The following is a 288,358-nucleotide window of genomic DNA, read 5'->3' as shown; positions in this document are numbered from 1 at the left end:
CAGTGGTATCTATACTATAATCAGTGGTACCACTACTATAATCAGTGGTACCTCTACTATCATCAGTGGTACCTCTACTATCATCAGTGGTACCTTTACTATCATCAGTGGTAGGTACCTCCACTATCATCAGTGGTACCTCTACTATCATCAGTGGTAGGTACCTCTACTATCATCAGTGGTAGGTATCTCTACTATCATCAGTGGTACCTCTACTATCATCAGTGGTAGGTACCTCTACTATCATCAGTGGTATCTCTACTATCATCAGTGGTAGGTTCCGCTACTATCATCAGTGGTAGGTACTTCTACTATCATCAGTTGTAGGTCCCTCTACGATCATCAGTGGTAGGTACCTCTACTATAATCAGTGGTACCTCTACTATCATCAGTGGTACCTCTACTATCATCAGTGGTAGGTATCTCTACTGTCATCAGTGATACCTCTACTATCATCAGTGGTACCTTTACTATCATCAGTGGTTGGTACCTCCACTATCATCAGTGGTACCTCTACTATCATCAGTGGTAGGTACCTCTACTATCATCAGTGGTAGGTATCTCTACTATCATCAGTGGTACCTCTACTATCATCAGTGGTAGGTACCTCTACTATCATCAGTGGTATCTCTACTATCATCAGTGGTAGGTACCTCTACTATCATCAGTGGTAGGTACCTCTACTATCATCAGTGGTAGGTCCCTCTACTATCATCAGTGGTAGGTACCTCTACTATAATCAGTGGTACCTCTACTATCACCAGTGGTACCTCTACTATCACCAGTTGTAGGTACCTCTACTATCATCAGTGGTATCTCTACTATCATCAGTGGTAGGTAACTCAACTATCATCAGTGGTAGGTACCTCTACTATCATCAGTGATACCTCTACTATCATCAGTGGTATCTCTACTATCATCAGTGGTACCTCTACTATCATCAGTGGTACCACTACTATCATCAGTGGTACCTCTAATATCATCAGTGGTACCTCTACTTTCATCAGTGGTAGGTACCTCTACTATCATCAGTGGTACCTCTACTATCATCAGTGGTAGGTATCTCTACTATCATCAGTGGTATCTCTACTATCATCAGTGGTAGGTACCTCTACTATCATCAGTGGTAGGTACCTCTACTATCATCAGTGGTAGGGACCTCTACTATCATCAGTGGTATCTCTACTATCATCAGTGGTACCTCTACTATCATCAGTGGTACCTCTACTATCATCAGTGGTATCTATACTATAATCAGTGGTACCTCTACTATAATCAGTGGTACCTCTACTATCATCAGTGGTATCAGTGGTACCTCTACTATCATCAGTGGTAGGTATCTCTACTATCATCAGTGGTACGTATCTCTACTATCACCAGTGGTACCTCTACTATCATCAGTGGTAGGTACCTCTACTATCATCAGTGGTACCTCTACTATCATCAGTGGTAGATACCTCTACTATCATCAGTGGTAGGTACCTCTACTATCATCAGTGGTATCCCTCTACTATCATCAGTGGTAGGTACCTCTTCTATCATCAGTGGTATCCTCTACTATCATCAGTGGTAGGTATCTCTACTATCATCAGTGGTAGGGACCTCTACTATCATCAGTGGTACCTCTACTATCATCAGTGGTAGGTGACCTCTACTATCATCAGTGGTACCTCTACTATCATCAGTGGTAGGGACCTCTACTATCATCAGTGGTATCTCTACTATCATCAGTGGTACCTCTACTATCATCAGTGGTACCTCTACTATCATCAGTGGTATCTCTACTATCATCAGTGGTACCTCTACTATCATCAGTGGTACCTCTACTATCATCAGTGGTATCCTCTACTATCATCAGTGGTATCTCTACTATCATCAGTGGTATACCTCTACTATCACCAGTGGTACCTCTACTATCATCAGTGGTAGGTACCTCTACTATCATCAGTGGTAACCTCTACTATCATCAGTGGTAGGTACCTCTACTATCATCAGTGGTAGGTACCTCCACTATCACCAGTGGTTCCTCTACTATCATCAGTGGTAGGTACCTCTACTATCATCAGTGGTAGGTATCTCTACTATCATCAGTGGTAGGTACCTCTACTATCATCAGTGGTATCTCTACTATCATCAGTGGTAGCCTCTACTATCATCAGTGGTACCTCTACTATCATCAGTGGTATCTCTACTATCATCAGTGGTACCTCTACTATCATCAGTGGTACCTCTACTATCATCAGTGGTACCTCTACTATCATCAGTGGTAGGTACCTCTACTATCATCAGTGGTACCTCTACTATCATCAGTGGTACTCTACTATCATCAGTGGTACCTCTACTATCATCAGTGGTAGGTACCTCTACTATCATCAGTGGTACTCTACTATCATCAGTGGTATACCTCTACTATCATCAGTGGTAGGTACCTCTACTATCATCAGTGGTACCTCTACTATCATCAGTGGTAGGTACCTCTACTATCATCAGTGGTATCTCTACTATCATCAGTGGTAGGTACCTCTACTATCATCAGTGGTAGGTACCTCTACTATCATCAGTGGTAGGTACCTCTACTATCATCAGTGGTACCTCTACTATCATCAGTGGTATCTCTACTATCATCAGTGGTACCTCTACTATCATCAGTGGTAGTACCTCAACTATCATCAGTGGTACCTCTACTATCATCAGTGGTACCTCTACTATCATCAGTGGTACCTCTACTATCATCAGTGGTACCTCTACTATCATCAGTGGTATCTCTACTATCATCAGTGGTTCCTCTACTATCATCAGTGGTACCTCTACTATCATCAGTGGTAGGTACCTCTACTATCATCAGTGGTATCTCTACTATCATCAGTGGTACCTCTACTATCATCAGTGGTAGGTACCTCTACTATCATCAGTGGTATCTCTACTATCATCAGTGGTACCTCTACTATCATCAGTGGTAGGTACCTCTACTATCATCAGTGGTACCTCTACTATCATCAGTGGTACCTCTACTATCATCAGTGGTACCTCTACTATCATCAGTGGTACCTCTACTATCATCAGTGGTACCTCTACTATCATCAGTGGTAGGCCTCTACTATCATCAGTGGTACCTCTACTATCACCAGTGTGGTACCTCTACTATCATCAGTGGTACCTCTACTTTCATCAGTGGTAGGTACCTCTACTATCATCAGTGGTACCTCTACTATCATCAGTGGTAGGTACCTCTACTATCATCAGTGGTATCTCTACTATCATCAGTGGTAGGTCCTCTACTATCATCAGTGGTAGGTACCTCTACTATCATCAGTGGTACCTCTACTATCATCAGTGGTACCTCTACTATCATCAGTGGTACCTCTACTATCATCAGTGGTACCTCTACTATCATCAGTGGTACCTCTACTATCATCAGTGGTGGACCTCTACTATCATCAGTGGTACCTCTACTATCATCAGTGGTAGTCCTCTACTATCATCAGTGGTAGGTATCTCTACTATCATCAGTGGTACCTCTACTATCATCAGTGGTAGGTACCTCTACTATCATCAGTGGTATCTCTACTATCATCAGTGGTAGGTACCTCTACTATCATCAGTGGTAGGTACCTCTACTATCATCAGTGGTAGGTCCCTCTACTATCATCAGTGGTAGGTACCTCTACTATAATCAGTGGTACCTCTACTATCATCAGTGGTACCTCGACTATCATCAGTGGTAGGTCCCTCTACTATCATCAGTGGTAGGTACCTCTACTATCATCAGTGGTAGCCTCTACTATCATCAGTGGTATCTCTACTATCATCAGTGGTAGGTACCTCTACTATCATCAGTGGTAGGTACCTCTACTATAATCAGTGGTACCTCTACTATCACCAGTGGTACCTCTACTATCATCAGTGGTACCTCTACTATCATCAGTGGTAGGTACCTCTACTATCATCAGTGGTATCTCTACTATCACCAGTTGTAGGTACCTCTACTATCATCAGTGCTATCTCTACTTTCATCAGTGGTAGGTAACTCTACTATCATCAGTGGTAGGTACCTCTACTATCATCAGTGGTACCTCTACTATCATCAGTGGTATCTCTACTATCATCAGTGGTGCCTCTACTATCATCAGTGGTACCTCTACTATCATCAGTGGTACTTCTCTACTATCATCAGTGGTACCTCTACTATCATCAGTGGTAGGTACCTCTACTATCATCAGTGGTATCTCTACTATCATCAGTTGTAGGTACCTCTACTATCATCAGTGGTAGGTACCTCTACTATCATCAGTGGTAGGTACCTCTACTATCATCAGTGGTAGGTACCTCTACTATCATCAGTGGTAGGTCCTCTACTATCATCAGTGGTACCTCTACTATCATCAGTGGTAGGTACCTCTACTATCATCAGTGGTACCTCTACTATCACCAGTGAGGTACCTCTACTATCATCAGTGGTACCTCTACTATCATCAGTGGTAGGTACCTCTACTATCATCAGTGGTACCTCTACTATCATCAGTGGTAGGTACCTCTACTATCATCAGTGGTACCTCTACTATCATCAGTGGTAGGTACCTCTACTATCATCAGTGGTAGGTACCTCTACTATCATCAGTGGTACCTCTACTATCATCAGTGGTATCTCTACTATCATCAGTGGTAGGTACCTCTACTATCATCAGTGGTATACCTCTACTATCATCAGTGGTATGTCCCTCTACTATCATCAGTGGTATCCTCTACTATCATCAGTGGTAGGTACCTCTACTATCATCAGTGGTATCTCTACTATCATCAGTGGTAGGTATCTCTACTATCATCAGTGGTACCTCTACTATCATCAGTGGTAGGTACCTCTACTATCATCAGTGGTATACTCTACTATCATCAGTGGTATACCTCTACTATCATCAGTGGTAGTACCTCTACTATCATCAGTGGTACCTCTACTATCATCAGTGGTAGGTACCTCTACTATCATCAGTGGTATCTCTACTATCATCAGTGGTAGATCCTCTACTATCATCAGTGGTAGGTACCTCTACTATCATCAGTGGTAGGTCCTCTACTATCATCAGTGGTAGGTATCTCTACTATCATCAGTGGTATCCTCTACTATCATCAGTGGTAGGTACCTCTACTATCATCAGTGGTAGGTACCTCTACTATCATCAGTGGTACCTCTACTATCATCAGTGGTATACCTCTACTATCATCAGTGGTACTCTCTACTATCATCAGTGGTAGGTACCTCTACTATCATCAGTGGTATCTCTACTATCATCAGTGGTAGGTACCTCTACTATCATCAGTGGTACCTCTACTATCATCAGTGGTAGTCTCTACTATCATCAGTGGTAACCTCTACTATCATCAGTGGTACCTCTACTATCATCAGTGGTAGGTACCTCTACTATCATCAGTGGTAGGTTCTCTACTATCATCAGTGGTAGGTACCTCTACTATCATCAGTGGTAGGTACCTCTACTATCATCAGTGGTAGTACCTCTACTATCATCAGTGGTACCTCTACTATCATCAGTGGTACCTCTACTATCATCAGTGGTACCTCTACTATCATCAGTGGTATCTCTACTATCATCAGTGGTAACCTCTACTATCATCAGTGGTACCTCTACTATCATCAGTGGTAGGTACCTCTACTATCATCAGTGGTAGGTCCCTCTACTATCATCAGTGGTACCTCTACTATCATCAGTGGTATTCTCTACTATCATCAGTGGTACCTCTACTATCATCAGTGGTACCACAACTATCATCAGTGGTACCTCTAATATCATCAGTGGTACCTCTACGTTCATCAGTGGTAGGTACCTCTACTATCATCAGTGGTATCTCTACTATCATCAGTGGAAGGTATCTCTTCTATCATCAGTGGTACCTCTACTATCATCAGTGGTACGTATCTCTACTATCATCAGTGGTATCTCTACTATCATCAGTGGTTCCTCTACTATCATCAGTGGTAGGTACCTCTACTATCATCAGTGGTAGGTACCTCTACTATCATCAGTGTTATGGACCTCTACTATCATCAGTGGTATCTCTACTATCATCAGTGGTAGGTAACTCAACTATCATCAGTGGTAGGTACCTCTACTATCATCAGTGGTACCTCTACTATCATCAGTGGTATCTCTACTATCATCAGTGGTACCTCTACTATCATCAGTGGTACCACAACTATCATCAGTGGTACCTCTAATATCATCAGTGGTACCTCTACGTTCATCAGTGGTAGGTACCTCTACTATCATCAGTGGTATCTCTACTATCATCAGTGGTAGGTATCTCTTCTATCATCAGTGGTACCTCTACTATCATCAGTGGTAGGTATCTCTACTATCATCAGTGGTATCTCCACTATCATCAGTGGTACCTCTACTATCATCAGTGGTACCTCTGCTATTATCAGTGGTATCTATACTATAATCAGTGGTACCACTACTATAATCAGTGGTACCTCTACTATCATCAGTGGTACCTCTACTATCATCAGTGGTACCTTTACTATCATCAGTGGTAGGTACCTCCACTATCATCAGTGGTACCTCTACTATCATCAGTGGTAGGTACCTCTACTATCATCAGTGGTAGGTATCTCTACTATCATCAGTGGTACCTCTACTATCATCAGTGGTAGGTACCTCTACTATCATCAGTGGTATCTCTACTATCATCAGTGGTAGGTTCCGCTACTATCATCAGTGGTAGGTACTTCTACTATCATCAGTTGTAGGTCCCTCTACGATCATCAGTGGTAGGTACCTCTACTATAATCAGTGGTACCTCTACTATCATCAGTGGTACCTCTACTATCATCAGTGGTAGGTATCTCTACTGTCATCAGTGATACCTCTACTATCATCAGTGGTACCTTTACTATCATCAGTGGTTGGTACCTCCACTATCATCAGTGGTACCTCTACTATCATCAGTGGTAGGTACCTCTACTATCATCAGTGGTATCTCTACTATCATCAGTGGTAGGTACCTCTACTATCATCAGTGGTAGGTACCTCGACTATCATCAGTGGTAGGTCCCTCTACTATCATCAGTGGTAGGTACCTCTACTATAATCAGTAGTACCTCTACTATCATCAGTGGTATCTCTACTATCATCAGTGGTAGGTACCTCTACTATCATCAGTGGTAGGTACCTCTACTATAATCAGTGGTACCTCTACTATCACCAGTGGTACCTCTACTATCATCAGTGGTACCTCTACTATCATCAGAGGTAGGTACCTCTACTATCATCAGTGGTATCTCTACTATCACCAGTTGTAGGTACCTCTACTATCATCAGTGGTATCTCTACTTTCATCAGTGGTAGGTAACTCTACTATCATCAGTGGTAGGTACCTCTACAATCATCAGTGGTACCTCTACTATCATCAGTGGTATCTCTACTATAATCAGTGGTACCTCTACTATAATCAGTGGTACCTCTACTATCATCAGTGGTACCTCTACTATCATCAGTGGTAGGTATCTCTACTATCATCAGTGGTACCTCTACTATCATCAGTGGTAGGTACCTCTACTATCATCAGTGGTATCTCTACTATCATCAGTGGTAGGTACCGCTACTATCATCAGTGGTAGGTACCTCTACTATCATCAGTGGTAGGTCCCTCTACGATCATCAGTGGTAGGTACCTCTACTATCATCAGTGGTAGGTACCTCTACTATCATCAGTGGTATCTCTACTATCATCAGTGGTAGGTACCTCTACTATCATCAGTGGTAGGTACCTCTACTATAATCAGTGGTACCTCTACTATCATCAGTGGTACCTCTACTATCATCAGTGGTAGGTATCTCTACTGTCATCAGTGATACCTCTACTATCATCAGTGGTACCTTTACTATCATCAGTGGTAGGTACCTCCACTATCATCAGTGGTACCTCTACTATCATCAGTGGTAGGTACCTCTACTATCATCAGTGGTAGGTATCTCTACTATCATCAGTGGTACCTCTACTATCATCAGTGGTAGGTACCTCTACTATCATCAGTGGTATCTCTACTATCATCAGTGGTAGGTACCTCTACTATCATCAGTGGTAGGTACCTCGACTATCATCAGTGGTATGTCCCTCTACTATCATCAGTGGTAGGTACCTCTACTATCATCAGTGGTAGGTACCTCTACTATCATCAGTGGTACCTCTACTATCACCAGTGGTACCTCTACTATCATCAGTGGTACCTCTACTATCATCAGAGGTAGGTACCTCTACTATCATCAGTGGTATCTCTACTATCACCAGTTGTAGGTACCTCTACTATCATCAGTGGTATCTCTACTTTCATCAGTGGTAGGTAACTCTACTATCATCAGTGGTAGGTACCTCTACTATTATCAGTGGTACCTCTACTATCATCAGTGGTATCTCTACTATCATCAGTGGTACCTCTACTATCATCAGTGGTACCTCTCCTATCATCAGTGGTACCTCAACTATCATCAGTGGTACCTCTACGTTCATCAGTGGTAGGTACCTTTACTATCATCAGTGGTATCTCTACTATCATCAGTGGTAGGTATCTCTTCTATCATCAGTGGTACCTCTACTATCATCAGTGGTAGGTATCTCTACTATCATCAGTGGTATCTCTACTATCATCAGTGGTTCCTCTACTATCATCAGTGGTAGGTACCTCTACTATCATCAGTGGTAGGTACCTCTACTATCATCAGTGGTAGGGACATCTACTATCATCAGTGGTATCTCTACTATCATCAGTGGTACCTCTACTATCATCAGTGGTACCTCTACTATCATCAGTGGTATATCTACTATAATCAGTGGTACCTCTACTATAATCAGTGGTACCTCTACTATCATCAGTGGTACCTCTACTATCATCAGTGGTAGGTACCTCTCCTATCATCAGTGGTATCTCTACTATCATCAGTGGTAGGTATCTCTACTATCATCAGTGGTACCTCTACTATCATCAGTGGTAGGTACCTCTGCTATCATCAGTGGTAGGTATCTCTACTATCATCAGTGGTAGGTACCTCTACTATCATCAGTGGTAGGTACCTCTACTATCATCAGTTGTATCTCTACTATCATCAGTGGTAGGTATCGGTACTATCATCAGTTGTATCTCTACTATCATCAGTGGTTGGTCCCTCTACTATCATCAGTGGTAGGTACATCTACTATCATCAGTGGTAGGTATCTCTACTATCATCAGTGGTAGGTACCTCTACCATCATCAGTGGTACCTCTACTATCATCAGTGGTACCTCTACTATCATCAGTGGTAGGTCCCTCTACTATCATCAGTGGTAAGTACCTCTACTATCATCAGTGGTACCTCTACTATCATCAGTGGTAGGTATCTCTACTATCATCAGTGGTAGATACCTCTACTATCATCAGTGGTAGGTAACCTCTACTATCATCAGTGGTAGGTACCTCTACTATCATCAGTTATAGGTACCTCTACTATAATCAGTGGTACCTCTACTATTGTCAGTGGTATCTTTACTATCATCAGTGGTACCTCTACTATCATCAGTGGTACCTCTACTATCATCAGTGGTACCTTTTCGTTCGGTCAGTGGTAGGTACCTCTACTATCATCAGTGGTATCTCTACTATCATCAGTGGTACCTCTACTATCATCAGTGGTAGGTACCTCTACTATCATCAGTGGTATCTCTACTATCACCAGTTGTAGGTATCTCTACTATCATCAGTGGTAGGTACCTCTACTATCATCAGTGGTAGGTATCTCTACTATCATCAGTGGTAGGTACCTCTACTATCATCAGTGGTAGGTACCTCTACTATCATCAGTGGTAAGTACCTCTACTATCATCAGTGGTACCTCTACTATCACCAGTGGTACCTCTACTATCATCAGTGGTACCTCTACTATCATCAGTGGTAGGTACCTCTACTATCATCAGTGGTATCTCTACTATCACCAGTTGTAGGTACCTCTACTATCATCAGTGGTATCTCTACTTTCATCAGTGGTAGGTAACTCTACTATCATCAGTGGTAGGTACCTCTACTATCATCAGTGGTACCTCTACTATCATCAGTGGTATCTCTACTATCATCAGTGGTACCTCTACTATCATCAGTGGTACCTCTCCTATCATCAGTGGTACCTCTACTATCATCAGTGGTACCTCTACGTTCATCAGTGGTAGGTACCTCTACTATCATCAGTGGTATCTCTACTATCATCAGTGGTAGGTATCTCTTCTATCATCAGTGGTACCTCTACTATCATCAGTGGTAGGTATCTCTACTATCATCAGTGGTATCTCTACTATCATCAGTGGTATCTCTACTATCATCAGTGGTACCTCTACTATCATCAGTGGTACCTCTCCTATCATCAGTGGTACCTCTACTATCATCAGTGGTACCTCTACTATCATCAGTGGTAGGTATCTCTACTATCATCAGTGGTATCTCTACTATCATCAGTGGTTCCTCTACTATCATCAGTGGTAGGTACCTCTACTATCATCAGTGGTAGGTACCTCTACTATCATCAGTGGTAGGGACCTCTACTATCATCAGTGGTATCTCTACTATCATCAGTGGTACCTCTACTCTCATCAGTGGTAGGTACCTCTACTATCATCAGTGGTACCTCTACTATCATCAGTGGTAGGTACTTCTACTATCATCAGTTATAGGTACCTCTACTATAATCAGTGGTACCTCTACTATTGTCAGTGGTATCTTTACTATCATCAGTGGTACCTCTACTATCATCAGTGGTACCTCTACTATCATCAGTGGTACCTTTTCGTTCGTCAGTGGTATGTACCTCTACTATCATCAGTGGTATCTCCACTATCATCAGTGGTAACTCTACTATCATCAGTGGTAGGTACCTCTACTATCATCAGTGGTATCTCTACTATCACCAGTTGTAGGTATCTCTACTATCATCAGTGGTAGGTACCTCTACTATCATCAGTGGTAGGTACCTCTACTATCATCAGTGGTAGGTATCTCTACTATCATCAGTGGTAGGTACCTCTACTATCATCAGTGGTACCTCTACTATCACCAGTGGTACCTCTACTATCATCAGTGGTACCTCTACTATCATCAGTGGTAGGTACCTCTACTATCATCAGTGGTATCTCTACTATCACCAGTTGTAGGTACCTCTTCTATCATCAGTGGTATCTCTACTTTCATCAGTGGTAGGTACCTCTACTATCATCAGTGGTATCTCTACTATCACCAGTTGTAGGTACCTCTACTATCATCAGTGGTATCTCTACTTTCATCAGTGGTAGGTAACTCTACTATCATCAGTGGTAGGTACCTCTACTATCATCAGTGGTACCTCTACTATCATCAGTGGTATCTCTACTATCATCAGTGGTACCTCTACTATCATCAGTGGTACCTCTCCTATCATCAGTGGTACCTCTGCTATCATCAGTGGTACCTCTACGTTCATCAGTGGTAGGTACCTCTACTATCATCAGTGGTATCTCTACTATCATCAGTGGTAGGTATCTCTTCTATCATCAGTGGTACCTCTACTATCATCAGTGGTAGGTATCTCTACTATCATCAGTGGTATCTCTACTATCATCAGTGGTTCCTCTACTATCATCAGTGGTAGGTACCTCTACTATCATCAGTGGTACATTTTCGTTCGTCAGTGGTAGGTACCACTACTATCATCAGTGGTATCTCTAGTATCATCAGTGGTACCTCTACTATCATCAGTGGTAGGTACCTCCACTATCATCAGTGGTATCTCTACTATCACCAGTTGTAGGTATCTCTACTATCATCAGTGGTAGGTACCTCTACTATCATCAGTGGTAGGTATCGCTACTATCATCAGTGGTAGGTACCTCTACTATCATCAGTGGTAGGTACCTCTACTATCATCAGTGGTATGTACCTCTACTATCATCAGTGGTACCTCTACTATCACCAGTGGTACCTCTACTATCATCAGTGGTACCTATACTATCATCAGTGGTAGGTACCTCTACTATCATCAGTGGTATCTCTACTATCACCAGTTGTAGGTACCTCTACTATCATCAGTGGTATCTCTACTTTCATCAGTGTTAGGTAACTCTACTATCATCATTGGTAGGTACCTCTACTATCATCAGTGGTACCTCTACTATCATCAGTGGTATCTCTACTATCATCAGTGGTGCCTCTACTATCATCAGTGGTACCTCTCCTATCATCAGTGGTACCTCTACTATCATCAGTGGTACCTCTACGTTCATCAGTGATAGGTACCTCTACTATCATCAGTGGTATCTCTACTATCACCAGTTGTAGGTATCTCTACTATCATCAGTGGTAGGTAACTCTACTATCATCAGTGGTAGGTACCTCTACTATCATCAGTGGTACCTCTACTATCATCAGTGGTATCTCTACTATCATCAGTGGTACCTCTACTATCATCAGTGGTACCTCTCCTATCATCAGTGGTACCTCTACTATCATCAGTGGTACCTCTACTATCATCAGTGGTAGGTATCTCTACTATCATCAGTGGTATCTCTACTATCATCAGTGGTTCCTCTACTATCATCAGTGGTAGGTACCTCTACTATCATCAGTGGTAGGTACCTCTACTATCATCAGTGGTAGGGACCTCTACTATCATCAGTGGTATCTCTACTATCATCAGTGGTACCTCTACTATCATCAGTGGTACCTCTACTATCATCAGTGGTATCTCTACTATAATCAGTGGTACCTCTACTATAATCAGTGGTACCTCTACTATCATCAGTGGTACCTCTACTATCATCAGTGGTAGGTACCTCTACTATCATCAGTGGTATCTCTATTATCATCGGTGGTAGGTATCTCTACTATCATCAGTGGTACCTCTACTATCATCAGTGGTAGGTACCTCTGCTATCATCAGTGGTAGGTATCTCTACTATCATCAGTGGTAGGTACCTCTACTATCATGAGTGGTAGGTACCTCTACTATCATCAGTTGTATCTCTACTATCATCAGTGGTAGGTATCGCTACTATCATCAGTTGTATCTCTACTATCATCAGTGGTTGGTCCCTCTACTATCATCAGTGGTAGGTACATCTACTATCATCAGTGGTAGGTATCTCTACTATCATCAGTGGTAGGTACCTCTACTATCATCAGTGGTACCTCTACTATCATCAGTGGTACCTCTACTATCATCAGTGGTAGGTCCCTCTACTATCATCAGTGGTAAGTACCTCTACTATCATCAGTGGTACCTCTACTATCATCAGTGGTAGGTATCTCTACTATCATCAGTGGTAGATACCTCTACTATCATCAGTGGTAGGTACCTCTACTATCATCAGTGGTATCTCTACTATCATCAGTGGTAGGTATCTCTTCTATCATCAGTGGTACCTCTACTATCATCAGTGGTAGGTATCTCTACTATCATCAGTGGTAGGGACATCTACTATCATCAGTGGTATCTCTACTATCATCAGTGGTACCTCTACTATCATCAGTGGTACCTCTACTATCATCAGTGGTATCTCTACTATAATCAGTGGTACCTCTACTATAATCAGTGGTACCTCTACTATCATCAGTGGTACCTCTACTATCATCAGTGGTAGGTATCTCTACTGTCATCAGTGGTAACCTCTACTGTCACCAGTGGTACCTGTACTATCATCAGTGGTAGGTACCTCCACTATCATCAGTGGTACCTCTACTATCATCAGTGGTAGGTACCTCTACTATCATCAGTGGTAGGTATCTCTACTATCACCAGTGGTACCTCTACTATCATCAGTGGTATGTACCTCTTCTATCATCAGTGGTATCTCTACTATCATCAGTGGTAGGTACCTCTACTATCATCAGTGGTAGGTACCTCTACTATCATCAGTGGTATCTCTATTATCATCGGTGGTAGGTATCTCTACTATCATCAGTGGTACCTCTACTATCATCAGTGGTAGGTACCTCTGCTATCATCAGTGGTAGGTATCTATACTATCATCAGTGGTAGGTACCTCTACTATCATGAGTGGTAGGTACCTCTACTATCATCAGTTGTATCTCTACTATCATCAGTGGTAGGTATCGCTACTATCATCAGTTGTATCTCTACTATCATCAGTGGTTGGTCCCTCTACTATCATCAGTGGTAGGTACATCTACTATCATCAGTGGTAGGTATCTCTACTATCATCAGTGGTAGGTACCTCTACTATCATCAGTGGTACCTCTACTATCATCAGTGGTACCTCTACTATCATCAGTGGTAGGTCCCTCTACTATCATCAGTGGTAAGTACCTCTACTATCATCAGTGGTACCTCTACTATCATCAGTGGTAGGTATCTCTACTATCATCAGTGGTAGATACCTCTACTATCATCAGTGGTAGGTACCTCTACTATCATCAGTGGTATCTCTACTATCATCAGTGGTAGGTATCTCTTCTATCATCAGTGGTACCTCTACTATCATCAGTGGTAGGTATCTCTACTATCATCAGTGGTAGGTACCTCCACTATCATCAGTGGTTCCTCTACTATCATCAGTGGTAGGTACCTCTACTATCATCAGTGATAGGTATCTCTACTATCATCAGTGGTAGGGACATCTACTATCATCAGTGGTATCTCTACTATCATCAGTGGTACCTCTACTATCATCAGTGGTACCTCTACTATCATCAGTGGTATCTCTACTATAATCAGTGGTACCTCTACTATAATCAGTGGTACCTCTACTATCATCAGTGGTACCTCTACTATCATCAGTGGTAGGTATCTCTACTGTCATCAGTGGTAACCTCTACTATCACCAGTGGTACCTTTACTATCATCAGTGGTAGGTACCTCCACTATCATCAGTGGTACCTCTACTATCATCAGTGGTAGGTACCTCTACTATCATCAGTGGTAGGTATCTCTACTATCACCAGTGGTACCTCTACTATCATCAGTGGTATGTACCTCTTCTATCATCAGTGGTATCTCTACTATCATCAGTGGTAGGTACCTCTACTATCATCAGTGGTAGGTACCTCTACTATCATCAGTGGTAGGTCCCTCTACTATCATCAGTGGTAGGTACCTCTACTATAATCAGTGGTACCTCTACTATCACCAGTGGTACCTCTACTATCACCAGTTGTAGGTACCTCTACTATCATCAGTGGTATCTCTACTATCATCAGTGGTAGGTAACTCAACTATCATCAGTGGTAGGTACCTCTACTATCATCAGTGGTACCTCTACTATCATCAGTGGTATCTCTACTATCATCAGTGGTACCTCTACTATCATCAGTGGTACCACTACTATCATCAGTGGTACCTCTAATATCATCAGTGGTACCTCTACGTTCATCAGTGGTAGGTACCTCTACTATCATCAGTGGTATCTCTGCTATCATCAGTGGTAGGTATCTCTTCTATCATCAGTGGTACCTCTACTATCATCAGTGGTAGGTATCTCTACTATCATCAGTGGTATCTCTACTATCATCAGCGGTTCCTCTACTATCATCAGTGGTAGGTACCTCTACTATCATCAGTGGTAGGTACCTCTACTATCATCAGTGGTAGTGACCTCTACTATCATCAGTGGTATCTCTACTATCATCAGTGGTACCTCTACTATCATCAGTGGTACCTCTACTATCATCAGTGGTATCTATACTATAATCAGTGGTACCTCTACTATAATCAGTGGTACCTCTACTATCATCAGTGGTACCTCTACTATCATCAGTGGTAGGTATCTCTACTATCATCAGTGGTACCTCTACTATCATCAGTGGTACCTTTACTATCATCAGTGGTAGGTACCTCCACTATCATCAGTGGTACCTCTACTATCATCAGTGGTACCTCTACTATCATCAGTGGTAGGTACCTCTACTATCATCAGTGGTAGGTATCTCTACTATCACCAGTGGTACCTCTACTATCATCAGTGGTATGTACCTCTTCTATCATCAGTGGTATCTCTACTATCATCAGTGGTAGGTACCTCTACTATCATCAGTGGTAGGTACCTCTACTATCATCAGTGGTAGGTCCCTCTACTATCATCAGTGGTAGGTACCTCTACTATAATCAGTGGTACCTCTACTATCACCAGTGGTACCTCTACTATCACCAGTTGTAGGTACCTCTACTATCATCAGTGGTATCTCTACTATCATCAGTGGTAGGTAACTCAACTATCATCAGTGGTAGGTACCTCTACTATCATCAGTGGTACCTCTACTATCATCAGTGGTATCTCTACTATCATCAGTGGTACCTCTACTATCATCAGTGGTACCACTACTATCATCAGTGGTACCTCTAATATCATCAGTGGTACCTCTACGTTCATCAGTGGTAGGTACCTCTACTATCATCAGTGGTATCTCTGCTATCATCAGTGGTAGGTATCTCTTCTATCATCAGTGGTACCTCTACTATCATCAGTGGTAGGTATCTCTACTATCATCAGTGGTATCTCTACTATCATCAGCGGTTCCTCTACTATCATCAGTGGTAGGTACCTCTACTATCATCAGTGGTAGGTACCTCTACTATCATCAGTGGTAGTGACCTCTACTATCATCAGTGGTATCTCTACTATCATCAGTGGTACCTCTACTATCATCAGTGGTACCTCTACTATCATCAGTGGTATCTATACTATAATCAGTGGTACCTCTACTATAATCAGTGGTACCTCTACTATCATCAGTGGTACCTCTACTATCATCAGTGGTAGGTATCTCTACTATCATCAGTGGTACCTCTACTATCATCAGTGGTACCTTTACTATCATCAGTGGTAGGTACCTCCACTATCATCAGTGGTACCTCTACTATCATCAGTGGTAGATAACTCTACTATCATCAGTGGTAGGTACCTCTACTATCATCAGTGGTAGGTATCTCTACTATCACCAGTGGTACCTCTACTATCATCAGTGGTATGTACCTCTTCTATCATCAGTGGTATCTCTACTATCATCAGTGTTAGGTACCTCTACTATCATCAGTGGTAGGTACCTCTACTATCATCAGTGGTAGGTCCCTCTACTATCATCAGTGGTAGGTACCTCTACTATAATCAGTGGTACCTCTACTATCACCAGTGGTACCTCTACTATCACCAGTTGTAGGTACCTCTACTATCATCAGTGGTATCTCTACTATCATCAGTGGTAGGTAACTCAACTATCATCAGTGGTAGGTACCTCTACTATCATCAGTGGTACCTCTACTATTATCAGTGGTATCTCTATTATCATCAGTGGTACCTCTACTATCATCAGTGGTACCACTACTATCATCAGTGGTACCTCTAATATCATCAGTGGTACCTCTACGTTCATCAGTGGTAGGTACCTCTACTATCATCAGTGGTATCTCTGCTATCATCAGTGGTAGGTATCTCTTCTATCATCAGTGGTACCTCTACTATCATCAGTGGTAGGTATCTCTACTATCATCAGTGGTATCTCTACTATCATCAGCGGTTCCTCTACTATCATCAGTGGTAGGTACCTCTACTATCATCAGTGGTAGTGACCTCTACTATCATCAGTGGTATCTCTACTATCATCAGTGGTACCTCTACTATCATCAGTGGTACCTCTACTATCATCAGTGGTATCTATACTATAATCAGTGGTACCTCTACTATAATCAGTGGTACCTCTACTATCATCAGTGGTACCTCTACTATCATCAGTGGTAGGTATCTCTACTATCATCAGTGGTACCTCTACTATCATCAGTGGTACCTTTACTATCATCAGTGGTAGGTACCTCCACTATCATCAGTGGTACCTCTACTATCATCAGTGGTAGATAACTCTACTATCATCAGTGGTAGGTACCTCTACTATCATCAGTGGTATCTCTACTATCATCAGTGGTAGGTATCTCTTCTATCATCAGTGGTACCTCTACTATCATCAGTGGTAGGTATCTCTACTATCATCAGTGGTAGGTACCTCCACTATCATCAGTGGTTCCTCTACTATCATCAGTGGTAGGTACCTCTACTATCATCAGTGGTAGGTATCTCTACTATCATCAGTGGTAGGGACCTCTACTATCATCAGTGGTATCTCTACTATCATCAGTGGTACCTCTACTATCATCAGTGGTACCTCTACTATCATCAGTGGTATCTCTACTATAATCAGTGGTACCTCTACTATAATCAGTGGTACCTCTACTATCATCAGTGGTACCTCTACTATCATCAGTGGTAGGTATCTCTACTGTCATCAGTGGTAACCTCTACTATCACCAGTGGTACCTTTACTATCATCAGTGGTAGGTACCTCCACTATCATCAGTGGTACCTCTACTATCATCAGTGGTAGGTACCTCTACTATCATCAGTGGTAGGTATCTCTACTATCACCAGTGGTACCTCTACTATCATCAGTGGTATGTACCTCTTCTATCATCAGTGGTATCTCTACTATCATCAGTGGTAGGTACCTCTACTATCATCAGTGGTAGGTACCTCTACTATCATCAGTGGTAGGTCCCTCTACTATCATCAGTGGTAGGTACCTCTACTATAATCAGTGGTACCTCTACTATCACCAGTGGTACCTCTACTATCACCAGTTGTAGGTACCTCTACTATCATCAGTGCTATCTCTACTATCATCAGTGGTAGGTAACTCAACTATCATCAGTGGTAGGTACCTCTACTATCATCAGTGGTACCTCTACTATCATCAGTGGTATCTCTACTATCATCAGTGGTACCTCTACTATCATCAGTGGTACCACTACTATCATCAGTGGTACCTCTAATATCATCAGTGGTACCTCTACGTTCATCAGTGGTAGGTACCTCTACTATCATCAGCGGTTCCTCTACTATCATCAGTGGTAGGTACCTCTACTATCATCAGTGGTAGTGACCTCTACTATCATCAGTGGTATCTCTACTATCATCAGTGGTACCTCTACTATCATCAGTGGTACCTCTACTATCATCAGTGGTATCTATACTATAATCAGTGGTACCTCTACTATAATCAGTGGTACCTCTACTATCATCAGTGGTACCTCTACTATCATCAGTGGTAGGTATCTCTACTATCATCAGTGGTACCTCTACTATCATCAGTGGTACCTTTACTATCATCAGTGGTAGGTACCTCCACTATCATCAGTGGTACCTCTACTATCATCAGTGGTAGATAACTCTACTATCATCAGTGGTAGGTACCTCTACTATCATCAGTGGTATCTCTACTATCATCAGTGGTAGGTATCTCTTCTATCATCAGTGGTACCTCTACTATCATCAGTGGTAGGTATCTCTACTATCATCAGTGGTAGGTACCTCCACTATCATCAGTGGTTCCTCTACTATCATCAGTGGTAGGTACCTCTACTATCATCAGTGGTAGGTATCTCTACTATCATCAGTGGTAGGGACCTCTACTATCATCAGTGGTATCTCTACTATCATCAGTGGTACCTCTACTATCATCAGTGGTACCTCTACTATCATCAGTGGTATCTCTACTATAATCAGTGGTACCTCTACTATAATCAGTGGTACCTCTACTATCATCAGTGGTACCTCTACTATCATCAGTGGTAGGTATCTCTACTGTCATCAGTGGTAACCTCTACTATCACCAGTGGTACCTTTACTATCATCAGTGGTAGGTACCTCCACTATCATCAGTGGTACCTCTACTATCATCAGTGGTAGGTACCTCTACTATCATCAGTGGTAGGTATCTCTACTATCACCAGTGGTACCTCTACTATCATCAGTGGTATGTACCTCTTCTATCATCAGTGGTATCTCTACTATCATCAGTGGTAGGTACCTCTACTATCATCAGTGGTAGGTACCTCTACTATCATCAGTGGTAGGTCCCTCTACTATCATCAGTGGTAGGTACCTCTACTATAATCAGTGGTACCTCTACTATCACCAGTGGTACCTCTACTATCACCAGTTTTAGGTACCTCTACTATCATCAGTGCTATCTCTACTATCATCAGTGGTAGGTAACTCAACTATCATCAGTGGTAGGTACCTCTAGTATCATCAGTGGTACCTCTACTATCATCAGTGGTATCTCTACTATCATCAGTGGTACCTCTACTATCATCAGTGGTACCACTACTATCATCAGTGGTACCTCTAATATCATCAGTGGTACCTCTACGTTCATCAGTGGTAGGTACCTCTACTATCATCAGCGGTTCCTCTACTATCATCAGTGGTAGGTACCTCTACTATCATCAGTGGTAGTGACCTCTACTATCATCAGTGGTATCTCTACTATCATCAGTGGTACCTCTACTATCATCAGTGGTACCTCTACTATCATCAGTGGTATCTATACTATAATCAGTGGTACCTCTACTATAATCAGTGGTACCTCTACTATCATCAGTGGTACCTCTACTATCATCAGTGGTAGGTATCTCTACTATCATCAGTGGTACCTCTACTATCATCAGTGGTACCTTTACTATCATCAGTGGTAGGTACCTCCACTATCATCAGTGGTACCTCTACTATCATCAGTGGTAGATAACTCTACTATCATCAGTGGTAGGTACCTCTACTATCATCAGTGGTATCTCTACTATCATCAGTGGTAGGTATCTCTTCTATCATCAGTGGTACCTCTACTATCATCAGTGGTAGGTATCTCTACTATCATCAGTGGTAGGTACCTCCACTATCATCAGTGGTTCCTCTACTATCATCAGTGGTAGGTACCTCTACTATCATCAGTGGTAGGTATCTCTACTATCATCAGTGGTAGGGACCTCTACTATCATCAGTGGTATCTCTACTATCATCAGTGGTACCTCTACTATCATCAGTGGTACCTCTACTATCATCAGTGGTATCTCTACTATAATCAGTGGTACCTCTACTATAATCAGTGGTACCTCTACTATCCTCAGTGGTACCTCTACTATCATCAGTGGTAGGTATCTCTACTGTCATCAGTGGTAACCTCTACTATCACCAGTGGTACCTTTACTATCATCAGTGGTAGGTACCTCCACTATCATCAGTGGTACCTCTACTATCATCAGTGGTAGGTACCTCTACTATCATCAGTGGTAGGTATCTCTACTATCACCAGTGGTACCTCTACTATCATCAGTGGTATGTACCTCTTCTATCATCAGTGGTATCTCTACTATCATCAGTGGTAGGTACCTCTACTATCATCAGTGGTAGGTACCTCTACTATCATCAGTGGTAGGTCCCTCTACTATCATCAGTGGTAGGTACCTCTACTATAATCAGTGGTACCTCTACTATCACCAGTGGTACCTCTACTATCACCAGTTGTAGGTACCTCTACTATCATCAGTGCTATCTCTACTATCATCAGTGGTAGGTAACTCAACTATCATCAGTGGTAGGTACCTCTACTATCATCAGTGGTACCTCTACTATCATCAGTGGTATCTCTACTATCATCAGTGGTACCTCTACTATCATCAGTGGTACCACTACTATCATCAGTGGTACCTCTAATATCATCAGTGGTACCTCTACGTTCATCAGTGGTAGGTACCTCTACTATCATCAGTGGTATCTCTACTATCATCAGTGGTAGGTATCTCTTCTATCATCAGTGGTACCTCTACTATCATCAGTGGTAGGTATCTCTACTATCATCAGTGGTATCTCTACTATCATCAGTGGTTCCTCTACTATCATCAGTGGTAGGTACCTCTACTATCATCAGTGGTAGGTACCTCTACTATCATCAGTGGTAGGGACCTCTACTATCATCAGTGGTATCTCTACTATCATCAGTGTTACCTCTACTATCATCAGTGGTACCTCTACTATCATCAGTGGTATCTATACTATAATCAGTGGTACCTCTACTATCATCAGTGGTACCTCTACTATCATCAGTGGTAGGTATCTCTACTATCATCAGTGGTACCTCTACTATCATCAGTGGTACCTTTACTATCATCAGTGGTAGGTACCTCCACTATCATCAGTGGTACCTCTACTATCATCAGTGGTAGGTACCTCTACTATCATCAGTGGTAGGTATCTCTACTATCATCAGTGGTACCTCTACTATCATCAGTGGTAGGTACCTCTACTATCATCAGTGGTATCTCTACTATCATCAGTGGTAGGTTCCGCTACTATCATCAGTGGTAGGTACCTCTACTATCATCAGTGGTAGGTCCCTCTACGATCATCAGTGGTAGGTACCTCTACTATCATCAGTGGTACCTCTACTATCATCAGTGGTAGGTACCTCTACTATCATCAGTGGTAGGTATCTCTACTATCATCAGTGGTACCTCTACTATCATCAGTGGTAGGTACCTCTTCTATCATCAGTGGTATCTCTACTATCATCAGTGGTAGGTACCTCTACTATCATCAGTGGTAGGTACCTCGACTATCATCAGTGGTACCTCTACTATCATCAGTGGTAGGTACCTCTACTATCATCAGTGGTAGGTATCTCTACTATCATCAGTGGTACCTCTACTATCATCAGTGGTAGGTACCTCTACTATCATCAGTGGTAGGGACCTCTACTATCATCAGTGGTATCTCTACTATCATCAGTGGTACCTCTACTATCATCAGTGGTACCTCTACTATCATCAGTGGTATCTATACTATAATCAGTGGTACCTCTACTATAATCAGTGGTACCTCTACTATCATCAGTGGTACCTCTACTATCATCAGTGGTAGGTATCTCTACTATCATCAGTGGTACCTCTACTATCATCAGTGGTACCTTTACTATCATCAGTGGTAGGTACCTCCACTATCATCAGTGGTACCTCTACTATCATCAGTGGTAGGTACCTCTACTATCATCAGTGGTAGGTATCTCTACTATCATCAGTGGTACCTCTACTATCATCAGTGGTAGGTACCTCTACTATCATCAGTGGTATCTCTACTATCATCAGTGGTAGGTTCCGCTACTATCATCAGTGGTAGGTACCTCTACTATCATCAGTGGTAGGTCCCTCTACGATCATCAGTGGTAGGTACCTCTACTATCATCAGTGGTAGGTACCTCTACTATAATCAGTGGTACCTCTACTATCATCAGTGGTACCTCTACTATCATCAGTGGTAGGTATCTCTACTGTCATCAGTGATACCTCTACTATCATCAGTGGTACCTTTACTATCATCAGTGGTAGGTACCTCCACTATCATCAGTGGTACCTCTACTATCATCAGTGGTAGGTACCTCTACTATCATCAGTGGTAGGTATCTCTACTATCATCAGTGGTACCTCTACTATCATCAGTGGTAGGTACCTCTACTATCATCAGTGGTATCTCTACTATCATCAGTGGTAGGTACCTCTACTATCATCAGTGGTAGGTACCTCGACTATCATCAGTGGTAGGTCCCTCTACTATCATCAGTGGTAGGTACCTCTACTATAATCAGTAGTACCTCTACTATCATCAGTGGTATCTCTACTATCATCAGTGGTAGGTACCTCTACTATCATCAGTGGTAGGTACCTCTACTATAATCAGTGGTACCTCTACTATCACCAGTGGTACCTCTACTATCATCAGTGGTACCTCTACTATCATCAGAGGTAGGTACCTCTACTATCATCAGTGGTATCTCTACTATCACCAGTTGTAGGTACCTCTACTATCATCAGTGGTACCTCTACTATCATCAGTGGTACCTCTACTATCATCAGTGGTATCTCTACTATAATCAGTGGTACCTCTACTATAATCAGTGGTACCTCTACTATCATCAGTGGTACCTCTACTATCATCAGTGGTAGGTACCTCTACTATCATCAGTGGTATCTCTATTATCATCGGTGGTAGGTATCTCTACTATCATCAGTGGTACCTCTACTATCATCAGTGGTAGGTACCTCTGCTATCATCAGTGGTAGGTATCTCTACTATCATCAGTGGTAGGTACCTCTACTATCATGAGTGGTAGGTACCTCTACTATCATCAGTTGTATCTCTACTATCATCAGTGGTAGGTATCGCTACTATCATCAGTTGTATCTCTACTATCATCAGTGGTTGGTCCCTCTACTATCATCAGTGGTAGGTACATCTACTATCATCAGTGGTAGGTATCTCTACTATCATCAGTGGTAGGTACCTCTACTATCATCAGTGGTACCTCTACTATCATCAGTGGTACCTCTACTATCATCAGTGGTAGGTCCCTCTACTATCATCAGTGGTAAGTACCTCTACTATCATCAGTGGTACCTCTACTATCATCAGTGGTAGGTATCTCTACTATCATCAGTGGTAGATACCTCTACTATCATCAGTGGTAGGTACCTCTACTATCATCAGTGGTATCTCTACTATCATCAGTGGTAGGTATCTCTTCTATCATCAGTGGTACCTCTACTATCATCAGTGGTAGGTATCTCTACTATCATCAGTGGTAGGTACCTCCACTATCATCAGTGGTTCCTCTACTATCATCAGTGGTAGGTACCTCTACTATCATCAGTGGTAGGTATCTCTACTATCATCAGTGGTAGGGACATCTACTATCATCAGTGGTATCTCTACTATCATCAGTGGTACCTCTACTATCATCAGTGGTACCTCTACTATCATCAGTGGTATCTCTACTATAATCAGTGGTACCTCTACTATAATCAGTGGTACCTCTACTATCATCAGTGGTACCTCTACTATCATCAGTGGTAGGTATCTCTACTGTCATCAGTGGTAACCTCTACTATCACCAGTGGTACCTTTACTATCATCAGTGGTAGGTACCTCCACTATCATCAGTGGTACCTCTACTATCATCAGTGGTAGGTACCTCTACTATCATCAGTGGTAGGTATCTCTACTATCACCAGTGGTACCTCTACTATCATCAGTGGTATGTACCTCTTCTATCATCAGTGGTATCTCTACTATCATCAGTGGTAGGTACCTCTACTATCATCAGTGGTAGGTACCTCTACTATCATCAGTGGTAGGTATCTCTACTATCACCAGTGGTACCTCTACTATCATCAGTGGTATGTACCTCTTCTATCATCAGTGGTATCTCTACTATCATCAGTGGTAGGTACCTCTACTATCATCAGTGGTAGGTACCTCTACTCTCATCAGTGGTAGGTCCCTCTACTATCATCAGTGGTAGGTACCTCTACTATAATCAGTGGTACCTCTACTATCACCAGTGGTACCTCTACTATCACCAGTTGTAGGTACCTCTACTATCATCAGTGGTATCTCTACTATCATCAGTGGTAGGTACCTCTACTATCATCAGTGGTAGGTATCTCTACTATCATCAGTGGTACCTCTACTATCATCAGTGGTAGGTACCTCTACTATCATCAGTGGTATCTCTACTATCATCAGTGGTAGGTTCCGCTACTATCATCAGTGGTAGGTACCTCTACTATCATCAGTGGTAGGTCCCTCTACGATCATCAGTGGTAGGTACCTCTACTATCATCAGTGGTAGGTACCTCTACTATAATCAGTGGTACAACTACTATCATCAGTGGTACCTCTACTATCATCAGTGGTAGGTATCTCTACTGTCATCAGTGATACCTCTACTATCATCAGTGGTACCTTTACTATCATCAGTGGTAGGTACCTCCACTATCATCAGTGGTACCTCTACTATCATCAGTGGTAGGTACCTCTACTATCATCAGTGGTAGGTATCTCTACTATCATCAGTGGTACCTCTACTATCATCAGTGGTAGGTACCTCTACTATCATCAGTGGTATCTCTACTATCATCAGTGGTAGGTACCTCTACTATCATCAGTGGTAGGTACCTCGACTATCATCAGTGGTAGGTCCCTCTACTATCATCAGTGGTAGGTACCTCTACTATAATCAGTAGTACCTCTACTATCATCAGTGGTATCTCTACTATCATCAGTGGTAGGTACCTCTACTATCATCAGTGGTAGGTACCTCTACTATAATCAGTGGTACCTCTACTATCACCAGTGGTACCTCTACTATCATCAGTGGTACCTCTACTATCATCAGAGGTAGGTACCTCTACTATCATCAGTGGTATCTCTACTATCACCAGTTGTAGGTACCTCTACTATCATCAGTGGTATCTCTACTATCATCAGTGGTACCTCTACTATCATCAGTGGTACCTCTACTATCATCAGTGGTATCTCTACTATAATCAGTGGTACCTCTACTATAATCAGTGGTACCTCTACTATCACCAGTGGTACCTCTACTATCATCAGTGGTATGTACCTCTTCTATCATCAGTGGTATCTCTACTATCATCAGTGGTAGGTACCTCTACTATCATCAGTGGTAGGTACCTCTACTATCATCAGTGGTAGGTCCCTCTACTATCATCAGTGGTAGGTACCTCTACTATAATCAGTGGTACCTCTACTATCACCAGTGGTACCTCTACTATCACCAGTTGTAGGTACCTCTACTATCATCAGTGGTATCTCTACTATCATCAGTGGTAGGTACCTCTACTATCATCAGTGGTAGGTATCTCTACTATCATCAGTGGTACCTCTACTATCATCAGTGGTAGGTACCTCTACTATCATCAGTGGTATCTCTACTATCATCAGTGGTAGGTTCCGCTACTATCATCAGTGGTAGGTACCTCTACTATCATCAGTGGTAGGTCCCTCTACGATCATCAGTGGTAGGTACCTCTACTATCATCAGTGGTAGGTACCTCTACTATAATCAGTGGTACCTCTACTATCATCAGTGGTACCTCTACTATCATCAGTGGTAGGTATCTCTACTGTCATCAGTGATACCTCTACTATCATCAGTGGTACCTTTACTATCATCAGTGGTAGGTACCTCCACTATCATCAGTGGTACCTCTACTATCATCAGTGGTAGGTACCTCTACTATCATCAGTGGTAGGTATCTCTACTATCATCAGTGGTACCTCTACTATCATCAGTGGTAGGTACCTCTACTATCATCAGTGGTATCTCTACTATCATCAGTGGTAGGTACCTCTACTATCATCAGTGGTAGGTACCTCGACTATCATCAGTGGTAGGTCCCTCTACTATCATCAGTGGTAGGTACCTCTACTATAATCAGTAGTACCTCTACTATCATCAGTGGTATCTCTACTATCATCAGTGGTAGGTACCTCTACTATCATCAGTGGTAGGTACCTCTACTATAATCAGTGGTACCTCTACTATCACCAGTGGTACCTCTACTATCATCAGTGGTACCTCTACTATCATCAGAGGTAGGTACCTCTACTATCATCAGTGGTATCTCTACTATCACCAGTTGTAGGTACCTCTACTATCATCAGTGGTATCTCTACTATCATCAGTGGTACCTCTACTATCATCAGTGGTACCTCTACTATCATCAGTGGTATCTCTACTATAATCAGTGGTACCTCTACTATAATCAGTGGTACCTCTACTATCATCAGTGGTACCTCTACTATCATCAGTGGTAGGTACCTCTACTATCATCAGTGGTATCTCTATTATCATCGGTGGTAGGTATCTCTACTATCATCAGTGGTACCTCTACTATCATCAGTGGTAGGTACCTCTGCTATCATCAGTGGTAGGTATCTCTACTATCATCAGTGGTAGGTACCTCTACTATCATGAGTGGTAGGTACCTCTACTATCATCAGTTGTATCTCTACTATCATCAGTGGTAGGTATCGCTACTATCATCAGTTGTATCTCTACTATCATCAGTGGTTGGTCCCTCTACTATCATCAGTGGTAGGTACATCTACTATCATCAGTGGTAGGTATCTCTACTATCATCAGTGGTAGGTACCTCTACTATCATCAGTGGTACCTCTACTATCATCAGTGGTACCTCTACTATCATCAGTGGTAGGTCCCTCTACTATCATCAGTGGTAAGTACCTCTACTATCATCAGTGGTACCTCTACTATCATCAGTGGTAGGTATCTCTACTATCATCAGTGGTAGATACCTCTACTATCATCAGTGGTAGGTACCTCTACTATCATCAGTGGTATCTCTACTATCATCAGTGGTAGGTATCTCTTCTATCATCAGTGGTACCTCTACTATCATCAGTGGTAGGTATCTCTACTATCATCAGTGGTAGGTACCTCCACTATCATCAGTGGTTCCTCTACTATCATCAGTGGTAGGTACCTCTACTATCATCAGTGGTAGGTATCTCTACTATCATCAGTGGTAGGGACATCTACTATCATCAGTGGTATCTCTACTATCATCAGTGGTACCTCTACTATCATCAGTGGTACCTCTACTATCATCAGTGGTATCTCTACTATAATCAGTGGTACCTCTACTATAATCAGTGGTACCTCTACTATCATCAGTGGTACCTCTACTATCATCAGTGGTAGGTATCTCTACTGTCATCAGTGGTAACCTCTACTATCACCAGTGGTACCTTTACTATCATCAGTGGTAGGTACCTCCACTATCATCAGTGGTACCTCTACTATCATCAGTGGTAGGTACCTCTACTATCATCAGTGGTAGGTATCTCTACTATCACCAGTGGTACCTCTACTATCATCAGTGGTATGTACCTCTTCTATCATCAGTGGTATCTCTACTATCATCAGTGGTAGGTACCTCTACTATCATCAGTGGTAGGTACCTCTACTATCATCAGTGGTAGGTCCCTCTACTATCATCAGTGGTAGGTACCTCTACTATAATCAGTGGTACCTCTACTATCACCAGTGGTACCTCTACTATCACCAGTTGTAGGTACCTCTACTATCATCAGTGGTATCTCTACTATCATCAGTGGTAGGTAACTCAACTATCATCAGTGGTAGGTACCTCTACTATCATCAGTGGTACCTCTACTATCATCAGTGGTATCTCTACTATCATCAGTGGTACCTCTACTATCATCAGTGGTACCACTACTATCATCAGTGGTACCTCTAATATCATCAGTGGTACCTCTACGTTCATCAGTGGTAGGTACCTCTACTATCATCAGTGGTATCTCTGCTATCATCAGTGGTAGGTATCTCTTCTATCATCAGTGGTACCTCTACTATCATCAGTGGTAGGTATCTCTACTATCATCAGTGGTATCTCTACTATCATCAGCGGTTCCTCTACTATCATCAGTGGTAGGTACCTCTACTATCATCAGTGGTAGGTACCTCTACTATCATCAGTGGTAGTGACCTCTACTATCATCAGTGGTATCTCTACTATCATCAGTGGTACCTCTACTATCATCAGTGGTACCTCTACTATCATCAGTGGTATCTATACTATAATCAGTGGTACCTCTACTATAATCAGTGGTACCTCTACTATCATCAGTGGTACCTCTACTATCAACAGTGGTAGGTATCTCTACTATCATCAGTGGTACCTCTACTATCATCAGTGGTACCTTTACTATCATCAGTGGTAGGTACCTCCACTATCATCAGTGGTACCTCTACTATCATCAGTGGTAGATACCTCTACTATCATCAGTGGTAGGTACCTCTACTATCATCAGTGGTATCTCTACTATCATCAGTGGTAGGTATCTCTTCTATCATCAGTGGTACCTCTACTATCATCAGTGGTAGGTATCTCTACTATCATCAGTGGTAGGTACCTCCACTATCATCAGTGGTTCCTCTACTATCATCAGTGGTAGGTACCTCTACTATCATCAGTGGTAGGTATCTCTACTATCATCAGTGGTAGGGACCTCTACTATCATCAGTGGTATCTCTACTATCATCAGTGGTACCTCTACTATCATCAGTGGTACCTCTACTATCATCAGTGGTATCTCTACTATAATCAGTGGTACCTCTACTATAATCAGTGGTACCTCTACTATCATCAGTGGTACCTCTACTATCATCAGTGGTAGGTATCTCTACTGTCATCAGTGGTAACCTCTACTATCACCAGTGGTACCTTTACTATCATCAGTGGTAGGTACCTCCACTATCATCAGTGGTACCTCTACTATCATCAGTGGTAGGTACCTCTACTATCATCAGTGGTAGGTATCTCTACTATCACCAGTGGTACCTCTACTATCATCAGTGGTATGTACCTCTTCTATCATCAGTGGTATCTCTACTATCATCAGTGGTAGGTACCTCTACTATCATCAGTGGTAGGTACCTCTACTATCATCAGTGGTAGGTCCCTCTACTATCATCAGTGGTAGGTACCTCTACTATAATCAGTGGTACCTCTACTATCACCAGTGGTACCTCTACTATCACCAGTTGTAGGTACCTCTACTATCATCAGTGCTATCTCTACTATCATCAGTGGTAGGTAACTCAACTATCATCAGTGGTAGGTACCTCTACTATCATCAGTGGTACCTCTACTATCATCAGTGGTATCTCTACTATCATCAGCGGTACCTCTACTATCATCAGTGGTACCACTACTATCATCAGTGGTACCTCTAATATCATCAGTGGTACCTCTACGTTCATCAGTGGTAGGTACCTCTACTATCATCAGTGGTATCTCTACTATCATCAGTGGTAGGTATCTCTTCTATCATCAGTGGTACCTCTACTATCATCAGTGGTAGGTATCTCTACTATCATCAGTGGTATCTCTACTATCATCAGTGGTTCCTCTACTATCATCAGTGGTAGGTACCTCTACTATCATCAGTGGTAGGTACCTCTACTATCATCAGTGGTAGGGACCTCTACTATCATCAGTGGTATCTCTACTATCATCAGTGTTACCTCTACTATCATCAGTGGTACCTCTACTATCATCAGTGGTATCTATACTATAATCAGTGGTACCTCTACTATAATCAGTGGTACCTCTACTATCATCAGTGGTACCTCTACTATCATCAGTGGTAGGTATCTCTACTATCATCAGTGGTACCTCTACTATCATCAGTGGTACCTTTACTATCATCAGTGGTAGGTACCTCCACTATCATCAGTGGTACCTCTACTATCATCAGTGGTAGGTACCTCTACTATCATCAGTGGTAGGTATCTCTACTATCATCAGTGGTACCTCTACTATCATCAGTGGTAGGTACCTCTACTATCATCAGTGGTATCTCTACTATCATCAGTGGTAGGTTCCGCTACTATCATCAGTGGTAGGTACCTCTACTATCATCAGTGGTAGGTCCCTCTACGATCATCAGTGGTAGGTACCTCTACTATCATCAGTGGTAGGTACCTCTACTATAATCAGTGGTACCTCTACTATCATCAGTGGTACCTCTACTATCATCAGTGGTAGGTATCTCTACTGTCATCAGTGATACCTCTACTATCATCAGTGGTACCTTTACTATCATCAGTGGTAGGTACCTCCACTATCATCAGTGGTACCTCTACTATCATCAGTGGTAGGTACCTCTACTATCATCAGTGGTAGGTATCTCTACTATCATCAGTGGTACCTCTACTATCATCAGTGGTAGGTACCTCTTCTATCATCAGTGGTATCTCTACTATCATCAGTGGTAGGTACCTCTACTATCATCAGTGGTAGGTACCTCGACTATCATCAGTGGTACCTCTACTATCATCAGTGGTAGGTACCTCTACTATCATCAGTGGTAGGTATTTCTACTATCATCAGTGGTACCTCTACTATCATCAGTGGTAGGTACCTCTACTATCATCAGTGGTAGGGACCTCTACTATCATCAGTGGTATCTCTACTATCATCAGTGGTACCTCTACTATCATCAGTGGTACCTCTACTATCATCAGTGGTATCTATACTATACTCAGTGGTACCTCTACTATAATCAGTGGTACCTCTACTATCATCAGTGGTACCTTTACTATCATCAGTGGTAGGTACCTCCACTATCATCAGTGGTACCTCTACTATCATCAGTGGTAGGTACCTCTACTATCATCAGTGGTAGGTATCTCTACTATCATCAGTGGTACCTCTACTATCATCAGTGGTAGGTACCTCTACTATCATCAGTGGTATCTCTACTATCATCAGTGGTAGGTTCCGCTACTATCATCAGTGGTAGGTACCTCTACTATCATCAGTGGTAGGTCCCTCTACGATCATCAGTGGTAGGTACCTCTACTATCATCAGTGGTAGGTACCTCTACTATAATCAGTGGTACCTCTACTATCATCAGTGGTACCTCTACTATCATCAGTGGTAGGTATCTCTACTGTCATCAGTGATACCTCTACTATCATCAGTGGTACCTTTACTATCATCAGTGGTAGGTACCTCCACTATCATCAGTGGTACCTCTACTATCATCAGTGGTAGGTACCTCTACTATCATCAGTGGTAGGTATCTCTACTATCATCAGTGGTACCTCTACTATCATCAGTGGTAGGTACCTCTTCTATCATCAGTGGTATCTCTACTATCATCAGTGGTAGGTACCTCTACTATCATCAGTGGTAGGTACCTCGACTATCATCAGTGGTACCTCTACTATCATCAGTGGTAGGTACCTCTACTATCATCAGTGGTAGGTATTTCTACTATCATCAGTGGTACCTCTACTATCATCAGTGGTAGGTACCTCTACTATCATCAGTGGTAGGGACCTCTACTATCATCAGTGGTATCTCTACTATCATCAGTGGTACCTCTACTATCATCAGTGGTACCTCTACTATCATCAGTGGTATCTATACTATAATCAGTGGTACCTCTACTATAATCAGTGGTACCTCTACTATCATCAGTGGTACCTCTACTATCATCAGTGGTAGGTATCTCTACTATCATCAGTGGTACCTCTACTATCATCAGTGGTACCTTTACTATCATCAGTGGTAGGTACCTCCACTATCATCAGTGGTACCTCTACTATCATCAGTGGTAGGTACCTCTACTATCATCAGTGGTAGGTATCTCTACTATCATCAGTGGTACCTCTACTATCATCAGTGGTAGGTACCTCTACTATCATCAGTGGTATCTCTACTATCATCAGTGGTAGGTTCCGCTACTATCATCAGTGGTAGGTACCTCTACTATCATCAGTGGTAGGTCCCTCTACGATCATCAGTGGTAGGTACCTCTACTATCATCAGTGGTAGGTACCTCTACTATAATCAGTGGTACCTCTACTATCATCAGTGGTACCTCTACTATCATCAGTGGTAGGTATCTCTACTGTCATCAGTGATACCTCTACTATCATCAGTGGTACCTTTACTATCATCAGTGGTAGGTACCTCCACTATCATCAGTGGTACCTCTACTATCATCAGTGGTAGGTACCTCTACTATCATCAGTGGTAGGTATCTCTACTATCATCAGTGGTACCTCTACTATCATCAGTGGTAGGTACCTCTACTATCATCAGTGGTATCTCTACTATCATCAGTGGTAGGTACCTCTACTATCATCAGTGGTATCTCTACTATCATCAGTGGTAGGTATCTCTTCTATCATCAGTGGTACCTCTACTATCATCAGTGGTAGGTATCTCTACTATCATCAGTGGTATCTCTACTATCATCAGTGGTTCCTCTACTATCATCAGTGGTAGGTACCTCTACTATCATCAGTGGTAGGTACCTCTACTATCATCAGTGGTAGGGACCTCTACTATCATCAGTGGTATCTCTACTATCATCAGTGTTACCTCTACTATCATCAGTGGTACCTCTACTATCATCAGTGGTATCTATACTATAATCAGTGGTACCTCTACTATAATCAGTGGTACCTCTACTATCATCAGTGGTACCTCTACTATCATCAGTGGTAGGTATCTCTACTATCATCAGTGGTACCTCTACTATCATCAGTGGTACCTTTACTATCATCAGTGGTAGGTACCTCCACTATCATCAGTGGTACCTCTACTATCATCAGTGGTAGGTACCTCTACTATCATCAGTGGTAGGTATCTCTACTATCATCAGTGGTACCTCTACTATCATCAGTGGTAGGTACCTCTACTATCATCAGTGGTATCTCTACTATCATCAGTGGTAGGTTCCGCTACTATCATCAGTGGTAGGTACCTCTACTATCATCAGTGGTAGGTCCCTCTACGATCATCAGTGGTAGGTACCTCTACTATCATCAGTGGTAGGTACCTCTACTATAATCAGTGGTACCTCTACTATCATCAGTGGTACCTCTACTATCATCAGTGGTAGGTATCTCTACTGTCATCAGTGATACCTCTACTATCATCAGTGGTACCTTTACTATCATCAGTGGTAGGTACCTCCACTATCATCAGTGGTACCTCTACTATCATCAGTGGTAGGTACCTCTACTATCATCAGTGGTAGGTATCTCTACTATCATCAGTGGTACCTCTACTATCATCAGTGGTAGGTACCTCTTCTATCATCAGTGGTATCTCTACTATCATCAGTGGTAGGTACCTCTACTATCATCAGTGGTAGGTACCTCGACTATCATCAGTGGTACCTCTACTATCATCAGTGGTAGGTACCTCTACTATCATCAGTGGTAGGTATTTCTACTATCATCAGTGGTACCTCTACTATCATCAGTGGTAGGTACCTCTACTATCATCAGTGGTAGGGACCTCTACTATCATCAGTGGTATCTCTACTATCATCAGTGGTACCTCTACTATCATCAGTGGTACCTCTACTATCATCAGTGGTATCTATACTATACTCAGTGGTACCTCTACTATAATCAGTGGTACCTCTACTATCATCAGTGGTACCTCTACTATCATCAGTGGTAGGTATCTCTACTATCATCAGTGGTACCTCTACTATCATCAGTGGTACCTTTACTATCATCAGTGGTAGGTACCTCCACTATCATCAGTGGTACCTCTACTATCATCAGTGGTAGGTACCTCTACTATCATCAGTGGTAGGTATCTCTACTATCATCAGTGGTACCTCTACTATCATCAGTGGTAGGTACCTCTACTATCATCAGTGGTATCTCTACTATCATCAGTGGTAGGTTCCGCTACTATCATCAGTGGTAGGTACCTCTACTATCATCAGTGGTAGGTCCCTCTACGATCATCAGTGGTAGGTACCTCTACTATCATCAGTGGTAGGTACCTCTACTATAATCAGTGGTACCTCTACTATCATCAGTGGTACCTCTACTATCATCAGTGGTAGGTATCTCTACTGTCATCAGTGATACCTCTACTATCATCAGTGGTACCTTTACTATCATCAGTGGTAGGTACCTCCACTATCATCAGTGGTACCTCTACTATCATCAGTGGTAGGTACCTCTACTATCATCAGTGGTAGGTATCTCTACTATCATCAGTGGTACCTCTACTATCATCAGTGGTAGGTACCTCTTCTATCATCAGTGGTATCTCTACTATCATCAGTGGTAGGTACCTCTACTATCATCAGTGGTAGGTACCTCGACTATCATCAGTGGTACCTCTACTATCATCAGTGGTAGGTACCTCTACTATCATCAGTGGTAGGTATTTCTACTATCATCAGTGGTACCTCTACTATCATCAGTGGTAGGTACCTCTACTATCATCAGTGGTAGGGACCTCTACTATCATCAGTGGTATCTCTACTATCATCAGTGGTACCTCTACTATCATCAGTGGTACCTCTACTATCATCAGTGGTATCTATACTATAATCAGTGGTACCTCTACTATAATCAGTGGTACCTCTACTATCATCAGTGGTACCTCTACTATCATCAGTGGTAGGTATCTCTACTATCATCAGTGGTACCTCTACTATCATCAGTGGTACCTTTACTATCATCAGTGGTAGGTACCTCCACTATCATCAGTGGTACCTCTACTATCATCAGTGGTAGGTACCTCTACTATCATCAGTGGTAGGTATCTCTACTATCATCAGTGGTACCTCTACTATCATCAGTGGTAGGTACCTCTACTATCATCAGTGGTATCTCTACTATCATCAGTGGTAGGTTCCGCTACTATCATCAGTGGTAGGTACCTCTACTATCATCAGTGGTAGGTCCCTCTACGATCATCAGTGGTAGGTACCTCTACTATCATCAGTGGTAGGTACCTCTACTATAATCAGTGGTACCTCTACTATCATCAGTGGTACCTCTACTATCATCAGTGGTAGGTATCTCTACTGTCATCAGTGATACCTCTACTATCATCAGTGGTACCTTTACTATCATCAGTGGTAGGTACCTCCACTATCATCAGTGGTACCTCTACTATCATCAGTGGTAGGTACCTCTACTATCATCAGTGGTAGGTATCTCTACTATCATCAGTGGTACCTCTACTATCATCAGTGGTAGGTACCTCTACTATCATCAGTGGTATCTCTACTATCATCAGTGGTAGGTACCTCTACTATCATCAGTGGTAGGTACCTCGACTATCATCAGTGGTAGGTCCCTCTACTATCATCAGTGGTAGGTACCTCTACTATAATCAGTAGTACCTCTACTATCATCAGTGGTATCTCTACTATCATCAGTGGTAGGTACCTCTACTATCATCAGTGGTAGGTACCTCTACTATAATCAGTGGTACCTCTACTATCACCAGTGGTACCTCTACTATCATCAGTGGTACCTCTACTATCATCAGAGGTAGGTACCTCTACTATCATCAGTGGTATCTCTACTATCACCAGTTGTAGGTACCTCTACTATCATCAGTGGTATCTCTACTTTCATCAGTGGTAGGTAACTCTACTATCATCAGTGGTATGTACCTCTACTATCATCAGTGGTACCTCTACTATCATCAGTGGTATCTCTACTATAATCAGTGGTACCTCTACTATAATCAGTGGTACCTCTACTATCATCAGTGGTACCTCTACTATCATCAGTGGTAGGTATCTCTACTATCATCAGTGGTACCTCTACTATCATCAGTGGTACCTTTACTATCATCAGTGGTAGGTACCTCCACTATCATCAGTGGTACCTCTACTATCATCAGTGGTAGGTACCTCTACTATCATCAGTGGTAGGTATCTCTACTATCATCAGTGGTACCTCTACTATCATCAGTGGTAGGTACCTCTACTATCATCAGTGGTATCTCTACTATCATCAGTGGTAGGTACCGCTACTATCATCAGTGGTAGGTACCTCTACTATCATCAGTGGTAGGTCCCTCTACGATCATCAGTGGTAGGTACCTCTACTATCATCAGTGGTAGGTACCTCTACTATCATCAGTGGTATCTCTACTATCATCAGTGGTAGGTACCTCTACTATCATCAGTGGTAGGTACCTCTACTATAATCAGTGGTACCTCTACTATCATCAGTGGTACCTCTACTATCATCAGTGGTAGGTATCTCTACTGTCATCAGTGATACCTCTACTATCATCAGTGGTACCTTTACTATCATCAGTGGTAGGTACCTCCACTATCATCAGTCGTACCTCTACTATCATCAGTGGTAGGTACCTCTACTATCATCAGTGGTAGGTATCTCTACTATCATCAGTGGTACCTCTACTATCATCAGTGGTAGGTACCTCTACTATCATCAGTGGTATCTCTACTATCATCAGTGGTAGGTACCTCTACTATCATCAGTGGTAGGTACCTCGACTATCATCAGTGGTATGTCCCTCTACTATCATCAGTGGTAGGTACCTCTACTATCATCAGTGGTAGGTACCTCTACTATCATCAGTGGTACCTCTACTATCACCAGTGGTACCTCTACTATCATCAGTGGTACCTCTACTATCATCAGAGGTAGGTACCTCTACTATCATCAGTGGTATCTCTACTATCACCAGTTGTAGGTACCTCTACTATCATCAGTGGTATCTCTACTTTCATCAGTGGTAGGTAACTCTACTATCATCAGTGGTAGGTACCTCTACTATTATCAGTGGTACCTCTACTATCATCAGTGGTATCTCTACTATCATCAGTGGTACCTCTACTATCATCAGTGGTACCTCTCCTATCATCAGTGGTACCTCAACTATCATCAGTGGTACCTCTACGTTCATCAGTGGTAGGTACCTTTACTATCATCAGTGGTATCTCTACTATCATCAGTGGTAGGTATCTCTTCTATCATCAGTGGTACCTCTACTATCATCAGTGGTAGGTATCTCTACTATCATCAGTGGTATCTCTACTATCATCAGTGGTTCCTCTACTATCATCAGTGGTAGGTACCTCTACTATCATCAGTGGTAGGTACCTCTACTATCATCAGTGGTAGGGACATCTACTATCATCAGTGGTATCTCTACTATCATCAGTGGTACCTCTACTATCATCAGTGGTACCTCTACTATCATCAGTGGTATCTCTACTATAATCAGTGGTACCTCTACTATAATCAGTGGTACCTCTACTATCATCAGTGGTACCTCTACTATCATCAGTGGTAGGTACCTCTCCTATCATCAGTGGTATCTCTACTATCATCAGTGGTAGGTATCTCTACTATCATCAGTGGTACCTCTACTATCATCAGTGGTAGGTACCTCTGCTATCATCAGTGGTAGGTATCTCTACTATCATCAGTGGTAGGTACCTCTACTATCATCAGTGGTAGGTACCTCTACTATCATCAGTTGTATCTCTACTATCATCAGTGGTAGGTATCGGTACTATCATCAGTGGTTGGTACCTCTACTATCATCAGTGGTAGGTATCTCTACTATCATCAGTGGTACCTCTACTATCATCAGTGGTAGGTATCTCTACTATAATCAGTGGTACCTCTACTATAATCAGTGGTACCTCTACTATCATCAGTGGTACCTCTACTATCATCAGTGGTAGGTACCTCTCCTATCATCAGTGGTATCTCTAATATCATCAGTGGTAGGTATCTCTACTATCATCAGTGGTACCTCTACTATCATCAGTGGTAGGTACCTCTGCTATCATCAGTGGTAGGTATCTCTACTATCATCAGTGGTAGGTACCTCTACTATCATCAGTGGTAGGTACCTCTACTATCATCAGTTGTATCTCTACTATCATCAGTGGTAGGTATCGGTACTATCATCAGTTGTATCTCTACTATCATCAGTGGTTGGTACCTCTACTATCATCAGTGGTAGGTATCTCTACTATCATCAGTGGTACCTCTACTATCATCAGTGGTAGGTATCTCTACTATCATCAATGGTAGGTACCTCTACTATCATCAGTGGTAGGTACCTCTACTATCATCAGTTGTATCTCTACTATCATCAGTGGTAGGTATCGGTACTATCATCAGTTGTATCTCTACTATCATCAGTGGTTGGTACCTCTACTATCATCAGTGGTAGGTATCTCTACTATCATCAGTGGTAGATACCTCTACTATCATCAGTGGTAGGTAACCTCTACTATCATCAGTGGTAGGTACCTCTACTATCATCAGTTATAGGTACCTCTACTATAATCAGTGGTAGGTATCTCTACTATCATCAGTGGTACCTCTACTATCATCAGTGGTAGGTATCTCTACTATCATCAATGGTAGGTACCTCTACTATCATCAGTGGTAGGTACCTCTACTATCATCAGTTGTATCTCTACTATCATCAGTGGTAGGTATCGGTACTATCATCAGTTGTATCTCTACTATCATCAGTGGTTGGTACCTCTACTATCATCAGTGGTAGGTATCTCTACTATCATCAGTGGTAGATACCTCTACTATCATCAGTGGTAGGTAACCTCTACTATCATCAGTGGTAGGTACCTCTACTATCATCAGTTATAGGTACCTCTACTATAATCAGTGGTACCTCTACTATTGTCAGTGGTATCTTTACTATCATCAGTGGTACCTCTACTATCATCAGTGGTACCTCTACTATCATCAGTGGTACCTTTTCGTTCGTCAGTGGTAGGTACCTCTACTATCATCAGTGGTATCTCTACTATCATCAGTGGTACCTCTACTATCATCAGTGGTAGGTACCTCTACTATCATCAGTGGTATCTCTACTATCACCAGTTGTAGGTATCTCTACTATCATCAGTGGTAGGTACCTCTACTATCATCAGTGGTAGGTATCTCTACTATCATCAGTGGTAGGTACCTCTACTATCATCAGTGGTAGGTACCTCTACTATCATCAGTGGTAAGTACCTCTACTATCATCAGTGGTACCTCTACTATCACCAGTGGTACCTCTACTATCATCAGTGGTACCTCTACTATCATCAGTGGTAGGTACCTCTACTATCATCAGTGGTATCTCTACTATCACCAGTTGTAGGTACCTCTACTATCATCAGTGGTATCTCTACTTTCATCAGTGGTAGGTAACTCTACTATCATCAGTGGTAGGTACCTCTACTATCATCAGTGGTACCTCTACTATCATCAGTGGTATCTCTACTATCATCAGTGGTACCTCTACTATCATCAGTGGTACCTCTCCTATCATCAGTGGTACCTCTACTATCATCAGTGGTACCTCTACGTTCATCAGTGGTAGGTACCTCTACCATCATCAGTGGTATCTCTACTATCATCAGTGGTAGGTATCTCTTCTATCATCAGTGGTACCTCTACTATCATCAGTGGTAGGTATCTCTACTATCATCAGTGGTATCTCTACTATCATCAGTGGTTCCTCTACTATCATCAGTGGTAGGTACCTCTACTATCATCAGTGGTACCTTTTCGTTCGTCAGTGGTAGGTACCTCTACTATCATCAGTGGTATCTCTACTATCATCAGTGGTACCTCTACTATCATCAGTGGTACCTCTACTATCATCAGTGGTATCTCTACTTTCATCAGTGGTAGGTAACTCTACTATCATCAGTGGTAGGTACCTCTACTATCATCAGTGGTACCTCTACTATCATCAGTGGTATCTCTACTATCATCAGTGGTACCTCTACTATCATCAGTGGTAGGTACCTCTACTATCATCAGTGGTATCTCTACTATCACCAGTTGTAGGTATCTCTACTATCATCAGTGGTAGGTACCTCTACTATCATCAGTGGTAGGTATCTCTACTATCATCAGTGGTAGGTACCTCTACTATCATCAGTGGTAGGTACCTCTACTATCATCAGTGGTAAGTACCTCTACTATCATCAGTGGTACCTCTACTATCACCAGTGGTACCTCTACTATCATCAGTGGTACCTCTACTATCATCAGTGGTAGGTACCTCTACTATCATCAGTGGTATCTCTACTATCACCAGTTGTAGGTACCTCTACTATCATCAGTGGTATCTCTACTTTCATCAGTGGTAGGTAACTCTACTATCATCAGTGGTAGGTACCTCTACTATCATCAGTGGTACCTCTACTATCATCAGTGGTATCTCTACTATCATCAGTGGTACCTCTACTATCATCAGTGGTACCTCTCCTATCATCAGTGGTACCTCTACTATCATCAGTGGTACCTCTACGTTCATCAGTGGTAGGTACCTCTACCATCATCAGTGGTATCTCTACTATCATCAGTGGTAGGTATCTCTTCTATCATCAGTGGTACCTCTACTATCATCAGTGGTAGGTATCTCTACTATCATCAGTGGTATCTCTACTATCATCAGTGGTTCCTCTACTATCATCAGTGGTAGGTACCTCTACTATCATCAGTGGTACCTTTTCGTTCGTCAGTGGTAGGTACCTCTACTATCATCAGTGGTATCTCTACTATCATCAGTGGTACCTCTACTATCATCAGTGGTACCTCTACTATCATCAGTGGTATCTCTACTTTCATCAGTGGTAGGTAACTCTACTATCATCAGTGGTAGGTACCTCTACTATCATCAGTGGTACCTCTACTATCATCAATGGTATCTCTACTATCATCAGTGGTGCCTCTACTATCATCAGTGGTACCTCTCCTATCATCAGTGGTACCTCTACTATCATCAGTGGTACCTCTACGTTCATCAGTGGTAGGTACCTCTACTATCATCAGTGGTATCTCTACTATCACCAGTTGTAGGTATCTCTACTATCATCAGTGGTAGGTAACTCTACTATCATCAGTGGTAGGTACCTCTACTATCATCAGTGGTACCTCTACTATCATCAGTGGTATCTCTACTATCATCAGTGGTACCTCTACTATCATCAGTGGTACCTCTCCTATCATCAGTGGTACCTCTACTATCATCAGTGGTACCTCTACTATCATCAGTGGTAGGTATCTCTACTATCATCAGTGGCATCTCTACTATCATCAGTGGTTCCTCTACTATCATCAGTGGTAGGTACCTCTACTATCATCAGTGGTAGGGACCTCTACTATCATCAGTGGTATCTCTACTATCATCAGTGGTACCTCTACTATCATCAGTGGTACCTCTACTATCATCAGTGGTATCTCTACTATAATCAGTGGTACCTCTACTATAATCAGTGGTACCTCTACTATCATCAGTGGTACCTCTACTATCATCAGTGATAGGTACCTCTACTTTCATCAGTGGTATCTCTATTATCATCAGTGGTAGGTATCTCTACTATCATCAGTGGTACCTCTACTATCATCAGTGGTAGGTACCTCTGCTATCATCAGTGGTAGGTATCTCTACTATCATCAGTGGTAGGTACCTCTACTATCATCAGTGGTAGGTACCTCTACTATCATCAGTTGTATCTCTACTATCATCAGTGGTAGGTATCGCTACTATCATCAGTTGTATCTCTACTATCATCAGTGGTTGGTCCCTCTACTATCATCAGTGGTAGGTACATCTACTATCATCAGTGGTAGGTATCTCTACTATCATCAGTGGTAGGTACCTCTACTATCATCAGTGGTACCTCTACTATCATCAGTGGTACCTCTACTATCATCAGTGGTAGGTCCCTCTACTATCATCAGTGGTAAGTACCTCTACTATCATCAGTGGTACCTCTACTATCATCAGTGGTAGGTATCTCTACTATCATCAGTGGTAGATACCTCTACTATCATCAGTGGTAGGTAACCTCTACTATCATCAGTGGTAGGTACCTCTACTATCATCAGTGGTAGGTACCTCTACTATAATCAGTGGTACCTCTACTATTGTCAGTGGTATCTTTACTATCATCAGTGGTACCTCTACTATCATCAGTGGTATCTCTACTATCATCAGTGGTACCTCTACTATCATCAGTGGTAGGTCCCTCTACTATCATCAGGGATAGGTACCTTTACTATCATCAGTGGTAGGTATCTCTACTATCATCAGTGGTACCTCTACTATCATCAGTGGTACCTCTACGTTCATCAGTGGTAGGTACCTCTACTATCATCAGTGGTGTCTCTACTATCATCAGTGGTAGGTATCTCTACTATCATCAGTGGTAGGTACCTCTACTATCATCAGTGGTAGGTACCTCTACTATCATCAGTGGTAGGTATCTCTACTATCATCAGTGGTAGGTATCTCTACTATCATCAGTGGTAGGTATCTCTACTATCATCAGTGGTAGGTACCTCTACTATCATCAGTGGTATCTCTACTATCGTCAGTGGTAGGTATCTCTACTATCATCAGTGGTATCTCTACTATCATCAGTGGTAGGTCCCTCTACTATCATCAGGGATAGGTACCTTTACTATCATCAGTGGTAGGTATCTCTACTCTCATCAGTGGTAGGTCCCTCTACTATCATCAGTGGTAGGTACCTCTACTATCATCAGTGGTACCTTTTCGTTCGTCAGTGGTAGGTACCTCTACTATCATCAGTGGTATCTCTACTATCATCAGTGGTACCTCTACTATCATCAGTGGTACCTCTACTATCATCAGTGGTATCTCTACTTTCATCAGTGGTAGGTAACTCTACTATCATCAGTGGTAGGTACCTCTACTATCATCAGTGGTACCTCTACTATCATCAGTGGTATCTCTACTATCATCAGTGGTGCCTCTACTATCATCAGTGGTACCTCTCCTATCATCAGTGGTACCTCTACTATCATCAGTGGTACCTCTACGTTCATCAGTGGTAGGTACCTCTACTATCATCAGTGGTATCTCTACTATCACCAGTTGTAGGTATCTCTACTATCATCAGTGGTAGGTAACTCTACTATCATCAGTGGTAGGTACCTCTACTATCATCAGTGGTACCTCTACTATCATCAGTGGTATCTCTACTATCATCAGTGGTACCTCTACTATCATCAGTGGTACCTCTCCTATCATCAGTGGTACCTCTACTATCATCAGTGGTACCTCTACTATCATCAGTGGTAGGTATCTCTACTATCATCAGTGGTATCTCTACTATCATCAGTGGTTCCTCTACTATCATCAGTGGTAGGTACCTCTACTATCATCAGTGGTAGGGACCTCTACTATCATCAGTGGTATCTCTACTATCATCAGTGGTACCTCTACTATCATCAGTGGTACCTCTACTATCATCAGTGGTATCTCTACTATAATCAGTGGTACCTCTACTATAATCAGTGGTACCTCTACTATCATCAGTGGTACCTCTACTATCATCAGTGGTAGGTACCTCTACTATCATCAGTGGTATCTCTATTATCATCAGTGGTAGGTATCTCTACTATCATCAGTGGTACCTCTACTATCATCAGTGGTAGGTACCTCTGCTATCATCAGTGGTAGGTATCTCTACTATCATCAGTGGTAGGTACCTCTACTATCATCAGTGGTAGGTACCTCTACTATCATCAGTTGTATCTCTACTATCATCAGTGGTAGGTATTGCTACTATCATCAGTTGTATCTCTACTATCATCAGTGGTTGGTCCCTCTACTATCATCAGTGGTAGGTACATCTACTATCATCAGTGGTAGGTATCTCTACTATCATCAGTGGTAGGTACCTCTACTATCATCAGTGGTACCTCTACTATCATCAGTGGTACCTCTACTATCATCAGTGGTAGGTCCCTCTACTATCATCAGTGGTAAGTACCTCTACTATCATCAGTGGTACCTCTACTATCATCAGTGGTAGGTATCTCTACTATCATCAGTGGTAGATACCTCTACTATCATCAGTGGTAGGTAACCTCTACTATCATCAGTGGTAGGTACCTCTACTATCATCAGTGGTAGGTACCTCTACTATAATCAGTGGTACCTCTACTATTGTCAGTGGTATCTTTACTATCATCAGTGGTACCTCTACTATCATCAGTGGTATCTCTACTATCATCAGTGGTACCTCTACTATCATCAGTGGTAGGTCCCTCTACTATCATCAGGGATAGGTACCTTTACTATCATCAGTGGTAGGTATCTCTACTATCATCAGTGGTACCTCTACTATCATCAGTGGTACCTCTACGTTCATCAGTGGTAGGTACCTCTACTATCATCAGTGGTGTCTCTACTATCATCAGTGGTAGGTATCTCTACTATCATCAGTGGTAGGTACCTCTACTATCATCAGTGGTAGGTACCTCTACTATCATCAGTGGTAGGTATCTCTACTATCATCAGTGGTAGGTATCTCTACTATCATCAGTGGTAGGTATCTCTACTATCATCAGTGGTAGGTACCTCTACTATCATCAGTGGTATCTCTACTATCGTCAGTGGTAGGTATCTCTACTATCATCAGTGGTATCTCTACTATCATCAGTGGTAGGTCCCTCTACTATCATCAGGGATAGGTACCTTTACTATCATCAGTGGTAGGTATCTCTACTCTCATCAGTGGTAGGTACCTCTACTATCATCAGTGGTACCTCTACTATCATCAGTGGTAGGTACCTCTACTATCATCAGTGGTAGGTCCCTCTACTATCATCAGTGGTAGGTACCTCTACTATCATCAGTGGTAGGTATCTCTACTATCATCAGTGGTAGGTACCTCTACTATCATCAGTGGTACCTCTACTATCATCAGTGGTACCTCTACTATCATCACTGGTACCGCTACTATCATCAGTGGTAGGTATCAGGGTGTAGAAGGTGAGCTGCTGCCTGCATAGGGAGTTTAGTATCAGCAACAATGTGAAAGCAGTGGACCTTTTCTGTTGACTAGAGAGACGTTACCACAAGTCTTATCACAGACCGTTTTATTAAAGTCAAGCACAAGAACACACTTGGTTCTGCAGCTCAAAAGGGGCCTGGTCTAAAGTAGTGCACTATATAGGGAATAGGGTGCCATTGGGCTCTGGTTAAAAGTAGTCTACTATATAGGGAATAGGGTGCCATTTGGGCTCTGGTTAAAAGTAGTGCAACTATATAGGGAATAGGGTGCCATTTTGGGACATCAACGTAGAGACAATCAGAAGGCTGTACAGTGTTGCTGCGGCAACAGCTCACCTCTAAACTGACTGCAATCTCACTAAACTCTCTCATGGCAACTTTCAAGTCTGGTTTACAGCGCAAATATACAACTTTCAAGTCTGGTTTTCAGCGAAATATACAAATAGTTTAAAGAATGAGAGAAAGTAACTCACTTATTCAAACGTGTACACATATGTACAGCTCTCATCAGAGGGGGGAAACACATTTTTATATATGCTGTATATAATTATACATATTAGGGTTGTCAAAGGTAACATGTTTATAACGTGTTAATGCGTGACATTTATTATCAGCTTACATTTTTTGGGGGTAACACCATTAATCAATTTCTTTACGGCAAGGAACCTTTTTAAGCACACGTTTCCTCAAGGAACCTTTTTAAGCACACGTTTCCGCTAGGAACCTTTTTAAGCACACGTTTCCTCAAGGAACCTTTTTAAGCACACGTTTCCTGCAAGGAACCTTTTTAAGCACACGTTTCCGCTAGGAACCTTTTTAAGCACACGTTTCCTCAAGGAACCTTTTTAAGCACATGTTTCCTGGAAGGAACCTTTTTAAGCACACGTTTCCGCTAGGAACCTTTTTAAAGCACACGTTTCCTGCAAGATACCTTTTTAAGCACACGTTTCCTGCAAGGAACCTTTTTAAAGCACACGTTTCCGCTAGGAACCTTTTTAAGCACACGTTTCCTGCAAGGAACCTTTTTAAGCACACGTTTCCTGCAAGGAACCTTTTTAAGCACACGTTTCCGCAAGGAACCTTTTTAAGCACACGTTTCCTGCAAGGAACCTTTTCAAGCACACTTTTCCTGCAAGGAACCTTTTAAAGCACACGTTTCCGCAAGGACCCTTTTAAAGGCAGAACACAACACAGCTACAGTCAATGTTTGTGCCTTTACATTGAACTCCTTTATGTCGCTGAAGACCATGTGTCTCTAGCACAAATCATGTCAAAGTTATGGCCAATATTACCGGAGCTATGTTCTTTCTTCCTGCCGTGGATTTGTGCGCCAGTCGCGGGGCCGCTTTCAACTACTCACGAACAATCAATTTTTGGGGGGGGTTGATAACAAACAACATTGTTTAGCTAGCTAGTCATGTTACCTAGCCTGATATAACTGACCACTGACTAGGCTATGCACAAATTTGGATGGCACAGGAAGAACTTGAAAAAGAATGAGCTTCTCAAAGACAAGCTTGTAACGTCTGCTTCCCAACTCAAACTCTCAAAACACGTAGATCCCCTGAACGCAGTTCACTCTCCAGATCCCCATCACCTGTATTCTGATCACCTGTTCACACACCTGTATGTCATTATCACACACTATTTAGTTCAGTTCTTTGCACACCGTCACTGTGAGGTATTGTTTGTTTTGTGACACACTTCTATTCGGAGCTCTGTGTTTCCCGTGATGTAATCATCCTAACGACGCCTTTTTGCCTTTTCCCTGCCTGTCCTTTAGCCTATCGGATTTCCTGTTATCAACCTATTGGCTGATCTCCCGGACTACGTTACTAACCTTTTCCCTGCCTGTACTGTTACCTTTTTGGACCCCCTGTGTATGACCTTCTGCCTGCCCCTGGACCCAGCTACCTGCCTCCTCCTGTGTATGACCTTCTGCCTGCCCCTGGACCCAGCTTCCTGCCCCTGGACCCAGCTACCTGTCCCTGGACCCAGCTACCTGCCCCTGGACCCAGCTACCTGCCACTGGACCCAGCTACCTGCCCCTGAACCCAGCTTCCTGTCCCTGGACCCAGCTACCTGTCCCTGGACTCTGCTACCTGCCCCTGGACCCAGCTACCTGCCCCTGGACCCAGCTTCCTGTCCCTGGACCCAGCTTCCTGCCCCTGGACCCAGCTACCTGCCTCCTCCTGTGTCTGACCTTCTGCCTGCCCCTGGACCCAGCTTCCTGCCCCTGGACCCAGCTACCTGTCCCTGGACCCTGCTACCTGCCCCTGGACCCAGCTACCTGCCCCTGGACCCAGCTTCCTGTCCATGGACCCAGCTTCCTGCCCCTGGACCCAGCTACCTGCCTCCTCCTGTGGTCCTTTACCTATAAACACCTGCTGCACCCTTCTCTTGAAACCAGCTCTCTGTCTCCCATCTTGTTCATTACAATGCTTCAATGTTAGGCTGCTTAAGGAAGAGTGGGGTGAGGATATGTGAGAGCGGGAGTTTGTTTTGCATGTCCCGGTGGGTGGAGATTTCACTGAACCCTTAACCCTTAGCCAACAATTTCCGCAGCCCTGCTGAAATAGAATTAACATAATAAAAAAATCCCTGGCAAAATCTGTCTGTAACGCTAGAGATATCTGTTTTTTCCCCCACATTTTGTTACGTTACAGCCTTATTCTAAAATTGATCAAATTGTTTTTTTCCCCCCTCATCAATCTACACGCAATAACCCATAATGACATCACAATACCCCACAATGACGTCACAATACCCCCGTAATGATGTCACAATACCCCGTAATGACGTCACAATACCCCCATAATGATGTCACAATACACCGTAATGACATCACAATACCCCGTAATGACGAAGCAATCCGATCAAGTTATAGAAACATCTGAAGGATGATCAATGGAAACAGGAAGCATCTGAGCTCAATTTCTAGTCTCATAGCAAAGGTTCTGAATACGTATGTAAATAAGGTATTTCTGAGGGTTTTTTTGTAAATAAATTTGCTAATATAAAAAAAAATATGTTTTCGCTTTGTCATTACGGGAAAAATAATTGAATCCATTTTAGAATAAGGCTCTAGCCTAACAAAATGTGGAAAAGGGTCTGAATATTTTCCCAATGCACTGTATATATGGAGATAGTTTCTTTCCTAAAATAATAAATAATAAATATTAATTTTTTCCTGATTTCTTATATCTCTCAGATATAGGACAGACACTTCATTACAAAACTTCCTTTACATTTTTTTGGGTGGGTCTATCTGTTATCCATGTAGTAAATCTGTTATTCAATGCGTTTCTACTGGCTAATATCAATAATGCCATATTCAATGTTTCATCAAATAATGTTTTTTTATTATTATAACTTCTTATACCTTCTAGGGTCTTAAAAAGCTAAATCAACTAGCTAAATGGTCCTTGGTATGACCATCTTAAAAACAACTCCATAATATGTCAGCTTAGAAAAACCTTTCTTTGGGGCCAAATTTGAGTATATAAAAAAAAAAAGCAAATCAATTTATAACATTTTTGACATGCGTTTTTCTGGATTTTTTGTTGTTGTTATTCTGTCTCTCACTGTTCAAATAAACCTACCATTAAAATTATAGACTGATCATTTCTTTGTCAGTGGGCAAACGTACAAAATCAGCAGGGGATCAAATACTTTTTTCCTCTCACTGTGGGGTCCCTTGTGGCTCAGTTGGTAGAGCATGGTGTTTGCAACGCCACGGTTGTGGGTTCAGTTCCCATGGGGGACCAGTACAGGGGAAAAAAACAAAAAATAAATGAATTGAAATGTATTCATTCACTACTGTTAGTCGCTCTGGATAAGAGCGTCTGGTAAATGACTAAAATGTAAAAATGTATTAACTATTGCTATTAACTCGATTCATTATTTAAATCGTTTGACGACATCTCTAATATACATAGTTCCTTCAGAAAGTGTTCACACCCCTCGACATATTCACATTTTTATTATGTTACAACCTGGAATTTTCAAAAATTGATTAAATAAATACAATTTTAAAATAATCTCACCCATCTACACACAATAACCCATAATGACGAAAGTGAAAACATTACACGGGTGATAGTCTCCTGGCCGTAAAGGTTAACGAGGTATTAAAACACCTGAAATGACACAGGCCATACAGCCATACAGGAAGAGTCTGATATACAATACCAGTCCGATAGTTATTTCCCTGGTGGTTATAATGGGACTTGGTGTAACAGTTAGCCTGGTGTGACTGCCAGCCGGACAGACTGCTAGCCGGACGGACGGACTGCTAGCCGGACGGACGGACTGCTAGACGGACGGACGGACTGCTAGCCGGACGGACAGACGGACAGACGGACACAGACAGACGGACAGACGGACACAGACAGACAGAAGACAGACAGACAGACAGACAGACAGACAGACAGACAGACAGACAGACAGACAGACAGACAGACAGACAGACAGACAGACAGACAGACAGACAGACAGACAGACAGACAGACGGGGTTGGAGGTGAGAGAGTTCTCTAACGGAACATCATTATTAAGTCTGTAATAGTACTCATTAAAGTGGAACCGACCAAGTGTTTTAACTACTTTGCAGATATGAAATAAATAGACAATCACAATATCAGTAAAAAATTTCAAAATAACAAAAAAAAATCCCAGTTTATGCTATAAAAACCAACTTTATAACATTCCATGACGTAGAGTAAGGCATTGTTGGCAGAATAGGTGAATGCAGTTCAAATGCATGATTAATAGATTTCACCAATACATTTCTTGGTCGTCCCAAAAAACATATTGCTATCAGGTTGTATATCAACAGCTGGCCTGCTACATTGTTTGCTGCCTTCCCATTCGGGATGCATTGTTTCCGTTTCAATGAAACAAAAAACATACTTATTGTAATGACCCGGCTGGGTCATAAAGGGAAAAGAGACGGACTCTAGGTGTGCAGGTCAGAACACAGGTTTATTCCTAAACTGGGCTATTGTTCAGGCCACAGCCCACGCCGCTAAATGCCGAACGTACACAATTATACCATGTCGAGTTAAGGGTCACTCCCATAGGAACAGATCAAGGCCCCGAACAGAAAAGAAAGAAGATGAGACAGTAATCCCTATTTATGCATTTCCAAATCCCGCGGGATTACCCATCATACCCCCCCAACCTTTCCCTCTGTCCTGACATATTTAACCCCTGCTAGTAGCCATGAGAACCATAACACACCCACAAACACAGAACACAATACCGGGTCGTTACATTATGTTATAAAGGCTGGGAATGTCAATACAATCAAACTAGCAAAGGGCAACGATCACAAGTCAGTGTTAACGTGGCTAATAGGCTAACGTATCTATTTATGTAGAAAGCTAAAAACACAGAGGCTAACGTTAGCTGGCTAGCTGTTAGGAGGATGTCATGTCATTGGAGGAGAGGGTGAGTGACTGACTGTTTCCCCCTCGTATTGTTTTTCAATGGCTACACACAGCTAGAGAATGCAGGTGTCATTTCGTTAGCGAGCAAGAAATGTGAATCGCTTCGCTAGCTAGCTATGTTGAAGTTGAACGACTGCTTATCGAGTTAGCATATCTCTTGCGTTTCGCAAATTTACTCTTGGCTATCTACTCTGATTTCAGAGCACTCTCGTTTGAGTGTGCCAGAGCGCAAAATAACTGATGAATTTACAAAAAACAAATTTACGAACACGCAAAACCCACTGAATATGACCGGGGTCGGTAAACGTCGGCAAAAAAAGTCATAATTAGTCAAGGACGTTCTAGATAACATGTAAACAGCGTAACCAGCGTTGCTAGGGAGCGTAAAATGGTCACAGTGAGGTGTTCTCTCATTCGTTCTCCAGAAATAGATAGCTAGCAAGCTAGCCAACTTTTGCCAGTTAGCTTGGGTGCTTGGTTGGGACAAGCATGCATTGGCAGGCAAGCTGCAGAAGGCTAGCATTAGTTGTTCATCTGGCTAGCATTAGTTATTGATCTGGCTAGCATTAGTTGTTGATCTGGCTAGCATTAGTTGTTGATCTGGCTAGCATTAGTTGTTGATCTGGCTAGCATTAGCTGTTGATCTGGCTAGCATTAGTTGTTGATCTGGCTAGCATTAGTTGTTGATCTGGCTAGCATTAGTTGTCGATCTGGCTAGCATTAGTTGTTGATCTGGCTAGGATTAGTTATTGATCTGGCTAGCATTAGTTGTTCATCTGGCTAGCATTAGCTGTTGATCTGGCTAGCATTAGCTGTTGATCTGGCTAGCATTAGCTGTTGATCTGGCTAGCATTAGCTGTTGATCTGGCTAGCATTAGTTGTTGATCTGGCTAGCATTAGCTGTTGATTTGGCTAGCATTAGCTGTTGATCTGGCTAGCATTAGTTGTTCATCTGGCTAGCATTAGTTGTTGATCTGGCTAGCATTAGTTGTTGATCTGGCTAGCATTAGTTGTCGATCTGGCTAGCATTAGTTGTTGATCTGGCTAGGATTAGTTATTGATCTGGCTAGCATTAGTTGTTGATCTGGCTAGGATTAGTTATTGATCTGGCTAGCATTAGTTGTTCATCTGGCTAGCATTAGCTGTTGATCTGGCTAGCATTAGCTGTTGATCTGGCTAGCATTAGTTGTTGATCTGGCTAGCATTAGCTGTTGATTTGGCTAGCATTAGCTGTTGATCTGGCTAGCATTAGTTGTTCATCTGGCTAGCATTAGTTGTTCATCTGGCTAGCATTAGTTGTTGATCTGGCTAGCATTAGTTGTTGATCTGGCTAGCATTAGCTGTTGATCTGGCTAGCATTAGCTCATGGTTGTTGATGTGTATAACTGAGGAAGAGAGAGAGACCTACCTTTTCATGGTTGTTGATGTGTATAACTGAGGGAGAGAGAGTCTACCTTTTCATGGTTGTTGATGTGTATAACTGAGGGAGAGAGAGTCTACCTTTTCATGGTTGTTGATGTGTATAACTGAGGGAGAGAGAGAGACCTACCTTTTCATGGTTGTTGATGTGTATAACTGAGGGAGAGAGAGTCCACCTTTTCATGGTTGTTGATGTGTATAACTGAGGGAGAGAGAGAGTCTACCTTTTCATGGTTGTTGATGTGTATAACTGAGGGAGAGAGCCTACCTTTTCATGGTTGTTGATGTGTATAACTGAGGAAGAGAGAGAGACCTACCTTTTCATGGTTGTTGATGTGTATAACTGAGGGAGAGAGAGTCTACCTTTTCATGGTTGTTGATGTGTATAACTGAGGTAGAGAGAGAGACCTACCTTTTCATGGTTGTTGACGTGTATAACTGAGGGAGAGAGAGAGTCTACCTTTTCATGGTTGTTGATGTGTATAACTGAGGGAGAGAGCCTACCTTTTCATGGTTGTTGATGTGGATAACAGAGAGAGAGAGAGCCTACCTTTTCATGGTTGTTGATGTGTATAACTGAGGGAGAGAGAGAGAGCCTACCTTTTCATGGTTATTGATGTGTATAACTGAGGGAGAGAGACCTACCCTTTCATGGTTGTTGATGTGTATAACTGAATGAGAGAGAGAGCCTACCTTTTCATGGTTGTTTGATCAATAGGACTGGCAAGTTCCCAAATGTAAGAGGACTCTCCCGTGGTATTTACATATTTGCAGAAATCCATTCGGGTGTGTATTTTGTGGCTTTTGCCGAATGCATTCTAATGTCTCGCTGTTGCAAATACCTGTAAACACACAGTCCAGTTCAAAGTGAATGATGGCAGGCCCGTGTGGCAAATGGCTTTGTTTGCATATAGGTCCTACCATACCTCTGATTGGCTAAGGCCCACCAGTCTGCGTAGACAGATGTTTTTATTAGGTTTTATGTACTGCAGTGACTGTTAATTGTCCAAACGCACAGCCGCTTTCCCACTCTATATTACTACAGAATTTTCACAAAATGCCTTCCTATATACGCAATTCCCTAAACATTCTACGAATTTATGAAAACGTGAAAATGACCATACCTAAGCGCTCGCTTGTCAGAAAATGTGAAGAAAAAAAACCAAACACATGGCATATTCTTCCTGGGGGTGAATATGAACAGATTTTAATAAGATTTAATGTTGCTAAAATGCTGTCAGTTACCCTATTAACAACATGACCTTTAATAAACACCAGGGGACTTCCTGCTGTCTGTCTCTCCATCATTACCAACTGCATCATTACCAACTGTAACAACATGACCTTTAATAAACACCACGGGACTTCCTGCTGTCTGTCTCTCCATCATTACCAACTGTTGTCCTGGGCTGTGTCCCAAATGGCCCCTGTATTGTCTCGGTAGTGCCCTCATTTTGCCCAGAGCCATATGGGGTAAGTCTTAGACCAGAGATTGTGAGGCTCCGGTCAGAAGTATCGCGCTGTAAAGGGAATTAGAGTGCCATTTCAGACGCATCCCAGAAGCCTTTCAGTAACAACAGATAGGAAAGATATGAGTGATTTCTGTACCATCCCTGAGCTGTCTCCACAGCACAGCAAAGCCTACCCCATAGAGCTCTGTTCCCTAACCATGCCCTATAGCCTACCCCATAGGGCTCTGTTCCCTAACCATGCCCTATAGCCTACCCCATATAGCTCTGTTCCCTAACCATGTCCTATAGCCTACCCCATAGGGCTCTGTTCCCTAACCATGCCCTATAGCCTACCCCATAGGGCTCTGTTCCCTAACCATGCCCTATAGCCTACCCCATAGGACTCTGTTCCCTAACCATGCCCTATAGCCTACCCCATAGAGCTCTGTTCCCTAACCATGCCCTATAGCCTACCCCATAGGGCTCTGTTCCCTAACCATGCCCTATAGCCTACCCCATAGGGCTCTGTTCCCTAACCATGCCCTATAGCCTACCCCATAGGGCTCTGTTCCCTAACCATGCCCTATAGCCTACCCCATAGAGCTCTGTTCCCTAACCATGCCCTATAGCCTACCCCATAGGGGTCTGTTCCCTAACAATGCCCTATAGCCTACCCCATAGGGCTCTGTTCCCTAACCATGCCCTATAATTATCCTGTTGGGGCTAGGGGGCAGTATTTTCACGGCTGGATAAAAAAACGTACCCGATTTAATCTGGTTACTAATCCTACCCAGTAACTAGAATATGCATATACTTATTATATATGGATAGAAAACACCCTAAAGTTTCTAAAACTGTTTGAATGGTGTCTGTGAGTATAACAGAACTCATTTGGCAGGCAAAACCCTGAGACATTTTCTGACAGGAAGTGGATACCTGATGTGTTGAATTACCTTTAAGCCTATGCCATTGAAACACACAGGGGTTGATTAATGTTTTGGCACTTCCTATTGCTTCCACTAGATGTCACCAGCCTTTACAAAGTGTTTTGAGTCTTTTACTGTGAGATCTGACCGAACAAGAGCCTTGGAACGGTGATGGCCGATTAGACTCTGGCGCGCGAGTTCATGTTGGGTACCCTCGTTCCAATACGTTATAAAAGAGAATGCATTCGTCCACCTTGAATATTATTCATGTTCTGGTTAAAAAAGGCACTAATGATTTATGCTATACAACGTTTGACATGTTTGAACGAACGTAAATATATTTTCTCCCCTCGTTCATGAGAAGTCCGGCTGGCTTAGATCATGTGCTAACAACACGGAGCTTTTTGGACATAAATGATGAGCTTTTTTGAACAAAACTACATTCGTTATGGACCTGGGATTCCTGGAAGTGACATCTGATGAAGAGAATCAAAGGTAATGGATTATTTACATAGTATTTTCGATTTTAGATCTCTCCAACATGGCCGTTTGTCTGTATAGCAAAGCGTATTTTTCTGGGCGCAGTGCTCAGATTATTGCAAAGTGTGATTTCCCAGTAAGATTATTTTTAAATCTGGCAAGTTGATTGCGTTCAAGAGATGTAAATCTATAATTCTTTAAATGACAATATAATATTTTACCAATGTTTTCTAATTTTAATTATTTAATTTGTGGTGCTGACTTGACTGCCGGTTATTGGAGGGAAACGATTTCCTGAACATCAACGCCATAGTAAACCGCTGTTTTTGGATATAAATATGAACTTGATAGAACTAAAAATGCATGTATTGTCTAACATAATGTCCTAGGAGTGTCATCTGATGGAGATTGTTAAAGGTTAGTGCATCATTTTAGCTGGTTTTATGGTTTTGGTGACGCCTGTCTTTGAATTCACAAAACATTACACACAGCTATTGTCAATGTACTCTCCTAACATAATCTAACTTTATGCTTTCGCCGTAAAACCTTTTTTAAATCGGACAACGTGGTTAGATTAAGGAGATGTTTATCTTTCAAAGGGTGTAAGATAGTTGTATGTTTGAAAAATGTGAATTTTGACATTTATTTGGTTTCAAATTTGCCGCTCTTGAAATGCACCTGCTGTTGATAGGGTGCACCACGGGTGGCACGCTAGCGTCCCACATAGCCCCAAGAAGCCTATAACCTACCCCATAGGGCTCTGTTCCCTAATCATGCCCTATAGCCTACCCCATAGAGCTCCGTTCCCTAACCATGCCCTATAGCCTACCCCATAGGGCTCTGTTCCCTAACCATGCTCTATAGCCTACCCCATAGGGCTCTGTTCCATAACCATGCCCTATAGCCTACCCCATAGGGCTCTGTTCCCTAACCATGCCCTATAGCCTACCCCATAGGGCTCTGGCCAAAAGTAGTGCACTATATAAGGAATAGGTTGCCATTTGTGACTCAGCCACTGTGACTGAGTAGACACCCCTTTCCACTGCCTGTGATCTAACCATCGTCTAGGGAGGGTACCAAGATAGGCCACTGCCTGTGGTCCAACCATCGTCTAGGGAGGGTACCAAGATAGACCACTGCCTGTGATCTAACCATCGTCTAGGGAGGGTACCAAGATAGACCACTGCCTGTGATCTAACCATCGTCTAGGGAGGGTACCAAGATAGGCCACTGCCTGGATCTAACCATCGTCTAGGGAGGGTACCAAGATAGGCCACTGCCTGTGATCTAACCATCGTCTAGGGAGGGTACCAAGATAGGCCACTGCCTGTGATCTAACCATCGTCTAGGGAGGGTACCAAGATAGGCTACTGCTTAAACATCTATGATAACAGTCAGATATCACATTCACAATAACACTCCACTTCACAACTTCCTCAAAACATTCTCTTCCTGTGTTACATCCTCTTCCTCTTCCTGTGTTACATCCTCTTCCTGTGTTAATCCTCTTCCTCTTCCTGTGTTACATCCTCTTCCTCTTCCTGTGTTACATCCTCTTCCTCTTCCTGTGTTACATCCTCTTCCTGTGTTACATCCTCTTCCTCTTCCTGTGTTACATCTTCTTCGTTACTTCAAGTGATCCAGCTGTGTGATTGAGTCAGAGTGATTGAGTCAGTGTGATTGAGTCAGTGTGATTGAGTCAGTGTGCTTGAGTCAGTGTGATTGAGTCAGTGTGATTGAGTCAGAGTGATTGAGTCAGAGTGATTGAGTCAGAGTGATTGAGTCAGTGTGATTGAGTCAGTGTGATTGAGTCAGTGTGAGTGAGTCAGAGTCAGTAGACAGGCTGATGTACTGCCCTCAGCTGTAGATCTCTGGTAAGGCAGAGATGGAGGGACGAACAGATGGAGAGAGGACTGAAATCATTATGCTGCTCTGAGATCATCCACTGTCCCATTATTCAGTTATTCTCCAGCTCTCTGTGTTTCAGCCAGAGAGACAGAGTCTACAGCTATGTCAGACTACAGTCCAATAACTGGACAGGACCACTAGTACAGAGTCTACAGCCACCTGCAGTACTGTCTGTCTGTGTCTGTGTCTGTGTCTGTGTCTGTGTCTGTGTCTGTGTCTGTGCCCTGCCCGTCCGCCTGCCTGCCTGTCTCTCTGCCTGCCTGCCTGCCTGCCTGCCTGCCTGCCTGCCTGTCTGTCACCACACGGTGAAGGCAGGTCTTTCATACTAGCAGATCAGTAGAGTCTCATCTCCATCCTCCTCCTCTTCCTCCTCCTCCTCCTCCTCACTACTGCTGGTGTTCAGTCCACTAGGCACCCCTATACCCCTCTTCCTCCTCCTCCTCTTCCTCTCCTGGGTTGGCACTTCCAGGGCATGAAACCTCTGACTGTCGTCTGAAGACCCCGAGGGGGGTGACGTCTGAGGGGAAGTCAGGGGGTGGTGGCAGGGCGGCTGGGAGTCTGGAGGGGGAAGGACAGGGGGGGTAACGGGGGAGGTGAGCCCCATGGGGGAGTAGCGTCGTAGGGCCACCCCTCTCAGGTTGTCAGCCAGTCCCAGGACCAGCTTCCTGGAGGCCCGGCGGGTGTAATGACCTGTGCTGCCCTCTGGGGGGCACTGCCGGCTCAGTATGCTGGGGGCAGACGTTAATGAGTCACTCTGCTGCCCAGGGGTGGAGAGCTCACTGAGGGGCAACCTAACCCTGCTACCCTGGCTCTCCGGGGAACACGGAGACCCCTCGGATGGTTCACTGTCAGAGGGGGAGAATGGGGAGCAGGGAGACTCCAAGGAAGGGTGGGACTGTGGCAGGGCCTGGTTGTGGGCGTGCAGGGCGAGGCCTACTGCTGCCGTAGAGCAGCAGGAGGGGGTCCTTGCTGGTCTCATGCCCGCCACGCCACCTCCATCCCCAACCCTGGCTCCAGGTCCCTCTGAGGTGTGGTAGGAGTGCAGGCCCAGAGCCACCTGAGACCCGGGGGGTGTGAGGAGGGGGATCTGGCCGCGGAGACGGGTCCCTCGGTGGAACAGACGGTTCCAGAGGCGCCCCAGGCGGCGGTGTGACGTGGCCCGGCGGGAGGAGTGTCTTCTGATCTGCCTACGCATCGCTGTACGGATGTTCTGGAGCATGGAGGCCTGTATGAGGGAGGGAGGGAGGGAGATGGAGGGAGGGAGAGCGAGGTAAGGCGGGAGGGAGAGGAGGTAGGGAGGGAGGGAGAGAGGGAGAGATGGAGGGAGAAGAGGTAAGGAGGAGGGAGGGAGAGAGGGAGAGATGGAGGGAGAAGAGGTAAGGAGGAGGGAGGGAGGGAGGGAGGGAGGGAGGGAGGGAGGGAGGGAGGGAGGGAGGGAGGGAGGGAGGGAGGGAGGGAGGGAGGGAGGGAGGGAGGGAGATGGAGATGGAGATGAAGAGGTGAAGGGAGGGAGAGTAGAGAGGGAGAGGAGGTAAGGAGGGAGGGAGAGGAGGTAGGGAGGGAGGGAGAGAGATGGAGGGAGATGGAGAGGTGAAGGGAGGGAGAGGAGATAGGGAGAGAGAGAGGGAGGGAGGGAAAAAAGGGAGAACTCAGTCAGCAAGACCATCAAAGCTGTCAATCATTTGTTAACCCGTTGTCACGGCAACACTCAGATCTCTCCCGTCCGAATTAGATCCTAGAGAAGAGAGTAGATACAGTATTAGATATTCACACCATCAGAACACAGGCAGACAGTCAGAACCCAGCTGCTACGAGAGCGACGGTCTGTGGTGTAAACTTTACAACAGGGACATCCATCCAGGTCTCTGCTACAGTCTGCGGTGTAAACTTTACAACAGGGACATCCACCCAGGTCTCTGCTACAGTCTGTGGTGTAAACTTTACAACAGAGACATCCACCCAGGTCTCTGCTACAGTCTGTGGTGTAAACTTTACAACAGGGACATCCACCCAGGTCTCTGTTACAGTCTGCGGTGTAAACTTTACAACAGGGACATCCACCCAGGTCTCTGCCATGTCTCTAATAGAGGTGCTGGCTTGCCTCGTCTCCCTGTCCCCTCCTGTGTCATTCTGCTACGCAGGCCAACCCCGTACAGCGCGGAATATCAAGTAGTCGTGCATGGTGCTTCAGAACAGAGTGAGCATGGCAGGTGGTGCTTCAGAACAGAGTTAGTTTGGCGGGTGGTGCTTCAGAACAGAGTTAGATTGGCGGGTGGTGCTTCAGAACAGAGTTAGTTTGGCGGGTGGTGCTTCAGAACAGAGTTAGTTTGGCAGGTGGTGCTTCAGAACAGAGTTAGTTTGGCAGGTGGTGCTTCAGAACAGAGTTAGCACGGCAGGTGGTGCTTCAGAACAGAGTTAGCATAGCGGGTGGTGCTTCAGAACAGAGTTAGTTTGGTGGGTGGTGCTTCAGAACAGAGTGAGCATGGCAGGTGGTGCTTCAGAACAGAGTTAGTTTGGCAGGTGATGCTTCAGAACAGCGTTAGCACGGCGGGTGGTACTTCAGAACAGAGTTAGTTTGGCGGGTGGTGCTTCAGAACAGAGTTAGTTTGGTGGGTGGTGCTTCAGAACAGAGTTAGCACGGCGGGTGGTGCTTCAGAACAGAGTTAGTTTGGCGGGTGGTGGTGCAGAACAGAGTTAGTTTGGTGGGTGGTGCTTCAGAACAGAGTTAGCACGGCAGGTGGTGCTTCAGAACAGAGTTAGTTTGGCGGGTGGTGCTTCAGAACAGAGTTAGTTTGGTGGGTGGTGCTTCAGAACAGAGTTAGTTTGGCGGGTGGTGCTTCAGAACAGAGTTAGTTTGGTGAGTGGTGCTTCAGAACAGAGTTAGCACGGCAGGTGGTGCTTCAGAACAGAGTTAGCATAGCGGGTGGTGCTTCAGAACAGAGTTAGTTTGGTGGGTGGTGCTTCAGAACAGAGTGAGCATGGCAGGTGGTGCTTCAGAACAGAGTTAGTTTGGCGGGTGGTGCTTCAGAACAGCGTTAGCACGGCGGGTGGTACTTCAGAACAGAGTTAGTTTGGCGGGTCGTGCTTCAGAACAGAGTTAGTTTGGTGGGTGGTGCTTCAGAACAGAGTTAGCACGGCGGGTGGTACTTCAGAACAGAGTTAGTTTGGCGGGTGGTGCTTCAGAACAGAGTTAGTTTGGTGGGTGGTGCTTCAGAACAGAGTTAGCACGGCGGGTGGTGCTTCAGAACAGAGTTAGTTTGGCGGGTGGTGGTGCAGAACAGAGTTAGTTTGGTGGGTGGTGCTTCAGAACAGAGTTAGCACGGCAGGTGGTGCTTCAGAACAGAGTTAGTTTGGCGGGTGGTGCTTCAGAACAGAGTTAGCACGGCAGGTGGTGCTTCAGAACAGAGTTAGCATAGCGGGTGGTGCTTCAGAACAGAGTTAGTTTGGTGGGTGGTGCTTCAGAACAGAGTGAGCATGGCAGGTGGTGCTTCAGAACAGAGTTAGTTTGGCAGGTGATGCTTCAGAACAGCGTTAGCACGGCGGGTGGTACTTCAGAACAGAGTTAGTTTGGCGGGTGGTGCTTCAGAACAGAGTTAGTTTGGTGGGTGGTGCTTCAGAACAGAGTTAGCACGGCGGGTGGTGCTTCAGAACAGAGTTAGTTTGGCGGGTGGTGGTGCAGAACAGAGTTAGTTTGGTGGGTGGTGCTTCAGAACAGAGTGAGCATGGCAGGTGGTGCTTCAGAACAGAGTTAGTTTGGCAGGTGATGCTTCAGAACAGCGTTAGCACGGCGGGTGGTACTTCAGAACAGAGTTAGTTTGGCGGGTGGTGCTTCAGAACAGAGTTAGTTTGGTGGGTGGTGCTTCAGAACAGAGTTAGCACGGCGGGTGGTGCTTCAGAACAGAGTTAGTTTGGCGGGTGGTGGTGCAGAACAGAGTTAGTTTGGTGGGTGGTGCTTCAGAACAGAGTTAGCACGGCAGGTGGTGCTTCAGAACAGAGTTAGTTTGGCGGGTGGTGCTTCAGAACAGAGTTAGTTTGGCGGGTGGTGCTTCAGAACAGAGTTAGTTTGGTGGGTGGTGCTTCAGAACAGAGTTAGTTTGGCGGGTGGTGCTTCAGAACAGAGTTAGTTTGGTGAGTGGTGCTTCAGAACAGAGTTAGCACGGCAGGTGGTGCTTCAGAACAGAGTTAGCATAGCGGGTGGTGCTTCAGAACAGAGTTAGTTTGGTGGGTGGTGCTTCAGAACAGAGTGAGCATGGCAGGTGGTGCTTCAGAACAGAGTTAGTTTGGCGGGTGGTGCTTCAGAACAGCGTTAGCACGGCGGGTGGTACTTCAGAACAGAGTTAGTTTGGCAGGTGGTGCTTCAGAACAGAGTTAGTTTGGTGGGTGGTGCTTCAGAACAGAGTTAGCACGGCGGGTGGTACTTCAGAACAGAGTTAGTTTGGCGGGTGGTGCTTCAGAACAGAGTTAGTTTGGTGGGTGGTGGTGCAGAACAGAGTTAGTTTGGTGGGTGGTGCTTCAGAACAGAGTTAGTTTGGTGGGTGGTGCTTCAGAACAGAGTTAGCACAGCAGGTGGTGCTTCAGAACAGAGTTAGCATAGCGGGTGGTGCTTCAGAACAGAGTTAGTTTGGTGGGTGGTGCTTCAGAACAGAGTTAGTTTGGCGGGTGGTGCTTCAGAACAGAGTTAGTTTGGCGGGTGGTGCTTCAGAACAGAGTTAGCACGGCGGGTGGTGCTTCAGAACAGAGTTAGCACGGCGGGTGGTGCTTCAGAACAGAGTTAGCACGGCGGGTGGTGCTTCGGAACAGAGTTAGTTTGGTGGGTGGTGCTTCAGAACAGAGTTAGTTTGGTGGGTGGTGCTTCACAACAGAGTTAGCACGGCGGGTGGTGCTTCAGAACAGAGTTAGTTTGGCGGGTGGTGCTTCAGAACAGAGTTAGTTTGGCGGGTGGTGCTTCAGAACAGAGTTAGCACGGCAGGTGGTGCTTCAGAACAGAGTTAGCACGGCAGGTGGTACTTCAGAAAAGAGTTAGTTTGGTGGGTGGTGCTTCAGAATAGAGTTAGTTTGGCGGGTGGTGCTTCAGAACAGAGTTAGTTTGGTGGGTGGTGCTTCAGTTGTGTTGTGGTCTTACGCTGGCTTCGCTACTTCTCAAGGACGAACATGCAATGCCGGTGTGTGTGTGTGTGTGTGTGTGTGTGTGTGTGTGTGTGTGTGTGTGTGTGTGTGTGTGTGTGTGTGTCTGTGTGTGTGTGTGTACTGCGTGTTTGAGGAGGCCTAAGGGGAGAGAGCTGCAATCCTCCACTCAGCCTAATGAGAGCCCAGCGTGCAGCAGAAATGAGGCCCAAATGGCATCCTATTCCCTATATAGTGCACTACTTTAGACCAGAGGCCTATGGCACCCTATTCCCTATATAGTGCACTACTTTAGACCAGAGCCCTATGGCACCCTATTCCCTTTATAGTGCACTACTTTAGACCAGAGCCCCATGGCACCCTATTCCCTATATAGTGCAGTACTTTAGAACCGAGCCCTATGGCATCCTATTCCCTATATAGTGCACTACTTTAGACCAGAGCCCTATGGCACCCAATATAGTGCACTACTTTAGAAAAAAAGTTTCCAATTTGTAAGTCGCTCTGGATAAGAGCGTCTGCTAAATGACGTAAATGTAAATGGTTCTTCGGCTGTCCCCATAGGAGAACCCTTTTTGGTCACAGGTAGAACCCTTTTTAGGCTTGGGCGGTATCCAGATATTCACATCGTCATACCGTCTTTCTCTCATCCCGGGATTTACGGTATTACTGGAATAGCACACAAGAGGGCGCTAAAAATGCAAGGAAAGCCCATTGGGCCTCTATTACCAGAATGCTAACAAAATTAGCACAAACCAATAGTGAAATCATATAGACGCTGTTAGCTAAATGCTAAGACGCGAAAATGAACAAACTAATCGCAAAGACAGGCAAATCCAGCTCATAAAGTTAAACAAATAAATACAAATAAATGCAAGAATCAAACTATATGACTCTGACAGATACATACAAATAAATTCAAGAACCAAACTATATGACTCCGACAGATACATACAAATAAATACAAGAATCAAACAATACGACTCTGACAGATACATACAAATAAATACAAGAATCAAACTATATGACTCTGACAGATACATACAAATACATCTATGAACACAAGTTTGCGATAAACCAAAAAAAACGTAATGGAAACGTATTCCAGTGGGTGTACCAAGCAAGAAGGCAGTAACTGCCGTCTAGGGTCAAAGGTCATGTCAGAGGACAGGGTGAATATGAATTTAAAAAATAAATAATAACCTCATAGTAAAAACAACAGACTCTAATTGATTTGGCTGGACAGTCACTTTTTCTCAGTTTCACTCTTATAACCAGTTAGTCTTTTTGCTTGGCAGGGCAGCAGCTGTCAGCTAACAGCGTTGTGATGGAACTAACAGGATCAATAAGGATTCAGTAACCAGACTAAAAACCCACCAATATCAGCAGCTATTAGCTAACAGGATCAATAAGGATTCAGTAACCAGACTAAAACCCACCAATATCAGCAGCTATTAGCTAACAGGATCAATAAGGGTTCAGTAACCAGACTAAAACCCACCAATATCAGCAGCTATTAGCTAACAAGGTCAATAAGGATTCAGTAACCAGACTAAAACCCACCAATATCAGCAGCTGTTAGCTAACAGGATCAATAAGGATTCAGTAACCAGACTAAAACCCACCAATATCAGCAGCTATTAGCTAACAGGATCAATAAGGATTCAGTAACCAGACTAAAACCCACCAATATCAGCAGCTGTTAGCTAACAGGATCAATAAGGATTCAGTAACCAGACTAAAACCCACCAATATCAGCAGCTATTAGCTAACAGGATCAATAAGAGGTTCAGTAACCAGACTAAAACCCACCAATATCAGCAGCTGTTAGCTAACAGGGTCAATAAGGATACAGTAATCAGACTAAAACCCACAAATATCAGCAGCTATTAGCTAACAGCTATTAGCTAGCAGCTATTAGCTAACAGGATCAATAAGAGGTTCAGTAACCAGACTAAAACCCACCAATATCAGCAGCTGTTAGCTAACAGGATCAATAAGAATAATAATGTCAGAGACTCTGTTGTAATCAGAATAATACTTCACTGCTTTCATGACAAATGGACATTCAATCATCTCTCTACGGTTACAAACTGTAACAATGATTGTTATCTGAGTGTTGTGTTGTGTCCTGACCTTCCTGTGGGGGACAGATACTTTTAGACGGGTAATAACGTATCTTAATGTGGAGGACTGTAGCAGTAAAACCAGAAGTTACCTGAGTGGGGTTGTACACAGGGAAGTCCTCCACCGGAGGGATGAGGCCCTGGGCGATCAGCTGACCATAGGAGGGAGGAGCCTCTCTCTGAACAAACTCCGCCTCCAGATGGGTCATCTGAGTCTCAAATGCTCTGAGAGAGAGAGAGAGAGAGAGAGAGCGAGAGAGAGAGCGAGAGAGAGAGCGAGAGAGAGCGAGAGCGAGAGAGAGAGACGAGTGGTATTCTATCATAGCATCTTCCACATCCTTCACTAAAAGGGGATGACAGTCAATCAATAGCAAAGATGGTGGATAAATGAAGATGTCCCACTCAGGCTGTTTTTTAAAAAATGAATAAAAAAACATCTGTTTCCGGTCTGCTTAAGGGGGTGGCTGTCCCATAGACACCAATGTATTAGCAGCTGGGGTCTGGGCTGTTTAGTTCACTGACTGTATATGAACCAGAATAATATAACGAGTGGGATTTCTCACTTCCTCTTCACCCTCTCTGTCAACAGATTAGTAATAAACACCATAAGCCTTTTGACCTCTTGACTTTTATACGGATGTATCCCAAATAACACCCTATTCCCTAAATAGTGACTATGGGCCCTGGTCAAATGTAGTGCACTATATAGTGAACCCGGGAAAACACAGTTACAGGAAATCATTACAGAACCATAAAACATTCTCTCTCTCTCCCTCCCCCTCCTTCACTCTCTCTCTCTCTCTCTCTCTCTCTCTCTCTCTCTCTCTCTCTCTCTCTCTCTCTCTCTCTCTCTCTCTCTCTCTCTCTCTCTCTCCCTCTCGATTCAATTTAAGGGTTTTATTGACATGGGAAACACATGTTAACATTGCCAAAGCAAGTGAAGTAGATAATAAATAAAAGTGAAATAAACAATAAAAATTAACAGTTTTTTTTTTATGTAAAAAAAATGAAAAATCAACAGTAAATATTACACTCACAAAAGTTCCAAAAGAATAAAGGTATTTCAAATGTCATATTATGTCTATATACAGTGTTGTAACGATGTGCAAATAGTTAAAGTACAAAAGGGAAAATAAATAAGCATAAATATGGGTTGTATTTACAATGGTGTTTGTTCTTCACTGGTTGACCGTTTCTTGTTCAGTTCTCCCTCCCTCCCTCCCTCCCTCCCTCCCTCCCTCCCTCCTCCCTCCCTCCCTCCCTCCACAATGGTGTTTGTTCTTCACTGGTTGACCTTTTCTTGTGGCAACAGGTCACACATCTTGCTGCTGTGATGTCACACTGTGGTATTTCACCCAGTAGACATGGAAGTTTATCAGAATCGGATGTTTTCAAATTCTTTGTGGATCTGTGTAATCTGAGGGAAATATGTGTCTCTAATATGGTCATACATTTGGCAGGAGGTTAGGAAGTGCAGCTCAGTCTCTCTCTCTTTCTCCCTCTGTCTGTCCCTCTGTCTGTCCCTCTGTCCCTCTGTCCCTCTGTCCGTCTGTCCGTCTGTCCGTCCGTCTGTCTGTCTGTCTGTCTGTCTGTCTGTCTGTCTGTCTGTCTGTCTGTCTGTCTGTCTGTCTGTCTGTCTGTCTGTCTGTCTGTCTGTCTGTCTGTCTGTCTGTCTGTCTGTCTGTCTGTCTGTCTGTCTGTCTGTCTGTCTGTCTGTGTCTTTTCTTTCTTTCTTTCTTTCTTTCTCTCTCCTCCCTCCCTCAGTCCCCCTCTCTCTCTCTCCTATCTTTAAATGGTAAATACTGCAAGTGGGTATGACGTAGTTGTATAGTGTGGAAAGCTCTCTTTAACTGAAGGTTAATTGCTGTTGAAGTGTGATGAAGCCAAGGCTATTAACAGCTATATATAGCAAACACCTTATGTCACTCATCTTAGTTGGTTACTGTGGACCCAAGGCTACTTCTCTCTCTTTATGTCTCTCTCTCTCCTCCCTCTCTGTTTCTCTCTCTCCTCCCTCTCTGTTTCTCTCTCCAATCTCTCTTCAGCTCTCTCTCTCTCCTCCCTCTCTCTCCGTCTCTCTCTCTGTCTCTCTCTCTGTCTCTCTCTCTCTCTCCTCCCTCTCTGTCTCTCTCTCTGTCTCTGTCTCTCTCGCTCTGTCTCTCTCGCTCTCTGTCTCTCTCGCTCTGTCTCTCTCGCTCTCTGTCTCTCTCGCTCTCTGTCTCTCTCGCTCTCTGTCTCTCTCGCTCTCTGTCTCTCTCTCTGTGTCTCTCTCTGTGTCTGTCTCTGTGTCTGTCTCTGTGTCTCCCTCCCTCTCTCTCTGTCTCTCTATCTCTCTCCTCCCTCTCTCTCTGTCTCCCTCTCTGTCTCCCTCTCTGTCTCCCTCTCTGTCTCCCTCTCTGTCTCCCTCTCTGTCTCCCTCTCTGTCTCTCTCTCTGTCTCTCTCTCTGTCTCTCTCTCTGTCTCTCTCTCTCTGTCTCTCTGTCTCTCTCTCTTTCTCTCTCTCCTCTCTCTGTCTAGTTTTCTCATGATTTGGTTGGGTCTAATTGTATTGCTGTCCTGGGGCTCTGTGGGGTCTGTTTGTGTTTGTGAACTGAGCCCCAGGACCAGCTTGCTTAGGGGACTCTTCTCCAGGTTCATCTCTCTGTAGGTGATGGCTTTGTTATGGAAGGTTTGGGAATCACTTCCTTTTAGGTGGTTGTAGAATTTAACAGCTCTTTTCTGGATTTTGGTAATTACCGGGTATCGGCCTAATTCTGCTCTGCATGCATTATTTGGTGTTTTACGTTGTACACAGAGGATATTTTTGCAGAATTCTGCTTGCAGAGTCTCAATTTGGTGTTTGTCCCATATTGTAAATTCTTGGTTGGTGAGCGGACCCCAGACCACACATCCATAAAGGGCAATGGGTTCATTAATTAACCCTCTCTACCATCCCACCTGACCAACATCCAGTGAAGGTGCAGGGCGCCAAATTCAAACTACAGAATTATAAATATTTAACATTCTTGAAAATACACATGCAATATGTCAAAATATAGCTCAACTTCTTGTTAATCCAGCCAAGGTGTCAGATTTCAAAAAGGCTTTACGGCGAAAGCATACCATGCGATTATCTGAGGACAGCACCCCATCAAACAAACACATGACAATCATATTTCAACCCGCCAGGCGCGACACAAAACTCAGAAATAACGATATAATTCATGCCTTACCTTTGAAGATCTTCTTCTGTTGGCACTCCAAAATGTCCCATAAACATCACAAATGGTCCTTTTGTTCGATAATGTCATTTTTTTATATCCATAAAAACTCAGTTTAGCTGGTGCGCATCAGTCAATAATCCACTCAGTTTCCCTCCGTCAAAATACATACAAAATGAATCCCAAACGTTACTAATAAACTTTTCCAAACAAGTCAAACAACGTTTATAACCAAACCTTAGGTACCCTAATACGCAAATAAATGATAAAATTTAAGACGGAGAATCATTATTGTCTTTACCGGAGATAAACAACAAAGAACGCGTTTTCCTCCACGCGCTTAGAATTACTAAAGCCAAAATGGGAGCCACCTAGAAAAACTACAATTTCCGGGCCATTTTTCTAAAAACCAGCCTGAAACTCTTTCTAAAGACTGTTGACATCTAGTGGAAGCCCTAGGAACTGCAATTTGGGAGGACTTGGGCTTATAATTAAAGTTCAAGCCATTGAAAACAGTGGTAAGCTGACATTTTTTGAGGGGGGGGGTGGTTTGTCCTCGGGGTTTCGCCTGCCAAATCAGTTCTGTTATACTCACAGACATTATTTGAACAGTTTTAGAAACTTTAGAGTGTTTTCTATCCAAATCTACCAATTATATGCATATATGCATGCTTCTGGGCCTGAGTAACAGGCAGTTTACTTTGGGCACGCTTTTCATCCGGAGGTGAAAATACTGCCCCCTATCCCAAAGAAAATAACTGATTCAAGTGTTTTTAGCCAGATCCTAATTGGTATGTCGAATTTGATGTTCCTTTTGATGGTGTAGAAGGAAGGCCCTTCTTGCCTTGTCTCTCAGATCGTTCACAGCTTTGTGGAAGTTACCTGTGGCGCTGATGTTTAGGCCGAGGTATGTATAGTTGTTGTGTGCTCTAGGGCAACGGTGTCTAGATGGAATTTGTATTTGTGCTCCTCGCAATCTCTCTCTCTCTCTCTCTCTGTATCTCTCTCTCTCTCTCTCTCTGTATCTCTCTCTCTCTCTCTCTCTCTCTGTATCTCTCTCTCGCTCTCTCTCTCTCTGTATCTCTGTATCTCTCTCTCTCTCTCTCTCTGTATCTCTGTATCTCTCTCTTTCTCTCTCTCTCTCTGTATCTCTCTCTCTCTCTCTCTCTCTCTCTGTATCGCTCTCTCTCTCTCTCTGTATCTCTCTCTCTCTCTGCATCTCTGTATCTCTCTCTCTCTGTATCTCTGTGTATTCTCTCTCTCTCTCTCTCTCTCTCTCTCTCTCTCTCTCTCTCTCTCATCAGTAAATCAGATCAATATAGTGAGTCATGACAGGTCAGACTGTGCAGAGCCAGGCAGATACAAACAACCACAGCAGCAAGTAACTCCTACTTCTAATTATACACCACTTCTATTCATCTCTCTCTCTCTGTCTCTGTCTCTGTCTCTGTCTCTCTCTCCCTCTGTCCTCTCTCTCTCTCTCTGTCCTCTCTCTCTCTGTCCTCTCTCTCTCTGTTCTCTCTCTCTCTGTACTCTGTCTCTCTGTCGTCTCTCTCTCTGTCCTCTCTCTCTCTGTTCTCTCTCTCTGTCCTCTCTCTCTCTGTACTCTGTCTCTCTGTCCTCTCTCTCTCTGTCCTCTCTCTCTCTCTGTCTCTCTCTCTGTACTCTGTCTCTCTGTCCTCTCCCTCTCTCTCTATCTATCTCTCCTTCTCTCTGTCTCTGTCTCTGTCTCTGTCTCTGTCTCTTTCTTTCTTTCTTTCTTTCTTTCTTTCTTTCTTTCTTTCTTTCTTTCTTTCTTTCTTTCTTTCTTTCTTTCTTTCTTTCTCTCTCTTTCTTTCTTTCTTTCTTTCTTTCTTTCTTTCTTTCTTTCTTTCTTTCTTTCTTTCTTTCTTTCTTTCTTTCTTTCTTTCTTTCTTTCTCTCTTTCTTTCTCTCTCTCTCTTTCTTTCTTTCTTTCTTTCTTTCTTTCTTTCTTTCTTTCTTTCTTTCTTTCTCTTTCTCTCTCTCTCTCTTTCTTTCTTTCTTTCTTTCTTTCTTTCTTTCTTTCTTTCTTGCAAGACCAGGCCAAGCCTGATCAGTTTACACAAACAGAGCTGAGTTGAAGGGACTTACATGGTGTCTGGATTAGCAGGGCGCCAGCAGAAAAGCTTAGCGCTAACTGAGCCGCCATGCTAACAGCCCACCCGCGGGAAATGGACCATGCTACCAGCCCACCCGCGGGAAATGGGAGCTGAGCGTAGCGGCGTGGCGCTCGTTCTTCATAACAGGGGTCAGATTAAAGCTGTTTGTCTCTCACTCTCTCTCTCTCTCTCTGTTCTCTCTCTCTCTCTCTCTCACTTAGTGGTATGAATAATGAGTGGCTGGGAACCGGGCGGAGGAGGGAGGGAGGGACAGACGGAGAAAAATGAAATCATCCTACCTGTACTCTCTTGTCCGGAGGGAGTAGAGTTTAAAGGCACAGCCCAGAGCGATGACAAGGAGGAGGCCACAGACCAGAGAGCCAAACAGGGCAGCAGTGATCACCTAGAAACAATACAGGCATTCCTGTCCTATCATAAAATATATTATAACATCTGTACACTATACTACATTACACACTACTACTAGTAATACAACACATTATAACATACTACTACTAGTAATACAACATACTACTACCAGTAATACAACACATTATAAACATACTACTACTAGTAATGCAATACATTATAAACATACTACTACTAGTAATACAACATACTCCTACTAGTAATACAACACATTATATAACATACTACTACTAGTAATACAACACATTATAAACATACTACTACTAGTAATACAACATACTACTACTAGTTATACAACACAATATATAACATACTACTACTAGTAATACAACACGTTATATACATACTACTACTAGTAATACAACACATACTACTAGTAATACAACCCACTACTACTAGTAATACAACACATTATATAACACACTACTATTAGTAATACAACACATTATAAACACACTACTACTAGTAATACAACACATTATAAACATACTACTACTAGTAATACAACACACTACTACTAGTAATACAACATACTACTACTAGTAATACAATACATTATAACATACTACTACTAGAAATATAACACACTACTACTAGTAATACAAAACATTATATAACATACTACTACTAGTAATACAATACATTATAAACATACTACTACTAGTAATACAACATACTACTACTAGTAATACAACACATTATATAACATACTACTACTAGTAATACAACACATTATATAACATACTACTACTAGTAATACAACACATTATATACATACTACTACTAGTAATACAACACATTATATAACATACTACTACTAGTAATACAACACATTATATAACATACTACTACTAGTAATACAACACATTATATACATACTACTACTAGTAATACAACACATTATATAACATACTACTACTAGAAATACAACACATTATATAACATAATACTACTAGTAATACAACATACTACTACTAGTAATAAAACACATTATATTACATACTAAGACTAGTAATACAATACATTATAAACATACTACTACTAGAAATACAACACATTATATAACATACTACTACTAGTAATACAACACATTATATAACATACTACTAGTTGAAATACAACACATTATAAACATACTACTACTAGTAATACAACATACTACTACTAGTAATACAATACATTATAACATACTACTACTAGAAATATAACACACTACTACTAGTAATACAACACATTATAAACACACTACTACTAGTAATACAACACATTATAAACATACTACTACTAGTAATACAACACACTACTACTAGTAATACAACATACTACTACGAGTAATACAATACATTATAACATACTACTACTAGAAATATAACACACTACTACTAGTAATACAAAACATTATATAACATACTACTACTAGTATTACAATACATTATAAACATACTACTACTAGTAATACAACATACTACTACTAGTAATACAACATACTACTACTAGTAATACAACACATTATATAACATACTACTACTAGTAATACAACACATTATATACATACTACTAATAGTAAAACAACACATTATATAACTACTACTACTAAAAATACAACACATTATATAACATACTACTACTAGTAATACAACACATTATATAACATACTACTACTAGTAATACAATACATTATAAACATACTACTACTAGTAATACAACACATTATATAACATACTACTACTAGTAATACAACACATTATATACATACTACTACTAGTAATACAACACATTATATGACATACTACGACTAGTAATACAATACATTATAAACACACTACTACTAGAAATACAACACATTATATAACATACTATTACTAGTAATACAACACATTATATAACATACTACTACTTGAAATACAACACATTATAAACATACTACTACTAGTAATACAACATACTACTACTAGTAATACAATACATTATAACATACTACTACTAGAAATATAACACACTACTACTAGTAATACAACACATTGTAAACACATTACTACTTGAAATACAACACATTATAAACATACTACTACTAGTAATACAATATACTACTACTAGTAATACAATACATTATAACATACTACTACTAGAAATATAACACACTACTACTAGTAATACAACACATTGTAAACACACTACTACTTTTAAAACAACACATTATAAACATACTACTACTAGTAATACAACACACTACTACTAGTAATACAACATACTACTACTAGTAATACAACACATTATATAACATACCACTGCTAGTAATACAACACATTATATACATACTACTACTAGTAATACAACACATTATATAACATACTACTACTAGAAATACAACATACTACTACTAGTAATACAACAGATTATATGACATACTAAGACTAGTAATACAATACATTATAAACATACTACTACTAGTAATACAACACACAACTACTAGTAATACAAAATACTACTACTATTAATACAATAAATTATAACATATTACTACTAGAAATATAACACACTACTACTAGCAATACAATACATGATATAACATACTACTACTAGTAATACAATACATTATAAACATACTACTACTAGTAATACAACATACTACTACTAGTACTACAACACATTATATAACATACTACTACTAGTAATACAACACATTATATACATACTACTACTAGTAATACAACACATTATAAACACACTACTACTAGTAACACAACACAATACTACTAGTAATAAAACACATTATTTAACATATTACTACTAGTAATACAACACACTACTACTTGTAATACAACACATTATATAACATACTACTACTAGTAATACAATACATTATAAACATACTACTATTAGTAATACAACATACGACTACTAGTAATACAACACATTATATAACATACTACAACTAGTAATACAACACATTATATATATACTACTACTAGTAATACAACAAATTATAAACACACTACTACTAGTAATACAACACACACTACTACTAGTAATACAACACAGTATATAACATACTACTACTAGTAATACAACACACTACTACTAGTAATACAACACATCTACTACTAGTAATACAACACATTACTACTAGTAATACAACACATTATATAACACACTACTACTAGTAATACAACACAATATAAACACACTACTACTAGTAATACAACACATTATATAACATACTACTACTAGTAACACAACACACTACTACTAGTAATACAACCCACTACTACTAGTAATACAACACATTACTACTAGTAATACAACACATTATATAACATACTACTACTAGTAATACAACATACTACTACCAGTAATACAACACATTATAAACATACTACTACTAGTAATGCAATACATTATAAACATACTACTACTAGTAATACAATACATTATAAACATACTACTACTAGTAATACAACACATTATATAACATACTACTACTAGTAATACAACACATTATATACATACTACTACTAGTAATACAACACATTATATGACATACTACGACTAGTAATACAATACATTATAAACACACTACTACTAGAAATACAACACATTATATAACATACTATTACTAGTAATACAACACATTATATAACATACTACTACTTGAAATACAACACATTATAAACATACTACTACTAGTAATACAACATACTACTACTAGTAATACAATACATTATAACATACTACTACTAGAAATATAACACACTACTACTAGTAATACAACACATTGTAAACACATTACTACTTGAAATACAACACATTATAAACATACTACTACTAGTAATACAATATACTACTACTAGTAATACAATACATTATAACATACTACTACTAGAAATATAACACACTACTACTAGTAATACAACACATTGTAAACACACTACTACTTTTAAAACAACACATTATAAACATACTACTACTAGTAATACAACACACTACTACTAGTAATACAACATACTACTACTAGTAATACAACACATTATATAACATACCACTGCTAGTAATACAACACATTATATACATACTACTACTAGTAATACAACACATTATATAACATACTACTACTAGAAATACAACACATTATATAACATACTACTACTAGTAATTCAACATACTACTACTAGTAATACAACAGATTATATGACATACTAAGACTAGTAATACAATACATTATAAACATACTACTACTAGTAATACAACACACAACTACTAGTAATACAAAATACTACTACTATTAATACAATAAATTATAACATATTACTACTAGAAATATAACACACTACTACTAGCAATACAATACATGATATAACATACTACTACTAGTAATACAATACATTATAAACATACTACTACTAGTAATACAACATACTACTACTAGTACTACAACACATTATATAACATACTACTACTAGTAATACAACACATTATATACATACTACTACTAGTAATACAACACATTATAAACACACTACTACTAGTAACACAACACAATACTACTAGTAATAAAACACATTATTTAACATATTACTACTAGTAATACAACACACTACTACTTGTAATACAACACATTATATAACATACTACTACTAGTAATACAATACATTATAAACATACTACTATTAGTAATACAACATACGACTACTAGTAATACAACACATTATATAACATACTACAACTAGTAATACAACACATTATATATATACTACTACTAGTAATACAACAAATTATAAACACACTACTACTAGTAATACAACACACTACTACTAGTAATACAACACAGTATATAACATATTACTACTAGTAATACAACACACTACTACTAGTAATACAACACATTATATAACATACTACTACTAGTAATACAACACATTATATAACATACTACTACTAGTAATACAACACACTACTACTAGTAATACAACACATTATATAACATACTACTACTAGTAATACAACACATTATATAACATACTACTACTAGTAACACAACACACTACTACTAGTAATACAACCCACTACTACTAGTAATACAACACATTACTACTAGTAATACAACACATTATATAACACACTACTACTAGTAATACAACACAATATAAACACACTACTACTAGTAATACAACACATTATATAACATACTACTACTAGTAACACAACACACTACTACTAGTAATACAACCCACTACTACTAGTAATACAACACATTACTACTAGTCATACAACACATTATATAACATACTACTACTAGTAATACAACATACTACTACCAGTAATACAACACATTATAAACATACTACTACTAGTAATGCAATACATTATAAACATACTACTACTAGTAATACAACAGACTCCTACTAGTAATACAACACATTATATGACATACTACTACTAGTAATACAACACATTATAAACATACTACTACTAGTAATACAACATACAACTACTAGTTATACAACACAATATATAACATACTACTACTAGTAATACAACACGTTATATACATACTACTACTAGTAATACAACACATACTACTAGTAATACAACCCACTACTACTAGTAATACAACACATTATATAACACACTACTATTAGTAATACAACACATTATAAACACACTACTACTAGTAATACAACACATTATAAACATACTACTACTAGTAATACAACACACTACTACTAGTAATACAACATACTACTACTAGTAATACAATACATTATAACATACTACTACTAGAAATATAACACACTACTACTAGTAATACAAAACATTATATAACATACTACTACTAGTAATACAATACATTATAAACATACTACTACTAGTAATACAACATACTACTACTAGTAATACAACACATTATATAACATACTACTACTAGTAATACAACACATTATATAACATACTACTACTAGTAATACAACACATTATATACATACTACTACTAGTAATACAACACATTATATAACATACTACTACTAGAAATACAACACATTATATAACATAATACTACTAGTAATACAACATACTACTACTAGTAATAAAACACATTATATTACATACTAAGACTAGTAATACAATACATTATAAACATACTTCTACTAGAAATACAACACATTATATAACATACTACTACTAGTAATACAACACATTATATAACATACTACTAGTTGAAATACAACACATTATAAACATACTACTACTAGTAATACAACATACTACTACTAGTAATACAATACATTATAACATACTACTACTAGAAATATAACACACTACTACTAGTAATACAACACATTATAAACACACTACTACTAGTAATACAACACATTATAAACATACTACTACTAGTAATACAACACACTACTACTAGTAATGCAACATACTACTACTAGTAATACAATACATTATAACATACTACTACTAGAAATATAACACACTACTACTAGTATTACAATACATTATAAACATACTACTACTAGTAATACAACATACTACTACTAGTAATACAACATACTACTACTAGTAATACAACACATTATATAACATACTACTACTAGTAATACAACACATTATATACATACTACTAATAGTAAAACAACACATTATATAACATACTACTACTAGAAATACAACACATTATATAACATACTACTACTAGTAATACAACACATTATATAACATACTACTACTAGTAATACAATACATTATAAACATACTACTACTATTAATACAACACATTATATAACATACTACTACTAGTAATACAACACATTATATACATACTACTACTAGTAATATAACACATTATATGACATACTACGACTAGTAATACAATACATTATAAACACACTACTACTAGAAATACAACACATTATATAACATACTATTACTAGTAATACAACACATTATATAACATACTACTACTTGAAATACAACACATTATAAACATACTACTACTAGTAATACAACATACTACTACTAGTAATACAATACATTATAACATACTACTACTAGAAATATAACACACTACTACTAGTAATACAACACATTGTAAACACATTACTACTTGAAATACAACACATTATAAACATACTACTACTAGTAATACAATATACTACTACTAGTAATACAATACATTATAACATACTACTACTAGAAATATAACACACTACTACTAGTAATACAACACATTGTAAACACACTACTACTTTTAAAACAACACATTATAAACATACTACTACTAGTAATACAACACACTACTACTAGTAATACAACATACTACTACTAGTAATACAACACATTATATAACATACTACTGCTAGTAATACAACACATTATATACATACTACTACTAGTAATACAACACATTATATAACATACTACTACTAGAAATACAACACATTATATAACATACTACTACTAGTAATACAACATACTACTACTAGTAATACAACACATTATATGACATACTAAGACTAGTAATACAATACATTATAAACATACTACTACTAGTAATACAACACACAACTACTAGTAATACAAAATACTACTACTATTAATACAATAAATTATAACATATTACTACTAGAAATATAACACACTACTACTAGCAATACAATACATGATATAACATACTACAACTAGTAATACAATACATTATAAACATACTACTACTAGTAATACAACATACTACTACTAGTAATACAACACATTATATAACATACTACTACTAGTAATACAACACATTATATACATACTACTACTAGTAATACAACACATTATAAACACACTACTACTAGTAACACAACACAATACTACTAGTAATAAAACACATTATTTAACATATTACTACTAGTAATACAACACACTACTACTTGTAATACAACACATTATATAACATACTACTACTAGTAATACAATACATTATAAACATACTACTATTAGTAATACAACATACGACTACTAGTAATACAACACATTATATAACATACTACAACTAGTAATACAACACATTATATATATACTACTACTAGTAATACAACACATTATAAACACACTACTACTAGTAATACAACGCACTACTACTAGTAATACAACACAGTATATAACATATTACTACTAGTAATACAACACACTACTACTAGTAATACAACACATTATATAACATACTACTACTAGTAATACAACACATTATATAACATACTACTACTAGTAATACAACACACTACTACTAGTAATACAACACATTATATAACATACTACTACTAGTAATACAACACATTATATAACATACTACTACTAGTAACACAACACACTACTACTAGTAATACAACCCACTACTACTAGTAATACAACACATTACTACTAGTAATACAACACATTATATAACACACTACTACTAGTAATACAACACATTATAAACATACTACTACTAGTAATGCAATACATTATAAACATACTACTACTAGTAATACAACATACTCCTACTAGTAATACAACACATTATATAACATACTACTACTAGTAATACAACACATTATAAACATACTACTACTAGTAATACAACATACTACTACTAGTTATACAACACAATATATAACATACTACTACTAGGAATACAACACGTTATATACATACTACTACTAGTAATACAACACATACTACTAGTAATACAACCCACTACTACTAGTAATACAACACATTATATAACACACTACTATTAGTAATACAACACATTATAAACACACTACTACTAGTAATACAACACATTATAAACATACTACTACTAATAATACAACACACTACTACTAGTAATACAACATACTACTACTAGTAATACAATACATTATAACATACTACTACTAGAAATATAACACACTACTACTAGTAATACAAAACATTATATAACATACTACTACTAGTAATACAATACATTATAAACATACTACTACTAGTAATACAACATACTACTACTAGTAATACAACACATTATATAACATACTACTACTAGTAATACAACACATTATATAACATACTACTACTAGTAATACAACACATTATATACATACTACTACTAGTAATACAACACATTATATAACATACTACTACTAGAAATACAACACATTATATAACATAATACTACTAGTAATACAACATACTACTACTAGTAATAAAACACATTATATTACATACTAAGACTAGTAATACAATACATTATAAACATACTTCTACTAGAAATACAACACATTATATAACATACTACTACTAGTAATACAACACATTATATAACATACTACTAGTTGAAATACAACACATTATAAACATACTACTACTAGTAATACAACATACTACTACTAGTAATACAATACATTATAACATACTACTACTAGAAATATAACACACTACTACTAGTAATACAACACATTATAAACACACTACTACTAGTAATACAACACATTATAAACATACTACTACTAGTAATACAACATACTACTACTAGTAATACAACATACTACTACTAGTAATACAACACATTATATAACATACTACTACTAGTAATACAAAACATTATATACATACTACTAATAGTAAAACAACACATTATATAACATACTACTACTAGAAATACAACACATTATATAACATACTACTACTAGTAATACAACACATTATATAACATACTACTACTAGTAATACAATACATTATAAACATACTACTACTAGTAATACAACACATTATATAACATACTACTACTAGTAATACAACACATTATATACATACTACTACTAGTAATACAACACATTATATGACATACTACGACTAGTAATACAATACATTATAAACACACTACTACTAGAAATACAACACATTATATAACATACTATTACTAGTAATACAACACATTATATAACATACTACTACTTGAAATACAACACATTATAAACATACTACTACTAGTAATACAACATACTACTACTAGTAATACAATACATTATAACATACTACTACTAGAAATATAACACACTACTACTAGTAATACAACACATTGTAAACACATTACTACTTGAAATACAACACATTATAAACATACTACTACTAGTAATACAATATACTACTACTAGTAATACAATACATTATAACATACTACTACTAGAAATATAACACACTACTACTAGTAATACAACACATTGTAAACACACTACTACTTTTAAAACAACACATTATAAACATACTACTACTAGTAATACAACACACTACTACTAGTAATACAACATACTACTACTAGTAATACAACACATTATATAACATACTACTGCTAGTAATACAACACATTATATACATACTACTACTAGTAATACAACACATTATATAACATACTACTACTAGAAATACAACACATTATATAACATACTACTACTAGTAATACAACATACTACTACTAGTAATACAACACATTATATGACATACTAAGACTAGTAATACAATACATTATAAACATACTACTACTAGTAATACAACACACAACTACTAGTAATACAAAATACTACTACTATTAATACAATAAATTATAACATATTACTACTAGAAATATAACACACTACTACTAGCAATACAATACATGATATAACATACTACTACTAGTAATACAATACATTATAAACATACTACTACTAGTAATACAACATACTACTACTAGTAATACAACACATTATATAACATACTACTACTAGTAATACAACACATTATATAACATACTACTACTAGTATTACAATACATTATAAACATACTACTACTAGTAATACAACATACTACTACTAGTAATACAACATACTACTACTAGTAATACAACACATTATATAACATACTACTACTAGTAATACAAAACATTATATACATACTACTAATAGTAAAACAACACATTATATAACATACTACTACTAGAAATACAACACATTATATAACATACTACTACTAGTAATACAACACATTATATAACATACTACTACTAGTAATACAATACATTATAAACATACTACTACTAGTAATACAACACATTATATAACATACTACTACTAGTAATACAACACATTATATACATACTACTACTAGTAATACAACACATTATATGACATACTACGTACTAGTAATACAATACATTATAAACACACTACTACTAGAAATACAACACATTATATAACATACTATTACTAGTAATACAACACATTATATAACATACTACTACTTGAAATACAACACATTATAAACATACTACTACTAGTAATACAACATACTACTACTAGTAATACAATACATTATAACATACTACTACTAGAAATATAACACACTACTACTAGTAATACAACACATTGTAAACACATTACTACTTGAAATACAACACATTATAAACATACTACTACTAGTAATACAATATACTACTACTAGTAATACAATACATTATAACATACTACTACTAGAAATATAACACACTACTACTAGTAATACAACACATTGTAAACACACTACTACTTTTAAAACAACACATTATAAACATACTACTACTAGTAATACAACACACTACTACTAGTAATACAACATACTACTACTAGTAATACAACACATTATATAACATACTACTGCTAGTAATACAACACATTATATACATACTACTACTAGTAATACAACACATTATATAACATACTACTACTAGAAATACAACACATTATATAACATACTACTACTAGTAATACAACATACTACTACTAGTAATACAACACATTATATGACATACTAAGACTAGTAATACAATACATTATAAACATACTACTACTAGTAATACAATAAATTATAACATATTACTACTAGAAATATAACACACTACTACTAGCAATACAATACATGATATAACATACTACTACTAGTAATACAATACATTATAAACATACTACTACTAGTAATACAACATACTACTACTAGTAATACAACACATTATATAACATACTACTACTAGTAATACAACACATTATATACAAACTACTACTAGTAATACAACACATTATAAACACACTACTACTAGTAACACAACACACTACTACTAGTAATAAAACACATTATATAACATATTACTACTAGTAATCCAACACACTACTACTTGTAATACAACACATTATATAACATACTACTACTAGTAATACAATACATTATAAACATACTACTATTAGTAATACAACATACGACTACTAGTAATACAACACATTATATAACATACTACTACTAGTAATACAACACATTATATATATACTACTACTAGTAATACAACACATTATAAACACACTACTACTAGTAATACAACACACTACTACTAGTAATACAACACAGTATATAACATATTACTACTAGTAATACAACACACTACTACTAGTAATACAACACATTATATAACATACTACTACTAGTAATACAACACATTATATAATATACTACTACTAGTAATACAACACACTACTACTAGTAATACAACACATTATATAACATACTACTACTAGTAATACAACACATTATATAACATACTACTACTAGTAACACAACACACTACTACTACTAATACAACCCACTACTACTAGTAATACAACACATTACTACTAGTAATACAACACATTATATAACACACTACTACTAGTAATACAACACAATATAAACACACTACTACTAGTAATACAACACATTATATAACATACTACTACTTGAAATACAATTAAACACATACTACTACTAGTAATACAACACAGTACTACTAGTAATACAACATACTACTACTAGTAATACAACACATTATATAACATACTACTACTAGTAATACAATACATTATAACATACTACTACTAGAAATATAACACACTACTACTAGTAATACAACACATTATATAACATGCTACTACTAGTAATACAGTACATTATATAACATAGTACTACTAGTAATACAACACATTATAAACACACTACTACTAGTAATACAACACTTTATAAACATACTACTACTAGTAATACGACACACAACTACTAGTAATACAAAATACTACTACTAGTAATACAATACATTATAAAATACTACTACTAGAAATATAACACACTACTACTAGCAATACAATACATTATATAACATACTACTACTAGTAATACAATACATTATAAACATACTACTACTAGTAATACAACATACTACTACTAGTAATACAACACATTATATAACATACTACTACTAGTAATACAACACATTATATACATACTACTACTAGTAATACAACACATTATATAACATACTACTACTAGAAATACAACACATTATATAACATACTACTACTAGTAATACAACACATTATATAACATACTACTACTAGTAATACAATGCATTATAAACATACTACTACTAGTAATACAACATACTACTACTAGTAATACAACACATTATATAACATACTACTTCTAGTAATACAACACATTATTTAACATACTACTACTAGTAATACAACACATTATTTAACATACTACTACTAGTAATACAACACATTATATACATACTACTACTAGTAATACAACACACTAATACTAGTAATACAACACATTATATAACACACTACTACTAGTAATACAACACATTATAAACATAATACTACTAGTAATACAACATACTACTACTAGTAATACAACACATTATATGACATACTACGACTAGTAATACAATACATTATAAACATACTACGACTAGATATACAACACATTATATAACATACTATTACTAGTAATACAACACATTATATAACATACTACTACTCGAAATACAACACATTATAAACATACTACTACTAGTAATACAACATACTACTACGAGTAATACACTACATTATAACATACTACTACTAGAAATATAACACACTACTACTAGTAATACAACACATTGTAAACACACTACTACTAGTAATACAACACATTATAAACATACTACTACTAGTAATACAACACACTACTACAACATACTACTACTAGTAATACAATACATTATAACATACTACTACTAGAAATATAACACACTACTACTAGTAATACAACACATTGTAAACACACTACTACTTTTAAAACAACACATTATAAACATACTACTACTAGTAATACAACACACTACTACTAGTAATACAACATACTACTACTAGTAATACAACACATTATATAACATACTACTGCTAGTAATACAACACATTATATACATACTACTACTAGTAATACAACACATTATATAACATACTACTACTAGAAATACAACACATTATATAACATACTACTACTAGTAATACAACATACTACTACTAGTAATACAACACATTATATGACATACTAAGACTAGTAATACAATACATTATAAACATACTACTACTAGTAATACAACACACAACTACTAGTAATACAAAATACTACTACTATTAATACAATAAATTATAACATATTACTACTAGAAATATAACACACTACTACTAGCAATACAATACATGATATAACATACTACTACTAGTAATACAATACATTATAAACATACTACTACTAGTAATACAACATACTACTACTAGTAATACAACACATTATATAACATACTACTACTAGTAATACAACACATTATATACATACTACTACTAGTAATACAACACATTATAAACACACTACTACTAGTAACACAACACAATACTACTAGTAATAAAACACATTATTTAACATATTACTACTAGTAATACAACACACTACTACTTGTAATACAACACATTATATAACATACTACTACTAGTAATACAACACATTATATAACATACTACTACTAGTAATACAATGCATTATAAACATACTACTACTAGTAATACAACATACTACTACTAGTAATACAACACATTATATAACATACTACTTCTAGTAATACAACACATTATTTAACATACTACTACTAGTAATACAACACATTATTTAACATACTACTACTAGTAATACAACACATTATATACATACTACTACTAGTAATACAACACACTAATACTAGTAATACAACACATTATATAACACACTACTACTAGTAATACAACACATTATAAACATAATACTACTAGTAATACAACATACTACTACTAGTAATACAACACATTATATGACATACTACGACTAGTAATACAATACATTATAAACATACTACGACTAGATATACAACACATTATATAACATACTATTACTAGTAATACAACACATTATATAACATACTACTACTCGAAATACAACACATTATAAACATACTACTACTAGTAATACAACATACTACTACGAGTAATACACTACATTATAACATACTACTACTAGAAATATAACACACTACTACTAGTAATACAACACATTGTAAACACACTACTACTAGTAATACAACACATTATAAAACATACTACTACTAGTAATACAACACACTACTACAACATACTACTACTAGTAATACAATACATTATAACATACTACTACTAGAAATATAACACACTACTACTAGTAATACAACACATTGTAAACACACTACTACTTTTAAAACAACACATTATAAACATACTACTACTAGTAATACAACACACTACTACTAGTAATACAACATACTACTACTAGTAATACAACACATTATATAACATACTACTGCTAGTAATACAACACATTATATACATACTACTACTAGTAATACAACACATTATATAACATACTACTACTAGAAATACAACACATTATATAACATACTACTACTAGTAATACAACATACTACTACTAGTAATACAACACATTATATGACATACTAAGACTAGTAATACAATACATTATAAACATACTACTACTAGTAATACAACACACAACTACTAGTAATACAAAATACTACTACTATTAATACAATAAATTATAACATATTACTACTAGAAATATAACACACTACTACTAGCAATACAATACATGATATAACATACTACTACTAGTAATACAATACATTATAAACATACTACTACTAGTAATACAACATACTACTACTAGTAATACAACACATTATATAACATACTACTACTAGTAATACAACACATTATATACATACTACTACTAGTAATACAACACATTATAAACACACTACTACTAGTAACACAACACAATACTACTAGTAATAAAACACATTATTTAACATATTACTACGAGTAATACAACACACTACTACTTGTAATACAACACATTATATAACATACTACTACTAGTAATACAATACATTATAAACATACTACTATTAGTAATACAACATACGACTACTAGTAATACAACACATTATATAACATACTACAACTAGTAATACAACACATTATATATATACTACTACTAGTAATACAACACATTATAAACACACTACTACTAGTAATACAACACACAACTACTAGTAATACAAAATACTACTACTATTAATACAATAAATTATAACATATTACTACTAGAAATATAACACACTACTACTAGCAATACAATACATGATATAACATACTACTACTAGTAATACAATACATTATAAACATACTACTACTAGTAATACAACATACTACTACTAGTAATACAACACATTATATAACATACTACTACTAGTAATACAACACATTATATACATACTACTACTAGTAATACAACACATTATAAACACACTACTACTAGTAACACAACACACTACTACTAGTAATAAAACACATTATATAACATATTACTACTAGTAATACAACACACTACTACTTTTAATACAACACATTATATAACATACTACTACTAGTAATACAATACATTATAAACATACTACTATTAGTAATACAACATACGACTACTAGTAATACAACACATTATATAACATACTACTACTAGTAATACAACACATTATATATATACTACTACTAGTAATACAACACATTATAAACACACTACTACTAGTAATACAACACACTACTACTAGTAATACAACACAGTATATAACATATAACTACTAGTAATACAACACACTACTACTAGTAATACAACACATTATATAACATACTACTACTAGTAATACAACACATTATATAACATACTACTACTAGTAATACAACACACTACTACTAGTAATACAACACATTATATAACATACTACTACTAGTAATACAACACATTATATAACATACTACTACTAGTAACACAACACACTACTACTAGTAATACAACCCACTACTACTAGTAATACAACTAGTAATACAACACATTACTACTAGTAATACAACACATTATATAACACACTACTACTAGTAATACAACACAATATAACATACTACTACTAGAAATATAACACACTACTACCAGTAATACAACACATTATATAACATGCTACTACTAGTAATACAGTACATTATATAACATACTGTTGTACTACTACTAGTAATACAACACATTATATAACATACTACTACTGGTAATACAACACATTATATAACATACTACTACTGGTAACACAACACATTATATACATACTACTACTAGTAATTCAACATACTACTACTAGTAATACAACATACCACTACGAGTAATACACTACATTATAACATACTACTACTAGAAATATAACACACTACTACTAGTACTAAATACAACACATTATAAACATACTACTACTAGTAATACAACATACTACTACGAGTAATACACTACATTATAACATACTACTACTAGAAATATAACACACTACTACTAGTAATACAACACATTGTAAACACACTACTACTAGTAATACAACACATTATAAACATACTACTACTAGTAATACAACACACTACTACAACATACTACTACTAGTAATACAATACATTATAACATACTACTACTAGAAATATAACACACTACTACTAGTAATACAATACAATATATAACATACTACTACTTGTAATACAATACATTATAAACATACTACTACTAGTAATACAACATACTACTACTAGTAATACAACGCATTACATAACATACTACTACTAGTAATACAACACAGTATATACATACTACTACTAGTAATACAACACACTACTACTAGTAATACAATACATTATAACATACTACTAGTAATACCATACATTATAAACATACTACTACTAGTAATAAAACATACTACTACTAGTAATACAACACATTACATAACATACTACTACTAGTAATACAACAAATTATATACATACTACGACTAGTAATACAACACATTATAAACACACTACTACTAGTAATACAACACATTATAAACACACTACTACTAGTAATACAAAATACTACTACTAGAAATACAACACATTATATAACATACTACTACTTGAAATACAAATAAAAACATAATACTACTAGTAATACAACATACTACTACTAGTAATACAATACATTATAACATACTACTACTAGAAATATAACACACTACTACTAGTAATAAAACACATTATATAACATGCTACTACTAGTAATACAATACATTATATAACATAGTACTACTAGTAATACAACACATTATAAACACACTACTACTAGTAATACAACACATTATAAACATACTACTACTAGTAATACAACACACAACTACTAGTAATACAAAATACTACTACTAGTAATACAATACATTATAACATATTACTACTAGAAATATAACACACTACTACTAGCAATACAATACATTATATAACATACTACTACTAGTAATACAATACATTATAAACATACTACTACTAGTAATACAACATACTACTACTAGTAATACAACACATTATATACATACTACTACTAGTAATACAACAAATTATAAACACACTACTACTAGTAATACAACACATTATAAACACACTACTACTAGTAACACAACACACTACTACTAGTAATACAACATACTACTACTAGTAATACAACACATTATATAACATACTACTGCTAGTAATACAACACATTATATACATACTACTACTAGTAATACAAACACATTATATAACATACTACTACTAGAAATACAACACATTATATAACATACTACTACTAGTAATACAACATACTACTACTAGTAATACAACACATTATATGACATACTAAGACTAGTAATACAATACATTATAAACATACTACTACTAGTAATACAACACACAACTACTAGTAATACAAAATACTACTACTATTAATACAATAAATTATAACATATTACTACTAGAAATATAACACACTACTACTAGCAATACAATACATGATATAACATACTACTACTAGTAATACAATACATTATAAACATACTACTACTAGTAATACAACATACTACTACTAGTAATACAACACATTATATAACATACTACTACTAGTAATACAACACATTATATACATACTACTACTAGTAATACAACACATTATAAACACACTACTACTAGTAACACAACACAATACTACTAGTAATAAAACACATTATTTAACATATTACTACTAGTAATACAACACACTACTACTTGTAATACAACACATTATATAACATACTACTACTAGTAATACAATACATTATAAACATACTACTATTAGTAATACAACACACAACTACTAGTAATACAAAATACTACTACTATTAATACAATAAATTATAACATATTACTACTAGAAATATAACACACTACTACTAGCAATACAATACATGATATAACATACTACTACTAGTAATACAATACATTATAAACATACTACTACTAGTAATACAACATACTACTACTAGTAATACAACACATTATATAACATACTACTACTAGTAATACAACACATTATATACATACTACTACTAGTAATACAACACATTATAAACACACTACTACTAGTAACACAACACAATACTACTAGTAATAAAACACATTATTTAACATATTACTACTAGTAATACAACACACTACTACTTGTAATACAACACATTATATAACATACTACTACTAGTAATACAATACATTATAAACATACTACTATTAGTAATACAACATACGACTACTAGTAATACAACACATTATATAACATACTACAACTAGTAATACAACACATTATATATATACTACTACTAGTAATACAACACATTATAAACACACTACTACTAGTAATACAACACACAACTACTAGATAATACAAAATACTACTACTATTAATACAATAAATTATAACATATTACTACTAGAAATATAACACACTACTACTAGCAATACAATACATGATATAACATACTACTACTAGTAATACAATACATTATAAACATACTACTACTAGTAATACAACATACTACTACTAGTAATACAACACATTATATAACATACTACTACTAGTAATACAACACATTATATACATACTACTACTAGTAATACAACACATTATAAACACACTACTACTAGTAACACAACACACTACTACTAGTAATAAAACACATTATATAACATATTACTACTAGTAATACAACACACTACTACTTTTAATACAACACATTATATAACATACTACTACTAGTAATACAATACATTATAAACATACTACTATTAGTAATACAACATACGACTACTAGTAATACAACACATTATATAACATACTACTACTAGTAATACAACACATTATATATATACTACTACTAGTAATACAACACATTATAAACACACTACTACTAGTAATACAACACACTACTACTAGTAATACAACACAGTATATAACATATTACTACTAGTAATACAACACACTACTACTAGTAATACAACACATTATATAACATACTACTACTAGTAATACAACACATTATATAACATACTACTACTAGTAATACAACACACTACTACTAGTAATACAACACATTATATAACATACTACTACTAGTAATACAACACATTATATAACATACTACTACTAGTAACACAACACACTACTACTAGTAATACAACCCACTACTACTAGTAATACAACTAGTAATACAACACATTACTACTAGTAATACAACACATTATATAACACACTACTACTAGTAATACAACACAATATAACATACTACTACTAGAAATATAACACACTACTACCAGTAATACAACACATTATATAACATGCTACTACTAGTAATACAGTACATTATATAACATACTGTTGTACTACTACTAGTAATACAACACATTATATAACATACTACTACTGGTAATACAACACATTATGTAACATACTACTACTGGTAACACAACACATTATATACATACTACTACTAGTAATTCAACATACTACTACTAGTAATACAACATACCACTACGAGTAATACACTACATTATAACATACTACTACTAGAAATATAACACACTACTACTAGTACTAAATACAACACATTATAAACATACTACTACTAGTAATACAACATACTACTACGAGTAATACACTACATTATAACATACTACTACTAGAAATATAACACACTACTACTAGTAATACAACACATTGTAAACACACTACTACTAGTAATACAACACATTATAAACATACTACTACTAGTAATACAACACACTACTACAACATACTACTACTAGTAATACAATACATTATAACATACTACTACTAGAAATATAACACACTACTACTAGTAATACAATACAATATATAACATACTACTACTTGTAATACAATACATTATAAACATACTACTACTAGTAATACAACATACTACTACTAGTAATACAACGCATTACATAACATACTACTACTAGTAATACAACACAGTATATACATACTACTACTAGTAATACAACACACTACTACTAGTAATACAATACATTATAACATACTACTAGTAATACCATACATTATAAACATACTACTACTAGTAATAAAACATACTACTACTAGTAATACAACACATTACATAACATACTACTACTAGTAATACAACAAATTATATACATACTACGACTAGTAATACAACACATTATAAACACACTACTACTAGTAATACAACACATTATAAACACACTACTACTAGTAATACAAAATACTACTACTAGAAATACAACACATTATATAACATACTACTACTTGAAATACAAATAAAAACATAATACTACTAGTAATACAACATACTACTACTAGTAATACAATACATTATAACATACTACTACTAGAAATATAACACACTACTACTAGTAATAAAACACATTATATAACATGCTACTACTAGTAATACAATACATTATATAACATAGTACTACTAGTAATACAACACATTATAAACATACTACTACTAGTAATACAACACACAACTACTAGTAATACAAAATACTACTACTAGTAATACAATACATTATAACATATTATTACTAGAAATATAACACACTACTACTAGCAATACAATACATTATATAACATACTACTACTAGTAATACAATACATTATAAACATACTACTACTAGTAATACAACATACTACTACTAGTAATACAACACATTATATACATACTACTACTAGTAATACAACAAATTATAAACACACTACTACTAGTAATACAACACATTATAAACACACTACTACTAGTAACACAACACACTACTACTAGTAATACAACATACTACTACTAGTAATACAACACATTATATAACATACTACTGCTAGTAATACAACACATTATATACATACTACTACTAGTAATACAACACATTATATAACATACTACTACTAGAAATACAACACATTATATAACATACTACTACTAGTAATACAACATACTACTACTAGTAATACAACACATTATATGACATACTAAGACTAGTAATACAATACATTATAAACATACTACTACTAGTAATACAACACACAACTACTAGTAATACAAAATACTACTACTATTAATACAATAAATTATAACATATTACTACTAGAAATATAACACACTACTACTAGCAATACAATACATGATATAACATACTACTACTAGTAATACAATACATTATAAACATACTACTACTAGTAATACAACATACTACTACTAGTAATACAACACATTATATAACATACTACTACTAGTAATACAACACATTATATACATACTACTACTAGTAATACAACACATTATAAACACACTACTACTAGTAACACAACACAATACTACTAGTAATAAAACACATTATTTAACATATTACTACTAGTAATACAACACACTACTACTTGTAATACAACACATTATATAACATACTACTACTAGTAATACAATACATTATAAACATACTACTATTAGTAATACAACACACAACTACTAGTAATACAAAATACTACTACTATTAATACAATAAATTATAACATATTACTACTAGAAATATAACACACTACTACTAGCAATACAATACATGATATAACATACTACTACTAGTAATACAATACATTATAAACATACTACTACTAGTAATACAACATACTACTACTAGTAATACAACGCATTACATAACATACTACTACTAGTAATACAATACATTATAAACATACTACTACTAGTAATACAACATACTACTACTAGTAATACAACACATTATATACATACTACTACTAGTAATACAACAAATTATAAACACACTACTACTAGTAATACAACACATTATAAACACACTACTACTAGTAACACAACACACTACTACTAGTAATACAACATACTACTACTAGTAATACAACACATTATATAACATACTACTGCTAGTAATACAACACATTATATACATACTACTACTAGTAATACAACACATTATATAACATACTACTACTAGAAATACAACACATTATATAACATACTACTACTAGTAATACAACATACTACTACTAGTAATACAACACATTATATGACATACTAAGACTAGTAATACAATACATTATAAACATACTACTACTAGTAATACAACACACAACTACTAGTAATACAAAATACTACTACTATTAATACAATAAATTATAACATATTACTACTAGAAATATAACACACTACTACTAGCAATACAATACATGATATAACATACTACTACTAGTAATACAATACATTATAAACATACTACTACTAGTAATACAACATACTACTACTAGTAATACAACACATTATATAACATACTACTACTAGTAATACAACACATTATATACATACTACTACTAGTAATACAACACATTATAAACACACTACTACTAGTAACACAACACAATACTACTAGTAATAAAACACATTATTTAACATACTACTACTAGTAATACAACACACTACTACTTGTAATACAACACATTATATAACATACTACTACTAGTAATACAACACATTATAAACATACTACTACTAGTAATACAACACACAACTACTAGTAATACAAAATACTACTACTAGTAATACAATACATTATAACATACTACTACTAGAAATATAACACACTACTACTAGCAATACAACACATGGTAAACATACTACTACTAGTAATACAACACATTATAAACATACTACTACTAGTAATACAACATACTACTACTAGTAATACAACACATTATATAACATACTACTACTAGTAATACAACACATTATATACATACTACTACTAGTAATACAACACATTATAAACACACTACTACTAGTAACACAACACAATACTACTAGTAATAAAACACATTATTTAACATATTACTACTAGTAATACAACACACTACTACTTGTAATACAACACATTATATAACATACTACTACTAGTAATACAACACATTATAAACATACTACTACTAGTAATACAACATACTACTACTAGTAATACAACACATTATATAACATACTACAACTAGTAATACAACACATTATATATATACTACTACTAGTAATACAACACATTATAAACACACTACTACTAGTAATACAACACACAACTACTAGTAATACAAAATACTACTACTATTAATACAATAAATTATAACATATTACTACTAGAAATATAACACACTACTACTAGCAATACAATACATGATATAACATACTACTACTAGTAATACAATACATTATAAACATACTACTACTAGTAATACAACATACTACTACTAGTAATACAACACATTATATAACATACTACTACTAGTAATACAACACATTATATACACACGACTACTAGTAATACAACACATTATAAACACACTACTACTAGTAACACAACACACTACTACTAGTAATAAAACACATTATATAACATATTACTACTAGTAATACAACACACTACTACTTGTAATACAACACATTATATAACATACTACTACTAGTAATACAATACATTATAAACATACTACTATTAGTAATACAACATACGACTACTAGTAATACAACACATTATATAACATACTACTACTAGTAATACAACACATTATATATATACTACTACTAGTAATACAACACATTATAAACACACTACTACTAGTAATACAAACACACTACTACTAGTAATACAACACAGTATATAACATATTACTACTAGTAATACAACACACTACTACTAGTAATACAACACATTATATAACATACTACTACTAGTAATACAACACATTATATAACATACTACTACTAGTAATACAACACACTACTACTAGTAATACAACACATTATATAACATACTACTACTAGTAATACAACACATTATATAACATACTACTACTAGTAACACAACACACTACTACTAGTAATACAACCCACTACTACTAGTAATACAACTAGTAATACAACACATTACTACTAGTAATAAAACACATTATATAACACACTACTACTAGTAATACAACACAATATAACATACTACTACTAGAAATATAACACACAACTACTAGTAATACAACACATTATATAACATAGTACTACTAGTAATACAACACATTATATACATACTACTACTAGTAATACAACACATTATAAACACACTACTACTAGTAATACAACACATTATATACATACTACTACTAGTAATACAACACACTACTACTAGTAATACAACACATTATATAACACACTACTACTAGTAATACAACACATTATAAACACACTACTACTAGTAATACAACACACTACTACTAGTAATACAACACATTATATAACATACTACTACTAGTAATACAACACATTATATAACATACTACTACTGGTAACACAACACATTATATACATACTACTACTAGTAATTCAACACACTACTACTAGTAATACAACCCACTACTACTAGTAATACAACACACTACTACTAGTAATACAACACATTATGTAACACACTACTACTAGTAATACAACACACTACTACCAGTAATACAACACATTATAAACATAATACTACTAGTAATACAACATACTACTACTAGTAATACAAAACATTACATGACTTACTACAACTAGTAATACAATACATTGTAAACATACTACTACTAGAAATACAACACATTATATAACATACTATTACTAGTAATACAACACATTATATAACATACTACTACTTGAAATTAAACACATTATAAACATACTACTAGTAGTAATACAACATATTACTACTAGTAATACAACACAATATAACATACTACTACTAGAAATATAACACACTACTACCAGTAATACAACACATTATATAACATGCTACTACTAGTAATACAGTACATTATATAACATACTGTTGTACTACTACTAGTAATACAACACATTATATAACATACTACTACTGGTAATGCAACACATTATGTAACATACTACTACTGGTAACACAACACATTATATACATACTACTACTAGTAATTCAACATACTACTACTAGTAATACAACATACCACTACGAGTAATACACTACATTATAACATACTACTACTAGAAATATAACACACTACTACTAGTACTAAATACAACACATTATAAACATACTACTACTAGTAATACAACATACTACTACGAGTAATACACTACATTATGACATACTACTACTAGAAATATAACACACTACTACTAGTAATACAACACATTGTAAACACACTACTACTAGTAATACAACACATTATAAACATACTACTACTAGTAATACAACACACTACTACAACATACTACTACTAGTAATACAATACATTATAACATACTACTACTAGAAATATAACACACTACTACTAGTAATACAATACAATATATAACATACTACTACTTGTAATACAATACATTATAAACATACTACTACTAGTAATACAACATACTACTACTAGTAATACAACGCATTACATAACATACTACTACTAGTAATACAACACAGTATATACATACTACTACTAGTAATACAACACACTACTACTAGTAATACAATACATTATAACATACTACTAGTAATACCATACATTATAAACATACTACTACTAGTAATAAAACATACTACTACTAGTAATACAACACATTACATAACATACTACTACTAGTAATACAACAAATTATATACATACTACGTACTAGTAATACAACACATTATAAACACACTACTACTAGTAATACAACACATTATAAACACACTACTACTAGTAATACAAAATACTACTACTAGAAATACAACACATTATATAACATACTACTACTTGAAATACAAATAAAAACATAATACTACTAGTAATACAACATACTACTACTAGTAATACAATACATTATAACATACTACTACTAGAAATATAACACACTACTACTAGTAATAAAACACATTATATAACATGCTACTACTAGTAATACAATACATTATATAACATAGTACTACTAGTAATACAACACATTATAAACACACTACTACTAGTAATACAACACATTATAAACATACTACTACTAGTAATACAACACACAACTACTAGTAATACAAAATACTACTACTAGTAATACAATACATTATAACATATTACTACTAGAAATATAACACACTACTACTAGCAATACAATACATTATATAACATACTACTACTAGTAATACAATACATTATAAACATACTACTACTAGTAATACAACATACTACTACTAGTAATACAACACATTATATACATACTACTACTAGTAATACAACAAATTATAAACACACTACTACTAGTAATACAACACATTATAAACACACTACTACTAGTAACACAACACACTACTACTAGTAATAAAACACATTATATAACATATTACTACTAGTAATACAACACACTACTACTAGTAATACAACACATTATATAACATACTACTACTAGTAATACAATACATGATAAACATACTACTATTAGTAATACAACATACTACTGCTAGTAATACAACACATTATATAACATAGTACTACTAGTAATACAACACATTATATACATACTACTACTAGTAATACAACACATTATAAACACACTACTACTAGTAATACAACACATTATATACATACTACTACTAGTAATACAACACACTACTACTAGTAATACAACACATTATATAACACACTACTACTAGTAATACAACACATTATAAACACACTACTACTAGTAATACAACACACTACTACTAGTAATACAACACATTATATAACATACTACTACTAGTAATACAACACATTATATAACATACTACTACTGGTAACACAACACATTATATACATACTACTACTAGTAATTCAACACACTACTACTAGTAATACAACCCACTACTACTAGTAATACAACACACTACTACTAGTAATACAACACATTATGTAACACACTACTACTAGTAATACAACACACTACTACCAGTAATACAACACATTATAAACATAATACTACTAGTAATACAACATACTACTACTAGTAATACAAAACATTACATGACTTACTACAACTAGTAATACAATACATTGTAAACATACTACTACTAGAAATACAACACATTATATAACATACTATTACTAGTAATACAACACATTATATAACATACTACTACTTGAAATTAAACACATTATAAACATACTACTAGTAGTAATACAACATATTACTACTAGTAATACAATACATTATAACACACTACTACTTGAAATACAATGTAATACATACTACTACTAGTAATACAACACACTACTACTAGTAATACAACATACTACTACTAGTAATACAATACATTATAACATACTACTACCAGAAATATAACACACTACTACTAGTAATACAACACATTATATAACATGCTACTACTAGTAATACAATACATTATATACCATAGTACTACTAGTAATACAACACATTATAAACACACTACTACTAGTAATTACAACACTTTATAAACATACTACTACTATTAATACAACACACTACTACTAGTAATACAAAATACTACTACTAGCAATACAATACATTATATAACATACTACTACTAGTAATACAACACATTATATACATAATACTACTAGTAATACAACACATTATAAACATACTACTACTAGTAATACAACATACTACTACTAGTAATACAACACATTATATGACATACTACGACTAGTAATACAATACATTATAAACATACTACTACTAGAAATACAACACATTATATAACATACTACTACTAGTAATACAACACATTATATAACATACTACTAATAGTAATACAACACATTATATAACATACTACTACTAGTAATACAATACATTATAAACATACTACTACTAGTAATACAACATACTACTACTAGTAATACAACACATTATATAACATACTACTACTAGTAATACAACACATTATAAACATACTACTACTAGTAATACAACACACTACTACTAGTAATACAAAATACTACTACTAGCAATACAATACATTATATAACATACTACTACTAGTAATACAACACATTATATACATAATACTACTAGTAATACAACACATTATAAACATACTACTACTAGTAATACAACATACTACTACTAGTAATACAACACATTATATGACATACTACGACTAGTAATACAATACATTATAAACATACTACTACTAGAAATACAACACATTATATAACATACTACTACTAGTAATACAACACATTATATAACATACTACTAATAGTAATACAACACATTATATAACATACTACTACTAGTAATACAATACATTATAAACATACTACTACTAGTAATACAACATACTACTACTAGTAATACAACACATTATATAACATACTACTACTAGTAATACAACACATTATAAACATACTACTACTAGTAATACAACATACTACTACTAGTAATACAACACATTATATAACATACTACTACTTGAAATACAATTAAAAACATACTACTACTAGTAATACAACACACTACTACTAGTAATACAACATACTACTACTAGTAATACAACACATTATATGACATACTACGACTAGTAATACAACACAATATATAACATACTACTACTAGTAATACAATACATTATAAACATACTACTACTAGTAATACAACATACTACTACTAGTAATACAACACATTATATAACATACTACTACCAGTAATACAACACATTATATACATACTATTACTAGTAATACAACATACTACTACTAGTAATACAATACATTATACCATACTACTACTAGTAATACAATACATTATAAACATACTACTACTAGTAATACAACATACTACTACTAGTAATACAACACATTATATACATACTACGACTAGTAATACAACACATTATAAACACACTACTACTTGTAATACAACACAATATAAACACACTACTACTAGTAATACAACACACTACTACTCGTAAAACAACACATTATATAACATACTACTACTTGAAATACAATTAAAAACATATTACTACTAGTAATACAACATACTACTACTAGTAATACAACACATTATATAACATATTACTACAAGTAATACAATACATTATAACATACTAATACTAGAAATATAACACACTACTACTAGTAATACAAAACATTATATAACATGCTAATATTTGTAATACAATACATCATATAACATTGTACTACTAGTAATACAACACATTATAAACACACTACTACTAGTAATACAACACTTTATAAACATACTGCTACTAGTAATACAACACACTACTACTAGTAATACAACATACTACTACTAGTAATACAATACATTATAACATACTACTACTAGAAATATAACACACTACTACTAGTAGTACAATACATTCTAAACATACTACTACTAGTAATACAACGTACTACTACTAGTAATACAACACATTATATAACATACTACTACTAGTAATACAACACATTATATAACATACTACTACTAGTAATACAACACATTATATACATACTACGACTAGTAATACAACACATTATAAACACACTACTACAAGTAATACAACACAATATAAACACACTACTACTAGTAATACAACACACTACTACTAGTAATACAACACATTATATAACATACTACTACTTGAAATACAATTTAAAACATACTACTACTAGTAATACAACACACTACTACTAGTAATACAACATACTACTACTAGTAATACAACACATTATATAACATACTACTACTAGTAATACAAAACATTATAACATACTACTACTAGAAATATAACACACTACTACTAGTAATACAACACATTATATAACATAGTACTACTAGTAATACAACACACTACTACTAGTAATGAAACATACTACTACTAGTAATACAATACATTATAACATACTACTACTAGAAATATAACACACTACTACTAGTAATAAAACACATTATATAACATGCTACTACTAGTAATACAATACATTATATAACATAGTACTACTAGTAATACAACACATTATAAACACACTACTACTAGTAATACAACACATTATAAACATACTACTACTAGTAATACAACACACAACTACTAGTAATACAAAATACTACTACTAGTAATACAATACATTATAACATATTACTACTAGAAATATAACACACTACTACTAGCAATACAATACATTATATAACATACTACTAGTAGTAATACAATACATTATAAACATACTACTACTAGTAATACAACATACTACTACTAGTAATACAACACATTATATAACATACTACTACTAGTAATACAACACATTATATACATACTACTACTAGTAATACAACACATTATAAACACACTACTACTAGTAATACAACACATTATAAACACACTACTACTAGTAACACAACACACTACTACTAGTAATAAAACACATTATATAACATATTACTACTAGTAATACAACACACTACTACTAGTAATACAACACATTATATAACATACTACTACTAGTAATACAATACATGATAAACATACTACTATTAGTAATACAACATACTACTACTAGTAATACAACACATTATATAACATACTACTACTAGTAATACAACACATTATATACATACTACTACTAGTAATACAACACATTATAAACACACTACTACTAGTAATACAACACATTATATACATACTACTACTAGTAATACAACACACTACTACTAGTAATACAACACATTATATAACACACTACTACTAGTAATACAACACATTATAAACACACTACTACTAGTAATACAACACACTACTACTAGTAATACAACACATTATATAACATACTACTACTAGTAATACAACACATTATATAACATACTACTACTGGTAACACAACACATTATATACATACTACTACTAGTAATTCAACACACTACTACTAGTAATACAACCCACTACTACTAGTAATACAACACACTACTACTAGTAATACAACACATTATGTAACACACTACTACTAGTAATACAACACACTACTACCAGTAATACAACACATTATAAACATAATACTACTAGTAATACAACATACTACTACTAGTAATACAAAACATTACATGACTTACTACAACTAGTAATACAATACATTGTAAACATACTACTACTAGAAATACAACACATTATATAACATACTATTACTAGTAATACAACACATTATATAACATACTACTACTTGAAATTAAACACATTATAAACATACTACTAGTAGTAATACAACATATTACTACTAGTAATACAATACATTATAACACACTACTACTTGAAATACAATGAAATACATACTACTACTAGTAATACAACACACTACTACTAGTAATACAACATACTACTACTAGTAATACAATACATTATAACATACTACTACCAGAAATATAACACACTACTACTAGTAATACAACACATTATATAACATGCTACTACTAGTAATACAATACATTATATACCATAGTACTACTAGTAATACAACACATTATAAACACACTACTACTAGTAATTACAACACTTTATAAACATACTACTACTATTAATACAACACACTACTACTAGTAATACAAAATACTACTACTAGCAATACAATACATTATATAACATACTACTACTAGTAATACAACACATTATATACATAATACTACTAGTAATACAACACATTATAAACATACTACTACTAGTAATACAACATACTACTACTAGTAATACAACACATTATATGACATACTACGACTAGTAATACAATACATTATAAACATACTACTACTAGAAATACAACACATTATATAACATACTACTACTAGTAATACAACACATTATATAACATACTACTAATAGTAATACAACACATTATATAACATACTACTACTAGTAATACAATACATTATAAAACATACTACTACTAGTAATACAACATACTACTACTAGTAATACAACACATTATATAACATACTACTACTAGTAATACAACACATTATAAACATACTACTACTAGTAATACAACATACTACTACTAGTAATACAACACATTATATAACATACTACTACTTGAAATACAATTAAAAACATACTACTACTAGTAGTACAACACACTACTACTAGTAATACAACATACTACTACTAGTAATACAACACATTATATGACATACTACGACTAGTAATACAACACAATATATAACATACTACTACTAGTAATACAATACATTATAAACATACTACTACTAGTAATACAACATACTACTACTAGTAATACAACACATTATATAACATACTACTACCAGTAATACAACACATTATATACATACTATTACTAGTAATACAACATACTACTACTAGTAATACAATACATTATACCATACTACTACTAGTAATACAATACATTATAAACATACTACTACTAGTAATACAACATACTACTACTAGTAATACAACACATTATATACATACTACGACTAGTAATACAACACATTATAAACACACTACTACTTGTAATACAACACAATATAAACACACTACTACTAGTAATACAACACACTACTACTCGTAATACAACACATTATATAACATACTACTACTTGAAATACAATTAAAAACATATTACTACTAGTAATACAACATACTACTACTAGTAATACAACACATTATATAACATACTACTACAAGTAATACAATACATTATAACATACTAATACTAGAAATATAACACACTACTACTAGTAATACAAAACATTATATAACATGCTAATATTTGTAATACAATACATCATATAACATTGTACTACTAGTAATACAACACATTATAAACACACTACTACTAGTAATACTACACTTTATAAACATACTGCTACTAGTAAATCAACACACTACTACTAGTAATACAAAATACTACTACTAGTAATACAATACATTATAACATACTACTACTAGAAATATAACACACTACTACTAGCAATACAATATATTATATAACATACTACTACTAGTAATACAATACATTATAAACATACTACTACTAGTAATACAACACACTACTACTAGTAATACAACATACTACTACTAGTAATACAATACATTATAACATACTACTACTAGAAATATAACACACTACTACTAGTAGTACAATACATTATAAACATACTACTACTAGTAATACAACGTACTACTACTAGTAATACAACACATTATATAACATACTACTACTAGTAATACAACACATTATATAACATACTACTACTAGTAATACAACACATTATATACATACTACGACTAGTAATACAACACATTATAAACACACTACTACTAGTAATACAACACAATATAAACACACTACTACTAGTAATACAACACACTACTACTAGTAATACAACACATTATATAACATACTACTACTTGAAATACAATTAAAAACATACTACTACTAGTAATACAACACACTACTACTAGTAATACAACATACTACTACTAGTAATACAACACATTATATAACATACTACTACTAGTAATACAATACATTATAACATACTACTACTAGAAATATAACACACTACTACTAGTAATAAAACACATTATATTACATGCTACTACTAGTAATACAATACATTATATAACATAGTACTACTAGTAATTCAACACATTATAAACACACTACTACTAGTAATACAACACTTTATAAACATACTACTACTAGTAATACAACACACTACTACTAGTAATACAAAATACTACTACTAGTAATACAATACATTATAACATACTACTACTAGAAATATAACACACTACTACTAGCAATACAATATATTATATAACATACTACTACTAGTAATACAATACATTATAAACATACTACTACTAGTAATACAACACACTACTACTAGTAATACAACATACTACTACTAGTAATACAATACATTATAACATACTACTACTAGAAATATAACACACTACTACTAGTAGTACAATACATTATAAACATACTACTACTAGTAATACAACGTACTACTACTAGTAATACAACACATTATATAACATACTACTACTAGTAATACAACACATTATATAACATACTACTACTAGTAATACAACACATTATATACATACTACGACTAGTAATACAACACATTATAAACACACTACTACTAGTAATACAACACAATATAAACACACTACTACTAGTAATACAACACACTACTACTAGTAATACAACACATTATATAACATACTACTACTTGAAATACAATTAAAAACATACTACTACTAGTAATACAACACACTACTACTAGTAATACAACATACTACTACTAGTAATACAACACATTATATAACATACTACTACTAGTAATACAATACATTATAACATACTACTACTAGAAATATAACACACTACTACTAGTAATAAAACACATTATATTACATGCTACTACTAGTAATACAATACATTATATAACATAGTACTACTAGTAATACAACACATTATAAACACACTACTACTAGTAATACAACACTTTATAAACATACTACTACTAGTAATACAACACACTACTACTAGTAATACAAAATACTACTACTAGTAATACAATACATTATAACATACTACTACTAGAAATATAACACACTACTACTAGCAATACAATATATTATATAACATACTACTACTAGTAATACAATACATTATAAACATACTACTACTAGTAATACAACACACTACTACTAGTAATACAACATACTACTACTAGTAATACAATACATTATAACATACTACTACTAGAAATATAACACACTACTACTAGTAGTACAATACATTATAAACATACTACTACTAGTAATACAACGTACTACTACTAGTAATACAACACATTATATAACATACTACTACTAGTAATACAACACATTATATAACATACTACTACTAGTAATACAACACATTATATACATACTACGACTAGTAATACAACACATTATAAACACACTACTACTAGTAATACAACACAATATAAACACACTACTACTAGTAATACAACACACTACTACTAGTAATACAACACATTATATAACATACTACTACTTGAAATACAATTAAAAACATACTACTACTAGTAATACAACACACTACTACTAGTAATACAACATACTACTACTAGTAATACAACACATTATATAACATACTACTACTAGTAATACAATACATTATAACATACTACTACTAGAAATATAACACACTACTACTAGTAATAAAACACATTATATTACATGCTACTACTAGTAATACAATACATTATATAACATAGTACTACTAGTAATACAACACATTATAAACACACTACTACTAGTAATACAACACTTTATAAACATACTACTACTAGTAATACAACACGCTACTACTAGTAATACAATACATTATATAACATACTACTACTAGTAATACAATACATTATAAACATACTACTACTAGTAATACAACACACTACTACTAGTAATACAACATACTACTACTAGTAATACAATACATTATAACATACTACTACTAGAAATATAACACACTTCTACTAGTAATACAATACATTATAAACATACTACTACTAGTAATACAACACATTATATAACATACTACTACTAGTAATACAATACATTATAACATACTACTACTAGAAATATAACACACTACTACTAGTAATACAACACATTATATAACATGCTACTACTAGTAATACAATACATTATATAACATAGTACTACTAGTAATACAACACATTATAAACACACTACTACTAGTAATACAACACTTTATAAACATACTACTACTAGTAATACAACACACTACTACTAGTAATACAAAATACTACTACTAGTAATACAATACATTATAACATACTACTACTAGAAATATAACACACTACTACTAGCAATACAATACATTATATAACATACTACTACTAGTAATACAATACATTATAAACATACTACTACTAGTAATACAACACACTACTACTAGTAATACAACATACCACTACTAGTAATACAACACATTATATAACATACTACTACTTCAAAAAGAAAACATTATAAACATGCTACTACTAGTAATACAACACACTACTACTAGTAATACAACATACTACTATTAGTAATACAATACATTATAACATACTACTACTAGACATATAACACACTACTACTAGTAATACAACACATTGTATAATATACTACTACTAGTAATACAATACATTATATAACATAGTACTACTAGTAATACAACACATTATAAACACACTACTACTAGTAATACAACACACTACTACTAGTAATACAACATACTACTACTAGTAATGCTACTACTAGTAATACATGCTACTACTAGTAATACAATACATTATATAACATAGTACTACTAGTAATACAACACATTATAAACACACTACTACTAGTAATACAACACATTATAAACATACTACTACTAGTAATACAACACACTACTACTAGTAATACAAAATACTACTACTAGTAATACAGTACATTATAACATACTACTACTATAAATATAACACACTACTACTAGCAATACAATACATTATATAACATACTACTACTAGTAATACAATACATTATAAACATACTACTATTAGTAATACAACATACTACTTCTAGTAATACAACACATTATATAATATACTACTACTAGTAATACAACACATTATATAACACACTACAACTAGTAATGCAACACATTATAAACACCCTACTACTAGTAATACAAAACATTGTAAACACACTACTACTAGTAATACAACACACCACTACTAGTAATACAACACATTATAAAACATACTACTACTTCAAATACAACACATTATAAACATACTACTACTAGTAATACAACACACTACTACTAGTAATACAACATACTACTACTAGTAATACAATACATTATAACATACTACTACTAGAAATAGAACACACTACTACCAGTAATACAATACATTATATAACATACTACTACTAGTAATACAATACATTATAAACATACTACTACTAGTAATACAACACATTATATAACATACTACTACTAGTAATACAACACATTATATACATACTACTACTAGTAATACAACACATTATAAACACACTACAACTAATAATACAACACATTATAAACACACTACTACTAGTAATACAACACACTACTACTAGTAATACAACACATTATATAACATACTACTACTAGTAACACAACACATTATATAACATACTACTACTAGTAATACAACACATTATAAACACACTACTACTAGTAATACAACACACTACTACTAGTAATACAATACATTATAACATACTACTACTAGTAATACAATACATTATAGCATACTACTACTAGAAATATAACATATTATATAACATACTACTACTAGTAATACAACACATTATATAACATAGTACTACTAGTAATACAATACATTATAAACGTACTACTATTAGTAATACAACATACTACTACTAGTAATACAATACATTATAACATACTACTACTAGAAATATAACACACTACTACTAGTAATACAATACATTATATAACATACTACTACTTCAAATACAACACATTATATAACATACTACTACTAGTAATACAACACATTATATACATACTACTACTAGTAATACAACACATTATAAACACACTACTACTAATAATACAACACATTATAAATTATAAACACACTACTACTAGTAATACAACACACTACTACTAGTAATACAACAGGACCAGAGACACATGGTGACGTAGTAAACACTACAGGACCAGAGACACATGGTGATGTAGTAAACACTACAGGACCAGAGACACATGGTGACGTAGTAAACACTACAGGACCAGAGACACATGGTGACGTAGTAAACACTACAGGACCAGAGACACATGGTGACGTAGTAAACACTTCAGGACCAGAGACACATGGTGACGTAGTAAACACTACAGGACCAGAGACACATGGTGACATAGTAAACACTACAGGACAAGAGACACATGACATAGTAAACACTACAGGACCAGAGACACATGGTGACGTAGTAAACACTACAGGACCAGAGACACATGGTGACGTAGTAAACACTACAGGACCAGAGACACATGACATAGTAAACACTACCGGACCAGAGACACATGGTGATGTAGTAAACACTACAGGACCAGAGACACATGGTGACGTAGTAAACACTACAGGACCAGAGACACATGGTGACGTAGTAAACACTACAGGACCAGAGACACATGGTGACGTAGTAAACACTACAGGACCAGAGACACATGGTGACGTAGTAAACACTACAGGACCAGAGACACATGGTGACGTAGTAAACACTACAGGACCAGAGACACATGGTGACGTAGTAAACACTACAGGACCAGAGACACATGGTGACATAGTAAACACTACAGGACCAGAGACACATGGTGACGTAGTAAACACTACAGGACCAGAGACACATGGTGACGTAGTAAACACTACAGGACCAGAGACACATGGTGACGTAGTAAACACTACAGGACCAGAGACACATGGTGACGTAGTAAACACTACAGGACCAGAGACACATGGTGACGTAGTAAACACTACAGGACCAGAGACACATGGTGACGTAGTAAACACTACAGGACCAGAGACACATGGTGACGTAGTAAACACTACAGGACCAGAGACACATGGTGACGTAGTAAACACTACAGGACCAGAGACACATGGTGACGTAGTAAACACTACAGGACCAGAGACACATGGTGACGTAGTAAACACTACAGGACCAGAGACACATGGTGACGTAGTAAACACTACAGGACCAGAGACACATGGTGACGTAGTAAACACTACAGGACCAGAGACACATGGTGACGTAGTAAACACTACAGGACCAGAGACACATGGTGACGTAGTAAACACTACAGGACCAGAGACACATGGTGACGTAGTAAACACTACAGGACCAGAGACACATGGTGACATAGTAAACACTACAGGACCAGAGACACATGGTGACGTAGTAAACACTACAGGACCAGAGACACATGGTGACGTAGTAAACACTACAGGACCAGAGACACATGGTGACGTAGTAAACACTACAGGACCAGAGACACATGGTGACGTAGTAAACACTACAGGACCAGAGACACATGGTGACGTAGTAAACACTACAGGACCAGAGACACATGGTGACGTAGTAAACACTACAGGACCAGAGACACATGGTGACGTAGTAAACACTACAGGACCAGAGACACATGGTGACGTAGTAAACACTACAGGACCAGAGACACATGGTGACGTAGTAAACACTACAGGACCAGAGACACATGGTGACGTAGTAAACACTACAGGACCAGAGACACATGGTGACGTAGTAAACACTACAGGACCAGAGACACATGGTGACGTAGTAAACACTACAGGACCAGAGACACATGGTGACGTAGTAAACACTACAGGACCAGAGACACATGGTGACGTAGTAAACACTACAGGACCAGAGACACATGGTGACGTAGTAAACACTACAGGACCAGAGACACATGGTGACGTAGTAAACACTACAGGACCAGAGACACATGGTGACGTAGTAAACACTACAGGACCAGAGACACATGGTGACGTAGTAAACACTACAGGACCAGAGACACATGGTGACGTAGTAAACACTACAGGACCAGAGACACATGGTGACGTAGTAAACACTACAGGACCAGAGACACATGGTGACGTAGTAAACACTACAGGACCAGAGACACATGGTGACGTAGTAAACACTACAGGACCAGAGACACATGGTGACGTAGTAAACACTACAGGACCAGAGACACATGGTGACGTAGTAAACACTACAGGACCAGAGACACATGGTGACGTAGTAAACACTACAGGACCAGAGACACATGGTGACGTAGTAAACACTACAGGACCAGAGACACATGGTGACGTAGTAAACACTACAGGACCAGAGACACATGGTGACGTAGTAAACACTACAGGACCAGAGACACATGGTGACGTAGTAAACACTACAGGACCAGAGACACATGGTGACGTAGTAAACACTACAGGACCAGAGACACATGGTGACGTAGTAAACACTACAGGACCAGAGACACATGGTGACGTAGTAAACACTACAGGACCAGAGACACATGGTGACGTAGTAAACACTACAGGACCAGAGACACATGGTGACGTAGTAAACACTACAGGACCAGAGACACATGGTGACGTAGTAAACACTACAGGACCAGAGACACATGGTGACGTAGTAAACACTACAGGACCAGAGACACATGGTGACGTAGTAAACACTACAGGACCAGAGACACATGGTGACGTAGTAAACACTACAGGACCAGAGACACATGGTGACGTAGTAAACACTACAGGACCAGAGACACATGGTGACGTAGTAAACACTACAGGACCAGAGACACATGGTGACGTAGTAAACACTACAGGACCAGAGACACATGGTGACGTAGTAAACACTACAGGACCAGAGACACATGGTGACGTAGTAAACACTACAGGACCAGAGACACATGGTGACGTAGTAAACACTACAGGACCAGAGACACATGGTGACGTAGTAAACACTACAGGACCAGAGACACATGGTGACGTAGTAAACACTACAGGACCAGAGACACATGGTGACGTAGTAAACACTACAGGACCAGAGACACATGGTGACGTAGTAAACACTACAGGACCAGAGACACATGGTGACGTAGTAAACACTACAGGACCAGAGACACATGGTGACGTAGTAAACACTACAGGACCAGAGACACATGGTGACGTAGTAAACACTACAGGACCAGAGACACATGGTGACGTAGTAAACACTACAGGACCAGAGACACATGGTGACGTAGTAAACACTACAGGACCAGAGACACATGGTGACGTAGTAAACACTACAGGACCAGAGACACATGGTGACGTAGTAAACACTACAGGACCAGAGACACATGGTGACGTAGTAAACACTACAGGACCAGAGACACATGGTGACGTAGTAAACACTACAGGACCAGAGACACATGGTGACGTAGTAAACACTACAGGACCAGAGACACATGGTGACGTAGTAAACACTACAGGACCAGAGACACATGGTGACGTAGTAAACACTACAGGACCAGAGACACATGGTGACGTAGTAAACACTACAGGACCAGAGACACATGGTGACGTAGTAAACACTACAGGACCAGAGACACATGGTGACGTAGTAAACACTACAGGACCAGAGACACATGGTGACGTAGTAAACACTACAGGACCAGAGACACATGGTGACGTAGTAAACACTACAGGACCAGAGACACATGGTGACGTAGTAAACACTACAGGACCAGAGACACATGGTGACGTAGTAAACACTACAGGACCAGAGACACATGGTGACGTAGTAAACACTACAGGACCAGAGACACATGGTGACGTAGTAAACACTACAGGACCAGAGACACATGGTGACGTAGTAAACACTACAGGACCAGAGACACATGGTGACGTAGTAAACACTACAGGACCAGAGACACATGGTGACGTAGTAAACACTACAGGACCAGAGACACATGGTGACGTAGTAAACACTACAGGACCAGAGACACATGGTGACGTAGTAAACACTACAGGACCAGAGACACATGGTGACGTAGTAAACACTACAGGACCAGAGACACATGGTGACGTAGTAAACACTACAGGACCAGAGACACATGGTGACGTAGTAAACACTACAGGACCAGAGACACATGGTGACGTAGTAAACACTACAGGACCAGAGACACATGGTGACGTAGTAAACACTACAGGACCAGAGACACATGGTGACGTAGTAAACACTACAGGACCAGAGACACATGGTGACGTAGTAAACACTACAGGACCAGAGACACATGGTGACGTAGTAAACACTACAGGACCAGAGACACATGGTGACGTAGTAAACACTACAGGACCAGAGACACATGGTGACGTAGTAAACACTACAGGACCAGAGACACATGGTGACGTAGTAAACACTACAGGACCAGAGACACATGGTGACGTAGTAAACACTACAGGACCAGAGACACATGGTGACGTAGTAAACACTACAGGACCAGAGACACATGGTGACGTAGTAAACACTACAGGACCAGAGACACATGGTGACGTAGTAAACACTACAGGACCAGAGACACATGGTGACGTAGTAAACACTACAGGACCAGAGACACATGGTGACGTAGTAAACACTACAGGACCAGAGACACATGGTGACGTAGTAAACACTACAGGACCAGAGACACATGGTGACGTAGTAAACACTACAGGACCAGAGACACATGGTGACGTAGTAAACACTACAGGACCAGAGACACATGGTGACGTAGTAAACACTACAGGACCAGAGACACATGGTGACGTAGTAAACACTACAGGACCAGAGACACATGGTGACGTAGTAAACACTACAGGACCAGAGACACATGGTGACGTAGTAAACACTACAGGACCAGAGACACATGGTGACGTAGTAAACACTACAGGACCAGAGACACATGGTGACGTAGTAAACACTACAGGACCAGAGACACATGGTGACGTAGTAAACACTACAGGACCAGAGACACATGGTGACATAGTAAACACTACAGGACCAGAGACACATGGTGACGTAGTAAACACTACAGGACCAGAGACACATGGTGACGTAGTAAACACTACAGGACCAGAGACACATGGTGACGTAGTAAACACTACAGGACCAGAGACACATGGTGACGTAGTAAACACTACAGGACCAGAGACACATGGTGACGTAGTAAACACTACAGGACCAGAGACACATGGTGACGTAGTAAACACTACAGGACCAGAGACACATGGTGACGTAGTAAACACTACAGGACCAGAGACACATGGTGACGTAGTAAACACTACAGGACCAGAGACACATGGTGACGTAGTAAACACTACAGGACCAGAGACACATGGTGACGTAGTAAACACTACAGGACCAGAGACACATGGTGACGTAGTAAACACTACAGGACCAGAGACACATGGTGACGTAGTAAACACTACAGGACCAGAGACACATGGTGACGTAGTAAACACTACAGGACCAGAGACACATGGTGACGTAGTAAACACTACAGGACCAGAGACACATGGTGACGTAGTAAACACTACAGGACCAGAGACACATGGTGACGTAGTAAACACTACAGGACCAGAGACACATGGTGACGTAGTAAACACTACAGGACCAGAGACACATGGTGACGTAGTAAACACTACAGGACCAGAGACACATGGTGACGTAGTAAACACTACAGGACCAGAGACACATGGTGACGTAGTAAACACTACAGGACCAGAGACACATGGTGACGTAGTAAACACTACAGGACCAGAGACACATGGTGACGTAGTAAACACTACAGGACCAGAGACACATGGTGACGTAGTAAACACTACAGGACCAGAGACACATGGTGACGTAGTAAACACTACAGGACCAGAGACACATGGTGACGTAGTAAACACTACAGGACCAGAGACACATGGTGACGTAGTAAACACTACAGGACCAGAGACACATGGTGACGTAGTAAACACTACAGGACCAGAGACACATGGTGACGTAGTAAACACTACAGGACCAGAGACACATGGTGACGTAGTAAACACTACAGGACCAGAGACACATGGTGACGTAGTAAACACTACAGGACCAGAGACACATGGTGACGTAGTAAACACTACAGGACCAGAGACACATGGTGACGTAGTAAACACTACAGGACCAGAGACACATGGTGACGTAGTAAACACTACAGGACCAGAGACACATGGTGACATAGTAAACACTACAGGACCAGAGACACATGGTGACGTAGTAAACACTACAGGACCAGAGACACATGGTGACGTAGTAAACACTACAGGACCAGAGACACATGGTGACGTAGTAAACACTACAGGACCAGAGACACATGGTGACGTAGTAAACACTACAGGACCAGAGACACATGGTGACGTAGTAAACACTACAGGACCAGAGACACATGGTGACGTAGTAAACACTACAGGACCAGAGACACATGGTGACGTAGTAAACACTACAGGACCAGAGACACATGGTGACGTAGTAAACACTACAGGACCAGAGACACATGGTGACGTAGTAAACACTACAGGACCAGAGACACATGGTGACGTAGTAAACACTACAGGACCAGAGACACATGGTGACGTAGTAAACACTACAGGACCAGAGACACATGGTGACGTAGTAAACACTACAGGACCAGAGACACATGGTGACGTAGTAAACACTACAGGACCAGAGACACATGGTGACGTAGTAAACACTACAGGACCAGAGACACATGGTGACGTAGTAAACACTACAGGACCAGAGACACATGGTGACGTAGTAAACACTACAGGACCAGAGACACATGGTGACGTAGTAAACACTACAGGACCAGAGACACATGGTGACGTAGTAAACACTACAGGACCAGAGACACATGGTGACGTAGTAAACACTACAGGACCAGAGACACATGGTGACGTAGTAAACACTACAGGACCAGAGACACATGGTGACGTAGTAAACACTACAGGACCAGAGACACATGGTGACATAGTAAACACTACAGGACCAGAGACACATGGTGACGTAGTAAACACTACAGGACCAGAGACACATGGTGACGTAGTAAACACTACAGGACCAGAGACACATGGTGACGTAGTAAACACTACAGGACCAGAGACACATGGTGACGTAGTAAACACTACAGGACCAGAGACACATGGTGACGTAGTAAACACTACAGGACCAGAGACACATGGTGACGTAGTAAACACTACAGGACCAGAGACACATGGTGACGTAGTAAACACTACAGGACCAGAGACACATGGTGACGTAGTAAACACTACAGGACCAGAGACACATGGTGACGTAGTAAACACTACAGGACCAGAGACACATGGTGACGTAGTAAACACTACAGGACCAGAGACACATGGTGACGTAGTAAACACTACAGGACCAGAGACACATGGTGACGTAGTAAACACTACAGGACCAGAGACACATGGTGACGTAGTAAACACTACAGGACCAGAGACACATGGTGACGTAGTAAACACTACAGGACCAGAGACACATGGTGACGTAGTAAACACTACAGGACCAGAGACACATGGTGACGTAGTAAACACTACAGGACCAGAGACACATGGTGACGTAGTAAACACTACAGGACCAGAGACACATGGTGACGTAGTAAACACTACAGGACCAGAGACACATGGTGACGTAGTAAACACTACAGGACCAGAGACACATGGTGACGTAGTAAACACTACAGGACCAGAGACACATGGTGACGTAGTAAACACTACAGGACCAGAGACACATGGTGACGTAGTAAACACTACAGGACCAGAGACACATGGTGACGTAGTAAACACTACAGGACCAGAGACACATGGTGACGTAGTAAACACTACAGGACCAGAGACACATGGTGACGTAGTAAACACTACAGGACCAGAGACACATGGTGACGTAGTAAACACTACAGGACCAGAGACACATGGTGACGTAGTAAACACTACAGGACCAGAGACACATGGTGACGTAGTAAACACTACAGGACCAGAGACACATGGTGACGTAGTAAACACTACAGGACCAGAGACACATGGTGACGTAGTAAACACTACAGGACCAGAGACACATGGTGACGTAGTAAACACTACAGGACCAGAGACACATGGTGACGTAGTAAACACTACAGGACCAGAGACACATGGTGACGTAGTAAACACTACAGGACCAGAGACACATGGTGACGTAGTAAACACTACAGGACCAGAGACACATGGTGACGTAGTAAACACTACAGGACCAGAGACACATGGTGACGTAGTAAACACTACAGGACCAGAGACACATGGTGACGTAGTAAACACTACAGGACCAGAGACACATGGTGACGTAGTAAACACTACAGGACCAGAGACACATGGTGACGTAGTAAACACTACAGGACCAGAGACACATGGTGACGTAGTAAACACTACAGGACCAGAGACACATGGTGACGTAGTAAACACTACAGGACCAGAGACACATGGTGACGTAGTAAACACTACAGGACCAGAGACACATGGTGACGTAGTAAACACTACAGGACCAGAGACACATGGTGACGTAGTAAACACTACAGGACCAGAGACACATGGTGACGTAGTAAACACTACAGGACCAGAGACACATGGTGACGTAGTAAACACTACAGGACCAGAGACACATGGTGACGTAGTAAACACTACAGGACCAGAGACACATGGTGACGTAGTAAACACTACAGGACCAGAGACACATGGTGACGTAGTAAACACTACAGGACCAGAGACACATGGTGACGTAGTAAACACTACAGGACCAGAGACACATGGTGACGTAGTAAACACTACAGGACCAGAGACACATGGTGACGTAGTAAACACTACAGGACCAGAGACACATGTACGTAGTAAACACTACAGGACCAGAGACACATGGTGACGTAGTAAACACTACAGGACCAGAGACACATGGTGACGTAGTAAACACTACAGGACCAGAGACACATGGTGACGTAGTAAACACTACAGGACCAGAGACACATGGTGACGTAGTAAACACTACAGGACCAGAGACACATGTGACGTAGTAAACACTACAGGACCAGAGACACATGGTGACGTAGTAAACACTACAGGACCAGAGACACATGGTGACGTAGTAAACACTACAGGACCAGAGACACATGGTGACGTAGTAAACACTACAGGACCAGAGACACATGGTGACGTAGTAAACACTACAGGACCAGAGACACATGGTGACGTAGTAAACACTACAGGACCAGAGACACATGGTGACGTAGTAAACACTACAGGACCAGAGACACATGGTGACGTAGTAAACACTACAGGACCAGAGACACATGGTGACGTAGTAAACACTACAGGACCAGAGACACATGGTGACGTAGTAAACACTACAGGACCAGAGACACATGGTGACGTAGTAAACACTACAGGACCAGAGACACATGGTGACGTAGTAAACACTACAGGACCAGAGACACATGGTGACGTAGTAAACACTACAGGACCAGAGACACATGGTGACGTAGTAAACACTACAGGACCAGAGACACATGGTGACGTAGTAAACACTACAGGACCAGAGACACATGGTGACGTAGTAAACACTACAGGACCAGAGACACATGGTGACGTAGTAAACACTACAGGACCAGAGACACATGGTGACGTAGTAAACACTACAGGACCAGAGACACATGGTGACGTAGTAAACACTACAGGACCAGAGACACATGGTGACGTAGTAAACACTACAGGACCAGAGACACATGGTGACGTAGTAAACACTACAGGACCAGAGACACATGGTGACGTAGTAAACACTACAGGACCAGAGACACATGGTGACGTAGTAAACACTACAGGACCAGAGACACATGGTGACGTAGTAAACACTACAGGACCAGAGACACATGGTGACGTAGTAAACACTACAGGACCAGAGACACATGGTGACGTAGTAAACACTACAGGACCAGAGACACATGGTGACGTAGTAAACACTACAGGACCAGAGACACATGGTGACGTAGTAAACACTACAGGACCAGAGACACATGGTGACGTAGTAAACACTACAGGACCAGAGACACATGGTGACGTAGTAAACACTACAGGACCAGAGACACATGGTGACGTAGTAAACACTACAGGACCAGAGACACATGGTGACGTAGTAAACACTACAGGACCAGAGACACATGGTGACGTAGTAAACACTACAGGACCAGAGACACATGGTGACGTAGTAAACACTACAGGACCAGAGACACATGGTGACGTAGTAAACACTACAGGACCAGAGACACATGGTGACGTAGTAAACACTACAGGACCAGAGACACATGGTGACGTAGTAAACACTACAGGACCAGAGACACATGGTGACGTAGTAAACACTACAGGACCAGAGACACATGGTGACGTAGTAAACACTACAGGACCAGAGACACATGGTGACATAGTAAACACTACAGGACCAGAGACACATGGTGACGTAGTAAACACTACAGGACCAGAGACACATGGTGACGTAGTAAACACTACAGGACCAGAGACACATGGTGACGTAGTAAACACTACAGGACCAGAGACACATGGTGACGTAGTAAACACTACAGGACCAGAGACACATGGTGATGAAGTAAACACTACAGGACCAGAGACACATGGTGACGTAGTAAACACTACAGGACCAGAGACACATGGTGACGTAGTAAACACTACAGGACCAGAGACACATGGTGACGTAGTAAACACTACAGGACCAGAGACACATGGTGACATAGTAAACACTACAGGACCAGAGACACATGGTGACGTAGTAAACACTACAGGACCAGAGACACATGGTGACGTAGTAAACACTACAGGACCAGAGACACATGGTGATGTAGTAAACACTACAGGACCAGAGACACATGGTGACGTAGTAAACACTACAGGACCAGAGACACATGGTGACGTAGTAAACACTACAGGACCAGAGACACATGGTGACGTAGTAAACACTACAGGACCAGAGACACATGGTGACGTAGTAAACACTACAGGACCAGAGACACATGGTGACGTAGTAAACACTACAGGACCAGAGACACATGGTGACGTAGTAAACACTACAGGACCAGAGACACATGGTGACGTAGTAAACACTACAGGACCAGAGACACATGGTGACGTAGTAAACACTACAGGACCAGAGACACATGGTGACGTAGTAAACACTACAGGACCAGAGACACATGGTGACGTAGTAAACACTACAGGACCAGAGACACATGGTGACGTAGTAAACACTACAGGACCAGAGACACATGGTGACGTAGTAAACACTACAGGACCAGAGACACATGGTGACGTAGTAAACACTACAGGACCAGAGACACATGGTGACGTAGTAAACACTACAGGACCAGAGACACATGGTGACGTAGTAAACACTACAGGACCAGAGACACATGGTGACGTAGTAAACACTACAGGACCAGAGACACATGGTGACGTAGTAAACACTACAGGACCAGAGACACATGGTGACGTAGTAAACACTACAGGACCAGAGACACATGGTGACGTAGTAAACACTACAGGACCAGAGACACATGGTGACGTAGTAAACACTACAGGACCAGAGACACATGGTGACGTAGTAAACACTACAGGACCAGAGACACATGGTGACATAGTAAACACTACAGGACCAGAGACACATGGTGACATAGTAAACACTACAGGACCAGAGACACATGGTGACGTAGTAAACACTACAGGACCAGAGACACATGGTGACGTAGTAAACACTACAGGACCAGAGACACATGGTGACATAGTAAACACTACAGGACCAGAGACACATGGTGACGTAGTAAACACTACAGGACCAGAGACACATGGTGACGTAGTAAACACTACAGGACCAGAGACACATGGTGACGTAGTAAACACTACAGGACCAGAGACACATGGTGACGTAGTAAACACTACAGGACCAGAGACACATGGTGACGTAGTAAACACTACAGGACCAGAGACACATGGTGACGTAGTAAACACTACAGGACCAGAGACACATGGTGACGTAGTAAACACTACAGGACCAGAGACACATGGTGACGTAGTAAACACTACAGGACCAGAGACACATGGTGACGTAGTAAACACTACAGGACCAGAGACACATGGTGACGTAGTAAACACTACAGGACCAGAGACACATGGTGACGTAGTAAACACTACAGGACCAGAGACACATGGTGACGTAGTAAACACTACAGGACCAGAGACACATGGTGACGTAGTAAACACTACAGGACCAGAGACACATGGTGACGTAGTAAACACTACAGGACCAGAGACACATGGTGACGTAGTAAACACTACAGGACCAGAGACACATGGTGACATAGTAAACACTACAGGACCAGAGACACATGGTGACGTAGTAAACACTACAGGACCAGAGACACATGGTGACGTAGTAAACACTACAGGACCAGAGACACATGGTGACGTAGTAAACACTACAGGACCAGAGACACATGGTGACGTAGTAAACACTACAGGACCAGAGACACATGGTGACATAGTAAACACTACAGGACCAGAGACACATGGTGACGTAGTAAACACTACAGGACCAGAGACACATGGTGACGTAGTAAACACTACAGGACCAGAGACACATGGTGACGTAGTAAACACTACAGGACCAGAGACACATGGTGACGTAGTAAACACTACAGGACCAGAGACACATGGTGACGTAGTAAACACTACAGGACCAGAGACACATGGTGACGTAGTAAACACTACAGGACCAGAGACACATGGTGACGTAGTAAACACTACAGGACCAGAGACACATGGTGACGTAGTAAACACTACAGGACCAGAGACACATGGTGACGTAGTAAACACTACAGGACCAGAGACACATGGTGACGTAGTAAACACTACAGGACCAGAGACACATGGTGACGTAGTAAACACTACAGGACCAGAGACACATGGTGACGTAGTAAACACTACAGGACCAGAGACACATGGTGACGTAGTAAACACTACAGGACCAGAGACACATGGTGACATAGTAAACACTACAGGACCAGAGACACATGGTGACGTAGTAAACACTACAGGACCAGAGACACATGGTGACGTAGTAAACACTACAGGACCAGAGACACATGGTGACGTAGTAAACACTACAGGACCAGAGACACATGGTGACATAGTAAACACTACAGGACCAGAGACACATGGTGACGTAGTAAACACTACAGGACCAGAGACACATGGTGACGTAGTAAACACTACAGGACCAGAGACACATGGTGACGTAGTAAACACTACAGGACCAGAGACACATGGTGACGTAGTAAACACTACAGGACCAGAGACACATGGTGACGTAGTAAACACTACAGGACCAGAGACACATGGTGACGTAGTAAACACTACAGGACCAGAGACACATGGTGACGTAGTAAACACTACAGGACCAGAGACACATGGTGACGTAGTAAACACTACAGGACCAGAGACACATGGTGACGTAGTAAACACTACAGGACCAGAGACACATGGTGACGTAGTAAACACTACAGGACCAGAGACACATGGTGACGTAGTAAACACTACAGGACCAGAGACACATGGTGACGTAGTAAACACTACAGGACCAGAGACACATGGTGACGTAGTAAACACTACAGGACCAGAGACACATGGTGACGTAGTAAACACTACAGGACCAGAGACACATGGTGACGTAGTAAACACTACAGGACCAGAGACACATGGTGACGTAGTAAACACTACAGGACCAGAGACACATGGTGACGTAGTAAACACTACAGGACCAGAGACACATGGTGACATAGTAAACACTACAGGACCAGAGACACATGGTGACGTAGTAAACACTACAGGACCAGAGACACATGGTGACGTAGTAAACACTACAGGACCAGAGACACATGGTGACGTAGTAAACACTACAGGACCAGAGACACATGGTGACGTAGTAAACACTACAGGACCAGAGACACATGGTGACGTAGTAAACACTACAGGACCAGAGACACATGGTGACGTAGTAAACACTACAGGACCAGAGACACATGGTGACGTAGTAAACACTACAGGACCAGAGACACATGGTGACGTAGTAAACACTACAGGACCAGAGACACATGGTGACGTAGTAAACACTACAGGACCAGAGACACATGGTGACGTAGTAAACACTACAGGACCAGAGACACATGGTGACGTAGTAAACACTACAGGACCAGAGACACATGGTGACGTAGTAAACACTACAGGACCAGAGACACATGGTGACATAGTAAACACTACAGGACCAGAGACACATGGTGACGTAGTAAACACTACAGGACCAGAGACACATGGTGACGTAGTAAACACTACAGGACCAGAGACACATGGTGATGTAGTAAACACTACAGGACCAGAGACACATGGTGACGTAGTAAACACTACAGGACCAGAGACACATGGTGACATAGTAAACACTACAGGACCAGAGACACATGGTGACGTAGTAAACACTACAGGACCAGAGACACATGGTGACGTAGTAAACACTACAGGACCAGAGACACATGGTGACGTAGTAAACACTACAGGACCAGAGACACATGGTGACGTAGTAAACACTACAGGACCAGAGACACATGGTGACGTAGTAAACACTACAGGACCAGAGACACATGGTGACGTAGTAAACACTACAGGACCAGAGACACATGGTGACGTAGTAAACACTACAGGACCAGAGACACATGGTGACGTAGTAAACACTACAGGACCAGAGACACATGGTGACGTAGTAAACACTACAGGACCAGAGACACATGGTGACGTAGTAAACACTACAGGACCAGAGACACATGGTGACGTAGTAAACACTACAGGACCAGAGACACATGGTGACGTAGTAAACACTACAGGACCAGAGACACATGGTGACGTAGTAAACACTACAGGACCAGAGACACATGGTGACGTAGTAAACACTACAGGACCAGAGACACATGGTGACGTAGTAAACACTACAGGACCAGAGACACATGGTGACGTAGTAAACACTACAGGACCAGAGACACATGGTGACGTAGTAAACACTACAGGACCAGAGACACATGGTGACGTAGTAAACACTACAGGACCAGAGACACATGGTGACGTAGTAAACACTACAGGACCAGAGACACATGGTGACGTAGTAAACACTACAGGACCAGAGACACATGGTGACGTAGTAAACACTACAGGACCAGAGACACATGGTGACGTAGTAAACACTACAGGACCAGAGACACATGGTGACGTAGTAAACACTACAGGACCAGAGACACATGGTGACGTAGTAAACACTACAGGACCAGAGACACATGGTGACGTAGTAAACACTACAGGACCAGAGACACATGGTGACGTAGTAAACACTACAGGACCAGAGACACATGGTGACGTAGTAAACACTACAGGACCAGAGACACATGGTGACGTAGTAAACACTACAGGACCAGAGACACATGGTGACGTAGTAAACACTACAGGACCAGAGACACATGGTGACGTAGTAAACACTACAGGACCAGAGACACATGGTGACGTAGTAAACACTACAGGACCAGAGACACATGGTGACGTAGTAAACACTACAGGACCAGAGACACATGGTGACGTAGTAAACACTACAGGACCAGAGACACATGGTGACGTAGTAAACACTACAGGACCAGAGACACATGGTGACATAGTAAACACTACAGGACCAGAGACACATGGTGACGTAGTAAACACTACAGGACCAGAGACACATGGTGACGTAGTAAACACTACAGGACCAGAGACACATGGTGACGTAGTAAACACTACAGGACCAGAGACACATGGTGACGTAGTAAACACTACAGGACCAGAGACACATGGTGATGTAGTAAACACTACAGGACCAGAGACACATGGTGACGTAGTAAACACTACAGGACCAGAGACACATGGTGACGTAGTAAACACTACAGGACCAGAGACACATGGTGATGTAGTAAACACTACAGGACCAGAGACATATGACATAGTAAACACTACAGGACCAGAGACACATGGTGACGTAGTAAACACTACAGGACCAGAGACACATGGTGACGTAGTAAACACTACAGGACCAGAGACACATGGTGATGTAGTAAACACTACAGGACCAGAGACACATGGTGACGTAGTAAACACTACAGGACCAGAGACACATGGTGACGTAGTAAACACTACAGGACCAGAGACACATGGTGACGTAGTAAACACTACAGGACCAGAGACACATGGTGACGTAGTAAACACTACAGGACCAGAGACACATGACATAGTAAACACTACAGGACCAGAGACACATGGTGACGTAGTAAACACTACAGGACCAGAGACACATGGTGACGTAGTAAACATTACAGGACCAGAGACACATGGTGACGTAGTAAACACTACAGGACCAGAGACACATGGTGACGTAGTAAACACTACAGGACCAGAGACACATGACATAGTAAACACTACAGGACCAGAGACACATGGTGACGTAGTAAACACTACAGGACCAGAGACACATGGTGACGTAGTAAACACTACAGGACCAGAGACACATGGTGACGTAGTAAACACTACAGGACCAGAGACACATGGTGACGTAGTAAACACTACAGGACCAGAGACACATGGTGACGTAGTAAACACTACAGGACCAGAGACACATGGTGACGTAGTAAACACTACAGGACCAGAGACACATGGTGACGTAGTAAACACTACAGGACCAGAGACACATGGTGACATAGTAAACACTACAGGACCAGAGACACATGGTGACGTAGTAAACACTACAGGACCAGAGACACATGGTGACGTAGTAAACACTACAGGACCAGAGACACATGGTGACGTAGTAAACACTACAGGACCAGAGACACATGGTGATGTAGTAAACACTACAGGACCAGAGACACATGGTGACATAGTAAACACTACAGGACCAGAGACACATGACATAGTAAACACTACAGGACCAGAGACACATGACATAGTAAACACTACAGGACCAGAGACACATGACATAGTAAACACTACAGGACCAGAGACACATGGTGACATAGTAAACACTACAGGACCAGAGACACATGGTGACGTAGTAAACACTACAGGACCAGAGACACATGGTGACGTAGTAAACACTACAGGACCAGAGACACATGGTGACATAGTAAACACTACAGGACCAGAGACACATGGTGACGTAGTAAACACTACAGGACCAGAGACACATGGTGACGTAGTAAACACTACAGGACCAGAGACACATGGTGACGTAGTAAACACTACAGGACCAGAGACACATGGTGACGTAGTAAACACTACAGGACCAGAGACACATGGTGACATAGTAAACACTACAGGACCAGAGACACATGGTGACGTAGTAAACACTACAGGACCAGAAACATGGTGACGTAGTAAACCCTACAGGACCAGAGACACATGGTGACATAGTAAACACTACAGGACCAGAGACACATGGTGACGTAGTAAACACTACAGGACCAGAGACACATGGTGATGTAGTAAACACTACAGGACCAGAGACACATGGTGACGTAGTAAACACTACAGGACCAGAGACACATGGTGACGTAGTAAACACTACAGGACCAGAGACACATGGTGACGTAGTAAACACTACAGGACCAGAGACACATGGTGACGTAGTAAACACTACAGGACCAGAGACACATGGTGACGTAGTAAACACTACAGGACCAGAGACACATGGTGACGTAGTAAACACTACAGGACCAGAGACACATGGTGACGTAGTAAACACTACAGGACCAGAGACACATGGTGACATAGTAAACACTACAGGACCAGAGACACATGGTGACGTAGTAAACACTACAGGACCAGAGACACATGGTGACGTAGTAAACACTACAGGACCAGAGACACATGGTGACATAGTAAACACTACAGGACCAGAGACACATGGTGACGTAGTAAACACTACAGGACCAGAGACACATGGTGACGTAGTAAACACTACAGGACCAGAGACACATGGTGACGTAGTAAACACTACAGGACCAGAGACACATGGTGACGTAGTAAACACTACAGGACCAGAGACACATGGTGACGTAGTAAACACTACAGGACCAGAGACACATGGTGACGTAGTAAACACTACAGGACCAGAGACACATGGTGACGTAGTAAACACTACAGGACCAGAGACACATGGTGACGTAGTAAACACTACAGGACCAGAGACACATGGTGACGTAGTAAACACTACAGGACCAGAGACACATGGTGACGTAGTAAACACTACAGGACCAGAGACACATGGTGACGTAGTAAACACTACAGGACCAGAGACACATGGTGACGTAGTAAACACTACAGGACCAGAGACACATGGACATAGTAAACACTACAGGACCAGAGACACATGGTGACGTAGTAAACACTACAGGACCAGAGACACATGGTGACGTAGTAAACACTACAGGACCAGAGACACATGGTGACGTAGTAAACACTACAGGACCAGAGACACATGGTGACGTAGTAAACACTACAGGACCAGAGACACATGGTGACGTAGTAAACACTACAGGACCAGAGACACATGGTGACGTAGTAAACACTACAGGACCAGAGACACATGGTGACGTAGTAAACACTACAGGACCAGAGACACATGGTGACGTAGTAAACACTACAGGACCAGAGACACATGGTGACGTAGTAAACACTACAGGACCAGAGACACATGGTGATGTAGTAAACACTACAGGACCAGAGACACATGGTGACATAGTAAACACTACAGGACCAGAGACACATGGTGACGTAGTAAACACTACAGGACCAGAGACACATGGTGACGTAGTAAACACTACAGGACCAGAGACACATGGTGATGTAGTAAACACTACAGGACCAGAGACACATGGTGACGTAGTAAACACTACAGGACCAGAGACACATGGTGACGTAGTAAACACTACAGGACCAGAGACACATGGTGACGTAGTAAACACTACAGGACCAGAGACACATGGTGACGTAGTAAACACTACAGGACCAGAGACACATGACATAGTAAACACTACAGGACCAGAGACACATGGTGACGTAGTAAACACTACAGGACCAGACACATGGTGACGTAGTAAACACTACAGGACCAGAGACACATGGTGACGTAGTAAACACTACAGGACCAGAGACACATGGTGACGGAGTAAACACTACAGGACCAGAGACACATGACATAGTAAACACTACAGGACCAGAGACACATGGTGACGTAGTAAACACTACAGGACCAGAAACATGGTGACGTAGTAAACACTACAGGATCAGAGACACATGGTGACGAAGTAAACCCTACAGGACCAGAGACACATGGTGACGTAGTAAACACTACAGGACCAGAGACACATGGTGACGTAGTAAACACTACAGGACCAGAGACACATGGTGACGTAGTAAACACTACAGGACCAGAGACACATGGTGACGTAGTAAACACTACAGGACCAGAGACACATGACATAGTAAACACTACAGGACCAGAGACACATGGTGACGTAGTAAACACTACAGGACCAGAGACACATGGTGACGTAGTAAACACTACAGGACCAGAGACACATGGTGACGTAGTAAACACTACAGGACCAGAGACACATGGTGACGTAGTAAACACTACAGGACCAGAGACACATGGTGACATAGTAAACACTACAGGACCAGAGACACATGACATAGTAAACACTACAGGACCAGAGACACATGACATAGTAAACACTACAGGACCAGAGACACATGACATAGTAAACACTACAGGACCAGAGACACATGGTGACATAGTAAACACTACAGGACCAGAGACACATGGTGACGTAGTAAACACTACAGGACCAGAGACACATGGTGACGTAGTAAACACTACAGGACCAGAGACACATGGTGACATAGTAAACACTACAGGACCAGAGACACATGGTGATGTAGTAAACACTACAGGACCAGAGACACATGGTGACGTAGTAAACACTACAGGACCAGAGACACATGGTGACGTAGTAAACACTACAGGACCAGAGACACATGGTGACGTAGTAAACACTACAGGACCAGAGACACATGTACATAGTAAACACTACAGGACCAGAGACACATGGTGACGTAGTAAACACTACAGGACCAGAGACACATGGTGACGTAGTAAACCCTACAGGACCAGAGACACATGGTGACATAGTAAACACTACAGGACCAGAGACACATGGTGACGTAGTAAACACTACAGGACCAGAGACACATGGTGATGTAGTAAACACTACAGGACCAGAGACACATGGTGACGTAGTAAACACTACAGGACCAGAGACACATGGTGACGTAGTAAACACTACAGGACCAGAGACACATGGTGACGTAGTAAACACTACAGGACCAGAGACACATGGTGACGTAGTAAACACTACAGGACCAGAGACACATGGTGACGTAGTAAACACTACAGGACCAGAGACACATGGTGACGTAGTAAACACTACAGGACCAGAGACACATGGTGACGTAGTAAACACTACAGGACCAGAGACACATGGTGACATAGTAAACACTACAGGACCAGAGACACATGGTGATGTAGTAAACACTACAGGACCAGAGACACATGGTGACGTAGTAAACACTACAGGACCAGAGACACATGGTGACATAGTAAACACTACAGGACCAGAGACACATGGTGACGTAGTAAACACTACAGGACCAGAGACACATGGTGACGTAGTAAACACTACAGGACCAGAGACACATGGTGACGTAGTAAACACTACAGGACCAGAGACACATGGTGACGTAGTAAACACTACAGGACCAGAGACACATGGTGACATAGTAAACACTACAGGACCAGAGACACATGGTGACGTAGTAAACACTACAGGACCAGAGACACATGGTGACGTAGTAAACACTACAGGACCAGAGACACATGGTGACGTAGTAAACACTACAGGACCAGAGACACATGGTGACGTAGTAAACACTACAGGACCAGAGACACATGGTGACGTAGTAAACACTACAGGACCAGAGACACATGGTGACGTAGTAAACACTACAGGACCAGAGACACATGGTGACGTAGTAAACACTACAGGACCAGAGACACATGGTGACGTAGTAAACACTACAGGACCAGAGACACATGGTGACGTAGTAAACACTACAGGACCAGAGACACATGGTGACGTAGTAAACACTACAGGACCAGAGACACATGGTGACGTAGTAAACACTACAGGACCAGAGACACATGGTGATGTAGTAAACACTACAGGACCAGAGACACATGGTGACGTAGTAAACACTACAGGACCAGAGACACATGGTGACGTAGTAAACACTACAGGACCAGAAACACATGGTGATGTAGTAAACACTACAGGACCAGAGACATATGACATATTAAACACTACAGGACCAGAGACACATGGTGACGTAGTAAACACTACAGGACCAGAGACACATGGTGACGTAGTAAACACTACAGGACCAGAGACACATGGTGATGAAGTAAACCCTACAGGACCAGAGACACATGGTGACGTAGTAAACACTACAGGACCAGACACATGGTGACGTAGTAAACATTACAGGACCAGAGACACATGGTGACGTAGTAAACACTACAGGACCAGAGACACATGGTGACGTAGTAAACACTACAGGACCAGAGACACATGGTGACATAGTAAACACTACAGGACCAGAGACACATGGTGACGTAGTAAACATTACAGGACCAGAGACACATGGTGACGTACTAAACACTACAGGACCAGAGACACAAGGTGACGTAGTAAACACTACAGGACCAGAGACACATGGTGACGTAGTAAACACTACAGGACCAGAGACACATGGTACATAGTAAACACTACAGGACCAGAGACACATGGTGACGTAGTAAACACTACAGGACCAGAGACACATGGTGACGTAGTAAACACTACAGGACCAGAGACACATGGTGACGTAGTAAACACTACAGGACCAGAGACACATGGTGACGTAGTAAACACTACAGGACCAGAGACACATGGTGACGTAGTAAACACTACAGGACCAGAGACACATGGTGACGTAGTAAACACTACAGGACCAGAGACACATGGTGACGTAGTAAACACTACAGGACCAGAGACACATGACATAGTAAACACTACAGGACCAGAGACACATGGTGACGTAGTAAACACTACAGGACCAGAGACACATGGTGACGTAGTAAACACTACAGGACCAGAGACACATGGTGACGTAGTAAACACTACAGGACCAGAGACACATGGTGACGTAGTAAACACTACAGGACCAGAGACACATGGTGACGTAGTAAACACTACAGGACCAGAGACACATGGTGACATAGTAAACACTACAGGACCAGAGACACATGGTGACATAGTAAACACTACAGGACCAGAGACACATGGTGACATAGTAAACACTACAGGACCAGAGACACATGGTGACGTAGTAAACACTACAGGACCAGAGACACATGGTGACGTAGTAAACACTACAGGACCAGAGACACATGGTGACGTAGTAAACACTACAGGACCAGAGACACATGGTGACGTAGTAAACACTACAGGACCAGAGACACATGGTGACGTAGTAAACACTACAGGACCAGAGACACATGGTGACGTAGTAAACACTACAGGACCAGAGACACATGGTGACGTAGTAAACACTACAGGACCAGAGACACATGGTGACGTAGTAAACACTACAGGACCAGAGACACATGGTGACGTAGTAAACACTACAGGACCAGAGACACATGGTGACATAGTAAACACTACAGGACCAGAGACACATGGTGACATAGTAAACACTACAGGACCAGAGACACATGGTGACGTAGTAAACACTACAGGACCAGAGACACATGGTGACGTAGTAAACACTACAGGACCAGAGACACATGGTGACGTAGTAAACACTACAGGACCAGAGACACATGGTGACGTAGTAAACACTACAGGACCAGAGACACATGGTGACATAGTAAACACTACAGGACCAGAGACACATGGTGACGTAGTAAACACTACAGGACCAGAGACACATGGTGACGTAGTAAACACTACAGGACCAGAGACACATGGTGACGTAGTAAACACTACAGGACCAGAGACACATGGTGACGTAGTAAACACTACAGGACCAGAGACACATGGTGACGTAGTAAACACTACAGGACCAGAGACACATGGTGACGTAGTAAACACTACAGGACCAGAGACACATGGTGACGTAGTAAACACTACAGGACCAGAGACACATGGTGACGTAGTAAACACTACAGGACCAGAGACACATGGTGACGTAGTAAACACTACAGGACCAGAGACACATGGTGACGTAGTAAACACTACAGGACCAGAGACACATGGTGACATAGTAAACACTACAGGACCAGAGACACATGGTGACGTAGTAAACACTACAGGACCAGAGACACATGGTGACGTAGTAAACACTACAGGACCAGAGACACATGTACATAGTAAACACTACAGGACCAGAGACACATGGTGACGTAGTAAACACTACAGGACCAGAGACACATGGTGACGTAGTAAACACTACAGGACCAGAGACACATGGTGACGTAGTAAACACTACAGGACCAGAGACACATGGTGACGTAGTAAACACTACAGGACCAGAGACACATGGTGACATAGTAAACACTACAGGACCAGAGACACATGGTGACGTAGTAAACACTACAGGACCAGAGACACATGGTGACGTAGTAAACACTACAGGACCAGAGACACATGGTGACGTAGTAAACACTACAGGACCAGAGACACATGGTGACGTAGTAAACACTACAGGACCAGAGACACATGGTGACGTAGTAAACACTACAGGACCAGAGACACATGGTGACGTAGTAAACACTACAGGACCAGAGACACATGGTGACGTAGTAAACACTACAGGACCAGAGACACATGGTGACGTAGTAAACACTACAGGACCAGAGACACATGGTGACGTAGTAAACACTACAGGACCAGAGACACATGGTGACGTAGTAAACACTACAGGACCAGAGACACATGGTGACGTAGTAAACACTACAGGACCAGAGACACATGGTGACGTAGTAAACACTACAGGACCAGAGACACATGGTGACGTAGTAAACACTACAGGACCAGAGACACATGGTGACGTAGTAAACACTACAGGACCAGAGACACATGGTGATGTAGTAAACACTACAGGACCAGAGACACATGTGACATAGTAAACACTACAGGACCAGAGACACATGGTGACGTAGTAAACACTACAGGACCAGAGACACATGGTGACGTAGTAAACACTACAGGACCAGAGACACATGGTGACGTAGTAAACACTACAGGACCAGAGACACATGGTGACGTAGTAAACACTACAGGACCAGAGACACATGGTGACGTAGTAAACACTACAGGACCAGAGACACATGGTGACGTAGTAAACACTACAGGACCAGAGACACATGGTGACGTAGTAAACACTACAGGACCAGAGACACATGGTACATAGTAAACACTACAGGACCAGAGACACATGGTGACGTAGTAAACACTACAGGACCAGAGACACATGGTGACGTAGTAAACACTACAGGACCAGAGACACATGGTGACGTAGTAAACACTACAGGACCAGAGACACATGGTGACGTAGTAAACACTACAGGACCAGAGACACATGACATAGTAAACACTACAGGACCAGAGACACATGGTGACGTAGTAAACACTACAGGACCAGAAACATGGTGACGTAGTAAACACTACAGGATCAGAGACACATGGTGACGTAGTAAACACTACAGGACCAGAGACACATGGTGACGTAGTAAACACTACAGGACCAGAGACACATGGTGACGTAGTAAACACTACAGGACCAGAGACACATGGTGACGTAGTAAACACTACAGGACCAGAGACACATGGTGACGTAGTAAACACTACAGGACCTTAGACACATGACATAGTAAACACTACAGGACCAGAGACACATGGTGACGTAGTAAACACTACAGGACCAGAGACACATGGTGACGTAGTAAACATTACAGGACCAGAGACACATGGTGACGTAGTAAACACTACAGGACCAGAGACACATGGTGATGTAGTAAACACTACAGGACCAGAGACACATGGTGACATAGTAAACACTACAGGACCAGAGACACATGACATAGTAAACACTACAGGACCAGAGACACATGACATAGTAAACACTACAGGACCAGAGACACATGACATAGTAAACACTACAGGACCAGAGACACATGGTGACATAGTAAACACTACAGGACCAGAGACACATGGTGACGTAGTAAACACTACAGGACCAGAGACACATGGTGACGTAGTAAACACTACAGGACCAGAGACACATGGTGACGTAGTAAACACTACAGGACCAGAGACACATGGTGACGTAGTAAACACTACAGGACCAGAGACACATGGTGACGTAGTAAACACTACAGGACCAGAGACACATGGTGACGTAGTAAACACTACAGGACCAGAGACACATGGTGACGTAGTAAACACTACAGGACCAGAGACACATGGTGACATAGTAAACACTACAGGACCAGAGACACATGACATAGTAAACACTACAGGACCAGAGACACATGACATAGTAAACACTACAGGACCAGAGACACATGGTGACGTAGTAAACACTACAGGACCAGAGACACATGGTGACATAGTAAACACTACAGGACCAGAGACACATGGTGACGTAGTAAACACTACAGGACCAGAGACACATGGTGACGTAGTAAACACTACAGGACCAGAGACACATGGTGACGTAGTAAACACTACAGGACCAGAGACACATGGTGACGTAGTAAACACTACAGGACCAGAGACACATGGTGACGTAGTAAACACTACAGGACCAGAGACACATGGTGATGTAGTAAACACTACAGGACCAGAGACACATGGTGACGTAGTAAACACTACAGGACCAGAGACACATGGTGACGTAGTAAACACTACAGGACCAGAGACACATGGTGACGTAGTAAACACTACAGGACCAGAGACACATGGTGACGTAGTAAACACTACAGGACCAGAGACACATGGTGACGTAGTAAACACTACAGGACCAGAGACACATGGTGACGTAGTAAACACTACAGGACCAGAGACACATGGTGACGTAGTAAACACTACAGGACCAGAGACACATGGTGACATAGTAAACACTACAGGACCAGAGACACATGGTGATGTAGTAAACACTACAGGACCAGAGACACATGGTGACGTAGTAAACACTACAGGACCAGAGACACATGGTGACATAGTAAACACTACAGGACCAGAGACACATGGTGACGTAGTAAACACTACAGGACCAGAGACACATGGTGACGTAGTAAACACTACAGGACCAGAGACACATGGTGACGTAGTAAACACTACAGGACCAGAGACACATGGTGACGTAGTAAACACTACAGGACCAGAGACACATGGTGACATAGTAAACACTACAGGACCAGAGACACATGGTGACGTAGTAAACACTACAGGACCAGAGACACATGGTGACGTAGTAAACACTACAGGACCAGAGACACATGGTGACGTAGTAAACACTACAGGACCAGAGACACATGGTGACGTAGTAAACACTACAGGACCAGAGACACATGGTGACGTAGTAAACACTACAGGACCAGAGACACATGGTGACGTAGTAAACACTACAGGACCAGAGACACATGGTGACGTAGTAAACACTACAGGACCAGAGACACATGGTGACGTAGTAAACACTACAGGACCAGAGACACATGGTGACGTAGTAAACACTACAGGACCAGAGACACATGGTGACGTAGTAAACACTACAGGACCAGAGACACATGGTGACGTAGTAAACACTACAGGACCAGAGACACATGGTGATGTAGTAAACCCTACAGGACCAGAGACACATGGTGACGTAGTAAACACTACAGGACCAGAGACACATGGTGACGTAGTAAACACTACAGGACCAGAGACACATGGTGACGTAGTAAACACTACAGGACCAGAGACACATGACATAGTAAACACTACAGGACCAGAGACACATGGTGACGTAGTAAACACTACAGGACCAGAGACACATGGTGACGTAGTAAACACTACAGGACCAGAGACACATGGTGATGTAGTAAACACTACAGGACCAGAGACACATGGTGACGTAGTAAACACTACAGGACCAGAGACACATGGTGACGTAGTAAACACTACAGGACCAGAGACACATGGTGACGTAGTAAACACTACAGGACCAGAGACACATGGTGACGTAGTAAACACTACAGGACCAGAGACACATGACATAGTAAACACTACAGGACCAGAGACACATGGTGACGTAGTAAACACTACAGGACCAGAGACACATGGTGACGTAGTAAACATTACAGGACCAGAGACACATGGTGACGTAGTAAACACTACAGGACCAGAGACACATGGTGACGTAGTAAACACTACAGGACCAGAGACACATGGTGACATAGTAAACACTACAGGACCAGAGACACATGGTGACGTAGTAAACACTACAGGACCAGAAACATGGTGACGTAGTAAACACTACAGGACCAGAGACACATGGTGACGTAGTAAACACTACAGGACCAGAGACACATGGTGACGTAGTAAACACTACAGGACCAGAGACACATGGTGACGTAGTAAACACTACAGGACCAGAGACACATGGTGACGTAGTAAACACTACAGGACCAGAGACACATGGTGACGTAGTAAACACTACAGGACCAGAGACACATGGTGACATAGTAAACACTACAGGACCAGAGACACATGGTGACGTAGTAAACACTACAGGACCAGAGACACATGGTGACGTAGTAAACACTACAGGACCAGAGACACATGGTGACGTAGTAAACACTACAGGACCAGAGACACATGGTGATGTAGTAAACACTACAGGACCAGAGACACATGGTGACATAGTAAACACTACAGGACCAGAGACACATGACATAGTAAACACTACAGGACCAGAGACACATGACATAGTAAACACTACAGGACCAGAGACACATGACATAGTAAACACTACAGGACCAGAGACAAATGGTGACATAGTAAACACTACAGGACCAGAGACACATGGTGACGTAGTAAACACTACAGGACCAGAGACACATGGTGACGTAGTAAACACTACAGGACCAGAGACACATGACATAGTAAACACTACGGGACCAGAGACAAATGGTGATGTAGTAAACACTACAGGACCAGAGACACATGGTGAAGTAGTAAACACTACAGGACCAGAGACACATGGTGACGTAGTAAACACTACAGGACCAGAGACACATGGTGACGTAGTAAACACTACAGGACCAGAGACACATGACATAGTAAACACTACAGGACCAGAGACACATGGTGACGTAGTAAACACTACAGGACCAGAAACATGGTGACGTAGTAAACCCTACAGGACCAGAGACACATGGTGACATAGTAAACACTACAGGACCAGAGACACATGGTGACGTAGTAAACACTACAGGACCAGAGACACATGGTGATGAAGTAAACCCTACAGGACCAGAGACACATGGTGACGTAGTAAACACTACAGGACCAGAGACACATGGTGACGTAGTAAACACTACAGGACCAGAGACACATGGTGACGTAGTAAACACTACAGGACCAGAGACACATGGTGACGTAGTAAACACTACAGGACCAGAGACACATGGTGATGTAGTAAACACTACAGGACCAGAGACACATGGTGACGTAGTAAACACTACAGGACCAGAGACACATGGTGACGTAGTAAACACTACAGGACCAGAGACACATGACATAGTAAACACTACAGGACCAGAGACACATGGTGATGTAGTAAACACTACAGGACCAGAGACACATGGTGACGTAGTAAACACTACAGGACCAGAGACACATGGTGACATAGTAAACACTACAGGACCAGAGACACATGGTGACGTAGTAAACACTACAGGACCAGAGACACATGGTGACGTAGTAAACACTACAGGACCAGAGACACATGGTGACGTAGTAAACACTACAGGACCAGAGACACATGGTGACGTAGTAAACACTACAGGACCAGAGACACATGACATAGTAAACACTACAGGACCAGAGACACATGGTGACGTAGTAAACACTACAGGACCAGAAACATGGTGACGTAGTAAACACTACAGGATCAGAGACACATGGTGACGAAGTAAACACTACAGGACCAGAGACACATGGTGACGTAGTAAACACTACAGGACCAGAGACACATGGTGACGTAGTAAACACTACAGGACCAGAGACACATGGTGACGTAGTAAACACTACAGGACCAGAGACACATGGTGACGTAGTAAACACTACAGGACCAGAGACACATGTGACATAGTAAACACTACAGGACCAGAGACACATGGTGACGTAGTAAACACTACAGGACCAGAGACACATGGTGACGTAGTAAACACTACAGGACCAGAGACACATGGTGACGTAGTAAACACTACAGGACCAGAGACACATGGTGACGTAGTAAACACTACAGGACCAGAGACACATGGTGACATAGTAAACACTACAGGACCAGAGACACATGACATAGTAAACACTACAGGACCAGAGACACATGGTGACATAGTAAACACTACAGGACCAGAGACACATGGTGACGTAGTAAACACTACAGGACCAGAGACACATGGTGACGTAGTAAACACTACAGGACCAGAGACACATGGTGATGTAGTAAACACTACAGGACCAGAGACACATGGTGACGTAGTAAACACTACAGGACCAGAGACACATGGTGACGTAGTAAACACTACAGGACCAGAGACACATGGTGACGTAGTAAACACTACAGGACCAGAGACACATGGTGACGTAGTAAACACTACAGGACCAGAGACACATGGTGATGTAGTAAACACTACAGGACCAGAGACACATGGTGACGTAGTAAACACTACAGGACCAGAGACACATGGTGACGTAGTAAACACTACAGGACCAGAGACACATGACATAGTAAACACTACAGGACCAGAGACACATGGTGATGAAGTAAACCCTACAGGACCAGAGACACATGATGACGTAGTAAACACTACAGGACCAGAGACACATGGTGACGTAGTAAACACTACAGGACCAGAGACACATGGTGACGTAGTAAACACTACAGGACCAGAGACACATGGTGACGTAGTAAACACTACAGGACCAGAGACACATGGTGACGTAGTAAACACTACAGGACCAGAGACACATGGTGATGTAGTAAACACTACAGGACCAGAGACACATGGTGACGTAGTAAACACTACAGGACCAGAGACACATGGTGACGTAGTAAACACTACAGGACCAGAGACACATGGTGACGTAGTAAACACTACAGGACCAGAGACACATGGTGACGTAGTAAACACTACAGGACCAGAGACACATGGTGACGTAGTAAACACTACAGGACCAGAGACACATGGTGACGTAGTAAACACTACAGGACCAGAGACACATGGTGACGTAGTAAACACTACAGGACCAGAGACACATGGTGACGTAGTAAACACTACAGGACCAGAGACACATGGTGACGTAGTAAACACTACAGGACCAGAGACACATGGTGACGTAGTAAACACTACAGGACCAGAGACACATGGTGACGTAGTAAACACTACAGGACCAGAGACACATGGTGACGTAGTAAACACTACAGGACCAGAGACACATGGTGACATAGTAAACACTACAGGACCAGAGACACATGGTGACGTAGTAAACACTACAGGACCAGAGACACATGGTGACGTAGTAAACACTACAGGACCAGAGACACATGGTGACGTAGTAAACACTACAGGACCAGAGACACATGGTGACGTAGTAAACACTACAGGACCAGAGACACATGGTGACGTAGTAAACACTACAGGACCAGAGACACATGGTGACGTAGTAAACACTACAGGACCAGAGACACATGGTGACGTAGTAAACACTACAGGACCAGAGACACATGGTGACGTAGTAAACACTACAGGACCAGAGACACATGGTGACGTAGTAAACACTACAGGACCAGAGACACATGGTGACGTAGTAAACACTACAGGACCAGAGACACATGGTGACGAAGTAAACCCTACAGGACCAGAGACACATGGTGACGTAGTAAACACTACAGGACCAGAGACACATGGTGACGTAGTAAACACTACAGGACCAGAGACACATGGTGACGTAGTAAACACTACAGGACCAGAGACACATGGTGACGTAGTAAACACTACAGGACCAGAGACACATGGTGACATAGTAAACACTACAGGACCAGAGACACATGGTGACGTAGTAAACACTACAGGACCAGAGACACATGGTGACGTAGTAAACACTACAGGACCAGAGACACATGGTGACGTAGTAAACACTACAGGACCAGAGACACATGGTGACGTAGTAAACACTACAGGACCAGAGACACATGGTGACATAGTAAACACTACAGGACCAGAGACACATGACATAGTAAACACTACAGGACCAGAGACACATGGTGACATAGTAAACACTACAGGACCAGAGACACATGGTGACGTAGTAAACACTACAGGACCAGAGACACATGGTGACGTAGTAAACACTACAGGACCAGAGACACATGGTGATGAAGTAAACCCTACAGGACCAGAGACACATGGTGACGTAGTAAACACTACAGGACCAGAGACACATGGTGACGTAGTAAACATTACAGGACCAGAGACACATGGTGACGTAGTAAACACTACAGGACCAGAGACACATGGTGACGTAGTAAACACTACAGGACCAGAGACACATGGTGATGTAGTAAACACTACAGGACCAGAGACACATGGTGACGTAGTAAACACTACAGGACCAGAGACACATGGTGACGTAGTAAACACTACAGGACCAGAGACACATGACATAGTAAACACTACAGGACCAGAGACACATGGTGATGAAGTAAACCCTACAGGACCAGAGACACATGATGACGTAGTAAACCCTACAGGACCAGAGACACATGGTGACGTAGTAAACACTACAGGACCAAAGACACATGGTGACGTAGTAAACCCTACAGGACCAGAGACACATGGTGACGTAGTAAACACTACAGGACCAGAGACACATGGTGACGTAGTAAACCCTACAGGACTAGAGACACATGGTGATGTAGTAAACACTACAGGACCAGAGACACATGGTGACGTAGTAAACACTACAGGACCAGAGACACATGGTGACGTAGTAAACACTACAGGACCAGAGACACATGGTGACGTAGTAAACACTACAGGACCAGAGACACATGGTGACGTAGTAAACACTACAGGACCAGAGACACATGGTGACGTAGTAAACACTTCAGGACCAGAGACACATGGTGACCTAGTAAACACTGCAGGACCAAAGACACATGGTGACGTAGTAAACACTACAGGACCAGAAACACATGGTGACGTAGTAAACCCTACAGGACCAGAGACACATGGTGACGTAGTAAACACTACAGGACCAGAGACACATGGTGACGTAGTAAACCCTACAGGACCAGAGACACATGGTGTCGTAGTAAACACTACAGGACCAGACACATGGTGACGTAGTAAACACTACAGGACCAGAGACACATGGTGACGTAGTAAACACTTCAGGACCAGAGACACATGGTGACGTAGTAAACACTACAGGACCAGAGACACATGGTGACATAGTAAACACTACAGGACAAGAGACACATGACATAGTAAACACTACAGGACCAGAGACACATGGTGACGTAGTAAACACTACAGGACCAGAGACACATGGTGACGTAGTAAACACTACAGGACCAGAGACACATGGTGACATAGTAAACACTACAGGACCAGAGACACATGGTGATGTAGTAAACACTACAGGATCAGAGACACATGGTGACGTAGTAAACACTACAGGACCAGAGACACATGGTGATGTAGTAAACACTACAGGAGCAGAGACACGGTGATGTAGTAAACACTACAGGACCAGAGACACATGGTGATGTAGTAAACACTACAGGACCAGAGACACATGGTGACGTAGTAAACACTACAGGACCAGAGACACATGGTGACGTAGTAAACACTACAGGACCAGAGACACATGGTGACGTAGTAAACACTACAGGACCAGAGACATATGACATAGTAAACACTACAGGACCAGAGACACATGGTGACGTAGTAAACACTACAGGACCAGAGACACATGGTGACGTAGTAAACACTACAGGACCAGAGACACATTGTGATGAAGTAAACCCTACAGGACCAGAGACACATGGTGACGTAGTAAACACTACAGGACCAGACACATGGTGACGTAGTAAACATTACAGGACCAGAGACACATGGTGACGTAGTAAACACTACAGGACCAGAGACACATGGTGACGTAGTAAACACTACAGGACCAGAGACACATGACATAGTAAACACTACAGGACCAGAGACACATGGTGACGTAGTAAACACTACAGGACCAGACACATGGTGACGTAGTAAACACTACAGGACCAGAGACACATGGTGACGTAGTAAACACTACAGGACCAGAGACACATGGTGACGTAGTAAACACTACAGGACCAGAGACACATGTACGTAGTAAACACTACAGGACCAGAGACACATGGTGACGTAGTAAACACTACAGGACCAGAGACACATGGTGACGTAGTAAACACTACAGGACCAGAGACACATGGTGACGTAGTAAACACTACAGGACCAGAGACACATGGTGACGTAGTAAACACTACAGGACCAGAGACACATGGTGACGTAGTAAACACTACAGGACCAGAGACACATGGTGACGTAGTAAACACTACAGGACCAGAGACACATGGTGACGTAGTAAACACTACAGGACCAGAGACACATGGTGACGTAGTAAACACTACAGGACCAGAGACACATGGTGACGTAGTAAACACTACAGGACCAGAGACACATGGTGACGTAGTAAACACTACAGGACCAGAGACACATGGTGACGTAGTAAACACTACAGGACCAGAGACACATGGTGACGTAGTAAACACTACAGGACCAGAGACACATGGTACGTAGTAAACACTACAGGACCAGAGACACATGGTGACGTAGTAAACACTACAGGACCAGAGACACATGGTGACGTAGTAAACACTACAGGACCAGAGACACATGGTGACGTAGTAAACACTACAGGACCAGAGACACATGGTGACGTAGTAAACACTACAGGACCAGAGACACATGGTGACGTAGTAAACACTACAGGACCAGAGACACATGGTGACGTAGTAAACACTACAGGACCAGAGACACATGGTGACGTAGTAAACACTACAGGACCAGAGACACATGTGACGTAGTAAACACTACAGGACCAGAGACACATGGTGACGTAGTAAACACTACAGGACCAGAGACACATGGTGACGTAGTAAACACTACAGGACCAGAGACACATGGTGACGTAGTAAACACTACAGGACCAGAGACACATGGTGACGTAGTAAACACTACAGGACCAGAGACACATGGTGACGTAGTAAACACTACAGGACCAGAGACACATGGTGACGTAGTAAACACTACAGGACCAGAGACACATGGTGACGTAGTAAACACTACAGGACCAGAGACACATGGTGACGTAGTAAACACTACAGGACCAGAGACACATGTGACGTAGTAAACACTACAGGACCAGAGACACATGGTGACGTAGTAAACACTACAGGACCAGAGACACATGGTGACGTAGTAAACACTACAGGACCAGAGACACATGGTGACATAGTAAACACTACAGGACCAGAGACACATGGTGACGTAGTAAACACTACAGGACCAGAGACACATGGTGATGAAGTAAACCCTACAGGACCAGAGACACATGGTGACGTAGTAAACACTACAGGACCAGAGACACATGGTGACGTAGTAAACACTACAGGACCAGAGACACATGGTGACGTAGTAAACACTACAGGACCAGAGACACATGGTGACGTAGTAAACACTACAGGACCAGAGACACATGGTGATGTAGTAAACACTACAGGACCAGAGACACATGGTGACGTAGTAAACACTACAGGACCAGAGACACATGGTGACGTAGTAAACACTACAGGACCAGAGACACATGACATAGTAAACACTACAGGACCAGAGACACATGGTGATGAAGTAAACCCTACAGGACCAGAGACACATGGTGACGTAGTAAACACTACAGGACCAGAGACACATGACATAGTAAACACTACAGGACCAGAGACACATGGTGACGTAGTAAACACTACAGGACCAGAGACACATGGTGACGTAGTAAACACTACAGGACCAGAGACACATGGTGACGTAGTAAACACTACAGGACCAGAGACACATGGTGACGTAGTAAACACTACAGGACCAGAGACACATGGTGACATAGTAAACACTACAGGACCAGAGACACATGGTGACGTAGTAAACACTACAGGACCAGAAACATGGTGACGTAGTAAACACTACAGGATCAGAGACACATGGTGACGAAGTAAACCCTACAGGACCAGAGACACATGGTGACGTAGTAAACACTACAGGACCAGAGACACATGGTGACGTAGTAAACACTACAGGACCAGAGACACATGGTGACGTAGTAAACACTACAGGACCAGAGACACATGGTGACGTAGTAAACACTACAGGACCAGAGACACATGGTGACATAGTAAACACTACAGGACCAGAGACACATGGTGACGTAGTAAACACTACAGGACCAGAGACACATGGTGACGTAGTAAACACTACAGGACCAGAGACACATGGTGACGTAGTAAACACTACAGGACCAGAGACACATGGTGACGTAGTAAACACTACAGGACCAGAGACACATGGTGACATAGTAAACACTACAGGACCAGAGACACATGGTGACATAGTAAACACTACAGGACCAGAGACACATGGTGATATAGTAAACACTACAGGACCAGAGACACATGGTGACGTAGTAAACACTACAGGACCAGAGACACATGGTGACGTAGTAAACACTACAGGACCAGAGACACATGGTGACATAGTAAACACTACAGGACCAGAGACACATGGTGACGTAGTAAACACTACAGGACCAGAGACACATGGTGACGTAGTAAACACTACAGGACCAGAGACACATGGTGACATAGTAAACACTACAGGACCAGAGACACATGGTGACGTAGTAAACACTACAGGACCAGAGACACATGGTGACGTAGTAAACACTACAGGACCAGAGACACATGGTGACGTAGTAAACACTACAGGACCAGAGACACATGGTGACGTAGTAAACACTACAGGACCAGAGACACATGGTGACGTAGTAAACACTACAGGACCAGAGACACATGGTGACGTAGTAAACACTACAGGACCAGAGACACATGGTGACGTAGTAAACACTACAGGACCAGAGACACATGGTGACGTAGTAAACACTACAGGACCAGAGACACATGGTGACGTAGTAAACACTACAGGACCAGAGACACATGGTGACGTAGTAAACACTACAGGACCAGAGACACATGGTGACGTAGTAAACACTACAGGACCAGAGACACATGGTGACGTAGTAAACACTACAGGACCAGAGACACATGGTGACGTAGTAAACACTACAGGACCAGAGACACATGGTGACGTAGTAAACACTACAGGACCAGAGACACATGGTGACGTAGTAAACACTACAGGACCAGAGACACATGGTGACGTAGTAAACACTACAGGACCAGAGACACATGGTGACGTAGTAAACACTACAGGACCAGAGACACATGGTGACGTAGTAAACACTACAGGACCAGAGACACATGGTGACGTAGTAAACACTACAGGACCAGAGACACATGGTGACGTAGTAAACACTACAGGACCAGAGACACATGGTGACGTAGTAAACACTACAGGACCAGAGACACATGGTGACGTAGTAAACACTACAGGACCAGAGACACATGGTGACGTAGTAAACACTACAGGACCAGAGACACATGGTGACGTAGTAAACACTACAGGACCAGAGACACATGGTGACGTAGTAAACACTACAGGACCAGAGACACATGGTGACGTAGTAAACACTACAGGACCAGAGACACATGGTGACGTAGTAAACACTACAGGACCAGAGACACATGGTGACGTAGTAAACACTACAGGACCAGAGACACATGGTGACGTAGTAAACCCTACAGGACCAGAGACACATGGTGACGTAGTAAACACTACAGGACCAGAGACACATGACATAGTAAACACTACAGGACCAGAGACACATGGTGACATAGTAAACACTACAGGACCAGAGACACATGGTGACGTAGTAAACACTACAGGACCAGAGACACATGGTGACGTAGTAAACACTACAGGACCAGAGACACATGGTGACGTAGTAAACACTACAGGACCAGAGACACATGGTGACGTAGTAAACACTACAGGACCAGAGACACATGTGACGTAGTAAACACTACAGGACCAGAGACACATGGTGACGTAGTAAACACTACAGGAGCAGAGACACATGGTGACGTAGTAAACACTACAGGACCAGAGACACATGGTGATGAAGTAAACCCTACAGGACCAGAGACACATGGTGACGTAGTAAACACTACAGGACCAGAGACACATGGTGACATAGTAAACACTACAGGACCAGAGACACATGGTGACGTAGTAAACACTACAGGACCAGAGACACATGGTGACGTAGTAAACACTACAGGACCAGAGACACATGGTGACGTAGTAAACACTACAGGACCAGAGACACATGGTGACGTAGTAAACACTACAGGACCAGAGACACATGGTGACGTAGTAAACACTACAGGACCAGAGACACATGGTGACGTAGTAAACACTACAGGACCAGAGACACATGGTGACGTAGTAAACACTACAGCACCAGAGACACATGGTGACGTAGTAAACACTACAGGACCAGAGACACATGGTGACGTAGTAAACACTACAGGACCAGAGACACATGGTGACGTAGTAAACACTACAGTACCAGAGACACATGACATAGTAAACACTACAGGACCAGAGACACATGGTGACGTAGTAAACACTACAGGACCAGAAACATGGTGACGTAGTAAACACTACAGGACCAGAGACACATGGTGACGTAGTAAACACTACAGGACCAGAGACACATGGTGACGTAGTAAACTGTCACGTCCTGACCAGCAGAGGGAGGTATTGTATCAGTTTTGGTCAGGATGTGGCAGGTTTTTTGTATGTTAAGGGTTTGTGTTGGGGATTGGACTCCCAATTGAAGGCAGGTGTGTTGAGTTGCCTTTGATTGGGAGTCCTATATAGAAGGGTGTGTTTTTCTTTGGGATTGTGGGTAGTTGTCCTTGCACTGCGTTGTATGTGCCTGCAAGACTGTTGCTGTCGTCTTTATTGTTTTTGTCCAGTGGATACTTTACTCCTTTTTTTTAAATAAAAAAACTTGAGTATCCACATACCTGCTGCGCCTTGGTCCATTTTTGAAGACGGTTGTGACATAAACACTACAGGACCAGAGACACATGGTGACGTAGTAAACACTACAGGACCAGAGACACATGGTGACGTAGTAAACACTACAGGACCAGAGACACATGGTGACGTAGTAAACACTACAGGACCAGAGACACATGGTGACGTAGTAAACACTACAGGACCAGAGACACATGGTGATGTAGTAAACACTACAGGACCAGAGACACATGGTGACGTAGTAAACACTACAGGACCAGAGACACATGACATAGTAAACACTACAGGACCAGAGACACATGGTGATGTAGTAAACACTACAGGAGCAGAGACACATGGTGACGTAGTAAACACTACAGGACCAGAGACACATGGTGACGTAGTAAACATTACAGGACCAGAGACACATGGTGATGTAGTAAACACTACAGGAGCAGAGACACGGTGATGTAGTAAACACTACAGGACCAGAGACACATGGTGATGAAGTAAACCCTACAGGACCAGAGACACATGGTGACGTAGTAAACACTACAGGACCAGAGACACATGGTGACGTAGTAAACATTACAGGACCAGAGACACATGGTGACACAGTAAACACTACAGGACCAGAGACACATGGTGAAGTAGTAAACACTACAGGACCAGAGACACATGGTGACGTAGTAAACACTACAGGACCAGAGACACATGGTGACGTAGTAAACACTACAGGACCAGAGACACATGGTGACGTAGTAAACACTACAGGACCAGAGACACATGACATAGTAAACACTACAGGACCAGAGACAAATGGTGACGTAGTAAACACTACAGGACCAGACACATGGTGACGTAGTAAACACTACAGGATCAGAGACACATGGTGACGTAGTAAACACTACAGGACCAGAGACACATGGTGACATAGTAAACACTACAGGACAAGAGACACATGACATAGTAAACACTACAGGACCAGAGACACATGGTGACGTAGTAAACACTACAGGACCAGAGACACATGGTGATGAAGTAAACCCTACAGGACCAGAGACACATGGTGACACAGTAAACACTACAGGACCAGAGACACATGGTGACGTAGTAAACACTACAGGACCAGAGACACATGGTGACACAGTAAACACTACAGGACCAGAGACACATGGTGAAGTAGTAAACACTACAGGACCAGAGACACATGGTGACGTAGTAAACACTACAGGACCAGAGACACATGGTGACGTAGTAAACACTACAGGACCAGAGACACATGGTGACGTAGTAAACACTACAGGACCAGAGACACATGACATAGTAAACACTACAGGACCAGAGACACATGGTGACGTAGTAAACACTACAGGACCAGAGACACATGGTGACGTAGTAAACACTACAGGACCAGAGACACATGGTGACGTAGTAAACACTACAGGACCAGAGACACATGGTGACGTAGTAAACACTACAGGACCAGAGACACATGGTGACGTAGTAAACACTACAGGACCAGAGACACATGGTGACGTAGTAAACACTACAGGACCAGAGACACATGGTGACGTAGTAAACACTACAGGACCAGAGACACATGGTGATGAAGTAAACCCTACAGGACCAGAGACACATGGTGACGTAGTAAACACTACAGGACCAGAGACACATGGTACGTAGTAAACACTACAGGACCAGAGACACATGGTGACGTAGTAAACACTACAGGACCAGAGACACATGGTGACGTAGTAAACACTACAGGACCAGAGACACATGGTGACGTAGTAAACACTACAGGACCAGAGACACATGGTGACGTAGTAAACACTACAGGACCAGAGACACATGGTGACGTAGTAAACACTACAGGACCAGAGACACATGGTGACGTAGTAAACACTACAGGACCAGAGACACATGGTGACGTAGTAAACACTACAGCCCCAGAGACACATGGTGATGAAGTAAACCCTACAGGACCAGAGACACATGGTGACGTAGTAAACACTACAGGACCAGACACATGGTGACGTAGTAAACACTACAGGATCAGAGACACATGGTGACGTAGTAAACACTACAGGACCAGAGACACATGGTGACGTAGTAAACACTACAGGACCAGACACATGGTGACGTAGTAAACACTACAGGATCAGAGACACATGGTGACGTAGTAAACACTACAGGACCAGAGACACATGGTGACGTAGTAAACTGTCACGCCTGACCAGCAGAGGGAGGTATTGTATCAGTTTTGGTCAGGATGTGGCAGGTTTTGTATGTTAAGGGTTTGTGTTGATTGGACTCCCAATTGAAGGCAGATGTGTTGAGTTGCCTTTGATTGGGAGTCCTATATAGAAGGGTGTGTTTTCTTTGGATTGTGGTAGTTGTCCTTGCACTGCGTTGTATGTGCCTGCAAGACTGTTGCTGTCGTCTTTATTGTTTTTGTCCAGTGGATACTTTACTCCTTTTTTTTAAATGAAAAAACTTGAGTATCCACATACCTGCTGCGCCTTGGTCCATTTTTGAAGACGGTTGTGACATAAACACTACAGGACCAGAGACACATGGTGACGTAGTAAACACTACAGGACCAGAGACACGTGGTGACGTAGTAAACACTACAGGACTAGAGACACATGGTGACGTAGTAAACACTACAGGACCAGAGACACATGGTGACGTAGTAAACACTACAGGACCAGAGACACATGGTGATGAAGTAAACCCTACAGGACCAGAGACACATGGTGACGTAGTAAACACTACAGGACCAGAGACACATGACATAGTAAACACTACAGGACCAGAGACACATGGTGACGTAGTAAACACTACAGGACCAGAGACACATGGTGACGTAGTAAACACTACAGGACCAGAGACACATGGTGACGTAGTAAACACTACAGGACCAGAGACACATGGTGACGTAGTAAACACTACAGGACCAGAGACACATGGTGACGTAGTAAACACTACAGGACCAGAGACACATGGTGACGAAGTAAACCCTACAGGACCAGAGACACATGGTGACGTAGTAAACACTACAGGACCAGAGACACATGGTGACGTAGTAAACACTACAGGACCAGAGACACATGGTGACGTAGTAAACACTACAGGACCAGAGACACATGGTGACGTAGTAAACACTACAGGACCAGAGACACATGGTGACGTAGTAAACACTACAGGACCAGAGACACATGGTGACGTAGTAAACACTACAGGACCAGAGACACATGGTGACGTAGTAAACACTACAGGACCAGAGACACATGACATAGTAAACACTACAGGACCAGAGACACATGGTGACGTAGTAAACACTACAGGACCAGACACATGGTGACGTAGTAAACACTACAGGACCAGAGACACATGGTGACGTAGTAAACACTACAGGACCAGAGACACATGGTGACGTAGTAAACACTACAGGACCAGAGACACATGGTGACGTAGTAAACACTACAGGACCAGAGACACATGGTGACGTAGTAAACACTACAGGACCAGAGACACATGGTGACGTAGTAAACACTACAGGACCAGAGACACATGACATAGTAAACACTACAGGACCAGAGACACATGGTGATGTAGTAAACACTACAGGAGCAGAGACACATGGTGACGTAGTAAACACTACAGGACCAGAGACACATGGTGACGTAGTAAACACTACAGGACCAGAGACACATGGTGACGTAGTAAACACTACAGGACCAGAGACACATGGTGACGTAGTAAACACTACAGGACCAGAGACACATGGTGACGTAGTAAACACTACAGGACCAGAGACACATGGTGATGTAGTAAACACTACAGCCCCAGAGACACATGATGATGAAGTAAACCCTACAGGACCAGAGACACATGGTGACGTAGTAAACACTACAGGACCAGAGACACATGGTGACGTAGTAAACACTACAGGACCAAAGACACATGGTGATGTAGTAAACATTACCAGACCAGAGACACATGGTGACGTAGTAAACACTACAGGAGCAGAGGCACATGGTGACGTAGTAAACACTACAGGACCAGAGACACATGGTGACGTAGTAAACACTACAGGACCAGAGACACATGATGTAGTAAACACTACAGGACCAGAGACACATGGTGACGTAGTAAACACTACAGCACCAGAAACACATGGTGACGTAGTAAACACTACAGGACCAGAAACACATGGTGACGTAGTAAACACTACAGGACCAGAGACACATGGTGACGTAGTAAACACTACAGGACCAGAGACACATGGTGACGTAGTAAACACTACAGCACCAGAGACACATGGTGACGTAGTAAACACTACAGCACCAGAGACACATGGTGACGTAGTAAACCCTACAGGACCAGAGACACATGGTGACGTAGTAAACACTACAGGACCAGAGACACATGGTGACGTAGTAAACACTACAGGACCAGAGACACATGGTGATGAAGTAAACCCTACAGGACCAGAGACACATGGTGACGTAGTAAACACTACAGCACCAGAGACACATGGTGACGTAGTAAACACTACAGGAACAGAGACACACGGTGACGTAGTAAACACTACAGGACCAGAGACACATGACATAGTAAACACTACAGGACCAGAGGCACATGGTGATGTAGTAAACACTACAGGATCAGAGACACATGGTGACGTAGTAAACACTACAGGACCAGAGGCACATGGTGATGTAGTAAACACTACAGGATCAGAGACACATGGTGACGTAGTAAACACTACAGGACCAGAGACACATGGTGACGTAGTAAACACTACAGGACCAGAGATATATGGTGACATAGTAAACACTACAGGACAAGAGACACATGGTGACGTAGTAAACACTACAGGACCAAAGACACATGGTGACGTAGTAAACACTACAGGAGCAGAGGCACATGGTGACGTAGTAAACACTACAGGACCAGAGACACATGGTGACGTAGTAAACCCTACAGGACCAGAGACACATGATGTAGTAAACACTACAGGACCAGAGACACATGGTGACGTAGTAAACACTACATCACCAGAAACACATGGTGACGTAGTAAACACTACAGGACCAGAAACACATGGTGACGTAGTAAACACTACAGGACCAGAGACACATGGTGATGTAGTAAACACTACAGGACCAGAGACACATGGTGACGTAGTAAACACTACAGCACCAGAGACACATGGTGACGTAGTAAACACTACAGCACCAGAGACACATGGTGACGTAGTAAACCCTACAGGACCAGAGACACATGGTGACGTAGTAAACACTACAGGACCAGAGACACATGGTGACGTAGTAAACACTACAGGACCAGAGACACATGGTGATGAAGTAAACCCTACAGGACCAGAGACACATGGTGACGTAGTAAACACTACAGCACCAGAGACACATGGTGACGTAGTAAACCCTACAGGAACAGAGACACACGGTGACGTAGTAAACACTACAGGACCAGAGACACATGACATAGTAAACACTACAGGACCAGAGGCACATGGTGATGTAGTAAACACTACAGGATCAGAGACACATGGTGACGTAGTAAACACTACAGGACCAGAGGCACATGGTGATGTAGTAAACACTACAGGATCAGAGACACATGGTGACGTAGTAAACACTACAGGACCAGAGACACATGGTGACGTAGTAAACACTACAGGACCAGAGATATATGGTGACATAGTAAACACTACAGGACAAGAGACACATGGTGACGTAGTAAACTGTCACGTCCTGACCAGCAGAGGGAGGTATTGTATCAGTTTTGGTCAGGATGTGGCAGGTTTTTTGTATGTAAACGGTTTGTGTTGGGGATTGGACTCCCAATTGAAGGCAGGTGTGTTGAGTTCCCTTTGATTGGGAGTCCTATATAGAAGGGTGTGTTTTTCTTTGGGATTGTGGGTAGTTGTCCTTGCACTGCGTTGTATGTGCCTGCAAGACTGTTGCTGTCATCTTTATTGTTTTTGTCCAGTGGATACTTTACTCCTTTTTTTTAATTAAAAAACTTGAGTATCCACATACCTGCTGCGCCTTGGTCCATTTTTGAAGACAGTTGTGACATAAACACTACAGGACCAGAGACACATGGTGACGTAGTAAACACTACAGGACCAGAGACACATGGTGATGTAGTAAACACTACAGGACCAGAGACACATGGTGACGTAGTAAACACTACAGGACTAGAGACACATGGTGACGTAGTAAACACTACAGGACCAGAGACACATGGTGACGTAGTAAACACTACAGGACCAGAGACACATGGTGACGTAGTAAACACTACAGGACCAAAGACACATGGTGATGTAGTAAACATTACCAGACCAGAGACACATGGTGACGTAGTAAACACTACAGGAGCAGAGGCACATGGTGACGTAGTAAACACTACAGGACCAGAGACACATGGTGACGTAGTAAACCCTACAGGACCAGAGACACATGATGTAGTAAACACTACAGGACCAGTGACACATGGTGACGTAGTAAACACTACAGCACCAGAAACACATGGTGACGTAGTAAACACTACAGGACCAGAGACACATGGTGACGTAGTAAACACTACAGGACCAGAGACACATGGTGACGTAGTAAACACTACAGCACCAGAGACACATGGTGACGTAGTAAACACTACAGGACCAGAGACACATGGTGACGTAGTAAACACTACAGGACCAGAGACACATGGTGACGTAGTAAACACTACATCACCAGAGACACATGGTGACGTAGTAAACACTACAGGACCAGAGACACATGGTGACGTAGTAAACACTACAGGACCAGAGACACATGGTGACGTAGTAAACACTACAGCACCAGAGACACATGGTGACGTAGTAAACACTACAGCACCAGAGACACATGGTGACGTAGTAAACACTACAGGACCAGAGACACATGGTGACGTAGTAAACACTACAGGACCAGAGACACATGGTGACGTAGTAAACACTACAGGACCAGAGACACATGGTGATGAAGTAAACACTACAGGACCAGAGACACATGGTGACGTAGTAAACACTACAGCACCAGAGACACATGGTGACGTAGTAAACCCTACAGGAACAGAGACACATGGTGACGTAGTAAACACTACAGGACCAGAGACACATGACATAGTAAACACTACAGGACCAGAGACACATGGTGACGTAGTAAACACTACAGGACCAGAGACACATGGTGACGTAGTAAACACTACAGGACCAGAGACACATGGTGACGTAGTAAACACTACAGGACCAGAGACACATGGTGACATAGTAAACACTACAGGACAAGAGACACATGGTGACGTAGTAAACTGTCACGTCCTGACCAGCAGAGGGAGGTATTGTATCAGTTTTGGTCAGGATGTGGCAGGTTTTTTGTATGTAAACGGTTTGTGTTGGGGATTGGACTCCCAATTGAAGGCAGGTGTGTTGAGTTCCCTTTGATTGGGAGTCCTATATAGAAGGGTGTGTTTTTCTTTGGGATTGTGGGTAGTTGTCCTTGCACTGCGTTGTATGTGCCTGCAAGACTGTTGCTGTCATCTTTATTGTTTTTGTCCAGTGGATACTTTACTCCTTTTTTTTAATTAAAAAACTTGAGTATCCACATACCTGCTGCGCCTTGGTCCATTTTTGAAGACAGTTGTGACATAAACACTACAGGACCAGAGACACATGGTGACGTAGTAAACACTACAGGACCAGAGACACATGGTGACGTAGTAAACACTACAGGACCAGAGACACATGGTGACGTAGTAAACACTACAGGACTAGAGACACATGGTGACGTAGTAAACACTACAGGACCAGAGACACATGGTGACGTAGTAAACACTACAGGACCAGAGACACATGGTGACGTAGTAAACACTACAGGACCACAGACACATGGTGACGTAGTAAACACTACCAGACCAGAGACACATGGTGACGTAGTAAACACTACAGGAGCAGAGGCACATGGTGACGTAGTAAACACTACAGGACCAGAGACACATGGTGACGTAGTAAACCCTACAGGACCAGAGACACATGATGTAGTAAACACTACAGGACCAGTGACACATGGTGACGTAGTAAACACTACAGCACCAGAAACACATGGTGACGTAGTAAACACTACAGGACCAGAGACACATGGTGACGTAGTAAACACTACAGGACCAGAGACACATGGTGACGTAGTAAACACTACAGCACCAGAGACACATGGTGACGTAGTAAACACTACAGGACCAGAGACACATGGTGACGTAGTAAACACTACAGGACCAGAGACACATGGTGACGTAGTAAACACTACAGGACCAGAGACACATGGTGACGTAGTAAACACTACAGGACCAGAGACACATGGTGACGTAGTAAACACTACAGGACCAGAGACACATGGTGACATAGTAAACACTACAGGACAAGAGACACATGGTGACGTAGTAAACTGTCACGTCCTGACCAGCAGAGGGAGGTATTGTATCAGTTTTGGTCAGGATGTGGCAGGTTTTTTGTAGGTAAACGGTTTGTGTTGGGGATTGGACTCCCAATTGAAGGCAGGTGTGTTGAGTTCCCTTTGATTGGGAGTCCTATATAGAAGGGTGTGTTTTTCTTTGGGATTGTGGGTAGTTGTCCTTGCACTGCCTTGTATGTGCCTGCAAGACTGTTGCTGTCGTCTTTATTGTTTTTGTCCAGTGGATACTTTACTCCTTTTTTTTAAATTAAAAAACTTGAGTATCCACATACCTGCTGCGCCTTGGTCCATTTTTGAAGACAGTTGTGACAAACACTACAGGACCAGAGACACATGGTGACGTAGTAAACACTACAGGACCAGAGACACATGGTGACGTAGTAAACACTACAGGACCAGAGACACATGGTGACGTAGTAAACACTACAGGACCAGAGACACATGGTGACGTAGTAAACACTACAGGACCAGAGACACATGGTGACGTAGTAAACACTACAGGACCAGAGACACATGGTGACGTAGTAAACACTACAGGACCAGAGACACATGGTGACGTAGTAAACACTACCAGACCAGAGACACATGGTGACGTAGTAAACACTACAGGAGCAGAGGCACATGGTGACGTAGTAAACACTACAGGACCAGAGACACATGGTGACGTAGTAAACCCTACAGGACCAGAGACACATGATGTAGTAAACACTACAGGACCAGTGACACATGGTGACGTAGTAAACACTACAGCACCAGAGACACATGGTGACGTAGTAAACACTACAGGACCAGAGACACATGGTGATGTAGTAAACACTACAGGACCAGAGACACATGGTGACGTAGTAAACACTACAGCACCAGAGACACATGGTGACGTAGTAAACACTACAGGACCAGAAACACATGGTGACGTAGTAAACACTACAGGACCAGAGACACATGGTGACGTAGTAAACACTACAGGACCAGAGACACATGGTGACGTAGTAAACACTACAGGACCAGAGACACATGGTGACGTAGTAAACACTACAGGACCAGAGACACATGGTGACGTAGTAAACACTACAGGACCAGAGACACATGGTGACGTAGTAAACACTACAGGACAAGAGACACATGACATAGTAAACACTACAGGACCAGAGACACATGGTGACGTAGTAAACACTACAGGACCAGAGACACATGGTGACGTAGTAAACACTACAGGACCAGAGACACATGACATAGTAAACACTACAGGACCAGAGACACGGTGATGTAGTAAACACTACAGGACCAAAGACACATGGTGATGAAGTAAACCCTACAGGACCAGAGACACATGGTGACGTAGTAAACACTACAGGACCAGAGACACATGGTGACGTAGTAAACACTACAGGACCAGAGACACATGGTGACGTAGTAAACACTACAGGACCAGAGACACATGGTGACGTAGTAAACACTACACGACCAGAGACACATGGTGACGTAGTAAACACTACAGGACCAGAGACACATGGTGACGTAGTAAACACTACAGGACCAGAGCACATGGTGACGTAGTAAACACTACAGGATCAGAGACACATGGTGACGTAGTAAACACTACAGGACCAGAGACACATGGTGACATAGTAAACACTACAGGACAAGAGACACATGACATAGTAAACACTACAGGACCAGAGACACATGGTGACGTAGTAAACACTACAGGACCAGAGACACATGGTGACGTAGTAAACACTACAGGACCAGAGACACATGACATAGTAAACACTACAGGACCAGAGACACATGGTGATGTAGTAAACACTACAGGAGCAGAGACACATGGTGACGTAGTAAACACTACAGGACCAGAGACACATGGTGACGTAGTAAACACTACAGGACCAGAGACACATGGTGATGTAGTAAACACTACAGGAGCAGAGACACGGTGATGTAGTAAACACTACAGGACCAGAGACACATGGTGATGAAGTAAACCCTACAGGACCAGAGACACATGGTGACGTAGTAAACACTACAGGACCAGAGACACATGGTGACGTAGTAAACACTACAGGACCAGAGACACATGGTGACGTAGTAAACACTACAGGACCAGAGACACATGGTGACGTAGTAAACACTACAGGACCAGAGACACATGGTGACGTAGTAAACACTACAGGACCAGAGACACATGGTGACGTAGTAAACACTTCAGGACCAAAGACACATGGTGATGTAGTAAACATTACCAGACCAGAGACACATGGTGACGTAGTAAACACTACAGGAGCAGAGGCACATGGTGACGTAGTAAACACTACAGGACCAGAGACACATGGTGACGTAGTAAACCCTACAGGACCAGAGACACATGATGTAGTAAACACTACAGGACCAGTGACACATGGTGACGTAGTAAACACTACAGCACCAGAAACACATGGTGACGTAGTAAACACTACAGGACCAGAAACACATGGTGACGTAGTAAACACTACAGGACCAGAGACACATGGTGACGTAGTAAACACTACAGCACCAGAAACACATGGTGACGTAGTAAACACTACAGGACCAGAAACACATGGTGACGTAGTAAACACTACAGGACCAGAGACACATGGTGACGTAGTAAACACTACAGGACCAGAGACACATGGTGACGTAGTAAACACTACAGGACCAGAGACACATGGTGACGTAGTAAACACTACAGGACCAGAGATATATGGTGACATAGTAAACACTACAGGACAAGAGACACATGGTGACGTAGTAAACTGTCACGTCCTGACCAGCAGAGGGAGGTATTGTATCAGTTTTGGTCAGGATGTGGCAGGTTTTTTGTAGGTAAACGGTTTGTGTTGGGGATTGGACTCCCAATTGAAGGCAGGTGTGTTGAGTTCCCTTTGATTGGGAGTCCTATATAGAAGGGTGTGTTTTTCTTTGGGATTGTGGGTAGTTGTCCTTGCACTGCCTTGTATGTGCCTGCAAGACTGTTGCTGTCGTCTTTATTGTTTTTGTCCAGTGGATACTTTACTCCTTTTTTTTAAATTAAAAAACTTGAGTATCCACATACCTGCTGCGCCTTGGTCCATTTTTGAAGACAGTTGTGACAAACACTACAGGACCAGAGACACATGGTGACGTAGTAAACACTACAGGACCAGAGACACATGGTGATGTAGTAAACACTACAGGACCAGAGACACATGGTGACGTAGTAAACACTACAGGACTAGAGACACATGGTGACGTAGTAAACACTACAGGACCAGAGACACATGGTGACGTAGTAAACACTACAGGACCAGAGACACATGGTGACGTAGTAAACACTACAGGACCAAAGACACATGGTGATGTAGTAAACATTACCAGACCAGAGACACATGGTGACGTAGTAAACACTACAGGAGCAGAGGCACATGGTGACGTAGTAAACCCTACAGGACCAGAGACACATGATGTAGTAAACACTACAGGACCAGTGACACATGGTGACGTAGTAAACACTACAGCACCAGAAACACATGGTGACGTAGTAAACACTACAGGACCAGAAACACATGGTGACGTAGTAAACACTACAGGACCAGAGACACATGGTGACGTAGTAAACACTACAGCACCAGAAACACATGGTGACGTAGTAAACACTACAGGACCAGAGACACATGGTGACGTAGTAAACACTACAGGACCAGAGACACATGGTGACGTAGTAAACACTACAGGACCAGAGACACATGGTGACGTAGTAAACACTACAGGACCAGAGACACATGGTGACGTAGTAAACACTACAGGACCAGAGACACATGGTGACGTAGTAAACAATACAGGACCAGAGACACATGGTGACGTAGTAAACACTACAGGACAAGAGACACATGACATAGTAAACACTACAGGACCAGAGACACATGGTGACGTAGTAAACACTACAGGACCAGAGACACATGGTGACGTAGTAAACACTACAGGACCAGAGACACATGGACGTAGTAAACACTACAGGACCAGAGACACATGACATAGTAAACACTACAGGACCAAAGACACATGGTGATGAAGTAAACCCTACAGGACCAGAGACACATGGTGACGTAGTAAACACTACAGGACCAGAGACACATGGTGACGTAGTAAACACTACAGGACCAGAGACACATGGTGACGTAGTAAACACTACAGGACCAGAGACACATGGTGATGAAGTAAACCCTACAGGACCAGAGACACATGGTGACGTAGTAAACACTACAGGACCAGAGACACATGGTGACGTAGTAAACACTACAGGACCAGAGACACATGGTGACGTAGTAAACACTACAGGACCAGAGACACATGGTGACGTAGTAAACACTACAGGACCAGAGACACATGGTGACGTAGTAAACACTACAGGACCAGAGACACATGGTGACGTAGTAAACACTACAGGACCAGACACATGGTGACGTAGTAAACACTACAGGACCAGAGACACATGGTGACGTAGTAAACACTACAGGACCAGAGACACATGGTGACATAGTAAACACTACAGGACAAGAGACACATGACATAGTAAACACTACAGGACCAGAGACACATGGTGACGTAGTAAACACTACAGGACCAGAGACACATGGTGACGTAGTAAACACTACAGGACCAGAGACACATGACATAGTAAACACTACAGGACCAGAGACACATGGTGATGTAGTAAACACTACAGGAGCAGAGACACATGGTGACGTAGTAAACACTACAGGACCAGAGACACATGGTGACGTAGTAAACACTACAGGACCAGAGACACATGGTGACGTAGTAAACACTACAGGAGCAGAGACACGGTGATGTAGTAAACACTACAGGACCAGAGACACATGGTGATGAAGTAAACCCTACAGGACCAGAGACACATGGTGACGTAGTAAACACTACAGGACCAGAGACACATGGTGACACAGTAAACACTACAGGACCAGAGACACATGGTGAAGTAGTAAACACTACAGGACCAGAGACACATGGTGACGTAGTAAACACTACAGGACCAGAGACACATGGTGACGTAGTAAACACTACAGGACCAGAGACACATGGTGACGTAGTAAACACTACAGGACCAGAGACACATGACATAGTAAACACTACAGCACCAGAGACAAATGGTGACGTAGTAAACACTACAGGACCAGACACATGGTGACGTAGTAAACACTACAGGATCAGAGACACATGGTGACGTAGTAAACACTACAGGACCAGAGACACATGGTGACGTAGTAAACACTACAGGACAAGAGACACATGACATAGTAAACACTACAGGACCAGAGACACATGGTGACGTAGTAAACACTACAGGACCAGAGACACATGGTGACGTAGTAAACACTACAGGACCAGAGACACATGACATAGTAAACACTACAGGACCAGAGACACATGGTGATGTAGTAAACACTACAGGACCAGAGACACATGGTGACGTAGTAAACACTACAGGACCAGAGACACATGGTGATGTAGTAAACCCTACAGGACCAGAGACACATGGTGACGTAGTAAACACTACAGGACCAGAGACACATGACATAGTAAACACTACAGGACCAGAGACACATGGTGACGTAGTAAACACTACAGGACCAGAGACACATGGTGACGTAGTAAACACTACAGGACCAGAGACACATGGTGACGTAGTAAACACTACAGGACCAGAGACACATGGTGACGTAGTAAACACTACAGGACCAGAGACACATGGTGACGTAGTAAACACTACAGGACCAGAGACACATGGTGACGTAGTAAACACTACAGGACCAGAGACACATGGTGACGTAGTAAACAATACAGGACCAGAGACACATGGTGACGTAGTAAACACTACAGGACCAGAGACACATGACATAGTAAACACTACAGGACCAGAGACACATGGTGACGTAGTAAACACTACAGGACCAGAGACACATGGTGACGTAGTAAACACTACAGGACCAGAGACACATGACATAGTAAACACTACAGGACCAGAGACACGGTGATGTAGTAAACACTACAGGACCAGAGACACATGGTGATGAAGTAAACCCTACAGGACCAGAGACACATGGTGACGTAGTAAACACTACAGGACCAGAGACACATGGTGACGTAGTAAACACTACAGGACCAGAGACACATGGTGACGTAGTAAACACTACAGGACCAGAGACACATGGTGACGTAGTAAACACTACACGACCAGAGACACATGGTGATGTAGTAAACACTACAGGACCAGAGACACATGGTGACGTAGTAAACACTACAGGACCAGACACATGGTGACGTAGTAAACACTACAGGACCAGAGACACATGGTGACGTAGTAAACACTACAGGACCAGAGACACATGGTGACGTAGTAAACACTACAGGACCAGAGACACATGACATAGTAAACACTACAGGACCAGAGACACATGGTGACGTAGTAAACACTACAGGACCAGAGACACATGGTGACGTAGTAAACACTACAGGACCAGAGACACATGACATAGTAAACACTACAGGACCAGAGACACATGGTGATGTAGTAAACACTACAGGACCAGAGACACATGGTGACGTAGTAAACACTACAGGACCAGAGACACATGGTGACGTAGTAAACACTACAGGACCAGAGACACATGGTGATGTAGTAAACACTACAGGAGCAGAGACACGGTGATGTAGTAAACACTACAGGACCAGAGACACATGGTGATGAAGTAAACCCTACAGGACCAGAGACACATGGTGACGTAGTAAACACTACAGGACCAGAGACACATGGTGACACAGTAAACACTACAGGACCAGAGACACATGGTGACGTAGTAAACACTACAGGACCAGAGACACATGGTGACGTAGTAAACACTACAGGACCAGAGACACATGGTGACGTAGTAAACACTACAGGACCAGAGACACATGGTGACGTAGTAAACACTACAGGACCAGAGACACATGACATAGTAAACACTACAGGACCAGAGACACATGGTGACGTAGTAAACACTACAGGACCAGACACATGGTGACGTAGTAAACACTACAGGATCAGAGACACATGGTGACGTAGTAAACACTACAGGACCAGAGACACATGGTGACATAGTAAACACTACAGGACAAGAGACACATGACATAGTAAACACTACAGGACCAGAGACACATGGTGACGTAGTAAACACTACAGGACCAGAGACACATGGTGACGTAGTAAACACTACAGGACCAGAGACACATGACATAGTAAACACTACAGGACCAGAGACACATGGTGATGTAGTAAACACTACAGGAGCAGAGACACATGGTGACGTAGTAAACACTACAGGACCAGAGACACATGGTGATGAAGTAAACCCTACAGGACCAGAGACACATGGTGACGTAGTAAACACTACAGGACCAGAGACACATGACATAGTAAACACTACAGGACCAGAGACACATGGTGACGTAGTAAACACTACAGGACCAGACACATGGTGACGTAGTAAACACTACAGGACCAGAGACACATGGTGACGTAGTAAACACTACAGGACCAGAGACACATGGTGACGTAGTAAACACTACAGGACCAGAGACACATGGTGATGTAGTAAACACTACAGGACCAGAGACACATGGTGACGTAGTAAACACTACAGGACCAGAGACACATGGTGACGTAGTAAACACTACAGCCCCAGAGACACATGGTGATGAAGTAAACCCTACAGGACCAGAGACACATGGTGACGTAGTAAACACTACAGGACCAGAGACACATGGTGACGTAGTAAACACTACAGTACCAGAGACACATGACATAGTAAACACTACAGGACCAGAGACACATGGTGACGTAGTAAACACTACAGGACCAGACACATGGTGACGTAGTAAACACTACAGGATCAGAGACACATGGTGATGTAGTAAACACTACAGGACAAGAGACACATGGTGACGTAGTAAACTGTCACGTCCTGACCAGCAGAGGGAGGTATTGTATCAGTTTTGGTCAGGATGTGGCAGGTTTTTTGTATGTTAAGGGTTTGTGTTGGGGATTGGACTCCCAATTGAAGGCAGGTGTGTTGAGTTGCCTTTGATTGGGAGTCCTATATAGAAGGGTGTGTTTTTCTTTGGGATTGTGGGTAGTTGTCCTTGCACTGCGTTGTATGTGCCTGCAAGACTGTTGCTGTCGTCTTTATTGTTTTTGTCCAGTGGATACTTTACTCCTTTTTTTTAAATTAAAAAACTTGAGTATCCACATACCTGCTGCGCCTTGGTCCATTTTTGAAGACGGTTGTGACATAAACACTACAGGACCAGAGACACATGGTGACGTAGTAAACACTACAGGACCAGAGACACGTGGTGACGTAGTAAACACTACAGGACTAGAGACACATGGTGACGTAGTAAACACTACAGGACCAGAGACACATGGTGACGTAGTAAACACTACAGGACCAGAGACACATGGTGACGTAGTAAACACTACAGGACCAAAGACACATGGTGATGTAGTAAACATTACCAGACCAGAGACACATGGTGACGTAGTAAACACTACAGGAGCAGAGGCACATGGTGACGTAGTAAACACTACAGGACCAGAGACACATGGTGACGTAGTAAACCCTACAGGACCAGAGACACATGATGTAGTAAACACTACAGGACCAGAGACACATGGTGACGTAGTAAACACTACATCACCAGAAACACATGGTGACGTAGTAAACACTACAGGACCAGAGACACATGGTGACGTAGTAAACACTACAGGACCAGAGACACATGGTGATGTAGTAAACACTACAGGACCAGAGACACATGGTGACGTAGTAAACACTACAGCACCAGAGACACATGGTGACGTAGTAAACACTACAGCACCAGAGACACATGGTGACATAGTAAACACTACAGGACCAGAGACACATGGTGACGTAGTAAACCCTACAGGACCAGAGACACATGGTGACGTAGTAAACACTACAGGACCAGAGACACATGGTGACGTAGTAAACACTACAGGACCAGAGACACATGGTGACGTAGTAAACCCTACAGGACCAGAGACACATGGTGACGTAGTAAACACTACAGGACCAGAGACACATGGTGATGAAGTAAACCCTACAGGACCAGAGACACATGGTGACGTAGTAAACACTACAGCACCAGAGACACATGGTGACGTAGTAAACCCTACAGGAACAGAGACACACGGTGACGTAGTAAACACTACAGGACCAGAGACACATGACATAGTAAACACTACAGGACCAGAGACACATGGTGACGTAGTAAACACTACAGGACCAGAGACACATGGTGACGTAGTAAACACTACAGGACCAGAGACACATGGTGACGTAGTAAACACTACAGGACCAGAGACACATGGTGACGTAGTAAACACTACAGGACCAGAGATATATGGTGACATAGTAAACACTACAGGACAAGAGACACATGGTGACGTAGTAAACTGTAACGTCCTGACCAGCAGAGGGAGTTATTGTATCAGTTTTGGTCAGGATGTGGCAGGTTTTTGTATGTAAACGGTTTGTGTTGGGGATTGGACTCCCAATTGAAGGCAGGTGTGTTGAGTTCCCTTTGATTGGGAGTCCTATATAGAAGGGTGTGTTTTTCTTTGGGATTGTGGGTAGTTGTCCTTGCACTGCGTTGTATGTGCCTGCAAGACTGTTGCTGTCGTCTTTATTGTTTTTGTCCAGTGGATACTTTACTCCTTTTTTTAAATTAAAAAACTTGAGTATCCACATACCTGCTGCGCCTTGGTCCATTTTTGAAGACAGTTGTGACATAAACACTACAGGACCAGAGACACATGGTGACGTAGTAAACACTACAGGACCAGAGACACATGGTGACGTAGTAAACACTACAGGACCAGAGACACATGGTGACGTAGTAAACACTACAGGACTAGAGACACATGGTGACGTAGTAAACACTACAGGACCAGAGACACATGGTGACGTAGTAAACACTACAGGACCAGAGACACATGGTGACGTAGTAAACACTACAGGAACAAAGACACATGGTGATGTAGTAAACATTACCAGACCAGAGACACATGGTGACGTAGTAAACACTACAGGAGCAGAGGCACATGGTGACGTAGTAAACACTACAGGACCAGAGACACATGGTGACGTAGTAAACCCTACAGGACCAGAGACACATGATGTAGTAAACACTACAGGACCAGTGACACATGGTGACGTAGTAAACACTACAGCACCAGAAACACATGGTGACGTAGTAAACACTACAGGACCAGAGACACATGGTGACGTAGTAAACACTACAGGACCAGAGACACATGGTGACGTAGTAAACACTACAGCACCAGAGACACATGGTGACGTAGTAAACACTACAGGACCAGAAACACATGGTGACGTAGTAAACACTACAGGACCAGAGACACATGGTGACGTAGTAAACACTACAGGACCAGAGACACATGGTGACGTAGTAAACACTACAGGACCAGAGACACATGGTGACGTAGTAAACACTACAGGACCAGAGACACATGGTGACGTAGTAAACACTACAGCACCAGAGACACATGGTGACGTAGTAAACACTACAGGACCAGAGACACATGGTGACGTAGTAAACACTACAGCACCAGAGACACATGGTGACGTAGTAAACACTACAGGACCAGAGACACATGGTGACGTAGTAAACCCTACAGGACCAGAGACACATGGTGACGTAGTAAACACTACAGGACCAGAGACACATGGTGACGTAGTAAACACTACAGGACCAGAGACACGTGGTGACGTAGTAAACACTACAGGACTAGAGACACATGGTGACGTAGTAAACACTACAGGACCAGAGACACATGGTGACGTAGTAAACACTACAGGACCAGAGACACATGGTGACGTAGTAAACACTACAGGACCAAAGACACATGGTGATGTAGTAAACATTACCAGACCAGAGACACATGGTGACGTAGTAAACACTACAGGAGCAGAGGCACATGGTGACGTAGTAAACACTACAGGACCAGAGACACATGGTGACGTAGTAAACCCTACAGGACCAGAGACACATGATGTAGTAAACACTACAGGACCAGAGACACATGGTGACGTAGTAAACACTACATCACCAGAAACACATGGTGACGTAGTAAACACTACAGGACCAGAAACACATGGTGACGTAGTAAACACTACAGGACCAGAGACACATGGTGACGTAGTAAACACTACAGGACCAGAGACACATGGTGACGTAGTAAACACTACAGCACCAGAGACACATGGTGACGTAGTAAACACTACAGCACCAGAGACACATGGTGACATAGTAAACACTACAGGACCAGAGACACATGGTGACGTAGTAAACCCTACAGGACCAGAGACACATGGTGACGTAGTAAACACTACAGGACCAGAGACACATGACATAGTAAACACTACAGGACCAGAGACACATGGTGACGTAGTAAACACTACAGGACCAGAGACACATGGTGATGGAGTAAACCCTACAGGACCAGAGACACATGGTGACGTAGTAAACACTACAGGACCAGAGACACATGACATAGTAAACACTACAGGACCAGAGACACATGGTGACGTAGTAAACACTACAGGACCAGACACATGGTGATGTAGTAAACACTACAGGATCAGAGACACATGGTGATGTAGTAAACACTACAGGACCAGAGACACATGGTGACGTAGTAAACACTACAGGACCAGATACACATGGTGATGTAGTAAACACTACAGGACCAGAGACACATGGTGACGTAGTAAACACTACAGGACCAGAGACACATGGTGATGTAGTAAACACTACAGCCCCAGAGACACATGGTGATGAAGTAAACCCTACAGGACCAGAGACACATGGTGACGTAGTAAACACTACAGGACCAGAGACACATGGTGACGTAGTAAACACTACAGTACCAGAGACACATGACATAGTAAACACTACAGGACCAGAGACACATGGTGACGTAGTAAACACTACAGGACCAGACACATGGTGACGTAGTAAACACTACAGGATCAGAGACACATGGTGATGTAGTAAACACTACAGGACCAGAGACACATGGTGACGTAGTAAACTGTCACGTCCTGACCAGCAGAGGGAGGTATTGTATCAGTTTTGGTCAGGATGTGGCAGGTTTTTTGTATGTTAAGGGTTTGTGTTGGGGATTGGACTCCCAATTGAAGGCAGGTGTGTTGAGTTGCCTTTGATTGGGAGTCCTATATAGAAGGGTGTGTTTTTCTTTGGGATTGTGGGTAGTTGTCCTTACACTGCGTTGTATGTGCCTGCAAGACTGTTGCTGTCGTCTTTATTGTTTTTGTCCAGTGGATACTTTACTCCTTTTTTTTTAATAAAAAAACTTGAGTATCCACATACCTGCTGCGCCTTGGTCCATTTTTGAAGACGGTTGTGACATAAACACTACAGGACCAGAGACACATGGTGACGTAGTGAACACTACAGGACCAGAGACACGTGGTGACGTAGTAAACACTACAGGACTAGAGACACATGGTGACGTAGTAAACACTACAGGACCAGAGACACATGGTGACGTAGTAAACACTACAGGACCAGAGACACATGGTGACGTAGTAAACACTACAGGACCAAAGACACATGGTGATGTAGTAAACATTACCAGACCAGAGACACATGGTGACGTAGTAAACACTACAGGAGCAGAGGCACATGGTGACGTAGTAAACACTACAGGACCAGAGACACATGGTGACGTAGTAAACCCTACAGGACCAGAGACACATGATGTAGTAAACACTACAGGACCAGAGACACATGGTGACGTAGTAAACACTACATCACCAGAAACACATGGTGACGTAGTAAACACTACAGGACCAGAAACACATGGTGACGTAGTAAACACTACAGGACCAGAGACACATGGTGATGTAGTAAACACTACAGGACCAGAGACACATGGTGACGTAGTAAACACTACAGCACCAGAGACACATGGTGACGTAGTAAACACTACAGCACCAGAGACACATGGTGACATAGTAAACACTACAGGACCAGAGACACATGGTGACGTAGTAAACCCTACAGGACCAGAGACACATGGTGACGTAGTAAACACTACAGGACCAGAGACACATGGTGACGTAGTAAACACTACAGGACCAGAGACACATGGTGACGTAGTAAACCCTACAGGACCAGAGACACATGGTGACGTAGTAAACACTACAGGACCAGAGACACATGGTGATGAAGTAAACCCTACAGGACCAGAGACACATGGTGACGTAGTAAACACTACAGCACCAGAGACACATGGTGACGTAGTAAACCCTACAGGAACAGAGACACACGGTGACGTAGTAAACACTAAAGGACCAGAGACACATGACATAGTAAACACTACAGGACCAGAGACACATTGTGATGTCGTAAACACTACAGGACCAGAGGCACATGGTGATGTAGTAAACACTACAGGATCAGAGACACATGGTGACGTAGTAAACACTACAGGACCAGAGCCACATGGTGACGTAGTAAACACTACAGGACCAGAGATATATGGTGACATAGTAAACACTACAGGACAAGAGACACATGGTGACGTAGTAAACTGTAACGTCCTGACCAGCAGAGGGAGTTATTGTATCAGTTTTGGTCAGGATGTGGCAGGTTTTTTTTATGTAAACGGTTTGTGTTGGGGATTGGACTCCCAATTGAAGGCAGGTGTGTTGAGTTCCCTTTGATTGGGAGTCCTATATAGAAGGGTGTGTTTTTCTTTGGGATTGTGGGTAGTTGTCCTTGCACTGCGTTGTATGTGCCTGCAAGACTGTTGCTGTCGTCTTTATTGTTTTTGTCCAGTGGATACTTTACTCCTTTTTTTTAAATTAAAAAACTTGAGTATCCACATACCTGCTGCGCCTTGGTCCATTTTTGAAGACAGTTGTGACATAAACACTACAGGACCAGAGACACATGGTGACGTAGTAAACACTACAGGACCAGAGACACATGGTGATGTAGTAAACACTACAGGACCAGAGACACATGGTGACGTAGTAAACACTACAGGACTAGAGACACATGGTGACGTAGTAAACACTACAGGACCAGAGACACATGGTGACGTAGTAAACACTACAGGACCAGAGACACATGGTGACGTAGTAAACACTACAGGAACAAAGACACATGGTGATGTAGTAAACATTACCAGACCAGAGACACATGGTGACGTAGTAAACACTACAGGACCAGAGGCACATGGTGACGTAGTAAACACTACAGGACCAGAGACACATGGTGACGTAGTAAACCCTACAGGACCAGAGACACATGATGTAGTAAACACTACAGGACCAGTGACACATGGTGACGTAGTAAACACTACAGCACCAGAAACACATGGTGACGTAGTAAACACTACAGGACCAGAGACACATGGTGACGTAGTAAACACTACAGGACCAGAGACACATGGTGACGTAGTAAACACTACAGGACCAGAGACACATGGTGACGTAGTAAACACTACAGCACCAGAGACACATGGTGACGTAGTAAACACTACAGGACCAGAAACACATGGTGACGTAGTAAACACTACAGCACCAGAGACACATGGTGACGTAGTAAACACTACAGGACCAGAGACACATGGTGACGTAGTAAACACTACAGGACCAGAGACACATGGTGACGTAGTAAACACTACAGGACCAGAGACACATGGTGACGTAGTAAACACTACAGGACCAGAGACACGTGATGACGTAGCAAACACTACAGGACTAGAGACACATGGTGACATAGTAAACACTACAGGACCAGAGACACATGGTGACGTAGTAAACACTACAGGACCAGAGACACATGGTGACGTAGTAAACACTACAGGACCAAAGACACATGGTGATGTAGTAAACATTACCAGACCAGAGACACATGGTGACGTAGTAAACACTACAGGAGCAGAGGCACATGGTGACGTAGTAAACACTACAGGACCAGAGACACATGGTGACGTAGTAAACCCTACAGGACCAGAGACACATGATGTAGTAAACACTACAGGACCAGAGACACATGGTGACGTAGTAAACACTACATCACCAGAAACACATGGTGACGTAGTAAACACTACAGGACCAGAAACACATGGTGACGTAGTAAACACTACAGGACCAGAGACACATGGTGATGTAGTAAACACTACAGGACCAGAGACACATGGTGACGTAGTAAACACTACAGCACCAGAGACACATGGTGACGTAGTAAACACTACAGCACCAGAGACACATGGTGACATAGTAAACACTACAGGACCAGAGACACATGGTGACGTAGTAAACCCTACAGGACCAGAGACACATGGTGACGTAGTAAACACTACAGGACCAGAGACACATGGTGACGTAGTAAACACTACAGGACCAGAGACACATGGTGACGTAGTAAACCCTACAGGACCAGAGACACATGGTGACGTAGTAAACACTACAGGACCAGAGACACATGGTGATGAAGTAAACCCTACAGGACCAGAGACACATGGTGACGTAGTAAACACTACAGCACCAGAGACACATGGTGACGTAGTAAACCCTACAGGAACAGAGACACACGGTGACGTAGTAAACACTACAGGACCAGAGACACATGACATAGTAAACACTACAGGACCAGAGACACATGGTGATGTCGTAAACACTACAGGACCAGAGGCACATGGTGATGTAGTAAACACTACAGGATCAGAGACACATGGTGACGTAGTAAACACTACAGGACCAGAGACACATGGTGACGTAGTAAACACTACAGGACCAGAGATATATGGTGACATAGTAAACACTACAGGACAAGAGACACATGGTGACGTAGTAAACTGTAACGTCCTGACCAGCAGAGGGAGGTATTGTATCAGTTTTGGTCAGGATGTGGCAGGTTTTTTGTATGTAAACGGTTTGTGTTGGGGATTGGACTCCCAATTGAAGGCAGGTGTGTTGAGTTCCCTTTGATTGGGAGTCCTATATAGAAGGGTGTGTTTTTCTTTGGGATTGTGGGTAGTTGTCCTTGCACTGCGTTGCATGTGCCTGCAAGACTGTTGCTGTCGTCTTTATTGTTTTTGTCCAGTGGATACTTTACTCCTTTTTTTTAAATTAAAAAACTTGAGTATCCACATACCTGCTGCGCCTTGGTCCATTTTTGAAGACAGTTGTGACATAAACACTACAGGACCAGAGACACATGGTGACGTAGTAAACACTACAGGACCAGAGACACATGGTGATGTAGTAAACACTACAGGACCAGAGACACATGGTGACGTAGTAAACACTACAGGACTAGAGACACATGGTGACGTAGTAAACACTACAGGACCAGAGACACATGGTGACGTAGTAAACACTACAGGACCAGAGACACATGGTGACGTAGTAAACACTACAGGACCAAAGACACATGGTGATGTAGTAAACATTACCAGACCAGAGACACATGGTGACGTAGTAAACACTACAGGAGCAGAGGCACATGGTGACGTAGTAAACACTACAGGACCAGAGACACATGGTGACGTAGTAAACCCTACAGGACCAGAGACACATGATGTAGTAAACACTACAGGACCAGTGACACATGGTGACGTAGTAAACACTACAGCACCAGAAACACATGGTGACGTAGTAAACACTACAGGACCAGAAACACATGGTGACGTAGTAAACACTACAGGACCAGAGACACATGGTGACGTAGTAAACACTACAGCACCAGAAACACATGGTGACGTAGTAAACACTACAGGACCAGAAACACATGGTGACGTAGTAAACACTACAGGACCAGAGACACATGGTGACGTAGTAAACACTACAGGACCAGAGACACATGGTGACGTAGTAAACACTACAGGACCAGAGACACATGGTGACGTAGTAAACACTACAGGACCAGAGACACATGGTGACGTAATAAACACTACAGCACCAGAGACACATGGTGACGTAGTAAACACTACAGGACCAGAAACACATGGTGACGTAGTAAACACTACAGCACCAGAGACACATGGTGACGTAGTAAACACTACAGGACCAGAGACACATGGTGACGTAGTAAACCCTACAGGACCAGAGACACATGGTGACGTAGTAAACACTACAGGACCAGAGACACATGGTGACGTAGTAAACAGTACAGGACCAGAGACACATGGTGACGTAGTAAACCCTACAGGACCAGAGACACATGGTGACGTAGTAAACACTACAGGACTAGAGACACATGGTGACGTAGTAAACACTACAGGACCAGAGACACATGGTGACGTAGTAAACACTACAGGACCAGAGACACATGGTGACGTAGTAAACACTACAGGACCAGAGACACATGGTGACCTAGTAAACACTACAGGACCAGAGACACATGGTGACGTAGTAAACACTTCAGGACCAGAGACACATGGTGACGTAGTAAACACTACAGGACCAGAGACACATTGTGACGTAGTAAACACTACAGGACCAGAGAAATAATTCATTTTTTTTTTATTTAACCTTTATTTAACCAGGCAAGTCAGTTAAGAACAAATTCTTATTTACAATGACGGTCTACACCGGGCAAACCCTAACCCGGATAATGCTGGGCCAATTAATGCGCCGCCCTATGGGACTCCCAATCACTGCCGGTTGTGATACAGCCTGGAATCGAACCAGGGTCTGTAGTGTCTTAGACCGCTGCGCCACTTGGGAGACCTCAGTATTCACTTAGGAAATGTATCTTTGGGAGTATTTGAAAAACAAATTGAGCTGAGGCACAGACAATTACTGACTGACTGCAGTGTTTTACCAACACTACGTTCTAATGAAATAGTGACTGAGTAGTGTGTGTGTGTGTGTGTGTTTGTGTGTGTGGCCTGCCGACTGCTGAACAGCCACTGTCTGTAATTGAGATTCCTCCTGTCAGGGAATGTGAGAGGAACAGGAAGAGACCTCCTGTCAGGGAATGTGAGAGGAACAGGAAGAGACCTCCTGTCAGGGAATGTGAGAGGAACAGGAAGTGCCCTCCTGTCAGGGAATGTGAGAGGAACAGGAAGAGACCTCCTGTCAGGGAATGTGAGAGGAACAGGAAGAGACCTCCTGTCAGGGAATGTGAGAGGGACAGGAAGAGACCTCATCAGATAGGCCAGCAGTAGAGATCATAACAGTTGATGAAGGTTCCTAACAACCTGGCCAGAGTTAGCAGCAATGTGTTTAGGCACTTGGCAGGATTACAGATTTTGGCATCTCATCTGTTAAACACACACACACACACACACACACACACACACACACACACACACACACACACACACACACACACACACACACACACACACACACACACACACACACACACACACACACACACACACACACACACACATACACACACACACACACACACACACACACACACACACACATTAATGTGTTGGCACATCTGTCTAGGCAGATGGAGGAGCAGATCTGGAGTCAAAGTAAATCTCAGCAACGACTAAATTCTTCATCCAGGTGGTTGTTTGAGTTATTATGAGTTAAAACGCATTGATAAACATTTTCCTTTACCTTCTAAAAGAGTGAAGAGGAGAGACAAATGACAGATCCTTCAGCACTACACAGAGCAGCAGCAGTGTGGAGACACTCTACCTTCAGCACTACACAGAGCAGCAGCAGAGGGGAGACACTCTACCTTCAGCACTACACAGAGCAGCAGCAGCAGTGGGGAGACACTCTACCTTCAGCACTACACAGAGCAGCAGCAGCAGTGGGGAGACACTCTACCTTCAGCACTACACAGAGCAGCAGCAGCAGTGGGGAGACACTTCAGCTTCATGGCTAGAGCTGAGCTGGTGACTCCCCTCTCTCTCTCTCTCTGGACACTGAGCTGGTGACTCCCCCCTCTCTCTCTCCCACTGGACACTGAGCTGGTTACTCCCCCCTCTCTCTCCCACTGGACACTGAGCTGGTGTCTCCCCCCTCTCTCTCTCCCACTGGACACTGAGCTGGTGTCTCCCCCCTCTCTCCCACTGGACACTGAGCTGGTGACTCCCCCCTCTCTCTCTCCCACTGGACACTGAGCTGGTGACTCCCCCCTCTCTCTCCCACTGGACACTGAGCTGGTGTCTCCCCCTCTCTCTCTCCCACTGGACACTGAGCTGGTGTCTCCCCCTCTCTCTCTCCCACTGGACACTGAGCTGGTGACTCCCCCTCTCTCGCCCACTGGACACTGAGCTGGTGACTCCCCCCTCTCTCTCCCACTGGACACTGAGCTGATGTCTCCCCCTCTCTCTCTCCCACTGGACACTGAGCTGGTGTCTCCCCCCCTCTCTCTCTCCCACTGGACACTGAGCTGGTGACTCCCCCCTCCCTCTCTCCCACTGGACACTGAGCTGTCCAGTGTGAGCTCAGTGTTTAATAACATGGCTATATACAGCAAGTACCAGGTAATAACATGGCTATATACAGGGAGTACCAGGTAATAACATGGCTATATACAGGAAGTACCAGGTAATAACATGGCTATATACAGGAAGTACCAGGTAATAACATGGCTATATACAGGAAGTACTAGGTCGTAACATGGCTATATACAGGAAGTACCAGGTAATAACATGGCTATATACAGGAAGTACCAGGTAATAACATGGCTATATACAGGAAGTACCAGGTAAAAACATGGCTATATACAGGAAGTACCAGGTAATAACATGGCTATATACAGGAAGTACTAGGTAGTAACATGGCTATATACAGACCATAGTAGCAGAGTGGTTAATCATTACACTATAATAAACACACACAAAGATACAGCTTATCAATAGACCATAGTAGCAGAGTGGCTAATCATTACACTATAATAAACACACACAGAGATACAGCTTATCAATAGACCATAGTAGCAGAGTGGCTAATCATTACACTATAATAAACACATACAGAGATACAGCTTATCAATAGACCATAGTAGCAGAGTGGCTAATCATTACACTATAATAAACACACACAGAGATACAGCTTATCAATAGACCATAGTAGCAGAGTGGCTAATCATTACACTATAATAAACACACACAGAGATACAGCTTATCAATAGACCATAGTAGCAGAGTGGCTAATCATTACACTATAATAAACACACACAGAGATACAGCTTATCAATAGACCATAGTAGCAGAGTGGCTAATCATTACACTATAATAAACACATACAGAGGCTTCATCTTTCAATGCTAATTTTCTTTGGGTTCTGTTTGTGTATCATCTGACATTAAGTTTCAACACAGTGACGTTACCTGTAGACGTATTAAATAGCTTTGTTGTTTTTCCTGGTAATCATGTGACTTATACTGTCGTTACTGAGGCTCAATCAGCATAATGCCAACTGTCTGTGGGCTGGCTTGTAGCCAGACTATCCTCTGTGTCTGTGGGCTGGCTTGTAGCCAGACTATCCTCTGTTTCTGTGGGCTGGCTTGTAGCCAGACTATCCTCTGCTCTGTGGGCTGGCTTGTAGCCAGACTATCCTCTGTTTCTGTGGGCTGGCTTGTAGCCAGACTATCCTCTGCTCTGTTTTCATCTGCACTAGAGCAATACATTAAGGGATTGATGCTGGGCACGAGCAATGATGTAATGCAGATAGTGGATCCGCGGTATCAATGCTGAGCGTTGGGGTGTGTGTGTGTGTGTGTGTGTGTGTGTGTGTGTGTGTGTGTGTGTGTGTGTGTGTGTGTGTGTGTGTGTGTGTGTGTGTGTGTGTGTGTGTGTGTGTGTGTGTGTGTGTGTGTGTGTGTGTGTGTGTTTGCACATAACACCATCAACTGACAGGGGACCCATGTTTACAAACTAAGACTATCATTTATCAGTAGAAATCAATGAACGCCCGTCAAGGTACATGTTGCAGATGGACCACACAAAGGCCATCTCTAGGGAAGCATTAATCACACAACATTCCAACACTATTAAAACCCCACATTGTCTGGTTCTGGTTCTGCCTGTAGATTAAACCCCACATTGTCTGGTTCTGGTTCTGCCTGTAGATTAAACTCCACATTGTCTGGTTCTGCCTGTAGATTAAACCCCACATTGTCTGGTTCTGCCTGTAGATTAAACCCCACATTGTCTGGTTCTGCATGTAGATTAAACCCCACATTGTCTGGTTCTGGTTCTGCCTGTAGATTAAACCCTCACATTGTCTGGTTCTGCCTGTAGAAATAGCCTTAACCATCACCTAACTCAGATGAGCTTTATTAGTCTGTGTTTATAGATTAGACCAAGGAAATGAAGAACGGAGTGAGCGACCAAATGCAGCAGCTGCAGCTGCAGTACAACAACACTTGATTTAAAACGATGTGTTTTAAATGTAAATATGACAAAGTTTTAGATCAACGCAGAATATTATCCAACATGGAAACCACTACAGTATCAGAAAACATTAAAATGGACAAAGAAAAACAAACAATATGTCTGAATAAGACTACTGACCTACACAGACCAAAGCGAACCGTATTAATATCCATATGACCAGGAGAAGCTCTGGCGCTCCAGTCAGATCCATCATTCCAGCAGCCCAGGTCGTCCTTTTGTCATCTTGGGGGTAATTTCCGTAACATCTGCAGCAATAGCCTCCGAATATTTTCCGTGACCTTTGTAGATGTCATGAACTCAAGTCCCCTCTCTGTAGAAAAAAAACCCAATAAAAATAACTAGGACGTGGGTAAATTGTGTTTGCAGCTCAAATACGCTACGCAGAGGCAGCCCGCTAGGACAATGTGATACAGTGAAAAGAGGAGATGTGATCGTACATCGTCGGTCTCTGCTTCAATGGCTCGTTTGGTTTCCGCTTTGATTTATATCCTAAAAGGAACGAAGGGAAAAGTCTCTGCGTTTGTGAGACATTAGACAAAAGGCACGTCGGCAATACACTTACGACTGTCCCCCGTCCTTTATTTCGGTTTGGACTGTTCAGTGTTTATAGCTGCTATTTTATTCGCCGTCCACACTCGAGTATTTTCGTCTCCCTTTATGCACTATCCTGTGCATGAAAGTGGACTATGGTGCAGGGATCATTTTACTGTGCAGTTACGCGTTGTCTGTCATATTTAAGTTAAACCTAAATCTTAGTTTTTGCAGTCGCTGCAGTTTGTTATGCCGAGCAGAGCCTTCTTTGAATTGAATAATGTTTTTCCCCCCATCCTGTGCAGGGAGGTCTTCATTGAATACGTCGTTATAATGTTTTTGTCGTCAAATCCTGACCCCCATGGCCGCATGGTGGTATTGCATATTCGCACCAGTGATTCTATTAAGAATAAAATAAAATACATTTTTATTTTGTCAGATGCGCCGAATACAACAGGTGTAGTAGACCTTACAGTGTAATGCTTACTTACAAGCCCTTAACTAACAATGCAGTTTTTTAAATGACAATTAAGAAAATATTTACTAAATAAACTAAAGTAAACGCAAGGTGGAGGCTATATACAGGGTATTACGGTACAGAGTCAATGTGGAGGCTTTATACAGGGTATTACGGTACAGAGGTGGTACAGGTTCGTCCAGGTAATTGAGGTAATATGTACATGTAGGTAGGGGAAGTGACTAGGCATAGATAATATACAGAGAGTAGCAGCAGTGTAAAAACACATTTGCAAATAGTCTGGGTAGCCATTTGATTAGCTGTTCAGCAGTCTTATGGCTTGGGGGTAGAAGCTGTTCAGGAGTCTTATGGACCTAGACTTGGCACTTCGGTACCGCTTGCCGTGCGGTAGCAGAGAAAACAGTCTATGACTTGGGTGGCTGGAGTCTTTGACAATGTTTTGGGGCCTTCCTTTGACACTGCCTGGTATAGAGGTCCTGGATGGCAGGGAGCTTGGCCCAGTGATGTACTGGGCCGTACGCACTACCCTCTGTAGCGCCTTACGATCGGAGGCCGAGCAGTTGCCATATCAGGTGGTGATGCTGCCAGTCAAGATACTCTTGATGGTGCAGCTGTATAACTTTTTGAGGATCTGAAGACCCATAGTTTGTTAGTGATGTGGACACCGACGCTCATCACTAAGCTAAGGACCCTGGGACTAAACACCTCCCTCTGCAACTGGATCCTGGACTTCCTGACGGGCCGCCCCCAGGTGGTGAAGGTAGGTAATAACACATCCGCACGCTGATCCTCAACACGGTGCGTGCTCAGGGGTGCGCGCTCAGGGGTGCGTGCCCCTGTATAAAGTCTCACTTTTTATTTTACTGCTGCTGTTTAATTATTTTACTTTTATTTTCTATTTTACATTTTTTACTTATCTATTTTTTACTTAACTACATTGTTGGTTAAGGGTTTGTAAGTAAAACATTTCACTGTAAGGTCTACACCTGTTGTATTCAGCATGTGACAAATAACATTTGATTTGATTTGAATACTCTCTTGGTATTCTCCCTGTTTAACTTAAATTCGGTTTAATTAGTTACTAAAATGCTGGCCCGTGTAATTTTCTACAACATATCATTATGGTTGGATTTCGGGAAGGGCAGGGAGGTATCCTTGTCGTCACCGTTATCAAAGCATAGAGATCCTTGAGAAAGAGGTGGTGGGTACGTAAGAAAAACAAAAAGGCACTGCTGAGATTCGAACTCAGGATCTCCTGTTTACTAGACAGGCGCTTTAACCAACTAAGCCACAGCGCCGCCGGGTCATGCAGGAAATAAAAGGGTGAATATCTTTACTGTTAACAAAATGTGACCCTCTGAGGACAGGCACCATATTTTCGAAAGGTTGTTTTTTTTACCTTCATCATATCACCATCAGGTTTTACCAGTTGAATATTGACACAAACATAATACTTTTTTCGTATTACAACTTTTCTGAAATATTTGATTAAAATATGCAAAATGAGGCGATATAACGTTAAATATGCAATATTTGCATATCGCGCAAATAAATGTTTCTGGAAACTGTGCAGTCAGCCTAAAAATGTTCGTTTCATTTTAAGACACTCCAACACCTGTCTTATCCAGAGAAGATAGCGGATAAATACTTTTTTTTTCTCTTCATATTTATGTCTGTAAAATACAAGTCATGTAACGTTAAATGTATATTTTTGGCGCAATTTTTCCAACGAAAATGTTATTTAGAATAAAAAATGAACAACCTATAAACGATTCTCTCTGGGCAAATCTGGAGAATATATCTCAGTATAACCCACACAACATGTGGAGAATGCAGATGGTAAGTCTGGAGAATATATCTCAGTATAACCCACACAACATGTAGAGAATGCAGATGGTAAATCTGGAGGAATATATCTCAGTATAACCCACACAACATGTGGAGAATGCAGATGGTAAGTCTGGAGAATATATCTCAGTATAACCCACACAACATGTGGAGAATGCAGATGGTAAGTCTGGAGAATATATCTAAGTATAACCCACACAACATGTGGAGAATGCAGATGGTAAATCTGGATAATATATCTAAGTATATCCCACACAACATGTGGAGAATACAGATGGTTCTGAAGATGAGAAACAAAATGGGGGGGAGTCTGTTTTGGTTTGTGGGAAGATATAAGGGAGTCTGTATTGGCTTGTGGGAAGATATAAGGGACTCTATGTTGGCTTGTGGGAAGATATAAGGGAGTCTGTGTTGGCTTGTGGGAAGATATAAGGGAGTCTGTATTGGCTTCTGGGAAGATATAAGGGAGTCTGTGTTGGCTTGTGGGAAGATATAAGGGAGTCTGTGTTGGCTTGTGGTTAGATATAAGGGAGTCTGACTTTCAGGAAATGTATGTTAAAGACAAGTACACTGAATTTAGACTAACAAACTTCTCGTTTAGACCCAGTCACCATCTATTCAAAGTAAATTACTATAGATTGTCCAGTTTGAAACATTCACTATGAAATGGGCTTTTACATTATGTGTAATTGTATGTAGTGAGCTTTGAAATTATTGATGAATTTCCATTTTAATAAAAAAAATGTGGATGATGGTAGTATGGGAAACTAAAGAAAATATACATTTTTATGTTTACTTTTAGAAAATACTAATATTAAATTGACCAAAATGCCCCCCCAAAAAATCTCAAAATAGGTAGATGTAAAAATTAAATTTAAGCCTGTTGGTGCCTTGGCTTTTAAAGTTCACAAAAGGCTCCGCTGAGATTCGAACTCAGGATCTCCTGTTTACTAGACAGGCGCTTTAACCAACTAAGCCACGGCGCCGGTGAATGTCCAAGTGAAAAAAGGCTTTATATTTCAATCATTTACATCGCAAACATCGATAATGAGTGGATAATACAATGTTAAATCGGTAATTTACATCTCAGACGGTGTTGTGTCTTTAGTTAATTACTCAAGTGAGCTTCATTGCAGAACATCAATTAATCAATATTAATCCCATAGTTTACATTTCAAACATTTACACGCTCGGACAAGTGGTGTTCGGTCAACCTTGTGTGTCAAATCAAAATGTATTTGTGTCATGCTTCGTAAACAACAGGTGAGTAACAGTGAAGTGCTTTACGGCTCTTCCCAACAATGCAGAGGAAGAAATAGAATAATATGAAAGTAATAAATATACTCTGATCTGGGGTGTCGTGCTGCCGCAGCGCGGGTTCTTCTTTTCTCAATTTGACTCCAGAATATACGGAGCTGGTAAAAAACTATTTATAGGAATTTTCATTCAGATACATTCTAAAGAAATTATATTTAATTACCACTAAAAATCTAAAATCATTCTGTGAACGTTACCAAGGTTAAGTTATTGCCTAGGGTTCTACCAGTGGTCCTGCTGGGCCAGCCCCTATATTAACAGCAGGGTTCTACCAGTGGTCCTGCTGGGCCAGCCCCTATATTAACAGCGGGAGATCCGTAAGGAAATCCACCGAAAGGTGAGTCCAGGGCCGTTGTGGAACGGGGAGGGGCTGTAATTTCCCTCGAGGTAGGTGCCTAGGAGCCTTACACTGAGCGCACACCGAACAGGAAGAGACATAACGCCGAACATCCTCAGCCAAGGTGGGCCACCAGTACCTTCCCTTCAGGCCCCGCACTGTCCGTTCCACCCCAGGTTGACCCGAGGAGGGTAGAGTATGGGACCATCGGATCAGGCGATCGCGAACACCAAGCGGAACGTATTTCAGACCCACGGGACACTGCGGTGGAGTGGGTTCTGACCGACCCGCCCGCTCGATGTCCGCATCCACCTCCCATACCACCGGTGCCACCAGACAGGAGGCGGGAAGTATGGGAGTAGGATCGATGGTCCGCTCCTCGGTGTCGTAGAGACGCGACAGTGCGTCAGCCTTCCGGTTCCGGGAACCTGGAATGTACGAGAGGGTAAAGTTAAACCTCGTAAAAAACATGGCCCACCTTGCCTGATGGGGATTAAGTCTCCTCGCTGCCCGAATATACTCCAGGTTACGGTGGTCGGTCCAGATGAGAAAAGGGTGACGTGCCCCCTCAAGCCAATGTCTCCACACCGTCAAAGCCCTGACCACGGCTAACAGCTCCCGGTCCCCCACATCATAGTTGCGCTCCGCCGGGCTCAGCTTCTTAGAAAAGAACGCACATGGGCGGAGCTTCGGAGGAACGCCCGAGTGCTGCGATAGCACAGCTCCTACCCCAGCCTCGGACGCGTCCACCTCCACTATGAATGGCAAAGAGGGGTCCGGATGCGCCAGGACAGGTGCATTGGTAAACAGAACCTTCAGACGATGGAAGGCTCTGTCCGCCTCTGCTGACCATCGTAGCCGCACCGGCCCCCCCTTCATCAGTGAGGTAATGGGAGCTGCCACCTGGCCAAAACCCCGGATAAACCGCCGATAATAATTAGCGAACCCCAAGAACCGCTGCACCTCCTTCACAGTGGCTGGGGTTGGCCAATTATGCACAGCCGTCACGCGGTCACACTCCACCTCCACCCCCGAGGTGGAAATGCGATATCCTAGAAATGAGACGGCTCGTTTGAAGAACTCACATTTCTCAGCCTTGACGTATAGGTTATGCTCCAGCAGCCGCCCAAGCACTTTACGCACCAGGGACACATGCTCGGCGCGTGTGGCGGAACAGATCAGGATGTCATCGATGTACACCACCACACCCTGCCCGAGCATGTCCCTAAGGACCTCGTCCACAAAGGATTGGAAGACAGCGGGAGCGTTCTTTAACCCATACGGCATGACGAGGTACTCATAATGGCCCGATGTGGTACTACCGAGGAGGGGCGCCACTTTCGTTGGATCCTGTGACAGCCCCTATATTAACAGCAGGGTTCTACCAGTGGTCCTGCTGGACCAGCCCCTATATTAACAGCAGGGTTCTACCAGTGGTCCTGCTGGGCCAGCCCCTATATTAGCAGCAGGGTTCTACCAGTGGTCCTGCTGGGCCAGCCCCTATATTAGCAGCAGGGTTCCACCAGTGGACTTGGTTTCCTCTTCTGTTCATTGTGACTTTTAGGAATTTCTCTCCTTTGCAGTTCAATAAGCAAAGGTTTTGGGGTCTCATGTTTCTACAGGGAGACCAAAGGTTTTAGGGTCTCATGTTTCTACAGCGAGACCAAAGGTTTTGGGGTCTCATGTTTCTACAGTGAGGCCAAAGGTTTTGGGGTCTCATGTCTCTACAGCGAGGCCAAAGGTTTTGGGGTCTCATGTTTCTACAGCGAGACCAAAGGTTTTAGGGTCTCATGTCTCTACAGCGAGACCAAATGTTTTAGGGTCTCATGTTTCTACAGCCATAGCTGTCCTAGACTCCAGGTGTGTTCTCTACCATAGCTGTCCTAGACTCCAGGTGTGTTCTCTACCATAGCTGTCCTAGACTCCAGGTGTGTTCTCTACCATAGCTGTCCTAGACTCCAGGTGTGTTCTCTACCATAGCTCTCCTAGACTCCAGGTGTATTCTCTACCATAGCTGTCCTAGACTCCAGGTGTGTTCTCTACCATAGCTGTCCTAGACTCCAGGTGTGTGTTCACCACAGAGAAAGACTCACAATAGATAGAATCTTTAGTTATTTTCTATTTTATTTTATTATTCTTTTTTTTACCCCTTTTTCGTGGTATCCAATTGGTAGTTACAGTCTTGTCCCATCGTTGCAACTCCCGTACGGACTCAGGAGAGGCGAAGGTCGAGAGCCGTGTGTCCTCTGAAACACGACCCCAACCCAAGCCACACTGCTTCTTGACACAACGCCCACTTAACCCGGAAGCCAGCCTCACCAACGTGTCAGAAGGAAACACCGCACACCTGGCTACCGTGTCATGCGAAGACTGCGCCCGGCCCGCCGCAGGAGTCGCTAATGCACGATGGGACAAGGACATCCCTGCCGGTCAAACCCTCCCCGGACCCGGACGACGCTGGGCCAATTGTGCGCCGCCCCATGGGTCCCCAGGCCCCGGACTCGAACCTAGAATGTCTCGTAGCACAGCAATGCACTGATACTTTAGTTATTTTATGACAAAATCAATTATCAAATACAGTTTTAACAGGATACGGTACTCAATAAACACAGGACTTAAGTTATATACAGTAACGTACAAGCATTAGGAAATAATACATTCAATTCCTAGACAACAGAGGAGGAGGTTGTAGATGGGATCTGGTTTCTGTCTTCAATAAGGCAGAACACTAGACAACAGAGGAGGAGGGGTTGTAGATAGGATCTGGTTTCTGTCTTCAATAAGGCAGAGCACTAGTTAACAGAGGAGGAGGTTGTAGATGGGATCTGGTTTCTGTCTTCAATAAGGCAGAACACTAGACAACAGAGGAGGAGGTTGTAGATGGGATCTGGTTTCTGTCTTCAATCGGCAGAACACTGGACAACAGAGGAGGAGGTTGAAGATGGGATCTGGTTTCTGTCTTCAATCGGCAGAACACACACTTTGTGACCAAGTCTGAGTTCTCCAGTCGGGAAATGGAGAAAGCCTTTCCACACTCCTCACACTGAAAGACAAGACTGGATTAGGTTCAACAAAACAGTGTCACCAAAATAATCTTCCTTATTCACAAAGTATCTCAGGGTAGATGTGGTGGTCTAGGATCAGGTCTCAGGGTAGGAGTGCTGATCTAGGATCAGGTAACAGGGTAGGAGTAGTGGTCTAGGATCAGGTAACAGGGTAGGAGTGCTGATCTAGGATCAGGTAACAGGGTAGGATTGGTGGTCTAGGATCAGGTCTCAGGGTAGGAGTGGTGGTCTAGGATCAGGGCTCAGGGTAGGGTGTGGTGGTCTAGGATCAAGTCTCAGGGTAGGAGTGGTGGTCTAGGATCAGGACTCAGGGTAGGGTGTGGTGGTCTAGGATCAGTCCTCAGGGTAGGAGTGGTGGTCTAGGATCAGCCCTCAGGGTAGGCGTGGTGATCTAGGATCAGGTCTCAGGGTAGGAGTGGTGGACTAGGATCAGGTCTAACATCAGGTCTAGGATCAGGTCTCAGGGTAGGCGTGGTGATCTAGGATCAGGTCTCAGGGTAGGAGTGGTGGTCTAGGATCAGGTTTCAGGGTAGGACTGGTGGTCTAGGATCAGGACTCAGGGTAGGAGTGGTGATCTAGGATCAGGTCTCAGGGTAGGGGTGATGGTCTAGGATCTGGTTACAGGGTAGGATTGGTGGTCTAGAATCAGGTTTAGGATCAGGTCTCAGGGTAGGAGTGGTGGTCTAGGATCAGGACTCAGGGTAGAGCGGTGGTCTAGGATCAGGTTCTCAGGGTAGGAGTGGTGGTCTAGGATAGGAGTGGTGGTCTAGGATCAGGTCTCAGGGTAGGAGGGGTGGTCTAGGATAGGAGTAGTGGTCTAGGATCAGGTTCTCAGGGTAGGAGTGGTGGTCTAGGGTAGGAGTGGTAATCTAGGATCAGGCAACAGGGTAGGAGTGGTGGTATAGGATCAGGTCTCAGGGTAGGAGGGTGGTCTAGGATCAGGGCTCAGGGTAGGAGTGGTGGTCTAGGATCAGTTAACAGGGTAGGAGTGGTGGTCTAGGATCAGGCCTCAGGGTAGGCGTGGTGATCTAGGATCAGGTCTCAGGGTAGGAGTGGTGGACTAGGATCAGGTCTAAGATCAGGTCTAGGATCAGGTCTCAGGGTAGGAGTGGTGATCTAGGATCAGGCAACAGGGTAGGAGAGGTGGTCTAGGATCAGGTAACAGGGTAGGAGTGGTGGTCTAGGATCAGTCTCAGGGTCGGAGTGGTGATCTAGGATCGGGTCTCTACATATAATGCTGATCTACAAGGTAGAAGTCTGTGGTAGCATTACCAACCTGGAGGATATGATAGCCCATTACCAACCTGGAGGATATGATAGCCCATTACCAACCTGGAGGATATGATAGCTCATTACCAACCTGGAGGATATGGTAGCCCATTACCAACCTGGAGGATATGATAGCCCATTACCAAGCTGGAGGATATGATAGCCCATTACCAACCTGGAGGATATGATAGCCCATTACCAACCTGGAGGATATGATAGCTCATTACCAACCTAGAAGATATGGTTAGCCCATTACCAACCTGCAGGATATGATAGCCCATTACCAACCTGGAGGATATGATAGCTCATTACCAACCTAGAAGATATGGTTAGCCCATTACCAACCTGGAGGATATGATAGCCCATTACCAACCTGGGGGATATGATAGCCCAATACCAACCTGGAGGATATGATAGCCCATTACCACCCTGGAGGATATGATAGCCATTACCAACCTGGAGGATATGATAGCCCATTACCAACCTGGAGGATATGATAGCCCATTACCAACCTGGAGGATGCGATAGCCCATTACCAACCTGGAGGATGTGATAGCCCATTCCCTGAGCCTTCCTGGTCTCAATAACAGCAGGTATCTCTTCAGAGTGTTCCATATTCCACAACCTGACAGTGGTGTCCTTCAAAGGTACACAGAGCAATGTTTATGATGATGCAAAATGGAATGGTAAAAATGGGAAATATTCTGTGACCTACAGGGATAGGACATGACATTGAGGTGTATATTAACTGTGACCTACGGGGACATGACATGACATTGAGGTGTATATTAACTGTGACCTACAGGGACATGACATTGAGGTGTATATTAACTGTGACCTACAGGGACATGACATTGAGGTGTGTATTAACTGTGACCTACAGGGACATGACATGACATTGAGGTGTGTATTAAATGTGACCTACAGGGACATGACATTGAGGTGTATATTAACTGTGACCTACAGGGACATGACATTGAGGTGTGTATTAACTGTGACCTACAGGGACATGACATTGAGGTGTATATTAACTGTGACCTACGGGGACATGACATGACATTGAGGTGTATATTAACTGTGACCTACAGGGATAGGACATTGAGGTGTATATTAACTGTGACCTACAGGGACATGACATTGAGGTGTATATTAACTGTGACCTACAGGGACATGACATTGAGGTGTGTATTAACTGTGACCTACAGGGACATGACATGACATTGAGGTGTGTATTAACTGTGACCTACAGGGACATGACATTGAGGTGTATATTAACTGTGACCTACAGGGACATGACATTGAGGTGTGTATTAACTGTGACCTACAGGGACATGACATCGAGGTGTATATTAACTGTGGCCTACAGGGACATGACATTGAGGTGTATATTAACTGTGACCTACGGGGACATGACATTGAGGTGTATATTAACTGTGACCTACAGGGACATGACATTGAGGTGTATATTAACTGTGACCTACAGGGATAGGACATGCCATTGAGGTGTATATTAACTGTGACCTACAGGGACATGACATTGAGGTGTATATTAACTGTGACCTACAGGGATAGGACATGACATTGAGGTGTATATTAACTGTGACCTACAGGGACATGACATTGAGGTGTATATTAACTGTGACCTACAGGGACATGACATTGAGGTGTATATTAACTGTGACCTACAGGGACATGACCTTGAGGTGTGTGTGTGTGTTTGTACCTTGGAAGCGGAGGCCACCCATTTTTTCTCAGCACTGATTGCCACATCTGTCACCCAATCCGCATGTCCCTAGGGTAAGCAAAACCACACACATGAGGGCACACACACACACCTGTTTGAAACACACACACACACGCAAGCACACACACACACACACACACACACACACACACACACACACACACACACACACACACACAGACACACCTGTTTGAAACACACACACGCACACTCGCACACACGCACACGCACACACACACACACACGCACACCTGTTTGCCTTAAAATGTTTCTGCAGTAGGATACAGCATAAAGCTACCTTCAACTCCAGGGTCTTGCAGAGGGTCTCCATGTTCCACACAGCCACTGTTCTATCATACGCCCCAGACACCAGGACCGACCCTGGACAACATCAGAACTACAGTCAGTCTATCATACGCCCCAGACACCAGGACCGACCCTGGACAACAACAGAACTACAGTCAGTCTATCATACGCCCCAGACACCAGGACCGACCCTGGACAACAACAGGTCTACAGTCAGTCTATCATACGCCCCAGACACCAGGACCGACCCTGGACAACAACAGTACAGTGCTGACAAGTTCCTTATTCTTGTTTTTGGGACAAATGAACGTCTGAAGAAGAACAAGAACAACAAGACTGATATGTCTACTCTACCATGCATGGAGGAGACTGATATGTCTACCCTACCACCCATGGAGGAGACTGATATGTCTACCTTACCATCCATGGAGAAGGCTGATATGTCTACCCTACCATCCATGGAGAAGGCTGACATGTCTACCCTACCATCCATGGAGGAGACTGATATGTCTACCCTACCATCCATGGAGAAGGCTGATATGTCTACCCTACTATCCATGGAGAAGGCTGATATGTCTACCCTACCATCCATGGAGGAGAGTGATATGTCTACCCTACCATCCATGGAGAAGGCTGATATGTCTACCCTACCATCCATGGAGAAGGCTGATATGTCTACCCTACCATCCATGGAGAAGGCTGATATGTCAACCCTACCATCCATGGAGAAGACTGATGGGTCTACCCTACCATCCATGGAGGAGCCTGATGGGTCTACCCTACCATCAATGGAGGAGGGGGATATATCTACCCTACCATCCATGGAGGAGACTGATATGTCTACCCTACCATCCATGGAGAAGACTGATATGTCTACCCTACCATCCATGGAGGAGACTGATGGGTCTACCCTACCATCCATGGAGGAGACTGATGGGTCTACCCTACCATCCATTGAGGAGTCTGATGGGTCTACCCTACCATCCATGGAGGAGACTGATATGTCTAACCTACCATCCATGGAGTAGACAGATATGTCTACCCTACCATCCATGGAGGAGACTGATATGTCTACCCTACTATCCATGGAGAAGGCTGATATGTCTACCCTACCATCCATGGAGGAGAGTGATATGTCTACCCTACCATCCATGGAGAAGGCTGATATGTCTACCCTACCATCCATGGAGGAGACTGATTGGTCTACCCTACCATTCCATGGAGGAAACTGATGGGGCTACCCTACCATCCATGGAGGAGTCTGATGGGTCTACCCTACCATCCATGGAGGAGGCTGATATGTCTACCCTACCATCCATGGAGGAGACTGATGGGTTCTACCCTACCATCCATGGAGAAGGCTGATATGTCTACCCTACCATCCATGGAGAAGACTGATATGTCTACCCTACCATCCATGGAGGAGACTGATGGGTCTACCCTACCATCCATGGAGGAGACTGATGGGTCTACCCTACCATCCATGGAGGAGACTGATATGTCTACCCTACCATCCATGGAGGAGACTGATATGTCTACCCTACCATCCATGGAGAAGACTGATATGTCTACCCTACCATCCATGGAGGAGACTGATGGGTCTACCCTACCATCCATGGAGGAGACTGATATGTCTACCCTACCATCCATGGAGAAGACTGATGGGTCTACCCTACCATCCATGGAGGAGCCTGATGGGTCTACCCTACCATCCATGGAGGAGGCTGATATGTCTACCCTACCATCCATGGAGGAGACTGATATGTCTACCCTACCATCCATGGAGAAGACTGATATGTCTACCCTACCATCCATGGAGGAGACTGATGGGTCTACCCTACCATCCATGGAGGAGACTGATGGGTCTACCCTACCATCCATTGAGGAGTCTGATGGGTCTACCCTACCATCCATGGAGGAGACTGATATGTCTACCCTACCATCCATGGAGTAGACAGATATGTCTACCCTACCATCCATGGAGGAGACTGATATGTCTACCCTACTATCCATGGAGAAGGCTGATATGTCTACCCTACCATCCATGGAGGAGAGTGATATGTCTACCCTACCATCCATGGAGAAGGCTGATATGTCTACCCTACCATCCATGGAGAAGGCTGATATGTCTACCCTACCATCCATGGAGAAGGCTGATATGTCAACCCTACCATCCATGGAGAAGACTGATGGGTCTACCCTACCATCCATGGAGGAGCCTGATGGGTCTACCCTACCATCAATGGAGGAGGGGGATATATCTACCCTACCATCCATGGAGGAGACTGATATGTCTACCCTACCATCCATGGAGAAGACTGATATGTCTACCCTACCATCCATGGAGGAGACTGATGGGTCTACCCTACCATCCATGGAGGAGACTGATGGGTCTACCCTACCATCCATTGAGGAGTCTGATGGGTCTACCCTACCATCCATGGAGGAGACTGATATGTCTACCCTACCATCCATGGAGTAGACAGATATGTCTACCCTACCATCCATGGAGGAGACTGATATGTCTACCCTACTATCCATGGAGAAGGCTGATATGTCTACCCTACCATCCATGGAGGAGAGTGATATGTCTACCCTACCATCCATGGAGAAGGCTGATATGTCTACCCTACCATCCATGGAGGAGACTGATTGGTCTACCCTACCATTCCATGGAGGAGACTGATGGGGCTACCCTACCATCCATGGAGGAGTCTGATGGGTCTACCCTACCATCCATGGAGGAGGCTGATATGTCTACCCTACCATCCATGGAGGAGACTGATGGGTTCTACCCTACCATCCATGGAGAAGGCTGATATGTCTACCCTACCGTCAATGGAGAAGGCTGATATGTCAACCCTACCATCCATGGAGGAGACTGATGGGTCTACCCTACCATCAATGGAGGAGACTGATGGGTCTACCCTACCATCCATGGAGGAGACTGAGGGGTCTACCCTACCATCCATGGAGGAGACTGACATGTCTACCCTACCATCCATGGAGAAGACTGATATGTCTACCCTACCATCCATGGAGGAGACTGATGGGTCTACCCTACCATCCATGGAGGAGACTGATGGGTCTACCCTACCATCCATTGAGGAGTCTGATGGGTCTACCCTACCATCCATGGAGGAGACTGATATGTCTACCCTACCATCCATGGAGAAGGCTGATATGTCTACCCTACCATCCATGGAGGAGACTGATATGTCTACCCTACCATCCATGGAGAAGGCTGATATGTCTACCCTACCATCCATGGAGGAGACTGATGGGTCTACCCTGCCATCCATGGAGGAGACTGATGGGGCTACCCTACCATCCATGGAGGAGTCTGATGGGTCTACCCTACCATCCATGGAGAAGGCTGATATGTCTACCCTACCATCCATGGAGGAGCCTGATGGGTTCTACCCTACCATCCATGGAGAAGGCTGATATGTCTACCCTACCATCCATGGAGAAGGCTGATATGTCTACCCTACCGTCAATGGAGAAGGCTGATATGTCTACCCTACCATCCATGGAGAAGGCTGATATGTCTACCCTACCATCCATGGAGAAGGCTGATATGTCAACCCTACCATCCATGGAGAAGACTGATGGGTCTACCCTACCATCCATGGAGGAGCCTGATGGGTCTACCCTACCATCAATGGAGGAGGGGGATATGTCTACCCTACCATCCATGGAGGAGACTGATATGTCTACCCTACCATCCATGGAGAAGACTGATATGTCTACCCTACCATCCATGGAGGAGACTGATGGGTCTACCCTACCATCCATGGAGGAGACTGATGGGTCTACCCTACCATCCATTGAGGAGTCTGATGGGTCTACCCTACCATCCATGGAGGAGACTGATATGTCTACCCTACCATCCATGGAGTAGACAGATATGTCTACCCTACCATCCATGGAGGAGACTGATGGGTCTACCCTACTATCCATGGAGAAGGCTGATATGTCTACCCTACCATCCATGGAGGAGACTGATATGTCTACCCTACCATCCATGGAGAAGGCTGATATGTCTACCCTACCATCCATGGAGAAGGCTGATATGTCTACCCTACCATCCATGGAGAAGGCTGATATGTCAACCCTACCATCCATGGAGAAGACTGATGGGTCTACCCTACCATCCATGGAGGAGCCTGATGGGTCTACCCTACCATCAATGGAGGAGGGGATATATCTACCCTACCATCCATGGAGGAGACTGATATGTCTACCCTACCATCCATGGAGAAGACTGATATGTCTACCCTACCATCCATGGAGGAGACTGATGGGTCTACCCTACCATCCATGGAGGAGACTGATGGGTCTACCCTACCATCCATTGAGGAGTCTGATGGGTCTACCCTACCATCCATGGAGGAGACTGATATGTCTATCCTACCATCCATGGAGTAGACAGATATGTCTACCCTACCATCCATGGAGGAGACTGATATGTCTACCCTACCATCCATGGAGAAGGCTGATATGTCTACCCTACCATCCATGGAGGAGAGTGATATGTCTACCCTACCATCCATGGAGAAGGCTGATATGTCTACCCTACCATCCATGGAGGAGACTGATTGGTCTACCCTACCATTCCATGGAGGAGACTGATGGGGCTACCCTACCATCCATGGAGGAGTCTGATGGGTCTACCCTACCATCCATGGAGGAGGCTGATATGTCTACCCTACCATCCATGGAGGAGACTGATGGGTTCTACCCTACCATCCATGGAGAAGGCTGATATGTCTACCCTACCGTCAATGGAGAAGGCTGATATGTCAACCCTACCATCCATGGAGGAGACTGATGGGTCTACCCTACCATCCATGGAGGAGACTGATGGGTCTACCCTACCATCCATGGAGGAGACTGAGGGGTCTACCCTACCATCCATGGAGGAGACTGACATGTCTACCCTACCATCCATGGAGAAGACTGATATGTCTACCCTACCATCCATGGAGGAGACTGATGGGTCTACCCTACCATCCATGGAGGAGACTGATGGGTCTACCCTACCATCCATTGAGGAGTCTGATGGGTCTACCCTACCATCCATGGAGGAGACTGATATGTCTACCCTACCATCCATGGAGGAGACTGATATGTCTACCCTACCATCCATGGAGAAGGCTGATATGTCTACCCTACCATCCATGGAGGAGACTGATATGTCTACCCTACCATCCATGGAGAAGGCTGATATGTCTACCCTACCATCCATGGAGGAGACTGATGGGTCTACCCTGCCATCCATGGAGGAGACTGATGGGGCTACCCTACCATCCATGGAGGAGTCTGATGGGTCTACCCTACCATCCATGGAGAAGGCTGATATGTCTACCCTACCATCCATGGAGGAGCCTGATGGGTTCTACCCTACCATCCATGGAGAAGGCTGATATGTCTACCCTACCATCCATGGAGAAGGCTGATATGTCTACCCTACCGTCAATGGAGAAGGCTGATATGTCTACCCTACCATCCATGGAGAAGGCTGATATGTCTACCCTACCATCCATGGAGAAGGCTGATATGTCAACCCTACCATCCATGGAGAAGACTGATGGGTCTACCCTACCATCCATGGAGGAGCCTGATGGGTCTACCCTACCATCAATGGAGGAGACTGATATGTCTACCCTACCATCCATGGAGGAGACTGATATGTCTACCCTACCATCCATGGAGAAGACTGATATGTCTACCCTACCATCCATGGAGGAGACTGATGGGTCTACCCTACCATCCATGGAGGAGACTGATGGGTCTACCCTACCATCCATTGAGGAGTCTGATGGGTCTACCCTACCATCCATGGAGGAGACTGATATGTCTACCCTACCATCCATGGAGGAGACAGATATGTCTACCCTACCATCCATGGAGGAGACTGATATGTCTACCCTACCATCCATGGAGAAGGCTGATATGTCTACCCTACCATCCATGGAGGAGACTGATATGTCTACCCTACCATCCATGGAGAAGGCTGATATGTCTACCCTACCATCCATGGAGAAGGCTGATATGTCTACCCTACCATCCATGGAGAAGGCTGATATGTCAACCCTACCATCCATGGAGAAGACTGATGGGTCTACCCTACCATCCATGGAGGAGCCTGATGGGTCTACCCTACCATCAATGGAGGAGGCGATATGTCTACCCTACCATCCATGGAGGAGACTGATATGTCTACCCTACCATCCATGGAGAAGACTGATATGTCTACCCTACCATCCATGGAGGAGACTGATGGGTCTACCCTACCATCCATGGAGGAGACTGATGGGTCTACCCTACCATCCATTGAGGAGTCTGATGGGTCTACCCTACCATCCATGGAGGAGACTGATATGTCTACCCTACCATCCATGGAGTAGACTGATATGTCTACCCTACCATCCATGGAGGAGACTGATATGTCTACCCTACTATCCATGGAGAAGGCTGATATGTCTACCCTACCATCCATGGAGGAGACTGATATGTCTACCCTACCATCCATGGAGAAGACTGATATGTCTACCCTACCATCCATGGAGAAGACTGATATGTCTACCCTACCATTCCATGGAGGAGACTGATGGGTCTACCCTACCATCCATGGAGGAGACTGATGGGTCTACCCTACCATCCATGGAGGAGACTGATGGGTCTACCCTACCATCCATGGAGGAGACTGATATGTCTACCCTACCATCCATGGAGAAGACTGATATGTCTACCCTACCATCCATGGAGGAGGCTGATATGTCTACCCTACCGTCCATGGAGAAGGCTGATATGTCAACCCTACCATCCATGGAGGAGACTGATGGGTCTACCCTACCATCCATGGAGGAGACTGATGTGTCTACCCTACCATCCATGGAGGAGACTGATATGTCTACCCTACCATCCATGGAGGAGACTGACATGGGTCTACCCTACCATCCATGGAGAAGACTGATATGTCTACCCTACCATCCATGGAGGAGACTGATGGGTCTACCCTACCATCCATGGAGGAGACTGATGGGTCTACCCTACCATCCATGGAGGAGTCTGATGGGTCTACCCTACCATCCATGGAGGAGACTGATATGTCTACCCTACCATCCATGGAGGAGACTGATATGTCTACCCTACCATCCATGGAGAAGACTGATATGTCTACCCTACCATCCATGGAGGAGACTGATATGTCTACCCTACCATCCATGGAGAAGGCTGATATGTCTACCCTACCATCCATGGAGGAGACTGATGTGTCTACCCTACCATCCATGGAGGAGACTGATGGGTCTACCCTACCATCCATGGAGGAGTCTGATGGGTCTACCCTACCATCCATGGAGAAGGCTGATATGTCTACCCTACCATCCATGGAGGAGACTGATGGGTTCTACCCTACCATCCATGGAGGAGACTGACATGTCTACCCTACCATCCATGGAGGAGACTGATGTGTCTACCCTACCATCCATGGAGAAGTCTGATGTGTCTACCCTACCATCCATGGAGAAGACTGATATGTCTACCCTACCATCCATGGAGAAGACTGATATGTCTACCCTACCATCCATGGAGGAGACTGATGGGTCTACCCTACCATCCATGGAGGAGACTGATGGGTCTACCCTACCATCCATGGAGGAGACTGATATGTCTACCCTACCATCCATGGAGAAGACTGATATGTCTACCCTACCATCCATGGAGAAGACTGATATGTCTACCCTACCATCCATGGAGGAGACTGATATGTCTACCCTACCATCCATGGAGAAGGCTGATATGTCTACCCTACCATCCATGGAGAAGGCTGATATGTCAACCCTACCATCCATGGAGAAGACTGATGGGTCTACCCTACCATCCATGGAGGAGCCTGATGGGTCTACCCTACCATCAATGGAGGAGACTGATATGTCTACCCTACCATCCATGGAGGAGACTGAGGGGTCTACCCTACCATCCATGGAGGAGACTGACATGTCTACCCTACCATCCATGGAGGAGACTGATGGGTCTACCCTACCATCCATGGAGGAGACTGAGGGGTCTACCCTACCATCCATGGAGGAGACTGATTGGTCTACCCTACCATCCATGGAGGAGACTGATGTGTCTACCCTACCATCCATGGAGGAGTCTGATGGGTCTACCCTACCATCCATGGAGAAGGCTGATATTTCTACCCTACCATCCATGGAGAAGACTGATGGGTCTACCCTACCATCCATGGAGGAGACTGATATGTCTACCCTACCTTCCATGGAGAAGGCTGATATGTCTACCCTACCATCCATGGAGAAGGCTGATATGTCAACCCTACCATCCATGGAGAAGACTGATGGGTCTACCCTACCATCCATGGAGGAGCCTGATGGGTCTACCCTACCATCAATGGAGGAGACTGATATGTCTACCCTACCATCCATGGAGGAGACTGATGGGTCTACCCTACCATCCATGGAGAAGACTGATATGTCTACCCTACCATCCATGGAGGAGACTGATGGGTCTACCCTACCATCCATTGAGGAGACTGATGGGTCTACCCTACCATCCATGGAGGAGACTGATATGTCTACCCTACCATCCATGGAGAAGACTGATATGTCTACCCTACCATCCATGGAGGAGACTGATATGTCTACCCTACCATCCATGGAGGAGACTGATGTGTCTACCCTACCATCCATGGAGGAGACTGATTGGTCTACCCTACCATCCATGGAGGAGACTGATGGGGCTACCCTACCATCCATGGAGGAGTCTGATGGGTCTACCCTACCATCCATGGAGAAGGCTGATATGTCTACCCTACCATCCATGGAGAAGACTGATGGGTCTACCCTACCATCCATGGAGGAGGCTGATATGTCTACCCTACCATCCATGGAGAAGGCTGATATGTCTACCCTACCATCCATGGAGAAGGCTGATATGTCAACCCTACCATCCATGGAGAAGACTGATGGGTCTACCCTACCATCCATGGAGGAGCCTGATGGGTCTACCCTACCATCAATGGAGGAGACTGATATGTCTACCCTACCATCCATGGAGGAGACTGAGGGGTCTACCCTACCATCCATAGAGGAGACTGACATGTCTACCCTACCATCCATGGAGGAGACTGATGGGTCTACCCTACCATCCATTGAGGAGTCTGATGGGTCTACCCTACCGTCCATGGAGGAGACTGATATGTCTACCCTACCATCCATGGAGAAGACTGATATGTCTACCCTACCATCCATGGAGGAGACTGATGGGTCTACCCTACCATCCATGGAGGAGACTGAGGGGTCTACCCTACCATCCATGGAGGAGACTGATTGGTCTACCCTACCATTCCATGGAGGAGAATGATGGGGCTACCCTACCATCCATGGAGGAGTCTGATGGGTCTACCCTACCATCCATGGAGAAGGCTGATATGTCTACCCTACCATCCATGGAGGAGACTGATGGGTCTACCCTACCATCCATGGAGGAGACTGATATGTCTACCCTACCATCCATGGAGAAGGCTGATATGTCTACCCTACCATCCATGGAGAAGGCTGATATTTCAACCCTACCATCCATGGAGAAGACTGATGGGTCTACCCTACCATCCATGGAGCAGACTGATATGTCTTCCCTACCATCCATGGAGGAGACTGATATGTCTACCCTACCATCCGTGGAGAAGGCTGATATGTCTACCCTACCATCCATGGAGGAGACTGATGGGTGACCCTACCATCCATGGAAGAGACTGATGGGTCTACCCTACCATCCATGTAGGAGACTGATGGGTCTACCCTACCATCCATGGAGGAGACTGATATGTCTACCCTACCATCCATGGAGGAGACTGATATGTCAACCCTACCATCCATGGAGGAGACTGATATGTCTACCCTACCATCCATGGAGAAGGCTGATATGTCTACCCTACCATCCATGGAGGAGACTGATGGGTCTACCCTACCATCCGTGGAGGAGACTGATATGTCTACCCTACCATCCATGGAGAAGACTGATATGTTTACCCTACCATCCATGGAGGAGAATGATGGGTATACCCTACCATCCATGGAGGAGCCTGATGGGTCTACCCTACCATCCATGGAGGAGACTGATGGGTCTACCCTACCATCCATGGAGGAGACTGATGGGTCTACCCTACCATCCATGGAGAAGGCTGATATGTCTACCCTACCATCCATGGAGGAGACTGATTGGTCTACCCTACCATCCATGGAGAAGACTGATGGGTCTACCCTACCATCCATGGAGGAGTCTGATGGGTCTACCCTACCATCCATGGAGGAGACTGATATGTCTACCCTACCATCCATGGAGAAGGCTGATATGTCTACCCTACCATCCATGGAGAAGGCTGATATGTCAACCCTACCATCCATGGAGAAGACTGATGGGTCTACCCTACCATCCATGGAGGAGCCTGATGGGTCTACCCTACCATCAATGGAGGAGACTGATATGTCTACCCTACCATCCATGGAGGAGACTGATGGGTCTACCCTACCATCCATGGAGGAGACTGACATGTCTACCCTACCATCCATGGAGGAGACTGATGGGTCTACCCTACCATCCATGGAGGAGTCTGATGGGTCTACCCTACCGTCCATGGAGGAGACTGATATGTCTACCCTACCATCCATGGAGAAGACTGATATGTCTACCCTACCATCCATGGAGGAGACTGATGGGTCTACCCTACCATCCATGGAGGAGACTGATGGGTCTACCCTACCATCCATGGAGGAGACTGATATGTCAACCCTACCACCCATGGAGAAGGCTGATATCTCTACCCTACCATCCATGGAGAAGACTGATGGGTCTACCCTACCATCCATGGAGGAGACTGATATGTCTACCCTACCATCCATGGAGAAGGCTGATATGTCTACCCTACCATCCATGGAGAAGGCTGATATGTCAACCCTACCATCCATGGAGAAGACTGATGGGTCTACCCTACCATCCATGGAGGAGCCTGATGGGTCTACCCTACCATCAATGGAGGAGACTGATATGTCTACCCTACCATCCATGGAGGAGACTGATATGTCTACCCTACCATCCGTGGAGAAGGCTGATATGTCTACCCTACCATCCATGGAGGAGACTGATGGGTCTACCCTACCATCCATGGAGGAGACTGATTGGTCTACCCTACCATTCCATGGAGGAGAATGATGGGGCTACCCTACCATCCATGGAGGAGTCTGATGGGTCTACCCTACCATCCATGGAGAAGGCTGATATTTCTACCCTACCATCCATGGAGAAGACTGATGGGTCTACCCTACCATCCATGGAGGAGACTGATATGTCTACCCTACCTTCCATGGAGAAGGCTGATATGTCTACCCTACCATCCATGGAGAAGGCTGATATGTCAACCCTACCATCCTTGGAGAAGACTGATGGGTCTACCCTACCATCCATGGAGGAGCCTGATGGGTCTACCCTACCATCAATGGAGGAGACTGATATGTCTACCCTACCATCCATGGAGGAGACTGAGGGGTCTACCCTACCATCCATAGAGGAGACTGACATGTCTACCCTACCATCCATGGAGGAGCCTGATGGGTCTACCCTACCATCCATTGAGGAGTCTGATGGGTCTACCCTACCGTCCATGGAGGAGACTGATATGTCTACCCTACCATCCATGGAGAAGACTGATATGTCTACCCTACCATCCATGGAGGAGACTGATGGGTCTACCCTACCACCCATGGAGGAGACTGAGGTGTCTACCCTACCATCCATGGAGGAGACTGATTGGTCTACCCTACCATTCCGTGGAGGAGAATGATGGGGCTACCCTACCATCCATGGAGGAGTCTGATGGGTCTACCCTACCATCCATGGAGAAGGCTGATATGTCTACCCTACCATCCATGGAGAAGACTGATGGGTCTACCCTACCATCCATGGAGGAGACTGATATGTCTACCCTACCATCCATGGAGAAGGCTGATATGTCTACCCTACCATCCATGGAGAAGGCTGATATGTCAACCCTACCATCCATGGAGAAGACTGATGGGTCTACCCTACCATCCATGGAGCAGACTGATATGTCTTCCCTACCATCCATGGAGGAGACTGATATGTCTACCCTACCATCCGTGGAGAAGGCTGATATGTCTACCCTACCATCCATGGAGGAGACTGATGGGTGACCCTACCATCCATGGAAGAGACTGATGGGTCTACCCTACCATCCATGTAGGAGACTGATGGGTCTACTCTACCATCCATGGAGGAGACTGATATGTCTACCCTACCATCCATGGAGGAGACTGATATGTCAACCCTACCATCCATGGAGGAGACTGATATGTGTACCCTACCATCCATGGAGAAGGCTGATATGTCTACCCTAACATCCATGGAGGAGACTGATGGGTCTACCCTACCATCCATGGAGGAGACTGATATGTCTACCCTACCATCCATGGAGAAGACTGATATGTTTACCCTACCATCCATGGAGGAGAATGATGGGTATACCCTACCATCCATGGAGGAGCCTGATGGGTCTACCCTACCATCCATGGAGGAGACTGATGGGTCTACCCTACCATCCATGGAGGAGACTGATGTGTCTACCCTACCATTCATGGAGGAGACTGAGGTGTCTACCCTACCATCCATGGAGGAGACTGATTGGTCTACCCTACCATTCCATGGAGGAGAATGATGGGGCTACCCTACCATCCATGGAGGAGTCTGATGGGTCTACCCTACCATCCATGGAGGAGACTGATATGTCTACCCTACCATCCATGGAGAAGGCTGATATGTCTACCCTACCATCCATGGAGAAGGCTGATATGTCTACCCTACCGTCAATGGAGAAGGCTGATATGTCTACCCTACCATCCATGGAGGAGACTGATATGTCAACCCTACCATCCATGGAGAAGACTGATGGGTCTACCCTACCATCCATGGAGGAGCCTGATGGGTCTACCCTACCATCAATGGAGGAGACTGATATGTCTACCCTACCATCCATGGAGGAGACTGAGGGGTCTACCCTACCATCCATGGAGGAGACTGACATGTCTACCCTACCATCCATGGAGGAGTCTGATGGGTCTACCCTACCATCCATTGAGGAGTCTGATGGGTCTACCCTACCGTCCATGGAGGAGACTGATATGTCTACCCTACCATCCATGGAGAAGACTGATATGTCTACCCTACCATCCATGGAGGAGACTGATGGGTCTACCCTACCATCCATGGAGGAGACTGAGGGGTCTACCCTACCATCCATGGAGGAGACTGATATGTCAACCCTACCACCCATGGAGAAGGCTGATATCTCTACCCTACCATCCATGGAGAAGACTGATGGGTCTACCCTACGATCCATGGAGGAGACTGATATGTCTACCCTACCATCCATGGAGAAGGCTGATATGTCTACCCTACCATCCATGGAGAAGGCTGATATGTCAACCCTACCATCCATGGAGAAGACTGATGGGTCTACCCTACCATCCATGGAGGAGCCTGATGGGTCTACCCTACCATCAATGGAGGAGACTGATATGTCTACCCTACCATCCATGGAGGAGACTGAGGGGTCTACCCTACCATCCATGGAGGAGACTGACATGTCTACCCTACCATCCATGGAGGAGACTGATGGGTCTACCCTACCATCCTTTGAGGAGTCTGATGGGTCTACCCTACCGTCCATGGAGGAGACTGATATGTCTACCCTACCATCCATGGAGAAGACTGATATGTCTACCCTACCATCCATGGAGGAGACTGATGGGTCTACCCTACCATCCATGGAGGAGACTGAGGGGTCTACCCTACCATCCATGGAGGAGACTGAATGGTCTACCCTACCATTCCATGGAGGAGAATGATGGGGCTACCCTACCATCCATGGAGGAGTCTGATGGGTCTACCCTACCATCCATGGAGAAGGCTGATATGTCTACCCTACCATCCATGGAGAAGACTGATGGGTCTACCCTACCATCCATGGAGGAGACTGATATGTCTACCCTACCATCCATGGAGAAGGCTGATATGTCTACCCTACCATCCATGGAGAAGGCTGATATGTCAACCCTACCATCCATGGAGAAGACTGATGGGTCTACCCTACCATCCATGGAGGAGCCTGATGGGTCTACCCTACCATCAATGGAGGAGACGATATGTCTACCCTACCATCCATGGAGGAGACTGAGGGGTCTACCCTACCATCCATAGAGGAGACTGACATGTCTACCCTACCATCCATGGAGGAGCCTGATGGGTCTACCCTACCATCCATTGAGGAGTCTGATGGGTCTACCCTACCGTCCATGGAGGAGGCTGATATGTCTACCCTACCATCCATGGAGAAGACTGATATGTCTACCCTACCATCCATGGAGGAGACTGATGGGTCTACCCTACCACCCATGGAGGAGACTGAGGGGTCTACCCTACCATCCATGGAGGAGACTGATTGGTCTACCCTACCATTCCGTGGAGGAGAATGATGGGGCTACCCTACCATCCATGGAGGAGTCTGATGGGTCTACCCTACCATCCATGGAGAAGGCTGATATGTCTACCCTACCATCCATGGAGAAGACTGATGGGTCTACCCTACCATCCATGGAGAAGGCTGATATGTCTACCCTACCATCCATGGAGAAGACTGATGGGTCTACCCTACCATCCATGGAGGAGCCTGATGGGTCTACCCTACCATCAATGGAGGAGACTGATATGTCTACCCTACCGTCCATGGAGGAGACTGATGGGTCTACCCTACCATCCATGGAGGAGACTGATGGGTCTACCCTACCATCCATTGAGGAGTCTGATGGGTCTACCCTACCATCCATGGAGGAGACTGATATGTCTACCCTACCATCCATGGAGGAGACAGATATGTCTACCCTACCATCCATGGAGGAGACTGATATGTCTACCCTACCATCCATGGAGAAGGCTGATATGTCTACCCTACCATCCATGGAGGAGAGTGATATGTCCACCCTACCATCCATGGAGAAGGCTGATATGTCTACCCTACCATCCATGGAGAAGACTGATGGGTCTACCCTGCCATCCATGGAGGAGACTGATGGGGCTACCCTACCATCCATGGAGGAGTCTGATGGGTCTACCCTACCATCCATGGAGAAGGCTGATATGTCTACCCTACCATCCATGGAGGAGACTGATGGGTTCTACCCTACCATCCATGGAGAAGGCTGATATGTCTACCCTACCATCCATGGAAAAGGCTGATATGTCTACCCTACCGTCAATGGAGAAGGCTGATATGTCTACCCTACCATCCATGGAGGAGACTGATGGGTCTACCCACCATCCATGGAGGAGACTGATGGGTCTACCCTACCATCCATGGAGGAGTCTGATGGGTCTACCCTACCACCCATGGAGAAGGCTGATATCTCTACCCTACCATCCATGGAGAAGACTGATGGGTCTACCCTACGATCCATGGAGGAGACTGATATGTCTACCCTACCATCCATGGAGAAGGCTGATATGTCTACCCTACCATCCATGGAGAAGGCTGATATGTCTACCCTACCATCCATGGAGAAGACTGATGGGTCTACCCTACCATCCATGGAGGAGCCTGATGGGTCTACCCTACCATCAATGGAGGAGACTGATATGTCTACCCTACCATCCATGGAGGAGTCTGATATGTCTACCCTACCATCCATGGAGAAGACTGATATGTCTACCCTACCATCCATGGAGGAGACTGATGGGTCTACCCTACCATTCCATGGAGGAGACTGATGGGGCTACCCTACCATCCATGGAGGAGTCTGATGGGTCTACCCTACCATCCATGGAGAAGGCTGATATGTCTACCCTACCATCCATGGAGGAGACTGATGGGTTCTACCCTACCATCCATGGAGAAGGCTGATATGTCTACCCTACCGTCAATGGAGAAGGCTGATATGTCTACCCTACCATCCATGGAGGAGACTGATGGGTCTACCCTACCATCCATGGAGAAGGCTGATATGTGTACCCTACCATCCATGGAGGAGACTGATATGTCTACCCTACCATCCATGGAGCAGACTGATATGTCTTCCCTACCATCCATGGAGGAGACTGATATGTCTACCCTACCATCCGTGGAGAAGGCTGATATGTCTACCCTACCATCCATGGAGGAGACTGATGGGTGACCCTACCATCCATGGAAGAGACTGATGGGTCTACCCTACCATCCATGTAGGAGACTGATGGGTCTACCCTACCATCCATGGAGGAGACTGATATGTCTACCCTACCATCCATGGAGGAGACTGATATGTCAACCCTACCATCCATGGAGGAGACTGATATGTGTACCCTACCATCCATGGAGAAGGCTGATATGTCTACCCTAACATCCATGGAGGAGACTGATGGGTCTACCCTACCATCAGTGGAGGAGACTGATATGTCTACCCTACCATCCATGGAGAAGACTGATATGTTTACCCTACCATCCATGGAGGAGAATGATGGGTATACCCTACCATCCATGGAGGAGCCTGATGGGTCTACCCTACCATCCATGGAGGAGACTGATGGGTCTACCCTACCATCCATGGAGGAGACTGATGGGTCTACCCTACCATTCATGGAGGAGACTGAGGGGTCTACCCTACCATCCATGGAGGAGACTGATTGGTCTACCCTACCATTCCATGGAGGAGAATGATGGGGCTACCCTACCATCCATGGAGGAGTCTGATGGGTCTACCATACCATCCATGGAGAAGGCTGATATGTCTACCCTACCATCCATGGAGAAGACTGATGGGTCTACCCTACCATCCATGGAGGAGACTGATATGTCTACCCTACCATCCATGGAGAAGGCTGATATGTCTACCCTACCATCCATGGAGAAGGCTGATATGTCAACCCTACCATCCATGGAGAAGACTGATGGGTCTACCCTACCATCCATGGAGGAGCCTGATGGGTCTACCCTACCATCAATGGAGGAGACTGATATGTCTACCCTACCATCCATGGAGGAGACTGAGGGGTCTACCCTACCATCCATGGAGGAGACTGACATGTCTACCCTACCATCCATGGAGGAGACTGATGGGTCTACCCTACCATCCATTGAGGAGTCTGATGGGTCTACCCTACCGTCCATGGAGGAGACTGATATGTCTACCCTACCATCCATGGAGAAGACTGATATGTCTACCCTACCATCCATGGAGGAGACTGATGGGTCTACCCTACCATCCATGGAGGAGACTGAGGGGTCTACCCTACCATCCATGGAGGAGACTGATATGTCAACCCTACCACCCATGGAGAAGGCTGATATCTCTACCCTACCATCCATGGAGAAGACTGATGGGTCTACCCTACGATCCACGAAGGAGACTGATATGTCTACCCTACCATCCATGGAGAAGGCTGATATGTCTACCCTACCATCCATGGAGAAGGCTGATATGTCAACCCTACCATCCATGGAGAAGACTGATGGGTCTACCCTACCATCCATGGAGGAGCCTGATGGGTCTACCCTACCATCAATGGAGGAGACTGATATGTCTACCCTACCATCCATGGAGGAGACTGATGGGTCTACCCTACCATCCATTGAGGAGTCTGATGGGTCTACCCTACCGTCCATGGAGGAGACTGATATGTCTACCCTACCATCCATGGAGAAGACTGATATGTCTACCCTACCATCCATGGAGGAGACTGATGGGTCTACCCTACCATCCATGGAGGAGAATGATGGGGCTACCCTACCATCCATGGAGGAGTCTGATGGGTCTACCCTACCATCCATGGAGAAGGCTGATATGTCTACCCTACCATCCATGGAGAAGACTGATGGGTCTACCCTACCATCCATGGAGGAGACTGATATGTCTACCCTACCATCCATGGAGAAGGCTGATATGTCTACCCTACCATCCATGGAGAAGGCTGATATGTCAACCCTACCATCCATGGAGAAGACTGATGGGTCTACCCTACCATCCATGGAGGAGCCTGATGGGTCTACCCTACCATCAATGGAGGAGACTGATATGTCTACCCTACCATCCATGGAGGAGACTGAGGGGTCTACCCTACCATCAATGGAGGAGACTGACATGTCTACCCTACCATCCATGGAGAAGACTGATATGTCTACCCTACCATCCATGGAGGAGACTGATGGGTCTACCCTACCATCCATGGAGGAGACTGATGGGTCTACCCTACCATCCATTGAGGAGTCTGATGGGTCTACCCTACCATCCATGGAGGAGACTGATATGTCTACCCTACCAACCATGGAGGAGATAGATATGTCTACCCTACCATCCATGGAGGAGACTGATATGTCTACCCTACCATCCATGGAGAAGACTGATATGTCTACCCTACCATCCATGGAGGAGACTGATGGGTCTACCCTACCATTCCATGGAGGAGACTGATGGGGCTACCCTACCATCCATGGAGGAGTCTGATGGGTCTACCCTACGATCCATGGAGAAGGCTGATATGTCTACCCTACCATCCATGGAGGAGACTGATGGGTTCTACCCTACCATCCATGGAGAAGGCTGATATGTCTACCCTACCGTCAATGGAGAAGGCTGATATGTCTACCCTACCATCCATGGAGGAGACTGATGGGTCTACCCTACCATCCATGGAGAAGGCTGATATGTGTACCCTAACATCCATGGAGGAGACTGATATGTCTACCCTACCATCCATGGAGCAGACTGATATGTCTTCCCTACCATCCATGGAGGAGACTGATATGTCTACCCTACCATCCGTGGAGAAGGCTGATATGTCTACCCTACCATCCATGGAGGAGACTGATGGGTGACCCTACCATCCATGGAAGAGACTGATGGGTCTACCCTACCATCCATGTAGGAGACTGATGGGTCTACCCTACCATCCATGGAGGAGACTGATATGTCTACCCTACCATCCATGGAGGAGACTGATATGTCAACCCTACCATCCATGGAGGAGACTGATATGTGTACCCTACCATCCATGGAGAAGGCTGATATGTCTACCCTAACATCCATGGAGGAGACTGATGGGTCTACCCTACCATCCGTGGAGGAGACTGATATGTCTACCCTACCATCCATGGAGAAGACTGATATGTTTACCCTACCATCCATGGAGGAGAATGATGGGTATACCCTACCATCCATGGAGGAGCCTGATGGGTCTACCCTACCATCCATGGAGGAGACTGATGGGTCTACCCTACCATCCATGGAGGAGACTGATGGGTCTACCCTACCATTCATGGAGGAGACTGAGGGGTCTACCCTACCATCCATGGAGGAGACTGATTGGTCTACCCTACCATTCCATGGAGGAGAATGATGGGGCTACCCTACCATCCATGGAGGAGTCTGATGGGTCTACCCTACCATCCATGGAGAAGGCTGATATGTCTACCCTACCATCCATGGAGAAGACTGATGGGTCTACCCTACCATCCATGGAGGAGACTGATATGTCTACCCTACCATCCATGGAGAAGGCTGATATGTCTACCCTACCATCCATGGAGAAGGCTGATATGTCAACCCTACCATCCATGGAGAAGACTGATGGGTCTACCCTACCATCCATGGAGGAGCCTGATGGGTCTACCCTACCATCAATGGAGGAGACTGATATGTCTACCCTACCATCCATGGAGGAGACTGAGGGGTCTACCCTACCATCCATGGAGGAGACTGACATGTCTACCCTACCATCCATGGAGGAGACTGATGGGTCTACCCTACCATCCATTGAGGAGTCTGATGGGTCTACCCTACCGTCCATGGAGGAGACTGATATGTCTACCCTACCATCCATGGAGAAGACTGATATGTCTACCCTACCATCCATGGAGGAGACTGATGGGTCTACCCTACCATCCATGGAGGAGACTGAGGGGTCTACCCTACCATCCATGGAGGAGACTGATATGTCAACCCTACCACCCATGGAGAAGGCTGATATCTCTACCCTACCATCCATGGAGAAGACTGATGGGTCTACCCTACGATCCATGGAGGAGACTGATATGTCTACCCTACCATCCATGGAGAAGGCTGATATGTCTACCCTACCATCCATGGAGAAGGCTGATATGTCAACCCTACCATCCATGGAGAAGACTGATGGGTCTACCCTACCATCCATGGAGGAGCCTGATGGGTCTACCCTACCATCAATGGAGGAGACTGATATGTCTACCCTACCATCCATGGAGGAGACTGAGGGGTCTACCCTACCATCCATGGAGGAGACTGACATGTCTACCCTACCATCCATGGAGAAGACTGATATGTCTACCCTACCATCCATGGAGGAGACTGATGGGTCTACCCTACCATCCATGGAGGAGACTGATGGGTCTACCCTACCATCCATTGAGGAGTCTGATGGGTCTACCCTACCATCCATGGAGGAGACTGATATGTCTACCCTACCATCCATGGAGGAGACTGATGGGTCTACCCTACCATCCATGGAGGAGACTGATATGTCTACCCTACCATCCATGGAGAAGGCTGATATGTCTACCCTACCATCCATGGAGGAGAGTGATATGTCTACCCTACCACCCATGGAGAAGGCTGATGGGTCTACCCTGCCATCCATGGAGGAGACTGATCGCTCTACCCTACCATCCATGGAGGAGACTGATGGGTTCTACCCTACCATCCATGGAGAAGGCTGATATGTCTACCCTACCATCCATGGAGAAGACTGATGGGTCTACCCTACCATCCATGGAGGATACTGATATGTCTACCCTACCATCCATGGAGAAGGCTGATATGTCTACCCTACCATCCATGGAGAAGGCTGATATGTCTACCCTACCATCCATGGAGGAGACTGATGGGTCTACCCTACAATCCATGGAGAAGGATGATATGTCACCCTACCATCCATGGAGAAGGCTGATATGTCTACCCTACCATCCATGGAGGAGCCTGATGGGTCTACCCTACCATCCATGGAGGAGACTGATAAGTCTACCCTACCATCCATGGAGAAGGCTGATATGTTTACCCTACCATCCATGGAGGAGACTGATGGGACTACCCTACCATCCATGGAGAAGGCTGATATGTGTACCCTACCATCCATGGAGGAGACTGATATGTCTACCCTACCATCCGTGGAGAAGGCTGATATGTCTACCCTACCATCCATGGAGGAGACTGATGGGTGACCCTACCATCCATGGAGGAGACTGATGGGTCTACCCTACCATCCATTGAGGAGTCTGATGGGTCTACCCTACCATCCATGGAGGAGACTGATATGTCTACCCTACCATCCATGGAGGAGACAGATATGTCTACCCTACCATCCATGGAGGAGACTGATATGTCTACCCTACCATCCATGGAGGAGACTGAGGGGTCTACCCTACCATCCATGGAGGAGACTGATATGTCAACCCTACCACCCATGGAGAAGGCTGATATCTCTACCCTACCATCCATGGAGAAGACTGATGGGTCTACCCTACGATCCATGGAAGAGACTGATATGTTTACCCTACCATCCATGGAGAAGGCTGATTTGTCTACCCTACCATCCATGGAGAAGGCTGATATGTCAACCCTACCATCCATGGAGAAGACTGATGGGTCTACCCTACCATCCATGGAGGAGCCTGATGGGTCTACCCTACCATCAATGGAGGAGACTGATATGTCTACCCTACCATCCATGGAGGAGACTGAGGGGTCTACCCTACCATCCATGGAGGAGACTGACATGTCTACCCTACCATCCATGGAGAAGACTGATATGTCTACCCTACCATCCATGGAGGAGACTGATGGGTCTACCCTACCATCCATGGAGGAGACTGATGGGTCTACCCTACCATCCATTGAGGAGTCTGATGGGTCTACCCTACCATCCATGGAGGAGACTGATACGTCTACCCTATCATCCATGGAGGAGACTGATGGGTCTACCCTACCATCCATGGAGGAGACTGATATGTCTACCCTACCATCCATGGAGAAGGCTGATATGTCTACCCTACCATCCATGGAGGAGAGTGATATGTCTACCCTACCACCCATGGAGAAGGCTGATGGGTCTACCCTGCCATCCATGGAGGAGACTGATCGCTCTACCCTACCATCCATGGAGGAGACTGATGGGTTCTACCCTACCATCCATGGAGAAGGCTGATATGTCTACCCTACCATCCATGGAGAAGACTGATGGGTCTACCCTACCATCCATGGAGGATACTGATATGTCTACCCTACCATCCATGGAGAAGGCTGATATGTCTACCCTACCATCCATGGAGAAGGCTGATATGTCTACCCTACCATCCATGGAGGAGACTGATGGGTCTACCCTACAATCCATGGAGAAGGATGATATGTCACCCTACCATCCATGGAGAAGGCTGATATGTCTACCCTACCATCCATGGAGGAGCCTGATGGGTCTACCCTACCATCCATGGAGGAGACTGATAAGTCTACCCTACCATCCATGGAGAAGGCTGATATGTTTACCCTACCATCCATGGAGGAGACTGATGGGACTACCCTACCATCCATGGAGAAGGCTGATATGTGTACCCTACCATCCATGGAGGAGACTGATATGTCTACCCTACCATCCGTGGAGAAGGCTGATATGTCTACCCTACCATCCATGGAGGACACTGATGGGTGACCCTACCATCCATGGAGGAGACTGATGGGTCTACCCTACCATCCATTGAGGAGTCTGATGGGTCTACCCTACCATCCATGGAGGAGACTGATATGTCTACCCTACCATCCATGGAGGAGACAGATATGTCTATCCTACCATCCATGGAGGAGACTGGTATGTCTACCCTACCATCCATGGAGGAGACTGATGGGTCTACCCTACCATTCATGGAGGAGACTGAGGGGTCTACCCTACCATCCATGGAGGAGACTGATTGGTCTACCCTACCATTCCATGGAGGAGAATGATGGGGCTACCCTACCATCCATGGAGGAGTCTGATGGGTCTACCCTACCATCCATGGAGAAGGCTGATATGTCTACCCTACCATCCATGGAGAAGACTGATGGGTCTACCCTACCATCCATGGAGGAGACTGATATGTCTACCCTACCATCCATGGAGAAGGCTGATATGTCTACCCTACCATCCATGGAGAAGGCTGATATGTCAACCCTACCATCCATGGAGAAGACTGATGGGTCTACCCTACCATCCATGGAGGAGCCTGATGGGTCTACCCTACCATCAATGGAGGAGACTGATATGTCTACCCTACCATCCATGGAGGAGACTGAGGGGTCTACCCTACCATCCATGGAGGAGACTGATGGGTCTACCCTACCATCCATTGAGGAGTCTGATGGGTCTACCCTACCGTCCATGGAGGAGACTGATATGTCTACCCTACCATCCATGGAGAAGACTGATATGTCTACCCTACCATCCATGGAGGAGACTGATGGGTCTACCCTACCATCCATGGAGGAGACTGAGGGGTCTACCCTACCATCCATGGAGGAGACTGATTTGTCAACCCTACCACCCATGGAGAAGGCTGATATCTCTACCCTACCATCCATGGAGAAGACTGATGGGTATACCCTACGATCCATGGAGGAGACTGATATGTCTACCCTACCATCCATGGAGAAGGCTGATATGTCTACCCTACCATCCATGGAGAAGGCTGATATGTCAACCCTACCATCCATGGAGAAGACTGATGGGTCTACCCTACCATCCATGGAGGAGCCTGATATGTCTACCCTACCATCCATGGAGAAGGCTGATATGTCTACCCTACCATCCATGGAGGAGAGTGATATGTCTACCCTACCACCCATGGAGAAGGCTGATGGGTCTACCCTGCCATCCATGGAGGAGACTGATCGCTCTACCCTACCATCCATGGAGGAGACTGATGGGTTCTACCCTACCATCCATGGAGAAGGCTGATATGTCTACCCTACCATCCATGGAGAAGACTGATGGGTCTACCCTACCATCCATGGAGGATACTGATATGTCTACCCTACCATCCATGGAGAAGGCTGATATGTCTACCCTACCATCCATGGAGAAGGCTGATATGTCTACCCTACCATCCATGGAGGAGACTGATGGGTCTACCCTACAATCCATGGAGAAGGATGATATGTCACCCTACCATCCATGGAGAAGGCTGATATGTCTACCCTACCATCCATGGAGGAGCCTGATGGGTCTACCCTACCATCCATGGAGGAGACTGATAAGTCTACCCTACCATCCATGGAGAAGGCTGATATGTTTACCCTACCATCCATGGAGGAGACTGATGGGACTACCCTACCATCCATGGAGAAGGCTGATATGTGTACCCTACCATCCATGGAGGAGACTGATATGTCTACCCTACCATCCGTGGAGAAGGCTGATATGTCTACCCTACCATCCATGGAGGAGACTGATGGGTGACCCTACCATCCATGGAGGAGACTGATGGGTCTACCCTACCATCCATTGAGGAGTCTGATGGGTCTACCCTACCATCCATGGAGGAGACTGATATGTCTACCCTACCATCCATGGAGGAGACAGATATGTCTATCCTACCATCCATGGAGGAGACTGATATGTCTACCCTACCATCCATGGAGGAGACTGAGGGGTCTACCCTACCATCCATGGAGGAGACTGATATGTCAACCCTACCACCCATGGAGAAGGCTGATATCTCTACCCTACCATCCATGGAGAAGACTGATGGGTCTACCCTACGATCCATGGAAGAGACTGATATGTTTACCCTACCATCCATGGAGAAGGCTGATTTGTCTACCCTACCATCCATGGAGAAGGCTGATATGTCAACCCTACCATCCATGGAGAAGACTGATGGGTCTACCCTACCATCCATGGAGGAGCCTGATGGGTCTACCCTACCATCAATGGAGGAGACTGATATGTCTATCCTACCATCCATGGAGGAGACTGAGGGGTCTACCCTACCATCCATGGAGGAGACTGACATGTCTACCCTACCATCCATGGAGAAGACTGATATGTCTACCCTACCATCCATGGAGGAGACTGATGGGTCTACCCTACCATCCATGGAGGAGACTGATGGGTCTACCCTACCATCCATTGAGGAGTCTGATGGGTCTACCCTACCATCCATGGAGGAGACTGATATGTCTACCCTATCATCCATGGAGGAGACTGATGGGTCTACCCTACCATCCATGGAGGAGACTGATATGTCTACCCTACCATCCATGGAGAAGGCTGATATGTCTACCCTACCATCCATGGAGGAGAGTGATATGTCTACCCTACCACCCATGGAGAAGGCTGATGGGTCTACCCTGCCATCCATGGAGGAGACTGATCGTTCTACCCTACCATCCATGGAGGAGACTGATGGGTTCTACCCTACCATCCATGGAGAAGGCTGATATGTCTACCCTACCATCCATGGAGAAGACTGATGGGTCTACCCTACCATCCATGGAGGATACTGATATGTCTACCCTACCATCCATGGAGAAGGCTGATATGTCTACCCTACCATCCATGGAGAAGGCTGATATGTCTACCCTACCATCCATGGAGGAGACTGATGGGTCTACCCTACAATCCATGGAGAAGGATGATATGTCACCCTACCATCCATGGAGAAGGCTGATATGTCTACCCTACCATCCATGGAGGAGCCTGATGGGTCTACCCTACCATCCATGGAGGAGACTGATAAGTCTACCCTACCATCCATGGAGAAGGCTGATATGTTTACCCTACCATCCATGGAGGAGACTGATGGGACTACCCTACCATCCATGGAGAAGGCTGATATGTGTACCCTACCATCCATGGAGGAGACTGATATGTCTACCCTACCATCCGTGGAGAAGGCTGATATGTCTACCCTACCATCCATGGAGGACACTGATGGGTGACCCTACCATCCATGGAGGAGACTGATGGGTCTACCCTACCATCCATTGAGGAGTCTGATGGGTCTACCCTACCATCCATGGAGGAGACTGATATGTCTACCCTACCATCCATGGAGGAGACAGATATGTCTATCCTACTATCCATGGAGGAGACTGATATGTCTACCCTACCATCCATGGAGGAGACTGATGGGTCTACCCTACCATTCATGGAGGAGACTGAGGGGTCTACCCTACCATCCATGGAGGAGACTGATTGGTCTACCCTACCATTCCATGGAGGAGAATGATGGGGCTACCCTACCATCCATGGAGGAGTCTGATATGTCTACCCTACCATCCATGGAGAAGGCTGATATGTCTACCCTACCATCCATGGAGAAGACTGATGGGTCTACCCTACCATCCATGGAGGAGACTGATATGTCTACCCTACCATCCATGGAGAAGGCTGATATGTCTACCCTACCATCCATGGAGAAGGCTGATATGTCAACCCTACCATCCATGGAGAAGACTGATGGGTCTACCCTACCATCCATGGAGGAGCCTGATGGGTCTACCCTACCATCAATGGAGGAGACTGATATGTCTGCCCTACCATCCATGGAGGAGACTGAGGGGTCTACCCTACCATCCATGGAGGAGACTGACATGTCTACCCTACCATCCATGGAGGAGACTGATGGGTCTACCCTACCATCCATTGAGGAGTCTGATGGGTCTACCCTACCGTCCATGGAGGAGACTGATATGTCTACCCTACCATCCATGGAGAAGACTGATATGTCTACCCTACCATCCATGGAGGAGACTGATGGGTCTACCCTACCATCCATGGAGGAGACTGAGGGGTCTACCCTACCATCCATGGAGGAGACTGATTTGTCAACCCTACCACCCATGGAGAAGGCTGATATCTCTACCCTACCATCCATGGAGAAGACTGATGGGTATACCCTACGATCCATGGAGGAGACTGATATGTCTACCCTACCATCCATGGAGAAGGCTGATATGTCTACCCTACCATCCATGGAGAAGGCTGATATGTCAACCCTACCATCCATGGAGAAGACTGATGGGTCTACCCTACCATCCATGGAGGAGCCTGATGGGTCTGCCCTACCATCAATGGAGGAGTCTGATATGTCTACCCTACCATCCATGGAGGAGACTGAGGGGTCTACCCTACCATCCATGGAGGAGACTGACATGTCTACCCTACCATCCATGGAGGAGACTGATGGGTCTACCCTACCATCCATTGAGGAGTCTGATGGGTCTACCCTACCGTCCATGGAGGAGACTGATATGTCTACCCTACCATCCATGGAGAAGACTGATATGTCTACCCTACCATCCATGGAGGAGACTGATGGGTCTACCCTACCATCCATGGAAGAGACTGAGGGATCTACCCTACCATCCATGGAGGAGACTGATTTGTCTACCCTACCATTCCATGGAGGAGAATGATGGGGCTACCCTACCATCCATGGAGGAGTCTGATGGGTCTACCCTACCATCCATGGAGAAGGCTGATATGTCTACCCTACCATCCATGGAGAAGACTGATTGGTCTACCCTACCATCCATGGAGGAGACTGATATGTCTACCCTACCATCCATGGAGAAGGCTGATATGTCTACCCTACCATCCATGGAGAAGGCTGATATGTCAACCCTACCATCCATGGAGAAGACTGATGGGTCTACCCTACCATCCATGGAGGAGCCTGATGGGTCTACCCTACCATCAATGGAGGAGACTGATATGTCTACCCTACCATCCATGGAGGAGACTGAGGGGTCTACCCTACCATCCATGGAGGAGACTGACATGTCTACCCTACCATCCATGGAGGAGACTGATGGGTCTACCCTACCATCCATTGAGGAGTCTGATGGGTCTACCCTACCGTCCATGGAGGAGACTGATATGTCTACCCTACCATCCATGGAGAAGACTGATATGTCTACCCTACCATCCATGGAGGAGACTGATGGGTCTACCCTACCATCCATGGAGGAGACTGAGGGGTCTACCCTACCATCCATGGAGGAGACTGAGATGTCAACCCTACCACCCATGGAGAAGGCTGATATCTCTACCCTACCATCCATGGAGAAGACTGATGGGTATACCCTACGATCCATGGAGGAGACTGATATGTCTACCCTACCATCCATGGAGAAGGCTGATATGTCTACCCTACCATCCATGGAGAAGGCTGATATGTCAACCCTACCATCCATGGAGAAGACTGATGGGTCTACCCTACCATCCATGGAGGAGTCTGATGGGTCTACCCTACCGTCCATGGAGGAGACTGATATGTCTACCCTACCATCCATGGAGAAGACTGATATGTCTACCCTACCATCCATGGAGGAGACTGATTGGTCTACCCTACCATCCATGGAAGAGACTGAGGGGTCTACCCTACCATCCATGGAGGAGACTGATTGGTTTACCCTACCATTCCATGGAGGAGAATGATGGGGCTACCCTACCATCCATGGAGGAGTCTGATGGGTCTACCCTACCATCCATGGAGAAGGCTGATATGTCTACCCTACCATCCATGGAGAAGGCTGATATGTCAACCCTACCATCCATGGAGGAGCCTGATGGGTCTACCCTACCATCAATGGAGGAGACTGATATGTCTACCCTACCATCCATGGAGAAGGCTGATATGTCTACCCTACCATCCATGGAGAAGGCTGATATGTCAACCCTACCATCCATGGAGAAGACTGATGGGTCTACCCTACCATCCATGGAGGAGCCTGATGGGTCTACCCTACCATCAATGGAGGAGACTGATATGTCTACCCTACCATCCATGGAGGAGACTGAGGGGTCTACCCTACCATCCATGGAGGAGACTGACATGTCTACCCTACCATCCATGGAGAAGACTGATATGTCTACCCTACCATCCATGGAGGAGACTGATGGGTCTACCCTACCATCCATGGAGGAGACTGATGGGTCTACCCTACCATCCATTGAGGAGTCTGATGGGTCTACCCTACCATCTATGGAGGAGACTGATATGTCTACCCTACCATCCATGGAGGAGACAGATATGTCAACCCTACCATCCATGGAGGAGACTGATATGTCTACCCTACCATCCATGGAGAAGGCTGATATGTCTACCCTACCATCCATGGAGGAGAGTGATATGTCTACCCTACCATCCATGGAGAAGGCTGATATGTCTACCCTACCATCCATGGAGGAGACTGATGGGTCTACCCTGCCATCCATGGAGGAGACTGATGGGGCTACCCTACCATCCATGGAGGAGTCTGATGGGTCTACCCTACCATCCATGGAGAAGGCTGATGGGTCTACCCTACCATCCATGGAGGAGTCTGATGGGTCTACCCTACCACCCATGGAGAAGGCTGATGGGTCTACCCTACGATCCATGGAGGAGACTGATGGGTCTACCCTACCATCAATGGAGGAGACTGATATGTCTACCCTACCATCCATGGAGGAGACTGATATGTCACCCTACCATCCATGGAGAAGGCTGATATGTCTACCCTACCATCCATGGAGGAGCCTGATTGATCTACCCTACCATCCATGGAGGAGACTGATATGTCTACCCTACCATCCATGGAGAAGGCTGATATGTCTACCCTACCATCCATGGAGGAGACTGATGGGTCTACCCTGCCATCCATGGAGGAGACTGATCGGTCTACCCTACCATCCATGGAGGAGACTGATGGGTTCTACCCTACCATCCATGGAGAAGGCTGATATGTCTACCCTACCATCCATGGAGAAGACTGATGGGTCTACCCTACCATCAATGGAGGATACTGAAAAGTCTACCCTACCATCCATGGAGAAGGCTGATATGTCTACCCTACCATCCATGGAGAAGGCTGATATGTCTACCCTACCATCCATGGAGGAGACTGATGGGTCTACCCTACAATCCATGGAGAAGGATGATATGTCACCCTACCATCCATGGAGAGGGCTGATATGTCTATCCTACCATCCATGGAGGAGCCTGATGGGTCTACCCTACCATCCATGGAGGAGACTGATGGGTCTACCCTACCATCCATGGAGAAGGCTGATATGTTTACCCTACCATCCATGGAGGAGACTGATGGGACTACCCTACCATCCATGGAGAAGGCTGATATGTGTACCCTACCATCCATGGAGGAGACTGATATGTCTACCCTACCATCCGTGGAGAAGGCTGATATGTCTACCCTACCATCCATGGAGGAGACTGATGGGTGACCCTACCATCCATGGAGGAGACTGATGGGTCTACCCTACCGTCCATGGAGGAGACTGATGGGTCTACCCTACCATCCATTGAGGAGTCTGATGGGTCTACCCTACCATCCATGGAGGAGACTGATATGTCTACCCTACCATCCATGGAGGAGACTGATATGTCTACCCTACCATCCATGGAGAAGGCTGATATGTCTACCCTACCATCCATGGAGAAGGCTTATATGTGTACCCTACCATCCATGGAGGAGACTGATTGGTCTACCCTACCATTCCATGGAGGAGACTGATGGGGCTACACTACCATCCATGGAGGAGTCTGATGGGTCTACCCTACCATCCATGGAGAAGGCTGATTAGTGTACCCTACCATCCATGGAGGAGACTGATGGGTTCTACCCTACCATCCATGGAGAAGGCTGATATGTCTACCCTACCATCCATGGAGAAGGCTGATATGTCTACCCTACCGTCAATGGAGAAGGCTGATATGTCTACCCTACCATCCATGGAGAAGACTGATTGGTCTACCCTACCATCCATGGAGGAGACTGATATGTCTACCCTACCATCCATGGAGAAGGCTGATATGTCTACCCTACCATCCATGGAGAAGGCTGATATGTCAACCCTACCATCCATGGAGAAGACTGATGGGTCTACCCTACCATCCATGGAGGAGCCTGATGGGTCTACCCTACCATCAATGGAGGAGACTGATATGTCTACCCTACCATCCATGGAGGAGACTGAGGGGTCTACCCTACCATCCATGGAGGAGACTGACTTGTCTACCCTACCATCCATGGAGAAGACTGATATGTCTACCCTACCATCCATGGAGGAGACTGATGGGTCTACCCTACCATCCATGGAGGAGACTGATGGGTCTACCCTACCATCCATTGAGGAGTCTGATGGGTCTACCCTACCATCTATGGAGGAGACTGATATGTCTACCCTACCATCCATGGAGGAGACAGATATGTCAACCCTACCATCCATGGAGGACACTGATATGTCTACCCTACCATCCATGGAGAAGGCTGATATGTCTACCCTACCATCCATGGAGGAGAGTGATATGTCTACCCTACCATCCATGGAGAAGGCTGATATTTCTACCCTACCATCCATGGAGGAGACTGATGGGTCTACCCTGCCATCCATGGAGGAGACTGATGGGGCTACCCTACCATCCATGGAGGAGTCTGATGGGTCTACCCTACCATCCATGGAGAAGGCTGATATGTCTACCCTACCATCCATGGAGGAGACTGATGGGTTCTACCCTACCATCCATGGAGAAGGCTGATATGTCTACCCTACCATCCATGGAGAAGGCTGATATGTCTACCCTACCGTCAATGGAGAAGGCTGATATGTCTACCCTACCATCCATGGAGGAGACTGATGGGTCTACCCACCATCCATGGAGGAGACTGATGGGTCTACCCTACCATCCATGGAGGAGTCTGATGGGTCTACCCTACCATCCATGGAGGAGACTGAGGGGTCTACCCTACCATCCATGGAGGAGACTGATATGTCAACCCTACCACCCATGGAGAAGGCTGATATCTCTACCCTACCATCCATGGAGAAGACTGATGGGTATACCCTACGATCCATGGAGGAGACTGATATGTCTACCCTACCATCCATGGAGAAGGCTGATATGTCTACCCTACCATCCATGGAGAAGGCTGATATGTCAACCCTACCATCCATGGAGAAGACTGATGGGTCTACCCTACCATCCATGGAGGAGCCTGATGGGTCTACCCTACCATCAATGGAGGAGACTGATATGTCTACCCTACCATCCATGGAGGAGACTGAGGGGTCTACCCTACCACCATGGAGGAGACTGACATGTCTACCCTACCATCCATGGAGGAGACTGATGGGTCTACCCTACCATCCATTGAGGAGTCTGATGGGTCTACCCTACCGTCCATGGAGGAGACTGATATGTCTACCCTACCATCCATGGAGAAGACTGATATGTCTACCCTACCATCCATGGAGGAGACTGATGGGTCTACCCTACCATCCATGGAAGAGACTCAGGGGGCTACCCTACCATCCATGGAGGAGACTGATTGGTCTACCCTACCATTCCATGGAGGAGAATGATGGGGCTACCCTACCATCCATGGAGGAGTCTGATGGGTCTACCCTACCATCCATGGAGAAGGCTGATATGTCTACCCTACCATCCATGGAGAAGACTGATTGGTCTACCCTACCATCCATGGAGGAGACTGATATGTCTACCCTACCATCCATGGAGGAGACTGACATGTCTACCCTACCATCCATGGAGGAGACTGATGGGTCTACCCTACCATCCATTGAGGAGTCTGATGGGTCTACCCTACCGTCCATGGAGGAGACTGATATGTCTACCCTACCGTCCATGGAGAAGACTGATATGTCTACCCTACCATCCATGGAGGAGACTGATGGGTCTACCCTACCATCCATGGAGGAGACTGAGGGGTCTACCCTACCATCCATGGAGGAGACTGATATGTCAACCCTACCACCCATGGAGAAGGCTGATATCTCTACCCTACCATCCATGGAGAAGACTGATGGGTATACCCTACGATCCATGGAGGAGACTGATATGTCTACCCTACCATCCATGGAGAAGGCTGATATGTCTACCCTACCATCCATGGAGAAGGCTGATATGTCAACCCTACCATCCATGGAGAAGACTGATGGGTCTACCCTACCATCCATGGAGGAGCCTGATGGGTCTACCCTACCATCAATGGAGGAGACTGATATGTCTACCCTACCATCCATGGAGGAGACTGAGGGGTCTACCCTACCATCCATGGAGGAGACTGACATGTCTACCCTACCATCCATGGAGGAGACTGATGGGTCTACCCTACCATCCATTGAGGAGTCTGATGGGTCTACCCTACCGTCCATGGAGGAGACTGATATGTCTACCCTACCATCCATGGAGAAGACTGATATGTCTACCCTACCATCCATGGAGGAGACTGATGGGTCTACCCTACCATCCATGGAAGAGACTGAGGGGTCTACCCTACCATCCATGGAGGAGACTGATTGGTTTACCCTACCATTCCATGGAGGAGAATGATGGGGCTACCCTACCATCCATGGAGGAGTCTGATGGGTCTACCCTACCATCCATGGAGAAGGCTGATATGTCTACCGTACCATCCATGGAGGAGACTGATATGTCTACCCTACCATCCATGGAGGAGACTGAGGGGTCTACCCTACCATCCATGGAGGAGACTGACATGTCTACCCTACCATCCATGGAGAAGACTGATATGTCTACCCTACCATCCATGGAGGAGACTGATGGGTCTACCCTACCATCCATGGAGGAGACTGATGGGTCTACCCTACCATCCATTGAGGAGTCTGATGGGTCTACCCTACCATCTATGGAGGAGACTGATATGTCTACCCTACCATCCATGGAGGAGACAGATATGTCAACCCTACCATCCATGGAGGAGACTGATATGTCTACCCTACCATCCATGGAGAAGGCTGATATGTCTACCCTACCATCCATGGAGGAGAGTGATATGTCTACCCTACCATCCATGGAGAAGGCTGATATGTCTACCCTACCATCCATGGAGGAGACTGATGGGTCTACCCTGCCATCCATGGAGGAGACTGATGGGGCTACCCTACCATCCATGGAGGAGTCTGATGGGTCTACCCTACCATCCATGGAGAAGGCTGATATGTCTACCCTACCATCCATGGAGGAGACTGATGGGTTCTACCCTACCATCCATGGAGAAGGCTGATATGTCTACCCTACCATCCATGGAAAAGGCTGATATGTCTACCCTACCGTCAATGGAGAAGGCTGATATGTCTACCCTACCATCCATGGAGGAGACTGATGGGTCTACCCACCATCCATGGAGGAGACTGATGGGTCTACCCTACCATCCATGGAGGAGTCTGATGGGTCTACCCTACCACCCATGGAGAAGGCTGATGGGTCTACCCTACGATCCATGGAGGAGACTGATGGGTCTACCCTACCATCAATGGAGGAGATTGATATGTCTACCCTACCATCCATGGAGGAGACTGATATGTCTACCCTACCATCCATGGAGAAGGCTGATATGTCTACCCTACCATCCATGGAGGAGACTGATGGGTCTACCCTGCCATCCATGGAGGAGACTGATCGGTCTACCCTACCATCCATGGAGGAGACTGATGGGTTCTACCCTACCATCCATGGAGAAGGCTGATATGTCTACCCTACCATCCATGGAGAAGACTGATGGGTCTACCCTACCATCCATGGAGGATACTGATATGTCTACCCTACCATCCATGGAGAAGGCTGATATGTCTACCCTACCATCCATGGAGAAGGCTGATATGTCTACCCTACCATCCATGGAGGAGACTGATGGGTCTACCCTACAATCCATGGAGAAGGATGATATGTCACCCTACCATCCATGGAGAGGGCTGATATGTCTACCCTACCATCCATGGAGGAGCCTGATGGGTCTACCCTACCATCCATGGAGGAGACTGATGGGTCTACCCTACCATCCATGGAGAAGGCTGATATGTTTACCCTACCATCCATGGAGGAGACTGATGGGACTACCCTACCATCCATGGAGAAGGCTGATATGTGTACCCTACCATCCATGGAGGAGACTGATATGTCTACCCTACCATCCGTGGAGAAGGCTGATATGTCTACCCTACCATCCATGGAGGAGACTGATGGGTGACCCTACCATCCATGGAGGAGACTGATGGGTCTACCCTACCATCCATGGAGGAGACTGATGGGTCTACCCTACCATCCATTGAGGAGTCTGATGGGTCTACCCTACCATCCATGGAGGAGACTGATATGTCTACCCTACCATCCATGGAGGAGACAGATATGTCTATCCTACCATCCATGGAGGAGACTGATATGTCTACCCTACCATCCATGGAGAAGGCTGATATGTCTACCCTACCATCCATGGAGAAGGCTTATATGTGTACCCTACCATCCATGGAGGAGACTGATTGGTCTACCCTACCATTCCATGGAGGAGACTGATGGGGCTACACTACCATCCATGGAGGAGTCTGATGGGTCTACCCTACCATCCATGGAGAAGGCTGATTAGTGTACCCTACCATCCATGGAGGAGACTGATGGGTTCTACCCTACCATCCATGGAGAAGGCTGATATGTCTACCCTACCATCCATGGAGAAGGCTGATATGTCTACCCTACCGTCAATGGAGAAGGCTGATATGTCTACGCTACCATCCATGGAGAAGACTGATTGGTCTACCCTACCATCCATGGAGGAGACTGATATGTCTACCCTACCATCCATGGAGAAGGCTGATATGTCTACCCTACCATCCATGGAGAAGGCTGATATGTCAACCCTACCATCCATGGAGAAGACTGATGGGTCTACCCTACCATCCATGGAGGAGCCTGATGGGTCTACCCTACCATCAATGGAGGAGACTGATATGTCTACCCTACCATCCATGGAGGAGACTGAGGGGTCTACCCTACCATCCATGGAGGAGACTGACATGTCTACCCTACCATCCATGGAGAAGACTGATATGTCTACCCTACCATCCATGGAGGAGACTGATGGGTCTACCCTATCATCCATGGAGGAGACTGATGGGTCTACCCTACCATCCATTGAGGAGTCTGATGGGTCTACCCTACCATCTATGGAGGAGACTGATATGTCTACCCTACCATCCATGGAGGAGGCTGATATGTCAACCCTACCATCCATGGAGGAGACTGATATGTCTACCCTACCATCCATGGAGAAGGCTGATATGTCTACCCTACCATCCATGGAGGAGAGTGATATGTCTACCCTACCATCCATGGAGAAGGCTGATATGTCTACCCTACCATCCATTGAGGAGTCTGATGGGTCTACCCTACCATCTATGGAGGAGACTGATATGTCCACCCTACCATCCATGGAGGAGACAGATATGTCAACCCTACCATCCATGGAGGAGACTGATATGTCTACCCTACCATCCATGGAGAAGGCTGATATGTCTACCCTACCATCCATGGAGGAGAGTGATATGTCTACCCTACCATCCATGGAGAAGGCTGATATGTCTACCCTACCATCCATGGAGGAGACTGATGGGTCTACCCTGCCATCCATGGAGGAGACTGATGGGGCTACCCTACCATCCATGGAGGAGTCTGATGGGTCTACCCTACCATCCATGGAGAAGGCTGATATGTCTACCCTACCATCCATGGAGGAGACTGATGGGTTCTACCCTACCATCCATGGAGAAGGCTGATATGTCTACCCTACCATCCATGGAGAAGGCTGATATGTCTACCCTACCATCCATGGAGGAGAGTGATATGTCTACCCTACCATCCATGGAGAAGGCTGATATGTCTACCCTACCATCCATGGAGGAGACTGATGGGTCTACCCTGCCATCCATGGAGGAGACTGATGGGGCTACCCTACCATCCATGGAGGAGTCTGATGGGTCTACCCTACCATCCATGGAGAAGGCTGATATGTCTACCCTACCATCCATGGAGGAGACTGATGGGTTCTACCCTACCATCCATGGAGAAGGCTGATATGTCTACCCTACCATCCATGGAGAAGGCTGATATGTCTACCCTACCGTCAATGGAGAAGGCTGATATGTCTACCCTACCATCCATGGAGGAGACTGATGGGTCTACCCACCATCCATGGAGGAGACTGATGGGTCTACCCTACCATCCATGGAGGAGTCTGATGGGTCTACCCTACCACCCATGGAGAAGGCTGATGGTTCTACCCTACGATCCATGGAGGAGACTGATGGGTCTACCCTACCATCAATGGAGGAGACTGATATGTCTACCCTACCATCCATGGAGGAGACTGATATGTCACCCTACCATCCATGGAGAAGGCTGATATGTCTACCCTACCATCCATGGAGGAGCCTGATTGATCTACCCTACCATCCATGGAGGAGACTGATATGTCTACCCTACCATCCATGGAGAAGGCTGATGGGTCTACCCTGCCATCCATGGAGGAGACTGATCGGTCTACCCTACCATCCATGGAGGAGTCTGATGGGTTCTACCCTACCATCCATGGAGAAGGCTGATATGTCTACCCTACCATCCATGGAGAAGACTGATGGGTCTACCCTACCATCCATGGAGGATACTGATATGTCTACCCTACCATCCATGGAGAAGGCTGATATGTCTACCCTACCATCCATGGAGAAGGCTGATATGTCTACCCTACCATCCATGGAGGAGACTGATGGGTCTACCCTACAATCCATGGAGAAGGATGATATGTCACCCTACCATCCATGGAGAGGGCTGATATGTCTACCCTACCATCCATGGAGGAGCCTGATGGGTCTACCCTACCATCCATGGAGGAGACTGATGGGACTACCCTACCATCCATGGAGAAGGCTGATATGTGTACCCTACCATCAATGGAGGAGACTGATATGTCTACCCTACCATCCGTGGAGAAGGCTGATATGTCTACCCTACCATCCATGGAGGAGACTGATGGGTGACCCTACCATCCATGGAGGAGACTGATGGGTCTACCCTACCATCCATGGAGGAGACTGATGGGTCTACCCTACCATCCATTGAGGAGTCTGATGGGTCTACCCTACCATCCATGGAGGAGACTGATATGTCTACCCTACCATCCATGGAGGAGACAGATATGTCTATCCTACCATCCATGGAGGAGACTGATATGTCTACCCTACCATCCATGGAGAAGGCTGATATGTCTACCCTACCATCCATGGAAAAGGCTTATATGTGTACCCTACCATCCATGGAGGAGACTGATTGGTCTACCCTACCATTCCATGGAGGAGACTGATGGGGCTACACTACCATCCATGGAGGAGTCTGATGGGTCTACCCTACCATCCATGGAGAAGGCTGATTAGTGTACCCTACCATCCATGGAGGAGACTGATGGGTTCTACCCTACCATCCATGGAGAAGGCTGATATGTCTACCCTACCATCCATGGAGAAGGCTGATATGTCTACCCTACCGTCAATGGAGAAGGCTGATATGTCTACCCTACCATCCATGGAGAAGACTGATTGGTATACCCTACCATCCATGGAGGAGACTGATATGTCTACCCTACCATCCATGGAGAAGGCTGATATGTCTACCCTACCATCCATGGAGAAGGCTGATATGTCAACCCTACCATCCATGGAGAAGACTGATGGGTCTACCCTACCATCCATGGAGGAGCCTGATGGGTCTACCCTACCATCAATGGAGGAGACTGATATGTCTACCCTACCATCCATGGAGGAGACTGAGGGGTCTACCCTACAATCCATGGAGGAGACTGACATGTCTACCCTACCATCCATGGAGAAGACTGATATGTCTACCCTACCATCCATGGAGGAGACTGATGGGTCTACCCTACCATCCATGGAGGAGACTGATGGGTCTACCCTACCATCCATGGAGGAGTCTGATGGGTCTACCCTACCATCTATGGAGGAGACTGATATGTCTACCCTACCATCCATGGAGGAGACAGATATGTCAACCCTACCATCCATGGAGGAGACTGATATGTCTACCCTACCATCCATGGAGAAGGCTGATATGTCTACCCTACCATCCATGGAGGAGAGTGATATGTCTACCCTACCATCCATGGAGAAGGCTGATATGTCTACCCTACCATCCATGGAGGAGACTGATGGGTCTACCCTGCCATCCATGGAGGAGACTGATGGGGCTACCCTACCATCCATGGAGGAGTCTGATGGGTCTACCCTACCATCCATGGAGAAGGCTGATATGTCTACCCTACCATCCATGGAGGAGACTGATGGGTTCTACCCTACCATCCATGGAGAAGGCTGATATGTCTACCCTACCGTCAATGGAGAAGGCTGATATGTCTACCCTACCATCCATGGAGGAGACTGATGGGTCTACCCACCATCCATGGAGGAGACTGATGGGTCTACCCTACCATCCATGGAGGAGTCTGATGGGTCTACCCTACCACCCATGGAGAAGGCTGATGGGTCTACCCTACGATCCATGGAGGAGTCTGATGGGTCTACCCTACCACCCATGGAGAAGGCTGATGGGTCTACCCTACGATCCATGGAGGAGACTGATGGGTCTACCCTACCATCAATGGAGGAGACTGATATGTCTACCCTACCATCCATGGAGGAGACTGATATGTCACCCTACCATCCATGGAGAAGGCTGATATGTCTACCCTACCATCCATGGAGGAGCCTGATTGATCTACCCTACCATCCATGGAGGAGACTGATATGTCTACCCTACCATCCATGGAGAAGGCTGATATGTCTACCCTACCATCCATGGAGGAGACTGATGGGTCTACCCTGCCATCCATGGAGGAGACTGATCGGTCTACCCTACCATCCATGGAGGAGACTGATGGGTTATACCCTACCATCCATGGAGAAGGCTGATATGTCTACCCTACCATCCATGGAGAAGACTGATGGGTCTACCCTACCATCCATGGAGGATACTGATATGTCTACCCTACCATCCATGGAGAAGGCTGATATGTCTACCCTACCATCCATGGAGAAGGCTGATATGTCTACCCTACCATCCATGGAGGAGACTGATGGGTGACCCTACCATCCATGGAGGAGACTGATGGGTCTACCCTACCATCCATGGAGGAGACTGATGGGTCTACCCTACCATCCATGGAGGAGTCTGATGGGTCTACCCTACCATCCATGGAGGAGACTGATATGTCTACCCTACCATCCATGGAGGAGACAGATATGTCAACCCTACCATCCATGGAGGAGACTGATATGTCTACCCTACCATCCATGGAGAAGGCTGATATGTCTACCCTACCATCCATGGAGGAGAGTGATATGTCTACCCTACCATCCATGGAGAAGGCTGATATGTCTACCCTACCATCCATGGAGGAGACTGATGGGTCTACCCTGCCATCCATGGAGGAGACTGATGGGGCTACCCTACCATCCATGGAGGAGTCTGATGGGTCTACCCTACCATCCATGGAGAAGGCTGATATGTCTACCCTACCATCCATGGAGGAGACTGATGGGTTCTACCCTACCATCCATGGAGAAGGCTGATATGTCTACCCTACCATCCATGGAGAAGGCTGATATGTCTACCCTACCGTCAATGGAGAAGGCTGATATGTCTACCTTACCATCCATGGAGGAGACTGATGGGTCTACACACCATCCATGGAGGAGACTGATGGGTCTACCCTACCATCCATGGAGGAGTCTGATGGGTCTACCCTACCACCCATGGAGAAGGCTGATGGGTCTACCCTACGATCCATGGAGGAGACTGATGGGTCTACCCTACCATCAATGGAGGAGACTGATATGTCTACCCTACCATCCATGGAGGAGACTGATATGTCACCCTACCATCCATGGAGAAGGCTGATATGTCTACCCTACCATCCATGGAGGAGCCTGATTGATCTACCCTACCATCCATGGAGGAGACTGATATGTCTACCCTACCATCCATGGAGAAGGCTGATATGTCTACCCTACCATCCATGGAGGAGACTGATGGGTCTACCCTGCCATCCATGGAGGAGACTGATCGGTCTACCCTACCATCCATGGAGGAGACTGATGGGTTATACCCTACCATCCATGGAGAAGGCTGATATGTCTACCCTACCATCCATGGAGAAGACTGATGGGTCTACCCTACCATCCATGGAGGATACTGATATGTCTACCCTACCATCCATGGAGAAGGCTGATATGTCTACCCTACCATCCATGGAGAAGGCTGATACGTCTACCCTACCATCCATGGAGGAGACTGATGGGTCTACCCTACAATCCATGGAGAAGGATGATATGTCACCCTACCATCCATGGAGAGGGCTGATATGTCTACCCTACCATCCATGGAGGAGCCTGATGGGTCTACCCTACCATCCATGGAGGAGACTGATGGGTCTACCCTACCATCCATGGAGAAGGCTGATATGTTTACCCTACCATCCATGGAGGAGACTGATGGGACTACCCTACCATCCATGGAGAAGGCTGATATGTGTACCCTACCATCCATGGAGGAGAATGATATGTCTACCCTACCATCCGTGGAGAAGGCTGATATGTCTACCCTACCATCCATGGAGGAGACTGATGGGTGACCCTACCATCCATGGAGGAGACTGATGGGTCTACCCTACCATCCATGGAGGAGACTGATGGGTCTACCCTACCATCCATTGAGGAGTCTGATGGGTCTACCCTACCATCCATGGAGGAGACTGATATGTCTACCCTACCATCCATGGAGGAGACAGATATGTCTATCCTACCATCCATGGAGGAGACTGATATGTCTACCCTACCATCCATGGAGAAGGCTGATATGTCTACCCTACCATCCATGGAGAAGGCTTATATGTGTACCCTACCATACATGGAGGAGACTGATTGGTCTACCCTACCATTCCATGGAGGAGACTGATGGGGCTACACTACCATCCATGGAGGAGTCTGATGGGTCTACCCTACCATCCATGGAGAAGGCTGATTAGTGTACCCTACCATCCATGGAGGAGACTGATGGGTTCTACCCTACCATCCATGGAGAAGGCTGATATGTCTACCCTACCATCCATGGAGAAGGCTGATATGCCTACCCTACCGTCAATGGAGAAGGCTGATATGTCTACCCTACCATCCATGGAGGAGACTGATGGGTCTACCCACCATCCATGGAGGAGACTGATGGGTCTACCCTACCATCCATGGAGGAGTCTGATGGGTCTACCCTACCACCCATGGAGAAGGCTGATATCTCTACCCTACCATCCATGGAGAAGACTGATGGGTCTACCCTACGGTCCATGGAGGAGACTGATGGGTCTACCCTACCATCCATGGAGGAGTCTGATGGGTACCCTACCATCCATGGAGGAGTCTGATGGGTCTACCCTACCATCCATGGAGGAGTCTGATGGGTCTACCCTACCACCCATGGAGAAGACTGATGGGTCTACCCCACCATCAATGGAGGAGACTGATATGTCTAACCTACCATCCATGGAGGAGACTGAGGGGTCTACCCTACCATCCATGGAGGAGACTGACATGTCTACCCTACCATCCATGGAGAAGACTGATATGTCTACCCTACCATCCATGGAGGAGACTGAGGGGTCTACCCTGCCATCCATGGAGGAGACTGATGGGGCTACACTACCATCCATGGAGGAGACTGATGGGTTCTACCCTACCATCCATGGAGAAGGCTGATATGTCTACCCTACCATCCATGGAGAAGGCTGATATGTCTACCCTACCATCCTTGGAGGAGAGTGATATGTCTACCCTACCATCCATGGAGAAGGCTGATATGTGTACCCTACCATCCATGGAGGAGACTGATGGGTCTACCCTACCATCCATGGAGGAGTCTGATGGGTCTACCCTACCACCCATGGAGAAGGCTGATATCTCTACCCTACCATCCATGGAGAAGACTGATGGGTCTACCCTACGATCCATGGAGGAGACTGATATGTCTACCCTACCATCCATGGAGAAGGCTGATATGTCTACCCTACCATCCATGGAGAAGGCTGATATGTCAACCCTACCATCCATGGAGAAGACTGATGGGTCTACCCTACCATCCATGGAGGAGCCTGATGGGTCTACCCTACCATCAATGGAGGAGACTGATATGTCTACCCTACCATCCATGGAGGAGACTGATATGTCTACCCTACCATCCATGGAGAAGACTGATATGTCTACCCTACCATCCATGGAGGAGACTGATGGGTCTACCCTACCATCCATGGAGGAGACTGATGGGTCTACCCTACCATCCATTGAGGAGTCTGATGGGTCTACCCTACCATCCATGGAGGAGACTGATATGTCTACCCTACCATCCATGGAGGAGGCTGATATGTCTACCCTACCATCCATGGAGGAGACTGATATGTCTACCCTACCATCCATGGAGAAGGTTGATATGTCTACCCTACCATCCATGGAGAAGAGTGATATGTCTACCCTACCATCCATGGAGAAGGCTGATATTTCTACCCTACCATCCATGGAGGAGACTGATGGGTCTACCATGCCATCCATGGAGGAGACTGATGGGGCTACCCTACCATCCATGGAGGAGTCTGATGGGTGTACCCTACCATCCATGGAGAAGGCTGATATGTCTACCCTACTATCCATGGAGTAGACTGATGGGTTCTACCCTACCATCCATGGAGAAGGCTGATATGTCTACCCTACCGTCAACGGAGAAGGCTGATATGTCTACCCTACCATCCATGGAGGAGACTGATGGGTCTACCCACCATCCATGGAGGAGACTGATGGGTCTACCCTACCATCCATGGAGGAGTCTGATGGGTCTACCCTACCACCCATGGAGAAGGCTGATATCTCTACCCTACCATCCATGGAGAAGACTGATGGGTCTACCCTACGATCCATGGAGGAGACTGATATGTCTACCCTACCATCCATGGAGAAGGCTGATATGTCTACCCTACCATCCATGGAGAAAGCTGATATGTCAACCCTACCATCCATGGAGAAGTCTGATGGGTCTACCCTACCATCCATGGAGGAGCCTGATGGGTCTACCCTACCATCAATGGAGGAGACTGATATGTCTACCCTACCATCCATGGAGGAGACTGAGGGGTCTACCCTACCATCCATGGAGGAGACTGACATGTCTACCCTACCATCCATGGAGAAGACTGATATGTCTACCCTACCATCCATGGAGGAGACTGATGGGTCTACCCTACCATCCATGGAGGACACTGATGGGTCTACCCTACCATCCATGGAGGAGTCTGATGAGTACCCTACCGTCCATGGAGGAGACTGATATGTCTACCCTACCATCCATGGAGGAGACAGATATGTCTACCCTACCATCCATGGAGGAGACTGATATGTCTACCCTACCATCCATGGAGAAGGCTGATATGTCTACCCTACCATCCATGGAGGAGAGTGATATGTCTACCCTACCATCCATGGAGACAGCTGATATGTCTACTCTACCATCCATGGAGGAGACTGATGGGTCTACCCTGCCATCCATGGAGGAGACTGATGGGGCTACCCTACCATCCATGGAGGAGTCTGATGGGTCTACCCTACCATCCATGGAGAAGGCTGATATGTCTACCCTACCATCCATGGAGGAGACTGATGGGTTCTACCCTACCATCCATGGAGAAGGCTGATATGTCTACCCTACCATCCATGGAGAAGGCTGATATGTCTACCCTACCATCCATGGAGGAGAGTGATATGTCTACCCTACCATCCATGGAGAAGGCTGATATGTGTACCCTACCATCCATGGAGGAGACTGATGGGTCTACCCTACCATCCATGGAGGAGTCTGATGGGTCTACCCTACCACCCATGGAGAATGCTGATATCTCTACCCTACCATCCATGGAGAAGACTGATGGGTCTACCCTACGATCCATGGAGGAGACTGATATGTCTACCCTACCATCCATGGAGAAGGCTGATATGTCTACCCTACCATCCATGGAGAAGGCTGATATGTCAACCCTACCATCCATGGAGAAGACTGATGGGTCTACCCTACCATCCATGGAGGAGCCTGATGGGTCTACCCTACCATCAATGGAGGAGACTGATATGTCTACCCTACCATCCATGGAGGAGACTGATATGTCTACCCTACCATCCATGGAGAAGACTGATATGTCTACCCTACCATCCATGGAGGAGACTGATGGGTCTACCCTACCATCCATGGAGGAGACAGATGGGTCTACCCTACCATCCATTGAGGAGTCTGATGGGTCTACCCTACCATCCATGGAGGAGACTGATATGTCTACCCTACCATCCATGGAGGAGGCTGATATGTCTACCCTACCATCCATGGAGAAGGCTGATATTTCTACCCTACCATCCATGGAGGAGACTGATGGGTCTACCATGCCATCCATGGAGGAGCCTGATGGGGCTACCCTACCATCCATGGAGGAGTCTGATGGGTGTACCCTACCATCCATGGAGAAGGCTGATATGTCTACCCTACTATCCATGGAGGAGACTGATGGGTTCTACCCTACCATCCATGGAGAAGGCTGATATGTCTACCATGCCATCCATGGAGGAGCCTGATGGGGCTACCCTACCATCCATGGAGGAGTCTGATGGGTGTACCCTACCATCCATGGAGAAGGCTGATATGTCTACCCTACTATCCATGGAGGAGACTGATGGGTTCTACCCTACCATCCATGGAGAAGGCTGATATGTCTACCCTACCATCCATGGAGGAGACTGATGGGTCTACCCACCATCCATGGAGGAGACTGATGGGTCTACCCTACCATCCATGGAGGAGTCTGAAGGGTCTACCCTACCACCCATGGAGAAGGTTGATATCTCTACCCTACCATCCATGGAGAAGACTGATGGGTCTACCCTACGATCCATGGAGGAGACTGATATGTCTACCCTACCATCCATGGAGAAGACTGATGGGCCTAACCTACCATCCATGGAGGAGCCTGATGGGTCTACCCTACCATCAATGGAGGAGAGTGATATGTCTACCCTACCATCCATGGAGAAGGCTGATATGTCTACCCTACCATTCCATGGAGGAGACTGATGGGGCTACCCTACCATCCATGGAGGAGTCTGATGGGTCTACCCTACCATCCATGGAGAAGGCTGATATGTCTACCCTACCATCCATGGAGAAGGCTGATATGTCTACCCTACCGTCAATGGAGAAGGCTGATATGTCTACCCTACCATCCATGGAGGAGACTGATGGGTCTACCCTACCGTCCATGGAGAAGGCTGATATGTGTACCCTACCATCCATGGAGGAGACTGATATGTCTACCCTACCATCCATGGAGCAGACTGATATGTCTTCCCTACCATCCATGGAGGAGACTGATATGTCTACCCTACCATCCGTGGAGAAGGCTGATATGTCTACCCTACCATCCATGGAGGAGACTGATGGGTGACCCTACCATCCATGGAGGAGACTGATGGGTCTACCCTACCATCCATGGAGGAGACTGATGGGTCTACCCTACCATCCATGGAGGAGACTGATATGTCTACCCTACCATCCATGGAGGAGACTGATATGTCAACCCTACCATCCATGGAGGAGACTGATATGTGTACCCTACCATCCATGGAGAAGGCTGATATGTCTACCCTAACATCCATGGAGGAGACTGATGGGTCTACCCTACCATCCGTGGAGGAGACTGATATGTCTACCCTACCATCCATGGAGAAGTCTGATATGTTTACCCTACCATCCATGGAGGAGAATGATGGGTATACCCTACCATGCATGGAGGAGCCTGATGGGTCTACCCTACAATCCATGGAGGAGACTGATGGGTCTACCCTACCATCCATGGAGGAGACTGATGGGTCTACCCTACCATTCATGGAGGAGATTGATATGTCTACCCTACCATCCATGGAGGAGACTGATGGGTCTACCCTACCATCCATGGAGGAGACTGATGGGTCTACCCTACCATCCATTGAGGAGTCTGATGGGTCTACCCTACCATCCATGGAGGAGAATGATATGTCTACCCTACCATCCATGGAGGAGGCTGATATGTCTACCCTACCATCCATGGAGAAGGCTGATATTTCTACCCTACCATCCATGGAGGAGACTGATGGGTCTACCATGCCATCCATGGAGGAGCCTGATGGGGCTACCCTACCATCCATGGAGGAGTCTGATGGGTGTACCCTACCATCCATGGAGAAGGCTGATATGTCTACCCTACTATCCATGGAGGAGACTGATGGGTTCTACCCTACCATCCATGGAGAAGGCTGATATGTCTACCATGCCATCCATGGAGGAGCCTGATGGGGCTACCCTACCATCCATGGAGGAGTCTGATGGGTGTACCCTACCATCCATGGAGAAGGCTGATATGTCTACCCTACTATCCATGGAGGAGACTGATGGGTTCTACCCTACCATCCATGGAGAAGGCTGATATGTCTACCCTACCATCCATGGAGGAGACTGATGGGTCTACCCACCATCCATGGAGGAGACTGATGGGTCTACCCTACCATCCATGGAGGAGTCTGAAGGGTCTACCCTACCACCCATGGAGAAGGTTGATATCTCTACCCTACCATCCATGGAGAAGACTGATGGGTCTACCCTACGATCCATGGAGGAGACTGATATGTCTACCCTACCATCCATGGAGAAGACTGATGGGCCTAACCTACCATCCATGGAGGAGCCTGATGGGTCTACCCTACCATCAATGGAGGAGAGTGATATGTCTACCCTACCATCCATGGAGAAGGCTGATATGTCTACCCTACCATTCCATGGAGGAGACTGATGGGGCTACCCTACCATCCATGGAGGAGTCTGATGGGTCTACCCTACCATCCATGGAGAAGGCTGATATGTCTACCCTACCATCCATGGAGAAGGCTGATATGTCTACCCTACCGTCAACGGAGAAGGCTGATATGTCTACCCTACCATCCATGGAGGAGACTGATGGGTCTACCCACCATCCATGGAGGAGACTGATGGGTCTACCCTACCATCCATGGAGGAGTCTGATGGGTCTACCCTACCACCCATGGAGAAGGCTGATATCTCTACCCTACCATCCATGGAGAAGACTGATGGGTCTACCCTACGATCCATGGAGGAGACTGATATGTCTACCCTACCATCCATGGAGAAGGCTGATATGTCTACCCTACCATCCATGGAGAAAGCTGATATGTCAACCCTACCATCCATGGAGAAGTCTGATGGGTCTACCCTACCATCCATGGAGGAGCCTGATGGGTCTACCCTACCATCAATGGAGGAGACTGATATGTCTACCCTACCATCCATGGAGGAGACTGAGGGGTCTACCCTACCATCCATGGAGGAGACTGACATGTCTACCCTACCATCCATGGAGAAGACTGATATGTCTACCCTACCATCCATGGAGGAGACTGATGGGTCTACCCTACCATCCATGGAGGACACTGATGGGTCTACCCTACCATCCATGGAGGAGTCTGATGAGTACCCTACCGTCCATGGAGGAGACTGATATGTCTACCCTACCATCCATGGAGGAGACAGATATGTCTACCCTACCATCCATGGAGGAGACTGATATGTCTACCCTACCATCCATGGAGACAGCTGATATGTCTACTCTACCATCCATGGAGGAGACTGATGGGTCTACCCTGCCATCCATGGAGGAGACTGATGGGGCTACCCTACCATCCATGGAGGAGTCTGATGGGTCTACCCTACCATCCATGGAGAAGGCTGATATGTCTACCCTACCATCCATGGAGGAGACTGATGGGTTCTACCCTACCATCCATGGAGAAGGCTGATATGTCTACCCTACCATCCATGGAGAAGGCTGATATGTCTACCCTACCATCCATGGAGGAGAGTGATATGTCTACCCTACCATCCATGGAGAAGGCTGATATGTGTACCCTACCATCCATGGAGGAGACTGATGGGTCTACCCTACCATCGATGGAGGAGTCTGATGGGTCTACCCTACCACCCATGGAGAATGCTGATATCTCTACCCTACCATCCATGGAGAAGACTGATGGGTCTACCCTACGATCCATGGAGGAGACTGATATGTCTACCCTACCATCCATGGAGAAGGCTGATATGTCTACCCTACCATCCATGGAGAAGGCTGATATGTCAACCCTACCATCCATGGAGAAGACTGATGGGTCTACCCTACCATCCATGGAGGAGCCTGATGGGTCTACCCTACCATCAATGGAGGAGACTGATATGTCTACCCTACCATCCATGGAGGAGACTGATATGTCTACCCTACCATCCATGGAGAAGACTGATATGTCTACCCTACCATCCATGGAGGAGACTGATGGGTCTACCCTACCATCCATGGAGGAGACAGATGGGTCTACCCTACCATCCATTGAGGAGTCTGATGGGTCTACCCTACCATCCATGGAGGAGACTGATATGTCTACCCTACCATCCATGGAGGAGGCTGATATGTCTACCCTACCATCCATGGAGAAGGCTGATATTTCTACCCTACCATCCATGGAGGAGACTGATGGGTCTACCATGCCATCCATGGAGGAGCCTGATGGGGCTACCCTACCATCCATGGAGGAGTCTGATGGGTGTACCCTACCATCCATGGAGAAGGCTGATATGTCTACCCTACTATCCATGGAGGAGACTGATGGGTTCTACCCTACCATCCATGGAGAAGGCTGATATGTCTACCATGCCATCCATGGAGGAGCCTGATAGGGCTACCCTACCATCCATGGAGGAGTCTGATGGGTGTACCCTACCATCCATGGAGAAGGCTGATATGTCTACCCTACTATCCATGGAGGAGACTGATGGGTTCTACCCTACCATCCATGGAGAAGGCTGATATGTCTACCCTACCATCCATGGAGGAGACTGATGGGTCTACCCACCATCCATGGAGGAGACTGATGGGTCTACCCTACCATCCATGGAGGAGTCTGAAGGGTCTACCCTACCACCCATGGAGAAGGTTGATATCTCTACCCTACCATCCATGGAGAAGACTGATGGGTCTACCCTACGATCCATGGAGGAGACTGATATGTCTACCCTACCATCCATGGAGAAGACTGATGGGCCTACCCTACCATCCATGGAGGAGCCTGATGGGTCTACCCTACCATCAATGGAGGAGAGTGATATGTCTACCCTACCATCCATGGAGAAGGCTGATATGTCTACCCTACCATTCCATGGAGGAGACTGATGGGGCTACCCTACCATCCATGGAGGAGTCTGATGGGTCTACCCTACCATCCATGGAGAAGGCTGATATGTCTACCCTACCATCCATGGAGAAGGCTGATATGTCTACCCTACCGTCAATGGAGAAGGCTGATATGTCTACCCTACCATCCATGGAGGAGACTGATGGGTCTACCCTACCATCCATGGAGAAGGCTGATATGTGTACCCTACCATCCATGGAGGAGACTGATATGTCTACCCTACCATCCATGGAGCAGACTGATATGTCTTCCCTACCATCCATGGAGGAGACTGATATGTCTACCCTACCATCCGTGGAGAAGGCTGATATGTCTACCCTACCATCCATGGAGGAGACTGATGGGTGACCCTACCATCCATGGAGGAGACTGATGGGTCTACCCTACCATCCATGGAGGAGACTGATGGGTCTACCCTACCATCCATGGAGGAGACTGATATGTCTACCCTACCATCCATGGAGGAGACTGATATGTCAACCCTACCATCCATGGAGGAGACTGATATGTGTACCCTACCATCCATGGAGAAGGCTGATATGTCTACCCTAACATCCATGGAGGAGACTGATGGGTCTACCCTACCATCCGTGGAGGAGACTGATATGTCTACCCTACCATCCATGGAGAAGTCTGATATGTTTACCCTACCATCCATGGAGGAGAATGATGGGTATACCCTACCATGCATGGAGGAGCCTGATGGGTCTACCCTACAATCCATGGAGGAGACTGATGGGTCTACCCTACCATCCATGGAGGAGACTGATGGGTCTACCCTACCATTCATGGAGGAGATTGATATGTCTACCCTACCATCCATGGAGGAGACTGATGGGTCTACCCTACCATCCATGGAGGAGACTGATGGGTCTACCCTACCATCCATTGAGGAGTCTGATGGGTCTACCCTACCATCCATGGAGGAGAATGATATGTCTACCCTACCATCCATGGAGGAGGCTGATATGTCTACCCTACCATCCATGGAGAAGGCTGATATTTCTACCCTACCATCCATGGAGGAGACTGATGGGTCTACCATGCCATCCATGGAGGAGCCTGATGGGGCTACCCTACCATCCATGGAGGAGTCTGATGGGTGTACCCTACCATCCATGGAGAAGGCTGATATGTCTACCCTACTATCCATGGAGGAGACTGATGGGTTCTACCCTACCATCCATGGAGAAGGCTGATATGTCTACCATGCCATCCATGGAGGAGCCTGATGGGGCTACCCTACCATCCATGGAGGAGTCTGATGGGTGTACCCTACCATCCATGGAGAAGGCTGATATGTCTACCCTACTATCCATGGAGGAGACTGATGGGTTCTACCCTACCATCCATGGAGAAGGCTGATATGTCTACCCTACCATCCATGGAGGAGACTGATGGGTCTACCCACCATCCATGGAGGAGACTGATGGGTCTACCCTACCATCCATGGAGGAGTCTGAAGGGTCTACCCTACCACCCATGGAGAAGGTTGATATCTCTACCCTACCATCCATGGAGAAGACTGATGGGTCTACCCTACGACCCATGGAGGAGACTGATATGTCTACCCTACCATCCATGGAGAAGACTGATGGGCCTACCCTACCATCCATGGAGGAGCCTGATGGGTCTACCCTACCATCAATGGAGGAGAGTGATATGTCTACCCTACCATCCATGGAGAAGGCTGATATGTCTACCCTACCATTCCATGGAGGAGACTGATGGGGCTACCCTACCATCCATGGAGGAGTCTGATGGGTCTACCCTACCATCCATGGAGAAGGCTGATATGTCTACCCTACCATCCATGGAGAAGGCTGATATGTCTACCCTACCGTCAATGGAGAAGGCTGATATGTCTACCCTACCATCCATGGAGGAGACTGATGGGTCTACCCTACCATCCATGGAGAAGGCTGATATGTGTACCCTACCATCCATGGAGGAGACTGATATGTCTACCCTACCATCCATGGAGCAGACTGATATGTCTTCCCTACCATCCATGGAGGAGACTGATATGTCTACCCTACCATCCGTGGAGAAGGCTGATATGTCTACCCTACCATCCATGGAGGAGACTGATGGGTGACCCTACCATCCATGGAGGAGACTGATGGGTCTACCCTACCATCCATGGAGGAGACTGATATGTCTACCCTACCATCCATGGAGGAGACTGATATGTCAACCCTACCATCCATGGAGGAGACTGATATGTGTACCCTACCATCCATGGAGAAGGCTGATATGTCTACCCTAACATCCATGGAGGAGACTGATGGGTTTACCCTACCATCCGTGGAGGAGACTGATATGTCTACCCTACCATCCATGGAGAAGTCTGATATGTTTACCCTACCATCCATGGAGGAGAATGATGGGTATACCCTACCATGCATGGAGGAGCCTGATGGGTCTACCCTACAATCCATGGAGGAGACTGATGGGTCTACCCTACCATCCATGGAGGAGACTGATGGGTCTACCCTACCATTCATGGAGGAGATTGATATGTCTACCCTACCATCCATGGAGGAGACTGATATGTCTACCCTACCATCCATGGAGAAGGCTGATATGTCTACCCTACCATCCATGGAGGAGACTGATGGGTCTACCCTGCCATCCATGGAGGAGACTGATCGGTCTACCCTACCATCCATGGAGGAGACTGATGGGTCTACCCTACCATCCATGGAGAAGGCTGATATGTCTACCCTACCATCCATGGAGAAGACTGATGGGTCTACCCTACCATCCATGGAGGATACTGATATGTCTACCCTACCATCCATGGAGAAGGCTGATATGTCTACCCTACCATCCATGGAGCAGGCTGATATGTCTACCCTACCATCCATGGAGGAGACTGATGGGTCTACCCTACCATCCATGGAGAAGGATGATATGTCACCCTACCATCCATGGAGAAGGCTGATATGTCTACTCTACCATCCATGGAGGAGCCTGATGGGTCTACCCTACCATCCATGGAGGAGACTGATATGTCTACCCTACCATCCATGGAGAAGGCTGATATGTCTACCCTACCATCCATGGAGGAGACTGATGGGTCTACCCTGCCATCCATGGAGGAGACTGATTGGTCTACCCTACCATCCATGGAGGAGACTGATGGGTTCTACCCTACCATCCATGGAGAAGACTGATGGGCCTACCCTACCATCCATGGAGGAGCCTGATGGGTCTACCCTACTATCAATGGAGGAGACTGATATGTCTACCCTACCATCCATGGAGAAGGCTGATATGTCTACCCTACCATCCATGGAGGAGACTGATTGGTCTACCCTACCATTCCATGGAGGAGACTGATGGGGCTACCCTACCATCCATGGAGGAGTCTGATGGGTCTACCCTACCATCCATGGAGAAGGCTGATATGTCTACCCTACCATCCATGGAGAAGGCTGATATGTCTACCCTACCGTCAATGGAGAAGGCTGATATGTCTACCCTACCATCCATGGAGGAGACTGATGGGTCTACCCTACCATCCATGGAGCAGACTGATATGTCTTCCCTACCATCCATGGAGGAGACTGATATGTCTACCCTACCATCCATGGAGGAGACTGATATGTCTACCCTACCATCCATGGAGAAGGCTGATATGTCTACCCTACCATCCATGGAGGAGACTGATGGGTCTACCCTGCCATCCATGGAGGAGACTGATCGGTCTACCCTACCATCCATGGAGGAGACTGATGGGTTCTACCCTACCATCCATGGAGAAGGCTGATATGTCTACCCTACCATCCATGGAGAAGACTGATGGGTCTACCCTACCATCCATGGAGGATACTGATATGTCTACCCTACCATCCATGGAGAAGGCTGATATGTCTACCCTACCATCCATGGAGCAGGCTGATATGTCTACCCTACCATCCATGGAGGAGACTGATGGGTCTACCCTACCATCCATGGAGAAGGATGATATGTCACCCTACCATCCATGGAGAAGGCTGATATGTCTACTCTACCATCCATGGAGGAGCCTGATGGGTCTACCCTACCATCCATGGAGGAGACTGATATGTCTACCCTACCATCCATGGAGAAGGCTGATATGTCTACCCTACCATCCATGGAGGAGACTGATGGGTCTACCCTGCCGTCCATGGAGGAGACTGATTGGTCTACCCTACCATCCATGGAGGAGACTGATGGGTTCTACCCTACCATCCATGGAGAAGGCTGATATGTCTACCCTACCATCCATGGAGAAGACTGATGGGTCTACCCTACCATCCATGGAGGATACTGATATGTCTACCCTACCATCCATGGAGGAGACTGATATGTCAACCCTACCATCCATGGAGGAGACTGATATGTGTACCCTACCATCCATGGAGAAGGCTGATATGTCTACCCTACCATCCATGGAGAAGTCTGATATGTTTACCCTACCATCCATGGAGGAGAATGATGGGTATACCCTACCATGCATGGAGGAGCCTGATGGGTCTACCCTACAATCCATGGAGGAGACTGATGGGTCTACCCTACCATCCATGGAGGAGACTGATGGGTCTACCCTACCATTCATGGAGGAGATTGATATGTCTACCCTACCATCCATGGAGGAGACTGATATGTCTACCCTACCATCCATGGAGAAGGCTGATATGTCTACCCTACCATCCATGGAGGAGACTGATGGGTCTACCCTGCCATCCATGGAGGAGACTGATCGGTCTACCCTACCATCCATGGAGGAGACTGATGGGTCTACCCTACCATCCATGGAGAAGGCTGATATGTCTACCCTACCATCCATGGAGAAGACTGATGGGTCTACCCTACCATCCATGGAGGATACTGATATGTCTACCCTACCATCCATGGAGAAGGCTGATATGTCTACCCTACCATCCATGGAGCAGGCTGATATGTCTACCCTACCATCCATGGAGGAGACTGATGGGTCTACCCTACCATCCATGGAGAAGGATGATATGTCACCCTACCATCCATGGAGAAGGCTGATATGTCTACTCTACCATCCATGGAGGAGCCTGATGGGTCTACCCTACCATCCATGGAGGAGACTGATATGTCTACCCTACCATCCATGGAGAAGGCTGATATGTCTACCCTACCATCCATGGAGGAGACTGATGGGTCTACCCTGCCATCCATGGAGGAGACTGATTGGTCTACCCTACCATCCATGGAGGAGACTGATGGGTTCTACCCTACCATCCATGGAGAAGACTGATGGGCCTACCCTACCATCCATGGAGGAGCCTGATGGGTCTACCCTACTATCAATGGAGGAGACTGATATGTCTACCCTACCATCCATGGAGAAGGCTGATATGTCTACCCTACCATCCATGGAGGAGACTGATTGGTCTACCCTACCATTCCATGGAGGAGACTGATGGGGCTACCCTACCATCCATGGAGGAGTCTGATGGGTCTACCCTACCATCCATGGAGAAGGCTGATATGTCTACCCTACCATCCATGGAGAAGGCTGATATGTCTACCCTACCGTCAATGGAGAAGGCTGATATGTCTACCCTACCATCCATGGAGGAGACTGATGGGTCTACCCTACCATCCATGGAGCAGACTGATATGTCTTCCCTACCATCCATGGAGGAGACTGATATGTCTACCCTACCATCCATGGAGGAGACTGATATGTCTACCCTACCATCCATGGAGAAGGCTGATATGTCTACCCTACCATCCATGGAGGAGACTGATGGGTCTACCCTGCCATCCATGGAGGAGACTGATCGGTCTACCCTACCATCCATGGAGGAGACTGATGGGTTCTACCCTACCATCCATGGAGAAGGCTGATATGTCTACCCTACCATCCATGGAGAAGACTGATGGGTCTACCCTACCATCCATGGAGGATACTGATATGTCTACCCTACCATCCATGGAGAAGGCTGATATGTCTACCCTACCATCCATGGAGCAGGCTGATATGTCTACCCTACCATCCATGGAGGAGACTGATGGGTCTACCCTACCATCCATGGAGAAGGATGATATGTCACCCTACCATCCATGGAGAAGGCTGATATGTCTACTCTACCATCCATGGAGGAGCCTGATGGGTCTACCCTACCATCCATGGAGGAGACTGATATGTCTACCCTACCATCCATGGAGAAGGCTGATATGTCTACCCTACCATCCATGGAGGAGACTGATGGGTCTACCCTGCCGTCCATGGAGGAGACTGATTGGTCTACCCTACCATCCATGGAGGAGACTGATGGGTTCTACCCTACCATCCATGGAGAAGGCTGATATGTCTACCCTACCATCCATGGAGAAGACTGATGGGTCTACCCTACCATCCATGGAGGATACTGATATGTCTACCCTACCATCCATGGAGAAGGCTGATATGTCTACCCTACCATCCATGGAGAAGGCTGATATGTCTACCCTACCATCCATGGAGGAGAATGATGGGTCTACCCTACCATCCATGGAGAAGGATGATATGTCACCCTACCATCCATGGAGAAGGCTGATATGTCTACCCTACCATCCATGGAGGAGCCTGATGGGTCTACCCTACCATCCATGGAGGAGACTGATGGGTCTACCCTACCATCCATGGAGAAGGCTGATATGTCTACCCTACCATCCATGGAGAAGGCTGATATGTCTACCCTACCATCCATGGAAGAGACTGGTGGGTCTACCCTACCATCCATGGAGAAGGATGATATGTCACCCTACCATCCATGGAGAAGGCTGATATGTCTACCCTACCATCCATGGAGGAGCCTGATGGGTCTACCCTACCATCCATGGAGGAGACTGATGGGTCTACCCTACCTTCCATGGAGAAGGCTGATATGTTTACCCTACCATCCATGGAGTAGACTGATGGGTCTACCCTACCATCCATGGAGAAGGCTGATATGTGTACCCTACCATCCATGGAGGAGACTGATATGTCTACCCTACCATCCGTGGAGAAGGCTGATATGTCTACCCTACCATCCATGGAGGAGACTGATGGGTGACCCTACCATCCATGGAGGAGACTGATGGGTCTACCCTACCATCCATCGAGGAGACTGATGGGTCTACCCTACCATCCATGGAGGAGACTGATATGTCTACCCTACCATCCATGGAGGAGATTGATATGTCAACCCTACCATCCATGGAGGAGACTGATATGTGTACCCTACCATCCATGGAGAAGGCTGATATGTCTACCCTAACATCCATGGAGGAGACTGATGGGTCTACCCTACCATCCGTGGAGGAGACTGATATGTCTACCCTACCATCCATGGAGAAGACTGATATGTTTACCCTACCATCCATGGAGGAGAATGATGGGTATACCCTACCATCCATGGAGGATCTTGATGGGTCTACCCTACCATCCATGGAGGAGACTGATGGGTCTACCCTACCATCCATGGAGGAGACTGATGGGTCTACCCTACCATTCATGGAGGAGATTGATATGTCTACCCTACCATCCATGGAGAAGGCTGATATGTCTACACTACCATCCATGGAGGAGACTGATATGTCTACCCTACCATCCATGGAGGAGACTGATATGTCTACCCTACCATCCATGGAGAAGGCTGATATGTCTACCCTACCATCCATGGAGGAGACTGATGGGTCTACCCTACCATCCATGGAGGAGGCTGATGGGTCTACCCTACCATCCATGGAGGAGACTGATGGGTCTACCCTACCATCCATGGAGAAGGCTGATATGTCTACCCTACCATCCATGGAGAAGGCTGATATGTCTACCCTACCATCCATGGAGAAGGCTGATATGTCTACCCTACCATCCATGGAGACTGATGGGTCTACCCTACCATTCCATGGAGGAGACTGATGGGTCTACCCTACCATCCATGGAGGAGACTGATATGTCTACCCTACCATCCATGGAGAAGGCTGATATGTCTACCCTACCATCCATGGAGGAGACTGATATGTCTACCCTACCATCCATGGAGAAGGCTGATATGTCTACCCTATCATCCATGAAGGAGACTGATATGTCTACCCTACCATCCATGGAGAAGACTAATATGTCTACCCCACCATCCATGGAGGAGACTGATGGGTCCACCCTACCACCATGGAGGAGACTGATATGTCTACCCTACCATCCATGGAGGAGACTGATGGGTCTACCCTACCATCCATGGAGGAGACTGATATGTCTACCCTACCATCCATGGAGGAGACTGATGGGTCTACCCTACCATCCATGGAGAAGGCGCAGGAGCTGACAGACCCGTCGTGTCCCTTGCTAAGGGTCAGGCCACCGTGGGAACGGAACGTTCCTGTCTGGACGTCCCACAGCTGCAGCGTCTTGTCCCATGATGCAGTGCACAAGTAGCGTCCGTTAGCAGTGAAACAGCAGTTAGAGATGACGTTGAGGTGGGTGCTGTGTTTGGGACAGGATAGAACAACAATTTGTATTGTCATAATGCATATTGGAATATTGGGTTTCCCCCCCACAAGCTCTGGAGGCTTTGGTACAAAAGCCTCAACGTGACCTTGACTAACACTAATTAGTTTGAACTGTGTGCAATTGTCACAACGTCTACAGAAGGTGGCGCCTCTCCCCGTTCGGGCGGCGGTCGTCGTCACCGGCCTACTAGCTGCCACCGATCTCCTTTTCATTTTCATTTGGTGATGTCTGTTTTATGTTAGCACCTGTTTTTGAGTTAGTTCATTAGTGGGGGTATTTAGTCTGTCTGGTTTGGGTTTGGGATTGTGCGGGATTATTTGTGTCATTTTATTGTAGGTTGGGGATTTGGGGTTTTCCTCTGCCGTTCGGTTGTTTAGGCTTCCGGGTTCTGCTGGGCTGCGTCCCGACTCGGTTTGAGGGTTCTTGCCCGTTGCTGGATTTATTTTACCCCTGCCTTGTATTTACGGTACTTTTTTGAGTCTCCTGCGCCTCCTACATGTTAGAGTTGCATGACAGCAATAGTTAGTGGACGAGGTTCATTTGAAGCTAATGAAAAGTTCAAATGATACGCTAACAATAACAACAATAAAGGATATCAACCAGCCTCACAGGTCAACAAGGGACAGAGTTAGGTCTTACTGCCGTCACATGGGGATCAATAACATATCAACCAGCCTCACAGGTCAACAAGGGACAGAGTTAGATCTTACTGCTGTCACATGGGGATCAATAACATATCAACCAGCCTCACGGGTCAACACGGGACAGAGTTAGGTCTTACTGCTGTCACATGGGGATCAATAACATATCAACCAGCCTCACGGGTCAACACGGGACAGAGTTAGGTCTTACTGCTGTCACATGGGGATCAATAACATATCAACCAGCCTCACGGGTCGACACGGGACAGAGTTAGGTCTTACTGCCGTCACATGGGGATCAATAACATATCAACCAGCCTCACGGGTCAACACGGGACAGAGTTAGGTCTTACTGCCGTCACATGGTGATCAATAACATATCAACCAGCCTCACAGGTCAACACGGGACAGAGTTAGGTCTTACTGCCGTCACATGGGGATCAATAACATATCAACCAGCCTCACAGGTCAACAAGGGACAGAGTTAGATCTTACTGCTGTCACATGGGGATCAATAACATATCAACCAGCCTCACGGGTCAACACGGGACAGAGTTAGGTCTTACTGCTGTCACATGGGGATCAATAACATATCAACCAGCCTCACGGGTCAACACGGGACAGAGTTAGGTCTTACTGCTGTCACATGGGGATCAATAACATATCAACCAGCCTCACGGGTCGACACGGGACAGAGTTAGGTCTTACTGCCGTCACATGGGGATCAATAACATATCAACCAGCCTCACGGGTCAACACGGGACAGAGTTAGGTCTTACTGCCGTCACATGGGGATCAATAACATATCAACCAGCCTCACAGGTCAACACGGGACAGAGTTAGGTCTTACTGCCGTCACATGGGGATCAATAACATATCAACCAGCCTCACAGGTCAACACGGGACAGAGTTAGGTCTTACTGCCGTCACATGGTGATCAATAACATATCAACCAGCCTCACAGGTCAACACGGGACAGAGTTAGGTCTTACTGCCGTCACATGGGGATCAATAACATATCAACCAGCCTCACAGGTCAACAAGGGACAGAGTTAGATCTTACTGCCGTCACATGGGGATCAATAACATATCAACCAGCCTCACAGGTCAACACGGGACAGAGTTAGGTCTTACTGCTGTCACAGGGGGATCAATAACATATCAACCAGCCTCACAGGTCAACACGGGACAGAGTTAGGTCTTACTGCCGTCACATGGGGATCAATAACATATCAACCAGCCTCACAGGTCAACACGGGACAGAGTTAGGTCTTACTGCCGTCACATGGTGATCAATAACATATCAACCAGCCTCACAGGTCAACACGGGACAGAGTTAGGTCTTACTGCCGTCACATGGGGATCAATAACATATCAACCAGCCTCACAGGTCAACAAGGGACAGAGTTAGATCTTACTGCCGTCACATGGTGATCAATAACATATCAACCAGCCTCACGGGTCAACACGGGACAGAGTTAGGTCTTACTGCCGTCACATGGGGATCAATAACATATCAACCAGCCTCACGGGTCAACAAGGGACAGAGTTAGATCTTACTGCCGTCACATGGGGATCAATAACATATCAACCAGCCTCACGGGTCAACACGGGACAGAGTTAGGTCTTACTGCCGTCACATGGGGATCAATAACATATCAACCAGCCTCACAGGTCAACACGGGACAGAGTTAGGTCTTACTGCCGTCACATGGGGATCAATAACATATCAACCAGCCTCACAGGTCAACAAGGGACAGAGTTAGATCTTACTGCCGTCACATGGGGATCAATAACATATCAACCAGCCTCACAGGTCAACACGGGACAGAGTTAGGTCTTACTGCCGTCACATGGGGATCAATAACATATCAACCAGCCTCACGGGTCAACACGGGAGAGAGTTAGGTCTTACTGCTGTCACATGGGGATCAATAACATATCAACCAGCCTCACAGGTCGACACGGGACAGAGTTAGGTCTTACTGCCGTCACAGGGGGATCAATAACATATCAACCAGCCTCACAGGTCAACACGGGACAGAGTTAGGTCTTACTGCCGTCACATGGGGATCAATAACATATCAACCAGCCTCACAGGTCAACACGGGAGAGAGTTAGGTCTTACTGCCGTCACATGGGGATCAATAACATATCAACCAGCCTCACAGGTCAACACGGGACAGAGTTAGGTCTTACTGCCGTCACAGGGGGATCAATAACATATCAACCAGCCTCACAGGTCAACACGGGACAGAGTTAGGTCTTACTGCTGTCACAGGGGGATCAATAACATATCAACCAGCCTCACAGGTCAACACGGGACAGAGTTAGGTCTTACTGCTGTCATAGGGATGTCGAGTTTTATGTTCCTCTTGTTGGTGTAGAAGGCCCTTCTTGCCTTGTCTCTCAGATCGTTCACAGCTTTGTGGAAGTTACCTGTGGTGTTGATGTTTTAGGCCGAGGTATGTATAGTTTTTTGTGTGCTCTAGGGCAACGGTGTCTAGATGGAATTTGTATTTGTTTTCTTGGCTAATGGACCTTTTTTGGAACACCATTATTTTGGTCTCACTGAGATTTACTGCCTGGGCCCAGGTCTGCCAGGGCCCAGGTCTGACAGGGCCCAGGTCTGACAGGGCCCAGGTCTGACTGGGCCCAGGTCTGTCAGGGCCCAGGTCTGTCAGGGCCCAGGTCTGACAGGGCCCAGGTCTGACTGAATCTGTGCAGAAGATCTAGGTGCTGCAGTAGGCCCTCCTTGGTTGGGGACAGAAGCACCAGATCATCAGCAGTAGACCTTCTAGTAGGGTGAGGCCGGGTGCTGCAGACTGTTCTAGTGCCCTCGTCAATTCATTGATATATATGTTTAAGAGGATGAGGCTTAAGCTGCATCCCTGTTTCACCCTACGGCCCTGTGGAAAGAAATGTTTTTTTTTTTTTTTAACTGCACACTTGTTGTTTGTCTCCATGGATTTTATAATGTGGTATGTCTTTCCCCAACACCACTTTCCATAAATGTGTATTTCAGACCCTCATGCCAAAAGCTTTTCTGAAATCAATAAAGCATTTTTTATTTATTTATTTAACTTGGCAAGTCAGTTAAGAACAAATTCTTATTTACAATGATGGCCTACCCCCAGCCAAACCCAGACGACGCTGGGCCAATTGTGCGCCGCACTATGGGACTCCCAATCACGGCCGGATGTGATACAGCCTGGATTTGAACCAGGGACTGTAGTGACGCCTCTTGCACTGAAATGCAGTGCCTTAGACCGCTGCGCCACTCGGGAGCTCATAAGCATGAGAAGACACTGGTTTGTTAATAAGGGTGTGCAGGGTGTATACCTGGTCTGTCCTACGGTCTGTCCTACGGTCTGATCTACGGTATTTTGGTAGAAAGACAATTTGACATTAGCTCCATTGTTTTCACTGAGCAAATGGAGTCTGCTGATGATGACACTGCAGAGGATTATTCAAGAGCTCTCTCTCTCACTCCCTCTCTCCCTCCCTTCCTCCCTCTCTCTCTCTCTCTCTCTCTCTCTCTCTCTCTCTCTCTCTCTCTCTCTCTCTCTCTCTCCCTCCCTCCCTCCCTCCCATGAAAGTGATGAATGGAATCAATAAGAATGAGAATGAATGGAATGTAGTGTGTCCCATATGACACCCTATCTCCTATATAGTGCACTTCTTTTGACCAGGGCCCGTAGTGCACTATATAGGAGACAGGGTGCCATTTGACCAGGGTCTATAGTGCACCATAATAGGGAATAGGGTGCCATTTGACCAGGGCCCGTAGTGCACTATATAGGAGACAGGGTACCATATGAGACGTAGCCCATGGAAAACAGATCTCTGGGGAACCAGATACCGTTCGGTGTTAATTAAAATATTCACCACTCTACAGTCCTGCATCAATCTTTCAGGTTATATTTTAGTTCACTGTCCTGCATCAATATTTCAGGTTATATTTTAGTTCACTGTCCTGCATCAATCTTTCTGACATAATACCAGGTTATATTTGAGTTCACTGTACTGCAGTGCATGTGTTATAATGAGTGTCCTGTGTTTAGTGCTATCAGGAGACATAGCAATATTTGATCCTGTATTTTAAGAGGACAGTTTGAAGGTTAAAACCCAGGAGTGTCAGATGACTGTAAAACACAGGGTCCTAGTTCTGACATACAGTCTCTCTAGTATTGCATCTACATTTTACGATGCCAAGTTTGATTCTAATTTAACTGCAGGGAGTGTGTTGCAACTTTTATCGTCCATTTGTGTCCGATAAACATTTTTATTTTTACTGTACATCAGTCAATAATACAGTCAATCGTGTGTCTTTAAAAGGAGACCAGAGAGTTCACCAGTCCACTGCGGACCATACACATGACGATCTGAGGTGTAATTATTAAATATCTGGTACTGACAAATCTTTATTAAGGACGTCTGCGGTCAGAAATGACAACAACAAAAACACAGCTGTTATGATGTTCCTTGATGCTCTGGTCATTTGTCAGCCTGGCAGTGCGTGTTATCTACCATCCCAGGGACTGTGTGTAAAGTCTAATATAATCAGTGTTATCTCAGGGACTGTGTGTAAAGTCTAATATAATGAGTGTTATCTCAGGGACTGTGTGTAAAATCTAATATAATCAGTGTTATCTCAGGGACTGTGTGTAAAGTCTAATATAATGAGTGTTATTTATCATCCCAGGGACTGTGTGTAAAGTCTAATATAACCAGTGTTATCTCAGGGACTGTGTGTAAAGTCTAATATAATGAGTGTTATCTCAGGGACTGTGTGTAATGTCTAATATAATAAGTGTTATCTCAGGGACTGTGTGTAATGTCTGATATAATGAGTGTTATTTCAGGGACTGTGTGTAAAGTCTAATATAATGAGTGTTATCCCAGGGACTGTGTGTAAAGTCTAATATAATGAGTGTTATTTATCATCCCAGGGACTGTGTGTAAAGTCTAATATAACCAGTGTTATCTCAGGGACTGTGTGTAAAGTCTAATATAATGAGTGTTATCTCAGGGACTGTGTGTAAAGTCTAATATAATGAGTGTTCTCTCAGGGATTGTGTGTAATGTCTAATATAATCAGTGTTATCTCAGGGACTGTGTGTAATGTCTGATATAATGAGTGTTATTTCAGGGACTGTGTGTAAAGTCTAATATAATGAGTGTTATCCCAGGGACTGTGTGTAAAGTCTAATATAATCAGTGTTATCTCAGGGACTGTGTGTAAAGTCTAATATAATGAGTGTTATCTTCACCTGTTGATGGAGAGGGTGGTTTGGGTGGAGACCAGGTCCCACAGTTTGATGGTTCTGTCTTCAGAGACACTGGCTACGTGCTGACTCTGAGGGTCAAACCGGCACCGCGTGATCGTAGACTTGTGATGATCTGAGGGAAGTGACAGCATTAGACATGACTTAAACTGAGACTCAGTGACCTGACGTTACCATTAGACATGACTTAAACTGAGACTCAGTGACCTGACGTTACCATTAGACATGACTTAAACTGAGACTCAGTGTCCTGACGTTACCATTAGACATGACTTAAACTGAGACTCGGTGACCTGACGTTACCATTAGACATGACTTAAACTGAGACTCGGTGACCTGACGTTACCATTAGACATGACTTAAACTGAGACTCGGTGACCTGATGTTACCATTAGACACGACTTAAACTGAGACTCGGTGACCTGACGTTACCATTAGACATGACTTAAACTGAGACTCGGTAACCTGACGTTACCATTGGACATGACTTAAACTGAGACTCGGTGACCTGACGTTACCATTAAACATGACTTAAACTGAGACTCAGTGACCTGTCGTTACCATTAGACATGACTTAAACTGAGACTCGGTGACCTGACGTTACCATTAGACATGACTTAAACTGAGACTCAGTGACCTGACGTTACCATTAGACATGACTTAAACAGACTCAGTGACCTGACGTTACCATTAGACATGACTTAAACTGAGACTCGGTGACCTGACGTTACCATTAGACATGACTTAAACTGAGACTCGGTGACCTGACGTTACCATTAGACATGACTTAAACTGAGACTCAGTGACCTGACGTTACCATTAGACATGACTTAAACAGACTCAGTGACCTGACGTTACCATTAGACATGACTTAAACTGAGACTCGGTGACCTGACGTTACCAGGAGCAGCAGGATATTGTAGATGAGAGCGATGCAAGACGTTGCACACACACACACACACACACATAAAATATCAGTGCATTGTTTTGTCATACCTGTGGTATACAGGTATTACCTGTGGTATACAGGTATTACCTGTGGTATACAGGTATTACCTGTGGTATACAGGTATGTTACATCAGTGCATTGTTGAGGGGCGTTCTTCACACTGCTTCAGGACCCAAAACAGCAGAGAAGTTCAGCCTGGTGATTCATACTACTTGAGTTGTTGCAGAAATCTGCTCGACGGTGCTGTTTACTCCCAGCATCGCTGACTCTACCTTTACCATGTGATAGCTTATGATAGCGCGAGCCTAGCTTAGCATTAGCGTAGCTCAATGGAAAAATCGATATAGAGATCGATAACTACTTGTTGAATGACTTTAGGGACGTACCTTTGACGTGGAAGAGCCTCTCCCCTGTATCAGCTGAGGTCAGTGAATGACTTTAGGACGTACCTTTGACGTGGAAGAGCCTCTCCCCTGTATCAGCTGAGGTCAGGCAGATTGCGTTCTCCAGGTCTGAGGAGGAGACGACGTACTTCCCGTCCTCCGAGACGCTACATGACGTCAGGAGACCACCCTGAGCTGCAGTCCACTATGTAACACACACCAACACACACCAACACAGGCTATGTCACTTATACGCCCTCTCCGGCGTTACGATTCGTCAAACATCCTTGGCCCTTTTTTTTTTTTTTTTGTGAAAATCCCCCATGGTCTCAGATGTTCATTAGTGTTAAAGAGAGAGAGAGAGAGAGAGCGAGAGAGAGACAGAGAGAGAGAGACAGAGACAGAGAGAGACAGACACAGAGAGAGACAGAGAGAGACAGAGAGAGAGAGAGAGAGAGAGACAGAGAGAGAGAGAGAGATGTAACAGAGAGGTCTCAACAACACGTTGTGAGGATTAGATTCATTATTTGATTGACTCACAATGATCTTGCCAGTCTCCAGGTCCCATGCATTTAGGGTCTTGTCCCATGACGCAGTAATCAGCCTAGGTGAGAGAGAGAGAGAGAGATATAGAGGGGGGAAAAACACGTTTTTCGAAGATACAGAAATCTTTCAAAATACAGAAATTATCCCCGCATGATGTTGTGTTTTAGCAAAAAACATCATACTGGGGATGTTTTCTGAATTTTGAAAATTACATATCTTGAAAACTTGATTTCTGACAAGCAAACATTCAGGGACTATGTCAACAATGGACTAATGAAACAAATACCAAAATATAGTTTTCTTTTAAGATATCAACCTCAATGCCATTAGACTAGTGCAACAGCAAAAACATTAGTAATCCATTAACTAGCTAATGTTTTAGTGGAGGTCTAGTGTCTAGACTCCCTATGTGTGATCACCTCCCACCCTGCAGCCCTGTGGGACTTCTCCTCTGCCAGGGTTACCCGGCAACAGCACCTCCCTCCCTGCAGCCCTGTGGGACTTCTCCTCTGCCAGGGTTACCCGGCAACAGCACCTCCCTCCCTGCAGCCCTGTGGGACTTCTCCTCTGCCAGGGTTACCCGGCAACAGCACCTCCCTCCCTGCAGCCCTGTGGGACTTCTCCTCTGCCAGGGTTACCCGGCAACAGCACCTCCCTCCCTGCAGCCCTGTGGGACTTCTCCTCTGCCAGGGTTACCCGGCAACAGCACCTCCCTCCCTGCAGCCCTGTGGGACTTCTCCTCTGCCAGGGTTACCCGGCAACAGCACCTCCCTCCCTGCAGCCCTGTAGGACTTCTCCTCTGCCAGGGTTACCCGGCAACAGCACCTCCCTCCCTGCAGCCCTCTGGGACTTCTCCTCTGCCAGGGTTACCAGGGTTGCCAAGGTTACCAAGAGGGGAGCGCAAATAAAGCAGGCATGAAGTAATAAAAGACCTTGACAGGGTTGTGTCCCAAATGGCACCCTATTCCCTATATAGTGCACTACTTTAGACCAGAGCCCTATGGCATCCTATTCCCTATATATAGTGCACTATTTTAGACCAGAGCCCTATGGCACCCTATTCCCTATATATAGTGCACTACTTTAGACCAGAGCCCTATGGCACCCTATTCCCTACATAGTGCACTACTTTAGACCAGAGCCCTATGGAACCCTATTCCCTATATATAGTGCACTACTTTAGACCAGAGCCCTATGGCACCCTATTCCCTATATAGTGCACTACTTTAGACCAGAGCCCTATGGCACCCTATTCCCTATATAGTGCACTACTTTAGACCAGAGCCCTAGGGCACCCTATTCCCTATATAGTGCACTACTTTAGAGCAGAGCCCTATGGCACCCTATTCCCTATATAGTGCACTACTTTAGACCAGAGCCCTATGGCACCCTATTCCCTATATAGTGCACTACTTTAGACCAGAGCCCTAGGGCACCCTATTCCCTATATAGTGCACTACTTTAGACCAGAGCCCTATGGCACCCTATTCCCTATATAGTGCACTACTTTAGACCAGAGCCCTATGATGGGGAAATCATACCATCTAGTGATGGGGGAAATCATACCATTTAGTGATGGGGGAAATCATACCATTTAGTGATGGGGGAAATCATACCATCTAGTGATGGGGGAAATCATACCATTTAGTGATGGGGAAATCATACTATCTAGTGATGGGGGAAATCATACCATTTAGTGATGGGGGAAATCATACCATCTAGTGATGGGGGAAATCATACCATCTAGTGATGGGGGAATCATACCATCTAGTGATGGGGGAAATCATACCATCTAGTGATGGGGGAAATCATACCATCTAGTGATGGGGGAAATCATACCATTTAGTGATGGGGGAAATCATACTATCTAGTGATGGGGGAAATCATACCATCTAGTGATGGGGGAAATCATACCATCTAGTGATGGGGAAATCATACCATTTAGTGATGGGGGAAATCATACCATCTAGTGATGGGGGAAATCATACCATCTAGTGGTGGGGGGGAATCATACCATCTGGTGATGGGGGAAAAAAAATCGATAATTATATATCGCAATATTACTTTAGGACAATATTTTATCGATATTTTACTCGATTTGATAGTGTAGGTAAAGTTAGCAAGCGCTAGTCGGCTGTACCTGTGCCAAAACTCCTTTAGAGGACTGTAGAGATCACAATGGTGAGTTACACGTCTCTGATTGGTGACACAATAAAGAGCTGCATGATACACAGAGACAACACCCTTCAGAGTAGAGCTGGAGACAGGTACATGAATAGCATCACCATAGATACAGAGTGAAAAGTGCAACGAATCAAATCCTTTCTCTCGGCAAAGGAAAAACAAGCTTTTGTGCCGGTAAATAAAAACCATGAAGCTGGAGTTTCCCTGACAAGGTTCTCTACATGGTGGTGGCGAAGCTAAAATTCCCATCCACCCAAACTTACAGATATTTGTACGTTTTAACTTGTTAAACTGCTGTCACCTGACCAGAGAACAGTGTCTAACTGCTGTCACCTGACCAGAGAACAGTGTCTAACTGCTGTCACCTGACTAGAGAACAGTGTTAAACTGCTGTCACCTAACCAGAGAACAGTGTTAAACTGCTGTCACCTGACCACAGAACAGTGTCTAACTGCTGTCACCTGACCACAGAACAGTGTCTAACTGCTGTCACCTGACCAGAGAACAGTGTTAAACTGCTGTCACCTGACCAGAGAACAGTGTTAAACTGCTGTCACCTGACCAGAGAACAGTGTTAAACTGCTGTCACCTGACTACAGAACAGTGTTAAACTGCTGTCACCTGACCAGAGAACAGTGTCTAACTGCTGTCACCTGACCAGAGAACAGTGTCTAACTGCTGTCACCTGACTAGAGAACAGTGTTAAACTGCTGTCACCTGACCAGAGAACAGTGTCTAACTGCTGTCACCTGACCAGAGAACAGTGTCTAACTGCTGTCACCTGACCAGAGAACAGTGTTAAACTGCTGTCACCTGACCACAGAACAGTGTTAAACTGCTGTCACCTGACCACAGAACAGTGTTAAACTGCTGTCACCTGACCAGAGAACAGTGTTAAACTGCTGTCACCTGACCAGAGAACAGTGTCTAACTGCTGTCACCTGACCACAGAACAGTGTTAAACTGCTGTCACCTGACCACAGAACAGTGTTAAACTGCTGTCACCTGACCAGAGAACAGTGTCTAACTGCTGTCACCTGACCAGAGAACAGTGTCTAACTGCTGTCACCTGACTAGAGAACAGTGTTAAACTGCTGTCACCTGACCAGAGAACAGTGTCTAACTGCTGTCACCTGACCAGAGAACAGTGTCTAACTGCTGTCACCTGACCAGAGAACAGTGTTAAACTGCTGTCACCTGACCACAGAACAGTGTTAAACTGCTGTCACCTGACCACAGAACAGTGTTAAACTGCTGTCACCTGACCAGAGAACAGTGTTAAACTGCTGTCACCTGACCAGAGAACAGTGTCTAACTGCTGTCACCTGACCACAGAACAGTGTTAAACTGCTGTCACCTGACCACAGAACAGTGTTAAACTGCTGTCACCTGACCAGAGAACAGTGTCTAACTGCTGTCACCTGACCACAGAACAGTGTTAAACTGCTGTCACCTGACCAGAGAACAGTGTTAAACTGCTGTCACCTGACCAGAGAACAGTGTTAAACTGCTGTCACCTGACCACAGAACAGTGTCTAACTGCTGTCACCTGACCAGAGAACAGTGTTAAACTGCTGTCACCTGACCAGAGAACAGTGTCTAACTGCTGTCACCTGACCACAGAACAGTGTTAAACTGCTGTCACCTGACCAGAGAACAGTGTTAAACTGCTGTCACCTGACCAGAGAACATTGTCTAACTGCTGTCACCTGACCAGAGAACAGTGTTAAACTGCTGTCACCTGACCAGAGAACAGTGTTAAACTGCTGTCACCTGACCAGAGAACAGTGTTAAACTGCTGTCACCTGACCAGAGAACAGTGTTAAACTGCTGTCACCTGACCAGAGAACAGTGTCTAACTGCTGTCACCTGACCAGAGAACAGTGTCTAACTGCTGTCACCTGACCACAGAACAGTGTTAAATTGCTCTATTACCGGTCTCCAACTTCCAGAAAGGTCCAGTCTGGTTACATGTTCCAGATACCCCATGGTGCCACCAAGAGGCACATTCTGGAATTTCTGCTTCTCTTCCTGCTTTACTCTGCTCTTCTCTCCCAGCATCCCCCTCTCGCTATACTGGCAAGCCTCTAGTGCTTTCCACACTTAAGATCTGGTACCAGTTTCGACAGCATTTTAAATACTCCTCTGCATCTACTACGAGTCCTATTGACAATAATCACTTCACTAATAAATAATGCTTTCTCTCACTGGACAATGAAAGGTTTCAAGTCCTTATCTAATAGATCATGCTTTCTCTCACAGAACAATGACAGGTTTCAAGTCCTTATCTAATAGATAATGCTTTCTCTTACTGGACAATGAAAGGTATTAAGTCCTTATATAATAGATAATGCTTTCTCTCATTGAACAATGAAAAGTATTAAGTCCTTATCTAATAGATAATGCTTTCTCTCACTGAACAATGAAAGGTATTACGTCCTTCCAAGACTTATATGTAAATGTATTTTTTTCTAGTTTTCCCAACTTGGCCTTTAAACACTCTTTGCCTCCATCTGACTTTTTTCCATTACCTTGAAACTAGTCTCCTGCCAATGTTCTGCCTTCCCTGCTCCACCCCCATCGCCAACCCTGGGATGGTTTATTGACTCTATTACCTCGACAGAAAGCAGTGATTTCTCACATCTATCTGTGTCTTATGTCAACGGACAAACACTCCACCTGTCACGTCCTGACCAGTAAAGGGGTCCTTTTGTTATTGTAGTTGGTCAGGACGTGGCAGGGGTGAGTTTGTTTTGTGTGTTTCGGGGTTTTGGTTTATGTTCTATGTTTTCTATTTCTATGTTCAGGGTTTTGGTTTGGCCTTCAATTGGAGGCAGCTATTTTTCGTTGCTTCTAATTGGAGGCCATATTTAAGTAGGGGTTTTTTCTTCATGGGTTTTGTGGGTAGTTTTTTTTCGTATAGTCCTTGCATCCTTACGGAACTGTTGGTTGACGTCGATTTATTTTGTTTAAGTGTTCACTTATAAATAAAAGAAGATGAGCACGATACCCGCTGCGCCTTGGTCCACTTTCTACGACGCACCTGACACCGCCAACAAAACTACATCTGCTTGGGAAGAGGAAATGGGGGTTGAATGTAAGAGTGGTGGGATGAGGTGATTGATAGAGTAGAGCTCCACTACATCTTGTGCCCGTCTTGGTCTCATACAATTTAAGGTTTAACATAAGAGTGGTATTTTTTTTCCAAAATTCTGATTGTCTGAAATATATCCAAATGTAAAATGATGAGTGTGAGGTCATGATAGAGGTCATGTCTCACCAGTATGGTGACCTTAGTCACATGTTTATTTGATACTCTAAACTACAAAATTACTGGGATCCTATTGTAAATGTTTTATCTGAGGTGCTTGAAATGAGTCTGCAGCCATGTCCCTTGATTGCTATTTTTGGATGTGTTGTGCGGAGGGAGAAAGGGAGGAAGGGTGGTTAGGATATGGTAAAATCGTTGTACTTACATTCATGTACATTTTGTAAAACTTGAATAAAAATATATTACATTTTTTTTAAATAATAGTTGTGAACAAATGTTGTTTACATCCCTGGTAGTGAGTATTTCTACTTTGCCAAGATAATCCATCCACCTGACAGGTGTGGCATAATCAAGAAGCTGATTAAACAGAATGATCATTACACAGGTGCACCTTGTGCTGGGGACAATAAAAGGCCACTCTAAAATGTGCAGTTTTGTCACACAACACAATGCCATAGATGTCTCAAGTTGAGGGAGCGTGCAATTGGCATGCTGACTGCAGGAATGTCCACCAGAGCTGTTGCCAGGGAATAGAATGGTCATTTCTCTACCATAAGCCACCTCCAAAGTAATTTTAGAGAATTTGGCAGTACGTCCAACCGGCTTCACAACCGCAGACTACGTGTATGGCGTTGTATGGGCGAGCGTTTTGTTTATGTCAACGTTGTGAACAGAGTGCCCCATGGTGGCAGTGGGGTTATGGTATGGGCATGAATAGTCTACGGACAGAGAACACAATTGCATTTTATCGATAGGAATTTGAATGCAGAGAAATACCGTGACGAGTGCAGTCCAGAGACATGGTTAAGGACTGAAACAACAATCCAGACATGTAAACAAGCGTGTGCTACCTCCCATGGGGAAAACACGAAGAGTAGTGAGCAATATGTTCCCTCAGTATGGTGGTAATATGGTGATAATATGGTATGGTGGTAATGTGGTATGGTGGTAATATGGTATGGTGGTAATGTGGTATGGTGGTAATATGGTATGGTGATAATATGGTATGGTGGTAATATGGTATGGTGGTAATATGGTATGGTAGTAAAATGGTATGGTGAGGTCCCTCAGTATGGTGGTAATATGGTATGGTGATAATATGGTATGGTGGTAATGTGGTATGGTGGTAATGTGGTATGGTGATAATGTGGTATGGTGGTAATATGGTATGGTGATAATATGGTATGGTGGTAATATGGTATGGTGAGGTCCCTCAGTATGGTGATAATATGGTATGGTGGTAATGTGGTATGGTGGTAATATGGTATGGTGGTAATGTGGTATGGTGGTAATGTGGTATGGTGGTAATATGGTATGGTGATAATATGGCATGGTGGTAATATGGTAGGGTGATAATGTGGTATGGTGGTAATGTGGTATGGTGATAATGTGGTATGGTGGTAATGTGGTATGGTGATAATATGGTATGGTGATAATGTGGTATGGTGGTAATGTGGGATGGTGGTAATGTGGTATGGTGATAATATGGTATGGTGATAATGTGGTATGGTGGTAATGTGGAATGGTGATGATGTGGTATGGTGGTTATGTGGGATGGTGGTAATGTGGTATGGTGGTAATGTGGGATGGTGGTAATGTGGTATGGTGGTAATATGGTATGGTGATAATATGGTATGGTGGTAATATGGTATGGTGGTAATATGGTATGGTGAGGTCCCTCAGTATGGTGGTAATATGGTATGGTGATAATATGGTATGGTGAAAATGTGGTATGGTGGTAATATGGTATGGTGATAATATGGTATGGTGGTAATGTGGTATGGTGATAATATGGTATGGTGGTAATATGGTATGGTGAGGTCCCTCAGTATGGTGGTAATATGGTATGGTGATAATGTGGTATGGTGGTAATATGGTATGGTGGTAATATGGTATGGTGGTAATATGGTATGGTGATAATATGGTATGGTGGTAATGTGGTATGGTTATAATATGATATGGTGGTAATATGGTATGGTGAGGTCCCTCAGAATGGTGGTAATATGGTATTGTGATAATGTGGTATGGTGATAATGTGGTATGGTGGTAATGTGGTATCGTGATAATGTGGTATGGTGGTAATGTGGTATGGTGATAATGTAGTATGGTGGTAATATGGTATGGTGAGGTCCCTGGCTATACCCAGCCCTATTCCCGGCCCTATACTGGCACTATTCCCGGCCCTATTCCCGGCCCTATACCCGGCCCTATACCCGGCCCTATTCCCGGGCCTATACCCGGCCCTATACCCAGTCCTATACCCAGTCCTATACCCAGCCCTATTCCCAGCCCTATACCCAGCCCTATTACTGCCCTATTCCCAGATATGTGGGATGTGATATTTGAGGAAACAAAACAATGACATGAAGAGTTATAACTCATGTATAAATCGCTAGTCACAACAAACAGACAAGGGCTTTCTGTGGTCAATTTTGATAACAGCAAGGCTACATTCTGATGATCTACCCTTCTCCCAAAGTGTGCACTTGTACACTTCCCCCTCTGGTGTTAGGGAATACGTTGGGAGTGTACGAGTGCACACTTCTGGAGAAGGGTAGGCGATCGGAAACACACTGACAACTCACCTTTTCTTGTCAGGAATCAAGGCACACTCAGAGACGTTCGACAGATGTCCTCTCTTAAACACCGACAGAGCGGCACCACTCTCTGTGTCCTTCAGAAGCAGACATACATAGTGTGGTCCTAATGGCACCCTATTCCCTACAGAGTGCACTACTCTTGACCAGAGCCCTATAGGTCCTTGGTCCGAAGTAGTGCACTATATAGGGAATAAGGGTGCTATTTAGGCCACAGTATATCATACAGATCAGGTTAATACCTATAGGCCTTGGTCAGAAGTAGTGCACTATATAGGGAATAAGGGTGCTATTTAGGCCACAAGCATATCCTATAGATCAGGTTAATACCTATAGGCCTTGGTCAGAAGTAGTGCACTATATAGGGAATAAGGGTGCTATTTAGGCCAGAGGCATATCCTATAGATCAGGTTAATACCTATAGGCCTTGGTCAGAAGTAGTGCACTATATAGAAAATAAGGGTGCTATTTAGGCCACAGAATATCCTATAGATCAGGTTAATACCTATAGGCCTTGGTCAGAAGTAGTGCACTATATAGGGAATAAGGGTGCTATTTAGGCATAATACTTATCATATAGATCAGGTTAATGCCTATAGGCCTTGGTCAGAAGTAGTGCACTATATAGGGAATAAGGGTGCTATTTAGGCCACAGGCATATCCTATAGATCAGGTTAATACCTATAGGCCTTTGTCAGAAGTAGTGCACTATATAAAGAATAAGGGTGCTATTTAGGCCACAGCCATATCCTATAGATCAGGTTAATACCTATAGGCCTTGGTCAGAAGTAGTGCACTATATAAAGAATAAGGGTGCTATTTAGGCCACAAGCATATCATATAGATCAGGTTAATACCTATAGGCCAGATGGCGCAATAATATTTCAACATGAATATGTTAATATAGGTACAGTTGAAATCGGAAGTTTACATACACCTTAGCCAAATACATTTAAACTCAGTTTTTCACAATTCCTGACATTTAATCCTAGTAAAAATTCCCTGTCTTAGGTCAGTTAGGATCACCACTTTATTTTAAGAATGTGAAATGTCAGAATAATAGTAGAGAGAATGATTTATTTCAGCTTTTATTTCTTTCATCACATTCCCAGTGGGTCAGAAGTTTACATACACTCAATTAGTATTTGGAAGCATTGCCTTTAAATTGTTTAACTTGGGTCAAACGTTTTGGGTAGCCTTCCACAAGCTTCCCACAATAAGTTGGGTGAATTTTGGCCCATTCCTCCTGACAGAGCTGGAGTAACTGAGTCAGGTTTTTAGGCCTCCTCGCTTGCACACTCTTTTTCAGATCTGCCCACAAATGTTCTATAGGATTAAGGTCAGGGCTTTGTGATGGCCACTCCAATACCTTGACTTTGTTGTCCTTAAGCCACTCTGCCACAAATTTGGAAGTATGCTTGAGGTCATTGTTCATTTGGAAGACCCATTTGCGACTAAGCTTTAACCTCCTGACTGATGTCTTGAGATGTTGCTTCAATATATCTACATGATTTTCCTCCCTCATGATGCCATCTATTTTGTGAAGTGCACCAGTCCCCCCTGCAGCAAAGCACCCCCACAACATGATGCTGCCAGCCCCGTGCTTCACGGTTGGGATGGTCTTCTTCGGCTTGCAAGCCTCCCCCTTTTTCCTCTAAATCTAACGATGGTCATTATGGCCAAACAGTTCTATTTTTGTTTAATCAGACCAGAGGACATTTCTCTAAAAAGTACGATCTTTGTCCCCATGTGCAGTTGCAAACCTTAGTCTGGCTTTTTTATGGCGGTTTTGGAGCAGTGGCTTCTTCCTTGCTGAGCGGCCTTTCAGGTTTTGTCGATATAGGACTCCTTTTACTATGGATATAGATACTTTTGTACCTGTTTCCTCCAGCATCTTCAAAAGGTCCTGCTGTTTTTCTGGGATTGATTTGCACTTTTCGCACCGAAGTACTTTCATCTCTAGGTGTAACGGCTTGTCTGTAGTGTGGCGGAAAGAAGCGCAGGAAGCAGCGAACACTGTGTGGTAATTTTAATAAACCACATGTACAAAATAAACGGTTTCCCACCAACAGGGAAAATACAATCGACAAGCACAGTCGAACAAAACGCAGTCGACACACAGAAAAACAATCCCGCACAATAGGGAGCGGGCCAGCTGAACTAAATAGCCCTCTTAATTGACTAACTCAGGGCAGGTGAGAAAACATAAAAAAAGGGAAAAACAAAAAGGGAATCGGTGGTAGCTATTAGGCCGGTGACGACAACCGCCGAGCGCCACCCGAGCAGGAGGGGGCGCCACCGTCGGTAGGAATCGTGACACTAGGAGACAGAATGTTTCTCCTTCCTGAGCGATATGTCGGCTGCGTAGTCCCATGGTGTTCATACTTGCAGACTATTGTTTGTACAGATGAACGTGGTACCTTCAGGCATTTGGAAATTGCTCCCAAGGATGAACCAGACTTGTGGACGTCTCCAATTTTTTTCTGAGGTCTTGGCTGATTTCTTTTGATTTTCCCATGATGTCAAGCATAGAGGCACTGCGTTTGAAGTTAGGCCTTGAAATACATCCACAGGTACACCTCCAATTGACTCATATGTTGTCAATTAGCCTATCAGAAGCGTCTAAAGCCATGACATAATTTTCTGGAATTTTCCAAGCTGTTTAAAGGCACAGTCAACTTAGTGTATGTAAACTTCTGACCCACTGGAAATGTGATACAGTGAATTATAAGTGAAATAATCTGTCTGTAAACAATTGTTGGAAAAATGACTTGTGTCATGCCCAAAGTAGATGTCCTAACCAACTTGCCAAAACTATAGTTTGTTAAAACCTGTCTGGGCTAGGGGGCAGTATTTTCACGGCCGGATGAAAAACGTACCCAATTTAACCTGTTTAGGATAGGGCGCAGTATTGACACGGCTGGATAAAAAACATACCCGATTTAATCTGGTTACCACTCCTACCCAGTAACTAGAATATGCATATACTTATTACATATGGATAGAAAACACCGTAAAGTTTCTAAAACTGTTTGAATGGTGTCTGTGAGTATAACAGAACTCAAATGGCAGGTCAAAACCTGAGAGATTCCTTTACAGGAAGTGGCCTGTCTGACCATTTCTTGAACTTCTTTTCCATCTCTATCTTTTACTAAGGATCTCTGCTCTAACGTGACACTTCCCACGTCTTCCATAGGCGCTCAGAGCCCGGGAAAAAACAGAATGTCGTCATCCCAGCCCCAGGCTGAAACACATTATCGCCTTTCTCAAGTGGCCGATCAAGGGACTCTGGGCTTATGCGCGTGACCCGACCGCCCCCGCCTTTGTGATTTTTTCCTCTGTTTGCCGAAAAGGAGATTCCCTGTCGGAATATTATCGCTTTTCTACGAGAAAAATGTCGTAAAAATTGATTTTAAACAGCGGTTGACATGCTTCGAAGTACGGTAATGGAATATTTAGAATTTTTTGTCACGAATTGCGCCATGCGCACGACCCTTCTTTACCATTTCGGATAGTGTCTGGAACGCACGAACAAAACGCCGCTATTCGGATATAACGATGGATTATTTTGGACCAAACCAACATTTATTATTGAAGTAGCAGTCCTGGGAGTGCATTCTGACGAAGACAACAAAAGGTAATCAAACTTTTATAATAGTAAATATGATTATGGTGAGTGCTAAACTTGCCGGGTGTCTAAATAGCTAGCCCGTGATGCCTGGGCTATGTACTTAGAATATTGCAAAATGTGCTTTCACCAAAAAGCTATTTTAAAATCGGACATATCGAGTGCATAGAGGAGGTCTGTATCTATAATTCTTAAAATAATTGTTATGCTTTTTGTGAACGTTTATCGTGAGTAATTTAGTAAAATGTTAGCGAATTCCCCGGAAGTTTGCGGGGGGTATGCTAGTTCTGAATGTCACATGCTAATGTAAAAAGCTGGTTTTTGATATAAATATGAACTTGATTGAACAAAACATGCATGTATTGTATAACATAATGTCCTAGGGTTGTCATCTGATGAAGATCATCAAAGGTGAGTGCTGCATTTAGCTGTCTTCTGGGTTTTGGTGACATTATATGCTGGCTTGAAAAATGGGTGTCTGATTATTTCTGGTTTGGTACTCTGCTGACATAATCTAATGTTTTGCTTTCGTTGTAAAGCCTTTTTGAAATCGGACAGTGTGGTTAGATTAACGAGAGTCTTGTCTTTAAATAGCTGTAAAAAAGTCATATGTTTGAGAAATTGAAGTAATAGGATTTTTAAGGTTTTGAAAATCGCGCCACAGGCTGCCAGTGGCTGTTACGTAGGTGGGACGAATTCGTCCCGCCTAGCCCAGAGAGGTTAAACAGGTTACTACTCTGGCTCAGAAACTAGAATATGCATATTATTAGTAGATTTGGATAGAAAACACTCTGAAGTTTCTAAAACTGTTTGAATGGTGTCTGTGAGTATAACAGAACTCATATGGCAGGCAAAAACCTGAGAAAAACCCAACCAGGAAGTGGATTGTAGTTTTTCAAGACTGGGCCTATTCAGTATACAGTGACTTAGGGTTCAATTTGCACTTCCTAAGGCTTCCACTAGATGTCAACAGTCTTTAGAACGTGTTTCAGGCTTTTGCAGTCAACAGAGAGCGAACAAGACCTCCTGGAGTCTGATGACCGAGAGCATGACAGGCCACAATTATGCGCGTTCACGTGAGGAGGTAGCTGTGTTCCAAAACGTTTTTCAAGACATTGGAATCATCCGGTTGGAATATTATTGAAGTTCTAAGTTAAAAAGGCCCTAAAGATTGATGTTTTACAACGTTTGACATGTTTCAACGAATGTAAATATAACTTTTTGTCGTGAAATTTGGGCCGCGCTTCCTACATTTGGAGTAGCTTACTGAACGCGCAAACAACAAGGAGTTATTTGGACATAAATTATGGACTTTATCAAACAAAACAACATTTATTGTGGACCTGGGATTCCTGGAAGTGCCTTCTGAGAAAGATCATCAAAGGTAAGTGAATATTTCTAATGCTATTTATGATTTTAGATGACTCCAAAATGGCGGGTATCTGTATTGCCTGGTGTATTTTTCTGAGTGCAGTACTCAGATTATTGCAAAGTGTGCTTTCCCCGTGAAGCTTTTTTTAAATCTGTCACAGCAGTTGCATAAAGGAGATGTTCATCTATAATTCTTTGAATGGCAGTTTAATATTTTATCAACGTTTACGATGAGTATTTTTGTAAATTGTTGTGCTGATTCACCGGCAGTATTCGAGGCAAAATATTTTCTGAACGTCACGCGCCAGTGTAAAATGCTGTTTTTGGATATAAATATCAACTTTATCGAACAAAACATACATGTATTGTGTAACATAATGTCCTAGCAGTGTCATCTGCTGAAGATCGTCAAAGGTTAGTGCTTCATTTAGCTGTGTTTTGGGTTTTATTGACACATGTCCTTGCATGGAAAATGGCTGTGTGATTATTTTTGTCTATGTACTCTCCTAACATAATCTAATGTGTTGCTTTCGCTGTAAAGCCTTTTTGAAATCGGACAATGTGGTTACATCAAGGAGAAGTGTATCTTTAAAATGGTGTAAAATAGTCGTATGTTTGAGAAAGTTGAATTATGACATATTCTAGTTACTGGGTAGGAGTGGTAACCAGATTAAATCGGGTATGTTTTTTATCCAGCCGTGTCAATACTGCCCCCTAGCCCTAACAGGCTAACAAGAAATTTGTGGAGTGGTTGAAAAAACGAGTTTTAATGACTCCAACCTAAGTGTATGTAAACTTCCCACTTCAACTGTAAAACAGACATCCACAGACAGGAGTGAAACAAGATCCACATAAACACTGAGACGGATTAGGTGTGTGACATCACACAGACAGGAAACTGAAACAGCTTCAATAACAGACCTTGTAACTTCCTTGAGATGTGTACGTCTGTATTAATTAACACACACCGACTCCCAAATGGATACATATTCCCTGCACACCAAAACTAGTGCACTATATAGGGAATAGTGGTCATAAGTAGTGCACTATATAGGGAATAGTGGTGGACTATATAGGGAATAGTGGTCATAAGTAGTGCACTATATAGAGAATAGTGGTCATAAGTAGTGCACTATATAGGGAATAGTGGTCATAAGTAGTGCACTACATAGGGAAGTGTTCCATTTGGGAAGCAGACCTAGTGTTTGGTGGACCTACCCATAGAGTGGCCGTCTTGTCGTGGGAGCTGGTCAGTCCTTGTGTTTGGTGGACCTACCCATAGAGTGGCCGTCTTGTCGTGGGAGCTGGTCAGTCCTTGTGTTTGGTGGACCTACCCATAGAGTGGCCGTCTTGTCGTGGGAGCTGGTCAGGACTAGTGTTTGGTGGACTAGTGTTTGGTGGACCTACCCATAGAGTGGCCGTCTTGTCGTGGGAGCTGGTCAGGACTAGTGTTTGGTGGACCTACCCATAGAGTGGCCGTCTTGTCGTGGGAGCTGGTCAGGACTAGTGTTTGGTGGACCTACCCATAGAGTGGCCGTCTTGTCGTGGGAGCTGGTCAGGACTAGTGTTTGGTGGACCTACCCATAGAGTGGCCGTCTTGTCGTGGGAGCTGGTCAGGACTAGTGTTTGGTGGACCTACCCATAGAGTGGCCGTCTTGTCGTGGGAGCTGGTCAGTCCTTGTGTTTGGTGGACCTACCCATAGAGTGGCCGTCTTGTCGTGGGAGCTGGTCAGGACTAGTGTTTGGTGGACTAGTGTTTGGTGGACCTACCCATAGAGTGGCCGTCTTGTCGTGGGAGCTGGTCAGGACTAGTGTTTGGTGGACCTACCCATAGAGTGGCCGTCTTGTCGTGGGAGCTGGTCAGGACTAGTGTTTGGTGGACCTACCCATAGAGTGGCCGTCTTGTCGTGGGAGCTGGTCAGGACTAGTGTTTGGTGGACCTACCCATAGAGTGGCCGTCTTGTCGTGGGAGCTGGTCAGGACTAGTGTTTGGTGGACCTACCCATAGAGTGGCCGTCTTGTCGTGGGAGCTGGTCAGTCCTTGTGTTTGGTGGACCTACCCATAGAGTGGCCGTCTTGTCGTGGGAGCTGGTCAGGACTTTGGTGTCGTCAAAGCAGAAGTGACAGCTGGTGACAGCGTCTGTGTGACCCCTCAGCACCTTGATGGGAATCTGCAGAGGCACAGGGAATCAAGCCCCATATCACATCTCCATTAGACCATGAAGGGGGTCTGAAGAGGCACGGAGAATCAAGCCCCATTTCACATCTTTATTACACCACATCAGCCCATTTCACATCTTCATTACACCATGATGGGGGTCTGAAGAGGCACGGGGAATCAAGCCCTTTGGAGGAATCAAGCCCCATTTCACATCTTTATTACACCATGAAGGGGGTCTGAAGAGGCACGGGGAATCAAGCCCCATTTCACATCTTCATTACACCATGATGGGGGTCTGAAGAGGCACGGGGAATCAAGCCCCGTTTCACATATTCATTACACCATGATGGGGGTCTGAAGAGGCACGGGGAATCAAGCCCCATTTCACATCTTCATTACACATAGTAGTATTATTTGGGCCCAGTTGTTTCCCTAGCACTGTTTCAACATGCTAACGTTTTAGCATTTTTGGCACAAATCCCATTCAAGTCATGGGACTGATATTAGCATTTTTTCAAATTGTCCAAATCATCTGAAACTATCTAAAATTGTATTGTGAAAGCTCAACTAAGTCACTTATATATGTTTTGAACACGACTAAAGTCACTAAAGCATCGCAGTAATGATAATGTGAACGTCCATCATTTTAATACAATAGCTGAGGTCTGTTCTTTCTGTTCCAAAAAAATGGCACCTCAATTAACGAGCCATCTGTTGAGATGTCTTGGTCATCATTTATATGTTTGGTCACCAGCCAGATGTATAGCAGGAGGGCTTTTCATGCAGCGTTTCCTAGCCTGGTCCCAGATCTGGTTGTGTCATGAGTGGTAAGGACTTGGGCATGATAGCACAAACAAGACTTGGCACTCAAAGTGTTTCCATGTTTAAGGAAACTGTTTTCATTAAAAGCTTGCTGTCTAGTAGGCTAGTTGACAGTTGTCATCATTCATCCATGTTATTGTCAGTGTTATGACACAGGTGCAATACAATGAATTATGTATAGCTATGTGGCTCGCTGTTAGCTTGACTTGCTAACGTTAACTATTAATTAACCAATCACTCATTGTCGTTTGTAGTTTTATAACAGTTTACAGGGAAGTAGCTGTACACTACTACAGCATATAACATAGTTAGCTAACTGCTCTAGAAAGAGTTATAAACATGAAGGCTATTCAACTCATTCCCTCTCTAGCCAGCTAGCTAGCTAACCTGGGCGGCAAACTGCTCTAGAAAGAGTTATAAACATGAAGGCTATTCAACTCATTCCCTCTCTAGCCAGCTAGCTAGCTAACCTGGGCAGCTAACTGCTCTAGAAAGAGTTATAAACATGAAGGCTATTCAACTCATTCCCTCTCTAGCCAGCTAGCTAGCTAACCTGGGCAGCTAACTGCTCTAGAAAGAGTTATAAACATGAAGGCTATTCAACTCATTCCCTCTCTAGCCAGCTAGCTAGCTAACCTGGGCAGCTAACTGCTCTAGAAAGAGTTATAAACATGAAGGCTATTCAACTCATTCCCTCTCTAGCCAGCTAGCCAGCTAACCTGGGCGGCTAACTGCTCTAGAAAGAGTTATAAACATGAAGGCTATTCAACTCATTCCCTCTCTAGACAGCTAACCTGGGCAGCTAACTGCTCTAGAAAGAGTTATAAACATGAAGGCTATTCAACTCATTCCCTCTCTAGCCAGCTAACCTGGGCAGATAACTGCTCTAGAAAGAGTTATAAACATGAAGGCTATTCAACTCATTCCCTCTCTAGCCAGCTAGCTAGCTAACTTGGGCAGCTAACTGCTCTAGAAAGAGTTATAAACATGAAGGCTATTCAACTCATTCCCTCTCTAGCCAGCTAGCCAGCTAACCTGGGCGGCTAACTGCTCTAGAAAGAGTTATAAACATGAAGGCTATTCAACTCATTCCCTCTCTAGCCAGCTAACCTGGGCGGCTAACTGCTCTAGAAAGAGTTATAAACATGAAGGCTATTCAACTCATTCCCTCTCTAGCCAGCTAGCCAGCTAACCTGGGCAGCTAACTGCTCTAGAAAGAGTTATAAACATGAAGGCTATTCAAGTCATTCCCTCTCTAGCCAGCTAACCTGGGCAGATAACTGCTTTAGAAAGAGTTATAAACATGAAGGCTATTCAACTCATTCCCTCTCTAGCCAGCTAGCTAGCTAACCTGGGCAGCTAACTGCTCTAGAAGGAGTTATAAACATTAAGGCTATTCAACTCATTCCCTCTCTAGCCAGCTAGCTAGCTAACCTGGGCGGCTAACTGCTCTAGAAAGAGTTATAAACATGAAGGCTATTCAACTCATTCCCTCTCTAGCCAGCTAACCTGGGCAGCTAACTGCTCTAGAAAGAGTTATAAACATGAAGGCTATTCAACTCATTCCCTCTCTAGCCAGCTAACCTGGGCAGATAACTGCTCTAGAAAGAGTTATAAACATGAAGGCTATTCAACTCATTCCCTCTCTAGCCAGCTAGCTAGCTAACCTGGGCAAGCTCCTGATGTTCCCACACCGAGGATCTTCTCTTCTCCACATCGGTCTCCTCTTTCCCTTCATCAATGGTCTCATCAAGTGACAAAGGATCGATATTTCTACACGTCATTTTGTCCAGGAAACTAAATATGTATTTTGTCTAAGTTAGTAATTTCATTGTTTTTGTTTTTCGGTAAAAAGTATCAGGCTACAGTAGCTAAGCAGTCAGGCAAGAGTTTGTTGTGCCAGTCGGTGCGTTCCCATGGCGACGGCCATGCTGAGATGGAGAACAATCTGAAATGTGCAGATGTTTTATGTAATGACAATTTTTTACATACATACACACACATATATATATATATGTGTGTGTATGTATGTAAAAATTGTCATTACATAAATATATATATATATATATATATATATATATATAAATATATATATACGCAATGCATTCGGGAAAGTATTCAGACCCTTTGTCTTGTTCCAAATTTTTGTTAAATTACAGCCTTATTCTAAAATCGATTAAATAGTCCCCCCCCCCAATCAATCTACACACAATACCCCATATTGACAAAGAAAAATTTTTTGTTGAATTTTTGCTAATGTATAATTTTTTTTAAACTGTAATATCACATTTACATAAGTATTCAGACCCTTAACTCAGTACTTTGTTGAAGCAAATTTGGCAGCGAATACAACCTCAAGGCTTCTTGGGTATGACGGTACAAGTTTGGCACACCTGTATTTGGGGAGTTTCTCTCATTCTTCCTTGCAGATCCTCTCAAACTCTGTCAGGTTGGATGGGGAGCGTCGCTGCACAGCTATTTTCAGGTCTCTCCGGAGATGTTTGATCGGGTTCAAGTCCGGGCTCTGGCTGGGCCACTCAAGGACATTGAGACTTGTCCCAAAGCCACTCCTGCGTTGTCTTAGCTGTGTGCTTAGAGTCGTTGTCACGTCCTGACCAGTAAAGGGGTTATTTGTTATTGTAGTTTGGTCAGGACGTGGCAGGGGGTGTTTGTTTTATGTGGTTCGGGGTTTGTTGGGCTATGTTCCTATGTAAGAGGGATGTTTGTTTAGAGTATTTCGGGGTTTGTTGGGCTATGTTCTTGTTAGTTTATTTCTATGTTAGTTCTAGTCTTTCTATTTCTATGTTTAGTTAATGGGGTTGACCTTCAATTGGAAGCAGCTGCTCATCGTTGCTTCTAATTGAAGGTCTTATTTAAGAGTGGTGTTTTTTCTATGGGATTTGTGGGTAGTTGTCTCCTGTTTAGTGTCTGAGCACCTGACAGAACTGTTTAGTGTCATTCATTGTTTTGTATACGTGATTTGTGTTTTTCCTTCTTTTAATTAATAAAGAAGATGAGTATACACGTTCCCGCTGCACCTTGGTCCAATCCTTACGACGCCCGTGACAGTCGTTGTTCTGTTGGAAGGTGAACCTTCGCCCCAGTCTGAGGTCATGAGGGCTCTGGAGCAGTTTCTCTCTTGTTCTTTGCTCTGTTCATCTTTCAGTCAATCCTGACTAGTCTCCCAGTCCCTGCCGCTGAAAAACATCCCCACAGCATGATGCTGCCACCACCATGCTTCACCGTAGGGATGGTGCCAGGTTTCCTCCAGATGTGATGCCTGAGAATTTTGTTTCTCATGGTCTGAGAGTCTTTAGGTGTCTTTTGGCAAACTCCAAGTGGGCTGTCATGTGCCTTTTACTGAGGAGTGGCTTCCGTCTGGCCACTCTACCAATCAGGCCATTATGGTAGAGTGCTGCAGAGATGGTTGTCCTTCTGGAAGGTTCTCCCATCTTCACAGAGGAACTCTGGAGCTCTGTCAGAATGACCATCGATTGCTCAGTTTGGCCAGGCAGCCAGCTCTAGGAAGAGTCTTGACGGTTCCAAACTTCTTCCATTTAAGGATGGAGGCCACTGTGTTCTTGGGGACCTTCAACACAGAGGACATTTTTTGGTACCCTTCCCCAGATCTGTGCCTCGACACAATCCTGTCTCGGAGCTCTACGGACAATTCCTTCAAATATCAAGGCTTGGTTTTTGCTCTGACATGCACTGTCAACTGTGGGACCTTATATAGACAAGTGTGTGCCTTTCCAAATCATGTGAAATCAATTGAATTTACCACAGCTGGACTCCAATCAAAGTTGTAGAAACATCTGTCGTGGAATATTGCCTCAGAAATATAACCCTCTTGCAAGAACTTGTGAATTCAATATAGGCTTTAATACAAAGTAGCAAAACCGTGCTGGTCCGCGGAACCAACTAACTTCTCTGAGCACCTGCTCTGCTTTTATACACATACAGCATATGGGTACATCTCATATGTAAATGAAATTACTCCCCTTAGTCCTTCTGCCACCATTATCTTTTAGTCTGAGTTCTTTGCTTGTTCACGCCCAGTAACGCCCATATCTGCTTCCGGTTAGATTATAATGGTGGCGGGACCCCTTTATGGTCATACAAAAAATAATACATTTATTGCATACTTTTCACCTGTTGATCATTTTGCTACCATCCTCCTTCCTGTGTCCTCCTGACAGTATGTCCCAGCTGTCATAAATGTACTTATTGCCTTGGCTAATGTACTCATGTTTGTTTAGGTTAATGTAATCTTTGGCATGTTTACCCTCTTCAGAAATAGCAAAATGTACTGGGTGTCACCTTCTCTTCCTCTGGCCAATGTCCTTATGTCCTTATGTAATCTTGTCCCCATAAAATTGAGCTCTGTCAATAGCTTGAAAATGGTTTATTGCTCATCCAGTGCAGCTTCAGGTGCTACCTTGGATACTCCATCTGATATGAATTCCTGTATCAATGGCATTGGAATAATTCATTTGAATGCTAGAAGCCTGATACAAAAGTTGGACTTTATTGAAATTTTGGTCTCACAATCAAATGTTGACGTATTGGTTGTATCTGAATCGTGGCTGTGTGATTCTGTGCCTGATTCAGATGTTCAGTTGATTCGGTACAATATTTATAGAGCTGATAGAGTTGGTAGAGGTGGTGGTATCGCGATTTATGTAAAATACTGCTTAAATGTTTCTGTGTCCATATCAACCTCTGTCCCAAAGCAATATGAATGTCTAGTTTTAAATTTGGTACTTGGTAATAATGCTCGTTTAACTCTAGGAGGGGTATATCGCCCCCCCCTCAGCTCCTCCTTGTACTCTATGCAAATTATCTGATATACTGTCTAATTATGCAAACTCTGAATTACTGATTTTGGGAGATTTTAACCTGGATTGGCTTTCACCAGTATCCGATAAATTAAAAGACATTTGTACTGAGCTAAATCTAACTCAGCTGATAACTAAACCAACCCGTCCCAACTTTAAGAACCCAGTAAAATCTACTCTACTAGACATTATTCTAACAAACACCCCCCATAAATACACAGCCAGTGGGGTTTTTGCAAATGATATCAGTGACCACTGCCCTATTGCTTGTATTAGAGATACCAGGCTGAAACACTCTGATCCCTGTATAATCTCTAAGAGAAATTATAAACATTTCTCACAGCAAGCTTTTACCCTTGACTTATATCACTCTGAGTTTTTATCCACTTGCTGCTTTCTGGACCCGGTTTTAGCCCTTGCTTTTTTCTCTTCTATTGTTACCTCTATGTCTGATAAACATGCCCCGCTTAAGAATCACAGAGTAAGAAACCGAACCAGTTCTTGGTTCTCTCCTGAATTGTCAGGTCTTTTCCTGCAAAAGAATCGGGCCTGGGCCTTGGCGAGGAAAACAGGTACTCCAGCTGATTGGCTGTTTTTTAGGCAATTGAGAAATAAATGTACTGCAGCTGTCAAAAAGGCTAAATCAAATTACTTCCTTAATGCTATGACAGATTCTGCAGGAGATCCTGCAAAATTATGGAAAACCGTTAATTCACTGAAACGGGGGAATTCTGCTGTTTCTCTTCCTAAGCAAATTACCTCAGATTCCTGTATCCTAAGTGAAAAAAATATTTGTGATGCTTTAAATAAGCATTTTATCTCTGCTGGTTTTTTATTTGAAAGGAAAAGTGGCCATTGTGGCACTGGCCAGTTAGTTGATTTTTCGTCTTGCTTTTCAACCGTTACTCTGAAAAATGGTAACCCTGTTTTTAGTTTCCAGAAAATAACCGAAGCAGAGGTTCTAGCTGCCCTGTGTGCCATTGATACTAAGAAATCCTTAGGTGCTGACAATTTAGACCCGTTCTTACTTAAGTGTGCTGCACCTATCATTGCTGGTTCAGTGACACACATTTTTAATCTAACATTAAGCACAGGAATTATCCCTAAGGTGTGGAAAGCAGCTTTTGTTCTGCCATTACATAAGGGAGGTGACAGTAGTGATTTGGATAACTATCGACCCATCTCTAGGCTCCCTTGTCTGGCAAAGATCCTAGAATCTATAGTCAACAAACAGTTACAGTCTTTTCTTTCTGCTAACAGTATTCTCAGCACCAATCAATCTGGTTTTAGATCTAAACACAGTACCACATCGGCCACTATGCTTGTTGTAAATGATATTGCAAATGCCTTAGATGATAGAAAGCACTGTGCTGCGTTGTTTGTAGATTTGTCAAAAGCTTTTGACACTGTAGACCATGCTATCCTTTTGAGTAAGCTGTCATCTATAGGAGTGGGCACTGATGCCTGCCGATGGTTTTATGACTATCTTAAAGATAGAACTCAGGCCGTCATGGTCGACGGGGTCAAGTCTGACTCCTTACAGTTACTTAAAGGGGTGCCTCAGGGTTCAATAATTGGCCCACTATTGTTCTCACTTTATATAAACAACATTGGTGATGATGTCAAATATTGTAAATTCCATTTATATGCAGATGACACAGTGATGTACTCTATTGCTCCAACAGTGGACCAAGCTTTAATGCAGTTGGAGTCTGATTTTAGGATACTACAGGGGTCTCTTTTACAGCTTAAACTTGTTTTAAACGCTAAGAAAACAAATGTCATGTTTTTTTCTAGGTCTAAACTCAGTTAGAAACACTTTTGTAATCACTAGCTTGGATGGTACTCAAATCAAACAGGTCTCTGCATATAAATATTTAGGGGTATGGTTAGATGATAAGCTTTCTTTTAAAAAACATGTTACTGAATTGGGAAAAAAGCTCACATTCAAGATAGGGTTCCTTTACAGAAACAGGGCTTGTCTGTCCTTCGTAAATAGAAAACAAATTGTGCAGGCTACTTTAGTGTCCGTTTTAGATTATGGTGATATTATCTATATGCATGCATCGGCAAACACATTAAAACCACTGGATGCTATTTACCATTGTGCACTCAGGTTTATCACGGGTGATAGTTACAAAACTCATCACTGTATCCTATATCAACATGTGGGTTGGGCCTCTCTATCTGTGAGGCGAGAGCAACATGCTCTCTTGTTTATTTATTAAGCGCTTCTTTTAAAACTACCTCCATATATATCATAATTAATTTCCACTAGATATACAAATTTTAAAACCAGATCACAGATGTGGATTACATTAGAGACTCCTGCGGTCTCCACAGAGTTGGGTAGGACTGCCTTTAGTTCCTTTGCGCCTTATTTATGGAACAAACTGCAGATCCAACTTAAGTTAGACACTCTGGTGTCCCTTGCCCATTTAAAAAATGTTATGGAGGATCAATATGATGTTGTCTGTGATTGTTTCTGTTGAATTGTGTCTTTGTTTTGTATGTTTGAAATGTTCTTGTCTGTATGCCTAAAACTGTACATGTCAACATGTTTACACAGGGCACAGCCGTAAAAGAGATCCAGGTCTCAGTCTGTTTTCCCTGTTAAAATAAAGATTAAACATTTTTTTTTTTTATGTCCTTGTTACTTCAGCAATAGCAGCTGCACCTATTTATTTTACATTAGCTCCCACACATCTCAAAGACGATCAATGGAAACAGGATGCACCTGAGCTCAATTTCGAGTCTCATCAAAAAGGGTCTGAATACTTATGTAAAATAAGGTTTTTATTTTTTTATGTTTAATAAATTTGCAGACATTTCTAAAAACCTGTTTTCACGTTGTTATAATGGGGTATTGTGATGTCATTATGGGGTATTGTGATGTCATTATGGGGTATTGTGTGTAGATGGAGGGGGAATAAAAAAATAATAATTATAGAATAAGGCTGTAACGTAACAAAATGTGGAAAAAGTCAAAGGGGTCTGAATACTTTCCAAATGTATATAGCTCAACTTATTATCCATTTAAAGATACGTGATGGGATCGTAACAACTCCAAAGCCCTGTCACCAGACGTGGCACGTCACAGACAATCTGGAATAGCATGATGATAATGCAGAGACAGATTACAACAACAACAAAAAAATCTACTTTTTTATTGATTAACACACAATAGCAACAATTCAAGATCTCTCAACATATCAGCCCAACTGACACTGATCAGCAAAAACTAATGAGAAATCTCATGAGAATTACAATTTAAAATGTAAAGTAAGACCCTCTTTCATCAGCATAGGTACAGGGCTATTGGAATTCCTAAATGCCATATACAGAATGGTTCCTGACTCCCGTCTCCGGTATCTATCCTCATAGAGGACATGGTGAATCCTGTCTGTCGGATTATAGATTCACTGCTGATTCTTCCCACGGATGCTCTTCAACCTAGTCAGATGGGAGAGGAAGGAGCAATTCATTTCATGTATGTAATGACACTGTCATAATACTGTAATATGTTTAAAACCTCTTGGGGCTAGGTGGGACGCTAGCGTGCCACCCGTGGTGCACTCCATCAACAGCAGGTGCATTTCAAGAGCGGCAAATTTGAATCCAAATAAATGTCAAAATTCAAATTTTTCAAAAATACAACTATGTTACACCATTTGAAAGATAAACATCTCCTTAATCTAACCACGTTTTACGATTTCAAAAAGGTTTTACGGCGAAAGCATAAATTTAGAGTATGTTAGGACAGTACATTTACAAGAGTTGTGTGTAATGTTTTGTCAAGTCAAAGACAGGGTCACCAAAACCATAAAACCAGCTAAAATGATGCACTAACCTTTTACAATCTCCATCAGATGACACTCCTAGGACATTATGTTAGACAATGCATGCATTTTTAGTTCTATCAAGTTCATATTTATATCCAAAAACAGCGTTTTACTATGGCATTGATGTTGAGGAAATCGTTTCCCTCCAATAACCGGCAGTCAAGTCAGCGTCACAAATTAAATAATTAAAATTAGAAAACATTGGTAAAATATTATATTGTCATTTAAAGAATTATAGATTTACATCTTTTGAACGCAATCAACTTGCCAGATTTAAAAATAACCTTACTGGGAAATCACACTTTGCAATAATCTGAGCACTGCGCCCAGAAAAATACGCGTTGCGATACAGACTAGACGTCATGTTGGGGAGATCTAAAATCGAAAATACTATGTAAATAATCCATTACCTTTGATTCTCTTCATCAGATGTCACTTCCAGGTATCACAGGTCCATAACGAATGTAGTTTTGTTCAAAAAAGCTCATCATTTATGTCCAAAAATCTCCGTCTCGTTAGCACATGATGTAAGCCAGCCGGACTTCTCGTCATGAACGAGGGGAAAAAATATATTTCCGTTCGTTCAAACATGTCAAACGTTGTATAGCATAAATCATTAGGGCCTTTTTAACCAGAACATGAATAATATTCAAGGTGGACGAATGCATACTCTTTTATAACGTATTGGAACGAGGGTACCCAACATCAACTCGCGCGCAAGGTGTCTAATGGGCCATCATCGTTCCATGGCTCTTGTTCGGTCAGATCTCCCTCCAGAAGACTCAAAACACTTTGTAAAGGCTGGTGACATCTAGTGGAAGCAATAGGAAGTGCCAAAATATTCCTAAACCCCTGTGTTTTTCAATGGGATAGGTTTAAAGTCAATACAACACATCAGGTATCCACTTCCTGTCAGAAAATGTCTCAGGGTTTTGCCTGCCAAATGAGTTCTGTTATACTCACAGACACCATTCAAACAGTTTTGGAAACTTTAGAGTGTTTTCTATCCATATATAATAAGTATATGCATATTCTAGTTACTGGGTAGGATTAGTAACCAGATTAAATCGGGTACATTTTTTTTATCCAGATGTGCAAATGCTGCCCCCTAGACCCAACAGGTTAAATGACATGGGTCAATTGGTTTTGGCCCTGGGTCAAACCGGTTTTGGCCCTGGGTCAAACCGGTTTTGGCCCTGGGTCAAACCGGTTTTGGCCCTGGGTCAAACCGGTTTTCGCCCTGGGTCAAACCGGTTTTCGCCCTGGGTCAAACCGTTTGCCATTTTTGGACTGATCCAAACCATTTTTGGCCTGGTTCTAACTGTTTTTGGACCTGGTTATAACTGTTTTGTACAATTAAAGTCTTTAAAAAGCACCTTATTAAAAACCCATTTTGGATCAAGACATTATGAGCCAATAATAAAAAGGTATGTGTTAGAGGGATTGAGTAGGCCAACGCAGAGCCTTCGTTATTCCAAGAGGTTTCAACCCCTCCTGAGAAGTGATGTGTTTGACTACATCAACTGACTGTAACAAGGACCATGGCCTCTGACCTTCTGAGCAGCTCTTCTGTTGATACCCCTCCTCCCTCCTCTCCGTCCTCCTGGCCGTTCCCGTCACTCCCCTCTGAGCTGCTGTCTGATGACTCCTCCTTCCTACTGCTCTTCTTCTGCTTGCCTTTGTGCTTGTGCCTCTTGTGCTTCTTCTTCTGCTGTTAACAACAACAACAACGGCAGAGAGGCAAGAGTCAAGAGGACATATAGACAGACAGTGAACAGCGTTCCTGGCACTTCCACCAAAAACAAAGACCAAACATGTTTGGTGCAATGGAGATCCTCTTGAATAACTCACTTTACCAGTCATAGAGCAGCCTGACAGAGAGACAGACAGAGAAAGAGACAGAGAAAGAGACAGACAGACAGACCGACCGAGAGACAGACCGACCGAGAGACAGACAGACAGACCGACCGAGAGACAGACCGAGAGACAGACAGACAGACGGACAGACCGACCGAGAGACAGACAGACAGACGGACCGACCGACCGAGAGGCAGACAGACAGACCGACCGACCGAGAGACAGACCGAGAGACAGACCGAGAGACCGAGAGACAGACAGACAGACCGAGAGACAGACAGACCGACAGACCGACAGACCGACAGACCGACAGACCGACAGACAGACAGACAGACCGAGAGACAGACAGACAGACAGACAGACAGACCGAGAGACAGACAGACCGAGAGACAGACAGACCGAGAGACAGACAGACAGACCGAGAGACAGACAGACAGACCGAGAGACAGACAGACAGACCGAGAATAGACACCTTAGTCTATTTTCCTGGGTTAAGTTGTTCTCCCCGGCCATACCTTTTTGTCCTTCTTGTGCTTGCCGTGTTTCTTGGCTTTGTGCTTCTCCTTACACTTCTTTGTGTGTTTGTCGTCCTTAGCAGAGGGCGTTAGGGACGGACGGTGCCCCGCTGCTGAAAAGACGAGCTGAGATGGTGAGACTCCAAATCACCTACATCAACGTCTCAAGATGGGCTGCAACAGACTGGTTTGAACAGCTTTTTTGTGACCAACAAGAATTTAATAGATGTTAAGAAATCATGACGTCCGTTTAACCCGGAGGATTTGATTGGGTCACGATATTTGGTAAGAGACTCACTCAATGTAGAGGAAGGAGGAGGCAGCCGAGGTCCAAACTCCTCCTCTTCCACTTCCTGGTCCTGAGGGGGAGGGGCAGGACCACTGGGCGTTTCGAACAGAACGTCTAAAAACAAGAAAAACGGAGTTAAAACCAGAGATCTCCCATCATTCTCCACTACCCAGAGAGTTAAACCCATCAGAGATGTCCCATCATTCTCCACTACCCAGAGAGTTAAAACCATCAGAGATGTCCCATCATTCTCCACTACCCAGAGAGTTAAAACCATCAGAGATCTGCCATCATTCTCCACTACCCAGAGAGTTAAAACCATCAGAGATCTGCCATCATTCTCCACTACCCAGAGAGTTAAAACCATCAGAGATCTGCCATCATTCTCCACTACCCAGAGAGTTAAAACCAGAGATCTGCCATCATTCTCCACTACCCAGAGAGTTAAAACCATCATTCTCCACTACCCAGAGAGTTAAAACCATCAGAGATCTGCCATCATTCTCCACTACCCAGAGAGTTAAAACCATCAGAGATCTGCCATCATTCTCCACTACCCAGAGAGTTAAAACCATCAGAGATGTCCCATCATTCTCCACTACTCAGAGAGTTAAACCCATCATTCTCCACTACCCAGAGAGTTAAACCCATCAGAGATCTCCCATCATTCTCCACTACCCAGAGAGTTAAAACCATCAGAGATCTCCCATCATTCTCCACTACCCAGAGAGTTAAAACCATCAGAGATCTCCCATCATTCTCCACTACCCAGTGTCATGACGTTGGCCTCTTTGAGTACAGGGAGGACAGTTAACCATCTTCCCCCTTGCACCATCCCCCAACCTACCTTCTCCCACCCAGGCCCTGTGTGACAGGGTTGTAAAAACATTCCAGGAGAATCTCTTGCCACATGGCCCATAGAGAGACACAGGAAATTCTTCCAACTCACAGAATTGGGGAGCCAAGCGACATTTGTGTTCTGGAGAAGGTATGGAAGATTGGTGAAGAATCCAGCTACGAACTGGTCCGCTTGGTACAATTTTGTGATACTCAGAAGAGACAATATAGCCATATTACCATAAAACGGTTTATATAATAACCTCAGCCTTGAGACTTGCATACACATGGTTGTATAGAATGTATTAATAAGGATAAAGCTATTTGTAATACATTGAGATGCTATGTACTGATGTTAATGTGATAGAATTGTATTTCTGTACCAAGCTTAACTCAGTCATCGGCACGCCCCCAGGGACACAGACAGGACCAGGTGTCATGTTCACTATAAAACCATAGCCTGATCTACTTTCTTCAGACCCCGGCCTCCACTCCATTGCGAGTTGGCCAATAGGTTTGACCATCCAAGTACTCTACTGAAAGTGAACTATACCACGTGGTTAACTTTTAGACTATTGATACTGACAGAATAAGAACAAGTCTTTGATATTAATTATTAGTCTGCAGCTAAGTAAATTATATCATTGAACGCGAAGACCAACGAAACATCCATTCTATGACGACATTAATGAATGTCGCTTTGAAAGATCCATTCTAACCGAGAGAGAGAGAGAGAGAGAGAGAGAGAGAGAGAGAAAACTCTCCACAGAACGACGCTCCAACAAGGATCCCGACGACACACTGAGCGTAAATATACTGCTCAAAAAAATAAAGGGAACACTTAAACAACACAATGTAACTCCAAGTCAATCACACTTCTGTGAAATCAAACTGTCCACTTAGGAAGCAACACTGGTTAACAATACATTTCACATGCTGTTGTGCAAATGGAATAGACAACAGGTAGAAATTATAGGCAATTAGCAAGACACCCCCAATAAAGGAGTGGTTCTGCAGGTGGGGACCATAGACCACTTCTCAGTTCCTATGCTTCCTGGCTGATGTTTGGTCACTTTTGAATGCTGGCGGTGCTTTCACTCTAGTGGTAGCATGAGACGAAGTCTACCACCCACACAAGTGGCTCAGGTAGTGCAGCTCATCCAGGATGGCACATCAATGCGAGCTGTGGCAAGAAGGTTTGCTGTGTCTGTCAGCGTAGTGTCCAGAGCATGGAGGCGCTACCAGGAGACAGGCCAGTACATCAGGAGACGTGGAGGAGGCCGTAGGAAGGCAACAACCCAGCAGCAGGACCGCTACCTCCGCCTTTGTGCAAGGAGGAGCACTGCCAGAGCCCTGCAAAATGACCTCCAGCAGGCCACAAATGTGCATGTGTCTGCTCAAACGGTAAGAAACAGACTCCATGAGGGTGGTATGAGGGCCCGACGTCCACAGGTGGGGGTTGTGCTTACAGCCCAACACCGTGCAGGACGTTTGGCATTTGCCAGAGAACACCAAGATTGGCAAATTCGCCACTGGCGCCCTGTGCTCTTCACAGATGAAAGCAGGTTCACACTGAGCACGTGACAGACGTGACAGAGTCTGGAGATGCCGTGGAGAATGTTCTGCTGCCTGCAACATCCTCCAGCATGACCGGTTTGGCGGTGGGTCAGTCATGGTTTGGGGTGGCATTTCTTTGGGGGGCCGCACAGCCCTCCATGTGCTCGCCAGAGGTAGCCTGACTGCCATTAGGTACTGAGATGAGATCCTCAGACCCCTTGTGAGACCATATGCTGGTGCGGTTGGCCCTGGGTTCCTCCTAATGCAAGACAATGCTAGACCTCATGTGGCTGGAGTGTGTCAGCAGTTCCTGCAAGAGGAAGGCATTGATGCTATGGACTGGCCCGCCCGTTCCCCAGACCTGAATCCAATTGTGCACATTTGGGACATCATGTCTCGCTCCATCCACCAACGCCACGTTGCACCACAGACTGTCCAGGAGTTGGCGGATGCTTTAGTCCAGGTCTGGGAGGAGATCCCTCAGGAGACCATCCACCACCTCATCAGGAGCATGCCCAGGCATTGTAGGGAGGTCATACAGGCACGTGGAGGCCACACACACTACTGAGCCTCATTTTGACTTGTTTTAAGGACATTACATCAAAGTTGGATCAGCCTGTAGTGTGGTTTTCCACTTTAATTTTGAGTGTGATTCCAAATCCAGACCTCCATGGGTTGATAAATTGGATTTCCATTGATTATTTTTGTGTGATTTTGTTGTCAGCACATTCAACTATGTAAAGAAAAAAGTATTTAATAAGATTATTTATTTCATTCTGATCTAGGATGTGTTGTTTAAGTGTTCCCTTTATTTTTTTGAGCAGTGTATATATTGATTGCAATTGTTCCCGAATGAGTGAGCGTTCAATTGTCAATTGTTAATATTAATGAACTCTGTAGGGTCTTCTCAGCTGCCCTTTATGACCCATTGTCTAACAGACCAGCCATGCCTGTTTTAGCCCACTAGGGCACATTACTCTACCAATTCTTTGTGATGATAATTACTGTTTGTATACTTTCTGTGAATTAATTAGTTTAGTAAATAAATGATTTTAAGACAATTGATGTATGGATGACTCTTAGTAAAGACTGGGTTCGTGCAGATACAACAATTTACGACGTTTGGAATGAGACTGGACGCGAGGTAAAATACACCATTTAAACCAGAAGATAATTGGCCTATACTATAATAGAATATAATATATAATGTTATAATATAGGAAAGTTATATTAGGAAAATTATAACTTTGTAATCTGAATATTTTCCTTGGTGCCCCGATCTCCTAGTTAATTACAATTAAACGATGAATCAGTTTGATCGCGTGATAATAATTACAGGGAGTTAATTGATAAACATGTCTTCAGTTTAATGGTACCCCAAAGACACGACACCAGAGAGTTAAAACCATCAGAGATCTCCCATCATTCTCCACTACCCAGAGAGTTAAAACCATCAGAGATCTCCCATCATTCTCCACTACCCAGAGAGTTAAAACCATCAGAGATCTCCCATCATTCTCCACTACCCAGAGAGTTAAAACCATGTCCATTTTGTCCTCTGTCAGAGATCTCTTAGTGTGTTGTGTCATTCTGTAATGAATACCTTGGCAGCAGCAAAATGGGGATCCATAATAAATACAAATATCTCATTATTCTCCTAACTACCCAAACAGCCATTGTTCAACCACCAATCTATAATAGCTATAGGAACAGAAGGACCAGTGTTCCTACCTGGGTGCTGGCTGGGTGTCGCCGACACAGACACAGGAAGAGCAGGTCGGGTTGTGTTGACGTTCAACTGGTTAGATATCTGAGGCCCGGTCCCAGCCTTGCTCCGAACACCTTCCTCCTTCTCCTCCTCCTCCTCCTCCTCACTCTCTCCTTCTGAAGAAGAGGAAGACTTCTCATCTGATGAACTGGCG

At 43.2% G+C, this 288,358-nt stretch overlaps 2 protein-coding genes, 2 non-coding genes and 1 pseudogene across 4 annotated transcripts; all 5 read right to left on the bottom strand.

Moving 5' to 3' along the window:
* Positions 1 to 56,220: 56,220 nt before the first annotated feature.
* Positions 56,221 to 180,019, bottom strand: LOC106591879 (low-density lipoprotein receptor-related protein 12). The gene is made up of 4 exons (XM_045688876.1): positions 179,993 to 180,019; positions 70,389 to 70,492; positions 64,863 to 64,995; positions 56,221 to 58,745 (listed from the first exon to the last, which is right to left on the bottom strand). The coding sequence occupies exons 1-4, from the start codon at positions 180,017 to 180,019 to the stop codon at positions 57,846 to 57,848; spliced, it is 1,164 nt and encodes a 387-aa protein (XP_045544832.1). The 3' UTR covers positions 56,221 to 57,845.
* A 1,318-nt stretch (positions 180,020 to 181,337) lies between these two features.
* trnat-agu (transfer RNA threonine (anticodon AGU)) lies at positions 181,338 to 181,411 on the bottom strand. Its single transcript has one exon. It is a non-coding gene; the product is annotated as a tRNA-Thr (tRNA).
* Positions 181,412 to 182,873: 1,462 nt separating this feature from the next.
* trnat-agu (transfer RNA threonine (anticodon AGU)) lies at positions 182,874 to 182,947 on the bottom strand. Its single transcript has one exon. It is a non-coding gene; the product is annotated as a tRNA-Thr (tRNA).
* A 1,970-nt stretch (positions 182,948 to 184,917) lies between these two features.
* On the bottom strand, positions 184,918 to 274,616 carry LOC106562075 (WD repeat-containing protein 88). The gene is made up of 11 exons (XM_045689776.1): positions 274,369 to 274,616; positions 271,779 to 271,889; positions 264,708 to 264,796; positions 256,662 to 256,725; positions 256,188 to 256,326; positions 254,775 to 254,904; positions 248,649 to 248,833; positions 189,992 to 190,074; positions 189,673 to 189,741; positions 188,490 to 188,588; positions 184,918 to 186,658 (listed from the first exon to the last, which is right to left on the bottom strand). Exons 1-11 carry the CDS (start codon positions 274,483 to 274,485, stop codon positions 186,470 to 186,472), a joined length of 1,275 nt encoding a protein of 424 aa, XP_045545732.1. The 5' UTR covers positions 274,486 to 274,616; the 3' UTR covers positions 184,918 to 186,469.
* A 13,196-nt stretch (positions 274,617 to 287,812) lies between these two features.
* The window catches only part of LOC106592429 (G patch domain-containing protein 1-like), a 22,574-nt pseudogene continuing 22,028 nt past the window's right edge, over positions 287,813 to 288,358 (bottom strand).

This window comes from Salmo salar, chromosome ssa11, assembly GCF_905237065.1.
Source record: "Salmo salar chromosome ssa11, Ssal_v3.1, whole genome shotgun sequence".
Lineage (NCBI taxonomy): Eukaryota > Metazoa > Chordata > Actinopteri > Salmoniformes > Salmonidae > Salmo > Salmo salar.
Note: the sequence above shows the minus strand (reverse complement) of the source record. Positions and strands in the feature narration are given on the sequence as shown.

Coding starts and splice junctions, on each gene's coding strand:
- LOC106562075 (XM_045689776.1), bottom strand. CDS start 274,485: ATGACGTGTAGAAATATCGATCCTTTGTCACTTGATGAGACCATTGAT. Junction 254,905..256,187: donor GAGGCTCTTCCACGTCAAAG/GTACGTCCTAAA, acceptor CACTTCCCTCAG/ATCATCACAAGTCTACGATC. Junction 190,075..248,648: donor CTGCGCCTTCTCCATGGATG/GTAGGGTAGACC, acceptor GATGTTGTCCAG/GGTCGGTCCTGGTGTCTGGG.
- LOC106591879 (XM_045688876.1), bottom strand. CDS start 180,019: ATGCAATACCACCATGCGGCCATGGGG. Junction 70,493..179,992: donor ACCACCATGCGGCCATGGGG/GTCAGGATTTGA, acceptor TATTGTTTCTAG/GTGATCACTGCTGCCCTGTT. Junction 58,746..64,862: donor CTGTGTACAACCCCACTCAG/GTAACTTCTGGT, acceptor TCCCTCATACAG/GCCTCCATGCTCCAGAACAT.